Source organism: Pan paniscus, chromosome 5 (assembly GCF_029289425.2).
Source record: "Pan paniscus chromosome 5, NHGRI_mPanPan1-v2.0_pri, whole genome shotgun sequence".
NCBI lineage: Eukaryota > Metazoa > Chordata > Mammalia > Primates > Hominidae > Pan > Pan paniscus.
In genome coordinates, this window is record NC_073254.2 from 21651555 (window position 1) to 21907876 (window position 256322).

A 256322-nucleotide genomic window follows, 5' to 3' on the forward strand; every position below is an offset into this window, starting at 1 on the left:
ATCTCTACAAAAAGGTTTTTATACAATTAAAAAAAAAGGCCAGATACCACAGTAATTAAGACAGTTTACACACATTAGCTGTAGAGTTTATTAAACTAGGAATCAACCATACTCTGGGGAGAACCCAGAAAACAGTATTTCTGGGGCCCTGCCATTGTGATACCTATAGTATGTGATAAGTAAAGTCCACAATAACAAAATATAATAAGTTCACAACAAATTAATCTAAATAATAAAAATAAAATTGTAGCATTACTCCAATTCCCGTGGTAGTAATATTTGGCTTACTTCACTGACAAGGTAATTGTTAATTGAGCCAACATCTGCTTTATCCTCTCCCATGTCCCAGTAGGCCAAGCTCATATGACCTATTCCAATCTTCCCCAGAGGCCTCCCTATCCTGTGTCTCAGCAGCCTAAGGAAGCATACTGGACTGTGTTAAGCTAGCTCCTAACCCACAGAGCCCACACTGCAGTCTTTTTTTATGGATCTTACCACGGAGTGGACAGCCCCCAGAACTGGGTTGGGATTGTCAGAGACACCACTAAAGGCTGTCCTCTCCAGCACTTGTAAGCTTGGTTTCATTTTTCCATTAAAAAAAAAAGGATATACGGCCAGGCACGGTGGCTCACGCCTGTAATCCCAACACTTTGGGAGGTCGAGGTGGATGGATCATCTGACGTCAGGAGTTCGAGACAAGCCTGGCCAACATGACGAAACCCCATCTCTACTAAAAGTACAAAAATTAGCTGGGCATGATGGTGGGCACCTGTAATCCCTGCTACTTGGGAGGCTGAGGCAGGAGAATCGCTTGAATCTGGGAGGTAGAGGTTACAGTGAGCTGAGGTTGGGCCATTGCACTCCAGCCTGGGCAACAAGAGTGAGACTCTTATCTCAAAAAAAAAATAAAAAAGTGTATACACAAAACACATTATATTAGTACGTCCCTGCTATAATGACTATAGAGGGAGGCACGGAATATTCCTTTGATCAGTTTGGTTTATATTTTTCCAGCACTTTTTCCAAGCATTTATATATATGGCTTATAACCTGTTTTGCAACTAGAGTTTTTGTTTAACAAATATGTCTCGGATCCTAGGTCTTCTGCAGGTTTCCTAGAGGCTTTTTAGCAGGGACGTGACAGAGGGTTTGGCCTCTACAGTGCCCCCTCAGAAACTGTCCCTTCAACCTGTTCTCTCTGTCAAGCCTCTCGCACTTGAAGGAAAGTCGCATCAAAGCAAAGGGGCTGCCTGTCTCCACAACATGCTCTGGCAGGAGAGCTGGGCTCCAGCCAAGCCAGAAACCACACTGGAAACCAGAGATCCAAATAAAGGTAGCAAATGAGAGAAGGTAGCACATCTAGGAGGCCATAGAGTAGATCGAGCAGGAGGCCAGGACCAAGGGCTCAGAAGCAAGAGCAGGAGGAAGACAGACACAGGCAGGGGTATCACGGGTATGACGCATGGGCTGGTCTGCCAGATTTAAAGAGTCCAGGAGGCCAGGGCGGTGGCTCACGCCTGAAATCCCAGCACTTGGGAAGGCTGCAGGAGAAGGATCCTTCGAGCCCAGGAGTTCAAGACCAGCCTGGGCAACATAGCAAGACTTCATCTCTACTAAAAATATTTTGTTTTTGTTTTTGTTTTCTACTAAAATTTTTTTTTAATTAGCCATGTATGGTGACACATGCCTATAGTCCAAGCTACTTGGGAAGCTGAAGCAGGAGGATCACTTGAGCCCAGGAGTCCAAAGCTGCAGTGAGCCATGATCACGCCACTGCACTCCAGCCTGGGCAACAGAGCAAGACCCTGTCTCTTAAAAAACAATTTTAAAAATTAAAAAAATAAAAAAAAATATGCGTGTGTGTATATGTGTGTGTATGTGTGTGTGTGTATGTGTGTGTATGTGTGTGTGTATGTATATGTATATATACATACACACACACACATATATATACACACACAATCAGGAAAGAGAGGAAAGAAGAAGGCAGTTGGAGATGGAATCTACTCGGTTTGCCCCAGTGAGTCCTGAGGGAAGGAGGGCAGCAAGGGGTCCCATGTGACCTACCACAGGGAGAAGGTGGTGCGGTTATAGAAATGGGGAAAGCAGGGCCCAGAGGCAGGTTTGGAGAGATGGATGAAATGAATCTGTTGGATGGGGAGGACAATGGTAGATGTTTTCCTCATGGTCCTGTCTGCTCCCGACATTCCTTGCTGCAGTGAGTTTATGGAGGAAAGGGGCATCAACGTGAGAAAATAGGTTCCTTTTTCTCACCAAATAGCCCTCATCCCACCCTCCTTTGGGGCATCATCTTTGTTTACCTTTTCTTATCTCCCACTGGGAAATATACTCCTAAGGGAAGCCCGTCTGTCTTTGTCACCTCTGTAGCACTTTATAGGGGATTTAAAGGGGCTTCAGGTTTGGGAAAACAGCCAGATCCATTTTTCACACCTGAGTTAAGGTTTCAGCTCTAGTGATGGTCACAACAGCCGAGGCTTCAAAGTCCCTCTATGCTTTTCAAGGTCCACCCACTCAGAGAAGGCAAGGTGTGGGCTGCTAGAAAGACCTGGCAATGACCAGAGTGGTGGAATCTGTCCAGGATGTCCTGGGGACAGCCACAACACAGAAAGGAGGAGGGAACCAGAGAGAAAAGATGGGAAAGGCCATGTACGAGAGACTGAAATAGGAAATTCTGGACCATCTTCACGGAAAGCCTTTACAAAATATAGGTGGAGCTCATGCCTTCAGAGAGAGAAGAAATGATGAACAAAACCCCCAGAGCTTAGCAGTGTTAGAAGTTGCATGAAAACATTTGGAAACACCATGACTCGTTTTTGGCATGGGAGCAAGGATGCAGGTCGATAGATTAAGTTAGCATCTTGAGTGGCATTATGCAGATACCTCTCTGGAAGAAGCCTTCACAGGCAGCCCAGAGGCACCTGAGCTCAAGGTCGACCAGGCGACCCATCTGACCAGCAGGGCTAATTTATTGACAAAGAGCAGTGAGAATATACATTTCAGCCAAGATCTGGGAGTAAAAGTTAGGGGCAAGAATGGAATCAAGACACTTATTTAGGGCTGGGCATGTGGCTCACACCTGTAATCTCAACACTTTGGGAGGCTGAGGCAGGAGGATTGCTTGAGCCCAGGTGTTCGAGACCAGCCTGGGCTACATAGTGAGATCCTGTTTCTTAAAAGAAAAAAATAATTAGCTGGGCATGATGGTGCACACCTGTAGTCCCAGACACTGGGGAGGCAGAGGCAGGAGGATCACCTGAGCCCAGAAGTTCTAAGCTGCAGTGAGCTGTGATTGCACCACCGCACTCCAACCTGGGCAGCAGTGCAAAACTATCTCTAAAGAAATTTTTAAATTAAAAAAATTAAAAAGACACTTATTCAGGAAAAAGGAGGCTCTGCCAGGAGGTGGGGCCCAGGGCCCCTAAGAACCTTTGCTCTAGCCCACTCTGTCCAAAACACAACAGTTAAAGATAAAAAAAGATAAAAATAAAGATAAAAAAAGAAAAAACAGTAATACAAGTTTCTCAAAAACAAACAGTTCAACACAAAACAGGGGAAGCTATGATCATTACAAATAGTATCAGTAGAAATAAAGTCAGTTTTTTTCTTTATTTCTTCTTAAAAAAAAAACAAAACAAACAAAAACATAAACGGGATCCATGTGCAGAACGTGAAGATTTGTTACATAGTATACATGTGCCATGGTGGTTTGCTGCACCTATTGACCTGTCCTTTAGGTTCCCTCCCCTCACCCCCCTACCCCCAACAGGCCCTGGTGTGTGTTGTTCCCCTCTCTGTGTCCATGTGTTCTCTGTTCTCATTGTTCAGCTCCCTCTTACGAGTGAGAACATGCAGTGTTTGGTTTTCTGTTCCTGGATTAGTTTGCTGAGGATGATGTTTCCAGCTTCATCCATGTCTCTGCAAAGGACATGAACTCATTCCTTTTTATGGCTGCATAGTTTTCCATGGTGTATATGTGCCACATTCTCTTTATCCAGTCTATCATTGATGGGCATTTGGGTTGGTTCCGTGTCTTTGCTATTGTAAATAGTGCTGAAAGTCATTTCTACTGCCTATGCTTTTGGAAATGCATCTGAGGAGTGGACCAAAAATGCCAACCCTCACCCTCAGCCCAGTGGCTTCATAGTCCATGGGGATTAGCAGGTGGTACCCTCAAGTTCTGGGACACTTTGTTTCTTCCAGCAGTTCTGCAAGTGCTATGGTGGGAGGGCCGTGTCACTTTGGGGGTCAGTATCTCGGGGCAATGGTGTGGCTGCATGCAACACTGTATTGTGTTGTAATACAACCTTTATTTGTATCTAACCATATTTATTAAAATATAATAATCTACCTTACATCATTGCTTTCTCTCTCAAGGCTCATTCTGCCCCAAACTATTTTTCCCCTTGCTTTTGTACAGTGAGATGTGCAATCTGAATGCCAGCTTGCTGAGGCCATGCCTGTGGCTGTAGTTTTGAACAAGGAAGTGTGACTTGGAATCAAACGTGTTTTGAGGAGCTGGGGGAAAGAATTGGTGGAGACTGCGGTGAGGAGAAGGAATCAGGGCAGTCAGAAATGGGTATGGGGCCGGGCGTGGTGGCTCACGCCTGTAATCCCACACTTTGGGAGGCTGAGGCGGGCGGTTCATGAGATCAGGAGACAGAGACCATCCTGGCTAACATGGTGAAAACCCATCTCTACTAAAAATACAAAAAAAAAAAAAAATTAGCCGGGCCTAGTGGCAGGCGCCTGTAGTCCCAGCTACTCAGGAGGCTGAGGCAGGAGAATGGCATGAACCCAGGAGGCGGAGCTTGCAGCGAGCCGAGATCATGCCACTGCACTGCAGCCTGGGTGACAGAGCAAGACTCCATCTCAAAAAAAAAAAGAATCTAGAAATGAGCAGCCAGGGGTGCAGACGCTCGGCCTTTGCTTTGGAACAATGACTAATTCCTGTTTCTGCCAGGAGGAGGGACACAAGGGAACCCGCACGTTTTCTTGGAGTCACAGGAAGAGGGGACTCTCAACTTCGAGAGTCGTTCTCGCTTCCCCTTTCCTCATTCACTCATATCCAATAGACATTGGTTGCAGGTCTGTGCTCTGCCACACTCTGGGAATAAATACCAAGATGAGTTATCTGGGGCCTCCAGGCTCATGGGGTATGGGGCAGTCATGCCAGGACACGGTTACAACCCAGTGTGAAGGTGCTGGACCCTAGAGACGCCCAGGCTCCATGTGAGCACATCAAAGCAGAGCCTAAACCAAGATAGGGGTTGAGCAGTTGGAGTCAGGGAAGAGTGCCTGGAGCAGTGACCCTAACACTTACATCCATTCAGCTAGTACTGAGTGATTATCATGTGTGCGACACTGCTCTGAGTGCTGAAATACAGCATAGGGAAAAGACCCACTAATGGATAGAGGAATATGACAGAGAGTCCTCCAGGGCCCAGGGAGGTGTATATATAGTTTTTAAAAATAAAATATATGACATATATTTCATTTAAAATATTCTTTATATATTGTAATGATATAAATATAAAATATATATTTTATAAAACTTATATATTGAAATGTGTGTGTGTGTATACTTTTTTTTTTTAGGGAAGGGGTCTTGCTTTGTTCCCCAGGGTGGAGTGCAGTAGCGTGATCACAACTCACTGCAGCCTTGAGCTCCTGGGCTGAAGCGATCCTGCTGCCTCAGCCTCCTGAGTAGCTGGGACTACAGGTATGTGCCACCATGCCTGGATAATTGTTTAGTTTTTTGCAGAGATGAGTCTTACTATGTTGCCTAGGCTGGTCTCGAACTCCAAGGCTCAAGATATCCCCCCAACCCTTGGTCTCCCAAAGTGCTGAGATTACAGGCACAAGTTGGTGATTTTTATGCTGAGACCCTAATGATAAGATGGAAGGAAATGCTTTTCTTTTTTTTTTTTTTTTCCTTCTTTTTTGAGACAAAATCTCACTCTATTGCCCAGGCTGGAGTGCAGTGGCATGATCTTGGCTCATTGCAACCTCCATTTCCCCGGTTCAAGCGATTCTCCTGCCTCAGCCTCCTGAGTAGCTGGGATTGCAGGCGTGTGCCACCATGCCCAGCTAATTTTTGTATTTTTAGTAGAGACAGGGTTTCACCATGTTGGCCAGGCTGGTCTGGAACTCCTGGCCTCACGTGATCCACCCAACTCAGCCTCCCAAAGTGCTGGGATTACAGGCGTGAGCCCCACGCCCAGCCTAGATTTGTGTTTTAAAGTGGTCACCCGAGCTGCATGGTCAGCCCAGGGCGTGGGGAGGAGGAAGAGTGCTTGAAGGAGGCAGCATGTGAACAGGCCCTGGGAGAGGTGGCCCCAGCGATGCAAAGCCATTCCGTGTGGCCATTCTGGGAGCATAGCATCAGGTGGAATGGAGAGAGGCAAGGCCGGAGACTCTGGCCAGGACAAGACCAACAAGATTCTCCCATGCCACACCAAGGTTCTCATGTGCCACTCCACACATACCATGCCAAGCATAATGGCATCAGCTGGAGGCCTTGAAGCAGGACTGACATGATCACTATTTACTAAACTCACTGGATGGTTGTTTTGTGTGTGTGGACCCCTCCAATATTGTTCAGGCTGGTCTTAAAATCCTTGGCTCAAGCAATCCTCCCAGTTTGATCTTCCAAAGTGCTGGGATTACAGGCGTAAGCCACCATTCCCGGCCTTGATGGCTTTTCTATTGTGGGTAGTGTTAAGGCAATGAATTGCCCTAATAACAAGGACCAAGTGTGTGGAATAAATTCTATCTTTAAAGATCCAAATTTTACACTGTTTTTCAGAGTTACTGAAATGTATTAACATTCTTCACATTCTTCCACATGAAGCAATGGTTTTCTCATTCTCCAGAGCTCAATGGGTAAAGGAGAGAAGCTGATTATTCCAACTTAGGGTGTATGGATATAAAATATAGACTTATGTCAGAAATAAAGATTTACATCAGAAATACACTAGTGCTTTAAGAAGAAATGCAGTATTTCATAAAGATGTAGGTTCTAGAGTCAACATGGCATCCACCTCGCCAGCTGTGTGACATGCGGGTCAAGTTGCTTACCTCTCTGGTTTCAGTTTTCCCATCTATAAAATGGGAGCCAATACGATACTCACTTTATGGGGTAGTTATAAGGCTTATGCAAGTGATATAAGTAAAGGGCCTAGACCAGAACCAGGCCCAGAGTAAGCACCAGTATGTGATTACTATCGTTATTTTTATTTTTTATTTATTTATTTTTGAGACAGAGTCTCACACTGCTGCCCAGGCTGGAGTGCAGCGGCTCACTGCAACCTCTGCTTCCCGGGTTCAAGTGATTCTCCTGCCTCAGCCTACTGAGCAGCTGGGATTACAGGCATGCACCACCACACCTGGCTAAGTTTTGTATTTTTAGTAGAGACAGGGTTTCACCATGTTGGCCAGGCTGGTCTCGAACTCCTGACCTCAGGTGATCCATGCACCTTGCCCTCCCAAACTGCTGGGGTTACAGACGTGAGCCACCATGCCCAGCCACTATCATTATTTTATTGTCTTTGCAATTTACTTTCTTACTGCATTTCACACTACTGATCACTCACTTCCTTCTTAAACTTCCTTCCTTTGGCTTCTATAACTCTGGACTGCTCTGGTTTTCCTTCTTTGTTCCTTTCTAGATTGTTTTACTGCTTCCTCTTCATCCTCTCACCCTCTAGGAGTTCCTCGAGGCTCCAGCCTCTACTCTTTCTCAGCAGTTCCTCCACCCATGTGGGTGCTCTGTGCAGGTGAATCCCAGGCTAATCTCTGCACTTCCAACCTCCCTGCTGAGCATGACACCCACGCTTCCAAGCTCCCTGCCGAGCATGACACCCACGCTTCCAAGCTTGCTGCCCACCCGATGTCACAGGGTCCTCTCAGGTTCAGTGGGGCCAAACTGCTCACTATCTTCCCCAAACCATTTTCTTCCGAAGTTCTCTTTGTTAGCGCAGTCACCCGTTTACCCAGACTAGAGTCCCCAGCCACTCTCCCTCTCTCTTGCTCGCTCTCCACACCCAACTGATCAACAAAGCCTGGGCCTTGTCATTTCCCCCACGTCTTTAGAATATGTCCCCTCCTTTCCTTTTCCATGGCTACCATCCTAGTTACAGCTGTCATTCACCTTAACTGTTGCAAGCATCTCAAAATGGTCTCCTTGCCTTTGAAATTTATTTATTATCTCAATTTATCTCAAGCCCCAAGCACAATCTTTAATCTGGCTTTGTGCTGCTCACAGTAAAAAGACACCATTTAGGCTTGAGTTTTCTCAACTCTCCACCTCATCAAGCCTACTCCTACTACAATCTCTCTACATCTACATTTACCCTTGGTTCTTCTCCAGTCTGACCTGATCCCCTCATCTGTACCCCACATTCTAATCCTTTCATCTCCACTCCAGACTCTATTTATCTCATCTGCACTTCTCTCCCTGCATACAGCCACCAAGTTCTGATTCCCGTGGTCAGTACACAGGTTCATTGCCAGAAACTAAGGGATTCTCACTAGGGCTGAACAATATGCACCAGCTACCAATGCCAGCTGTTCTCCAGATCTTCATCGAGCACGTAAAAGATAACCAGGGACAGGACGGTGGCTCACGCCTATAATCCCAGCACTTTGGGAGGCTGAGGTGGGTAGATCATATGAGGTCAGGAGTTCGAGACCAACCTGGCCAATATGATGAAACTCCATTTCTACTAAAATAGCTCAATTGAAAAATGAACTAAGGATTTGAACATACGTTTCTCCAAAAAAGATACACAAATAACCAGTAAGTACATGAAAAGATGCTCACCATTATTAGTGAATAGGGAAATGCAAATCAAAACCACAGTGAGATCCACTTCACACCCAGTAGGATTGCTGTAGTGAAAAAAAAATGAAAATAACAAGTGCTGGAGAGAATGTGGAGGAATTGGAACCCCACTACATTGATGGTAGGAATGTAAAATGGTGCAGCTGCTTTGAAAAAGTTGGGTAGCTCCTCAAAATGTTAAATATGGAGTTAACACATGGCCCATCAGTTCAAGTCTTAGGAAAATAAAAACATGTATTCATACAAAAAGTTGTGCATGAATGTTCACAGCAGCATTATTCATAATAGTCAGAAAGTGAAAGCAACCCAAATACCCACCAAATGATGAATGGATAAACAAAATACGGTCTATCCATACAAGAGGATATTATTTAGCTGTAGAAAATAAAGTGCTGGGCCGGGCGTGGTGCCTCATGCCTGTAATCCCAGCACTTTGGGAGGCTGAGGCAGGTGGATCGCTTGAGGTCAGGAGTTCAAGAACAGCCTGGCCAACATGGTGAAACCCAGTGTCTACTAAAAATACAAAAATCAGCCGGGCATTGGGAGGCTGAGACAGGAGAATTGCTTGAACCTGGGAGGTGGAGGTTGCAGTGAGCCAAGATCGTGCCACTGTACTCCAGCCTGGGCAACAGAGTGAGACTCCGTCTCAGGGAAAAAAAAAAAAAAAGAAAGAAAGAAAAGAAAGTGCTGGTATGTTACAACAAGGATGAACCTTGCGAACATTATGCTAAGTGAAAGAAGTTAGTCACAATAGGCCATATATTTACGATGCTTTTTTTTTCTTTTTTTTGAGAGAGGGTTTCACTCTGTCACCCAGGCTGGAGTGCAGTGGTGCAGTCTCAGCTCACTGCAGCCATAACCTCCCTGGGCTCAAGCTATCCATCCGCCCACCACAGCCTCCCAAGTAACTGGAACCACAGATACACGCCACCATGCCCAGCTAATTTTTGTATCTGAGATGGAGTTTCACCATGTTGCCCAGGCTGATCTCAAACTCCTGGGCTCCAATGATCCCCCTGCCTCAGCCTCCCAATGTGCTGGGATGACAGGCATGAGCCACTGTGCCCAGCTACTATGACACTTTTTATTTGAAATGTTCAGAAGTTCAGAATAGACAAATCTAGAAACAGAAATAAGATTAGAAACAGAAATTAGATTAGTGATGGGCTGAAGAGGGTAGGGGAAATGGGGACTGATAACTAATGAAAATAGAGTTTATTTTGGGAATTATGAAAATGTTCTAAAAGTGATTGTGGTGGGTGGTGGAGGTTGCACAAGAAACAAATTACAGTTGTTGCTTCTGGGAAGGGGAACTTGACAACTGGGGGCCAGAAGTGTCTATATATATAGACTTGTGTGTGTGTGTGTGTGTGTGTGTATATATATATATATATACACACACACAAAAAAAGTGGGTAAGTATATATAAGTATATATATACACACACACATAAACATATATATATATATATATATATATATATATATATATATATATGCACCCTGGGTGCTTATTTAATTTTGTATCATGCGTATATATAACCTATTCACTAACAAATAAATAAAATAATATTTTACAAAGAAACTGCATTTGGAGCCAGGAGTGATGGCTAATGCCTGTAATCCCAGCACTTTGGGAGGCTGAGGCTGGCAGATCTCTTGAGCCAGGAGTTCGAGATCATCCTGAGCAACATGGCGAAAACTCATCTCTACAAAAAATACAAAAGTTAGCCAGGCTTGGTGGTGCACATCTGTGGTCGCAGCTACTCGGAGGCTGAGATGGGAGGATCGCTTGAACCTGAGAGGTCTAGGTTGCAGTGAGGCTGTAACATGACAGAGTGAGACCCCATCTCAAAAAAATAAAACATAAAAAAGGAAATTGCATTCGGAATCACAAGAGTCATAACCACAGATTCAAAAGAAATTCAAAAAGTATTAGAGAACAATATATTTTCATGAATACATATGTAGCTCTAGATGAAAAAGGTAATTTTTAGGACAATAAAATGTCAAAAATTGACCTTGAAAAGGATAGAAAACCAGATCAGGCTAATGGTTAGATGAAAAACTGAAAAGATAGCCAAAATTATATCCCCTCTCCCACAAAAAAGAACATCAAGGGCAGAAGCGTTTTACTGGTGACTTCCAATTCTTCAAAGAGCAGGTACTTCTTATAAACTGTTTCCAGAAACAGGAAAATAACCAGGGCTCCTCCACTCATTTAATAGGAATAAATATCAGTGTATACAAATTGGAGGATAACAGAATGGAAGAAAGAAAGGAAGGAAGGAGAGAGAAAGGGAGGGAGGAGACAGCAGAAGCATCGCTCCAGTTTTGTTTGACCCATGCTGTTGTCTCTATGTATCTTTCTTTTCTTTTAATGGAACAGAGTTTTCGCTCTTGTCCCCAGGCTGGAGTGCAGTGGTGCAGTCTTGGCTCACCACAACTTCCACTTCCCGGGTTCAAGCAATTCTCCTGCCTCAGCCTACCAAGTAGGGCGTGGTGGCTCACGCCTGTAATCCCAGCACTTTGAGAGGCCGAGGCAGGCGGATCACCTGAGGTCAGGAGTTTGAGACCAGCCTGGCAAACATGGCGAAATCCTGTCTCCACTAAAAATACAAAAATTAGCCAGGCGTGGTGGCGGGCGCCTGTAATCCCAGCTGCTCGGGAGGCTGAGGTGAGAGAATCGCTTGCACCTGGAAGGTGGAGGTTGCAGTGAGCGGAGATGGCGCCATTGCACTCCAGCCTGTGCAACAAAAGCAAAACTCCGTCTTAAAAATAAAAATAAGAAAAAAATAGAATAAAAAGCCAAAGATATGAGTAGGCAAGTGTAGATAGACAGATAGATAGATAGATGACAGACATTCAAAGAAACTCACATTCAATAATATTGAAGGAAGCAAAAATTTAAACAAAAATGAGAAATCATTTTTACCCATCGGATTGACAAAACTTTTAAAACTTATAATAATCAGCCTGTAAGGGTTTGGGAAAATAGATACTTACTTTTGTCCTCATGGATATTCAAATTGGTACGACATTTTATGGAACAATTTGAAGATACTTATTAAAAATTTAAAAGTGCATATATTTGAACTCCAGCAAATCCACTTCTCTATGTCTATCCAGGAGAAATACTGGGAAATGTATTCAGATGACCATGGTGTTTTCTATTGCTACATAACAAATTACCACAAAATAGCTTCAAACAACACAAAATCGCTGTCTCACAGCGTCTCAGGATTAAGAGTCAGGTGCAGCTTAGTTGAGTCCTCCAGTCAGAATCTCACCAGATTTAAGTCAAGGTGTCAGCCCATTGTGTCTTTTTTTAACTTTTTTACTTTAATTTTTTTCTTTTTAGAGACGAGGTCTTGCTTTGTTGCCCAGGTTTGTCTCAAACCCCTGGGCTCAAGCAATCCTCCTGACTCGGCCTCCCAAAGTGCTGGGATTATAGGTGTGCCCCACTATGCCCCACTAGCCCAGCGCATTTTTTTTCTTTTTTTCTTTTTTTATTTAAATGGAGTTTCACTCTGTCACCCAGGCTGGAGTGCAGTGGCGTGATCTTGGCTCACTGCAACCTCCGCCTCCCGGGTTCAAGCAATTCTTCTGCCTCAGCCTCCTGAGTAGCTGGGATTTACAGGCACCCACCACCACGTCCAGCTAATTTTTGTATTTTTTTAGTAAAGACGGGGTTTCACCCTGTTGGCCAGGCTGGTCTCAAACTCCTGACCTCAAGTGATCCACCCACCTCAGCCTCCCAAAGTGTTGGGATTACAGGCGTAAGCCACTGCACTCGGCCCTTTTTTTCTTTTTTTTAGAGACAGAGTGTCCCTCTGTTGCCCAGGCTGGAGTGCAGCAGGAGTGAAACACTGTGCCAGCCAGCCCAGTGCGTTTTCCTCTGAAGGCTCAGCAAGGGAAAGATTTGGTTCTGAGCTCCCTCAGGTTGTTGGCAGAATTCATTTTTTCAAGGTTATGGGGGGTCCCCATTTTCCTACTAGCTGTCAGAGAGGGCCCACTCTCAGCAACTAGAGGTCCTGGGAAGGATCACATGACCTGGCCTCATAACTCCCTTCCTTATGCCCCTCACACTTCCAAATCTCTCCCTTCAGGGATACCCTTTTAAGAGATCCCCTGATGAGGCCAGATCCACCTAGGATAATCCAAGTTGATCAACCTAATCACAGGGTTGTATCCCATCCGCTTTCAGTGTCCTGCCCTCACTCAAGGAGAAGGGATGGCACAGAGAAGGGGCAACAAGATGGGTGAGACACTCAGGGCAATCACAGAATTCTGGCTGGGCATGGTGGCTCACATTTATAATCCTAGCACTTTGGAAGACCAGGATGGGAGGATTGCTTGAGCCCAGGAGTTTGAGAGAAGCCTGGGCAACATAGCAAAACCACATCTCTACAAAAAATACAAAAATTAGCCAGGAATGGTGGCGTGCGCCTGTAGTCCCAGCTACACAGGAGGCTGAGGCGGGAGGATCGCCTGATCCCAGGAGGTTGAGGCTGCAGTGAGCCAAGATTGCACCACTGCACTCCAGCCTGGGCAACAGAGTGAGACCCTTTTATTTTATTATTTTTTTGTTGTTGTTGTTTTTTGAGACGGAGTATCACTCTGTCTCCAAGGCTGGAGTGTAGTGGCACAATCTCGGCTCACTGCAACCTCCACCTCCCGGTTCAAGTGATTCTCCTGCCTCAGACTCCCAAGTAGCTGGGATTACAGGCGTGTGCCACCATGCCTGTCTAATTTTTGTATTTTTAGTAGAGATGGGGTTTCACCATGTTGGCTAGACTGGTCTTGAACTCCTGATGTCAGGTGATCCACCCGCTTCAGCCTCCCACAGTGCTGGGATTACAGGTATGAGCCACTGTGCCCGGCCAAGACCCTTTTTTTAAATCTCAGAATTCTGCCTGCCACTGCCCATATTAGAGGATACTCCTGCCAGTAGACAGCTGGTAAGGATGAAAAACTGGAAACAATGTAGAAATGGTTAAATACACTGTGAATGCTTATATAGACTATGTACATCTATACTATGGAATATTGGACTGAGTTGTAAAATTGAACGAAATAGATCAAGATGACATAATAACTAGCACAAAAAAGGCAAGTTTCAGAATAATATATACAGTGGGATCCCATGTATGTATTAATAAATAAATGCTAGCTTCCTGTCTCTACCTTTGTCCTCTGAAATCCTCTATTCTGCTGCCAGAGAGGCCTTTTCAAAATTCAGATCTGATCAGGCCACCAGCCCCTGCACCCACCCTGCCCCCCCCCCAGGCTTAAAATCCAACCTTGGATTCCCGTCATTCTTAGGATAAAGCCTAACAGATCTTTATCCTGGCCTGGGATGCGGCCCTAGCTGGTCCCTGCTGCCCCGAGCTCCAGCCACAGCTCTCTGGGTCCACAGTTCTCCCTCTACCACTGAGCCTTACCAGCGACTTCTCTGCTGAAATGCTCTGTAGTCACCCCCCTTTCACCAGGCCAACTTGATTCATGCTTTCAATCTCAATTCTAGCTGGGCACAGTGGCTCACACCTCTAATCCCCAACATTTTGGGAGGCTGAGGCTGGAGGATAACTTAAGGCCAGTATTCAAGACCAGCTTGGGCAACATAGTAGGACCCTGTCTCTTGAAAAAAAAAAAAAGAAGAAGAGGAAGAGGAAGAAGAAGAAGAAGAAGAAAGAAGAAGAAGAAGAAGAAAAGAAAGAAAACAAAATCTCAATTCAAATGACACTCTCCTATCTCAAATCCCATCTGCCCACAGACCAGCCAGATACCCTGTCACAAGCTCTACCCATGCTCCCTCACCACTCCCACAGTTAGTAAGGCTTCATTTATGTGTGTGTGGATCAGATCAGATCATTTATCTGATCCATATCTGTCTTCCCCAAACGACCTTAACCTCCACAAGGACGGGACCTTATCTGGCTTTGCTTACCATTGTGCCTCCAGTGCCTGCTACACTATCTGGCAAGAAGCAGGGGCTCAGTCAGTATTTGTTTCATGACTCTGGCTCTCCTGTCCCTTTCTCCTCAGATTTTGCACACCTTGCCCATGCACATTCACATCTCTGGGCCTGGGCATGTCATTTCGTCCTTCTGGAATGCCTTGCCACTTTTGAATTGCCTGGCAAACTGCTACTCATTTTGTAAAGCCCAGTTGAAATGGCCCCTCTTGAAGCCAAGATAAAATCAAAAAAGAGAGGCCAGGTGTGGTGGCTCACGCCTGTAATCCCAGCACTTTGGGAGGCTGAGGCGGGTGGATCATGAGGTCAGGAGTTCAAGACCAGCCTGGCCAACATGGCGAAACCCCATCTCTACTAAAAATACAAAAATTAGCTGGGCGTGGTGGAACGTGCCCATAATCCCAGCTACTTGGGAGGCGGAGGCAGGAGAATCACTTGAACCCAGGAGGCGGAGGTTGCAGTGAGCTGAGACCGCACCATTGCACTCCAGCCTGGTGACAGAACAAGACTCTATCTCCAAAAAAAAAAATCAAGAAGGAGAATGCCAAAATGTGAATAATGAAGGGTGAGATCACAAGTGATATTTATTTCTGTTTTACACTTCCTAAATGTTTTGCAATGAGTGGCTATTACTTTCATAATTATAAAAGTAAAATAGATTCCATTCCAAGATGGTCGAATAGGAAGACCTCCGATCTGCAGCTCCCAGCATGATCGACACAGAAGATAGTGATTTCTGCATTTCCAACTGAGGTACCTGGTTCATCTCATTGGGACTGGTTGGACAGCGTGTGCAGCCCACGGAGGGCAAGCTGAAGCAGGGCAGGGCATCACCTCACCCGGGAAGCACAAGGGGTCGAGGGATTACCCTTTCCTAGCCAAAGGAAGCCGTGACAGACTGTACCTGGAAAATCGGGACACTCCTGTCCAAATACTGTGCTTTTCCAACGGTCTTAGCAAACGGCACACCAGAAGATTATATTCCGCACCTGGCTTCGCAGGTCCTATGCCCACGGAGCCTTGCTCGCTACTAGCGCAGTGGTCTGAGATCGACCTGCGAGGCAGCAGCCTGGCAGGGGAGTGGCGTCCACCATTGCTGAGGCTTGAGTAGGTAAACAAAGTGGCTGGGGAAGGTCAAACTGGGCAGAGCCCACTGCAGCTCAGCAAGGCCTACTGCCTCTGTAGACCCCGCCTCTGGGGGCAGGTCATGGCTGAACAAAAGGCAGCAGACAACTTCTGCAGACTTAAACGTCCCTGACTGACAGCTCTGAAGAGAGCAGTGGTTCTCCCAGCACGTGTTTGAGCTCCGAGAATGGACAGACTGCCTCAAGTGGATCCCTGACCCCTGTATAGCCTAACTGGGAGACACCTCCCAGTAGGGGCCAACTGACACTTCATACAGGTGGTGCCCCTCTGGGACGAAGCTTCCAGAGGAAGGATCAGGCAGCAATATTTGCTGTTCTGCAATATTTGCTGTTCTGCAGCCTCCACTGTTGATACCCAGGCAAACAGTGTCCGGAGTGGACCTCCAGAAAACTCCAACAGACCTGCAGCTGAGGGACCTGTTAGAAGGAAAACTAACAAACAGAAAGGAATAGCATCAACATCAACAAAAAGGACATCCACGGCAAACCCCATCTGCAGGTAACCAGCATCAAACACCAAAGGTAGATAAAACCACAAAGATGGGGAAACCAGAGCAGAAAAGCTGAAAATTCTAAAAACCAGAGTGCCACTTCTCCTCCAAAGGATCACAGCTCCCCACCAGCAATGGAACAAAGCTGGACAGAGAAGCTGATAGAAGTAGGCTTCAGCAGGTCGGTAATAACAAACTTCTCCGAGCTAAAGGAGGATGTTCTAACCCATCACAAGGAAGCTAAAAACCTTGAAAAAAGATTAGACAAATGGCTAACTAGAATAAACAGTGTAGAGAAGACCTTAAATGACCTGATGGAGCTGAAATCCATGGCACGAGAACTACGTGATGCGTACACAAGCTTCAGTAGCCAATTTGATCAAGTGAGAGAAAGGGTATCAGTGATTGAAGATCAAATTAATGAAATGAAGTCAGAAGAGAAGTTTGGAGAAAAAAGAATAAAAAGAAATGAACAAAGCCTCCAAGAAATATGGGACTATGTGAAGAGACCAAATCTACGTCTGATTGGTGTACCTGAAAGTGATGGGGAGAATGGAACCAAGTTGGAAAACACTCTGCAGGATATTATCCAGGAGAACTTCCCCAACCTAGCAAGGCAGGCCAACATTCGAATTCAGGAAATACAGAGAACATCACAAAGATACTCCTCAAGCAGAGCAACCCCATGGTACATAATTGTCAGATTCACCAAGGTCGAAATGAAGGAAAAAATGTTAAGAGCAGCCAGAAAGAAAGGTCAGGTTACCCACAAAGGGAAGCCCATCAGATTAAGAGTGGATCTCTCAGCAGAAATTCTACAAGTCAGAAGAGAGTGGAGGCCTATATTCAACATTCTTAAAGAAAAGAATTTTCAACCCAGAATTTCATATCCAGCCAAACAAAGCTTCATAAGTGAAGGAGAAACAAAATCCTTTACAGACAAGCAAATGCTGAGAGATTTTGTCACCACCAGGCCTGCCTTACAAGAGCTCCTGAAGGAAGCACTAAACATGAAAAGGAACAACCGGTATCAGCCACTGCAAAAACATGCCAAATTATAAAGACCGTCGATGCTAGGAAGAAACTACATCAACTAACGGGCAAAATAACCAGCTAACATCATAATGACAGGATCAAATTCACACATAACAATATTAACCTTAAATGTAAATGGGCTAAATGCTCCAATTAAAAGACACAGACTGGCAAATTGAATAAAGAGTCAAGACCCATCAGCATGCTGTATTCAGGAGACCCGTCTCACATGCAGAGACACATATAGGCTCAAAATAAAGGGAGGGAGGAAGATCTACCAAGCAAATAGAAAGCAAAAAAAAGCAGGGGTTGCAATCCTGTTCTCTGATAAAACAGACTTTAAACCAACAAAGATCAAAAGAGACAAGGAAGACCATTACATAATGGTAAAGGGATCAATTCAACAAGAAGAGCTAACTATCCTAAATGCATATGCACCCAATACAGGAGCACCCAGATTCATAAAGCAAATCCTTAGAGACCTACAAAGAGACTTAGACTACCACACTATAATAATGGGAGACTTTAACACCCCACCCCACTGTCAATATTAGACAGATCAACGAGAAAGAAGGTTAACAAGGATATCCAGGACCTGAACTCAGCTCTGCACCAAGCAGACCTAATAGACATCTACAGGACTCTCCACCCCAAATCAACAGAAAATACATTCTTCTCAGCACCACATTGCACTTATTCCAAAATTGACCACATAGTTGGAAGTAAAGCTCTCCTCAGCAAATGTAAAAGAACAGAAATCACAACAAACTGTCTCTCAGACCACAGTGCAATCAAATTAGAACTCAGGATTAAGAAACTCACTCAAAACCACACAACTACATGGAAACCGAACAGCCTGCTCCTGAATGACTGCTAGGTAAATAACAAAATGAAAGCAGAAATAAAGATGTTCTTTGAAACCAATGAGAAGAAAGACACAACGTACCAGAATCTCTGGGACACATTTAAAGCAGTGTGTAGAGGAAAATTTATAGCACTAAGTGCCCACAAGAGAAAGCAGGAAAGATCTAAAATCAACACCCTAACATCACAATTAAAAGAACTAGAGAAGCAAGAGCAAACAAATTCAAAAGCCAGCAGAAGGCAAGAAATAACTAAGATCAGAGTAGAACTGAAGGAGACAGAGATGCAAAAAAACCCTTCAAAAAATCAATGAATCCAGGAGCTGGTTTTTTGAAAAGATCAACAAAATTGATAGACCGCTAGCAAGACAAATAAGAAGAAAAAAACAGCATGGTATTGGTACCAAGACAGATATATAGACCAATGGAACGGAACAGAGGCCTCAGAAATAAAATCACACGTCTACAACGATCTGATCTTTGACAGACCTGACAAAAACAAGAAATGGGGAAAGGATTCCCTATTTAATAAATGGTGCTGGGAAAACTGGTTAGCCATATGTAGAAAGCTAAAACTGGATCCCTTCCTTACACGTTATACAAAAATTAATTCAAGATGGATTAAAGACTTAAATGTTAGACCTAAAACCATAAAAACCCTAGAAGAAAACCTAGGCAATACCATTCAGGACATAGGCATGGGCAAGGACTTCATGACTAAAACACCAAAAGCAATGGCAACAAAAGCCAAAACAGACAAATGAGATCTAATTAAACTAAAGAGCTTCTGCACAGCAGAAGAAACTACCATCAGAGTGAACAGGCAACCTACAGAATGGGAGAAAGTTTTTGCAATCTACCCATTTGACAAAGGGCTAATATCCAGAATCTACAAAGAACTTAAACAAATTTACAAGAAAAAATCAAACAACCCCATTAAAAAGTGGCAAAGAATGTGAACAGACACTTTTCAAAAGAAGACATTTATGCGGCCAATAGACACATGAAAAAATGCTCATCATCACTGGTCATCAGGGAAATGCAAATCAAAACCACAATGAGATACCATCTCACACCAGTTAGAATGGCGATCATTAAAAAGTCAGGAAACAACAGATACTGGAGAGGATGTGGAGAAATAGGAACACTTTTACACTGTTGGGAGTGTAAACTAGTTGAACCATTGTGGAAGACAGTGTGGTGATTCCTCAAGGATCTAGAACTAGAAATACCATTTGACCTAGCAATCCCATTACTGGGTGTACACCCAAAGGATTATAAATCATGCTACTATAAAGACACATGCACACGTATGTTTATTGCAGCGCTATTCACAATAGCAAAAACTTGGAACTAACCCAAATGTCCATCAATGATAGACTGGATTAAGAAAATGTGGCACATATATACCATGGAATACTATACAGCCATAAAAAAGGATGAGTTCATGTCCTTTGCAGGGACATAGATGAAGCTAGAAACCATCATTCTGAGCAAACTATCACAAGGACTTAAAACCAAACACTGCATGTTCTCACTCATAGGTGGGAATCGAACAATGAGACACTTGGACAAAGGGCAGGGAACATCACACATGGGGGCCTGTTGTGGGGTGGAGGGGAAGGGGAGGGTTAGCATTCGGAGAAATACCTAATGTAAATGACGAGTTAATGGGTGCAGCAAACCAACATGGCACATGTATACCTATGTAACAAATCTGCAAGTTGTGCACATGTACCCTAGAACTTAAAGTATAATAATTAAAAAAATAAATAAACTGGAAAAAAAAATTTTTAAGGCAAAAAAAGTAAAATAATCTCTCAGCATCTTCAAAAATATACATTTGCTTCATGAAGCAACAAATGAATTCCCTTCTCAGTCCTCCAGATCCCCCTTCTCGTGGGAACTTGGCCTTTCTGTTCTCGTCAGACACCCCCTCATGGATGTGTATCTGTCTCCGGGTTCTCCGGACAGGACACAGGTACTCAGTGTCCTGTACTGGATTGTTTGCTCACAGACCAAAGTGTCCCTCCTAGTCTGAGCCCTTCCCCAACGCCATCAGCCCAGTGCTCACCCTAGAGAAGAGCTCAGTAAACGCATAATGAGAAAATGAATGGACAACCAATCAGCCTCTTTCCATTATCTCCGCTATTTCCAGTGGATGTCCTTTTTGGGGATGGCCCTGGGTCTTTAAGGCTCACTGCAGCAAGCAGACTCTTCCTGCATGGAGGGTGGAACAGGCTCTGGGGGCACAGATCCACTACAGTGGCTGGGAGGGAGGGAGTCCTTCCTGGGAGGAAGAGGATGGCAACGGCGAGTGTGGCAACAGGCGATGGGAAGTATAGTCAGCACTGGGGAGACCCAGTGCAAGGAATATGGTGTCTCACCAGGCATGAAGAGCCACATAATGAGGGGTCCCAATGGAAGCCTCTGTTCTGAGCGAGACATCAGAGAGGGACCCCACAGGGCCCATCCCAAGGCCCTGCACAGTGCCCAGCTGGTCCACAGGCCAGAAATGGAAACTTGACACTGAATTCTGCGCCCTCCAAACTGATGTTTTCTGAGCAGTTTCCCCTCTGCCCCTTGGCTTGCATGCCCGTCCTCCTCGGCTGCAGGGTCTAAACAACGAAGAACCCGGCAGCAACAGGGGCAGGAAGTGAAAGGGAAAATGATTGAGTGCAGGGCAGGAGAATCAAGGGGTGAAAACCCTTTTAAGGGGTGTAAGCTGAAAGTATATTTTGTAAACTGTTGAAATTGGTGCCCCTTTAGTGGGGTGTGATGGTGCGTCCCTGTAGCCCCAGCTACTTGGGAGGCTGATGCGGAGGATAGCTGGAGCCCAGGAGGTTGAGGCCGCAGTGAGCCATGATCTTGCCACTGCACTGCAGCCTGGGCAACAAAACAAGACCTTATCATAAAGAAATAAATAAATAAAATAATTTTAAAATTAAAGAAAAAAAAAGGCCAGGTGCGGTGTCTCACACCTGTAATCCCAGCACTTTGGGAGCCCCAGGCAGGCGGATCACTTGAGGTCAGGAGTTTGAGACCGGCCTGACCAACATGGTGAAACTCCGTCTCTATTAAAAATACAAAAATTAGCCAGATGTGGTGGTGCACACCTGTAATCCCAGCTACTTGGGAGGCTGAGGCAGGTGAATCGCTTGAACCCGGGAGGCGAAGGTTGCAGTGAGCCAAGATCGCACCATTGCACTCCAGCCTGGGCAACAAGAATGAAACTCCGTCACTCTGTCTCAAAAAAAGTAAAGAAAAGAAATTGGTGCCCTCCAGTAAGGCAGGCAAGTCATATTCAAATGGACCTGCAGGAGTTTGGGAACATCTTCATCTCCAGGTCATTTCATACAGTTACTGGGCCCCCGTTTGTGAGGTGGTGAGGACATCCCTCCAGGCACTCCATCACTGTTCCTCTCTTAAAATCCACCATTCTCCATTGTGCCTTCATTTAGATAGATCTCACTTCTGGAATCTAGAATCCAGAATTCACAAAATTAAAGGAAGGCAGAAACTAGGAGCACGCAGCTAAAGTTATTCAACGGAACTTTCAAAATAAGAACTTTTACCTAACAAGCACATTCAGATTTTCAAGAACATCAGCCCTAGCCCTCACTTTGGGGCCTTTACTGGGCAGAAAAAAACATGCAGCAGGCGTCAGGAGGCATTCTGGAAACAAGACTGCGCTGGATTGCAGAAGAGCCTTGCCAAGTGACAAACAGGAAGGAGGGGAAAACGCATCTCAGCACTTTCAAAGCAGAAACACAAATGACTGTCCCCACCCTCCTCTCTCCATCTCTAAATTTCTTTAGTAAAATAAATTTGGAATTAGGGTTAAATAAAGCCATCCAAGTACTCCTTCCTCTCCAGTCTATGCCACAAGGAATCTATCCACTGACTCGGACCTTGTCTGGAGTTTCCTTCTGTGTGAGGATAAGTTATCTGCATGGGGATAAGAGAATCAAAGGATATTTAAGCTACATGTTTAGGTTACTGGGGTTATGCAGAACGCTGGACTTTTCCTGCCAAATAAAAGCAGCTACAAGGGGCTAGGCATGGTGGCTTACACCTATAATCCCAGCACTTTGGGAGGCAGAGGAGGAGGATCACTTGAGTCCAGGAGTTCAAGACCAGCCTGGGCAACATTGTGAAACCGTATTTCCACAAAAATTAGCTGGGTGTGGTGGCACGCGCCTGCGGTCCCAGTTACTTGAGAGGCTAAGATGAGAGAATCATCTGAGCCCAGGAGGTGGAGGCTGCAGTGAGTGAAGATTGTGCCACTGCACTCCAGCCTGGGTGACAGAGCAAGACTCAGTCTCAAACAACAACAGCAACAAAAAGTAGTTACCAGGGAATTTTCTCTGGGAAAGTTTCCCTTTGGAAGAATTGAAAGGGAAAAAAAAATGTCACCATTGCATCAGAAAATAATGAAGCCCAGGAAAGGGTATGAGAAGGGTAACATACCAGGGGAGTGGGCACGGGTGACTCCTTCAGTCACACCAACAATTGAACACCTAGCAGACAATGTTACCATGAGGTTCTTGGGCTTAATTTGAATAAACCACAGGATTTCATCATCTTAGGGAATTGTGATATAGTTGAATTCTCAAATAAAATTATTCCTAATTGGTTTTAATTCTTTAATATTAGCAGAGGTGAGAAGACATTAAATCAAACAGAAGGCAACATAAAAAACAAACTTCAAAAAATATGAGAGTTGTTGCCTTATTTCTGTGGTTCCTTCCTCAAATGCTGCCACCCATCTAAAAATAAAAATTTCTTTCTCTTTTCTCTCCTTATCCAAATAATTGAGAGCATGCTCCCTCCTTTCACACTCCATGATTCAGCCATCAAAGATCCAACCTCAGCCTCAGCGTATTTGCCTGTGTCAAGCAAAATCTACAAGAATACATCTCTCTCCCTCTCTCTCTGTCTCTCTCTTAGGTAGGTACGCAAGAATCTCCGCATCAGTTGATCATAGTGGATTGGCTCTACCCAGTGTCATAAACTGAAAAATGACAACAAGGAATTTTCTGCAAAATGTCAAGTAAATAATACACACACACACACACCACCACCACCTTCATCTTCAACTGTCGGAACTGCTCCTAGCAAGCTTTCTACTTCAGGGGAAGACAATGTATATTGTATAAAAAAAAAAAAAAAAAAGACATTTGGGAGTTGCTGACTTAAGATGCAAAAATGAAGGCTGGGTGCGGTGTCTCATGCCTGCAATTCCAGCACTTTGGGAGGCCAAGGCAGGAGGATTGCTCTAGTTGGGGAGTTCAAGATCAGCTGGGGCCACATAGCAAGACCTTGTCTCTACTAAAAATAAAAAAAATTAGCCAGGCATGATGGTGCACACCTGTAGTCCCAGCTACTCAGGAGGCTGAGGTGGGAGGATCACTTGAGCCTGGGAGGTTGAGGCTGTAGTGAGCTGTGATTGTACCACTGCACTCCAGCCTAGGCAACAGAGCGAGACCCTGTCTCAAAAATAAAAAAATAATTAATTTTTAAAAAGGCAAAAGTAAGAAAATGTACGATTTTTTTTTTTTTGAGAAGGAGTCTCGCTCTGTCACCCAGGCTGCTGTGCAGTGGCATGATCTCGGCTCACTGCAACCTCTGCCTCCCAGGTTCAAGTGATTCTCCTGCCTCAGCCTTCCAAGTAGCTGGGATTACAGGCGCCCACCACTATTCCTGGCCAATTTTTTTGTATTTTTAGTAGAGACAGGGTTTCACCATGTTGGCCAGGCTGGTTTCGAACTCCTGACCTCAAGTAATCCACCTGCCTTGGCCTCCCAAAGTGCTAGGATTACAGGCGTGAGCACCACACCCAGAGAAAATGTACATTCTTAACTGGTATGGGGCAAAGAACATTTTCTGGTGGAGCGCAGTGGCTCACACGTGTAATCCCAGCACTTTGGGAGGCCAAAGTGGGTGGACTACTTGAGCTCAGGAGTACAAGACCAGCCTAGGCAATATAGGGAGACCTCATCCCTACGAAAAATTTAAAAATAAAAAATAAAAAAGAAGTTTTACTATTTGTCTACCCTCCCCCAATAAAATATAGGCAGGAATGGTATAATAAGTATTAATATTTGTTGAGCAGTTATCACATGCTACACTTTGCATGGATTATCTCATTTAGCCCTCACGACAACCCTATAGGTAGATACCATTATTATTCCCATTTTACAGGCAATGAACTGAGGGTTAATGAGTCTGGCAATGAGCCCAGGAGTTTGAGGTTACAGTGAACTATAATTGTGCCACTGCATTCCAGCTTGGGCGACAGAGCGAGATCCTGTCTCAAAAAAAAAACAAAAAAAAACCTAGTAAGTGGCAGAACCAAGCTATGCACCCAGACAGTCTTACTTCAGGGCTCATTTCCTTAACTAGCAAGCTCTGCTGCCTCCCTGCAGAATGTGGTAGACAGGAATCAGAAGACTGGCTTGGCCTCAAGACCTTCCTCTTACTTGCCACTAGCTTGTTCTAACACATTGAGTAAGACAGAGGAAGATCTTAACATGTTTGACCAAACAATGTTCTACAGGTATTTCCTAGCTCTTCCATTTTGGTTTTCCAGAAACCTCACATCTGACTTCGCTGAGTCTTAGGGACTGCTGGCAAAGGACATGAAGCAATCTTTGCAAACAGGTTTTAAAAAGCAGAAAGAGCTGTGTCAGAGGTTACAACCTACTGAAAGGTGAAGCCAAAGTTCTAACCCTTTAGCCTAGCCCTGTGGGGTGAGAGTGGGGTGAGAATGATCACGGGTAGATCCCCAGCTCCCAAGGCAATGACAGCAGCTGCAGACCACATGCTGTACAAACCGAAGCTATTACTGAGTGCACACATTGATATGCTTGATATAGTGCACCTACACAGTCTGTTAACATTTGTGTAGTGACAAATGGATGCAAAGCTCTGTACTAAACATGATACCACCCAGCTTTGTCTTCCAAGAGCTGATGATCTGAGGAGATATGAGACAAATAATCATGCAAATGGCTCCCAAATATATAGCAGAAAACAAGAAGAAAGAGCTGTTATTAAAAGCTTGGGGATTACAGGAGAGAGACAAGCAATGGAGATGGGTGAGGTCAGACCAAGAATTGAGATAGTCTTGGGGCGGCAATGACAGGGTTGCTTAACCTCAGATTTTGGTATAGGCTCCATAAAAAGACAATGTTGCTGGGGCAGAGTGATCCTTTGGTCTTTTTTTTTTTTTTAATTTTTAGAGATGGGGGTCTTGCTTTGTCACCCAGGCTGGAGTGCAGTGGCGTGATCATGGCTGACTGTAGCTTTGACCTCCCAGGCTCAAGCAATCCTCCCACCTCAGTCTCCAAGTAGCTGGGACTATAGGTGCACACCACCACGCTGGGAAAATTTATATATATACATTTAATTTTGTAAAGATGGGGGTCTCCCTCTTTCCTGATCTTGAACTCCTGGGATCAGCAATCCTCCCACCTCATCTTCCCAAAGTGCTGGGATGACAAGTGTGAGCCACAGGTCCTTATCATCATGTTTGAAAGAGGAAGCACTAATGCCACATTTACTTTTCTGTTTCCTACTTTCTTAGGGGAATGTTCAGTCTTCTTCTATACAGGGGAATTTCTACAGTAGTAGGTGTTCAGTAAATATCTGGCTGCATCAATGAATTGGGAGGTGGGGGTGTCTTACGTTGGTGCATTTATTCAACACATTCTCACTTATTCAACAACGCCTGTGGTGGTTTTAAAGTATGTCCACAAATTCTTTGATATGCTGTCCTTCTTCAAAAGGTGGAGGCTAATTCCTCTCTTATTAAGTGTGAGCTGTATATAGTCTCTTCTAACAAATTCAATGTTGCCAAAATGGCCAAAATAATGATCCAAGTGAGTCTAGGACATACTAGGCATAGTGGTCTCCTCTTTGCTCTTTCTCTTAGATCACACTTTCTGGGGGAACTCAGCTGCCATGTCATAAGGACACTCAAGAAGACATTTGGAAAGGCCCACGTAGTGGTGAGTAGCTAAGGGCTCCTGCCAACAGCCATGTGAGTTGGCCATCCTGGAAGATCATTCAGCCCCAGTCAAGCCTTCAGATGACTGCAACCTCATGAGAAAGCTAAGTTGCTCCCAAATTCCTGACCCACAAAAAACTGTGACATAATAAATGCTTGTTTTTTAAGCCACTAGGTTTTAGGGTCTTTTGTTATGCAGCCATAAATAACTCATATAGACCTCTACCCTACTGTGTGCAAGGCTCTATAAATATAATAGTATATAGAATCGCTCTATTCCTGGCCTCACAGAGCTCATCTATTAGACAATACAGACAAAAACCAATTAATATTGAGTGACAAATGCTCTAATAGGAAGAAAGAGGCCCCAGTGGGTGGGAGTTTGAGGATGGGGTAGAGATGAAAACCACCTAGCCCAGTCTGGGAGGTCATAGCTAAGTGATATCTAAGCTTTAGATCTAAAAGACAAGCAAGAATTACCCAAGTGAAAGCTTACAAGGAGAGGGGAGACCAATCCAGGCCAATGGATTAGCATGTACTGAAGACCACATAGGCAAGATGTAGTATGTGAAATTGAAGAATTATGAGTGTGAAGTGGGGGAATAGAGGAAAAGTTGATGCCAGTTCATACAGGACCTTGTGAGCCATATCAAAACATTTAAATTTTATCCTAAGAGCAGTAGCAATCCTTGGAGAGTTTTAAGAAGGTAAGGAGACTCACATTATCCGAGTTGCATGAATTGGCAGGAGCAAGAGTCCACACAGGGAAGAGATGATGGTGGCATGAACTGAGGTGGCAGTGATGAGGTGGAGAGAAATAAAGAGATACGCGTAATTATGGAATGGAAAGTGTTGAAGGATTAGCTGTTGTTGTGGGAGGGAATGGGAAGAATGGAAGATGATATCAAAGCCCCTAGCTTTGGCCAATTGATGGCCAGTGGTGCCCTTCTCAGGGATAACACAAGAGGGCTTGGGGCAAAGAGGACAAGTTAGGTGTTGGACCCTTTGAATTTGAGGTTACTCAAGCCACAGACTTGTTGTGCATACATGTGCACCCAAGAAGAAAGATACAGTCTGAAGACAGAGATTTGGAAGCCATTCACATAGAGCTGACAGTGGAAGCCCTGATAATGAATGAGATCTCTGAAAATGAGAGTGCCTTGAGATGAGAGAATAAATATATCTTTGGAAACCACGAACCCTGAAGAGACAAGCAAAGCAGCATTCAGAGAGAGGAAGGAAACCAAGAGAATAGATTCATTCAAAATATCACAGCAGCAAATGATGTTGAGAAGTCAGATAAGAACTGTGAGGTGCCCCTTAACTGTAGCAACAAAGACATTGCCCAAGACCTTGACAAGCAGGTCAATTTCAGGGATGCTCTTTTGAGGTCAAGGAGTTCTTTTTTTTTTTTTTTTTTTTTTTTTTTTGAGGCAGAGTCTCACTCTGTCTCCCAGGCTGGAGTGCAGTGGCACGATCTTGGCTCACTGCAAGCTCTGCCTCCCGGGTTCACGCCTTTCTCCCGCCTCAGCCTCCCGAGTAGCTGGGACTACAAGCGCCCGCCACCACGCCCAGCTAATTCTTTGCAGTTTTAGTAGAGTTGGGGTTTCATTACGTTAGCCAGTATGGTCTTGATCTCCTGACCTCGTGATCCGCCTGCCTTGGCCTCCTAAAGTGCTGAGATTACAGGCGTGAGCCACCGCGTCAGGCTGTAGTTCTTAATAGTTTTAAAAATATTAGAAAGATTTATTTTTCTTTTCTTTCTTTCTTTTTTTTGAGATGGAGTCTAGCTCTGTCGCCCAGGCTGGAGTGCAGTGGCGCGATCTCAGCTCACTGCAACCTCTGCCTCCCAGGTTCAAGCAATTCTTCTGCCTCAGCCTCCTGAGTAGCTGGGATTACAGGTACGCACCACCATGCCCAGCTAATTTTTGTACTTTTAGTAGACACAGGGTTTCACTATGTTGGTTAGGCTGGTCTCGAGCTCCTGACCTCGTGATCTGCCTGCCTCGGCCTACCAAAATGCTAGGATTACAGGCGTGAGCCACTGTGCCCAGCCGACTTCTCTTTTTTTTACGAACAGATGAAGGGAGAGCTACTCAGCCACTGGCATTGCCCCCCAAAAAATTCCCTTTCTAAGCAGATACTCCTCATTGGATTAGCAAAATGGCCCCCATGTTTTCCCTAAGGCCAACAGAGAGGTCACTAAGACAGGGTCGTGTGAAATATAGCAGGAGCCTCCTGCTAACGGCTCAGGAACCAAAAGAGGCGTCAATGGACATGCTTTAAAACACAACCAACTTCACCCAATGTCCTTCCAGAACACAGGAAATAAATTATTTCTTTTCAGAGAAACACAGGGGAGAGGACTTAATTTCCAGTGCTGTCACAAGTATAGGCAGAACCCTGTCCAGAAGGTCCTTAGCATGTATTTCTTTCTCTAGACAGCATAGCCTCAGTGCCTGAGTTTGATATTAGCTAATCACCCTGCGCTCATTACTTAGCCTCCTCAAATCTCCATTCCTTCATCTGTAAAATAAGGGTGAATATAGAACTCACCACAAAGGGCTGAGTAAGGATTGAGATTACTGAGCACAGTGCTTGGCACACAGTAAGAATTCGGGGGAATGTTTTTGCTATAATAGATAGTAACGTGCAATGAATATTATCACTACTAGATTCAAGTCACCATCAGAAATCTTTCTCTTTGCATTGTTTTTTGGTGTGTGTGTTTGTGTGTGTGTGTGTGTTTATGTCTTATGAGTAAAGTGCCAACATCTTAACAAGGTTTCTCATCTGTGCAAAAACCCAATCATTATGCTTATGAACTATAAAAGGGCTTCTCTTTGCCTTGTAACTTATGACTGCAGGTTTTTCTCAGCCCTCTCCATCACTACTTGCACCTCCACCACCCCTTTTCTGCCTGCAGCCCTGCTCTTAGAAGCAGGAGATAAGTCTCATTATTTTATTTTATTTTTGTTTTGTTTTGAGACAGTCTCGCTCTGTCACCAGGCTGGAGTGCAGCGGTGTGATCTCACCTCACTGCAACTTCCGCCTACTGGGTTCAAGTGATTCTCCTGCCTCAGCCTCCAGAGTAGGTGGGACGGCAGGCGCGCACCACGCCAGCTAATTTTTGTATTTTTAGTAGAGACGGGGTTTCGCCATGTTGGCCAGGATGGTCTCAATCTCTTGACCTCGTGATCCACTGGCCCCGGCCTCCCAAAGTGCTAGGATTACAAGCGTGAGCCACCACACCCAGCCTATTTTATTTTATTTTATTTTAGAGACAGGGTCTCTCTCTGTCACCCAGGCTGGAGTGCAGTGGTGCAAACTCAGCTCATTGCAGCCTCGACCTCCTGGGCTCAAGGATCCTCCCACCTAAGCCTCCTGAGTAACTGGGACTACAGGCACACTGCCATGTCTGGCTGATTTTTTTATTTTTTATTTTTTGTAAAGACAGGGTCTTGCTATGTTGATCAAGGTGGTCTCGAACTCCTGGCCTCAAGCCGTCCTCCCATCTCGGCCTCCCAAATTGCTGAGATTACAGGTGAGAGCCACCGCACCTGGCCTCATTATTCTCATCACACACCTGATGTCTAGTATAGTGCCTGGTACGTAGCAGTACATCAATAATGCTGTGGGATGAGTTAATAATAAATTCCAAGTGTATCCCCCAAAAGGTACTTATTATAGCAGAGAAATGTTGCTTCTAGGAACAGAAAATGTCATCTATGAGGAGCCAAGGAAAGGTTGGGGAGTCTGAAGAGAGAAGGACCTGAGGCTTGCACCATATTCTGGATGAGGAGCATGGAGATCACTCTCAAATGAAGTTTGGCCAGATAATGAGCAAAGCAACAGAGCAGCCAGACCGCTCAGCAGGAAGAAAAGATAACAGCTCTGTGGGGTTTTTTTTGTTTTTGTTTTTCCCCTTGCAGGGTAACTCCCTTCATAGGCAACAGACCAGAGAGAGCAGTTGAAGATGAATGTGTCTCTCTTGGCAAATGCTGAGGAGTGTGCACTTCTATCTCATCATTAATCAGGAGGTAGAAGAGAGAGGGTTCTGGTGACCAGTGATGATTTGGGAACACCAAAAAAGACAAACAAACTCCAAACATAATCCAGTGAAAACCCAACAAATTACATGACATTTCAAACCCAGCAGGAGACAAAACGCAGACCCCAAAGAGGAAGTGATGTATTCACCCTAGCCAAACAAAGAGGTCGACACTTTGAAGAGGAAAAAGAAAATCAAGTACAAAGGGACAACGTAAATTCCTTAAAAGAGCGTGGAGGTTGTGACTGAGATCCCATTCCTGGCCTCTGAATCCTGTCTCCCACAACCAGTCAAGCCTGTGGTGATCCATGGACTACCATGTTCTGGAATGAACCAAGAGAAATTAAAGCCTCCTCTCCTCGGAGACAAAACTTCATGCAAACGACATCACTTGAAGTCACCATGGAAAAGAACAGATGGAGTGGGGAGGGGGCAGCATGGAATGAATAGTGGGAAAGGTGACCAAAAGACCTTGAACGATATTCATTCAAAGATAGGCCTCAAGTTGACAATAAAGATGGAATCTTCCATGTAATGCTGCTTTGCAGTGATCAGATCTCTAATCCCAGTTATGGCAAAGAAATGCAAACATGAATGAGGTATTGCCAATGTCTCTAGGGGAATTCCATTTTCATCCTTCATTTAACTGAGAAACTGAGGTGCAAAGAAATGAAGGAAATCGCCTAAAGGATGACAGTGTGTGAGTCAGCAGCCCGACCAGGAAGCCAGGGCTGCGACTCCTCACTTCCTGGTTTTCTCTACAAATATGAAGAGTACATTCCCTTCCTCTCAGAATCGGTTTGTGGCAGCAGTTCTCTAGCTTAGAAAGGCAGCTTTCCAGGAGAGAAGGCACGGGCATTCGGCTCCTGCTGGGGAGGGGCGAGGTAACCCGACATCAGGCCCACAGGTCCACAGAAACTGAAATTTCTTCCAAGATGAGGCTTTCCCCTTCCTTCGCCTGGAAAACCAATTTGCGCTGATGCCCTGACTCCCTCTCCTTAGAGGAGGGTCCTCCCTGCTCACCATTCTAAGGCAGCGGCTGCACAAATTAGCAGTGCTCTTTGTCCCTAGAGCTCCAGAATCCGATTGTGTTCCAGTGTGTGCCGCAGGCCTCGATGTGTGCTGTGCATTGTAAAACGCTGGCACGTGCTTCTGCAAAGAATTTTGTTCTTCTTAGCAGCCCCCAGAAAGTTTGTTTGGCCATCCATCCCACTGAAGCAAAAAAGGAGAAGAAAGAGAAGAAAAGGCTGTGAACCGCTTATTAGAAGCTTCCAAAGCTGAGTGGAAGTTTAACCAATTTCAAGGAAAGCACACACACACTAAACCCCCCACTGTTTGAGGACTTTCCACTTTTGCATGCACTGGAGCTGGACTCTGGAGCAAAGGGCAGCAGTGATTATTCTAGAGGTTATGTCATAGATGGTGTAACATTATCTTCTGCCCACTGGGATCTTATCAGCCATGTGTGCCTGGTCTATTTTGAGACCCATCTGAGCCTGCTACCTGGGACATGGGTGGTGTTAACAAATCAACATATGGCTGACAAGAGTTTAACCTGCCTCGTCTGGTGAAGAACAGTCAGAGCAAACTGTCTGTCAGCAGCAGCAGCTGAATTTGTGATATGAAATATTGCTTTCTTGCCTAAAAGCAGGACAGAGAAAGAAAAAGAAAAAAGAAGCAAAAGAAATATTGCTTTGTCTTCCAAATAAAATTTACAGGCACAGTGTAAACTGCAACTGTGACCCCAATCAACCAAGTAGGTGAAACACACACACACACACACAGAGACACACACACATCTTTTTACTTAGATAGCTTTGTTATTCAGCAAGAAGACAAATTATTAAAAAGTTGCCGGGCACAGTGGCTCACCATGCTGTAATCCCAGCACTTTGGGAGGCTGAGGCGGGTGGATCTCCTGAGGTCACGAGTTCGAGACGAGCCTGGCCAACATGGCCAAACCCCGTCTCTACTAAAAATATAAAAATTAACTGGGCGTGGTGGCGGGCACCTGAAGTCCCAGCTACTCTGGAGGCTGAGGCAGGAGAATCGCTTGAACCCAGGAGGCAGAGGTTGCAATGAGATCCCGCCACCGCACTCCAGCCTGGCAACAGAGTGAGACTCCGTTTCAAAATAATAATACTAATAAAATAAAAAAATTAAAAGTTGAGCTCTTTCCACGAGTGAGGGCTGAGAGCTGGCATCCTAGGCAGGCAGGCCAGACCCAGGGTGTGCAAAGGCCCTATTTGTTGCCTTGGTCTTACGTACGGAAGACCTTGGCTTCTCTCTTTGCCATTAGCAGGAGTCGAATTCTCAGGGCCTAACCTCACGTTCTATTTTCAGCTATTTCCACAAAGCGTGCAGCCTCTTAGTCTGCCGTCTTCCTGCTGTCCCTCACCCTCCAGGCCAGCAGCAGTGCCGGCCACCTGCCAGTAGCACCTGCTCCCTGCCCTGCTGCCTTGCTGTTTCCTTGGGTCCAGAAAGCCGTCCCTTCCTCCCAACTCTCAAATATAAGTGGCTTCCAGGCAGGCACAGTGGCTCACACCTGTAATCCCAGCACTTTGGGAGGCCAAAGCAGGAGGATCACTTGAGGCCAGGAGTTCAAGACCAGCCTGGGCAACATAACAAGACCCCATCTCTACTTTTTGAATAACTTTTTCTACTTTTTGAAAAACTTTTTAAGTGGCTTCCTCTTATTTGTCTACCCAGCGAGTGGTGACGATTTACATAGTGTAGGGGAGATCTCAGAAGCTGTCAGCCTGAAACACCTGACTTTTGTCTTCCTGAAGAGAGGGGTTTATTTCTGGCAGACAATCCTACTGGATTTAAAGTTGGGGTGGTTAGAGAGGCTGCTTCTTCATCCATCTTGAAGTGGACATGATGAGGAAAAAATACACTGAGGAAAATGGCCAGTTAAAGACTTCATTATTGGCCGGGCGCAGTGGCTCATGCCTGTAATCCCAGCACTTTGGGAGGCCGAGGTGGGCAGATCACCTGAGCTCAGGAGTTCGAGATCACCCTGGCCAACATGGTGAAACCCCGTCTCTACTAAAAATACAAAAATTAGCCAGGCATGGTGGCAGGCACCTGTAATCCCAGCTACTCGGGAGGCTGAGTCCAGAGAATCACTTGTACCGGGAGGCAGAGGTTGCAGTGAGCCGAGATTGTGCTACTGCACTCCAACCTGGGTGACAGAGCGAGACTCTGTCTCAAGAATTAAAAATAAATAAAGACTTTAGCTGATGGTAATATGGCTCAGGGTCCTACAAAGCTCATAGAAAGTGAGAGGTGAGTTCTCGTCAAAGTACCTAAGAAAGGCTGGGTGGGAAGAGAAACCAAGAAGATTCTCCACTTTTTTAGCCACCATACATGCCAAATAGTGGAATCTTCCAGGGTGCATGTGTTATTTGTGACTCAATAGCTATTGTGTGCAACGGCCTCTTCATTGACTTCTCCTCAGACAAGTCATAAAAAAAAAATCTCCCTTTCTTTCAGGAAAGTTAGAAATTCATTTGCCTCCAAAATAATTTTCTCTTCTTTCAGGTAGAGAGACCTAAATAAGTCTTTCAAAGTCTCCCTTTTTTTGATGACTATTTCTAGAAGTAAGAGCCAGAAAGGGCAGAATAATTAGGTTAAGTCACATCTAGCCCTGTGCCATCTGTGCATGGAGTGTGCGGATGATCTCGGTAGCGGTTAAGCCACTTACTAACCTCCTATCCACTGGGAAGTGATGAAGGAAGAAGTGACTAATGATGCTAAGGAGACAGCTGTCCTTATTTGGGCTCAGTTTACAGCAATTCTTGCCTTTGCAAAGATAACCAGGGGTTCAAAGCATTACATCTAAGAGTTGGTGAGGAAGCCCCATCTGTGCTAGTTAGGGCTTTGGAGTCACAGACTTGGGTTCTAATTCTAATTCTGTCACTCACTGGCTGCATGACCTTAAATTACTTAGCCTTGTTAAGCGTAGATTCCTCATCTGTAAAATATGGAAGAAGAAGCTTTGCCTCTTAGGGTTGTTGTGAAGATTAGCATAAAATGCCAGGTGCAGAATAAGGGCTTAGTAAGTGGCAAATTATTATTGGGGAATAAAATAAATGAAGAGGATTTTGTTAATAAACAAGATTCTTCCAACTAATCCCACCTTCAATTATGATTTGGGAGCTCAGTGTATCATCCTTCGCACTGGAACCCTGCTCAGCAATGATGCCATCTGCTTGTTTGCTTGCTGTAATAATCCAAGACTAAAGACCCTTAAAAAAAAAAAAAAAAGATACCCTGCTGAAGGGAAAATTATACAGGGCAAGTAGAGATATTCAGAGTAAAAATATACTTAGTAATAAAACCTTCTGAGTCACTATGAACACCATTTGTGTTTCTGACAAGTACCACTCAATTTTGTTTTCATGACCATAAAAAATTCCAGCAGAGACGTAGATCTTCAGTATTTCAGGTCTGATAGTGTGCATGGATTGTAAAACCTTTTCTTGGCTTTGGGCACCAAAGTAGGTTAGCTAATAAAGAAGTTGCAAAGAAGAGATGTTTGGAGTTTCCAGTTTTGTTAGCCAAATGATAAAACAAATGTGATGAGAGCATAGAGTTATCCCCAACACCGTTATATCCCATAAAATCAATCAAAAAATTATGTGTTACATAAAATAAGGATAGAGAGAGAAAGAGAGAGGGAGAGAAAGAGAATGTCTGCTTTACTAAATTGATTTTCTCTGTCTTCACAGTTGGTTCTCCTTTTTTGACCCCCACCATATATATAAGACAATAGCTTTACTTTAGTATTCATTAATTTAAAAGATACATAAAAATTAGCTGGGCATGGTGGCATGCACCTGTAATCCCAGCTACTTGGGAAGCTGAGGCAGGAGAATCACTCGAACCCGGGAGGCAGGGGTTGCAGTGAGCCAAGATCACAGCACTGCAGTCCAGCCTGGGTGACAGAGGGAGGCTCTGTTTCAAAAAAATAAATACATAAATAAAAGATACATAACATAATAATAATGTAAAAATTTATGAATGTAAAAATGCTTTTAAATGAATTTGTGGTTTATTAATTAATGACAAAGACATACATTTGGACAGAGTGCCTTTATATGTCTGTACTATTATTCCATCTGCAGGAAGTGCTGGGTGCACATAAAGCACTGTTGACCCTTTGCAGTAACTCGGTGTCCCTGAGGGAGTATTTAGCCATCAACTGGGAACCACTGACTTCGAGCAGAAATATGATGTGAAAGCAGGAAGGGATGCTCAACACATCCTTAAAGTGTTTTTCTGTAATTTAAGCAAGGTGAAATAAAACTATTTTTCCCCTAAGCATCTGAGCCTGTGAAGTTAGTCTCATCTTGCAATTAGTTTCATTTCCATGTGCTTAGAAATCCAGCCCATGTTACAGTTTTTCAGCTCCCTACAAAACCAGAAGTTTTGCCAATCAAATATTTATTGAATGATAGTGATCTTGCTTATAACCTCAGTGGTGTCTATCCCTTAAATTAACCACATTCATTGTGTTGTCTTTGTGAGATTTTGATCGTTTCCAGATGCAGATACACCTTATATGAATAGAAAGAGAAAAAAATCCGAAGTCATTCAAAATAGAAGCAGAACCGTAGCTACCACATGTGTTTTAAATATATTACCCATACAATTAAGAATACAGTATTATAAACCAGCTCTATAAATCTTGTAATAAAAACAGAAATGCACCAACTCTTCTTAGCCACAAAGAGGCCCTTAATGATACTATAGATTCCATGATGATGTGGCATTGGGACCAACTTAATATTCCATAGGAAGAATGTTAGCTGGCTGAAATAAATAGAGCGTATCCCTTTCTGTGCTTAACTAAAATGAAGGGAAAATATTTTTCTTTCATATAGACAAAAAAGAAGCTCTTTTTATTTTGGAAATTCTTAAAGATACATAAAAGTAGAGATAATAGTATAATGAATTCTCACATGCCTACCACCCAGTTTCAGCACATGGCATCTTATTTCATTTATATTTTTCATTTTCTAACCCGCCAAAAAAAAAAAGCTGCATTATTTTAATACCAGATATCACATCATTTTGGTGCAAATATTTCATGATGTATGTCTAAGACATGAGAACTCTTTGAAAAAAACAGTATGATCACAAATTCACTAATACTCAAACCAGTAACAATAATTCTTTAATAGTCTTTAATAGCTAGTATTCAAATTTCCCCAAACATCCCATATTTGTTTACTTTTTAAAATCAATTGTATCTTCAACTTTTAAGGATAGTGGCTGTTTTTAAGGAACTCACATAGCTGAAATCCCCTTACAGTTCCTCTGAGAAATATGTCTTTAAATAAGAGCTTAGTCATGGGACATTTTATCACTGATTCAACAATCACTCTAGGCCTTTATTGAGATGGGCCCAAACACTGCACAGCAGTGGAAACAGGCTCTATTAAGACTTCTCACTGTCTCTTACTGTAGGGCAGTGCCTTAAAGTGCACAGAGCTGGGGGTGGGGGAGCCTTGATTCTAATCTTCATGTGGTTGTTACATAACTGTATAACCTTGAGCATATCTCCCTTCTTTGTCTCAGTTTCCAGGCCTGTAAAAAGAGTGGCTTAGCCTATGTAATTTCTAAATTTCTTTCTGGCTTTTAAGATTCAACATGTTTGGTTTTATGTCTATGTCAAAAGCTGTATCTGCATGGTGTTATTTTCAAAAATGAGAGAATGTCTATTGTAAAAGAGAGTGGGTCTTATGAAATCATAAGACTAGTTGAATTCTGACTCTAGGTCCCTTGGGTAAGTCGTTAACCTTTCTAAGCCCTAATGTCACACTGTATTACAATTATTTATTTTACATATCATCTCTCCTATCAAAAGTGAGTTTCTAGAAAGTGGGGTTTTCTCATATTTGTCTTTCTATCATCAAAGTCCAGGGTCCTGTCTGGAGCCTGGTAGGTTCTCAATAAGTGCTTGTTACATAAATGAATGGGAGGGTATGCAATCTGAGGGTAAGAATGGTGGCTCCATCTACCTTACAGGATTACTGTACCGTGAAATGAGCTAATGCACATAAATTCACATTTTATATTTGTATTTTAAACATTTGAAGTAGGATATTTTATTTGCTTATAAAAATCTCTGCTTTACTTCTTACCTTTAGTAAGGGATTAGTGAGGTAGATTTTTCCTTCCTATGCTCAATTTTTCTTTTTTTTTTTTTTTCCAGAGACAAGGTCTCACTCTGTCACTCAGGCTGGAGTGCAGTGGTGCAATCACAGCTCACTGCAGCTTCAAACTTCTGGGCTTAAGCAATCCTCCCACCTCAGCCTCCTGAGTAGCTGGGACCACAGGCACATGACAACATGCTCAGCTAATTTTTTGTTTTAAGTTTTTTGTAGAGATGGATTTTTGCGTTGTTGCCCCAGGCTGGTCTCATCCTGTCCTCAAGAGATCCTCCTGCTTTGGCCTCCCAAAAGACTGGGGTTACATGTGTGAACCATCACATCTGGCCTTCTATCTCCAATTTCATTTGTCTTTGGAAAATTGTACATGCCTCTTGCTCTTTTTTTTTTTTTTTTTGAGATGGAGTTTCACTCTTATTGCCCAGGTTGGAGTGCAATGGTGGGATTTTGGCTCACCGCAACCTCCACCTCCCAGGTTCAAGCGATTCTCCTGCCTCAGCCCCCCGAGTAGCTGGGATTACAGGCACGCGCCATCACAGCCAGCTAATTTTTTGTATTTTTAGTAGAGATGGGGTTTCTCCACGCTGGTCACGCTGGTCTCGAACTCCTGACCTCAGGTGATCCTCCCACTTTGGCCTCCCAAAGTGCTGGGATTACAGGCATGAGCCACCGCGCCCAGCCTAGAGTACACTTTCATGTGCTCACCACCCTTTCTTATTTTTCTATAACAATGTTTTGGGGGACTTTTTGTAAGTAATTGGGGAGTGGCTTAGTGCCAGTCTACTTTAAATAAGACATTTTTATTGACTCCTACAAATTAAAATAATGCAGGAGGTAGTGTAACATGGATTAGATATATCAGATGCATGAATTTTCCGACATACTAAATGTTCACTGGAACCAGTTCTCTAAAGATGGTCCTGATTCAGTTTCCACTACAGCCAAATGTGAACAGGTCTGCCTCTGAATGTTTCCTCAAATGGTCTTTCTCTTTTTGGTAATTATACTAAAATTTAGTTTATCAGTTGATGATCCCTAATGACACCATTTTGAAACGTGAACACTTCTCTCAACCCTGTTCAAATCTGGCACAATTCCTAGAGCAGCAGAGCAGCAGTACCCAGAAGGAACACTAGCCCTGGGCAAAATCCTCACCAAAAAAAACCAAAAAACAAAAAACAAAAACGGTGACTGAACAAACATACTTAGGAAAGTTTTCATATTATAAACTCTTCGTGGTGATTCACAAACACCTTAGCACATCAAAGATTCTGAAAGGCCTTACACTGCTGTATTTATTTCTTGTGTAACAAATATACTTGATTTAACTTGCTTAACTCAGCATTTCTCAAACTTCCTTATTTTATGGACCACTAAGAAAGAAAATCATAGCCAATTAAACTATGACCCAATGCTAAGATGGCACCAAATAGAAGACATCAGAGATGTTAACATTCAAAACTGTGTATATCTGGAAATAAATGTGTTGTGATATATGACCACAGAGCCCTTTTTTCAAATATAACTTAAGGCCATATTGAAGATTTAGTTCTTTGGAATGGTATTCTGGAAAACTACGCTCTAGCCTAGACTTTCATAATTATTTCAGAGGAAAAAGGTAGAAGGTTATTTTTTTTTCATTAAGAAGTAAAAGAAAATAATGTGGGATTAGAGAAAAGAGAAAAAGAAGTAAAAGAACCAAAAATGTTGAATCCAAAAAAGAGAAATACTGTTCACCCGTTCGTGGTGTGAAATAAATTGACCTTATCCAGTTAAAAAGTAATTTCCAGGTACACATCACAATGTAACTGTCCAGCTGGACTCATGAACATGCAAATCTCTTTAAATTAAGATGGCATGTAATTAAATCGTTCAGCTGGTTGCCAGGCTTCTCCGCGCAGGTAGTTTACTTTCGCTTGAAATAACCCCTTTGCGTCTGAAGATCCCCACACCCTGAAGTGACTCAACTTCGTAACACCACCATTGAAATCTCTAGCTTTACAGGCAATAGGCTTGGCCGGAGAGCATCAGTAACTCGGTAGTGAGTCAGATGAAGAGCTCTGGGGAGGAAGGTTGGAGGCTAAGTTTGCTTGCAGGGAATGGGTGCGGTTGAGCGCCCGGGCCTGGCCAGAGCCTCCCAGTTTACATCCTGCTTCCCTGTTGCCAATCCGATTCCCGGGAGCCGCCCTGAAGGGGTGTGGGCAGAACTTCGGGGACATGGGGTACCATCCCAGACCGTCCCAGGTTCCCTGTACTTCTGGATTTAGCCCCACTGAAGCTTCTGAATGTCTGAACTACATGAATTCACCTTCCGGGACGCGCACCTGGGACTAGCGAGACCGGCAGGGCTTTGCGCGGTCCTTAAGACCCGGAACAAACACCTGATGACCCCGGGGTCACCTTCACACTCTCCTCTGCCCCACACCTCGTAGCCCCCGCCGGCGGCCTCCTTCCAGGCTGGGGCCTGCCTCTCCAGGCGGCGTCCCCCGAGGGCGGCTGCGGCGCGGAGCCGGGCGGTAGGGCAGCAGCCCTGCGGCGGCTCGGGAAGAACAACTTGTGCGAACTGGGCCGCGCTTCCCCCGGGCGCTGCATCCGCCTTCCGAGATGCTGGCAGCCCGGGACGGCCTAGCGCGGCCCTCTCCTTATTTATCCACCGAGCACAGTTTCCATGGTTCCGCCGCCATCCTTCCGCCCCCTTCCTCGCGCGGAGCCCAGCGGCAGTCGAGGGCCTGGCTGGTGGGGGGCTGCGGGGTGCGTGCGCGGCGCGGGGCCCGGGCGTATTTTTCAAGCCTCGGGGCGCGTGGGTGCGCCCCCCAACTCCTGTCCCCCGAGAGGCTGTGCCACTTCCGCAGCCCCAGCCCAGTCCCTTCCCCACTGGGCCGCACCTCCAGTCTGCCCCGCAAGGCGCCGCGCAGCCCCCGGCCCGGCCCGGTGGCGCGGGGGAGGGGCGCGCCGGGCAGGCAAAGTTGCTGAGTTGCTCTGCACGCTCAGAAGTTGCAGCTGCGACGGCAGCTTCCCTCCCCCTTCCTGCACTGGGCTACCCGGAACGCACACCCACCCGTCACCACCCGCTACCTGCCCTCGCCCCTGCGGCCCCGGCCGGGACTCCACAGCATCCCCACCCTGCGCCCGCGAGGAGCCCAGGTTTCCAGCGGAGTTGGGCTGGGGGCGGGCGCACCCCATCTCCCCGCTCCGCCTCGGGGGAGGCGGGTGATGCGTGGAGGGGGTGGTTAGGATCCCCTCTACCGAGTCGCCGCTTGCCTGCGGCGCTTTTGCACTTTGCTAAGCTGAGCAGCTGTGCAGGCGTCGCCCGCCGGCCCCTGCGCCCTCCTAGCAAAGCGGGGTTTGCAGAACGGGAACTGGGCGGTCTTCCCATTCCCTCCCGCAAGGAATTTTGCTGTGAGGGTGGAGAGGGGGCGGCGGGGGGCTCGGCTTGGGGCTGAGGTTGCCAACAGGTGCTCGCGGGTCCATGTGACCGAGGAGGGAGCGCGCAGGGAAGCCGGGGGTGGGGGTGGGGGCGGGGGCAGGCTCCCTCGGCGTCCCCCCCTGTAGTGCCCGACGCCGGGTGCACCCAGCCGGCAGCGGTCTGGGGAGTGCTCGCGGATGGCTCCTCGGAGCGCTGGCGCCCTCGCGGCCTGTCTGGGAGGAGGAGGAAGAGGAGGGGGAGGGAGGGGACGCGAAAGTGGGTCAGGAATGTAACTGGATGCTGCACACCCCCCACGCACACCCCCGCTGTGGCCGACCGAGGCGGCCAGCTCCAGCCTTGGAAAGCGAGTCATTTGCTGTTGTGGTTCCCCAGCATTATCGGTGGACGGTTACCAGGGGATCCCGAGGGATGTGTTTCCCTGTGACCCTTTGGGAAGGAAAACTTAGTTGCCTCAGTAACCGAGTTTGGCTTGGATGCAATGATGCAGTGAGTGTTCTAGGTGAGCCTGGCCGAGAAAGAGGCTGCAGTTGCACTAGGGGGTGGATTAACTTTTCTTATTTCCGAACCAAGACGTGAAAGGAAAGCTGGGGAGGAGGTGGAGTTTTGCTCTGTGTTTGTTTTTTCACTATTTCAGAGAATACGAACTAAACGTTTTTGCGTTAGGGTTTGTCTTCCAAATGCACGCCCGGGCTGCCATACATTTACCAAAGTTTTACTACTCACCACTTAGTTCATACAAAGGTTTGAAGCTGATATCCTAGAGTTGGAAGGAGCAGGGGACAGTGACAGTTTTGTATTTGAGGAAGGCCTGAGAAACAAACGTGAAAAGGCCTTTATTAAAAGGAGAAGAAAAAAAAAAACGACCCTCCTCAAAGCAGAAGAAGGAGAGCAGCCCAGTTCCCTCATGAGCACAGTGGCATCTCACACCCCAGGCACGTGATGATTTGGAAAGGGAGGAATGGAGATTTAAAAGGGATGGGCTTTGGGTTTGAATGCTAGCGAGACAAGCAAAATCAAGAAAAAAAAAATAAAAGATGAGACTGCAAAGGGAAATTTAGCTGTGTGAGTGTATAGCCCAAACTCTTCTTGAGCACCCTACCTGGTTTTTGTCCCATTTTTTTGCATCCGGTTTTGTCCAGTGGACCTTAGTCACAAGGTGTAGGCAGGGCTGCTGAACCAAGGCCCAAAGAGCAGTGAAGCTGCAAACCCAGAAGCAATGTGCAACTGCTGGGACTTTTTATCCAGAAGCAAAAAAAGGGGTGTGTTATCCTCTTAAGGGTTATCTGAAAAGCTGACTTAGGAAGTAAATTTCTGTATCCAAGGCACTCTAAAATAAAGAAACATACATTGAGATGTATTTTACTTTAAGGAGTATATAGTATATTCTTAGGAGACAGAAACTAATCAATTGAATTATATTCTAAATATATAAAAGTAGAGGTTATTTTGTTGTGAAAACTTTTGTGGAGATGTAATTATCCCCAGTCTACATTTATTTACTTATTTATTGGTAACTAGGTAAACCTTGCTGAAGTTGTCTCACTAGTAGAATGAGAATAATAATAACAATTGGCCTTATTGGCCTGGCGCACTGGCTCACGCCTGTAATCCCAGCACTTTGGGAGGCCGAGACGGGCGGCTCCCGAGGTCAGGAGATCAAGACCATCCTGGCTAACATGGTGAAACCCTGTCTCTACTAAAAATAAAAAAAATTAGTCGGGTGTGGTGGCATGCGCCTGTGGTCCCAGCTACTTGGGAGGCTGAGGCAGGAGAATCCTTTGAACCTGGGAGGTGGAGGTTGCAGTGAGCCGAGATTGCGCCGCCGCACTCCAGCCGAGGCAACAGAGCGAGACTCCGTCTTAAAAAAAAATCAAAACAAAAACAATTGCCTTCTTTGAGGAGGTAGACTGGACTTTTTTAGTTTTTGTTGCTGTTGTTTTAATTTTGTAGAGATGGGGTCTTACCATGTTGCCCAGCTTGGTCTCGAACTCATGGGCGGGCTCAAGCAATCCTCCTCTCCCAATCTCTCAAAGTGCTGGGATTACAGGAGTGAGCCACCACACCTGGCCTGGATTTTCTACATTATTTTCTGGATAGAGAATCCAGTTCAACTGGCAAAAGTCATTATTTTCATTTATGGTATTTGCTTAAACTGCAGAACAGCTGTAGTTGAAAGATCACAAATTCTATACTTTGAATAGTCTTGCATTCTGAATGAAAATAACAGAGTTATACAAAAGTTTTCTTGGAACTTGAACACATTCATGATCTTAGATTTTGTCACCCTGTTAAGGAGCAGGATTTCCTTCTATGTAAGATAATTAGACTTTAAAATTTTGGTTCAAACCAGAATTGTTGCTATAGAAATACATTGAAAATTTAAGTAAAATGAAGTGGCAAACTTCTTTTTTCCTCTCATCCTTTCTCCCTACCCCCATATTTCATCTCTGAATTCATGAAACATTTATATCTAGGGTGATCTGCATTTTAGCTGTAAATGAGATTAATAAAGCAAATTAAAGTATGAGATCTGTTAAGAAAAGATTACCAATAGGATTCTTCATATTGTGAAGTGTTCCTGTATATTTAGAACGTTTGATATATACATTTTGGGGCACTTTTCAAGAAATCATCTACGTATAGCAGGTTTTCACATAGATTACCGTGGGCAATGCACTTGGAACCATTTACTCACTGACACCCTCAAAATATTTTTTGAATGAATGTTTTAAACATCTGAGCCACCTATTCTTGTGCAGATCTATGTTTAACACTTTGAGAGTTACAGAGAAGTAAGTATATGCATGTTCTTTTAAGAGTCAAAGGGTTCAACAGCTAGATGACAAATATAAGAAGTTTAACTGTTTTAAATATTTTTTTAATTTTTAGAGACAGGGTCTCACAAGGTTGTCCAGGCTGGAGTGCAGTGGCTTTTTTTTTTTTTTTTTTTTTTTTTTTTGAGATAGAGTTTTGCTCTTTTTGCCCAGGCTGGAGTGCAGTGGTGTGATCTCAGCTCACTGCAACCTCCGCCTCCCAGATTCAAGCAATTCTCCTGCCTCAGCCTCCTGAGCAGCTGGGATTATAGGCATGGGCCACCATGCCTGGCTTATTTTGTATTTTTATTAGAGACGGGGTTTCTCCATGTTGGTCAGGCTAGTCTCGAACTCCCAACCTCAAGTGATTCACCTGTCTCAGCCTCCCAAAGTGCTGGGATGACAGGCGTGAGCCACCGCACCCGGCCAAGAAGTTTAACTGTTGAAGAGTTAAATAAAAACACCAGTAAGGCCAGGCACAGTGGCTCACGCCTATAATCCCAGCACTCTGGGAGGTTGAGGTGGGTGGATCACTTGAGCTCAGGAGTTGGAGACCAGCCTGGCCAACATGGTGAAACCTTGTCTCTCTACTGAAAATACAAAAATTAGCCCAGGGTGGTTGCGCAAGCCTGTAATCCCAGATACTCTGGAGGCTGAGACAGGAGGATCACTTGAACCTGGGAGGCGGAGGTTGCAGTGAGCGGAGATTGCACCACTGCACTGCAGCCTGGGCAACAGAGCCAGACCCTGCCTCAAGAAAAAAAAAAGTGAAAAAAAAATGTGCATAAAAAGAGATGATGGATTCACATACGAAAGTTTCCATGAGTTGGCCGGGCGCGGTGGCTCACGCCTGTAATCCCAGCACTTTGGGAGGCCAAGGCGGGCGGATCACGAGGTCAGGAGATCAAGACCATCCTGGCTAACACGGTGAAACCCCGTCTCTACTAAAAATACAAAAAATTAGCCGGGCACGGTGGCGGGCACCTGTAGTCTCAGCTACTGGGGAGGCTGAGGCAGGAGAATGGCATGAACCCAGGAGGCGGAGCTTGCAGTGAGCCAAGCTAGTGCCACTGCACTCCAGCCTGGGCGAAAGAGCGAGACTCTGTCTCAAAAAAAAAAAAGAAAGTTTCCATGAGTTGAGAAGTGGAATAATAAGAGTTTTTTTTAAGTTTTTTCTTCTTGCTTCTATTTATTCTCTAAAATGTTAGTAATAAACCTGTACTGCTTCTGTATAAGAGATTTGCTCTTTTTGAGGAAACATTGCCAGGAAGCCAGTGTATGAATGACTGTCAATGAAGTGTCAGACAAAAAGTGCCCAGGAACTTCCAGAAAGGCCAGAGAGCAAAGCAGGCTGGGCCAAGAGGACTGTGTGGAGTACTAGGAACCAAGTTCAGCTTTGTCAAAAGTAGAACACAGAGGGAACGAGGGAAGGGAGAGGGGAAGGAAGAAAGGTTCAGATGTTGCGGGGTGCTGGGTGTGTTCTGGGAGGGTGGCAGCCATCAGGAAGTGCTTCAAAGGGAGATGGTAGGACTTGAACTTAGGCCTTAAAGGCTGTACATGATTTTATACCTAGTGAGAGAGAGGCATTCCTAGTGGCATAAGCCTAGTGAGATAAGCCAAGAGGCAGCAAGTTGCACGACACCTTTGGGGAATTTGAATAGGTCAGCTTTGCTAGAAGAGATGGATCATGTATGAAATCTGTCATTTAATGATAGATTATAGTGTTAGGCCCTTATATGCAGGTAATAGGGAATTATGAAAGGATTTTGAGCAGGGGAAATACATGGTCAAAGTTGGATTTGGGGAAAGTTAATCTTATAGGTCTGATTGGAGTGGGAGTTTAGGGGCCATGAGTGGCTATTGCAGGGAACCAAGAGGACCTGGACAAGGATAGTATCAATGGGAATTGCTTGGAACACAATGCTTTGTGAGTTGTTATGAAAGAAAAATTGTCATCATTTTATAGTATTTAGATGTGGAAGGCAGGAGACTTGAAGAGTCCAAGATGACAGAGGATTTAAATCCAGAGAGACCTTGAGAGGTGGGACTATCAACAGAAATGAGAACAGGAAGCCAGTGTTCAAGGTAGGTTGAAGGGTTGATTTGCATTCAAGGCTAGGAGGGGTAGCTGGGTTTGGGTGAGTTAGGGGCAATAGATAGGTCAGGGCTGAAACTCGAGCTGTGAGTCATCTCTATAGAGGTGATTATCATTCACAGGTGTGAATGAGCACCTAAATTTGAATTTGGTGGCAAAGGACTAGTTTTAGGGAACATTCACAATTAGAACTTGCCTCAAAATATAATTTTGCAGGCCGGGAGCAGTGGCATATGCTTGTAATCCCAGCACTTTGGGAGACTGAGGCGGATGGATCAGTTGAGGCCACGAGTTCGAGACCAGACCTGGGTGACAGAATGAGACTCTGTCAAAAAAATTTTTTTAATATATATTTATATATAAATTAACATTAATAAATGTAAATGTATTAATAAAATTACATATATATGTAATTTTGCAGATTGTCCTCCTTCCTCATAGAGTGTAAGTTAGTCATTCCGTGGCTTTAGTGAGAGCTGATACGCTGACTCAGCACTGTTCCAACCAAGTGCTTTAACCCGGCAGCTCCCTAACCTGCCTCATCAGATTAAGAGGCTGCACCACGTAGTTGTTGCACCAGAATCTCCTGGGCCAGTAGTCCTTTTTTTTTTTTTTTTTTTTTTTTGAGACGGAGTCTCGCTCTATCACCAGACTGGAGTTCAGTGGCGCGATCTCGGCTCACTGCAACCTCCGCCTCCTGGGTTCAAGTGATTCTCCTGCCTCAGCCTCCCGAGTAGCTGGGACTACAGGCGCGTGCCACCATGCCCAGCTAATTTTTGTATATTTAGTAGAGACAAGGTTTCGCCATGTTGGCCAGGCTGGTCTCCATCTCTTGACCTCAAGTGATCCACCCGCCTGGGCCTCCCAAAGTGCTAGGATTATGGGTGTGAGCCACCGTGCCCGGCCAGTCTGTATTTTTAATAAGCTTTACAGGTCAGTCTGGTATGGATCATTTTGGGGAACCAGTTTCTTAGCTAGTTTGTTGTAGAGCCTGAGACCTTCCCGTGAGACCTCCTATGTCTCTCCCAGGGAGAGAAAGAGCTCAAACTTTTTATGAGTTCGTTTCAACCTGTCCTTTTGCTTTTGTATATGATGGACGGTCATTGATAGTGGTGCTCAAAGTTGTTTTTATCCAGATGACCTGCTGCTTTCCAAATTTAGCACTGGTCTGAAAGAGTGGAGGGATGTGTCAGAAGTCCTCTGCCCTGCTGCTAGGCTGGAAGGAGATTTGGCTTGAAGAGCTATGTGGAGAGTGGAGAGTGACTCAAACTTTGTACATTGAAGCTTGTTGGAATGATGCAATCACCCAGGCATTGGACAGACCACTTCCTGTACCTTTGGATATGCAGACCCAGGGTGTGGTATTTGGCAGTACTCTCAGGAGTAGGCTGGCTGATCCTCTTCAAGGGAGCTGAGTAGTCAGAGGTAAGGCCAGGCAGGCTGCAGGCTCCAAACCCACAAATGTTTCTAGTTTAGAGATAGATGGATCGTCAGAAACTTGGAGGGGGATTTCTAAAAGGTGATGAGTACGAACACCTTTCTCAAGGAATACCTGGCTCTCTAGGTATATGTTTCTCTCTTTATTGTCAGAAGACAAATGTCTGTCCTGTGGAGCAGCAGTTACACACGTTGTCACAGCCAGCTTTGAATTAGTTTGATGCTGATGATCTGCCTACAATTATCATTTGCTCTTCATTTTCCCATTTGGTTTATAAGCTGTAAAGAGACGAATTCACCTGTCTATATTATTACATGCCTGGTGAATGAGCAGGCGGAAATGAATGTTTAAAATTGATGATGGAGGGTTTGAGGGGTAGGATCACACCACACCCCACACCCCATACCTGACTCCAGCATCACATACACAGAATTCAAGCTGTCCATTTTTCTAAGTCTCTAACTGTTGAAGCCAAGGGTGGGTCATTTTGTTATTGCCCCACCCCTACCCAATAAACAGTGGAAGTTGATAGAGTCTAGTGGGGTTTTTTTAATTGTGGGAAAGTATACATGTAAAATTTATTATTATGGCTTGAAGCCGGGAAGCAGAGGTCACAGTGAGACAAGATCATGCCACTGTACTCCAGCCTGGGCGACAGAGCGTGACTCCATCTCAAAAAATAAAATAAAATAAAATAAAATAAAATAAAATAATTTACCATCTGAACCATTTTTAAGCACACAGTTCAGTAGTGTTAAGTGTATTCACATTGTTGTGCAAGAGAGTCTAGGTTTTTAAAAATCCATTTAGAATATAAGAAAGTATTCTAAAAATGTCAGAAAATGAAACCCAGAGTTATTAAAAAAAACTATACATGAAAGAAAATAGTTTTATGTGCAAACACAGCATTTGTATTCTATCCTAAGAGAAGGCACATAGAATGTTTTTCTTGTAGGACAGGCTTGCCTGAGTCTGTCCTTTCACAGTAACTAATTTTAATCAGTACAGAGGAAAAAGACAATCTGGTGCTTGAGATGGCTTTAAGAAGCCAGAAATAGGCCAGGTGCAGTGGCTCATGCCTGTAATCCCAGCACTTTGGGAGGCCAAGGCTGGCAGATGACGAGGTCAGGAGTTCGAGACCTGCCTGCCCAACATGGTGAAAACCCATCTCTACTAAAAACACAAAAATGAGTCGGGAGTGGTGGTGTGTACCTGTAACCCCAGCTACTGGGGAGGCTGAGGCAGGATAATCACTTGAACCCGGTAAGTGGAGGTTGCAGTGAGCTGAGATTGCACCACTGCACTCCAGCCTGGGTGACAGAGAAAGACTCCATCTCAAAAAAAAGACTGGGTGCGGTGGCTCACACCTGTAATGCCAGCACTTTGGGAGGCCAAGGTCTTAAAAAAAAAAAAAAGCCAGAAGTAGTGCTAGCATCTTCTTTTGTTGTTGTTTGTTTTTGAGACAGAGTCTTGCTGTGTCGCCCAGGCTAGAGTGCAGTGGCGTGATCTCGGCTCACTGCAACCTCCACCTCCCAGGTTCAAGCAATTCTCCTGCCTCAGCCACCTGAGTAGCTGGGACTACAGGTGCCCGCCACCATGCCCAGCTAATTTTTGTACTTTTATTAGAGATGGGGTTTCACCATGTTGGCCAAACTGGTCTCAGACACCTGACCTCAAAGGATTCAACTGCCTCAGCCTCCCAAAGTGCTGGGATTACAGGTGCGAGCCACCAGGTCCAGCCTAGTGCTAGCATCTTGATACAGATGTTCAAGTTTTCTTGAACCTGTGAGTATACAATGAGAGGAGACATCCAGTCAACTGTGAATGTACAGATTTTAATTTACACAATTTCCTAGAGTTTCCACTTTGTTTTTCTATACTGTATGAAAATATTCTCTTGACAGACACTGAAAGTAGGTGATATTTGCCATTATTTTCCTAGTGAAAGACAGCTTATTATTATATATGAAAATATGGATATCAATGGCCAAAAAAATCCACATGGGCAGGGATCTTTACATCTGTTATCAGGTAAATGACCACATCGTTAAATGAAAGAATTTTTAAAGTTAAATAAATCTTACTTAAGATTCACAAGAAAGATTGGAAACATTATTGCCGTTTGCTGGAGTTCTTAGTCAACCCAAACTGTATTAACAGTTCATTCTTTTTTTTTTCACATTAGAAAATTTATTTTCACAACCACTTACTGTTTGCACTCAGTTGTTCATAATACCTACAAAACAGGTTTGAAGGCAGTCAGTCCAACAGGATGTGAGCTACAGTTCCAAAGAAGGTATGGTTTGTGTTTTACCAAAGGAGAAATGCCTTCCCTATGTATATGTCTCATGGCTTTGGAAATTTATAGCTTATTTAGCAACGCTCCATTTAAAAAGTGCTGCTAGATTTGAGAAAACTTATAGAATAATTCTGAGTTTATCTTATTCAAAACTGCTTCAGTAAACTTTTGCTTATCAGTCTTGAAAAGATGTGTTAAAACCAGTTTGGCAACTTTTTAAATATAGCATGCTGGAAGGCCTTGAGAGAAGAGTTTTGAAGCAATATCAGTGTTGGAACTAAAAGGGAACACTTTTATTTATTTATTTATTTTTGAGACGGAGCCTTGCTCTGTCACCCAGGCTGGGGTGCAGTGGCACGATCTCGGCTCACTGCAACGTCTGCCTTCTGGGTTCACGCAATTCTCCTGCCTCAGCCTCCTGAGTACCTGGAACTACAGGCATGCACCACCACACCCAGCTAATTTTTGTATTTTTAGTAGAGACGTGGGTTTCCCTATGTTGGCCGGGTTGGTCCTGAACCCCTGACCTCAAATGATCTGCCCACCTTGGCCTCCCAAAGTGCTGCTGGGATTACAGGCGTGAGCCACCGTGCCCGGCCTAAAATGGAACACTTTTAAACAAGAATATTCCTGATGCACATTTCTCTGTATTTGGAGGGCTCATCTTTTAAAAACCAAGGTTTTGCGATAGGACTGAATTAGTGGAAGAGTTCTCAATGGTAGAACCATACCCAGCATAGGCAATCTAGAGCTTTGTTAAGAACTCAGGAGATTGTTTATGCTGTATGATACCTACATATTCACAACCTTGCCTCCCACTCCATTCCATAAAACTTACTGGAATCTGTTTACAAGCAGTCTTTACACAGATATTTGAATACTTTGTACTATAATAGCATAGACATACGGTATTTCAAATGAGAGTTCTCTCTAAAGGCTTGATTTGGAAGTCATAGTTATTTTTAATAAGGCCGGGCATGGAGGCTTACGCCTATAATCCCAGCACTTTTGGAGGCCGAAATGGAAGGATCACTTGAGGCCAGGAGTTCGAGACCAGCCTGGTCAACACAGTGAGACCACATCTCAATTTTTTAAAAAAAGTTGTTTAAAAAATAAGGTACAGTCACTCTAGCAATTTGAAAAGTATGAATCAACTATTTTATATTGCAGTTCTAGAATATGTTTGTCCTTCCCAGTGCAGTATAGTCACGAGTTTCAGTGGAATTGCTGAAGGAAAGGGGCAGCTGATTCATATTTCTGCATCACAAATCTATATAGAAAAGACAAGTTGAAATGGCTCTGAGAGTCCAGCATATCTTAATTTTAACTTTTATTATAAACCTGAGATCTTACATTTTAATTGAAAAATGCTCTCGTTTAAAATCAAAATATTTATCAATCTGTGGAAGCCTATTTTTACAGTGAAATTCTGTGATCATAAACAGGAAATTTAAGTATTGCATGCTGGTACAGAAATACATTGTTCTACAGTGGCGGCCCTTTGCTTTGTCATGGCTGTGTTTAACAGGACTTTCTGCCTCCTGAAATGTCAGCGTAGCCCTCAAACTCATGTCTATTCTACTTTTGATTACCTTGGTCCTCAGCCAGCCTCATATTTGACACTTTCAGCACGGGCAGTGTAGGTCCTTCTTGATGTTGAGCTGTTAATCTTTTTATTATTTCCTGTCACTTTTCACCATGATTGATGCTCTTGAGCCAGAGGAGGGAAAAGTGATGAAAATGACTTTGAAAACAGCTTTGAAAAGGAGTATTTTAAGTTGGACTTGGGTCTTACCTGAGACCATAAAGCGATTGAAAAAGCGCACGGTATGTTTTGTAAGGCACTACATGGGTCCTTGCAGTGAGGGAGCAAGTGTGCTAATAATGAGTGCTTGGGACTAGGAGTGCTGAGGGCTCTCCTGGTGTTTGTGCAGCGATTCAGGTGGCTCAGGTCTCTGGGTCTGTGGTGTGAGGGATGCTGAGACCTTCCAGATGGTCTGTATTTAGCTCTGCGGAAAGGTTACAGAAAAGCGTCCTCCTTCCTTTAGACCTAAAAATAAGATTCTTTTTCAGTTTTAGGCATTACCAAGCCTCAGACATTTTTATCTTCTCCAGTATTCCCTCTACCCCACATCCGATTCATTAATTTTGGGTTTGGCTTTGGAAACTTCTCATCTCCTTGCCCCATAGCATGCAGGGTGACCCACTGGAGTGTGAGAAGAAAATATTATAACCTCTATTTGTATTTTTACTTTGTCCTTTCTAAAAAACTATTTTATTGTGGCGAAATATATATAACAACATTTGCCGTTGTAACCATGGTTTTTTTTGGTGGTGGTTGTTGTTGTTGTTTTTGAGACGGAGTTTTGCTCTCGTTGCCCAGGCTGGAGTGCAGTGGCACAATCTCAGCTCACTGCAACCTCTGCCTCCCGGGTTCAAGCGATTCTTCTGCCTCAGCCTCCCAAGTAGCTTGGATTACAGGCACCCACCACCATGCCTGGCCAATCTTTTGTATTTTTAGTAGAGATGGGGTTTCACCATGTTGGCCAGACTGGTCTCGAACTCCAGACCTCAGGTGATCCACCCACCTCAGCCTCCCAAAGTGCTGAGATTACAGGTGTGAGCCACTGCGCCCAGCCCCATTTTTTGCATATATAATTCAGTGGCACTAATTCACAGTATTGTACAACTATCACCACTATTTCCAAAATTTGTCGTCACTGCAAATAGAAACCCCATACTCATTAAGCAGTAGCTCCCTATTCCCCCTTCCCCCAGTCCCTGGTAACCTCTGATCTTTCTTTTCTTTTTTAATTTTTTACATAAAAAAGAGACAGGGTTTTGTCATGTTGGCCAGGCTGATCTCGAACTCCTGGCCTCCAGTGATCTACCCACCTCAGCCTCTCGAAGTGCTGGGATTACAGATGTGAGCCATCGTACCCAGCCTTCTGTGTTTAATTTCTTAGGATCCTCCATGCTGTTTTCCACAGTGGCTACACCATCTTACATTCTACCAGCAACAATTTAGGGTTCCAGTTTCTCTATACATTGACCAATATTTGTTACTGTTAAATATTTTCCATTTTAAAAAAATTTTAGCCAACCTATTGGATGTGAATCACATTGTGGTTTTGATTTTCATTTCCCTGATGCCTAATGATGTTGAGCATCTTTTCATGCACTTACTGGCCATTTGTATATCTTCTTTGGAGAAATGTCTGTTAAGTCCTTTGCATTGGGCTGGGCACAGTGGCTCACGCCTGTAATCCCAGCACTTTGGGAGGTTGAGGAGGGTGAATCACTTGAGGTCAGAGTTCAAGACCAGGCTGGCCAAGATGGCAAAACCCCCTCTCCACTAAAAATACAAAAATTAGCCAAGTGTGGTGGTGCGCGCCTATAGTCGCAGCTACTTGGGAAGCTGAGGCAGGAGAATCCCTTGAATGCGGGAGGCAGAGGTTGCCATGAGCTGAGAAAATGCCACTGCACTCCAGCCTGGGCGACAGCCAGACTCCATCTCAAAAAAAGTCCTTTGCATTGTCCATTTTTGCAGGTTTTATTATATATATATATATCAACAGTGTATAATTGTATGCATTACATATAAATAATAAATTTGGGATATGCTTCAGTATATGCAAATGTTTTGTTTATTTGTTTTTGTTTGTTTTTCGAGACGGAGTCTGGCTCTGTCGCCCAGGCTGGAGTGCACTGGCGTGACCTCGGCTCACTGCAAGCTCTGCCTCCCGGGTTGACGCCATTCTCCTGCCTCAGGCTCCCGAGTAGCTGGGACTACAGGCGCCCGCCCCGACGCCCGGCTAATTTTTTTGTATTTTCAGTAGAGACGTGGTTTCACCGTGTTAGCCAGGATGGTCTCGATCTCCTGACCTCGTGATCCACCCGCCTCGGCCTCCCAAAGTTCTGGGATTACAGCCATGAGTCACCGCGCCCAGCCGCAAATGTTTTTTAAAGATAGGAGGAATAATTTTAAAAAGTTAGGAGACCGTTATAATGGACCATAACGATGATTTTTTTTTTTTTTTTTTTTTTTTTTTTTTTTTTTTTGAGGTGGAGTCTCGCTTTGTCGCCCAGGCTGGAGTGCAGTGGTGTGATCTCGGCTCACTGCAACCTCCGCCTCCCGGGTTCAAGTGATTCTTCTGCCTCAGCCTCCCAAGTAGCTGGGACTACAGGTGCGTGCCACCACGCCCGGCTAATTTTTGTATTTTTTAAATAGAGACGGGGTTTCACCATATTAGCCAGGCTGGTCTCCAACCTCTGACCTCGTGATCCACCCGCCTCGGCCTCCCAAAGTGCTGGGATGATAGGCATGAGCCACCGCGCCCAGCCGATCCATGTTATTTCTTAGTGCCTAACATTAGCAAGAAACTATTGATAAGAATCCTTAAGCTTCATCAGGAGAATCTTATTTGGTTAAATATAACGTGTTTCTTGGAGCCACCATATGAAATTAACCCTAGGATCCCAAGGCTGTCTTTTATGATGTTTCCTTTTGGTACTTAAGAAAGTGAATCTCGGCTGGGCGCGGTGGCTCACGCCTGTAATCCCAGCACTTTGGGAGGCCAAGGCGGGCAGATCACAAGGTCAGGAGATTGAGACGATCCTGGCTAATACGGTGAAACCCTGTCTCTGCTGAAAAAATACAGAAAAAAAATTAGCTGGGCGTGGTGGCACACGCCTGTAGTCCCAGCTACTCGGGAGGCTGGGGCAGGAGAATGGCGTGAACCTGGGAGGCGGAGCTTGCAGTGGGCTCAGATAGCGCCACTGCACTCCAGCCTGGGCGACAGAGTGAGACTCCGTCTCAAAAAAAATAAAAATAAAAATAAAGTGAATCTCCTTGGATGAGTTTTAACAAAGACTTGCCATATGCTCAATCCCATTTTATGGCTAATGGTGGCGTTCCAGGGTGCTAGTATATCTTATTAAGAGATAGAAACGGTTTTTCGTACCATGTTAAATACGAGAACCAGAAGGCACAGATTAGGGCCAGGGACGGCTGCTCATGCCTGTAATCCCAGCACTTTGGGAGGCCGAGGCGGGTGGATCACCTGAGGTCAGGAGTTTGAGACCAGCCTGGCCAACATGGTGAAACCCCGTCTCTACTAAAAATACAAAAATTAGCCGGGCATGATGGCGGGTGCCTGTAAGCCCAGCTACTGCAGAGGCTGAGGCAGGAGAATCGCTTTAACCTGGGGAGGCAGAGGTTGCAATGAGCCGAAATTCCGCCATTGCACTCCAGCCTGGGCGACAAAAGCAAAACTCCACCTCAAAAAAAAAACAAAAACAAAAACAAAAACAGAAGGCACAAATTAAATCTAAAGGAAGAGATTTGATTCTAAAATTATTATTATTATTATTTTTTGAGACAAAGTCTCACTCTGTTGTCCAAGCTGGAGTTCAGTGGTGCCATCTTGGCTCACTGCAACCTCCACCTCCCAGGTTCAAGAGATTCTCCTGCCTCAGCCTCCCGAGTAGCTGGAACTACAGGCAGGCGCCACCATGCCTGGCTAATTTGTGTATTTTTACTAGAGACGGGGTTTCACTATGTTGGCCAGGCTGGTCTTGAGCTCCTGACCTCGTGATCCGCCCATGTCGGCCTCCCAAAGTGTTGGGATTACGGGCGTGAGCCACCATGCCTGGCCTCTAAAATTATTATTATTAGCATATCATTTATAAAACTAATTTGATTATATAAAGAATTTAGCTGTGAAGGAATGGAACCAGCTTACCTAATGACCCAGTAAGAGCATTTTAGGCCTTTGGGGTTTAATTTTAATTTTTTTTTTTTTTTTTTTTTTTTTTTTTTTTTTTTTTTTTGAGGCAGGGTCTCACTCTGTCACCCAGGCTGGAGTGCAGTGGCTCGAACATGACTCTGCAGCCTCCACCTTCTGGACTTATGCAATCCTCCTACCTCAGCCTCCCAAGTAGCTGGGACTACAGGCACGTGCCACCATGCCCTGGCTATTTTTGTGTTTTTTTTTTAAATTTTTTGTACAGACAGGTCTTGCCATGTTGCCCAGGCTGATCTCGAGCTCCTGAGTTCAAGCAGCCCTCCTGCCTGGGCCTCCCAGAGTGCTGGGATTACAGTGTCTGGCTGGGGGTTGAATTTTTTTTTTTTTTTTTTTTGAGATGGAGTTTTGCTCTTGTTGCCCAGGCTGGGGTGCAGTGGCGCGATCTCAGCTCACTGCAACATCGGCCTCCCGGGTTCAAGCGATTCTCCTGCCTCAGCTTCCCCAGTAGCTGGGATTATAGGCATGTGCCACCATGCCCAGTTTATTTTTTGTATTTTTAGTAGAGACAAAGTTTCAACGTGTTAGCCAGGATGGTTTTTGATCTCCCGACCTCCCAGAGTTGTGGGATTATAGGTGTGAGCCACCATGGCTGGCCCAGGTGGTTGAATTTTTAACAGCTTGATTTTCCCATTGTTGTCCTAGTCTCTGAAAGTAAACTTGGTGAAGTTGCCCTAAAATGCTAGCTTCTATCAAGGGTGTGACATCACTATCCTGGTACATCCTGGTGTGTTTCTTGGAAAGTGTACACACTGGCAGGCATTTTCCAAATAAAACATTTGTTTCGGTAAACAAGTGTTTTATCCAGCAGCCCAAGTGGAGAATTTTAAAACCAGTGTTTGTTTTGCCAGCAAACATTTTGTTTCAATCCTTGCAGCTAAACAAGTGGGTAAGATTTAAGTGGCCTCCTAGTAAAAACAAATGTAAAACCATTTTCAGAAAACTCAGGGCTGAGCAGAAATCTATTTGCTGTAAGAGAGTGAGTGTAGACCTTCAGGGATATAATTTATACTTTCTGTATAGTTCTGTGCTTAGCTGCAGTCAGAGTGAAAAGTCTTAGGTTTGGGGAAGAGAACTTAATTATTTTTTTTGAGGCAAGAAGGGAAGAGATAGAAAAGAATTATTAAATAAAATGTATTGGCTAAGTGTGGTGGCTTACACTCGTAATCCCAGCACTTTGGGAGGCTGAGGCAGGAGGATCACTTGAGCCCAGGAGTTTGAGACCAGCCTGGGCAACATAAGGAGACCTCATCTCTATAAATAAAAAATAAAAATAAAAACAAGGTATCATCATATTGCCGTATTTAAATTTTACAGCCTACCTTTAAAATATAACTAAAACATCATCAGGTATTTGCTCTGCTGTGAATTTCCTACCTCTTTTCTAATTATTTTTGTGATAATTTCTCCAATACATAATACAACTCAATGTCCATGCTAATTTTCAGGCTTCATCTTCTAACAAAATTTGACCAAAAATCAAATTTTGGTCAGCTGTTGTTGCTTTTATTTAGGGTTTCTTGTCATTGAACATTCTTGCTGTCTTGAATAAAATTTCATTGCGACATATTTCTCTTTTCTTTTTCTTTTTTTTGAGACAGGGTCTCGCTCTATCACCCAGGCTAGAGTGCAGTGGTGTGATCATGGCTCACTGCAGCCTCTGCCTCCCAGGCTCAAGTGATCCTCCCACCTCAGCCTCTCAAGTAGCTGGGACCACAGGCATACGCCACCATGCCCAGTTAATTTTTATATTTTTTATAAAGACAAAAGTTTTGCCATGTTGCCTAGGCTGGTCTCGAACTTCTGGGCTCAAGCAATCCACCAGCCTCAGCTTCCAAAAGTGCTGGGATTACAGATGTGAACCACCATGCCCAGCCTCTTTTTCTTTTTCTTGTTATTTATTTTTAATTTTTTTTTTTTTTTTTTTTTTTTTTTTTTTTTTTTTTGAGGCAGAGTCTTGCTCTTGTCACCCAGGCTGGAGTGCAATGGTGCGATCTCGGCTCGCTGCATCTTCCGCCCCCCAGGTTCAAGCCATTCTCCTGCCTCAGCCTCCTGAGTAGCTGGGATTACAAGTGCCTGCCACCATGCCCGGCTAATTTTTTGTATTTTTGGTAGAGATGGGGTTTCACCATATTGGCCAGGCTGGTCTGGAACTCCTGACCTCAGGTGATCCTCCCTGCTTAGCCTCCCAAAACTCTGGGATTATTACAGGTGTGAGCCACTGCGCCTGACCTACACCATCTAGTTTTGCAATTTTGAACATCATATAAATTAGAACAGTATATATTACTTTTTATATGTTTGCTTTTGTCGACATTATGATTGCGAGTCTGGCCCACGTTGATGCCAATAGCTATCATTTGTTCATCTTCATTGTTTAGTATTCCTGTGTACTACAACAATGCATTTATCTGTTTTACTGTCAATGGACATTGAACTGTTTCTAACTTTTGACTCTTATGAAAATGGCTGTGAAGGACATTGTTGTACGCATCTCCTGGTACAGTTACACAAAAGTTTTTCTAGGGTATAGGTGGAAGGTGGATTGTTGGATTGTCAGATATTTGTATTTTTAGCTTTGTGCTGTAACTCGAAACTGTTTTCCAAAGAGGTGGTTCTAGTTTGTACTCCCTCTAACAGTGGATAAGAGGCTGGGTTTTTTTGTTGTTTCTTTTTTTTAGATGGAGTTTCACTCGGTCATCCAGATTGGAGTGCAGTGGCGCAATCTCGGCTCACTGCAACCTCTGCCTCCTGGGTTCAAGCGATTCTCCTGCCTCAGCCTCCCGAGTAGCTGGGACTACAGGTACGCACCACCATGCCCGGCTAATTTTTGTATTTTTAGTAGAGGCAGGGTTTTACCATGTTGGTTAGGCTGGTCTTGAACTCCTGACCTCAGGTGATTCACCCGCCTCGGCCTCCCAAAGTGTTGGGATTAAAGGCATGAGCCACCCTGCCTGGCCAAGTTTGGGTTTTTAAAAAGGGTTTTTTCTTTTCAGCTTTATTGAAGTATAATTGACAAAATGTTAATATATATTCAAAATATACAACAGGGGCTGGGCGCGGTGGCTCATGCTTGTAATCCCAGCACTTTGGGAGGCCAAGGCGGGCGGATCACGTGAGCTCAGGAGTTCGAGACCAGTCTGGGCAACATGATGAAACCCTATCTCTACCAAAAGTACAAAAACTAGCCAGGCGTGGTGGCACATGCCTGTGGTCCCAGCTACTCAGGAGGCTGAGGTGGGAGGATAGCTTGAGCCTGGGAGGCAGAGGTTGCAGTGAGCAGAGATTGTGCCATTGCACTCCAGCCTGGGTGACAGAGTGAGACCCCATCTCAAAAATAAGTAAATAAAATAAAATATACAAAGGATGATTTTATATATGTATACATTGTGAAATGATTACCGAAATCAATTTAACACGTCTGTCACTTTACATAATCATCTTTAAAAAAAAATTTTCTTTTGGCTGTGTGGGGTGACTCATGCCTTTAATCCTAGCACTTTATTTTTTTTTATTTATTTATTTTTTTTTTTATTTTTTATTTTTGAGATGGAGTCTCGCTCTGTCGCCCAGGCTGGAGGGCAGTGGCACCATCTTGGCTCACTGCAAGCTCCGCCTCCCGGGTTCACGCCATTCTCCTTCCTCAGCCTCCCGAGTAGCTGGGACTACAGGCTCCCGCTACCACGCCCGGCTAATTTTTTGTATTTTTAGTAGAGACGGGGTTTCACCGTGTTAGCCAGGATGGTCTCGATCTCCCGACCTCGTGATCTGCCCGCCTCGGCCTCCCAAAGTGCTGGGATTACAGGCGTGAGCCACCGCGCCCGGCCAATCCTAGCACTTTAGAAGGCTGAAGTGGGAGGATTGCTTGAGGCCAGGAGTTTAAAACTAGCCTAGGCAACATAACAAGACCCCATCTCTACAAAAAATTTTTAAAGATATTAGCTGGGCATGGTGGTTCTTGCCTGTAGTACTAGCTAGTTGAGAGGCTAAAGTGGGAAGATCTCTTGAGTCCAAGCGTTCAAGGTTGCAGTGAGCTATGACTGCACCAATGCACTCCAGCCTGGACAATAGAGAAACTCTGTCTCTTAAATGAAAAAAATAGAATGAGCATTTTTATTATTCCTAATTTTCACCAAAACTTGGTAGTGTTAGATTTTTATATTTTTGCCAAAATGGTGACTATGAAATGGTATCTTGTTGTGGTCTTAATTTGCTTTTCCCTGATTACTAATAGGTTTGTTGGCCATTTGTATACTTTTTATTTTGAGTGTTTATTCAAACTTTTTGCCCATTTTTCTGTGGATTGTCTCTTTTTATAAAGCTAATTTGTTACTGATTTGTAGGACTCCTTAATATATTCTGGTATGAATCTTTTTTCTTTTTATTTTTCAGTGCCCAGCATCCGAAGATATAGTATGACTCTTTTTGTCGAGTATATGTGTTGCAAATATCTTCTCTGACTTTGTGATTTGTCTTTTTACTTTTTACTGATAAATTCAACAATATTAAAATTAAGAATGTGTATGCATTCAAAGGCATACACATTCTTTTTTTTTTTTTTTTTTTCTGAGACAGAGTCTGGCTCTGTCACCCAGGCTGGAGTGCAGTGGCACGATCTCAGCTCACTGCAAGCTCCGCCTCCGGGGTTCAAGAGATTCTCCTGCCTCAGCCTCCCAAGTAGCTGGGACTACAGGCGTGCGCCACGACACCGGCCAATTTTTGTATTTTTAGTACAGGCGGGGTTTCACCATGTTGGCCAGGCTGGTCTCGAACTCCTGACTTCAAGTGATCTACCCATCTCGGCCTCCCAAAGTGCTGGGATTACAGGCATGAGCCACTGCGCCCGGCTGGCATACATTCTTAAGTTTAATATTGTTAAATTTATCAGTCTTTTTCTTTATGGTTAATACTTTTATATTTTAAGAAATTCTTCCCTATTTATGAAGTTATTCTCCTGTATTCTTCATAGTTTTTTGAAGATATTCTCCTCTATTCTTTATAGTTTTTTTCCCCTTTCACATTTTCTTGTATGGTATTTCACTCATCTGAAACTGATTTTTATGAATGTTGGAAGGTAGAGGGCCATTCTCAGTTTTCATTTAAATAGATATGTGTTTGTCCAGGCACTGTTTATTGCAGCTTCCATCTTTCCCACACACTCTGGAATGCCACCTGTGCCATGCGTGTGTGCTCCGTCTGTTTCTGTGCTCTCTATGTGCTGTCCATCTCTTTGTCAACCTTAGATCCAGCTCTACATTGTCTTAGTTATGACAGCCTTTAAGGAGTCATGCCATCTGGGAGGGCATGTGCTTCCACCTTGTACTTCTTCAATGATGTCTTGGTGTTCTTGGCCTCTTGTGCTTCTGTATAAATTTTAGAAACAGTTCCAATTCTGTTACAGAATCTTTTGGAGTTATTAGGACTGCACTGAACCTGTAGACCAATGTGGGGAGAACCAGCACGTTTACAATAGAGTGTACCACATTGAAAGGCAGCGTGCAGAATCGCTAAAAGGATGGAGGCAGACCTCCTGGGTGCAGATCCTGGCTCCGCTCCTCACTGGCCATGTGACCCTGGAGAATTTGACCTTAGAGTGTCTCAGTTATCTCACTTGTGTAATACGGATCGTAGTAGTACCTACCTTGTAGGGTCATAATAGTACCTACTGTATAGGGTAATTGAGAGGATTAGGTGATTACATGTCTTGCATATAATATGTGCAAAGTGCTCAGAATAGTCTCAGGCACATAGTAAAATTATATAAGTGCATGAACACCAATTATGTATATCTTCTTCAATGCCCCAAGAACGTTGTGGTTTTCTTTATAAAACTCGACCTGTAGAATATACAATCCGGTCATGTGTCACTTAACGAAGGGGAGGCATCCTGAGGAATGCATCATTAGGTGATTTTGTCATTGTGTGAACATCAGAGTGTACTTACACAAACCTAGATGGTATAGCCCACTACACACCTAGGCTCTATGGTATATAGCTTATGGCTCCAAGGCTACAAACCTGTACAGCATGTTATTGTACAGAATACTGTAGGCAACTGTAACACAACAGAAATTATTTGTGTCTCTAAACATATGTAAACATAGAAAAGGTACAGTGAAAATATGGTGTTATAAGGAATGTGTATATACTATCCCTCATGGGACCCCTGTCATATATGCAATCCATTGTTGACTGAAATGCTGCAACTGTGTGTATTCCTACATCTCCCTACATAGGTAGAATATATTATATTACATATGTATTAGTGTATAGTAAATATTCCTACATATCATATAATATATAGGAATATATATAACTTTTAAAATATATTAAAATACCTTAAAACTTTTGACGCTCTTATAAGTGGTATTTTTAAGTGTTTCTGTGTACAGTGTTGTGTTTAGTTAGTATGTTTTAAGAGCTGATTATGACCATCTTTGATAAATACTTAAATACTTGTGTTGCATGAGGTACTGCTTGGAGGCTGGGCACAGTGGCTCATGCTTGTAATCCCAGGACTTTGGGAGGCCGAGGTGGGCAGAACACTTGAGGTCAGGAGTTCGAGACCAGCCTGGCCAATGTGGTGAAACCCCCATCTCTACTAAAAATACAAAAATGAGCCGGGTGTGGTGGTGGACACCTGTAATCCCAGCTACTAAGGAGGCTGAGGCACGAGAATTGCTTGAAGGCAGGAGGTGGAGGTTAAAGTGAGCCGAGATTGTGCCATTGCAATCCAGCCTGGGCGACAAGAGCCAAACTCCGTCTCAAAAAAACAAAACAAAACAAAACAAAAAGAGATAGAGAGAGATACTGCCTGGGACCAGAAATATGGACACTTTTATCTGGCTGATGGCCCATCACGATTACTGCTCTGTTCTCACAGGGTTGAACATTTTACTCACTTTACATGATTTTAAACCACTGTATCCCATTGACTTCTGTTGTTGAAACTTGCCAGAGGATTTTGGCAGCCTGGTTCATTTTCTCTTGTATATCAGGTTCTTTGGGTTCACTATTTTCTTTTTAATAAGATCATGATATTTCAGTGTTTACTTATAGCTCACCCACCATTTAGGTTTCATTTCCAGTGCTCTCATGCTTCCCTAAATCCTGTAAAGATGCTATGTCGGGAGGCACGGTGACTCAGGCCTGTTGTCCTGGCACATAAGAAGGCGAGGTCAGGTGTTTGAGACTAGACTGAGCAACATAGGAAGCTCTCATCTATTAAAAAAACAAAAACAAAAACAAAAACCACATGCTATGTCCTTGGCTATTCGAGCCACAGCTTTGTGCATTGACACACATCCAGCATCAGCAAGCTTTTTCTAAATGAGAACAAGCGTCATTCCTTTGTCCATTTGTCAGACTTGTCACATATGTCTCTATGGGATTATAGTTTTTTTAAAAAAAGAAAAGAAAGTAAAGGGGGAAATATCTGTAGGTTCCCCTTGCCTGTGTGTTCCTCTGCTTTCAGCTCTTCAGCACAGGCAGTCTCGGTCACGTGGCCCTGCTCACGCAGGGCCCAGACCCACGCTGCGAAGCTCTGTATGATTGTGTTTTGGGTTGCAGGAGGCAGAAACTCAAAGTGAAACCAATGAAAAAAACCAATGTGTTCTTAATGGTTTTTACCTAAACCATAAATCCCTCTCTTCGAGGGAGAGGGGAATCACCCAAGATTTGGCCCAGTTCCCTCATTAAGCTCCAGGGCTATATTTGTCTGTATTTTTTCTTTTCTTTTCTTTTCGTTCATATGTGTGTCAGTTCGGTGACCACCTGTGTCCAACTCACTCAAGGAAGATATTTAAAATGCAGATTCCAGGGCCTGATCTAGACTAAGGGAATAAGACAGTGGGAAGAGGAGGAGGTAGAGAGTTGAGTCTCCTGACTCCCTGGTGGTGCTGACAGTCAAACAGGACTTACTAACAATGATGAAGGTATTATGGGCTCAGATTTTTATCCATCACTACATTATCACTAAATTTTTTTTTTTTTTTTTTTTTGAGACCAAGTCTCACTCTGTTGCCCAGGCTGGAGTGCAGTGGTGTGATCTTGGCTCACTGCAACGTCCGCCTCCTGGGCTCAAGCAATTCTCCTGCTTCAGCCTCCCGAGTAGCTGGGATTACAGGCGCACACCACCATGCCCAGCTAATATTTGTATTTTTAGTAGAGACGAGGTTTCACCATGTTGGCCAGGATGGTCTCGATCTCTTGACCTTGTGATCTGCCCACCTCAGCCTCCCAAAGTGCCAGGATTACAGGTGAGAGCCACCATGCCAGGCTTAATTTTTATATTTTTAGTGGACATGAGGTTTCACCATGTTGGCCAGCCTGGCCTCGAACTCCTGACCTCAGGTGATCCACCTGCCTCAGCCTCCCAAAGTGCTGGGATTACAGGCATAAGCCACTGCGCCTGGCCTAATGGAAAATTTTTTACCAGGTTTAAAATAAGATATCTAATGCCAGATGCTGTGGCGCACACCTTTAGTCCCAGCTGCTTGGGAGGCTGAGGCAGGAGGTTTGCTTGAGCCCAGGAGTTTGAGACCTGCCTGGGCAACATAGTGAAACCGCATGTCTATATGAATAAAATAAATAAATAAATAAATAAATAAATAAAATAAATGAAATGAGATAGCTAACACTTATTAAGTGCCATGTGTCAGGCAGGCACTTCACATTTAAACCTATGTGTAGGCTACTATTGTTAGTCCCACTTTATAGAAAAGGAAACTGAGGCACATAGAGTTTAAATGCTTTGCCCTGAGTCAAACACCTGAGGCAGAATTGTCATGTTCTTTGACGATCTTCAAAGCAAATTCACGATATTTGTTAATTACAAAATAACGGAGTCTCTGGCACAAATGGGCCCAAAGAGTCTGCTTGGATCATAATCATGCCTTGGTGCTGTATTAGGTCCCTTATAAATTATTCATTCTTTTAGCAAGTTCTTACTGAGCATTTAGAGTCCCCGTGGCTTGGGACAGGTATTCCACAAAAGGGAGGGATGTACAGGAAGTTATACAGACAAACTAGAAACTTCTTAGCAGATGCCTGTACATAAATGAGAGGACTTGGATTAGGGCTGGGGGGGAGCGGTGCTGACAGAATTACTGTCCAGAGAGCTGTTATCTTGTTATCTGTTATCTTGGCTGTGTGCTAAATGATTTAGGTGTATTTTTGTTTTCATTAATTTCTCACAAGAACCCCACTGGGTTAAATTCTATGAATAATCTATTGAACAGGAAACTGAGGCTTAGAGATGTGAAGAGACTTGCCTGTGGTCATATGGCTTCGGCCTCATGGTTGTGATATGAAGGCAATGCGTATCTCTCTCTGGACCCTGGCTTTCATCCGCTGGATTTTCTGCTTTCGTCAAATAGGATTTTGTTTTCTAGAAGAGAACTGCCATCCCTCTGATAGTGACCCAGATGGCCCCATCACTAGGATCACTCTGGGCTTTAAAGAGATCATGGCTTATGATGTCAGTCATCGTTGGCTTGGCCTCTCTATTTTGTCCTCTGGTTCTGGTGTCCTCACCTGGCCCCTAGGGAATCCTTCAGAAATATTAGTATCAAGGCCATGTCCATGGCCTATAACCAGATTGGCAGATGTCTGTAGGCTGGAGGAAGCCAAGAACTGTTTTTGAAGGAGCATCATGGCTTTGTCCATCCACACTTACTGCTGTGCAGAGGTGAGGGGCCTTCTGTCCCTACTCAGGCTTCTTCATTTTCACTAGAGGATGTTCAATGTTTTGTATTGTTCCCTATGCAGATGGATACTCAATATAATTTTTTTTTTTGAGATGGAGTCTCACTCTGTTGCCCAGGCTGGAGTGCAGTGGCGCGTTTTCGGCTCACTGCAAGCTCCACCTCCCAGGTTCACGCCATTCTCCTGCCTCAGCCTCCCCAGCAGCTGGGACTACAGGTGCCCGCCGCCACACCCAGCTAATTTTTTGTATTTTCAGTAGAGACGGGGTTTCATCGTTATAGCCAAGATGGTCTCAATCTCCTGACCTCGTGATCCGCCCGCCTCAGCCTCCCAAAGTGCTAGGATTACAGGCGTGAGCCACCGCATCTGGTCTCAATATAATTGTTTTTGAGCCACTTCAGAAGGGTAAAATGGAAGAAACCTTAGAAATTTGATGTCTCCATTTTACTGAAAAAGGAAGGAAAAACCTACATATTAAGTTACTTATTCAAGGTAACAACTAATTAGTGGCAAGACTGGAATCCAGTTCCTGACGCTCAGTTCAATATCTTCCTTTTACCCCTTTAATCTGATTTTACGTGAGGACTGCCCTAATGAATCTGAATCTTGTCATGAATAAGCTGTAAGAAATTCAACTTCAAAATGATTCCTGTGGTGGGGCTTTGTTTTCAGAGGCAGTTTTACCTTCCTAATTATGAATTATTGAGGTTAATGATAAAGTGACTTTACATTTCTAAATAAATAGCGGCAGGTGATGGCAGAGGATCTCCTAAAATAGTATCAGGTCAGCTGGAAACTTTAATATTTAGCAAAGTAGAAAACCTACTTGTTGATATTACATTTGCTTATACGTGTTTTTAATGAGAAAGAAGAAAATCTAACAAAAAGATAAGAAAAGATGAGGTACATGTTGTTGTTACCATAATTATTGCATTTTGATCTATTCTCGGCCTGCTTCCTTACTGTGGAGGCCTCAAACACACAAGCATGGGTTGTCACTTATGTCATCCCTGTGACCCAGTGTCCTTGGAGAATGGGCATATGAGAGGTGCAAACTTAATAAAGAATCCATTCATTAGATGTATTTCATTCATAAAAATAATCCCACCATTACAGAATAGTTAAGACAGTAACATCAGGACCATACCTGTAACTCATTATAGTTGGCCTTAGGATTCAACCAACCGAGGATCCAAAATATTCTAAAACAGAGCTGGGCGTGGTGGCATGTGCCTGTAATCCCAGCTACTTGGGAGGCTGAGGTGACTAGGAGTTCAAGACTAGCCTGGGCAACATAGTGAGACCCTGTCTCTAAATAAATAAATAAATAAATAATGTAAAAAATTTATTGGAAAAATAAAAACAACAAAAATAATACAAATAAAAAGCAATACAGTACAACAACTATTTACACAGAATTTACATTGCACTAGGTGTTAGAAGTAATGTAGAGGTGATTTTAAGTATATGAGAAGGCTGGGCACAGTGGCTCATGCCTGTAATCCCAGCAATTTGGGAGGCTAAGGCAGGCAGGTCACTTGAGCTCAGGAGTTCAAGACCAACCTGGGCAACATAGTGAGACTGCCTCTACCAAAAAAAAAAAAAAAAAAAATACACGTGAACAAACTGAGACTGGAAAAAAAAGTTAAAAGTAAAAAGTATATGAGAGATTGTGCATAGGTTATTTGCACATACTATGCCATTTGACATCAGGGACTTCAACACCCGTGGATTTTGATATCTGCGGGGGTCCTGGAACCAGTCTGCTGGGGCTGCCAAGGAACAACGTGTACCTTGTTATTCTGCTCTACCTACATCCTTTATTTTGTCACATTGGCATTGAATTGAGATACACCAGAAGAACCTTGTGGCCTTTTTCTTTTCCCATTTTATAGCAGTGTAATATTCACCCAGAAAAGTGCAGATCATAAACATACACTTCCTTGAACTTTCACACAATGAACACACTTCCATGAGCTTTCAAGTGCCAAAGACCTGATTTTTAAATTCTGCCTTTACCATCTGTGTAACTTTAGGAAAATTAACCTTTTGGGGCCTCCATTTTCTCACCTATCAAATGGGGAAGAAATAATAGCCTTTCATAGGTGTTTGTAAGGAGTGAAAGATAATACATCTCATTTACCTGGCATTTTTCTTCCTTTCCTCTGATTGCAAGAGAGCTTTTGAAAAGAGACACCCTCTGCCGGGCGCCGTAGCTCACGCCTGTAATCCCAGCACTTTGGGAGGCCGAGACGGGTGGATCACGAGGTCAGGAGATCGAGACCATCCTGGCTAACATGGTGAAACCCCGTCTCCACTAAAAATACAGACAAAATTAGCTGGGCGTGGTGGCGGGCGCCTGTAGTCCCAGCTACTTGGGAGGCTGAGGCGGGAGAATGGCGTCAACCGGGGAGGCAGAGCTTGCAGTGAGTCGAGATCGCACCACTGCACTCCAGCCTGGGCAACAGAGTGAGACTCCGTCTCAAAAAAATAAAAGAAAGAAAAGAAAAGAGACCCCTTCAAAGCGCATTAGATGTGTGGTAGTTGAATGTTTGTAATGTTAAATAACAGCTCATTTGTGTGTGGAAATGTAGTTAATAATATGGACTGTGGAAAATAAATGACTAAAAGTTTTCCTACTTCCTACTTTGCTACAACTGATTTTTGACCATTTATCTCAGGGACTCATCTGAGAACGACGATTAAAGTAGTAAATTAGTCTGGGAGTGGTGGCTCATGCCTGTAATCCCAGCACTTTGGGAAGCTGAGACGGGAGGATCACTTTAGCCCAGGAGTTTGAGATCAGCCTGAGCAACACAGTGAGAGTCACTGTATCAAAAAATGAGTGAATGAATGGGAGAAAGAAGGAAGGAAGGAGAAAGAAGGAAAGGAGGAAGAGAAAGAGGAAGGAAGGAGAGAGAGGGAGGGAGGGAGAGAAAGAGAGTGAAAGAGGGAGGGAGGGAAAGAGAGGGAAGGAAGGGAGGGAGGGAGGGGAGGGAGGGAGATTAAAACTATAAGTAGTAGATTAAAGATTCATTCCAGCCGGGCGTGGTGCCTCACGCCTGTAATCCCATCACTTTGGGAGGCTGAGACAGGCAGATAGCCTGAGGTCAGGAGTTTGAGACCAGCCTGGCCAACATTGTGGAACCCCGTCCCTACTGAAAACACAAAAATTAGCTGGGCGTGGTGGTGGGCGCCTGTAATTCCAGCTACTTGGGAGGCTGAGGCAGGAGAATCGCTTGAACCTGAGAGGCGGAGGTTACAGTGAGCCAAGATCACGCCTTTGCACTCCAGCCTGGGCCACAGAGTGAGACTCCATCTCAAAATAAATAAATAAATAATAAAGATTCATTCCACTTATTCATACATACCCTGCCTCATCCCAAAAAGGGATTGTAGAAATACACATAGTGAGTACAATAGTATTTATTTCTCCATGGGGAAAAATATTATAGAAATAAAAATATGTTAAACTTACAAAGACTCTAATGAGTCTATTTTAACCTCAGCCAGTCTGTTTTAAATAGTGTCATGAATTTCTGGGGCCTGATTCTAGTTTTTTCAGATTTTGTTTATTTGCTAAAAGTTTCTTTCATTATACCCACAGTTTTTTCGTGTTGTTCCTATTACTATTATTATTTTTGAAATAGTCTTGCTCTGCCGCCCAGGCTAGAGTGCAGTGGCGCAAATTGGCTCACTGCAACCTCCACCTCCTGGGTTCAAGTGATTCTTGTGCCTCAGCCTCCTGAGTAGCTAGGATTACAGGCGTCCACCACCATGGTAATTTTTGTATTTTTAGTAGAGACAGGGTTTCTCCATGTTGGCCAGGCTGGTCTCAAACTCCTGACCTCACGTGATCCACTCACCTTGGCCTCCCAAAGTGCTGGGATTACAGGTGTTAGCCACCATGCCCGGCCTCATATTATTTTTAATTGACACAGAATAATTATACATATTTATGATGTTCAGTGTGATATTTCCATTCATGTGTACAATATGCAATGGTCAAATTATGGTAATTAGCATATCCATCACCTCTAACGTTTATCATTTCTTTGTGTTGGAAGCATTCAAAATCTGCTCTTCTAGCTGTTTGAAAATATACAATAAATTGTTGTTATAGTGCTGTCGAACTATATAATTGAACTATATATAATTGTTGTTATAGTGCTGTAGAACACCGGAACTTACTCCTCCTATCCAGCTAGTACAACAGTATTTAAAATAAATAAGTGGGTGAACTGAGGCTAAACCTTGAGATAAGGTTGATGCACAAACTGTATATCCTGAGATCCAGATCATCTACTAGACATGGTCTGCAGAGTTGGCTTTCAGCTTCCTAAGAGCACTCAAAGCAAGAAGGGGAAGTGATTAATGATACAATTTGGAAGGTCCTTATAATGTGAAAACAAACTGGTAGTGCAGGAGAAACTCAGTTTTTTTCTTGGCCCCCAGACCTTCCTTCCATGGGTCTTCACAAAGAGAATTTAATGTGAACTAGCAGGATTCCCTGTAATAAATAAGAGTATCTGATTTATCACACTGTGCCTCTGTGTAGACAGGTGACACAAAGCCAGTGCTTCATTTAATAAAAACAGTTTGATAAATGACCATAAAATAGATTAAATTATATTCTCTAATATTACAATGGTGCTATGAAAATTAACAGAGACTGGGCTGGGCGCGGTGGCTCACACCTGTAATCCCAGCACTTTGGGAGGCCGAGGTGGGCAGATCACCTGAGGTCAGGAGTTGGACCAGCCTGGCTAACCTGGCGAAACCCCGTCTCTACTAAAAATACAAAATTAGCCGGGCATGGTGGCGGCCACCTGTAATCACAGCTACTCGGGAGACTGAGGCAGGAGAATTGCTGGAACCCGGGAGGCAGAGGTTGCAGTGAGCCGAGACGTGCCATTGCACTCCAGCCTGGGTGACAGAGTGGGACTCCATCTCAAAAAAAAAAAAAAGAAAAAGAAAAAGAAAAAAAAAGAAAGAAAATCAACACAGACTGGGTTACATGCAACCTGTGATAAATTCATTTATGAAATTTTAAACCTACCAAGCAGTGTCATGGTAAATGGAAATTCTATGTGTAGGCCAGATGGAGAAAGAAGCACTTTCTATGACTGTTCTAAAGAAGACCCCAGGGAGGAAGTATGGTCTTTAGGAAGCACTTAGGAAACAGAGCTTAGCACTTTGGGAGGCCAAGGCAGGAGAATCGCTTGAGCCCAGGAGTTTGAGGCTGCAGTGAGTCTAATAAAAAAAATTACACATAATAAAACAATTAGCCAAACATGGTGGCACATGCCTGTAGTCCCAGCTGCCCAGGAGGCTGAGGTAGGAGGATCGCTTAAGCCCAGGTGGTTGAGGCTGCAGTGAGCCATGATTGCACCATTGCACTCTAGCCTGGGCGACAGAATATCTCAAAAAGAAACAAATAATCTTATCTTTTTTTTAAATAACAAGTTTAGGGAGTTAGGAGAAATTTAAAGTAAAAAAATGAAAAAATAAAGGCCGGGCGCGTGGCTTATGCCTGTAATCCCAGCACTTTGGGAGGCCTAGGTGGGCGGATCACTTGAGGTCAGGAGTTCAAGACTAGCCTGGCCAACATGGCAAAACCCCGTCTCTAATAAAAATATAAAAATTAGCTGGGTGTGGTTGTTGGCACCTGTAATCCCAGCTACTCGGGAGGCTGAGGCAGGAGAATCGCTTGAACCCGGGTGGCAGAGGTTGCAGTGAGCCGAGATCGCACCAATTCACTCCAGCCTCAGCAACAGAGCAAAACTCCTTCTCACAAAAAAAAAAAAAAAAAAAAAAAAAAAAAGCTGTTTGGGGCCGTCAGTAATTTTAAGTGTGTAAAGGGAGTCCTGAGACCAAAAAGTTTGAGAAGCCCCGTGTTAGACATATGTATACCGTAGACTGTGTTGGTACCATGCACTAATTATGCTACACAAAGCAGCTGTGGTTCCTAAGATCGAAGACATACTACCATCACCCACTGGATACACACCTACAAATAAATATCCACAATTATTCCAAAGAGTATTGACACTTCTGTTTATTAATGTGTTTATACAACAGATATTTATTTAGCACTGAGATTAGGGCTGTTTGATAAAATAGAAAAGGCCTCTGCCCTTGTGGAGCTTGTTTCTAATAAAAGTGCATCACAAAATCAGAAAAGATGAATAGATAGAGTTGGTATTTGTGACTCTGGAATTGGTAGAAAGAGAACCTCTGAGGGAATGAATCCTGTTCTTTACCATGGGCCAGGCACTGTGCTGAGTGCATGTGTGCATTATTTAATTTATATAATAATCCTGTCTAGTACACAAGGTCGTATATCTTTATAGGTGAACAAATATAAACCCACAGAAGTTAGATAATTTGTCTGGGTTGCCAGCTAATAAGAGATAGAACCAGGATTTGTGCATTTTTATAACACCCTTGTTCTAGGTAGCCTTTCTATTTTAAGGAAGCAAATTTCTCGTTTAACTCTCCACCATCCATTTTGAGACAGGGACTGGCCTTGCCATACTTACCTATTGCAAGGTAGCTTTTGGACCATGTTCTTGCAAAGGTGTAGAAACTTTCACATCCAGGTTGGGACTCTTTCATTGCAAAAGCAGCCAGGGGCATCTACAAATGTGTTGTGCATGCTGAATGCACAAAGAGTGTGGTTGGGAACGACGAAGAACCCAGTTAACTGGGAAAGCCCACCTCCAGGGATGCTGAATGATACTGAATGCCAAGAAAGTATCCATGGCAAGGTCTATATTCTTCCACCATCTTTGTGCCACAGCCAGTTAAGATTTCAGATTTTTTTCTTTCATTGCCAGGGCAGACAATTGTAAATTATCTCCTAGAGGAGACCTCTCTGGACCTGTAAAAGGTTTTAATTTGGACCTTTACAGGGATGGTAGGTTCAATCTAGGAGAACCTTTGGATTCAAAGCCAGCCAGTCTCCACTGCTTGGGGTTTTGTGGCACCTGCCATGGCAGGTATTTCTGTTCCCATAGGAGCCTCCTCTGACCTGTCTGGGCACCACCTCCCCTCCTCTCCCCACCCTCCCACATAACTTTCTCCATCAACCGCCAGAAAGACGTTGTGACTTATGGCCGTGCTTAGTGGTGACAGCTTTGTGTATTAACCCCCATCAAAAAACAGTACAATCCTGGAATCTTTCAGAAGTTTGAGGAACTGGAAATAAGTCTTTCTTTTTTTTTAGACAGAGTCTTGCTCTGTCGCCAAGCTAGAGTGCAGTGACATGATCTCTGCTCACTGCAACCTCCGCCTCCCGGGTTCAAGCGATTCTCCTGCCTCAGCCTCCCAAGTAGCTGGGATTACAGGTACCCAACACCACACCTGGCTAATTTTTTGTATTTTTAGTAGAGGTGAGGTTTTGCCATGTTGCCCAGGCTGGTTTCTAACTCCCGAGCTCAGACAATCTGCCCACCTCGGCCTCCCAAAGTGCTGGGATTACAGGCATGAGCCACCGCGCCTGGCCAGAAATAAGTCTTTCTAAGTGGAGAGCACACACGTACACACTCACAAATAATCTTCATTTTAGGATGGAATTTGGTCCTCTGCTTGCCAGATTTTTGACTTACACCCTGCCTTGACCCATATCATTGTGTTGTTTGAAATACCCATTATGCGTGCAGTGGATGAAGCATAAACTACCTGTTTATGCTGGCGATGGCTGAATATGCAGAAAGGAGCACCATTTATTCTACACATAAGTTCACAGCGTTCTGTTTCCCCAGTTTCCTCTGGGTGGTTTCTTCTGTCGAAAAGCCCCTTACTTGGCTGGGCGCGGTGGCTCACACCTGTAATCCCAGCACTTTGGGAGGCTGAGGCGTGTGGATCACAAGGTTAGGAGATGGAGACCATCCTGGCTAACACGGTGAAACCCCATCTCTCCTAAAAATACAAAAAATTAGCCAGGCGTGGTGGCGGACGCCTGTAGTCCCAGCTACTCGGGAGGCTGAGGCAGGAGAATCACTTGAACCCAGGAGGCGGAGGTTGCAGTGAGCCGAGATCGCCCCACTGCACTCCAGCCTGGGCGACAGAGCCAGACTTAGTCTCAAAAAAAAAAAAAAGCCCCTTACTCTACCGGGCATGGTCGCTCACACCTACAATCCCAGCACTTTGGGAGGCCAAGGCAGGTGGATAACCAGAAGTCAGGAGTTTGAGACCAGCCTGGCCAACATGGTGAAACCCAGTCTCTACTAAAAATACAAAAATTAGCCAGGCGTGGTGGTGGGTTCCTGTAATCCCAGGTACTCGGGAGGCTGAGGCAGGAGAATCGCTTGAACCCGGAAGACCAAGGCTGCAGTGAGCCAAGATCGCGCCATTGCACTCCAGCCTGGGCGACAGAGTAAAACTCCGTCTCAAAAAAAAAAGCAAAGCTGCTTACTCTAGTTAGCTTGTCAACTAAGCCCTCTCCCTGGGTATGTGACGTTTCTGCCTGTCTTCTTCCTTCCTGTGGCTTCGCTTTACAGCATTCAGATAGCTATAGCAGTCTCGGCTGCAAATCTCTTTTCCAGTGGATCATCCCCTCTTTAACTTTTGTCCTGTTAGCTTGGTGACATCTTTGTATGTTGGAGGGGCAGGCAGAAAAACAACAGCTCTGTGCTTAGAGCCATTTCTCCATCTTATCCCAAGGTGCTCCTTATCACTCTAGTTTAAATAAGAACCTTTCTCCACCTTTCGCAAATCTAGTGTCTTGGTGTGCATTTAGGAAAAAGAGGAATGGCGCTTCAGCAGCTTCTCACGTCCAGCCTGGTGTTCCAGCAGCCCTCTTCTTCCCATCCTTAAGGTGCGGCCCACAGGGAGGGTGGGGTTCAGAGCTGTCTGAACAAATCAAGTTCGATTTGTTGGTCTGTTTTAACCACAACACCTTTTAAGAAAATTAAAATCACTATTTCAAGTAGGGACTAAGTCGGTAGAGGGACCCCTCACTGTTGTGATTTCTGGGTGTTGGCAAATGGTACTGCATCATTTCACTGTCCACATGGGGACTTAGGATTGGTTCATTCTAGGACCTTGGGTGATTTGACCTCTCTGAATCTCTTTTCTGTCAATGGGGGCAGACTATCTGCCTCAAAGGGCAATTGCAAGGGTTAAATGAGGTCACTTGGGCAAACCACTTGACTCAAAATTGAGTCAGGGCTCTCAGCACATGTCAACTTTTATTTGTTTCCAACTTCATAATCCAGATTTATTGACAATGCAATGTTTTGTTGCTCTGAAATTCACTATAAATGGGTTAAGGAGGGCCGGGCGCGGTGGCCCACGCCTGTAATCCCAGCACTTTGGGAGGCCAAGGAGGGCAGATCATCTGAGGTCAGGAGTTCGAGACCAGCCTGAACAACATGGAGAAACCCCGTCTTTACTAAAAATACAAAATTAGCCAGGCGCGGTGGCACATGCCTGTAATCCCAGCTACTTGGGAGGCTGAGGCAGAGAATCGCTTGAACCTGGGAGGCGGAGGTTTCAGTGAGCTGAGATCACACCATTGCACTCCAGCCTGGGCAACAAGAGCGAAACTCCATCTCAAAAAAAAAAAAAAAAAAATAGAATGGGTTAAGGAAACTGAAGGAGACCAGGTCTACAAGGGCTATCCTTAGCTGCTTGGAAGACAGAAAGGAAAGACAACAGAGAGGTAAATAAAAGCAATGCTTCAAGCAACTTGAGATGCCAGAACACCTAGGAAGACCCAAGGCGGATGAAAAGCCCCAAGGGATATGCAAGTCTGGGGGGCCATCTGGGTGGTTTGCATCCTAGCCCACTGACCTTGGAGGGGCTTTCCTGTCTTTCCCTGATTTCTTTCACTGCTGAAGAGGCTGCCCTCAAAGGCTGGAGCACTTGGCAGGGTTCCAGGGATCTGTACCAATGCCATGCCTCCTGATGACAGAGCAGAGGCTGGTGATGCTAGCTCACAGCCATGTGGCCTTGGCCTTGTCCTGCCTCTCTCTGGCAGATGCTAGCATCAGTGGATGCTTTTGAGTTTCACATAGAAGACTGCTGAACTCTCAATTCTTGGGGTCAGGAGGTCTGAATCTAAGTCTCAGCTCTGCTTAGCTTTGCTGCTCTGAGTAGCTTTGGACTTTCAGCAAGTCACACATCAGCTTTCAGAATCCCAATTTCCCAATTTATTAAATGACTGTTAGACTCATTTAATAGGTGGGCTCTGGGTCCTTCCCCCGCTGGTCGGTATGCATTTTGAAGTCACTTCCCCAGGCCTCCTTCAAGGCAGCACCACCTTTCAGGGTCAGTACCTAAGGCACAGTCCCTAACTACCAGCACCTCTCAGACTCCAATCTGATTTTGAAAAATTGTAGTTTTGGAAGCCTGATGTCCACAACCATGACCGAGGTTGCTCAAATGACTCTGATGAGTTTCCAGCACACCCTACACCCTGGCTGCACCCACAGCGATCCCGTCAGCCCAGCCTTCCTCAGCTTCCATCTGTGCGCCTGCTCCTCTTCCCCTGCACCATCTGAGAATTAAAGACGCATTCTTAATGAATCTTTCACTTTCAGTGTGTTCTTCCTGAATGAGTCGTAACTTCCATTTTTTTCTAGATTCGCTCTCTGATCTCAAGGGCCACATCTAACAGAATTCACGTGTTCAATACAAAAAAAAAAAAAAAAGAATAGGAGGTTTCCACATCTTTTTATTAATCAGAATGACTTCAGTTTAAATTAAATGTCCCACACAGAATTCCTTTAGAAGACTAGAACTGTTCATTAGAAAGTGAAAGTAGCTGATAATCCTTTTTTAAATATGAGGGGGGGAAAAAACTGGCAAGTCATTTAAACATTTTTCCTCTGGTAACTTAGAAAAAATAAGCAAAGTACTTTAATTTTGTCACCTTTTCTTTTTCCCTCCTTTTGCCCACAATAAAGATGTCATAGAAGCTTTTCCATTCGTGCCGGACTCCTTAGGTTGGAGAAATAATTGGCTTTTCCTTGAGAGAAGGGTAGTGACAGACTGTGTCTGAGCTATTCTCTTGCAAATCCCTGAGGGTACTGAATAACAAAGTCTGTCTAGCTTCCAGTCTGCAACTCTTCTCGCTTTCCTTTGAACAAGGGCAGTAAGTTGCTCTTTTTCTGCCCAGCTCTGGCACTGAAAAAATCCAGTAGGTGGCCAAAGAGCCTTTAGAAGACTAAAGGCAGCTTCAGAGAGCCATTGGACCAGATTTTAAAAAGAAAAGTGTGCTTGTATCTTTGTATTGCAAACAATGCTGGAGGAGCTGAATAGTGCTTCAGACCTTGGGCTTAAGGACAGGTGACTTATTTAGGCCCCTTACAAACGGGCATGTTTGACTACAGCTAAATTAAGTTCTCAAAATAATCCCTGAAACTGGAGCTTAGACTGTTGAAGCAAGTACTCAGGGCAGACCTCTCAGGCGTACTCATTTTCACCTTTCATTTATGACATGGTGTCATCCTTCACAGCTCCACAGAAAAGCTCCTCCAGTGTTCTCTGTGAAACAGGAAAGAACTCTGTATGCACCAGATAAGCCAAACCCCTGGAGTTCCATGGGCTGAGAACTTTGCCCTTCATAAATTACTTCTGTGAAAAGTTCTAAGCTGAGGAGATGGCAATAAAGAAATTGCTCTGCGTTGTTTTATGGTTCCAGCATTCGGTTTCCTGTGGCGTCCCGTGGTCTTTGGTGTGAGTCATGAGAAGAAGCCTGAGAAGCAGGTATCACCCTGCTCTCAGCTAGGTATGTAGAACTGGCTGCGGTGCTGTGGACATCCCATTTGCCCAGCCACAGCTGTGTGCTGTATCACTGGGATGCTCTGAGTGCAAGGTGCATCTTTGAACGAAATACTAGATGTGACTGGTGCCTTCAGCAGTCATGTGGCAATTTTTAAAAAAGTGTGGTAAAATATAAATTACATACAAATTGAGCATCTTAACAATTTTTAAGTATACAGTTCAGTGGCATTAAGTATATATATGCACAGTGTGATACAACCATCATCCCCACCCATTTCCAGAACTTTCTCATCTTCCCAAACTGAAACTCTGTACCCATTAAACACAAACTCCCCATTCCCCACCCCCAGCCCCTGGCAGCTGCCATTCTACTTCCTGTCTTGTTAAATTGGAGTACTCTGGGTACATCACATAAGTGGAATCACACAATGTTTTTCCTCTTGTGACTGGCTTATTTCACTGAGCTAATGTCTTCAAGGTTCATCCACTGGTAGCATGTGTCAGAATTTCCTTTCTTTTTAGGGCTGAATAATATTGTATTGTATGGATAGGCCACATTTTTTGTTCATCCATTCATCTGTTGATGGACACTTGAGTTGCTTCTCTGCCTTTTGGCTATTGTGAATAGTGCTGCTACGAACATGGGTGTACAGATGTCTCTTCAAGTCCCTGCTTTCAGTTCTTTGGGGTATATATCTAGAAGTGGAATTGCTGAATCATATGGCAATTCTATTTTTAATTTTTGAAGACCTGCCATACTTTCCATAAAGTCTACAGCATGTTACAATCCCACCAGCAGTGTTTAAAGGTTTATATTTCTCCAGAGCCTTGCCAACACTTGCTATTTTCTTTTTTTTTTTTTTTATAATAGGCACCTGATAGGTGTGAGGTGGGGTCTCATTTGGCCTTTCTTGCATGCTCCCATACTCTTTTATTATAGATTTATAAGAGTATTAATATCTAGTACTCCTTTCTATGGTTCTTCAGGAAAATTTTATTTGCTATTCTCATCTGCTTGTTTTCCTCAGATGTACTTGGGAATTATTTTTGTTATATTTCTCCCTGTACAATATTTTATCCAGTTAGGGTTTTGATTGGAGTTGCATTTAAGATATAAATTAATGTAGAATGAACTTCTTAAAAATAAAATTTTGGTCTTTCTGTCTAAATCTTCCTTCATCTCTCTTCTTATATGTATGTCTAGGTTTGTTGTTTTTCATTTATTCGTTGTAGACAAACCTTCCTGAATTTGTTGCTTTGTGAATGAGGTATTAAAATTGTATTTTTGTAATGGTTATTGCCTTCCTATAGGAGTGTGTGTGTGTTTGTGTCTGTGAGTATGTGTTGTAACTGTCCACTTTACAGAGCAAAGCAATAAGATATTCAGAAGAACACAGTCTTTGTAGTCAGTCAGACTTGGGTTTGAATCCCAGCTCTGCCACTTACCAGATGCATGACACTGAGAAAACTTTAGTATGGTGTTTTACATACAGGAATTCAATAAATAATGGCTACTACAGTTAGATTTCTCTTTAAATAATTTCCATTAATTTCCTTGAATTTTCTGGTTACACAATGATATAATCTGTAATTAATGATAATATTAACTTTTTCTTTCCAATATTTAAATCTCTCACATCCATTTCATGTCATATTGTATTCACCAGAAAAACTTGTGGGACAATACTCTACAATTATGTGAACATATTCATTCCAGGGGAGTTTTATTCTGATTTTAAAAGGAATGCCTCTAGCTTTTTACCATTAAGTATAATATTGACATAGCTTGAAATTGATACTTTTTATAGGTTAGAGAGTATATTTCAGTTCTTTCTTTTTAAGTGTTTTTAAATTAGAAATCAGTTATCTTGGAAGATTTATACAATTATAACAACTGTATTTGTAAATTATAGTATTAATGTTACCTAAGAAGGAAGAGATGTAGGATCAATCCTATCCTGTCTGTGTGAAGTCTTTATTTTATTTTATTTTTGTCACTGACTTCAGGCTCATGAGTGAAGCACTTTTTTTTTCTTTTTAGATTGTTCATTATGAAGTGGATTTGTGTGTGTGTGCTTCGCTTTCAGACCCTCATGAATTTTTTTTTCATGTGTGAAGTCTTTATAAGTATTTTTTAGGGATTTGAATATGGAAAGGAAATTAATTTAATTTGCCTGGGGATGGGTTTTAGGTGATATCTTCCTTTTACTGGCCAAACCACCAGTTTCTTTCTGTTATAGAAATTAGTACCTTACTTTTATATCTGGTTTGTGTCCTACAGGCACATTTTTATCTTTGATTCCCATGAATAATGCAACTATGGAATATTTAAGTTTTAAGTCAGGGGGCCCCAATCCTTTGGTGTCCCTGAGCCACATCGAAAGATGAAGAATTGTCTTGGGCCATACATAAAATACACTAACACTAACGATAGCTGACGAGCTTAAAAAAATTGCAAAAAAAAAAAAAATTCTGATAATGTTTTAAGAAAGTTTATGAATTTGGGGTTTTTTGTTGTTGTTGTTGTTGTTGATGTTTTGAGACGAGTCTTGCTCTGTTGCCCAGGTTGGAGTGCAGTGGCACGATCTCAGCTCACTGCAACCTCCGCCTCCCGGGTTCAAGTGATTCTTCTGCCTCAGCCTCCTAAGTAGCTGGGATTACAGGCATTCACCACACACCTGGCTAATTTTTGTATTTTTAGTAGAGATGGGGTTTCATCATGTTGGCCAGGCTGGTCTCGAACTCCTGACCTGAAGTGATCCACCCGCCTCGACCTCCCAAAGTTCTGGGATTACAGGCGTGAGCCACGCGCACCCGGCTGAGTTTACGAATTCATGTTGTGCTTCATTCAAAGCCATCCTGTGGCATATGGGGCCTGCAGGTCACGGATTGGATAGGTTTGTTTTAAGTAACTCTATAATCTTAAACTAGTTACTCTTCTGGTTAAAGTTTATTAATATTTTAATAATAACTGTTTTCTTGATATAAAAGTAACATATTAGCTGAGTGCAGTGGTGCACACCTGCAATCCTAGCACTTTGGGAGGGCCAAGGCAGGTGAATTGCTTGAGCCCAGGAGTTTGAGACCAGCCTGGGCAACATGGCGAAACCCTATCTATTAAAAAAATACAAAAATTAGCCAGGGCTGGAGCAGTGACTCACGCCTGTAATCCCAGCACTTTGGGAGACCGAGGCGGGCAGATCACCTGAGGTCAGGAGATTGAGACCACCCTGACTAACATAGCGAAACCCTGTTTCTACTAAAAATACAAAAATTAGCTGGGTGTGGTAGCACACACCTGTAATCCCAGCTACTCAGGAGGCTGAGGCAGGAGAATTGCTTGAACCCAGGAGGTGGAGGTTGCAGTGAGTCGAAATCATGCCACTGCACTCCAGCCTGGGCGACAGAGCGAGATTCAGCCTCAAAAAAAATTAAACATTAAAATTAAAAAATAAAAACAGCACATACAGTTATGTAAGATGCTTTTTTTCTCTTACTGTATTTTGAAAATTCCCAGTTTCAAATAACCTTACACCTTATGATTGTTAATGGTTAGCATGTCATTTCATCATGTGAATACATTTAAATTTATGTTCCAAAACTCTGTTAGTAGACATTTAGCTTGTTTCCAGTTTTTCATGCTGGCAAATAATCTAATGACAATCATTCTTATATAAATAGTATGTATCTCTTTAAGATAGCTTCTAGAATTTTTTCTTCTTAGAAGTTGAGTGGCTGACTGAGTTATACATTTTCATTCTTCATTTATTTATTTATGTATTTATTTGAGACGGAGTGCTGGAGTGCAATGGCACAATCTCGGCTCACCGCAACCTCTGCTTCCCGGGAAAGCAATTCTCCTGCCTCAGCCTCCCGAGTAGCTGGGATTACAGGCATGCGCCACCACGCCCAACTAATTTTGTATTTTTAGTAGACACGGGGTTTCTCCTTGTTGGTCAGTCTCGTCTCGAACTCCTGATCTCAGGTGATCCACCCACTTCAGCCTCCCGAAGTGCTGGGATTACAGGCGTGAGCCTGGCCGAGTTATGCATTTTTTTTTTTTTTTTTTTTTTTGAGACAGAGTCTCGCTCTGTCACCCAGGCTGGAGTGCAGTGGCGCGATCTCAGCTCACTGCAAGCTCTGCCTCCCAGGTCCATGCCATTCTCCTGCCTCAGCCTCCCGAGTAGCTGGGACTACAGGCACCTGCCACCACGCCAGGCTAACTTTTTGTATTTTTAGTAGAGACAGGGTTTCACCGTGTTAGCCAGGATGGTCTCGATCTCCTGACCTTTTGATCTGCCCACCTCAGCCTCCCAAAGTGCTGGGATTACAGGCGTGAGCCACCGCGCCTGGCCGAGTTATACATTTTTAAGAATGTATAATCCTGGTTGGGCATGGTGGCTCACGCCTGTAATCCCAGCACGTTTGGGAGGCCAAATTTGATAGAAGAAAAAAAATCTTACTACCTGTTTTAATTTGCATTTCTTTTAGATTGAACATTAAAAAGGTGTTTCTTTAGTATTTATATGTCTTCTTTCATAAATTGTTCCTTCTCATCCTTTGCTCATTTTGCAATTGAGGTGTTATTTTCCATGTTGATTTGTAAGAGTGAGTAGAGCATAATAATTAAGATCAAAAGCATGGAACTCAGAAAGTTTTATGTTCAAATCTCTGTTCTGCTGCTTATTAGTGATGAGACCCTGGGCACATTACTTCATAGCCATTTGGTGTTTGTTTCTTTATTTTCAAAAGTTGAGCTAGGCTGGGTGTGGTGGCTCATGCCTGTAATCCCAGCACTTTGGGAGGCCAAGGCGGGTGAATCACCTGAGGTCAGGAGTTCAAGATCAGCCTGGCCAACATGGTGATACCCCATCTCTACTAAAAATTCAGTAACTAGTGGGGTGTGGTGGTGCGTGCCTGTAATCCCAGCTACCCAGGAGGCTGAGGCAGGAGAATCACTTGAACTCGGGAGGTGGAGGTTGCAGTGAGCTGAGATTGTGCCACTGCACTCCAGCCTGGGCAACAGAGTGAGACTCTATCTCAAAAAAAAAAAAAAAAATTGGGCTGGGCTCGGTGGCTCACGCCTGTAATCCCAGCACTTTGGGAGGCTGAGATGGGCGGATCACGCAGTCTGGAGATGGAGACCATCCTGGATAACAGGGTGAAACCCTGTCTCTACTAAAAATACAAAAATTAGCCAGGCATGGTGGTGCACACCTTGTAATCCCAGCTACTCAGTAGGCTGAGGCAGGAGAATCACTTGAACCAGGGAGGCGGAGGTTGCAGTGAGCTGAGATTGCGCCATTGCACTCCAGCCTGGGCAACAGAGTGAGACTTCGTCTCAAGAAGAAAAAAAAGTGGTGCTAATTGTACCTCCTTTATAGGATTATGATGAGATATTTTATGCAAAGTGCTTAGCATGTCTTATACCCAATAAGGGATCAATAAAGTGAAGCTTTTCTTATACTGAGGCTCTTAATTAATTCTGTCTGTAAATATGTTTTTTCCTAGTTTGTAATTTCCATTTTAATTTAACCTATAGTAGTATATCTAGAATTACGTAAATGAAAATACATATCTTTTATTTTGTGGTTTATTTCTTTTTCCTCAAAAACCCTTCCACACCCTCAAAGATCAGATAGATATTTACCTACTTTTGTTCTGATTCTTTTTTTTTTTTTTTTTTTTTTTTTTTAGAAGGAGTCTTACTCTGCCTGCCACCCAGGCTGGAGTGCAGTGGTGTGATCTCGGCTCACTGCAACCTTTGCCTCCTGGATTCAAGTGATTCTCCTGCCTCAGCCTCCCGAGTAGCTGGGATTACAGGCACCCGCCACCACGCCCAGCTAATTTTTGTATTTTTAGTAGAGACGGGGTTTCATCATGTTGGCCAGGCTGGTATGGAACTCCTGACCTCAGGTGATTCGCCTGCCTCAGCCTCCCAAAGTGCTGGGATTACATGCGTGAGCCACGGTGCCCGGCCTGTTCTGGCTCTTTAATCATTTCATATTTTACATTTAGCTCTTTAATCCACTTGGAGTAACTGTTTTGTTTTTGTGAGAGGGTCTGGCTCTGTCACCCGGACTGGAATGCAGTGGCACAATCTCAGCTCACTGCAGCCTCCATCTCCTGGCTTGAGACATTCTCCCACCTCAGCCTCCTGAGTAGCTGGGACTACAGGTGTGTAACACCATACCTGGCTAATTCTGTGTTGTTGTTGTTGTTGTTGTTGTTGTTGTTGTTGTTGTTGTTGAGATGGAGTCTCACTGTGACATCCAGGCTGGACTGGAGTGCAATGGCCTGATTTTGACTCGCTGAAACCTCTGCCTCCCAGGTTCAAGTGATTCTCCTGCCTCAGCCTCCCAAGTAGCAGGACTACAGGCATGCACCACCACGCCTGGCTAATTTTTGTATTTTTAGTAGAGACATGGTTTCACCATATTGGCCAGGCTGGTCTCGAACTCTTGATCTCAAATGATCCACCCACCTCAGCCTCCCAAAGTGCTAGGATTGTATTTCTGATAGAGATGGGGTTTTGCCATGTTGCCCAGGCTGGTCTTGAACCCATGAGCTCAAGCAGTCCTCCCGCCTCAGCTTCCCAAAGTGCTGGGATTACAGGAGTGAGCCACCATGCCTGGCCTGGAGTAAGTTTTTTTGTTTTTTCTTTTATTCTTTTTGAGATGAAGTTTTGCTCTTGTTGCCCAGGCTGGAGTGTAGTGGCATGATCTCAGCTCACTGCAACCTCTGCCTCTCAGGTTCAAGCGATTCTCCTGTCTCAGCCTCCCAAGTAGCTGGGATTACAGGTGCCTGCCACCACGCCCAGCTAATTTTTGGTATTTTTAGTAGAGACAGGGTTTCACTATGTTGGCCAGGCTTGTCTGGAACTCCTGACCTCATGATCTGCCTGTCTCGGCCTCCCAAAGTACTGGGATTACAGGCATGAGCCACTGCACCCAGCCATAAGTTTTAATCTTTAGTGCAAAGTGGGTATTTGGTGTGAATTTTTTTCCTCTAAAATTGTTCCACATATATTGACTAATTTTATTCTTTCCCCCACTGATTTGAAGTGCATTTTACCATACACCAAATGCTTCTAGGTTTTCTGTTTGATCCCATTGCTCCATCTGTTGTTGCACCAGCACTGTACCATAGTATATAGTATGTGTACAACATGTACATTCTAGACTTATCACAGGATTAATATCTGCAAGCATTCATCCCCTCTCCCCTCAACACCATCTATTGTTCTCAGAATTTACAGACTTGGATTACAGCCTGATCAGGATTTCAATTTTTCTGTCATTCCATACAGTGCACAGAAAGAACCTGGGCTGTAGACTCAGAGGACTTGGATTCCAATCCTGGCTCCACCACTTAGCAGCTGTTTAAATTGTGCATGTTATTCTCTGTAAACCTCAGGTTCTTTATTGAAATAATCCTGTGAAAATCAGCACTTAACCCAAGTTCCTCTGAAATAATGAGACCAAATCGACAAACCATGGAGTCACATCACTCAGGTTTACATATTTCTGCAAAATAAGCCATTGTTGGCCGGGCACAGTGGCTCATGCCTGTAATCCCAGCACTTTAGGAGGCCAAGGTGGGTGGCTCCTTGAGCTCACCTTGAGCTCAGGAGTTTAAGACCAGCCTGGGCAACATAGTGAAACCCTGTCTCTACCAAAAATACAAAAAATTAACCTGGTGTGGTGGCACGCACCTGTAATCCCAACTACTTGGGAGGCTGAGGCAGGAGAATTGCTTGAACCCAGGAGGCGGATGTTGCAGTGAGCTGAGATCATGCCACTGCACTCCAGCCTGGGCAATAGAGTAAGACTTGGTCTCAAAAAAAAAAAAAAAAAAGGCAATTTGATGTAACCTTAACACTTTTATTGGTTTAAAGTACATGTATTTGATTGCAAAATATGACTATTAGGCACCTCATTTTCTTTTTCTTCCTTTTTTTTTCTTTTGTATAAATGTAGGGGGTACATACAAGTGCAGTTTTGATATATGGAAATATTGCATAGTGGTGAACTCTGGGCTTTTAGTGTAACCATTGCCCAAATAGTGTACATTGTATCCATTAAGGAATTTCTCATTCCTCACTCCCCTCCCACCCTTCTGGGTCTCCAGTATCTATTATTCCACACTTTACGTTTGTGTATGCACATTATTTAGCTTCCGCTTATAAGTGAGAACAAAACATCTAATTTAAAAATATATAATATGAAGGGCTGGTGCAGTGGTTCATGCCTGTAATCCAAGCACTTTGGGAGGCCAAGGTGGGAGGATCACTTGAGGCTAGGAGTTTGAGATCAGCCTGGGCAATATAGCGAGACCCCTTCTCTATAAAAAATTTAAAAATTAGCCAGGTGTAGTGGTGCATGCCTGTATTCCTAGCTACTTGGGAGACTGAGGCAGGAGGATTGCTTGAGTCCAGGCATTTGAGGCTGTAGTTGGCTATGATCAGGCTACTGCACTATAGCCTGTGTGACAGAGTGGAACCCCATCTCTGAAAAAAATATATATGCACAAACATATTTTGCATATATATGTACATATATTAGATATATACATATGTATACACATTATATGTGTGCATGTTGCATACATGTATCTTTCACATGCATACATATTTTATATATGTATTATAATACACTGTAATACATCTACATGTATATACAAGGTGTATGTATTTGTATGCTTATGTACATAGTATATATACAATTATGTACATAGTATATATACATATTATATATATAAACTAAAAAAGTATATATACATATTATATATATACACTAAAAAAGTATATATACGATACTTTTTTTTTGTTTTTTGTTTTTGAGATGGGGTCTCGCTCTGTCACCAGGCTGGAGTGCAGTGGTGTGATCTCTGCTCGCTGCAACTTCCGCCTTCTGGCTCAAGTGATTCTCCTGCCTCAGCCTCCCAAGTAGCTGGGACTACAGGCATGTGCCACCGCAGCCAGCTAATTTTTGTATTTTTAGTAGAGACAGGGTTTCACCATGTTGGCCAGGATGGTCTCAATCTCTTGACCTCCTGATCCGCCCACCTCGGCCTCCCCAAAGTACTAGGATTACAGGCATGAGCTGCCATGCCCAGCCTTACAATACTTTGTATACTATATATACTATAAAAAAAGTATATATACAATACTATGTATACTATATCTGCATCCTGCCTGGCCAAACAGCTGAGATTTTATTTCTTCACAGTTCTGGGGGCTGGAAGTCCAAAATCAAGGTATGGACAGGGTTGTCCATCTCCTGAGGCCTCTCTTTTTGGCTTGCAGATGGTTGTCTTCTGTGCCCTTATGTGGTCTTCCCTTTTTTATTTATTGATTTATTTATTTTTTTGAGATGGAGTCTCGCACTGTCACCTGGGCTAGAGTGCAGTGGCACGATCTCGGCTCGCTGCAACCTCCGCTTCCCGGGTTCAAGCGATTCTCCTGCCTCAGCCTCCCGATTAGCTGGGATTACAGGCACACACTGCCACACCCAGCTAATTTTTTGTATTTTTAGTAGAGACAGGGTTTCACCATGTTAGCCAGGATGGTCTCAATCTCCTGACCTCGTGATCTGCTCCTCGTGGCCTCCCAAATCACGCCTGGGATTGCAGGCGTGAGCCACCGCGCCTGGCCGTCCCTTATTTTTGTATCTGCGTCCTCATCTCCTCTGATAAGGAGACCACATTGAATCAGGGCCCACCCTAAAGACTTCATTTTACCTTAATCCCCTCTTTAAAAGCCCTTTCTTGGCCAGGCTCAGTGGCTCACACCTGTAATCCTAGCACTTTGGGAGGCCGAGGTGGGTGGATCACCTGAAGTCAGGAGTTCAAGACCAGCCTGTCCAACATGGTGAAACCCTAGCTGGGCATGGTGGTGGGCACCTGTAATCCCAGCTACTCAGGAGGCTGAAGCAGGAGAATCACTTGAACCTGGGAGGTGAAGGTTGCAGTGAGCTGAGATCATACCACTGCACTCCAGCCTGGGCGACGAAGCAAGACTCCGTCTCAATCAATCAATCAATCAATAAAGGCCCTCTCTCTAACTACAGTCACTTTCTGAGGTCCTGGGGTTTAGAACTTCAACATATGGGTTTTGGGGGACACGTCAGCCCATCACATCTACGGTAAAGCCGGGGTCGTCTGTTGATTACCTGCCTCTTCCCCTCTTCTAATCTCTAAGACACACCTCCTTCACAAAAGTCTAAGTAGCTGCTCCATACTTTTCCTCTCACTCCCTCCGCTTCCTCATTTTTGGAGACAAGACCATCTCTGTCAGGGACCAAGTCCTATTCAGGCTGCATATCTGCTCCACCTCCTCAGCCCAGTGATTGGGATTTCTGCTCCATCTTAGAGTCATTGGCGTCTGCCCCTCAAGGGCTCTGACCCTGTGTCTCCCACCCTCACCCCTCCTGCTTTCCCTGCACCTGCTTCACCCCCCTGCCACCCCTCCAGCCACTAAGCCTGCCTCCTTCCACATCTTCAGGCCCCCTCGACCACTCCCAGTTCTCAAGGTCTCAGCCCCTTCCCGCCTTATCCTCCTGGCTCCATTTGGACCTGGGCATGCCCACGTTGGCACCCAATCACATCCAGAAACCTCTGGACATCTTCTGTGGCTCTTCTGGACACTTTTGTGTCTGCCTTGCTGATTTGAATTTCCAGCTGCCAGTCATCATTCCCACTGTACGTTTCCTCCCCTCTGGGGTGCCCATAGCATTGAAAGGAAGCTGAAACAGCTGGTCTTCCACCACCAGTTCCTGCCTTCTTCTCTCCTTGCCCTCAGCCCCGGGCCCCACCCCTACTCTCCTCAATGCTGCCTTACACAGTCAAGGCCAGCAGATACCTTTTCCCACTAATATATTTCTCAGTGTGTTCCTACTATTCTTTCCCCCTTCTCTCTCATCTTAGAAGATGAAGTATTCCTCTTTTCCTTCCTAGGCTGATCTCTGCCTTTCCTCCTGTGCCATAGACTCTCTCTCACCTCCCTTCCAACGTTGTTTCATACATCTCTATACGCTCCCTCTCTGGGTCTGCATTCCTTTCCTGTTAACATAAATTGTTTGGGTGGTTTAACCCTTCTAAAACCCCTTCTCCACATTCTAATACTCATAGAGATAATTTTTTTTAAGAGATGGGGTCTTGCTATGTTGTTGCCCAGGCTGGTCTTAAACTCCTGGGCTCAGAGATCCTTCTGCCTCACCTTCCTAAGTAGCTGGGATTATAGGTGTGCACCACCACACCCAGCTCCTAGAGATAATTTCCAAGGCACTGTGGAGCAGGGCTTCTCAACCCCGACACTATTAACCTTTGCGACCAGATAATTCTTTGCTGTGGAGGGCTTTCCCTATGCAGTGTAGGATGTTAAGCAGCATCCCTGGCCTCTACTCACTAAATGCCATTTGCACATTTCCCCCAGCTTGTGACAGCCAAAAAATGTCTCCAGACATTGCCAAACATACCCTAGGGTTCAGAATCACCTGGTTGAGAACCACTGGTGTAGACACTGAAAATGTGGACTCTACTGTGCTAGTTCATCTTTAGCCTTTTGCTATGCTAGGCATGTTGGAATCTACAAAATACCCAGCTACAGCTTCGGAATTTATTCTGCACATATGGAACGTAATACTTGGAGAACAGAAAGAGATTTGTACCTTATGTTCATGTGAGGGAGGGGTGATTATAAACCAAATTAGCAATACTTAAAAATGTGCTCTTACTTATCCTTCTAATTAAATCCTTGTAAAACAACTGCACAGACAACAATGGCCCTACTGCAAAACTCCAATCAAGAGGGTTTTATTGAGATTAGTCAAGACAATTAAGTAGGTTTTTTTTTTTTTTTCTTTTGAGATGGAGTCTCACTCTGTCGCCCAGGCTGGAGTGCGATGGCGCAATCTTGGCCCACTGCAACCTCTGCCTCCCGGGTTCAAGCAATTCTCCTGCCTCAGCCTCCCGAGTCACTGGGATTACAGGCGCATGCCACCATGCCCAGCTAATTTTTGTGGTAGATATTTTTTAAATTAGTAAACTATTTAATTCTTAATAGGCTAACAACAGCAACCATGACAGTGACAATAAAAAAGTGTGGGCTCCAGGGTCAGGCTGCCTGGTTTGCCTCTCAGTGCTACCCCTTCCCAGCTGGGAGATGTTGGGCAGTTGAGGAAGCTCTCTGCTTCAGTTTCATCAGCTGCAAAATGGGGATGGTAATGGCACCCACCTGAGTGAGGGTGGAGGGCACAGAGCCAGACTATACAGAGGAGGCCCTGGAGCAGGGCCTGGGCAGAGTCAGCCCTTCAATAAATGCTAACTGTTAGTGGTCATTGCTATTGTTATTTTTCTTTCTTTCCCTTCCTTTCTCACCTAAGTTTACGCCAGAGCACAGGGCCTTCACTTCCTCTTCTTCTACTCACTGTTTAACCCCTTGCTTTCTGGCCCCTGCCTACCATACTCACATGAACTCACTTTCTCAGCTCTCAGCCTTTGTTTCTGCCACTTGCCTTGGTTTCTCTTTGTTTGTTTGCTTTTTGCATAAGTTTAAGGGGTATAGGTGCAGTTTTGGTACATGGATATATTGCACAGTGGTGAAGTGTGGCCTTTTAGTGTAACCATCACCCGCATGATGTACATTGTACCATTAAGTACTCTTACCCCTGCCACCCTCTCACCCCTCCAAGTCTCCAACATCTATTATCCCACATTCTATGTGGTTTCTCTGTGTTTTAACACTGTGGGCCACCTTTTCCCTTAGCTGTTCTGCTTCCTTAGAGGCAAAAGAGAAGGAGCTCTTACCACTCCCTCTTCTTTTTCCACTGAATTGCAGCCATTTCCTTGGGTCCTGCCCTAGCCTGTCATTGTCCGTGGTCTCTTTACCTAGACGTGTCTTTAGGCCTCCCTCCTGAGTTCCCCTCCTCTCCAATTCCACAAGTCGCACCCCCCTCCACGACTCATGCCACTGGTGAATGGACACACCCTCTATCCAGTTATCTAAGGCCAAGCCCAGAGAATCGGCCTTCTTAACCCCACGACTTCTCACTCCACAACCAACGGGGACCAAGCCTTGCGGATCTGTCCCCTTGACATCTCCTGTCTCTGGTCCTTCCTGCACTGCCACGGGTCACGCTAACTGCTGCGGCAGCTTCACCTCTTTTGTTGCCACACACCCTGGTCAGTGCTCCAGACGGATTGTTTCCTTTCCTCTCGCAGTCAGTTGGTCAAGTTCTGTTGATTCTATGGCCTAATTATGTCCCAGATGAATCCATTCCTCTCCACCTCTACAGCCAGTGCCTCTTCCACCCCTACAGCCAGTGCCTCCCTAGGTCTTTATTCTTGCTTAACTAAATTCTTCTATTACTATTAATTCCTAACTCCCCCTCCTGCCTCGTCCTGCCATCCTTCAGACCATCCTCCACGGTACCCTCCTCCGTGAGCCCTTTCACGGCCTGACTGCTGGATAACGTCCAAGTCCGCTGTGCATAGCGCTCTTGGCGATCTGGCCCACTGGCTACTCCTACAGCCCCATCTCTGGCTGCCTCCCCTCCTCCCTCTGCTGCTCCAGCTCCAGAGGGTGGTATTTGCAGTTCAGGAAACTGACCTTGTTTTACGCCTCTGTGCCCTTGTGCTTGCAGCTCCCTGCCCACTCTGGCTGGAGTGCCCTGCCCCCTCCTCTCTGCCTGGGGACACCTACACAGCTGTGAGACCTCATCCAAGTGGCCTTCTCCAGCATCCACACCTTTTTTCTTCATGATCCTCTTCCACAGCTTAGCTCTGTTGTCCATTTATTTCTACCTCCAGGCTCAATATCACCTACTCTGTCACCTTCCACCTCAAATGGGTTCCCCTTCTCCCTGACTTTCTCATTTTTGTCCTTCTGTCAGCTACCTAGCTAAGACCCAGGCATCATCTTGGCCCTGATTTCTGCACCTCACCCCCCATCCCTCGTTCCCCCTCCATTATGGGTCCACCGCTTGCTTCTCTGTGAGTTCTTCCTCTGAAGTGCTTCTTGACCTCCTCTACCCTCACCCTAGTTCAGGCCCTTGATACCTAAGCTTTTCCACAGCCAATATTCAGAAGTTTTCGTGGGACAGGCTCAGCTTATTTACCTTTTAGTCTCATCACCCATCTATTCCTGTAAATGTTATATTCAGCCAAGCTGTAATCCTTACTGGTCTCCGAGTGGGACCCATAATTTGTTACAATCGTGCTCTTGCATCTGCTGCTGTTTTTAATTCCCAATCTCCATCTACTGAATTTCTAGTCATTCTCCATGGCCCAAATCCATTACTTTCTCTTCCATGAAGCTTTCCCTGATCACTCTTCTTAGAATTGATCTTGGCTAGGGGCAGTGGCTCACACCTGTAATCCCAGCACTTTGGGAAGCAGAGGTGGGCAGGAGTTCAAGACCAGCCTGACCAACCTGGAGAAACCCTGTCTCTACTAAAAATACAAAATTAGCTGGGCATGGTGGTGCATGCCTGTAATCCCAGCTACTCAGGAGGCTGAGGCAGGAGGATCGCTTGAACCCGAAAGGCAGAGGTTGCAGTGAGCCGAGATCGCACCATTGCACTCCAGCCTGGGCAACAAGAGCGAAACTCAAAAAAAAAAAAAAAAAAAAGAAAAAAGATCAGCCTGGCCAACATGGTGAAACCCCATCTCTACAAAAATACAAAAATTAGCCAGGCATGATGATGGGCGCCTGTAATCCAAGCCACTCAGGAGGCTGAGGCGGTAGAATAGCTTGAACCCAGAAGGCAGACGTTGCAGTGAGCCGAGATTGCGCCATTGCACTCTAGCCTGGGCAACAGAGTGAGACTCTGTCTCAAAAAAAAAAAAAAGAAAGAAAGAAGGAAAGAAGGAAAAGAAAAGAAAAAAAGAAGTGATTTCTGCTGGGCACAGTGGCTCACACCTGTAATCCGCACTTTGGGAGGCCAAGGTGGGAGGATCACTTGAGGTCAGGAGTTCGAGACCTGACATGGTAAACCCCATCTGTACTAAAAATACAAAAATTAGCTGGGCATGGTCGTGGGTACCTGTAATCCCAGCTACTTAGGAGGCTGAGGCAGGAGAATTGCTTGAACCCGGGAGGCAAAGGTTGCAGTGAGCTGATATTGCACCACTGCACTCTAGCCTGGGCAACAGAGTGAGACTATGTCTCAAAAAAATAAAAAGAAAAAAAAAGAAGTGATCTCTTTGCTCTGAACTCCTGGATTTTGTATGTATTTAATTTTTTTATTATATGTTAGATTATGTCTCAAAAAAAGTGATCTCTTTGCTCTGAACTGAATTTGGTATGTATTTAATGTTTTTTATTATATGTTTTATGTTATATTATATATTAATTAATATATATTATATGTTAATTAATATATAATATATTATATATTATATTATATATAATATAATATATAATATATTATATATAATATATTATATATTAATTAACATATAATATATATTAATTAATATATTATATATTAATATATAATATAACATAAAATATATAATATATTATATATAATATATTATATTATATATTATTTTATTTCATGATTACATCATGAGGATGCAGAGATCAGATTGCAAGCTCTTTTAAGGCACAGATTATAAATTACCCATTTTTGTATCAGTTCTCCACTACAGAACCCAGCACAATTCCATATATGTCTATACAGCTCAGCTTTATTGGGATATAACTCACATACCATACAATTCACCCATTTAAAATGTACAATTCAATGGATTTTTAGTATATTTAGAGTTCTGTACCCTAACCACAATCAATTTTAAAACACTTTAATTTTAATTAATTTTAATTTTTTTGAGACAGGGTCTCACTCTGTCGCTGAGTCTGGAATGCAGTGGCACAAGCATAGCTCACTGCACCCTTGATCTACCAAGCTCAAGTGATTTTCCAGCCTCAGACTCCCAAGTAGCTGGGACTATAAGCATATGCCACCATGTCTGGCTAAGTTTTTAATTTTTTTTTATTTTTCCTTGAGATGGTGTTGTGTTCTGTCGCCAGGCTGGAGTGCAGTGGTGTGATCCTGGCTCACTGCTATCTCCGCCTCTGCCTCTTGGGTTCAAGGGATTCCCCTGCCTCATCCTCCCCAGTAGCTGGGACTACAGGCACACACCACTACGCCCAACTAATTTTTTTTTTGTATTTTAGTAGAGACGAGGTTTCACCATGTTGGCCAGGATGTTTTTTTTTTTTTCTTTTTTAGACAGAGTCTCGCGGGAGTGCAATGGCGCGATCTCAGCTCGCTGCAACCTCCACCTCCTGGGTTCAAGCGATTCTTCTGCCTCAGGCTCCCAAGTAGCTGGGATTACAGGCACCCGCCACCATGCCCAGCTAATTTTTTGTATTTTTAGTAGAGACAGGGTTTCACCATGTTGGCCAGGCTGGTCTCAAATCCCTGGCCTCAAGCGATCCTCTGCGCTGACTTCCCAAAGTGCTGGGATTACAGGCAGGAGCCACCTTGCCTGGTCTACACTGTTGTTGCTGTTGTTTTGTGAATGGGAAGCAAGATACTTCTTATACGGCAGAGTGAGAGGGAGTGAGAGAGTGGGAGACAGGGAGGGGGAAGGGGAGAGGTGGAAAGAGGAGGGAGGAGGTGGGGAGAGGGGTAGTCTGGCCTACTACATTTTTAGCATCCCAAAAAGAAACCCCACACATTAGCAGTCAATCCCTACTTCTCCCTAGTCCTCAGTTCTAGGCAACCATTAATCTACTTTCCATCTCTATCAATTTGCCTATTCTGGACATTTCATATAAACGGAATCATCCATTATTTGTCCTGTTGGGTCTGACTTCTTTCATTTAGCATAATGTTTTCAAGATTCATCCATGTTGTATCGTGCATCAGTACTTCATTCCTTTTGATGGCTGAATAACAGTCTATGTATGGCTATATCACATTTTGTTTATCCATCCACCAACTGATGAATATTTGAGTTGTTTCCACTTTTTGGCTATTGTGAATAGTGCTGCTATGAATATTTGAGTACAAGTTTTTATGTGGACATATGTTTTCATTTCTTGTTTATGTACCTAAGAGCGGAATTGCTGGGTCATATGGCAACTCTGTGTTTAACATTTCGAGGAACTGCCAAGCTATTTTTCAAAGTGGCTGCATCATTGTACATTCTCAACAGCAATGTATGAAGGTTTCAATTTCTCCATACTCTCTTCAACACTTATTGTCTGTTTTTTTATTATAAACATCCTAGTGGGTGTGAAGTGGCATCTCATCATGGTTTAGATAGCATGACTCCTGAACAGGTGGTTTGACTGCCAAGTTTATTAATTAGCTAGAAATGAGAAACACAGGGCCCAGCATCATGATACTCCAATTTTGAAAATATAACATGTAATAGGCTGGGCACAATGGCTTACACCTGTAATCCCAGCAATTTGGGAGGCCAAGGTGGGAGAATCACTTGAGCCCTAGAGCCTGAGACCAGCCTGGGCAACATAGCAAGACCTCCTCTCTACTAAAACTTTTAAAATTAACTAGATGTGGTGACATGCACTGTAGTCCCACCTACTTGGGAGGCTAAAGGTGGAGGATCACTTGAGACCAGGAATTCAAAGCTGCAGTGAGTTGTGATCCCACCACTGAACTCCAGCCCGGGCAACAGAGTGATGCTCTGTCTCAAAAAAAAAAAAAAAAAAAAAAAAAAATTAAAAAAAGTTGTAGTAAAACTGTTTTCAATCTTTTTTGTTGCCAGTATTTTCTAGATGGCATTATACAGGTGGCAATTTGTCATGAAAATTCATATAGCATTGGAGACTTGCTAAATTATGCATAAAATTCCAATTTTGATATTTTTCCTATTCAAAACTTATCCCCGAATGGGGAGACCAGGAAAGGCTAGCTCCTGAATCAGAGACAAAGTGAGTAAATAAAGTAGCATTCCCCACAGGGCCCTTCCTCTGCCCTCATTGGAACACATTACAACTTAGAAACACAAGACACCTATTCTATGATGGCAATGTGAACTATTATTCCTGTCTAGAGACCTGCCCATCTCCTCCACGACTGGCCTGTCTTCAAAAAAGCATTTGATAATACATTTGGGGGCGGCGGGGTTGGGGGAGGCTCAGAAAAATGCAACCGCTAAAATTTCTCTGGATGGAGTTTTCTTCAGTAAACAGTAGAGCCTGGGAAACATAACAGGTTCCGAAAACTTAATTTTGATGACTGAAAGTCAGAGAAACAGCCAGCTGAATCAGCTCCTTCTTGGGCAGTGGTTTAGCCTACTTATCTCATATCAGACCTAATGGTCCAGCTGCTTTTCCTTGGTTCTAAAGAGTTCTATTCTGGCCAGGACCCATCCCGAGACAGACACTTCTGTCTGCAGCCCTGAAAACTAGAGGTCAATGGAAGGGCTCAAATTAAAGGACCACAGTTGGGCTGACAACTCTCCATGGTGTTCAAGCCTTCTCAGAGGAGCTGGTGTGGTGGAGCCAGGGTCAAAGGTCATAGTAAATAGAAAGTAGCCAGCTTTCTGCCTGCATAACATCATCTTGCCTAACCAGACTCAAACGCTTAATTCTACTGTAGTATTCTTTGGACACTCTTCTTTAGAACTACGGGGGCGGGGGGGGCGTGTTTATTTTCAACAACCACAATCATCCTTATCTTTCTGAAGATGTTTCCAAAGGCTGAGAACAGACCCCTTTCAGAACCTCGGTAGGAGAAGTATTAACAGTTGGAAACATGTCAGCTGCTTTATGGAGGAAGCACAGCCCAGGCCTGGTTTCTCTGGGCTCCGTGATAACTTGGGGCAAGGCAGCCAGTGCGAAGCGTGGTGGCAGGAGCTGGAGAGATGGAGAGCGGCTCGGAGGAGGGCCCCTGCTTTTCAGAGTTGAAACAGGAGCCCTCTGAGAGAAAGAGATACTGCGTGTGGCTTCTCTGAAGCCTTGGAGGGCGACGTGGATGACACAGCATCAGCCATTCCATCGCGGGGTGGGGACACAGTGGCGGCAGGAACCGTCCTCAGCCCCTGGCGGCCACGACAGTTCCCCGCTGAAGCATCCTTTGTGGGGTGGGGGTAAGGGAGGGGGACCAAAGTCGGGGCGGAGTTGAGTTTGTTAGACGGCGAGCACACTCAGGGCGGCAGCCCGAGTAAGAAGGATGGCCCCGGGAGAGAAACCGCTCGAAGCTAGGGGCGGGGTGAAGCGCCTGCTCCTTAATCTCCTGCCCCATCATCCACTCGCCCCACCTGGATGCAGAGCGAGGACCGCGTGGAAAGGAAACGGCGCGGGCGGGGCTCCCCCTCGCAGATGCCTCGGAGACCCAGAGGGGCGGCGTCAGGCCAGGGCTCCGAGCCCTACGCCCCCCATCCCCCCAACTCCAGCGCCTCCGAGGTGCCCCTCTCGCAATTCCGAGGCATCACCGTGTCTCCCCCGCCTCCGTTAAAATAGTGAAACTGCGGAGTGAAGTGATGGAAAGCCGGGGGCGGGGAGTCGCCGGGGGCGGGGAGTCGCCCGCGGCGAGGGGCTGCAGGGGAGGGGGCGCGGTGGCCGAATAAGGTGGCCGGCGAGCAACGGGACGATTGGGATCGCACTCAGTCGCGGCCTCCCGGACCCTTCCCCTCGGGCAGCCCGGCCCTCCCATGGCCCGGGGCGCCTTGGGAGGGCGTAGGGCAAACCTGGGGCTGCGGTGGGGGGTGGGGAGGGGACTCCACCTCCATCCATCCCGGGATGGCAACTGCGGTCACCCTGCTAAAGTCGGGGCGGGGGCGGCGGTGGGGACAGGCGGGTACCGCGGTCCTCCCCCTCACCCCCCCCAGTCCGAGCGCCGCCGCCGCCGCCGCGGCCGCTCAGTAACACGTCCCCAGGAGACTCGCAGGAGCAACACGTGATGTGTCTACTTATCAGGGTGAGAGGGGGAGAGCGAGACTCCGAGCGTGCGGGCGAGGAAGCTGGGCGGGGGGCCGAGACGGGGGCCGGGACGACGGCTGGGGCGCCGGGGTCGCCAGCTCCTCGCCCACCTCCCTCCCTGTGGGAGAAGAGGAGGAGGGGAAGTGACTGCGGAGTTGATGAACTTTGCACATCCAGAAACGCCATTTTGATTCCTTTTCCGGAACAAGTTTGCATCTCTCCTCGGTCTCTCCCTGAAGCCCACCGGTCCCCAACGCATCATGCCTGGGAGCCAAGCGTCCTGCCCGGCCGTAAGTACGTGCCCCGGATTCCGACTCGCGGTACTCCGGCGGCAGCGAGAAGTCTGGGGCACAGCCGGAGCGACCTTTTAAAGAACTTTGGGGATGGGGAGGGTGAAGTCTGCAGAGCGCGTTGTACTTTTGAAACTCGGTGTGTCCCGGAGCCGGGGACCCGCACGCCCCACTCCGCGCAGCGTGCGCTCGGGCCGGCGGGGCGGCCAGGGATGAGCGGGGCAGCCCTCTCCCCTCGGGCTGCGCGCCGGGCCGTTCCTCCTCCTCCTCCTCCTCCTCCCCTTCCTCCGCTCTTTTCCCTTTCCCGAGCTGCCGGCTCTGCCAACCAGCTCCCAGCGCGAGCCGCCGCAGCGCCCCGCCAGCAGGACCTGATGCGCATCCATATTAGCCGTCCGAGCGCAGGAATCCGGCCCGACCCGCGCCGCCGAGTTTATTTTTAACCAGCACCGCCGGGACTCGGATGGTGCGCGCACCGCCGGCCAGAAACATCTTCCCAGCGCTGCTCTCCATCTTCCGCCCTCTCTCCCTCGACATCCTCCCCCCCATGTGGGAGGGGAAACTTTTCTCCTACATACTTTCGAGTCCCTCTCGGGCCGGGAAGCGCGGAGATGACGGCGCCCGCCCTCCCGCCGCCGCCGTAAGGTATCCGGGGGTGCCTGCCCGGGGTGCTCGCGCGGGGGTGCCTGCTCGGGGCTGCTCGGTGGGAGCATCCGCCGCGCCCTGCTCTGCGGACTTTGATCCTCCCGGGCGGACGGCGCCGGCCGGGAGGGGGCCGCGGGCAGCCCCGCGCCCTCGCGGGTTCCCGGCTGGCGGTCGTGGTCACGCCGACCACCGCCCCGGGGGGCCAGGGGAGGAGGGGACCGGGCCCTAGCCGTGCGGGCACGTATTGTTCCCTCGCCCTTCCGTTGGCGGGGTGAGTGTTTTCGTGGGAGCCCTCGGTGTGGAGCTAGCCTGCCTCGCGGGCGGGGGGGGGGTGGGGGGCTCGGCGCCGTCACGAGCACAGGAAGGAGGCCGGGAGCATCCGAGGCGGGGCCGGCCGCCGGGGCCCGCTCCGCCGCCCAGCTGTGGAGCGCGCTCGGAAACTTTTGTCCGCCGCCCGCTGGACCAGTTTTTCACGAGTTCTAGGGCTTCCCTTCCTCCTCCCATCCCGGCCCCCGGCGTCTAGCTGGGTGGGGGGAGGGGGCCTGTTGCTGCCCCCCCGCCCCCAACTTCCCGCACAAGCCTTGGGCCGGGCCCCCCGCGCCCCCTCCCCGCTCGCGGTCTCTTAGGAAACTGCGACCTTAATGGTTGCTAAGGAGCAGGGGAGGTCCTTCCCGTCGCCGACCCCCTCCCTGGGAAGCGGCGTGTTTTCTGGACCGGGCCAAGGGCGCGTCGAGGATGTGACCTGCTCCGCGGCCGCGCGTGAGTGCGGGGCGCGTCGGCCGAGCCCACCGATGGGTGAGGCCACCTTTCTCTCCGGGCGGGGCGGGGAGCTGGGGGACGCGGGGACCCCACGGGGTGCGGGCCCGGGCCGCTTGACAGGCGCCGCGTGCAGCTCGCGCCCCTCGGCCGCAGTGCATCCGTGATGGGTTATAAAAGAGGAGGAAAGTATTTCTCCTTGCTCAGCAGATTTGCCCTCCCTCGCTCCTTACTGGTTAGGAGATAGAACGTGAGCCCAGATCCGGACGAGCAGTTCACATTCCATTACGAAATTCTACACGGCTTCAGAGCCAGCAGCAGCACACATTCGGGGCACTTTGGAGGGGTTTTCTTCGTTTGAGGATGCTCCTGCTGCTGCTGCTTGTGATGGTGGTGGATGTGGAGAGAGACAAAAGGGTGAATAAAAAAATATAACGTTTTGGTATGTTGAAAAACCTGTCCGGGGGTTTTCATTAGTAGAAAATTGAACCCTCTTAGAGTTTAGATTTAAGCTTAGCTCTTTAAAAGCCAGTGGAAATAAAGTTTGCCTGTTGAATGGTGTTGCTGGAAATAGCGAGGAATTTCTGTCTTAAGAAGACTTGAAATGATTTCTGCAAAGGCAGAGTTGCTAGTGCATCTCCATTATTTTTGATATTTTTTTCCCCTTTATATATGTAGTGGACCCTGCATGTGTGCGAGTTGATTCTGAAATAAGTTTAATTGAAGTGGAAGGTGGGGAAAAGAGAACTGCCAAGAAAAGAATGTGGTTTAGTTTTGTTTTTTCACACCCATGAAAATCATCCTCTAGATTTGGTGCTTTTTCAAGTAGGCAGGTATAGTTTCTAAGACATATTTCAACCCGGAAGTCTGAGTTAGATAGAGGCCAAAGTGTTGGCTAAAACCTCTTTGAAAAACAAACGTTGAGTTTTGTGCTATCTTCAAGAGTCCACAGAACTTCTGAAGGAATGGGTTCGAGCTACTCTACAAGTAATTTATACAAAGACGGATCACTAATTTTAGGGGTGGTGTGTGTGTGTGTATGTGTTTACCTCTGCCCTTTGGAGGGAGCCTTCTGGGTACCCGCTGATGGGTCCTGCTTTGATGTGCTTTGAGCTTTGGTTACACTGATGAATTAAACATTTGAATGGCTTTAATCAAGTTTTAAATGTGTTAAAAAAAATACCTTTCCTCCATTTTTACAAAAGAAAAGGAGAGAAGAACTCTTTGATTTAGTTATTTGCTTAGCTTGTGCTCCATTTTAGGTTAATGAACTTGCATTGTCTTTGTCTTAAAAATACTGCTAAACTGGTTGCATTTTAGAATGTCTTGTTTTTAAAGAGGATTTGCTGGATGTGTAATACTCTTAAGAAATGCTGCCGATGCTTACCGTTTTGTGGAATATCATTCTCTGGGTTTTTCTAGATACTGCTTTATTTCTCATCAGAAAATCAGACTCTAAGCCCTTATGGCAGACAAGTATTTGTTATGTGATGGGGAACATGCGTCTTATTGAGCTGGTACAGGTGGTGCATCCATTCCTAACTAGTTACATCATCCAACAAGCGACCTTTTGACTGAAGGGTCTTTTAAATTTCTTCAGGCAGACTCCCAAGGCCTTATTTGTATCCAACACAGGTACAGCGTGTTGAAGGAAGAAAATAAACCTACACATATTAGTCCAGCATCTGATCAACAGCAGTTTGTTGGTTACCTGCTGTGTGCCAGGCACTGTACAGTGTAGCTGCCATAGGTCGTTTTTGCTCTTCAATTTTGAACTGTTGCGTTATTCCACTTCTGAGGTCAGTTAGGAAGTCTTTGCTTGCTATCTTATGCTTGCTTGCTAACATCATTTATCACCTTCAGCTAAGGAAATGTCCTAGTTAATGAAGTTTTAAAATGCTACCCTTTTAGGATTTTGCTCGGCATAATTAATATAAATTTAACTCCTATAAGAATTGGTTAAATATATTCTTTGGAAACAGAAGTGAATTCTTTTGATGTTTCTATTCATTATCCTTCTGAAAAGTAGGTGGTGCTTAGAAGGTCATAGGATAAGGGTTGCTAAGCAGCTAAACAGAAGGATGCTAAAATTAACCGAAGCATTTTTGAAAGGGAGTCATTCCCTGTTTTACATTATTTACTAGGTTTAGTTAATTTCTGAATCTTCTATGTCCTTTGACCTGGGAAGGTAGGATGTTAAAGTTTGTTTTGGTTTTGTTATTATATTTAAATAATCTCTTTCTTTTGTAAGTGTCTTTAGTTGAAGTTCAGTACTCTATGACCAGCCTTGTGGTGTCAGATGGCAGCTTGTCTGGTGGACTTCTTGACTATTACCAGTGTGTTCAGGTTGAACCTTCCTGAGGATTTGTGTGTATAGTACCCTCTTATTTCTAGTATTAATAACTGATTCCTTGGTTTGTTTTGGAAATTCTGCATCATCCATAAAGTTATGTCTTTTATTCCACATCAAACAGGTTTGTATTCAAAGATAGAAATGCAATTTAGTATCAATAGAAAGTATGCGATGTAGTCTGTCCTGATAAGGGGACAATAGCTTTCTTTCCCCCTTTACTGAGATTACCATTCCCTTAGATTAGGTTTTGATAGGGCTTCTCCTCCATTTCATTCCACCTCCCTAGTGCAGTTTATTCCGCCCAGTTCATAGCTATCTTTTTAAAAATAATTATATTAGGTTCAGAGTATCTTTGGAAGGACTGGCCAAATGTCAGAAAACAAAAACAGGTGTGATGTACATTACATTTCTGCCAAAAGTATGTTCAAGTATCTTGAAGTTTTTCATTGAGATAAAATGGTTGAAATCTAATTGAAGCCATGATGAGTAACTGTCATCTCTTGGTTGAATGGTAAGCCTGTTGTAAGCCAAAAGTTTCCCTGCTTCAAGGTTAATTTCTGTACATCTGACCTATTGAACAGGCAGTGTTGAGTCATATTTTTTGTGTCCAAATATAATTAAGAAATTGATAAATGTATTTTCTTTCTGTTTCTTTTCTCTCTTTCTTTCCTGATTTAGACAGTGATTTTTGAGTAGAAGTAGCCATGGCACTTTTCAAAGAGCAAGGGTCAGACAGTGATTTCCACACGGGGGTGAGGGTTGCAGGGACCTCCCCTTATATCAAAGGTAAAAGGTACACCGTATGAAACCCAGAGGGAGGCATACGGTGTGCTCTCTGAAATGCATCACTTATTTTTCATTTCCCCCACTCCCATAGAAGGCAGAATACAGAAAAGAAAACTACTGTTGTTTTCATTACTACAGATGTAAAAGAATGAGGAAGGTGGAGAGGGGTTTTTCCTTTTTTGTTAGCAGTCCTGTCGGCAGTGTCATCGACTGTGCTCCGCTCAATTTCTCTTGTCACGTTCTCTGGTGTTCGGCGTGGTCTGAACTGCAGCCGAGTGTAGCTGGGGATTGCACTCTGCCGTTGGCAGTGGCGGGTTGGGGTGAAGCGGATGGGGAGGAGGAGACTGGGAGCGATCGGTGCATCTTATTTCTGGTGGGACTTCAAGGGTACTGAAGTTAGACAGTCTGCCCATCAGTAAAGGTGGCTGACTGTGAATAGGTGCTTCAGACAAAAGCAGTGGGAGAGGGTGGAGACTGTTTGTTCAGTGTGATTCAAGCAAGTAATGCTAAGAGAATTCGAAAACCTCTGTAAAGTCCCGGGACTGGGTACTGACTGCTCCTGCAGGGATTCACCTGAGGGCTTGCAGACATCATGAGGGTGGGTGGAGAAAGAGAATGAAAACCCCCACAGGCATTGTCAGACAGCCAGACTGAAGAGAAAACGTCTCAGTGGGGGTAATTAGATAAAGCTTTTAAATGCTCTATTTGTTTTTCTCTAGTTTGCTTGGTATTTCATCTCTTTCCCCCTTTTCAGAGACTATGGGATAGGATTGTTATGAAAGTGTCTGATACTTCTGGTGGTTTAATCACTTTAAAATTTTTCTTTTTCATTCAGATATACCTTCTAGGACTTAGTTAATTTCACCCTGCTTTTGTGGAGGCCTTTAGCAAAGATTCCAAGTTTATGCTTAGAGGAACACTATGGGAGTTGGGTGGGTATGTTGACCCATTTTACAGCTGCGCCGTGGTCCACCCAGGGGCTGATAATAAATCAAACTTGGAACCCAGAACTCCTAACTCCAGCCTAGCCCTGTAGAACAGCTGCTTTTTAGAGTCAGTTTGACCTCAAGAGGACTTAGCAGCATTAAATATATACTGCCTATTTATCTCCATGTGTATGGTGTGTGGTTTTTAAAGAAGACCAGATCCTTTTCAAAATAAACCGAATTGAGTTTGAAGGTATAAGGAAATTTTAAAAAGCACTTTTGCTCTTGGTAGCATTTCTGTTGATGAACTGTGATGATATGTATCTTTTTAGTAGCCTTTCTACCTCATGAGATTGTTGTAAGGATAAAGTAGATGTTCCAGAAAGTCAAAAGCTATAAACGGAAGAAAGTGGTGTATTTTGAGCTCAGGAAGCTTTGCGGGTATCCATTCTGGATTTCCTTTCCAGAATTTTGCACACCTCCATTACCTTAGTCAAATTTTGCCTAGGAGTTTATGTTCAGATTGGGGAAATGCAGCACTTTGTTTTTGTTTTTAGTGCTGGGAGACTAACAGGACTAGCAAATTCTTCTTAATGTGGTTCACTTAGGTGAGGCAGAGTCTTGCTGTCCGCCCAGGATGGAGTGCAGTGGCACAATCTTGCCTGTCTGCAACCTCCACCTCCAGGGTTCAAGCGATTCTCCTGCCTCAGTCTCCTGAGCAGGTGGGACTACAGGCACACACCACCACGCCCAGCTAATTTTTGTATTTTTAGCAGTAACAGGGTTTCACCATGTTGATCAGGCTGAGGGATGAGTTTTAAGGAAAAAGCTGATGACAAGCTTGGGGCTTACTCTTTGAAGAAGTGGTTCTCAGCCTGGTGGGTTTGCCCCCAGGGGACTTTTGGCACTGTCTGGAGACATTTTTAAGTGTTTCTGGTGGGGGGTGGGCGGCAGCGGGGAGCTGCTACGGGCCTTTAGTGCGTAGACCCCAAAGATGCTGCTCCACATCTTAGAGTGCACAGAACGACCCCCATACGTCAGCAGAGCTGAGGTTGAGAAAGCCTGCTTGAAAGGTACGGTAGTCGTGGCCTGGGTCTCATCTACAAGTCCACTGGGTGCGCTGCCTGTATTGCATGCGATATATTTAGAAATCTGAAATTCCATAAAGCAAGTAAGCTCTTATTTGCCTCTGAGGTACCATGGTTGGCAAGTTCGAAGTTTCACAGAAAATTTGGGGTTGAGGAAAATGTTAAGTGGCATTAAATATATTTGAAAACCCCGTAGTAAATGAAAATTCTAGAAGTCATCTACTTCTAAAACAAACTAGATTCATTGGCTTTGTGAAGCTGTTCTGGTCGATGGCTCAGCTTTCCCAGTCACCTCTTCAGTTATTTGGGAAACTTGCTCTGGTGCTGTCATCTGCAGCCTCCTTCATGTTCTAAGTTATGTGGAGTATACCTTTTTTTTTTTAAGTGTTTGAACTAGCCCTTACTTGCTTAACAGTTAATGTTTTTGCATTCGTAGTCTCCCTTATTTTATTTTCTCAAGTTTTTGCAAAATTCTTACATAACCGTCTGCCGTTTTTATAGGGCAGTGTTTCTGAGCCGGGTCCTCTGTCCATACATCTCCTCTTGAGAGGGTGGATGGCCGCCAGCTGCTGTGGTTGGGAGGGATAGGGAGGGAGTAAGGGGATGCAGGGTAGGAGGCGGTGATTATTTTTATGTTAAGGGACCCCAGGCCTCAGACCAGAAATGTCTAATATAGTGACAGGAGTGATCTTTTAGCCAGCAAGTGTTAACTGATCTGACCCTTGGCCTTCCCCCCCACCCCCCAGCCTATCACACAGACAGGAGGTAAGGAAACCATAGAGGGGAGAAGAAAACAGGGAGACAGAGATCGAATTCCAGAAAAGGAAGGGCTGCCAGTGGTAGGCAGAGTCACCCCTAGAGTGGCCTGGGCTCCCACTTTATAGACATGTGCAATACTTGAAGATAGCTCTTTTTACATCTAAACCAGCGGTTATTCAGTGTCCCATTGGTGTCAGTCGCACTGATGGTGCTCAGGGCCATTGCTCTGCAGCCATCTTTGCAGTCCCATACCTGGTAACGAGTCCTGTTCCTGCAGAACGCACTCTGCGTTCTGGTGCTTTTCTGTCTTCTCCTCTAACCTATAAACTGCCAACTCCCAACTCTATATCTCCATTTACAACTTCTCCCAAGCTTGAACCTTTTGTCACCCTGATCACCCTGCAAGTACCTTACCCTGCAGGTACTTGTAAAAATGAAAGTCCTCTCCCTTCCTTCTGGAAGGTGATCACCATCCACCCAGCCTTCTAGGCCAGGAGTCTTACTGCCGTCCTGACGTATGGTCTGTCCTGCCCCAGTGTTCAATCAGTCACTAGGCCCTCTGCAAAACCACACTCCAGTCTGGCCCTGGCATTGGCTGTTCTATCGTTTCTGACCTAAGGCCCTCATCAAGTCACAAACGCCTCCCAAGTTAATTTCCTGCCACCAGTTTCTCCTTACTGCAGTTCATCCTCCACTCTGCTGCCAGAATCGTCAGAACTAAAGCTGTGCGTGGTGTTTGCCTGCTTAAAAACATCTCTTGGCTCTCTGTTGTCTACAGGAAGAAATCCAAACTCCCTAACTTGGCATACAAGGAACTTCGTCTGCTTCCAAGCTGAATTTCTAGTCTCAGCTCTTGTCACTCTCTTCTACCCCACTGCCACACTGAATTGATTCTTACTGCCTCCTGTTGCCTGGATTGTTCTTTCTGTTGCATCCCCATCCCCTTCCTTCAGCAATAAAAATTTTGTACTCTTTTTTTCAAGACCCAGCTTAAATACTGCCTCTTCTATGGAGAATTAGCTCTTCTGTTGTGAATAACTTTTACCCCCATCTGTCAAGTCTTGTCTGTTGTAATTTATCTCTTAACATGTTTCTCTCACTTCAAGAATATTTTCCCATCTCCTGCACCTAGAACGATTGCATAGTTGGTGCTCACTCACCACTGTGTGTTGATTTCTGATACAAAAATGAGAGTTTCTGAAGATTTTGGAGAATAGCCACATGTAATTTGGAAGCTAAGGCCTAAATAGTGCTACAAATTCAATGAAGGAAATAGACATGAACTAACGATTTCAGCATACCCATCATGCAGAAGGTGGTGCTAGGTGGGAAAGAATTAAGTTCTTTGGTGGGAAAGAATTTTGAATTACAGAAATTCTAAAATAAAAGTTGGCTCAGCTTAATGTAAAAGTGAAAAAAACTCCTTGTTAATGCCTGGTTGCGCTAAAAGCTGTCACACTGGGGCCTTTACTAATTATAACCATTTTTCATGGCTCTTGATTTGAAGTTTACATTAAATAGGAGAGATGGGCACACAGATCAAAGACCAAAATCATTTCAGAGCTCCAATGTGTGGGCCCATTTTCTCTGCTTAGTTAGAGTTTTGTTTCATTAGTGGTATGAGTTAATAGGAGTGTTGGTCTGTGTATAATTTAGCTTCTCTTTTTTCCATTACTCGTAGGATTCAAAACAGAATACCAAGCCAGAAATCTACAGGGTATAAATCTTGCTTTATGTGTTTGTATGTGTCTGTGTATGTGCAGTATACACGTGGTAATAGTTGATTTTAGATCATATTTATAAAAAGAATCATTTTCACTGTTTTAAGGGAGCTCCCTTTATTCTGACACTTCAATATAAAAAACAAAACATTTCTCTGAATATACAAAATCAAAATCTTAATTTTCTCATAAAAGAGGTAGATATGTCTTCAGAAATAGGGGAGATAACCAGGAAGATGGGGTGGGTGTTCTGAAACACAAAGGTGAACCATGTGAATAGGTTTCCTGTTTTTTTTTTTTTTGAGACGAAGTGTTTTACTCTTGTCATCGAGGCTGGAGTGCAATGGCGCAGTCTTGGCTCACTGCAGCCTCCGCCTCCCAGGTTCAAGCAATTCTCTTAGCCTCCCGAGTAATTGGGATTACAGGCGCCTACCACCACACCCAGCTAATTTTTGTATTTTTTTTAGTAGAGATGGGGTTTCACCATGTTGGCCAGGCTGGTCTTGAACTCCTGACCTCAGGTGATCCACCCACCTCGGACTCCCAGAGTGCTGGGATTACAGGCATGAGCCACCGCGCCCCACCAGGTTTCCTTTTTAAACAATGAATTTTTATTTTTATTTTTTTGGAGACAGGGTCTCTCTATGTTGCTCATGCTGGTCTCAAATTCCTAAACTCCTGGGATGGAGCAGTCCTCCTACCTCAGCCTCCCAAAGTGTTGCGATTACAGGTATGAGGTATGAGCCACTGAGCCTGACATGAATTTTAAAAAGCAAAAAGAAGAAAACGACATAGTGTGTGGAAGTTCTTGGTATTTTTTATACAGGATGAAATCCTGGTTGATTAAAAATATATTACTATAAATATTTTTTAACAAGTGCTTATCTACTAACTAGAGTTTAGGCTCAGATTTGGCAGATACATTCAGATATAATATTCTAACATAGTTTTATTTATCAGGAGGCTCATATATTTTCCTCTTCAATACAGAAAATAGTTTTTTGTTTTCTTTTTGAGACAGAGTCTTGCACTATCTCCCAGGCTGGAGTGCAGGGGTGGAATCTCAGCTCACTGCAACCTCCACATCTTGGATTCAAGCGATTCTCCCACCTCAGCCTCCTGAGTAGCTGGGATTACAGGCGCATTCCACCACACCCAGCTAATTTTTGTATTTTTAGTAGAAACAGGGTTTCACTATGTTGGCCAGGCTGGTCTCAAACTCCCAACCTCATGTGATCTGCCCGCCTTGGCCTCCCAAAGTGCTGGGATTACAGGTGTGAGCCACCGCTCCCGCCCAGGAAATAGATTATTTTAAAGTCAGTTTTTCCTTTGCTTTAGGAATTTTAAATGTTTTGGAGGATAATTTTATAAAACTAGTGAACATCTCAAACAGGTTTTCTGTGACTTGGTTGGTTAAATCTGTATGTATTTGGCTAAGGTGTTCTACTTAAAAGTTTAAAACCAAGTATAGTTTAAAGGAGGCTTAACTTGCATGTCTCTGAATTTGATTTGTATTTAAATCATGAAAAGAAGGTTTCTGAGAACCATTTGTTCAAAAGCTTAATAAGGCTTCACAACCTCCTGTCCTGGAGTGTGATTCAGTATGAGATTCAGCGTCCTTTTGAAAATAGTCAGTTTTTCACCACCAAATTTGCCAATCCCATGGTGTTTTTTTTAATTATTTTTTATTTTTTTTGATTATTAGAGACAGGGTTTCACCATGTTAGCCAGGCTGGTCTCAAACTGCTGACCTCAGGTGGTGCACTCACCTCGGCCTCCCAAAGTGATGGGATTACAAGCGTGAACCACTGCACCTGGCCTCCCATGGTGTTATTTTTTTTTAACATTTACAGATTTTTATTGATTCAGTACATATTTGAATATCCGCTATGCAAGGCTACTGTGTTAAGCACCAAGTTTACTGGTATGGGAAAGATAGTTGAAAGCCTCATAGAGGATATATTGCATCGAAAGAAATGGCAGGCATGGTGGTTCACGCCTGTAATCCCAGCACTTTGGGAGACCAGCCTGGCTAGTATGGTGAAACCCCATCTTTACTAAAAACACAAAAATTAGCCGGGCGTAGTGGCGGGCATCTGTAATCCCAACTACTCAGGAGGCTGAGGCAGGAGAATCGCTTGAACCCTGGAGGCAGAGGTTGAATGAGCTGAGATCGTGCTACTGCGTTCCAGCTTGGGTGACAGAGCGAGACTCCATCTCAAAAAAAAAGAAAATAAGGACGCATGTTCAGCAACTAAGAAGTCATTTTTATATACACGTGCTAAGTGCTACCAGTGTGTGGCCTTTGTGTGTGTGGGAGGAGTGAAAGATGCTGGGAGGCCGGTCAAGGAAGGCACCTTGTGGAAGTGACATTTGAGCTAATAGCTGAAGGATGGGTGAGAGGAAAGAAAAAGTGTCAGAAAACGGCTTGTACAAAGACCCTGAGGTTGGAGAGAGGTGTGCGTCCAGGAAAATGAGAAAAGCACAGTGTTTGGAGGAAGACAAGACACAGAACCAGTGAATTGCAGGGATGGTGCGGTAGATAAGGGCTAGAGCAGGCTGCTAGGAACTCTGGGAAGCTACGAAAAGTGTTAGGCCAGATTAGCACGATGAGATTTGCATTTTTAAAGATTATTCCTACCCAGAGTTGAGAATAGACCTGGCTAGAAGGAAGCAACTGTTTGCCTTCTGTTTGGAAGAATGTCAGTTAGAACGCTAGTTTTTGAAACTTTGAAAACCGGTGGTGGCAGTAGAAAAAGGGAGCTTAGAAGGATTTGATAAAGGTTTAAGAGGTGGGAGGGGCTTGGCGATGAGGAAGGGTCGTGGAAGGGAGACATGACTTCCTGGTCTCTGGCTTTTGCAGCTGAGTGGATGATGATGCCTCTGACAGTGAAACGCTGGATTAGTCAGGGTTTACGAACAAGGTGTGTTCTCTACCTTTTAAAGAGCTATATTTATGTCCCCAACCCCACCCCCCGCCCGCCTTTTTTAGCTATTTCTTTACTTGCACTGTGTTTTAGTTGATTAAAAATTATGTACCTAGGCCGGGCGTGGTGGCTCATGCCTCTAATCCCAGCAGTTTGGGAGTTTGAGACTGGCCTGGACAACAAGGTAAAAAACCCTGTATCTACAAAAAAATACAAACCTTAGCCGGGCATGGTGGTACACACCTGTAGTCCCAGATACTCAGGAGACTGAGGTGGGAGGATCACTTGAACCCAGGAGGTTGAGGCTGCAGCGAGCTGTGATTGCGCCACTGCATTCCAGCCTGAGCAACAGGCTGAGACCCCTTCTCAAAAAGAAAAAAAAGTACATGGCATGGATGAAGCATGAACAGTACTTATGTAACAGTGAGAAACAGACGTTATGTTCTTACCATTGGGGAAAAAACCAATGGCTGCCTCCTATTCTATCCTCCTTCTTTTTCCTTTTTTTAATTTCCCGATGCTAAAAGGAACAGGAAAAATTTCTTGTAGATGGTCTGAGCTTTTGAATGATTTTTAGATGAGATGTACACCTATTTTTGTTTTTTTGAGACAAGGCCTCGCTCTGTCAACAGGGTGCAGTGCAGTGGTGTGATCACGGTTCACTAGAGCCTCGACCTTGTGGGCTCAAGTGATCCTCCCACCTCAGCCTCTTGAGTAGCTGGGACTACAGGTGTGCGCCACCACGCTTGGCTAATTTTTTTTTTTTTTTTTGAGACAGAGTCTTGTTCTGTCACCCAGGCTGGAGTGCCGTGGCACGATATTGGCTCACCGCAGCCTCTGCCTCCTGGGTTCAAGTGATTCTCCCTCCTGCCTCAGCCTCTCGAGTAGCTGGGATTACAGGTGCCTGCCACTACGCCTGGCTAATTTTTGTATTTTTAATAGACATGAGGTTTCACCATGTTGGCCAGGCTGGTCTCGAAGTCCCAACCTCAGGTGATCCACCCGCCTCAGCCTCCCAAAGTGTTGGGATTACAGGCATGAGCCACTGCACCTGGCCAATTTTTGTATTTTTTTGTAAAGATGAGATTTTACTATGTTGCCCAGGCTGATCTCGAACTCCTGGGCTCAAGTGATCTACCCACCTTGGCCCTCCAAAATGCTGGGATTACAGGTGTGAGCTACCACACCTGGCCTAGACCTAAATCTTAAAAGCACTGAGGTGTGTTTTAGCGATGCTTTATCTGTTTGACTTGAGCATAGGGTTCATGGGAAGAGCCTTTGGGTAGGGACCAAGCTAGGACTCTCACAGTGGCTCAAACCTTTTACTTAGGAGCATCAGAACTCATTTCGCGACCTGATTTTCCAACTTATTTCTTAGTTGGAACCACATAAAGTACCTCAGTGGTCACCCGATGCCCTTAATATATTAGAGTTACATTAGTATTTTGCTTGACCTGTAATCTGTGTGAAAACATAGTTCATTCAGTCAGCAACACTTGTTGTGTATCTAATGTGTTGGGCCCTCCACTAGATCTGTGGGTGCCAAAGGAGAAGATTTATTTGACCCCTTTCACAAGGAGTGGAACCTGTCCCCATGGAGTGATTGTCTAGCTGGTATTTAAATACCTCTGGTGATGGCTGACTTGCTCCCTACCCCCAGGCAGTCCTTTGGTTTCTACTACGTTAATTAACTTTTTTTTTTTTTAATGGCAAACAGAATCTTTTTGGAACAAAACCGACAGTGACGTGTTTTCCACTGAGTTGGTACACACTAGAAGCTGGAGTGCAGGTGTGCTGCCCTGCTTGATGCAATGCAGGGAGGCAGGGTGCAATCTGACCCTGAGACTTCCATCAGGGTGTGCTCCGGCCACTCAGCAAGTGGTTGTCACCTACTTAGGATTTCTGCTTCCCGAGGGAAGGTGCCTGCCTCACTTGGATGCATGGCCCATCCCCTTCTGTGTGAGTTGGGTCACCAGCCTTTAAGATGGTCTCACATGAAAGTCTTATTGGGCTCCCATTTTGGGTAATGCTTTTCTCTAATATCATCCGAATAACTCATCCAAACCTCAGGTGAGCATGCTCCAAAGAAGCTTCTCTTTTATAAGGTATCAACCCTGATGGATATAACCTGAACATTCCTTTGGGCCCCAGGTAGTATACTGAGGAGAACGTGAATTTCCATCTCTCTCTCATTTTTTTTTTTTTTTTTCTTTTTTAAGGGATGGAGTTTGTTGTGTCACCCATACTGGAGTCCAGTGTTGTGATCACGGATCACTGCAGTCTCGACCTCCCAGGTTCCAGTGATCTTCCTACCTCAGCCTCCTGAGTAGCTGGGACTACAGGCGGGCACCACCATGCCTGGCTAATTTTTAAAATTTTTGTAGAGGTGGGGTTTTACTATGTTGCCCAGGCTGGTCTCGAACTCTTGGATTCAAGTGATCCTCCTGCTTTGGCCTCCCAAAGTGCTGGGATTACAGGCATGAGCCACCGCACCTGGCCCAACCCTGTATTTGGCCAGATGAATTGAATAGATGGGAACAAAACTCAACAAAGACCTTCTACTCCTCACTTTTTCTGATTGGAATAGCTTGGTGAGGAGATGGCTGGGAAGAAATCTTTGAAAACTGGACTTAAGCGTATTTTTGAAAATTTAAATTTTAAGGTACTCTACAAACAACTTGGAGTCTTTCACTTCAATGTGACCTAGGCAGATGTGTAGATTTAGAGGTCAAATGAGAAGTGTGTTATAAATACAGCATACTAGATAATTGCCTTGTTATGAATATCCAAAATTGGTGATAATACATTTAGAAACCAGTTTCTGCTGACAAGCGTGTATCAGCTCACTTTTGGATAACCCATCCACAGCTACTTATTTTGAAGAGTGCTGGATAGTGGTGACCACACATACCCTCTGTTGGGTAATGTGTTTTACCTTAAACATTTGTGTTTTTGCCTCACCATGGTGTTGCCCCTCGGGGCCCTGGTTTGTTGGTTTCTCTAGGCTGTGGGGTCTTGGCATGTCTTACATACGGCTGTTTTCTGGATATGTTAGACAATCTGTTGCATCATCTGTGAATGAAGTTGAATGCGTTTTTTTTTTTTTTTTTGGAGACAGAGTCTCACTCTGTTGCCCAGGCTGGAGTACAATGGCGCAATCTCGTCTCACTGCAACTTCCACCTCCCGGGTTCAAGCGATTCTCCTGTCTCAGCCTCCTGAGGAGCTGGGACTCTGTACAGGCGCGCACCGCCACGGCTGGCTAATTTTTTGTATTTTAGTGGAGACAGGGTTTCACTGTGTTGCCCAGGCTGGTCTCGAACTCCCGAGTTCGGGCAGTCCGCCCTTCTCAGCCTCCCGAAGTGCTAGGATTACAGGCGTGAGCCACCACGCCTGGCCGAAAGTTGAACGTATTTTACATAAAGCTCCTGAGGACCTGAGGAGATTACTGAAATAAGTTAATAAATAAATACATGTTTTGGAATTTTAGTGAGGTTTTCTCAGAGAAGTTCAGAGTGGCATCAGTTAGGCCAGGCCATGTGATGTGTCTTTTTTTTTTTTTTTTTTTGGAGATGGAGTCTTGCTCTGTCGCCCAGGCTGGGGTGCAGTGGCGTGACCTCAGCTCACTGCAAGCTCCGCCTCCTGGGTTCACACCATTCTCCTGCCTCAGCCTCCCGAGTAGCTGGGACTACAGGCGCCCGCCACCATGCCCGGCTAAGTTTTTTGTATTTTTAATAGAGATGGGGTTTCACTGTGTTAGCCAGGATGGTCTCAATCTCCTGACATCGTGATCCACCTGCCTCAGCCTCCCAAAGTGCTGGGATTACAGGTGTGAGCCACCGCGCCCTGCCTCATGTGATGTGTCTTAAGGGTATCTGTGATATGTCCCTTCTTTGTGTACCCAAAGGCCTGTCATCTTGCTAAGAATGCGGCGTTGGGATACATGGTATAAAAATTACTTTTTCCTCAGGAAAGTGGACACTCTGCTTTAGAAAGAGAGTGTATCCATGTTTGGTCCTGTTGCGGTAGTAAGCTCTGGGACTGGGGTGGTCACCCGTCTGAGAGTTTTGTCGTTGATTTTATTTTTTATTTAAGCAGTTCTTGATATAGATGTGGCAAACACGGTGGCCTGTGTGTTCTGAGGCTTGCTTTATGCCTTTGTCCTTCCATTCTGCCCTGGAGAGTAGATGCTGTGTGGTCATGTGTTCCTTTTGTGGTGTGCTCAAGAAAAGCGGGGGAGTATATGTGTATTGGGGAGGTGGTGTGGTTAGCATTGGCCAAATTATTATATTTAGAGATCATGATTTATGTCATTGTTATCTTTGCAGGAAGTGGAATTTTGGAAGGGCTCATTTGGCCAGCTTGTCTCTAGAAGTCTCATGGTAGCTAGCATTGCCTCTTGTGTCTCTTCAGGAAACTGAGTACACAGAAATCCAGTCCTAAACACCAGAAACTGCAAGTGGTTATATTACAAATTAATCTGTCTAGAGTACTTTTAAATAAGTTCAACTCCCAGCATTCAAGTAACAGACCACCTTTGGTGAAAAACATCCCTGGGCCAGGCCTGCCTGTATTTGCTTTAAATCAGATATACCAGAAGTTAGGCATTTCAGTTTCTCTTCTGCCCATGCTGGATTACTCCATAGGACTCCATTGTTATAATTTAGTTTTCACCCTTTGTTGGTTGTTAGGCTTTTCATGTAGAAATACTCCCAGCATGGTGGCAGTAGAAGCAGCAGTCATAAGATCTAACATTTATTGAGCCTGTACTAGTTACCAGCCGCCTAAATTCCTTTCATGCATCATCTCATTCATTCATCACAACAATTCTCTGACCCCATGATGTAGATGCAGTTGTTATCCCCATGATTCAGATGAGGAAATTGAGACCCAGAGAAGCAGCTAGCTAGTAGGGCTCAAACTGTGAAGTGTGACTCTGAGCTGTGCTTCTGACCTCTGGCAGACTACCTGTCATAGAGACATGATCCATTCACCAAACAAGAACTCACTGAAAACCTGCTGTGTGCAGATCCTTCCTTGTGAGGCACATCGAGGGGAAAACTGTTCTGGCTTGTGGAAACAGCAGATTACAGCTTACCAGTGGAACAGCTTATTCTAGCTGGTATTTGACAACATAAGCTAGAGCTTCACTTCTGTGATGGTCAGAAGGGAGATTCAGTGTTTTGTGGAAGTGAGGGGTTTGCAAAGGTGGTGTTAGTACACAAACCAGGTGACTGGAATTTGGGAGCCCTTATAGAAGGGAGGTCAACAAGACACTAAAGCATAAGACTGTCAGGGAAAGACCTGGTGGAGAGGTAGGGTGAAACACTGGACAAATTCTGCCAAGTATGGAATTGTCACCCTGTTCCCCTTGGAAAGGTTAGAGTGTAGAACAGAGATGATCTTTTGCTTGGTGGGAAATGTCCCAGAAGTGGAAGAGTGGGGCCTTGGACTCCAGGCTTCTGCTAGTCCTCCATGTGGTTAATGGGGGGGCCTCTCCTGTCTCTTGAAACCTTTCATGTGGGCACCACTTTTAACCTCCCTGAAAGTACTCAGCCCTGTTTCAGACTCACAGGTTGCCTACTTTTGAAGAGACTCTAAGCTCTATAAGCATTTGGGAATTTAGTTTTGCATTGGGTAGGGCCAGTGCCTTGAGAACAGGTCCATTGTTGTTTTATAATAGTTTATTATTTTACGTGATATGGAAACTCAAGGTTTTGCCTCAGAACTGGTATTGGGGTGATTGTAAGAGGCCCAGTGACATGTGGCAGTGTTCAAGTGTGATAGCCTCTGGGAGGTGTTGTTTCTTTGTTGTTTTACTTTTCAAGCAGGAAGAGCCGTGTGGACTGGAGGGCAATGAGAGGAGGCTGTCCTGTCTCTTAGAGTGTGTTTGGGATGGGGGTCCCCAGTGTGCCTTGCTCCTTTGTGAGGGCATCAGAGCAAGTTATGGAACTGGCAGATATTGAATTACGGTAAGTACTTCAAGGTCTGTTTCCTGCTTCTTCCTGTCTGCGGAGAAGGACTGTTTTTTGTTTGTTTGTTTGTTTGTTTTGAGACGGAGTCTTGCTGTGTCGCCCAAGCTGGAGTGCAGTGGCATGATCTCGGCTCACTGCAACCTCCACCTCCCGGGTTCAAGTGATTCTCCTGCCTCAGCCTCCTGAGTAGCTGGGATTACAGGTGCGCACCACCACACCCAGCTAATTTTTGTATTTTTAGTAGAGGCTGGGTTTCACTATGTTGGTCAGGCTGGCCTTGAACTGCTGACCTCGTGATCTGCCCGCCTTGGCCTCCCAAAGTGCTGGGATTACAGGCGTGAGCCACTGCGCCCGGCCTTGATTCCCCCCCACCCATTCTTGTTGCCCAGGCTGGAGTGCACTACAACCTCCGCCTCCCAGGTTCAAGTGATTTTCCTGTCTTAGCCTCCCTAGTAGCTGTGATTACAAGCACACGCCACCACATCTAGCTGATTTTTTTATTTTTAGTAGAGATGGGGTTTCATCGTATTGGTCAGGCTGGTCTTAAACTCCTGACCTCAGGTGATCTGCCTGCCTCCGCCTCCCAAAGTGCTGCGATTACAGGCATGAGCCACTGCTGGCAGGACTGTTTTGAAACTAGTAACAGAGAATTACGTCTTGTGTGCTACCAGCTCAGTTATAACTGACCTATCTTCTCTATTTGCTACTGTTATTATCATTGTTATTTTGCTCACAGCAGCTGGGTAGTTTCAGCAAAATAATACTGAGAAGCAATCTGGATTAGGAGGCCAGCATTCTGGGCTCCTTTTTTCCCATCTGTGGAATATCACCGTCAGCAAGCCTGCATCAAGAACCGTTTCTTGACACCTGCCCTGGGTACCAGGCTCTGGAAATGCAAGGATGGGTAAAACATGGTCCCTGCCCTAAAACTCGTCAGTGCCTCATAACCAGCAAGGACAAGTGGAGGGGCCTGCAAGTGGGAAGTGGTTGGGAAAAGAAGAGGAAGTGATGCTCTCAAATGTGCAGGGCTTGTCACGTGGAGCAGGACGATGTGGGGAAGGAAAACGTCCTTCTAGGCAAAAAGAGCAGCTTAAGTACAGGCCCTGGAGTATGAAAATATGAGGCTTAGTTGAGGACAGGGTAGGGCAAAAAGTGGAATGTGACTAGAGGATAGGGCTTAGGCATGTTGTATTGAGTTGGAATGATGAGAAGTGTTGGCCCTGGAAAAATGGACGGGGGCTCGGTGGTGGAGTCTGTTGTGAGCCATCAAATGCTTTGGAGCAGGACTGTGATGTGAGCAGCTCTGTGGTTCAGAGAACTGCTAACCCTTTAGAAAATTTAAGTCGGAGAGAAGACAAGGTGTTTAGCAAACTGCAGTGTGAACTTGGAATTTGGTATTCTCTTTAACAGAATAACTTCTTCCCTTTTTTTTTTACAAGAGATTTTTCAACCCAGGATATGTGGGCTGCCTTCTGAAGCCTTGTTAAATGATAGTGGAAAGGTGGGAACATTTATTTTCAGCAAATATAATTCAACAATGTTTAGACTTCCCTAATTGTGTTGTACTAATTGGTACTTATTTAAGGTCATTAGAGATTGGAATTCTTTAGAGGAGAGGGACTCTTTTCTCAAAACTATTGAGGATGGACACTGGGAGCTGAACTGGGACAATGTATTCCTCGTAACCACGAGTTTGGTGTGTCAGTTGGGAGTGACTGCAGGGTGGGACAGGGTGTGAGCAGAGGGCCAGCTAATTTGCTGTCTTGATGACTCTGTGGATGATGGCTTTAGGGGCTGGCAGCGTCTGGTGGAAATAGAATCTGTTCAAAAGGTGGAGCTGCCTTACAGCAGTTGCCAGCTCGCTGCTCACCTGCAGAGCATGTGCCCTCATCTGGGTCACGGCTCTGCCCCTCAGATGTTCCTGGTCCTCTGCTTGGATCTACCCCCTTCACTGCAGCTGAAACAGCCAACAAAGGAGCATCATGTGCCCGAGGCCTGAAAAGTTAGAGTGGATGTGAAGGAAGTCAGACTGCAGGCCCCAAAGACAATTAATGGTGTAGTAATTATTGTAGAGGCACAACATTGCCTTGTACTCTCAGGTTTTCAGAGTCCTCTGGGGAAGAAATACGAATTTTTTATAGCCTGACTTTATACATTTCAAAGCTTGTACTCATGGACTAAGGGACTTGGACGGGAGGGTTGCGCAAAATGGGGGTAGGCCTCCTGTAAACTTGGTGGGTTGGACAGAACACATACCTCAATCATTTCCATCACTGAAAACAGATTGTTTCATTTTATGATTTTCCGAATTGTTGGCGAACATTTTTTGTTTAGTTTTGTTTTTTCATGTGTTCTCGCATTTGAGATTGTGCAGGAGGAAGTAGGATTCTGGTAAGCTGAAGTGGAGCTTTTGGGGGACCTGGAGGGGAGCTGGGTTGGAGGCAGTGTCTGAAAGTGCTGCTTTTAGTGGGTTCGACCAGGGCACACTACTTTGGGGAAGCAGAGCACCATGTATGTCTCTGTGTGTAATCATCTCAACAACTTCATGAGGTGTAGCTGTTATTTTCTCCTTTTTAAAGACAGGAAACTGAGGCTTAGAGATGCTCCTGTTTCTGAGATCATGCAGCCAGTGACACATGACCAGGAAGCTTTATGGCAGGCTTTAAGAGGAGTTCTTTTAGATAATCTCAATATACGGTGATACCTGGAGAGTTTCTACCACTCGACTCAATTTGTTTGTCTTGGGGCCGGGCGTGGTGGCTCACACCTGTTGTAATCCCAGCACTTTAGGAGGCCAAGGCGGGCAGATCACCTGACTTCAGGAGTTCGAGACCAGCCTGGCCAATATGGTGAAACCCCATCTCTATTAAAAATAGAAAAATTAGCCAGGTGTGGTGGTGGGCACCTGTAATTCCAGCAACTCGGGAAGCTGAGACAGGAGAATTGCGTGAATCCGGGAGGCGGAGGTTGCAGTGAGCTGAGATCGGGCCACTGCACTCCAGCTTGGGCAACAGTGAGACTCCGTCTCAAAAAAAAAGTTATGCTTTTGAGCTTAACACGTTATTTGAATACCTCCAGCTTCATCTGAAATACTCTTAATTGAGCAATTGCTGTGCTTAGGATGCTAGGTTTAGGCATGGTGGAGTTTGGTGGTTCTTGCCTTTGGGGAGTTGACATTATGAAAGGAATTCTTATGCCATGTGGACCCTGAGCCAAGTTCCCATGGGAAGGCCAAGGCTCACAGAAGCTCGCAGGAGTGGGTCTGCACTTCTAGGAAAAGCACAAGTAGGGGCTGAGAGCCCAGCGGGAAAGCAGGTTGGTTTTGAGTTTACAGTGTAATGTGGTGTTGAGGAAGGTGTCTGAGAAGATGGGTTGGAGGGATAGTGGGGCAAGGTGGAAGGTGGGGCAGGATTTGACCTTTTCTTCTTAATTTAAGTGGTAGGGAGTCCAAAGTTTTTGAGTAGAGAAGTGACAGTTGGCCTGCTTAGGCCTTGGAGACACCCTCAACAGTGGGCATGTGGTTTGTGTGTCTGTGCTTTGAGTGACTGCCGTGGCTCACTTCACTGTTTGCTTTTTGGCCTGAGGCAGAGAGTGCCTCCCATGGCAGCTCGTACAGGATGAACCAAGAGGCAGCACCCAGGATATCTGAATTGCCTAAAGCCACTGCAGTGATGTACACACATAGCGAAGCTTTATTTCTTTACAGCCATAGACTTGTTGAAAAGCTGAATCACATACTTTGCTTGATATTTGACTTTGTGGTTACCAATTCCAGGTGAGCCACCTTCGAGAGGGGTAACATCCTGTTGTCGGAAAGGTGCAGCCGGGCAGCAGGGAACCTGGGTTCCACTTTAGCCCTGACATAGAAAGTTTTGGTTCATGTCCCTTTGGTCTGGTAGGCCCCTTTTGGGTGCTTGTTTACGGAACTGATTTATCTTGTTTATAATGTTGGTAGACGGGTGTATATACCAAGACCTCTGGTTTACTGAAGGTAGGGCCAAGAGCTTTCCAGCAGTCTGTTGAGTGGAGCTACGGGTCAGTCAGGACACCTGGCCCAGAGCACCGTGAGCTAGTGAACCTACTTGTGGTCCCAGGTGTTGTAGTGTGGCACTTGAGCCCACTCTACTGACTCTCCCCTCCCTCACTCAATTTTGGAGTCTTGCTGTCTTTGCCTGTTGCTGTTCTCTGCCTCAGCCCAAAAGGAGACAAGGAGTGCCTTCACCTGCCCTCATTGGGGGCAAGAGCAAGTCTGGATAAATGACTTTTACTGAAAATTCCTCCAAATCATTTTTATCCTCCATAGCCAACACTCCTTCCTCTAAAAACCTGCAAAGTAGTAGTAGTAAATCCCTTTCCATTCCTCTCCTTTGCTCTTTCAGGCCTCTGGTAAAGCTGGAAGCGCCTGAAAGAGAGGCAACCGAAGCCAAGGCTGCCGTAATCCACGCGCTCTGGACGTCACCCTGGGTGACTCAGATTTGGTTGCATTTGTCATTTCACAACCACCTGCATCTGATCCCACTGTGTGGGCAAACTCTCTGCTGGGAGTCTCTGCCTGGTGCCTGGTCTTGGGGGCATAGTGTTCTTCCCCAGAATTGCTTTTCCCAGCTCTTTCTCTATAGCTTTAGTCATGGGGTTCACTAGTGAAAGCTGCCATGCCTACCCTCCCCATTTACTTTTGTTAGTAGTCATTTCTTTTTTTTTTTTTTCGAGATGGAGTCTTGCTCTGTCACGCAGGCTGGAGTGCCATGGCGTGATCTTGGCTCACTGCAACCTCTGCCTCCTGGGTTCAAGCAATTCTCCTGCCTTAGTCTCCCGAGTAGCTGGGCTTATAAGCACCTGCCACCACACCCAGCTAACTTTTGTATGTTTAGTAGAGATGGGGTTTTACCATGTCAGCCAGGCTGGTCTCAAACTTCTGACCTCATGATCCACCCACCTCGGCCTCCCAAAGTGTTGGGATTACAGGCGTGAGCCACTGCTCCTGACTGTTAATAGTCATGCCTTTTTTTTTTTTTTTTTTGAGACGGAGTCTCGCTCTGTCGCCCAGGCTGGAGGGCAGTGGCGCGATCTCGGCTCACTGCAAGCTCCGCCTCCCGGGTTCACACCATTCTCCTGCCTCAGCCTCCGGAGTAGGTGGGACTACAGGCGCCCGCCACTGCGCCCGGCTAATTTTTTGTATTTTTAGTAGAGACGGGGTTTCACCGTGGTCTCGATCTCCTGACCTTGCGATCCATCCACGTCGGCCTCCCAAAGTGCTGGGATTGCAGGCGTGAGCCACCGCGCCCGGCCAATACTCATTTCTAAGAAGCAAATATGTACCATCGTATGCCAGTCATGGTAAATGCTTTCTGTGCATTATCTTCATAGTCCTCACAACAGTCCTATTAAATTGGTATAATTATCCTCATTTTGCAGATTTGGAAGGTGGCATTTGGGGAGGTCACCCTAATCTTTTCAGTTACCTAACTTAATGTACAGGAGGCATTATACCTCTTGCAGTCTGTATTTCATCTGATTTAATCTTTGCATCAACTTAAAAGTTCACTGTTATTTCTGTTTACAGATGAGGAAGCTGGGGCTTAGTTTAAATAACTTGCCCAAGGTTACTCTAGCTAGTTAGTGAGGGAGTCTGAATTCAAACCCAGGGCAGTGTACTCCAATACAAGTGCTCTTCATCTTTTCACTTCTGCATTTGTTTTTTAAGTAAAAATATCCACTTTTGGGCTGACAAAGCTGATAGCTTCTCGAACTCCTGGCCTCAAGGGATCCTCCCATCTCTGCCTCCCAAAGTGGTAGGATTACAAGTGTAAGCCACACGCCCGGCCAAAGCTGATGGCTTCTATTGGATTTGTTTTCTAATGCTTTGTCCATTTTTAAATGGGGGAAGAAAGGGAGATAATGTACTATAGGTTAAGCTCCTTGAGGACTTTTTTTTTTTTTTTTTTTTTTTGGAGACAGAGTCTCCTCTGTCATCCAGGCTGGAGTGCAGTGGTGTGATCTTGGCTCACTGCAACCTTCACCTCCTGGGTTCCTGTGATTGTCGTGCCTCAGCCTCCCAAGTAGCTGGGACTACAGGCACATGCCACCACTCCCAGCTAGTTTTTGTATTCTTAGTAAAGATCGGGGTTTTTTGGTTTGTTTGTTTGAGACAGAGTTTTGCTCTTGTTGCCCAGGCTGGAGTACAATGGTGCAATCTCGGCTCACTGCAACCTCTGCCTCCCGGGTTCAAGCGATTCTCCTGCCTCAGCCTCCGAAGTAGCTGGGATTACAGGCATGCGCCACCATGCCTGGCCAATTTTTGTATTTTTAGTAGAGACAGGGTTTCATCATGTTGGTCAGGCTGGACTCGAACTCCTGACCTCAGGTGATCCACCTGCCTCGGCCTTCCAAAGTGCTGGGATTGCAGATGTGAGCCACCGTGCCCAGCCGAGATTGGGTTTTACTGTGTTGCCCAGTCTGGTCTCCTGGGCCTCAAGCGATCCATCCACCTCGGCCTTCTAAAGTGGTGGGATTAGAGACGTGAGCCACCACGCCCAGCCACTTTTTGTTCTTTTTAAGCATTTTATTCACTGATGCCTCCCAAGCACTTGCCATAGTGCCTGGCACATACTAGGTGCTCAGTCAGTATTTGTTGAAGGAATGAATGAGGTAGGGGTTATTTGACCTGTTTCACAGGTGGCGATATTGACACAGAGCAGTTGGGTGTCTTGCCCATAGGCATGCACCATTGTTGAAAACAGCTTTTGCTCTTCACACACAGATCTTTTTTTTTTTTTAACAGATTTTTTTTTTTACAGGTATAAAATGGAAGTCATTAGACCTAAGTGATGGGATTGTAGAGTGTAATATAACACACTATAAATACCCAGTGTCTGGTATACAATGTCAACATTCAGTAAGTGACTGTGTTTGTTGTGGTTGGAGCTTCTTTTCTGCATGTGCCCTCATTTTGGGTAGGGTTGCCACACAGATAAGGAAACTTGAAAATTTGTGAGCCATGGAAACCTTTTAAAAACATGTTTAATTAATCCAGTGTTTCTGTCTTTGCTATACTATCCATCAAGCAATACAAGTAGTCAAATTGGTGATATGAGTTCACATCTATCCTGAGCAAGTCGACAAATGGGTTATGACTGGCAAGATTTGATTAAATGATATTTGCATTTTCCCTGTTTACAATCGTAGAGCATTGCACTGGAAGGGGCCTCAGGGAAGCATGGTTCGTTTCTTTTCCTTATACCTCCTTAGCTTACAGGTGAGGAAAGTGAGGCCTGGAGAGATGCAGGGGGCAGGCTTGATGTGGAACTCTGGACTTGCATGTCACATTCTCTTAGACATCAGCTCACCCTGCCAAATCCAGGTGCCTGGACGGGCTTGTATGAACTTTTGTGGTGGAGCCACAATTATTCCTACTATGATGTTAGTAGCAGATTGTATCAATAATCCACCAAGAGCCAATACATCAAAATCAGGACTGTTTAAACATTGTTTTTTACCCATCATAAAATGTTCTTAGCCAGGCACCATGGCACACCCGGGAAGTCCCAGCCACTTGGGAGGCTGAGGCAGGAGGATCGCTTGAACCTAGGAGTTTGAAATCAGCCTGGGCAACATTGTGAGACTCCATCTCTAAATAAGTAAATGAATGAATGAATGAATGTTCTTATTCATTGTACATAATAAGAAGGAATATGAAGAAAAAACAAGTTATCCTAAATTAAGATTATAAAGTAAATAGTCCTAAGGATTAAAAATTATTTTTTCATCAGAATTTTAATTATTTCACTGCACCTATGCCCATAATAGAAGAATTATAAATGAACCCAAAGGAAAAAACATCTAATGATGCAAAAAGGAAAAAGGAAAGTAAAATTGTTTATGCCCACAAGTCAGAGATAACCATTGTTGATACTTTACTATTTCCTTTTAGGTGGTTTTCTATGGATATATACACATATTACAAAAATGGGATTTATTGTGGACAATAAAAAAACCCATTTTTGTACATGTCTTTATACCATATGTTTTAAAATTTTAATATGATATGACAAGTCTTTTTTGGTGTATTCAAATATTCTTGAACATGAAAATCACATTTTGATGTGGCATAATTTTGGGGGGCAGGGTCATAGGCTAATGTTATAATTATTTTGCATTCCCTGGGCACTCATTGTGTGAGTGAAGGAACCTATCTTCTAGGTTACATGAAACCAACATAGTATTAAACTTTTTATGGTAAATTGTGAATACGTAGTTCATCAGAAATTTATTTTAAAGAGGAAAATACTGAACTGACAAAATGTGTGTGTTTATTTTTGGATAGCATGTGATCTGTCTTATTACCCCAAACCCGTGAGGGTTACTGATGAAAAACAAATTGAGCAGTTCAAAAAGTCCTTTCGCTAGAGGGTTGGCCTCTCTTGAGAGGAAGGTGTTTGTTCTCTTACATAGGGCACTGTGTTGTGAATGTTAGGAATGATGTGATGTGTCCTTTATCTGTGGTTGTATTTTTACTGGATGTTTCTCTTTAATCAATGTCATGTTATTTGGACATTCTAGAGCAATTATTCCCAATCTTTTTAAATGTAAGGTACTCTTTTAATGTAAAAAATTTCCAGACCAAGTATGATTTTAATTATTTTTTTAGATTCTGTTGAGAAGCTCTAATGATAGAAAAACTCTATCAAACATTTTAGTGGCACTTATCTTTATTAAATACAGCAGCATTTTCATATACTTGCAAAATAATTGTACATATATGTGTAAATTTAATTGATTTCTAGATGCTTGATGAGCAAATGAATAAGTGGATCCCTTGAAATAGCTCCCTGGAGGGCCCCTGCCCTAGAGGAAGACAGATCCTGCATATGTAACCCTAAAGTCTAATGTCAGGAAAATAATGATTAGACTAGTTCTGAACCGCAAGTGGAGTTCTGTTAACTCTAGAGCTAAACGCCACTGTATGACAAGTTAGGAAGATATATTTTCTTCCACCTGTTCATACACTGAACGGTTTCCAGAGCAGCCCTTGATATCACCTCATTTTCCTCATCATTTCAAAGAATTCAATTGGGGAAGAGAATGCAATCAGCCAGATTGTAAGAAACATTTGGACATACTTAATGACTCTCCCTTGGCCCTTTTAATTAATCTACTGTGATCTATTAGAGAGAGGACTGGGTTTGTTAGCTAGGAGACTAACAAACGTAAGGTCCTGAATGCAAGCCCAACCTTGATTATGATTAAAATAGAAAAAGATATACTTCACACCTTGGTTTTTCCATCTCTAAAATGGGTAGAATTATCTTCCTTGTGCCTTCTTAGGAGGTGACACAATGATACCCATGGGCAGCATTTTCTTTCTTTTTAATCAGTAAATGTAAACAAAAACCTTTGTAAAGATGGAAGCTATTGGAAAGTACCATATAAAGGATTAGGACCGTAAATCCAGGGAAATTCTAAGCATTCTGAAAGCTGCTTTTAGGCAGGGCAGCAGCCAAAAGACCAGCTGGTAGATTGAGACCTTTCTGAAAAACCTGACTTCATTCTCTTGTGGTTCCATTTTCCTTTTTTTCAAATGGGGTCTAGTGGCTTAGTTGTGGTCATTCCGCAGTTGATGCCTCTTTCATTGCTGTTTTTCTGGTTCTGACAACAGCAGCATTCTTGCACCACTTAACTCTCCAAGATGCAGGCAGGGGAGGTGACTGCCTCATTTCTGATGTGCTTGTTAGCTACAGGAAAAGCATCCTAGTATTCTACCTTTGTCTAGGAGTTGAGATTGGGAGCAGGTATTCCGTTTAAGTTTTATGTGCCATCTGTATATTTTCAAAAACATTTAACATGATCTTTATTTCAAGCTTTTATAGCCCTTTCAAGTTGCTCTAGGGGACTTAGCAAAACAGGTAGACAGTAAGTACAGATCAACTGAGCCCAGGAAAGAATGGGATTTGGGAAGATCACATTGTTTGGATTTTCTGCTGATACTAAAGCTGGATTTTTACTACACAGGCAGGGAGAAATTACTGTCCTGTGGTGGACCTGGTGAGAGAGGTGGCATATGACTAAGCAAGTCAGCTGACCTCAATTAAAGGGCTGTGACCATCTGTACAATGGGACCAGTACCGCCTCCAACTGTTGGTCTCAGCTGAGTGAGATTCCCATGTCTGAGGAGGTGATCAGGGGTGATGATGACTTTTGATGGAACTGACCTCACACAGGTTTCTGGGGGGGAAAAACCCACCAAACTTTAAGAATTCTAAAATAATTTTACAATTCTGATTTGAGTAGAAGTTTGATTTGAAAAGGGACTTCATCTGCACCTTCTCTTTTGCCTTTGTTTATAGATGTCAGTAATGCCCGTATTTTAAAAAGTAGAAATGAGTTATAAATTATATCTTAAGGATTTTAGTTTGTTTTGAAGAATTGTTTAATTGGCTAGGATTTCTCCCCCCTTCAGTAGCTTCAGATCCCAATGGCTAGGCAATATGGAGATAATAGTAAACAGGATTTTGTAAGAGATGTTATTTATTTATTTATTTTTAAATAGAGATAAGGTCTTGCTGTGTTGCCCAGGCCAGTCTCGAACTCCTGGGCTCCAGCAATCCTCTATCCTCAGCTTCCCAAAGTGTTGGGATTACAGGCATGAGCCACTACCCTCAGCCTGAGACATTATTTGAGGAGGAGGTCATGAATATATAATAAACTTAGGAGTACAAATGAAAAGTTTTCTCTTGAACCTACCTTTTTGAACAGAAGAGGTGATTTTTAGGTATAATGGTGTGCAAAGTAACAACAGCCTCTAAAGACATTTAAAACAATAAATAAAGCATAAATATCTTTATTCAGGATGAACTGAGTTCTGAAGCCTGATGTTTTCAAGAGTTCTTTATTATCAGGTGGCTTGTGAAAGCCCGTCGTTAACCAAACGTGTTGTGTTTGCCTCAGAATTTTATTAAAAAGGTATGCATAGGTTCCTATCCCCCTTATGTGAGGTGGCAGTGAAACAGAAACTTGATAGAAATATTGAGGAGGGGAAAAGATGAAGCCACCGCGGCACCTGGCCTCCCTCTTTCACTTCCCTTTCCAACTCTGCTCCTTTGAGATGTTCTTCGAGAAGATGGAGGAAGCTTGCTGGGTTTAGGGTCATCACCCAGGATCTGGCGACGGGAGTGCCTCAGCATTGGGAGTTCCCTCCCCAAAGCCCAGAGCTAACTCGTCACATCCAGCTGCTGTCAGGAGTTGAGCAGTCCTGTGCCCTGGCTTTCCTGGGAAGGCCTGGGTGGAGGCGGCAGGAGCAGGCAAGGGACCAAGAGAGTGCCTGCTAGACCTGATGCCTCTCCCTTCCCCCCTGAGCCCCCAGGGAAGGAGCTGCCTTATAGACTCGGGTACAGGGAGGCAGGGAATAGAGGGTTGGAATCCAGAAAAGAGGGTGGAGGGCATGACTGCAGTTACTGCCATTGTCTCAGGACAGACAGACCAAGCCCTGGTACAGAAATTGTTTGGCTGTTGGCCTTTTCTCTTCAGATGTTTACATGCAGGAAGTGCCTTTGATAAAGTATGGTTTGCTAACATGAGTATGATATGCATGTGCATTTTTGGATGCCAAACACATAGGCAGATGAAACTAAGAAGCCAGATGCTAAGATAGTTGTTGATGAATTGAAACTAGCCTAACTGGCTCCACTGTTGGAGTCATTTGCTCAAACTACTCCAAACTTTTGTTTGGTCTACTGAAAACATTAGTTGGAAAGGTACAGCGTTAATTTAAGGCAGGGAAGCCTCCAGCACGTGAGAGTCGTGTCTCTCTCGGTGATGCTGGGAGGGAAGGATGGGAGATGAGAGTCATTTCACGGCCGCCTAGCTCCTCCTCTTCCTCTCCCTGCCCTGGAGCTGCAGCCTCAGCTTTCAGAGTCTCTTGCCTGGTGGTAGGCCCGGCGAGCGGTTGGATTTTAAGTATTTCACAGTTATTTTCAGTATCATCAGTCATCACTTTCAGAGTTCCTTTTCTTTTTCAAGGGTACCCAGTCTAACTGTTTAGCTCCTTTTCAATAGCCCTCCTCACTCACTTATGCCCAGTCAGGAAGATTAATAATGTTAACTGATTTACTATCACTGCAAAAAGCATTAGTTAATTAGACTTTTACACCTCAGTCAGATGGCATTAGACACCCTTTGTGCACTTTAACTCAAGGATGTTAAAGACCTAAATCTTTCAGAAAAAAAGAAAAGAAAGAAAAAGGACAGGCACTTTTCCAGTTTAAGCTGCATGTTGGTCCATGTTAATTAGGCATTTGTCCTTTAGTCTGGAGGTGATAGAAAATGCCAGTTACTGTGGTATTTAACTGACATCAAACTCCTGTCCAAATAATTCAGTTGGGCCCAGCCTTCTCTCTTAATTGGTGGGAAGGAAAACTTCGGCACACACCCAGAATAGGGAGGAAACTGTTACTTACGTTGAACATTTTGAAGTTTCATTCTGAAGGATCTGAAAGACACTTGAATATTTTTTAAATTAACTATCCAGTTGAGCTTTTTAAAAACAGTAACAAAAGAATCTCCCCTCAAACTTGAGCTACCCCAAATGATTAGCTTTTGTAAGTCTTCAGAAAATGAAAGTTTAGTAATTGTAATCCAAGGTCAAAGTGGTGGTGGTTATCCAAAGCTCTTATAGATTTATGTATCTGTTTGGCCCTGTTTTAAACAGTGCTCTGAAAATTGACAGTTTTCTAGCTCACACTCATATTTCTTTATTAATACCAGAAATTCACAAGTGGGTTAAGGCACCCACCAGTATACACATTTAAAAATCAATATATGCTAGCATATTGGGACAAAAGTGACATGAATATGATTGTTTCATGGGAGCAATTAGATGACACTTTTTTTTGTTTTGTTTTTAAAAGTAACTTGTTCCTAGTTGCTGGAGAAGGTAATCCTCCGTAACAAGAGTATAGTTTACCTTATTCATGAGTTACGTAAAACAATTACAAAAATAATGAAAAGTTTTTTTTCTAACTAGTAGGTAGCCTTATTTGACTCTAAACCTTACTCACTTTTGTGTATGGTTTCTAGCCAAAGGTTCACACATGTGAGAACATTTCACTTTTAGTACTGAACTACTTTTTCGTGCACTGAATGAATACAATATGTTAACACTCCTGTAAGGCCCAGAATTGCTTGGCTGCCCCTTGCCCTGCCTGCCTGGTACTGGCTGAAAAGGTACCATTGTTTGTTCTGCAAACACTGAGTGATGTTTGTTTCCAAGGTGACTGGTTCTATTGCTGCCCTTTAAGCAAAGGCGGGAGGGGGGATGGGGGAGAGAGAAAGTTGGCTTCAAACACCTGAGAGCATCCTGTTCTGGGTACAGTGTGTGTATGTATATGTTTGTAAGTTGAAATTTTATTTTAACTGAGGTAATTGGAGAAAAAGGGATAGTGTAGAAATGGGAGGAAAAGACAGTATCAGTAAGTTAAAAATATCAGTAGGTTCTGATGTTTAACTCAATATACTTTGAATGTAATGGTAAATGTTAAAATTAAAGATCTGGTTTGACTGAAGTTAACTTTACATTTGGAGTTAAGGGGAGAAAAATATTTTAGATAACTGTTGAAATGTTAAATTTATTTTTGCATAAAATAGTTCTGCTATAACCTATGTGTAGCTATTCAAATGAATAAATATTCGACAATATAACTGAATTGGTTATTGATCAGGTAGTTGGGCCTTCAAAAAAAAGCATGAGAATATGAAATATAAACAGATTTAAGTTCTGTAAAAACAATATCTGTAAAATCATTCAGGTATATTTGTGTTCAAAATTTTCCAAAAAGATAAAATAGATTACAAGTATCTTTTAATTGGTGATATATATTGACTCAATTCATTAGACTTTGGAAATTTATATTTTATCAGTCAGAACTTTTAGATTCCGACTAGAAAAAAAATTCCTTCTTGGTCCTTTCCCCCACCCACCCTTTTTATTGTACATAGATGCTGTTAACAGAACTTTGCCTTTTTCATTCCTATCAGGTTTAGTACAGTTCATGCGCAGGTTTCAGTAAACATTAACTACTTTTATCAGAGCTTGCAGTGTGCTGAATGGTTAGCAAAGAGAGTGTACTGCAAGAGACAGATGAAAATGAGAGAGTCCAAGGTCACATGGATTTTGAATTTTTTTTAATTATTGAGAATTTAGGGGAAAGACCATCAGGCTTCACACTTTAAATCTCTTTATGTGGGCCTGCCACACGGCTTCTTTGCCAGCTTTCGTATGTACTGAAGCTAAAACATTTGTTCAGATGCTGATTGGCAAGGCAAGTGACTTTAAAACATGGTTTTTTTTTTTCTTTCAATTAAAAAAAGTTTTATTCAGGGCTGCCTTCTAGGATGAAAGATTCTCAAGGCCCTATCAAAGACGTAATGCAACACTTATCGTGGTGATTCTTAAGACTCCTTTGAATTTTATAGGGATATCCTTTTTCTCTTTCTCAAAGATTTTTCAGGATTGCCTTCTGATAATCTATTTCGTTTCTGGAGTTAGCACAGTAACTCGTAAGCCAAGTGCTAAGATGAAATCTGAAACACAGATATAGAATAAACGTGTTTTGGATATCATGTAATGTTCCCCAACTTTTGCCTATCATTTTCGAAAACAGGAATGTGATCTGTACTTATTTTTAGAGAAAAGGACACGAACATTTAAGAAATTACTGACAAAAATTATTCTCCTCCTGCCCCTCCGATCCAATAGGTTTGAAGCCGCTGGTCCTCGCCTTTTACTCCTTAGCTGGACAGCGGGTTCGGGATCTGCCCCATGACTAAGGCTGAAGTGGAAAGTTGCGAAGATAGAACAAGAGTTGTTCCTTAGGGTGGTGTCCCTAAACTTGAAAGTGGACTTGGTCCTGCTCGCAGGTGGGCTTGCACGCGCCAGGCTTCGTGTGGTGGCTCGCGCGCGCTGGCCCCCGAGCGCCAGCGTGGGTGACCCGTGCCCCGCCCCGGACGGCCTTTTCACCCTGTTCTGTTTCTGGGGAGGGGCGAGGGGAAAACTGCGGGTGCCTTCCCTCAGAGGCGGGCAGCCATTGTGCCTCGGGAACACGGTCTGAGTAGAGTTGTGTTCCCACAGCTGAAGGCGGCCGGCGGCCCTCCCAGGGCCTCGAGGGTCTGTCTGTGCCCTCCTCAGGCTGGGACCGGGCAGCCGACTGCCCGCGTCAGGGCTCCACGGCCGCAGGGGCCCCCTCGGGCCGCCCCCAGGGCTCCCGCGGTGGGTGTCCGGTGAGCGGGTAGCGAGGCCATCAGTCAGGGCGGCGGGCGCCGATTGGCTGGCGGGCTGGCGGGGGCGGGGCGGGGCGGGGCTCGGTGTTCGTTCGCGCTGTCGTTCCCCTGTGAGTAGAGCCGCGTCCTCCAGCGGATCTTGCCGCACTTTCCTCAGTTGCGAAGGGCACGGCCGCTGGGGACACAACCTAATGAACAACCAGAGCTCTTCAGAGATGCCTTTAGCAACTCAGCTCCTTAAAAATAATAAATTCCTCTTAGGGAAAGATTAGAAGATGAGTGTGCTTGGAGCGAACCCGTGCCCGCCCCCCCGCCTTTTTTGGCTAGAGGGCATTTAGCCTGTGACCACTTTTAAATTTTCACAAGATTTGCATAGACATGAGCATGCCCTCTCGCATTATGTAATTATTTCCCCAAATAAGTCCCCATTGAAACATTTGGCTTCCCCGATGGCTATTTCAGAATAAAAAACATGTAGCAGGGTATTTCATGATGGGTAGCTCCAAACACTTTTGTTTAAAAGAAAAACCACGTATCTAGAAAATGCTCCTTAAAGCCTTTTTTGACGAGGAGGAGGGGTGCAGACACTTGCCTGCGGCAAAGTGAACCTGGAAGGAGCCGGGCGTGTGTAGGACACAGCCCAGGAGAACGGGCAGCCGGGTGGCCGGGCCAGGAAGCAGGGCCTTTCTGGCCCTTTCCGCAGAGGGCTGGATAATTGCCTCTCCTTTCTAAAAGGAGCCGTTTTCTGGGCCGGGAGCGGTGGCCCTCGCCCATAGGCTCACGCTCGTAATTCCAGCAATTTGGGAGGCCCAGGCAGGCGGATCATCTGAGGTCAGGAGTTCGAGACCAGCCTGGCCAACATGGTGAAACCCCGTCTGTACTAAAAAAATACAAAAATTAGCTGGGCGTGGTGGCGTGCGCCTGTGATCCCAGCTACTCAGGAGGTTGAGGCAGGAGAATCGCTTGAACTTGGGAGGTGGAGGTTGCAGTGAGCCGAGATCGCGCCACTGCACTCCAGCCTGGGCAACAAGAGTGAAACTCCGTCTTAATTAAAAAAAAAAAAAAAAAGGCTATTTTTCTGAGAATGGAGGTGGAGGACCACACAAAACCCAGCCAGTTCTCGTGGCTTCCGCTTTTACACCCTCCTCCGAGAGCCGGCTCCCATGCCCTGCCCAGCTGCGCTGCCCTCGGCACCACCGGGTGCCTGTCCCCCCGCAAAGCTGGACGCCCTTGTGTCCTCCCGCCTGCCCTCGGTGTCAAGTCTCCCTCCAGGACGCAGTTTCTCGATGTTCTGTACTGGAAGTACATCACCAGTGAGGGCAGCAGGTCACTGTTTGGTAACCATCAGGCTGTTCCGGTGGCTAAAGGTTGCCTGCTGCCAGGCGCCTTGCTGAGTGTGCCCTGCCTTAGTCTGAGACAGTTCGTGGGGTCAGGCTTGACCCCCAGCAGGCCCGCTTCATGAGCTGGCGCCTCTGCAGCCATGTGATGGGCGGAACCACGTGGGGCCAGCTTACCAAGCCAGGGCACTGACTTCTGCCCTAAGGCCGGGCAGGGAGGACCCCAGCACCGGCCACTCTAGGACCCTAGAATGAGTTCAGTGACTTTACGTGGCACCCCCTCTCTCCACTTCGAGACTTACCTCACTTTTGCTGCACCACCTTTGGTGGTCGCTTTTCTCCCAATAGTGATTCTTCATTCTTCATGGGGGGATAACTTTTCTCTTCTACACATGCTGGGACCCCACTCCAGGAGGTTCTGGTGAAGCATGAACCATTGGCTGGGGCATTGGAAGCTTCCCAGGCGATGCAAATACAAAGCCCTAATAAAGCTTTCAAAACTGCGTTAGAAACAGGTCACTTTTACATTTGTGTTGGAAACTTGTCTTGAGACAAATGAATACATTTGAGCCACTGGGATTTTTGGGGAAAATACAGCTAAAAGGGTTAGGAAATGATACATAAGGAAATTCTCCCATCTGATGCTGGCTGGCTTGCTTGCTTGCTGCAAACCCGAGTGTTTTCTATTAAGTGAGGCATTGTGGTTCCTATGCTAGCCCTGATGGGCCTTCAGCACTGGCAGGTGTAAATGCGGCTCATTAATTTTTTAAGAAGTTGGAACTCTGACAGTTTTCAGGGATGCTGAGTAGCTGGTACCAGATGTTTCTTTTGTTAAGGGCGTGGAGAGGCAGTGTCACAGGTAATCAGGCTATGGTCGTTCACTCCCTTGGTCTGAGACTATGCGTTTTGTGGTGCTGAATGTTTTCTTAAACCAAGAAGGGTGTGGGGAGGTGCATGTTCTGGTTTCTAGTTGGGCTTTCCCCCGACACTGGCTCTTGCAGTATTATCTTAGGTAGAGGTGTTGACTCAATTATCATTAGACCCAGCTCCTGTTGGAAGAGAGTAAATGGTGCTTGGGGCCTCTTTATCTAGACCGTTTTGCCACCGCTGAAGTGACAGCCTGTGCTTCTAACTGAATTCAGTCCTTTTTTTTCACTCCCTTTCTGTGGAACAACAGCAAAGTCGGCCGCTCATCATTCGGGTGCAGACTTTACAGCCTCTGAACAGCCTCTGCTTTTGCAGTTTATGAATGCACCATTTGTTGTTTTGAGCACAACTGTTAGATACAACTGGCCTCTGCAGCCCACTCTGCCGGCGACGAGTGTACATCACTGCAGCCTTTTTTTCTTTTTTTTTTTCTTTTTTTTTTTTTTTGCATAGGCCAAATTTTTGCTTTAAATACCACCATTTTGTCCACACTAGAATTTCTTTGACCCAACTTACATTTTTTCAAATGTAAGTTTCAGAAATAAGGTTTTAATTTGCTCAAACTGTTGGTCTAGGGATCCTGAATAAGTGCAAGTATTTTACTTTATTAAAGGGGGAATTGTTTTTGTGGCTTGGTTTTGCACACTTTTTTTTATATTCTCAAACATGTGACTTCCAAATTTTCCTTTAAATTGGGTTGAAGTTAGAAAGTTTTATTATTTCCTAAGTCATTATATTTTTTCTTTTTGAGCTTTATGCACAAATAATGTCTTCAGTTTAGAACTTAAGATAGATCTTAAATGTTCTCATAACAAAAAATAAATATATGAGGTTATAGATATGTTAGCTTGATTTAACCATTTCACAATGTATACATGTATCAAAACCTCACCTGTACACTGTACATATACAATTTTAATTTGTCAACTATATTATAATGTAAAACTTAATTTTTAAAACTGAATTTAAGGGAAACTGTCAAAACCAAACTTTACAATGTGGTATTGAAGAGTATTTATAAGTAACTGTTTAATTTCTCATTCTTCTGCTCTTGAAACATGGTCTTATCCAAAGGTGATAGCATTAATGTTAGGATTTTCACTTCTGTTTTGTTTTTCTCACATAGACATTCTTTGGCCCTGTGTAATTATATAGGTGCTGTGTTCTCTGGTTGTATACATTGACATTATTCCTTTTTTTTTTCACAAATTATTTCTATTTCTTTGTATTTTAGTTAATAAAGTATATTTTAATCTTTTTCTACTGTGCTTTACATATTCAACAACTGGTTCAAATTGTCAGTTCTAACTGCTTTTAGGCCTTGCTTCGGCCAAGGAGATACATTTCGTTAAGGCAGCAGTAAACATCTTACAGCAACCAACTCTATGTGCCTTGGTATCCTGGAGCTTCCAAAAATGAAACAGTCACTTGTTGAAAATGAAGAAGCTTTCTGTAGTTGAATTTTGAAGTAGATATATTTATTTGTTGTCCTTCAGAGAGGTTATGAAGGCCCTGGGTTACATCTGCATTTTTGATAAAATTGCGACATACAAACATAGTTAAGGGGGGGAAGTGTAATCTTTTGTGAGAGTCATGCTTTCTTCTTTGTCTCACTGTGTAGAGGGGAAGATCTGTCTTTTTATGATTAAAAAAGACAACCACTCTTTCCACTACCTGAAGAATCCTGAAGGTCCATGTGAAGACAAAGCAGCCATAAACAACAAGTTAGAGGGAAAACGAGCTTGTGTGTCAGTGCTTCCAGGAGCAGTTTTCTCAGCTCTGATCTGTTGTAATTTTCAGAGCAGGTTTACATGTGTGGTCGCATGTTTTGGTGGTTGGTTTTGATCTGGACCTTTCAACTGAGCAAAGTCTCCTTGGACTTTTCTCCTTTTCCCGTAGTTTCTTGCTGGCTTCTACCTGTGATTAATATGTGTGTTGCTTAAAATGGCAACTGAAACATCACCAGGAATTTTCACCAGGTAGAAACTGCTTTTCCTGTATCAAAACAACCAGTACAGCTTAGCTGATGCTTCTGTTGCTAAGCAGGTAAATTTCTGGTCTTCAGGCTGCCCTTATTAACCCTGTAAATGCCTAATGTCAACCGAAGAAGAAGAAGAAAAGAACTTGATGCTTCCTTCTACCTTAGTGCTTTGTTCAAGTGCGTGAAAACTGGACCTAGCTCAGCGTAATTTCCATGTATCTATTTTAGAGGACCTAACCTCGATTAACCTATTTTGCAGGGTCAGGAGGAGAGATGGGAGATGGAGAGGGCCTGTGAGGTTGGTAGTTTCCAGTGAAATGTCAGCCCCAGTAGCTGATAGTGGAAGTCTCATACTAGATGACCAAAATTATGGGTTTATTTCAGCCAGTAATGGGCCCCGTCTTTTTCTTTGGGACTTTTCTCTGCCTGTAGCTGCCCCTATGCCTGTGGGGATAAGAAGAGGGAAGAAAGGGGTTGCTGTTTGCATCTATTTGCCAGAAAGGAGTTAACAGAACATACCGCAGAACAGGTTGGGCAAGACTGTTAAAGCCAGTGATGAAGCCTTCCTCTCTCTTTCTCTCTCTCTCTTTCCCTACCTCCCTACGCCACCTTTCTGTATCCCTCTCCTTCCTGCTCTGCGCACCGTCTCCCCACCGCCCCCCAGGACTTTAATACATCTTCAGACTATACTCCCCCCACCAACACACACACACAGATAGACACACACACAGTTCAGTATCTGGCTTTCCTTCTAGGCAGAACATGGATGTGAATAAAACACTTTGTGGTGCCTGTTGTGTGAGAAGCCGGCAGCGGCTGTGGGCCTCAGCCTTGCCATCTGTTTCCAGAGCAGTCTGTGGCCCGCTTACCGTGCCCTCTGTCATGTAACATAGGCCCCATTCAGCAGCAGCATTCTTGAATGTGCATTTATGTCTCTGTGGGACCGGGGGTAGATGGCCTGAGAGGGGGAAAGCAGGAGATGGGAGGGGAGGAGGCGAGGTGGGGACGAAGAAGGAAGTGTGTGCACACGCAGACAGCCAGGGAGGGCAGTGAGGTGGAGTCACTGCAACTCGGTGCCAGCAAGTCAGGAGACATTACTGCTGGAAGTATCCACAGTTAGCTCTGACTTAGGGGACGTCTTGTGGCCATAAATGTGGAGGAACCGAGCTCTTTAAAAGCCAGTTTGGGTCTGATATAAGTTCTGCTTCGTGTTTGTGTCCATTCACTCCGTAAACATACCATATATAGTCATGTTTGAGCTCACTATAACACACATTGCAAGGGAGCCGCTCATAGTGCACACATCCTTTGGCTGTTAGAAGCAGACTCACATAGGCTATTTCTGGTGTGTCGTGGCTTTCTTCTTTCTTTTTTTTTTTTTTTTGGTGGGGAGGAGGTGGTGGGGGAGGGAGAGGAAAAGGAGCTCTTTTTCCTTCCATCTTCACACTGGTTGGAAGATGTTTCTGATTCTAGTTTGTCTGGCACTCTGAAAGCTAAGGAACTGTATTGTCATGGCAGAGGAAACAATTCTCTGTGTGCATCTGTTTTAGAATGAAACCGTACTTTTCTTAGTATCTTAACATCACATGCATTTTGTAGTTTATGGTCTCCAGTCTCCAGCTGTTTTTGGAGCACCTTCTAACTTTGAGAGGGTGAGCTCTAGCCTGTAAAATGGACTGTGGGTGGCTCGTGGAGAAGGTGCCCTGGTGTGCTTTTCTGTGTCCTCTCTGGATTCTCCCTGAGCTGTCCACCTCTGAAGCCTGCTTCACCTTCAGACTGCCAGGGCAGGACATGCAGCTTCTGCAGAACTCATGGCAGCCGTTTTCCACTTGGCCGAGCTGGGTCTGTGAAGCAGAGAGGAATCAGTAGTAGGAAAGAAATGTAGTTGTTTTTTTCCCCCTAGAATACCTACCATACTGCATTTCAGCTTGGAGTGCGCAGCATGAGGCATTTGTGGTTCAGATAAGAGGTCTTCCTTTTTCCTCCTCCTGTTTTCTTTTCCTTCCTTCTCCCCCACTCCCCAAAGGCTTACTGCCTTTCTTCTCAGGCCACGTGTGTAGATAACCTTTGAGGAAAAATGGTTTCCGTGCTGGGATATTTGGATATTACGTAAAGGGACAAGATGAGCCCTTTCTTTGCCTTGTTTTCTTTCTCTGGCCTCATCAGAGTGAATTATATCTGACTGTGTGACAGTTAATTGTACCATCCTTCCCGTGTCCTAAGCTGATAAGCCCCTCTCTGTCTGCCTCCATCAAGCTTCTTTGTTTGAGAAGTTCCTAATGCAGTAGGAGAACAAAGTGACAGTTTTCTTATTTACTGAAGTCTCTAAAGCACATTCATAATGCTCTTCATTGTATCTTTCTTATAACTTCATTCCTTCAACTTAGGTAATTAAATTGTGCCATAGTACCAGTGATTGATAAGTTAAAACTTCCTCAGAAACATCAGTGAGTTCAGGAAAAAAAAAAAAAAGTTAGTGTTTTAAGCTGCGTGTATTCATTCCAAACTATTATTGGCTTGGTAGACAGTATTCACAGTAAGACACTGGACACTGCTGGATTGCCAATTACCATTGTGGATATAGCAGTTGATTAGCTAGCTGACTCAAAAGTAGTATATTGCTTATGTAGAGGTCGCTTATTTGGCATTCTTCGGTCCAGAATATTCAGCCGATGTGCTTGCGAGTGAGTGAGAGCCAGCAGGGTATACGTGGGGGGAGAGGTATGTAAAATAAAGTTTTCAAAGCCACAAAGGTGTTAGGAAGTCCTGGTACTAACACTCCTACCTTCATTCCCATTGATCCTTTAGGCCTGCACTTCAGCACTATTTATTCTTACTGTAGATACAGCCCTGGCCACCTTGTCTCACATTTTCCAGTCTACGTTTCTGAGGCCAATGTTGGGGATGGAAAAAAGCCATCAGAAGGAGACACATTGACAACAAGCAGAAAAGATGTTAGGGGATGAGACAAGAATTCAAACGGCATGGCGGATTCCCATTGGGGGAATTTCACAGACTGGACAGAGGAGCCCTCTGTGTTATTTCTTACAACTGCCTGTGTATCCACAATTATCTCAGGAAAATTTTCAGTTGAGAAAAACAAGCATGGCCAACAGAGCCATGTGGTATAGTGGCAAAAGTAAAGTGCGGGGGGTGGGGGGGGGCGGGTATGTCACTAGTTTCCAGAGGCAGCCTAGTGTAAGTTGTTCATCGTGATGATCCTGAGTCACCCCCACAAAAGGTTGAATTAATCATACATTGATTCACCATGCTATGCTTAAGGAAACAGGGAAGTTTGAAAGATACTTTAGAATGATTGACACCCAGGAGTTTTATATGGAAAATTAATTTCTGAATACTTTCCTTCCCCCTCAGTGATGTGCAGCTGCTTCATGAGTTAACATGACATGTTAGAATAAACCTTTCAGTATAGTCAGACATATACTAAAATATTATATATTTTGCCCAGATTTGTAGAAAAAAAGTTATTCATTAACAGATTCAGATGATGTCCAAATACCATACCAGGTTGTCTGTATTCTCTTTATTTTTTGAGACAGAGTCTTGCTCTGTTGCCCAGGATGGAGTGCAATGGCATGATTTCGGCTCACTGCAACCTCTGCCTCCCAGGTTCAAGCAATTCTCCTGTCTCAGCCTCCCGAGTAGCTGGGACTAGAGGCGCATGCTACCACACCCTGCTAATTTTTGTATTTTTAGTAGAGTCGGGGTTTCCCCATATTGGTCAGGCTGGTCTCAAACTCCTGACCTCAGGTGATCTGCCCGCCTCGGCCTCCCAAAGTGCTGGAATTACAGTTGTGAGCCACCGCGCCTGGCCATTTGTCTGTATTCCTAATGTGAATTGTGCATATTTATCACCAAAAGAATATATAAAATGTCATGGATTTTTAAAAGCAAATGATACCAAAGATCCCTAGGTACCAGAGAAGTCATAGACATCCTGGAAAACATAGTCTCTGTAGAAAAGGAATCCTGAACTTAAAGGAAGTCTCAAGTTAAATTTAAACCATCAAATGGTGAATTGGAAGGAAGGAGTGCCCTCAACTAAGACTTACTGTAAAAAACCATAGAATTTTAGAGCTGGAATGGACTTGAGAGGTGACTTGTTCTGTTTTTATGAGTTTGTCTTCATTTTACCCAGTGTTCTTCCACAATTCATGTCTGTGCCCAGAATTGAACAACTCACCTGGAATAGTGTCCACGTGGCTTTTTGGCCATGAGGAATAATCCTAACTTGGAAAATAAAAGGTATTTACTCAGCAGAAATTATTAGGTTTTGGGTTTTGTTTGTTTTTTGTTTTTTGTTGAGACAGAGTTTCGCTCTGGTCACCTAGGCTGGAGTCCAGTGGCGCAATCTCGGCTCACTGCAACCTGGCACCTCCCAGGTTCAAGCGATTCTCCTGCCTCAGCCTCCTGAGTAGCTGGGATTACAGGTGTGCACCACCACGCCTGGCTAATTTTTGTATTTTTAGTAGAGACGGGGTTTCACCATGTTGGCCAGGCTGGTCTCAAACTCCTAACCTCAGGTGATCCACACACCTCGGCCTCCCAAAGTGCTGGGATTATAGGCGTGGGCCACTGCGCCTGGCCTGGTTGGTTTTTTTTTTTTTTTAATTCTTTTTTCAAGGTTATTTGCTAATTTTATTCTTCTCAGTAGTTCCATTTTATAGGTAGAGAACACTTCAGCACTCCATGGTGCTATACCAGACTCTTTCTTGGCCTTGTTATATATTAATGGACATTTTCATGGAAATCCCAGGGTTGAAAACTCCCCAGAGTTGCTAATACCTGCTACTGGTTCTCAAGTGGTTTGATATTATATACATAAGTGTGGAGCATTGCTGGACCCAGGTTTTAATAATCAGATTAATAGATAGATACATTTGAAACATTGTCATATTAGCTTTTAATACTACTGAATTTAAGTCTTCTGTGCACTTAGGTTTGCTGTAACGCATGGTTAACATATATAGGTTGGTATAAATTTTTCTGTTCCTGATTCAGATAGGGTTTTTGTGTGTTTTGGGTTTTTTCTCCATAAGAGAAATTGTTCCCTTTGAAATTTTAATTAGTTTTGAAATTAAACTATAGTTGTGCATATGCATGGCAGCTATACCTCCTGATTGCTATGCTGAAGGTAGAAAGTATTCTCTTGTTGTATAGACATTGGTCATACTGTCAGGCAAGGGAAATGCCACTAATTTCTGTTTCTTGAATTGCATACCAGAAATAGGAATTCGTTGTCTGACTGTTAGATGCTCAGGGCAGATGGAAAAGTAAGAAAAACCAGGACTTCCCAGGAAGCAAGTGGCAGGTCTGTGTGCTGACTGTTTCAGGGTGGGGACGGCACAGAGGGGGCTTGCAGGAGAGATGTGGCCGAGGGTGGAAGAGCTTGTCTTCGGTGCCTTGTGATAAGCGACCTGCAGCCTGTTGCAATGGCGACTGCATTTGAGATGGTGTGCTTGTAACATCCGCCGGGTAGGCGGAGCCTCAAGGACACATGTTGAGAGGTTGGGGTGGTGGAGCCAGGAGGTGCAGTGAGCGAAGCATCCAGGCGTGGATTTGAACAGCTGCTGGCCGCCCGGAGATCAGCCTCCATGCATCAGTCATAGGCACAGAGAACTCATCCGTGCGGCTGGAGGCTGAACATGGAGAAGGAGGGAAGGGAGCTGCTTTCATTTAATACTCTTGATGCTTCCAGAGCAGTTTAAAGATACTGCGGAAATTTGTTGGGTGGTTCATTGTTTGTTTTAAAAGCTTTGCCCCCTTCACGTAATCCTATCTTTTATTTAATATAAATGCAATCAGTCTGCTTTAAACACTGACTAAAATTGCTTTTACTAGACATTGTATTATGTATAAGGGGGGAGCTGAGGCCCAAAGAGAAGAATTTGATCAATTGATTTAAGGTTGTTGGAGGATTGAAATGTTACTTGATTGCTGGTCTTATCCAGGATTTCAAGATTTCAAGGAAAAGTGGACAATGCCTGCTTTTATCTAAGGGATTTCAGCAGTCATATGATCTACAAACCAGCCCCCAGGAGCAGCAGGCCCTGGCAACCTCTGTGCTATGGAGTCCATGCAGAACAGGGACTTCAAAGTGCTTGGGGTGTGCTGGCTTGGGAGTCATTTCGCTGAGAACTGGTTTTGGTCATGGCCTTAACATCTGCATAGATGTTGCACATTGCAGGCACATGACACTTGAATGGGCTGAGATTTAGGTGCAAGTTGGTAGAACTTAAAGGGGAGGTAACATTAGTGAGGCCAATGGGCAGCAGCCCCACTGCTGAGCACACACTGCAGTTCCCTGCAGGGTCAGGGAGAAGGTGGCCTTGCCAGGTTGAGGCTAGGAGCAGAGATCATCTTGTTAAGTTCTCACAAATCAATTACTGACACGGGAACAGTGTGTAAAAGTCTGAAACCACAAATCTTTTTGGACATTTTGACTGTATAAAGCATATCATTTATAAGCTCCCAGGAATTTACTTATAGTTTGAGTGTCTCTTGTGATGAACAGGACTATGGGGGAGAAATAAACCAAGCAAGTGAAATCACAGAAACTATGTGAAATCACTTTTAGATGGCTTTCGTTTTCAAAACGTTGGATATTCTCATTATATTTCCCTTGTAGGTACACACACAAGGACATTGATTTGAGGATGCATTATGAGTTTTAGAAAATCACCTTGCTAAATAATAGGGAGTTCTGGGGCTTTATGGGAGAGTGATAGTAAGATGTGATGCTGAGTTTTTTAGCTGTGTGTATAAGTCCACTTGGTATCTAATTGCACATTATTCCTGTTGTTTCCAATATCCTAAGGGAACCTCTCTCAGTGTTAGCTCCTTATGAAAAGTACAGAAATAATCCTGTTTTAGGGTGTACATGATGACTTTCTTGGTCTCTCTAATTTCTTATAAGTGGTGTATTACATGATTTTAAAAATAGACCTTCACTAATGTTAGATCTTCAGGTTTTCATTATTGTTAATTGACTTTTTTTATGTCTCCTGAAAGACAAAAATGAAGAAAATAATCCACTCACCAAAAAACCCAACAGTTGCTGAATAGCTATGAAACATATGAAAGAAATTCAGCCTTTAGCACTGGGGCCTTTTTATTCTCAAGTTTGATTTTACAGCTGAGCTATAAATGTGACCAAATGCATCACATGAGTGTTTACCTTTTTTTTTCCTTTCCTTTTTGGCCACATGGAAGTACCTAAAGAGATGGAATGTGACACACCCAGAGAAGGAGGCACTGGAGGGGCCTATGAACTTGAGAAGGCCAGGAGCAGCAGGGTCCCTTCATCCCAGTGCTTAGCTTTGCCAGTGCTAAGTGGGAAGCAGAAGTCACTGAGCTCCTTAGCAAGTGAGTTTTTAAAATGTGTGTGTGTACACAAAGGAGTTGTTCCAGTGCTCTCTGTAGAAAGTGCTAGAGAGAATTCTAGCAGGAAATTCCACCACCTTTGAGATTAGTTGTCAATCCCACTAAAAGATAGCCCTCCAAAGAAGTGCTGCTTTGCTCTGCAGACCTGAAAGGTCCTATGCGATTCTCTTACATACTTCTTAGTTCCCTCTCCCCAATTCTTTTAATTTTGTGTATTTCATGAATTTTGTAGTCTTAAGTTGTTAATTGAGGTGTTCTGGATTGTAATGTGTTTTGGTGTGTGTGTGACAGTGAAGGAGGTATTAATCTTTGTGAGAGGTTTTTTTTTTTTTTTTTTTTTTTTTTTTTTTTTTTTGAGGAAAATATTTTTAATGTTTCATTCCACAGTCTGGTAAGTTGTATACTGTTGACAGCTCATTACCTACATGTTAAACTGCAAAATGTTCCTAGATTAGTAGAACTATTTTTTTTTTTTTAAAGTAGCTTTGTGGTTAAATTCTGATGCCCTTAAAGAGATCACGTTCTCCTATTTTGGCAAAACAAGTTATCAGTCCACACGTGATTACATAAATAAAATTGAAACCCTTTACTCTTGCTCCTCCCTACTGAATTAAAGTCAAGGGATTCCAGTAGTGGTATACACACACACACACACACACACACACACAAATCCTCCAGTGTATTTACTTTTCACATTTTTAATACATTTTAGCGGACTGAGCTTTCTAAGTTATTAGCAACTAGTACATAATCATGTTGCAGTAAATAATTTTTTTAGTTAGTGAGAAACAGACCCAAAATAAGTTAAAAACAGTTCATCTATTTTGGTGAAGAGAAGTGAATGAGAGTAGGGTAGAAATTCTGGCTGATTTTATAAAATATCTCAGATCTGTTTGATAGCTTGGGCTTAAGACTGATGATGTGGGCATCCTCTTTATAATGAAGTCAGGCTAAGCGAAGCTGTGTTGAAGTATCAAACAAACCCTGAAATCCCAGTGGCTCAACCCATAAAATGCCGTTGCTTGTTGGTATAGAATCCTCTGCAGGTCTGGCAGCTCTCTAGTATAGCTCCCTTACAAGTGGTAACCCAGGGATCCAGGCTGCTCTTGTCTTATAGCTACTCTGTCATTACACATGCTTCCAGGTTGCCACCACAAGGAAAGAGCTAGTGGGTTACATACCGACTTTGAAAGGCTGCAGTCTGGAAGTGATGGCTGGTACTTGTGCTCACAGCTCATTGGCCAGGACTAGTCATGTGACCTGCCTGACCACAAAGGTATACGGTTGCCAGGAAATATGGAAGAATATGTGGATATTCTTTGAGCAGTGAGCATCTTTGCTTTATTCTCCTTTTCCATTTCATCTCCATAAGGTTCTCTATGCACATAAACTAGATGAAGCTTAGGCCTGAAGCCTAGAACATAATGACACTTTGGTTCTCAAAGTGTGGTCCCCAGACAAGCAGCATTAGCATCACCTGGGAACTTGTTAGAAACACAGATTCCTAGGCCCCACTCCAGCCCTGCTGAATCAGAAATGTGGAGGTGGGGCCCAGAAATCTGTTATCATAAGCTCTCCAGGTGCATACTAAAGTTTGAAAATGACTGCCCAGTGGGAGTACAATGTTTGTAGCACCTGTTGAACTCATCACTGGGGACGTGAAGGACTAATAGACACTTGCTAATGTGAACGTACAGTATGTGTGCTCAGGTGTGAGCATGTATATGATAATAAAAAGCACTGAGGGATGGTATCATGTGTGCCAGACAGGTTTTAGCACTTTATAGATTTGACTAATCTATTTCTCACAACAGTCATATGATTTCAGTATTATTATTGTCTCCATCTCACAGATGAGGAAATTGCAGAACTGAGAGGTTCCCTAACTGTCTAAGGGTCAGGCCACTTACCACTGCTGGCAAGTGGTAGAGGCAGGATTTGCGATGTGGTTCCAGAGCCTACTCCTTAACTACCATGCAATTCCGCTTGTTCATCTTTGGGTGGTTACCCACCAGGCCTTAAGGTAGTCTTTTCATTTTTTCTTGAATGGAGACAGTCTGTCAGAGTTCGCAGGAAGTGTGGTGTGCTGGTGACAGTTCACATTCCAAGTTAAGCCCCCTTACCACGAGCTTCATTCGTTGGTGGTTTACATGTGGGGGGGGCTGGTGACAGTGTTGGTCAATACTAGAGGGGCATGGCTAGGCAGCAGCTGCCCAGTCATTTAAAACTGAACAATAAATAGAACGGGGTTGTTAGGGGCGGAACGAAGGGGCCTAGTGGGAAGTGGTTTCTCAGAGGGAGATAGTTCAGTCGCACTAGAAGAATATTTTCTTCAGTTAACCTGTGTGTAATTTTCAGGCTTATGAGAAGAAAGGCCCTGTTCTCATCACCCTCCCTTTTGATTCTTCTTTGGTCTTTTTCCATCATCCATCTGCCTGCCCTGAGATGCTCATCTGAGGCCTGATTCCATCAGGTGGTCTGAAGAAGGTTTCTATGAAGTCTTTATGAGCTGGACTTCAGTTTTGTTTTGTTTTGTTTGTTTGTTTGTCTGAGACAGAGCTTTGCTCTGTTGCCCAGGCTGGAGTGCAGTGGCGCGATCTTGGCTCACTGCAACTTCCGTCTCCCGGGTTTAAGCGATTCTCCTGCCTCACTCAGCCTCCCGAGTGGCTGGGATTATAGGCATGTGCCACCACACCCAGCTAATTTTCATATTTTTGGTAGAGACAGGGTTTCACCCTGTTGGCCTGGCTAGTCTCGAACTCCTGACCTCAGGTGATTGGCCTGCCTCAGCCTCCCAAGGTGCTGGGATTACAGGCGGGAGCCACAGCATCCGGCCAGGACTTAAGTTTTAATAGAGAAAATGTGTTTTCCCTTCCAAGAAACCTGATAAAATAGTTTCCTCCCCTTGCACTTGGGAAATCCAGATAGAGTTAGATGTGATTTAATCTTTTGAATTTTGAACTGATTGAAAAGGATTTTCCAAGTGACATTAAGAACTTGCATCCTTTTAAATTTTTTAATTATTAACTGCATTTTCTTTCTTCCAGGTGGGCCTATTATTTGTTGTTGTTTAGGTGTCCTTTGCTGGCCCATGTATTCCCTTGGCTTTTTTGTCTTTTGTGTTCAGCAGACTAGAACTGAGACAGCTCCTTGGCAGCTCTGTCCTGGACAGTACCGGCTTTAACTCTAGGTAGAAGATAAAGATAGCATCACCCCTTTCGGGTTTCATGTTGGCTGGGAACAGCTGCTAAGCTTTGTATAACTCAGAAAGTAACATTTCATTCCAGATTTGCTGAAATTTTTAGTTTTCTGCAAGCCAGGGCTTAACCACGGGGTTTTTTCTCATTCACACTTAAGAGTCTAGACTTTTCGTTTGAGAAGCAGTTGCTTGTCTTGGAGTTTAGTAATTGAAGGGAACAGAGGTGGGAGAGGGAGGAAATTATTTGCATAAGTTGTTTTAAAGCTCCGTCCACTTCCTTTCCCTTCATCACTTTAAATGGTTTAATTTGCTTAGGTACTTCAGCAGAGGTGTAGATAATTGAAGTAAATCTCGAGTCAAATCTAAACAAAAGAAAGAACTGACCTAAAAAAGAGCAACTGAACTCACACTAATTGAATCACAGATTTGCTCAGACCAATCTAACCTGTGAGGAAGGACAGGGAACACTGTGCCCTTGGTGTGCTTTTTGCCTCTTAAGAGGGAACACCAGCCAGTCCCTTGTGGCTCTCCCAGCCACCTTCCGCACTGAGCCACATCTGCGTTAGAGCTGCAAAATTCACCCTGAAAAAAATGTGAAAGCCATTTTGGGTTGGACATTTGTAAAACAAATTTTTTCTCCTTTTGGAGACCTGGTGCCCTTGGTATTTGTATATAGAATCCACTTGTTTATTCTTGAGGAGAGCAGCTATGTGTGTGAATTGGGCATCCGTTGGAAGAAACATAACAGGCTTGCCTGTAACAGCTGGAATATAGTTGCAGCCCTTTGAAATAAGACAATCTTAGTTTTCCTTCCTTCTCCTTAGCCAGCCATCCAGTGTAGGAAACAGGATGCTGTACCTACCCTGAGAAGGAGGAGAGGGTTCCAGAGTGCCACTTGGCTGCTCCTGTGTACCCATTCTTGTTCAAGAGCACCTTGAGATCACATGGTCTTAAATGCCAAAGCTGACCAAGAGCTGCCCCTCTGTTCAGCTTCGTCGTCCCTGGCTGTTGGGGAGGACTTTGTCTGTCTGACTGCCGCTGGGCTGCCTTGCCCCAGCTCCCTGGGGTCCTTTGCTCCTTAATCCATCAGCTCTTCTTTTCTCTTCTTCTTACTCATAGTATAAGACCCGACTGCCCATTTTTTGGAGATGACTAATTAATTAGTAAAATATTTGGCTGGGCGCGGTGGCTCACGTCTGAAATCCCAGCACTTTGGGATGCAGAGGCAGGCAGATGGCTTGAGTTCAGGAAGTTGGAGACCAGCCTAGGCAACATGGTGAAACCCTGTCTCTACCAAAAATACAAAAACTTAGCCAGGTGTGGTGGGGCGTGCCTGTAGTCCCAGCCACTTAGGACGCTGAGGCACAAGAATTGCTTGAACCCGGGAGGTGGAGGTTGTAGTGAGCCGAGATCGTGCAGCTGCACTCCAGCCTGGGCAACAGAGTAAGACTCCATCTCAAAAAAAAAAAAAAATCGAGTGCCTACTGTGTGCACATGTACCCTGTGTGACCATGGGCCAGGCACAGTGGTTCATGCCTCTAATCCCAACACTTTGAGAGGCTGAAGCAGGTGGATCACTCGAGCCCAGGAGTTCGAGACCGGCCTGGGCAACATAGTGAGACTCCGTCTCTCCAAAAAAAAAAAATAAAGTTAGCATGGTGTGGTGGTGCGCACCTGTGGTCCCAGCATTTGAGAAGCTGAGGTCGGAGGGTTGCTTGATCCTGGAAAGTCAGGGCTGCAGTGAGCCATACTCCAACCTGGGTGACAGAGCAAGACTCTGTCTGTCTCTTTGGGAAAAAAAAAAAAAAAAAAATCCAACTTACGAGTTCTCTTGTGCTCCCTCTCCACTGTTCCTCTTTGCTCTTTCATCCCTCCTGACTCCAGAAGAGGGCTCTACCACTCGCTGCTAATGCCTTCACATTTGTCTGGATTCCTGCCTCCTGGGGACCTCATCCTTGCCAGCCCCTGTTGCTGTGCCTGTGCCCTACCAGGGGTGTTTTCATGTTCTCATCAGTGACCCTGCTTATCCCTGAACATCATCAGCCGGCTCATGCCTGACTTCTCTGTGGAGGGATTCATCCCACGTGCATTCTTCAGGGTATGAATCCCACCAGGACCAAGACCTTCTGGATCCCTTTCCATTTCTTCACATTCAAGAATCTCTGCAAAAGAATGTAGCCTAACCCCCCTAACAATCTAAAACTTCTTCCCAAGCACCATTTAGTGCCCCAGGACACTTGCCTGTGGCCAGAGCGACTCTCTTCCTTTCTGTCCTTTCCATTGTCTACCCCACCTGCCTCCCCTTTGAAAGTTGTTCAGGTTTAACTTTCCCTCCCTATTCCCTTTGTTCCCGTTTGTAGGCAGATCTCCCTCCCCTGCAATCCCATACCATGTTCAAACAGGTTTTCTTAAAACTCTTACATCACTTTTCTCAGCCTACACCCCCTACTGCCCCAGACCCAACCCCAACTCTCCCAGCTCCTGTAATTTGCCCACTCCACACACACCCTCTGTAATGAGGCCCCTGCCCTTCAGCAGGACCTGGCTCCTGGGCTTCTTGTGGTACTTCCTGGGTATCAGCTCCCTCCAGCCTCCACCTCCATACCCTTCCTCTTACACTACCCCAGTCCACTAATCTCTGCTTTTTCTAGACCTAAAATTAGAATTGTATAGACAGCACTTAATTCTCTTACCTTCCCAAGCTTTCTTTTACCTCTTACCAAGTGGTAAGCTTATGGAGTTCCCCACCCCAACCTAGTAGTGGATCAGGAGTTACTAATTGAAGTAGCTGACATACATTTTTATCATCAAGAAATATTTGAGGGCCTAAAGTAGAGTATTTCACCCCCAAATCATTTGAAGGTAGATTGTGGGTCCCATTTGTTTATTTTTTTCAGACTTTTTTTTTTTAAAACCTTGATAGCTTAAAGGCCAGGAAAAAACTGATTAGTTTTCATCTTCAAAGGACACAGGATAAAAGAAGGACTGAGCCAGCCCACCCCTACCCTCCAAACACCTTTTAATCACAGTCACTTTTCCCACTCCCCTGGTTGTGACTTTTGAATTTTATAGTTGATATAATCCCTCCTTTTATAGCCGATTTATGCACTGCAATTTAAGTAAGCAGAAATGTTCAGTGCATAGGGGGACTCGGATTTAATGATTGTTGACTTAAATTTAAAAGGATCACTAAGGCCCCTGTACCTCTTACTAATTGCAGAACAAACATTCTCCGTAAGACCACCCTCTATTCTGTGACCCCTTTGAGGTTCCTAGGAATTGATAGTTTGTGGGTCATATTTACACCCACAGGACGACTTCTTTACAGAAAACCTCCCCAGCATCTTTGATGGCCTAGATGTGTTCACAGTCACACTGAGAAAGTTTTAACCTAATAGTCATCATTCAGAAACTAACTCGAATCCCAACGTCATTCCTGGAATAACGGGACAGCCGCATAGATGGGGCTCACAAGGATGTCTCCCCTCTCGTTCCTTTCCAGAGGATGAGTTCTGTTTTAAAATTATAACTGTTTATTACAGGCACTGGGCGGATTGCTTTAGGAATTGATTTAACGAATGTTCACTGGGTTATTGCCTTGTGTCAATAATGTTTTGAGTGAAATATCAAAACGCTGATGAGATGGTTTATCTCATCTCATCTTTACAAGAAAAGGGAAGGTTAGAGGATTTGGTGTTGCCAGTGTTTTTACTTATTGTTGGTGGCCTGCCTGAAACTGATGGCAGTAGTAAGGAAAAAGCCTGCCAGTCTCCTTAACTCTGCAAAAGTAGGATTAAATCTGCTGAGGGTCAGACCACTGCCGTAGTTCTGTCCTTTCCTGGAAATCATAGATTCTTTTGAAAGGCTGATCAAATTAATGGACTATTTTCCTAAAGCTGAATACTGTCTACATTTTACATGTGGTTTCAAGGGTATGACTCTTGCACTTGTCTACAGAACAAGGCTTATCAACCTAAGCATGTCATCTGTTCAGCTCAGCTGGCCCATAGTTGGCTTGCAGTACCTGTTATACATTGAGAGAAACAATGCCTACTGTGTGCCAGGCACTGAGCTACAGACTAAAGATACATAAATTGGGGGAGGGAGGGCAGGGAGCAATTAAGGACTGAAATTTGATCACTTTCTTTTTTGCATTTTTTTTTTTTTTTTTTTAATGAGACAGGTTTTCCCTCTGCCACCCAGGCTACTTGAGTTCAGTGGTACAATTATAGCTCACTACCAAGCCCAGCAAATTAAAAAAAATTTTTAGACACAGGGGTCTTGCTATATTGCCCAAGCTGGTCTCAAACTCCTGGCGTCACGAATAGTTGGGTCTTTCTGGTATATTTTCAAAAATTATGTTAAGTTTGTTTTAAAAAAAAAAACAGTGACATCAAATTATACTTAAAAAAGCACTGTATTCTCATGATACATACATCGTTTCAGATTGCCTTTTCTAGACTTTATCCATAAGTATAGCATAGAATCTTAAATGTGCCAGCTAGCTTTTTAAACTTGACCTAACTTTATAAACATTTTCCCTTGTTTTCACACATTGACTTTTTTTTGAGACAGGGTCTCAGTTTGTCACCCAGGCTGGAATGCAGTGGTGCGATCACCGCTCACTGCAGCCTTGACCTCCTGAGCTCAAACAATCCTCCCGGTTCAGCTTCCTGAGTAGCTGGGATTACAGGCGCACAACACCACACCTGGATAACTTTTTTTTTCTTTTTTTTTCTTTTTGAGACGGAGTCTCATTCTGTCACCAGGCTGAAGTACTGTGGCGCAATCTCAGCTCACTGCAACCTCTGACTCCCTGGTTCAAGCAATTCTCCTGCCTCAGCCTCCTGAGTAGCTGGGATTACAGGCACGCGCCACCATGCCCAGCTAATTTTTGTATTTTAGTAGAGATGGAGTTTCACTTTGTTGGCCAGGATGGTCTCGATCTCCTGACCTCGTGATCCACCCGCCTCAGCCTTCCAAAGTGCTGGGATTACAGGCGTGAGCCACTGCACCCGGCCCACATCTGGGTAACTTTTTGTGTTTTTTGTCTAGATAGAGTTTCGCCATGTTGCCCAGGCTGATCTCGAACTCTAGGGCCAAACGATCCTCTCGCCTCGGCCTTGCAAAGTGCTGGGATTACAGGTGTGAGGCACAGTGTCCAGCCCACATTGACCTTTATGTTTGAGGTGGGACCAGGTTCAAGCAGGTTTAGGGTAGATGGGGCAGGGTGGGGATGACTCACCTGGGAGAGATCAGCCTGCTTATGACACGTCCCTCTATTGTTGGTTTCATGGATTATTTCCCTCTATGAACTGAAACTCTAGTCAACACTAGGCAAAGTAAGTTACTTTGAGATCCACTAACTCCCCTCCCAAGCCTGCAGGTAAAACCATCCCAGATCACCTTTATTCCTGCTTTAGGGTTTAAAAACCCCAGGAGGCAAACAAATTAAAGACTGCAGATGTTCTTAGGATGGTTAGACTTGACACAGAAGAGAAAGAGGTACAATTGTTCATAGAGTTCAGTTTGACAATTAACATGTATATTAGTATGGTTGCCTGTGTTTGTGTTATGTTTCACTGTGTTTCATCTTCTTGTGCCTGGGATCCCCCATGCCCTCCTTTCCTATCTCTCTCAAAACCAGCTGTTTTTCCCCATCTGCTGCATTTTGGTTATAGACATTTATTTGTAGGTTTTCTTTAAAACAGAACTCCTCTAAATCCTGCTTGATAACCATCCATGCTCTTTACTCTCTCCTGTCCTGGGAGCTCTCTTCCTAACTCCTGCCCTTCATTCTCGACGCCTGCCTGGCCTCCTTTTGGTTCCTTCTCTACAGCATTGCTTCCACCCACCAGCTGCAGTGCCCCTGTCCCTTAAGAGTATTGCAGTGCCTCCTAACTGGGTTATATGCCTCTGATTGTCCATTTTTAAATCTGCTACCAAGAGCTCTTTAAGCTGTGGATACGATTATTTCATCGTGGGCTTTAAAAATTGTGAGGAGGGGCCCTTCAGTGGGTTTCCAGAGCAACAGGATAAAGTTCATGGCTCTTAGATGGAACCTTGAGCCCAGCATCATTCTGCCAGCCGCATCTTTGCCATTTCCCCCACTCCACTCTCCCTCCTTTCTCAAAACACACTGGTGCACTCTGATAGCTCCCAGGGGTTTTGTTTTCATGGGCAAGACACACAAAACTTTTGCAGTTAGACACAAGGTTGCCGTTTTTTTATTTTGCTAAGTAAGGGCATTAAAAAATGATCTCTACCATCTACTGTCTTTATCTCATTTTAAAAGATGGCAGTTTACCCTAAAAAAAAAAAAAAAGAATGAATTCAGCATTGTGAGAAACTCAGCAAATCATCTGCTTTTTCTGCACACTGTGTTAACAGCTTTCTGCATGTGGCTGGGAGGCGAATCTCTTCTTCAAGCTCAGGTTTGCTTTTGCTGTGCTGCCCTCGCCTCGCACTCAGTGGTGCTTACCTCTGGTGAGCCCCTGCAGCTCTGGAAGTGTTTGGCTCATACTCCAGGTTCCCTGGAGTTGAAATTTCCCTCTCTGTGTCTCCTCTGACATAGGAAGCCAGGGCTCTCTGTCTTACAGCTCTTGGTGGTTCTGGCACCTGGAATGTTAGTAGCCTTAGATGTCTGAGGATGATCGTCATAATATCCCAGGTTTTCGCACAGATCCCAAACCTTACCCTATGTGTAGGGTATACAAACAGTATAGAATATTTTAAGCCACTAATTTTAACAACATGCTGAGAATACCCATTTTTCTCTGCCTATGGATTGGATACACTCTGAAAGCAGCAAGGATGGGCCTACAACTCCAGCTGCAGGAAACTGAGTAGACTGCTCCCCTTTATTTTATTTTATTTTATTTTTATTTTTTGAGAGAGGGTCTCACTCTGTTGCCTAGGCTAGAGTGCAGTGTCACGGTCAACGCTCACTGTAGCCTCAACCTCCCTGGGCTCAGGTGATCCTCCCACCTCAGCTTCCCGAGTAGCTGGGACTACAGGTACCCACCACCACACTTGCATATCTGTCTTCCAAACTCTCATCCATTAAAAGTGAATCTTGACTAGTAGGGTAAGAGAAAGCCATCACCATAATTAGCAGTGTCTTTTGGGGGAAGCCTTGAAAGGACTATTCTTCCCTTGATGAGAGCAGAGTATTAAAGTTTAACTACAAGGAATAAAGAGACAGTGAGTTTTTTCTCACATATTTACCGTGGCCAGGTAGCCATTTGTATAATCTGTTGAGCCTTTTTTTTTACCCCTTAGGAAAATTCTGTTTGCAGATTGGGAGCACTCCAGGAAGTCACTGGCCTCTGAAATACTTTGTGGAAATGTGTTAGTTCCCATTCTAAATTGGTTTGGTGACTGAGGCTGTTCTTTGACTTCAGCGTTTTATTTTATTTTATTTATTTATTTATTGAGAAAGAGTCTTGCTCTGTTGCCCAGGCTGGAGTGCAATGGTGCTATCTCGGCTCACTGCAAGCTCCACCTCCTGGGTTCACACCATTCTCCTGCCTCAGCCTCCTGAGTAGCTGGAACTACAGGCGCCCGCCACCACGCCCGGCTAATTTTTTTTTGTATTTTTAGTAGAGATGGGGTTTCACCGTGTTAGCCAGGATGGTCTCGATCTCCTGACCTCATGATCTGCCCGCCTCGGCCTCCCAAAGTGCTGGGATTACAGGCGTGAGCCACCGCGCCTGGCACTTCAGCGTTTTAGTTGTGGGGCTGGCAGAGCATGAAATTGAGTTTGTGTGAGCACGTGTGTGCCTGGGTATAGTGGACTGCATTTTCTTTGCAGAAGTATAATGAAGCATCTTCAAGGACTTTGAAAAATTTTCCTCAGACATATCCAGTGAGCATGATAGATGCCATTGTTTCGCAAGTTTTCTATTTTCTTTGTCTGTACAGGTTGTTCCTGACTTCGTGGCTGGGAGGAAATTGAGGATGCTGAAGAGTACTTGCCGTTTGGCCGGTGGGGTTGAGCCAGTCAGCTGGCTCCTGTTCTCCCATGGGCCCCTATCGGGGCTGGGTCCTGTGGCTATAGGAGAGGGGCCACATAGAGGCACCGTTCTAAGTTCTGTGGGGGGACAGCACAGTTCCTCTGGTCGCCGCACATGCCCTGTCTGACTCATCTATTATCTAGACTCATAAAAAAAAGATCCTAAAAAATACTGGCTCCATTCTGGAGAGTTGGCACAGAAATTCGGATTGTGGACTCATTCTGTAAGCTGGCTTCTGTTCCTCACCTCCCACCCTTTTCGCCATGGCCTTCCCTACCTACTATCATCAATCCCCACTGCCCATCTCCTTTCCCCCACCCGGTTCTCTTACCTGTGTGACTGTTAGGGGTTCAGTGGTAGGTATTTGGGCAAGGAAATTTCTCCTTTCCTTAATTGATTTTAGGAAGATCTTTTGTATCCCAGAAAGGAACTCCAGGGGGACTGTGGTAAATGTCTGATTTAATCATTTTCTGAATGCATTAACCTCACATATGCTGATGGGATGCCAAGAAAATGGAACTCCTACCCTTGTATGGCAGGGAGTCAGGAACTCTGTCCACTGGTGTGTGAGTTCCCTCAGGTCATCCCATCCCATAAGTGACACGCACAGTCTCACAACCCTCTTGATTGATGCACAAAAGAGTGGATTTTGCTGCTATACTGAGTCCTGGATATTCACAGCAAAGCTCTAAGTGCCAGGCAGATGGAAGTGCTTTTGAGTCTGAACCTAAAAACACCTAGACATCCCCACAGAGTCAAATCTCAGGCACAGAGTTAGGATTGGGAGGAACATCAAAGACCATGACCTGGCCTCGCTCCAAAGGCGAGGGGTCCAGTGTATTCCAGGCCATTTGCTTGTGCAAGGACATGGTGTTCTGCTTTCAGTTCCAGTGGTTAAAGGACGCTATTAAATGCTACTGAATTATTTTAAGAATAGTAGTGTAAACTACATTTAACTTGAGCTACTGTAACTAACTTCTCGGGTTTCTGGACTTTGATGAAGATAGCTCTTGTGTTTGCAGCAGACAGAAAGCAAATGTCTAAGTGAGCCCTGAAAGTAAGTTCTCTTCTCGGAAGCATTGGCCTCTCACACACAGAGGCACAAGGAGTGCTATCCGTTGGACTTGAAGGCTGTTAGAGTTGGAGCTGCAATGGATGCCGGGTAGGTGTTGCTTGGGCATTGTTCCAAGAGGCTCTGGAGGCAAATATTTTCAACAAGTCAAACAGCCCCTCTAGGCGAGCTGCAGGAAGTCCAGCCCTTGCCTTCGTGTGGTCAGCAGGAGATAAAAGTGTGGACTGTTGGAGGCTAGGCCCCTCCTAACACTGGATAAGAAACTGTTAAGGGAAGATAAAAGGAAAGAGTAGGGATGTCCTTTTTAAACAACATGAAGGTGCCTTTGTCACATGCATTCAAGTAAATTAAGGGTGGTGAGCAAGACATGCCTCATTTTTATGATCACAAGCGTGTTGAAGAATTCTGAGAAGCAGGACTCGGTTTCACAAGTATGCCAAAACAATTTCATGTCATGAAAATACTGGTAGAGGTAGGCTTCTGATTGGGAATGTTCCCATTACATACTGAGTTACATTAAATGGGCATCAGCTTGGATTTCCAAATCTGTGTGCTACAGAGATTTTCCCTGTTAAGGTGTGTCTGACCCATGGGGACTGGGTGGACGTGTCCAGCTGCCCTTGGACTGAGCAGATGAGCAGGCCGGGCAGCTGTGCTTCTCTGAAGTGTGCGCATCTCCTCTTAGTTGTGCTTCTGGTGTTGACCCAATTATTGCCCGGGTATGAAAGAGTTTGAAGGAAGAGACTGTCCTGCTGGTGTCTATCTCCCCTTTTCAGTTTTCCTTCCTGTTCTTTGTAACATTTGGGGGGAGTTTGGGGGCTTGCAAAGGGGTTATCTGTTTCTCAGGGTGGGGCTTGTAAACGTGAACCCACACTTAAGAGCCTGGGCATGTTCAGTGCCCTGTGTGAGCTCAATCCAAAGCAAGTGAACAAGTGTGCTTCAGGGACATGATGCTTGTTTCAGGCCCCGCTGGGCTGTGGAGGGGGGGTGGCCCTTTGTGCAGTTAGACCCCCCAGGGAGTGCAGTTGTTGTGAACTAATCACCGCCTGGAGAGCCTGTGTGCCTCACACTTCCTCCAGGACTGCACTAATCCCCACTCCCACCCCAACTGCCAGCCCCTGGCCCTGGCCCCCTCCTTCCAAGGTGCCTCTGCTGGTCCAGGAACATGCCACCTCCTCTCCCAGCTGCACATGGGCTTTCCAAAAAGGCCCATCCTGCCTGCTAGTCATTTTTGGTTTGCTCAGTTTACTTTAAGAAAACCCATTTGCTTGCCAGTGTTTTTGGTTGGCTAGCTTGTGATAAACACTTATCAACCACTTATATCTCAGAGCATTTGTTTTCCTTCATATGCACAGTAGTAAATACTTTTCTTAGAGGCGAATTTGGGGGTGAGGGGATGGGAGGTTTTCTGTTGTATGGCGGAGGGCAGCCCATGCAGCTCCTGGGAGCTGGGCGTGGTCACTTCACCGCACACAGTCATTCCCAGCTGACAGTTTGTAACGTCTGATTACGCACTGTGAAATTTTGACCACAGCTGACCACTTTTCCAATGGGCGAGGAAAGATGTGATCTCCTCCTTCCACTGCCTTCTCTAAGCTAAGCTGTTAGGGGAGAAGCATTTCAAACGCTTGTATCTTCCACAAGTCATTTTGGTTTTCTAAGGAGTGTCATCCTGGGAATTCGAAGCCCAGATTTAAGGTAAATCACCTGCCCTGGGATTGCTTAGCTTGCAGCTCGTCCCTGGGGCAAAGTGGAGAATCCTGTTGCTGCTGCACCCTTTCCCTGAGCATGTCAGAAAGACCAGCCCGGCGACCTCAGGGCCTGTGAAAGAGTTGCAGGATATTGCCTAAAACTCTATGCAAACTGCTACTGAACTTTACCCTAGCTTCTTACCAGAAGCTGGAAATGTGACCGAAGATACTTAGATTCACTTCAGAGATGTGTCCAGAACACTCCCATTTCTACCATACAATGTCACGGTGTCGGCCATGCTGTATTCAGGTGCTGCACTTAGTTGGGAGAGAAGCAGCTTGGTGAATATAGGGAAGAAAGAGCTGCATCCTTGTGGCAGCCAGTAGTGTGTAATTCCGTAATTAACCAAACGTGAAGCTGACCAGGATTGGTTTCAGCAGCAACTGAAGTCAGAGGGGTTTTTATTTCCTGGTCGCCAGATAGCATGGCAACTGTGTCAGCAGCTGTTCTCATTGGCCAGGGGATTGCATTTGGGAAAAACCAAATTATATTTATTTTAAATTGTCCAACTTGTGGGCTGGGACAGGATTTTTTTTTTTTTTTTTTTTTTTTTTTTTTTGAGATGGAGTTTTGCTCTTGTTGCCCGGGCTGGAGTGCAATGGCACTATCTTGGTTCACTGCAACCTCCGCCTCCTGGGTTCAAGCAATTCTCCTGCCTCAGCCTCCCGAGTAGCTGGGATTACAGGTACCCGCCACCACGCCCAGCTAATTTTTTGTATTTTTAGTAGAGATGAGGTTTCACTATGTTGGCCAGGCTGGTCTCGAACTCCTGACCTCAGGCAGTCTACCCGCCTCAGGCGTGAGCCACCGCTCCCGGCCGGGGACAGGAATTTTTTTAGAAGACCATCAAGGTGAGCTCCTGCCTTCAAGGTTTTGGCAATCCAATAGGGGAAGCAGACGGGTGAATTGAGGAGTTAGGAGAATCACCCCAGGGACTACCTGGAATGTTGGAGGATAAATAGTGTAGCATCAGTAGCTTGCATGCTGGAGGATGCCATAATGTTTGTAAAGTATTTTAACAAGCACTCCTTTGAACCTATATTGTAAGGTAAGGAGGGCAGTGTTATCAGCTTCATTTTTCAGCTAGGAGAACTGAGGCTCAGAGTTCGGTGGCTCCATTGATGGCAAGCTGGATTTCCAGGCCAAAATTTAAGATTCCCCATGTCAGGCTGGGCACGGTGGTTCACGCCTGTAATCCCAACACTTTGTGAGGCCGAGGTGGGAGGATCACTTGAGGTCAGGAGTTTGAGACCAGCCTGGCCAACAAAACTCCATCTTTACTAAAAATACAAATTTAGCCGGGTGTGGTGATGCACGCCTGTAATCCCAGCTACTCGGGAGGCTGAGGCAGGAGAATCACTTGAACCCAGGAGGCAGAGGTTGCAGTGAGCCGAGATCATGCCACTGCACTCCAGCCTGGGTGACAGAGTGAGACTCCGTCTGAAAAAAAAAAAAAAAAAAAAAGATTCCCTATGTCATGTGCTTTTAAAGTTATGCTGTAATGGTTTATTCTTGCACATGCTTTTGGAATCTTAAGGTATTATGCAGAGAGGACAAGTGTTATGCAAGATAGATTGTCCCCTTAGAAGTGCAGAATCTGGAAGTCAGAAGAGTCTTCTAACCTGGTCTCCCACCCATTGCCGGACTGGGGTTTTTTGTTTGCTTTTTAATTAACTAGTGGTTACCCACCCTCTGCTTGAAGACTCCTGGGGACAGCGAGCTCATTACCTTATCTGGCCTGTATCCATCTGAGGGCTTAGTTCAAAGCTCTGGTTTAAAGAATCATGGAGCTCCAGATTTGTGGAGCTCTTGTTTGTGCCTCATTCTTTCCATGGTGGACCTGTGCAATGAGTGTGCCCCTCTTCCACACACCAGTCCTGCAGCTTTTGTAGCTGGCTCTTGTCTCCATTCTGTTAGCCATTTCCAGTTTTCCCCTTGACTTGGTTTCCCAATCCTCTAGCTTGCTAATGACCCTTCTCCGAATGGTTTTTCAAAGACCCTTCTTGTGGTACAGTGGAAAGTACAAGATTTTTGGAGTCAGACAACCCCAGGCTAGACTCCTGGCTCCGCCCTTTAAGAGCTGTGCTATATCTAGCAAATAACCTAATCATTACCTTACAAGATGTAGGGGAGGATCAAATATACGTAAAGTGCCTAGCATATTTCTAGCATAGAGTTTATGTCACAAGTGTTAGTGCCCTAGGTTATCAGGGAAGTGGGTGCTCTGGAAAAAATATAATTGGATGCACATTAGATTTCCAGTATACTCTGACTTGAATCCTGTTTTCTGTTACTTACAGCAACATTCTTTTCTGTTTTCAAATTCCTCAACCAAGGTGTGTTGTGGAGGCCTCTTCCTACCCTTTCTTGCACCTGGGTCTACCTGATAAGCCAGGAGAGCAGATCTTAGGGTGGGACAGGGCAGGGGAGCTGCTCAACTTAATTCCCTGCGGGACATCTTTAGCCTTGGCCCAGGAGACCCTGCCTTGCCCTGGGGGTAGGTGAGGGTGCCCTGTGGGCCCTCTGCCCCTGTGGTCCAGCATGGGTGCTTCCTTATTACAGCATAGTCCACCTTGGGCACCCAGAGTAGAGGACGATACATGTTTCTGCTAAGTTAGGCAAGAAAGTGATGAAATACCAGGGTCCTGGCAGGCAGGCTGAAAAACAATGTTTAGGAAAAGTCTGGCTTTTTTGGGGAAAGGGCCAGGGACTCAACTCTTCCCACAGCTGAGCGCCGAGGGTTGCTGTGTCCCCTCCCAGGGGAGCCGGGTGCTGTGTGACAAATGGCTGCCATTTAGCAGCTGTGTCTTGGCCTTGCAAATCTGGCAGTAGTTAGATCCTGGCAGGAAGACATGCTCCCTGGAGAAGAGCTACAAGAAGTGGAGTCAGCTTCTTCATAGTCCTCATGTACTAGCAGGAAAGCTTATCACTGGGACTGTGCCCCATTTCCTTCCTTTAAAGAAGCACAGAGCCTTGCAGAGAGGTGCAGGAAGAAGAATGGGGTACCACAGGATGGTTTTATCTGGCATTGTCCAGAAAATCTCCCCAGCTCTCCCGTGGATCATGTTTTAAATACTCAATCTGACTGACGTAGATAAATTTGGTAGGCAGGGACCCTGTCTCCCCAGTCAATGTGTGCCTCCCTGCTGAAGTTATATTTAATGTAATAATTTAAATGTCCAAGTGATTTTTAAGAGAAGCTGCTTCCTGCATGGAACCTATTACTCTGCATTAAGCTGCTCCTTCCCCCACACTTTACAAAATATTGAAGTTTTCCTTTACCTAAGAACAACCGACATTGCTTTTGAAAAGGAGCATCAGTAGCTTGTGTTATTTCTAATAAAATGCTCCAGGTCAAGACCAGCGGGGTATTTGAAACCTAGTCAGAGTAAGGAGCAGACACCCTGGCCTGTGAGAATGACCTCTGATTTTCCTTCCTCCACCCTCTGGTCCCGTTAAGAGATAAACTGTAGTAGACAGTGAGCAGTTTCCAAGGCTGTAAGAGGGAACCTCAGGGCTGCGTGTCTCCCCTTGAAGTCATCTCCCTAACTGTTCTCCCCGTCACCTGCCCCTTGTTGCTCACTCCTCACTGCCCAGGAGCAGCAGAGAGGTGAGGGAGGGTATCCGGGGCCACCAGGAATCCTGGCTGAAGGGCTCAGGTTTGGAGGTGATTCCACAACCACCTCCAAGGAGCTTTTCGGGAAGTACCACAGGCTTGGCAACTGCTGTTTGCTGGAGAGAAGGCTTTTAGGATCCAGGGCTGCGTGAAGGCCCAGGCCATGTGGTTTTGCCAGCCATGCACTGCAGGCTGGGCTCGCCTGTCTGAAGCCTACCTCTGATGTGTGTTTGTTCCTGAGGAAGCCCTGCATAGATCCATTCTTCCCTGTCCTTTATTTATTATTATTTTTATTGTGGTAGATAAAGCCAGAGTTAGAAATGGGGATCTTTGTCTCTGACCCAGGGCCTTGGTTTTTGCTCTGGAGGTGTATGATAAGCCAAGCAGCTTCTCCCAAATCCTCACTAAAGGAAGGTTTTCAGTGAGATCCTGAGCTTCTTCATGAGCTGGTTCTCAGGGCTGGATGGAAGCCTCCAGAGAGCTGTTAACTCAGAAACTCACACTGCTGCACCAGCCCCCAGAGGGTTTCTGACTCAGTAGGTCTGGGGTGGGACTGAGAATTTGCATTTCTAATAAAGGGCTGGATGCTCTCATGCCCTTGGGGTTTGGTGGAGGGCCTGCCTCGTGTTGGTGGATCTTCTCTGCAAGGTCAGCTCATCAGATAGGACTAGACTGTTCAGGATTCAGGCAGAGCCTCCTTTGCTTGGCTGCTTCTAGAACACAAGGGTATAGAACGTGAAGTGCCCCATCACTTTGCAGAGCAAGCGTAGTGTTTCCAAACTCTTGCCCGCTGCAACGAACCTTTTAGACTGAGGTGGAAGTCCAGTTCTGCCTCCTGCCAGGGAGAGGAAGGCAGAGGTGAAGGGGGAGGAGAGCACTCCTCCTTCCTGCCTTGACGGGGACGGAAATGGAAAGCCAGGGGCAGAGCATCTGGAAGGGCAGCAGTGATGCAGAGCCAGATTATTAGAAGTCAGAGAACGTGACTAAGGGAGCACACCTGTGCTCTCCAGCCATGGGCCAGGAGTCACACACTTTTCCAAAAGAAATTTAACAGAGTTCAGCAACTGGATTTATTACATTGCTCTACCACGCAGCAGCTCTAGGATCTTGGAGACAAGTGACTCAGTCCCTCTCAACCTTTGTCTTTGTGGCTGTACAGTGGGAACAATCCTCATGGTTGTCATTTTGAGGATTAAATGAGACAATGCATGTGGCACATGGTGCTCAAAAATGGTTAGCCATGATGAAGTGTGATGGGTGTGATGGCAAAATTAGAGGTGAGTGTGTCCTGGAATTTGGAACCACGAGCCATGGGTCAGTGGGAGTCATGTGGAACGTGGCCATGAGGGATGAGGTCAGGAGAGGGGTGCAGGCAGATATTCTGGGGCAAGGAACTGAGCAGAAAGGGTAACCAAGGGGACTGGTGTGCCACGGGGCCAGAAGGTGGACTGAGGCCAGAGCATGGAGACCCTTGAATGGCAGGTTAAAGAGCCTGACCATTAGTCTTTTTTTTTTTTTGGAGATAAAGTCTTGCCCTGTTGACCAGGCTTGAGTACAGTGACGTCATGCTAGCTCAGTGCAGCTTTGAACTCCTGGGCTCATGCAATCCTCCTGCCTCAGCCTCCCAAGTAGCTGGGACTGCAGGAGGGTGCTACCATACCTGCCTAATATTTAAATTTCTTGTAGAGATGTGGTCTCACTTCGTTGCCCAGGCTGGTCTCAAACTCCTGGTCTTAAGTGATCTTCCCACTTGGCCTCCCAAAGTGGTGGGATTAGAGGCATGAGCCACTGTGCCTGGCTTGCTGTAGTCTTGAGAGGATGAGAGTATAGGAGTGTTCTGGAGCTCAGAAGATACCCAAAGAGGAGGCCGACATATATATCTTGGGTCCCAAGTTTGCTGCCCCCCTTCACCTCTGCACTTTTGTCTTGAATGTGGCCTGTACCAAGGGATGCACCCCCCCCCCTTCCTTTTTTTCTGTATCAGAGATGGGTTTTGCCTGTGTTGCCCAGGCTGGTCTTGAACTCCTAACCTCATGTGATCCTCCTGCCTCTCCGTCCCAAAGTGGTGGGATTATGAGCCACCATGCCCAGCTCTCCCCAATCTCTTAGGAGTCCCTTCTCACCCAGGAAGAGAAGATCAGAGTTGGACGAAGCAGCTCACGGTGCCCCATGGTGTAGGGGCCTGCTCTAAGGCTCCTGTCTTACCAAAGCCTGTGCCAGCCACGGGTTGTCGGTGGGGGGCGGGGGGGGGGTGACTTTCGTGGGTTGCCGCCCTATCCAAGGCATAGCCTGGACCCTAAGCCAAGAAACACATCAACTTCCTGGAACTCAAAGCCGTCATCACAGCTGTCTCAGCCCTCAGAGCACATGTGAGGTGGTTAGAAGAGATGGTTTTGCCCCGAGCTTTGCAGGCAGAACAGGCATGGCCCTCGTGGAACATTTAGCCTGGTTTGATTCTGTCCCCAGCCTAGCCAAGACTCAGCCCATCCTTCAAGAGATGCCTTTGCTATTTGTCAAGCTCCCTCCTGGCTCAGACCATTTTAGTGTATGATCTCTTAACTAAAACTTTTAGCCTGTCCTGGGTTGGCCTGAACTGGTCAACTAGGCTCTTACATAGCATGGGATCAGCCATCCCAAGTATTTGAGGGTGTTCTGGAGACTCTGCACTGTGCGCATCCTGGTCAAGTGTTGTAAAACCCACTGTTCTATCGTCTGTGGGAACATTTTTTTCAGGGCCTCAACCATCATCCTAGGCATCTAAACTTATTCCACATTTCCTGGGGGCCTTAGGACAGAGTTTAGATTTCACTTCAAGAACCCTCAGGAGGCTGGGGCGGTTTGGATCACCTTAGGTCAGGAGTTCGAGACCACCCTGGCAAACATGGCGAAACCCCGTCTCTACTAAAAATACAGAAACTAGCTGGGCGTGGTGGTGCACGGCTGAGGTAGGAGAATCACTTGAACCCAGGAGGCGGAGATTGCAGTGAGCCAAGATCGCGTCACTGCACTCCAGCCTGGGCGACAGAATGAGACTCTGTCTCAAAAACATGAAGAAAAAAGAACTCTCAGGTTTTTGCCTATAATCCCAGCACTTTGGGAGGCTGAGGCGGGTGGATCACTTGAGGCCAGGAGTTCAAGACCAGCCTGGGCAACATGGCAAAACCCTAAAAACCCAATTTTAGTCTCAACTAAAAATGCAAAAATTAAAGTTAGCCGGGTGTGGTGGCACACACGCCTGTAATCCCAGCTACCCGGGAGGCTTGAGGCACAAGAATCGCCTGAACCAGGGAGGCAGAGGTTACAGACTTTCAGCCTTGGCGACAGAAAAAAAAAAAAGGGGGGAAAGAAAGAAAAAAAAGGAAAGAAACCCTCGGGTTTTTCAGAAGCTGGGATGCAGCCCTTATCTTTCATCTCTTCATTGCTGTCTCCTTAGACCTGGAGACCTGCCCCTTAATCTTCTGTTTCTGGCTTTACATAGCATTGTCCCTTATCTCCCCCGGGGCTTGGGGGCTGGCCTTTCCCTCCCCCCACAGAGGGACTTCCGCCCTCTCTTAGTCCTCCTGCCTCCATTGGCTTTGCGTAAATCTTGTGGGAGTGCAAATCCAGAAATTCAGCAGCCTCCACCAACAACCAGACCCAGGCTTTCTGTCACATTTCACCTACAGGAGTCATCTTTAGGGTGCTACTAGTCTTTCTTTTTTTTTTTTCTGAGGCATTGTTGATGGAGGTAAGGGGTGTCTTAAAGTTTCTTCTAATAACTCTTTTGTACTTTTCCGCTCTTCAAGCTCTGTGACTCCCTCAGGCCTAATAGAACCCAAAACAAACAGCCTCGTGAACTCTGGCTTTATATTGCAAGACATTCTCAATATTCAAATCATTTACACCCAAGGGCAAGAGGATGGAAGTTTCAAGGTCAAGTCTCTCAGCCTAGCCGTCTTTCTCTCAAACCATCCTCTCCTTGCTGTCCCGTGTGCTTCCAGGACGCTCTCCGGTGGACCTTTTTTTAAGGTGTCTTTTTAAAATGAAGGGAAATAAAATAAAATGAAATGAAGGGGAGGCAGCAGGTCTAAATTTTAATGGAAGTCTTAGCTACATGCTAGAAAATCTTAATTCTAGACACTTGTTTAGACTCTGAAGTGTGTTTATTGTATTTATTTATTTTTTTGAGACAGACTCTCTGTCGTCCAGGCTGGAGTGCAGAGGCGCAATCTCAGCTCACTGCAACCTCCGCCTTCCGGGTTCAAGTGATTCTCCTGCCTCAGTCTCCCAAGTAGCTGGGATTACAGGTGTGCACAAGATGTTCAGCTAATTTTTGTATTTTTAGTAGAGATGGGGTTTTGCCATGTTGGCCAGGCTGGTCACAAACTCCTGACCTCAGGTGATCCACCTGCCTCAGTGTCCCTAAGTGCTGGGATTATAGATGTGAGCCACCGCGCCTGGCCTATTTATTTATTTATTTATTTTAATTTTTGTTATATATTTTTATTTTGAAGTGTGTTTTTATTAATTATGAGTAAAACTATGGTTCCTGCTATTTATTTGGAGATCTTGGCAGTTTCTAGAAAAAAACCAAAGGGCTATTCCTTTTCAGGCTTTGTTCCTAATAAAATTTGTTATTAATTAAAATATGAAAAAAGAATAATAACTGCTTTTTTTTAAAGCAATATTTAATTTCACCTTAGATGGGTGAAGATAGTCTGAAAGGATGTTTGTGCATTTCTGAAAACTCCACGGGTATTTTTCATAAAATGGGCTTGATTCATAGTTTACAAGAGGGCAGGTCATGTGTCATGCAAAACAGGGATTCTTACCCTGCTGTCCCTGGGTGGGTTTCTAGGGTCCCTGACCCTCCTGGTACTGAATGAAAATGTTGAGTATAGAGTATGTGCATTGTTTCAGCGGGGTGGGATGGGGGGGTATAATGTCTAGTTTGAGGGTCTCTGCATTCCCTTCTGTGGGACAGGGTCCGTGCCTGTGGGTTAGTCCTGAGGTTCATGGTGACAGCTGTGTGGCATGGATGGGCAGCTTGTCTGTAGATGCTCCAGAAGGGGAATAAAAGTGAGAAAATATGCCAAGCAGTTGTTTCTCGCCCGGTGTTGTCCGTGTGGGGTTTATTTTACCTCTGAGTTTTCTCCCAGTTTTGTGCTCTTCACGTTAGCTGAGGGAGGCTGTGTTGAGAGCCAGAGAATGTGGCCACATGCTGTAGCTCTGGGAGATGCTGCATTCCAGTTTTCTCCCAGCACAGGGCTTTGAAGCCCTTGACACCCCAGAGCAGACTTGCTCAAACTTTTGAAGGGCATGTGTAATTTGAGATGTTTTCTGCATCTTCCCTACAGAAAGGAAAAGGTCTGCATTTGGTCCTATTTGACGTGTGTTACCAACACTTTCTCCTCACACCTGCGAGAGGATGTAATCATCTCTCCTCTACTTTAAGGCACTGTTTAGTTGTATATTTCTTATTATTTATTTTTTGAGACAAGGTCTGGCTCTGTTGCCCAGGCTGGAGTGCAGTGGTGCAATCTCAGCTTACTGAAACCTCTGCCTCCTGGGCTTAAGCCATCCTCCCACCTCAGCTCGAGTAGCTGGGACTACAGGCGCATGCCACCACACCCAGCTAATTTTTGTGTTTTTTATAGAGACAGGGTTTCACCATGTTGTCCAGGCTGGTCTCGAACTCCTGAGCTAAACCATCTGCTCAGTCTTGGCCTCCCAAAGTGCGGGGATTACAGGCATGAGCCACTGCTAGTTGTATATTTCTTAATTTCTTCAACTGTCTTATTTTTTCCGCCTCTGTTTCTGATAGCACTAATTGCTGCCTTGCTTTTCTCATGTTAAACTGGCAGTCTGTAGGTATCTGCTGTGAACATGCCATTAGGATGCACGAAGCTCCCCCCGGAGCCAGTGGTCCGAGCCATTCTCACATGGTGCTGCCCTTGACGTTATTGGAATGTGCCTGGGGGATAGGGGTGTTCCTGTCTGTTCAAGGCACACTCAGTTCCAAGCTCTTACTTGGATGTTAATGGGACAACTCTGGGTGGAATCAGCCTGGCTCCTGGCAGCTTGCTTGTAATTGCAGGCAAGGGATGGGAAGTGTTTTCTAGTCCTAATTGGTGACTCCCGGTGATGTTGAGCAGAGGCCCATTTCTGGTCTTAATCCTCTTTTAACATCACCTTTTCTTATTTTTGTAGGTTGCTCCAACTGTGTGTTCCAGGAGTGGTGGCTCTGAGGTGTGACCCTGCCCACGTTTGGGCCCAGCCAGGTTCAGCCCCCCAATAAGGAGGGCAGCTTGATAACACAAAGAAAACAGGTTAGTGAAACAGTTTTCACTCGCAGTGAGTCACAATAATGTTGAACGTCGAGTCTTCCCATGCCCTCCTCTCCTACCCTCCCTACCTCCCGTTTAATTGTCATGCCCTTTCCAGGTCCTCCTGAGGCTTTGGTGCAAAATCGTGTTGAAATTGTAACTAGGCCAGGCATGGTGGCTCACACCTATAATTCCAGCACTTTAGGAGGCTGAGGCGGACAGATCACTTGAGGCCAGGCATTCAAGACCAGCCTGGCCAACGTGGTGAAACCCCATCTCTACTAAAAATAAAAAAAATTAGCCAGGCGTGGTGGTGCGTGCCTGTAATCCCAGCTACTCAGGAGGCTGAGGCACGAGAATTGCTTGAACCTGGGAGGCAGAGGTTGCAGTGAACTGAGATAGTGCCACTGCACTACAGTGTGGGCAATAGAGTGAGACTGTCTCACAAAAAAAAAAAAAAAAGGAGGAAAGAAATTGTAACTATAACTTGTTAGTTCTTGATCTGATGGGCCTGAAATGTGGGATGAGAAAGGGTGCCAAGGGTTTGTCTCAGGAAGCAACACTTTGGACATCTCTTTTTTTTTTTTTCCTTTTCTCTCCCTCCCTCCCCTCCAAATCCAGACCATGTGTGTTAAAAACTGGAACACCAGGTTCATCTGCTTGGTAATGTTGATCATATCCATGACTTGGGAACTTCATCTGGGTTCCCAGTGCTGATTCCAGTTGGAAGAGATTATATTAGAATATGACCAGTGATATTTATTTTTAAGAGACAGGGTCTCACTCTATCGCCCAGGCTGGAATGCAATGGTGTGATCATAGCTCACTGCAGCTTTGAACTCCTGGGCTCCTGTGATCCTCCCACTCGGCCTCCCAAGTATCTGGGACTACAGACACATGCTACCATACCTGGCTTCTTTTTTCTTTTCTTTTCTTTTTCTGTCTTTCTTGTCTTTCTTGATGGAGTCTTGCTCTGTCACCCAGGCTGGAGTGTAATTGGGCTATCTCAGCTCACTGCAACCTCTGCCTCCTGGGTTTAAGCGATTCTCCTATTTCAGCCTCCTGAGTAGCTGGGATTACAGGCATGTGCCACCACGCCCAGCTAATTTTTGTAGTTTTAGTGGAGACGGGGTTTTGCCATGTTAGCCAGGCTGGTTTCAAACTCCTGACCTTAGGTGATCTGCCTGCCCTGGCCTCCCAGAGTGCTGGGATTACAGGTGTAAGCCACTGTGCCCGGCCCCGGCTGATTTTTATTTTGTATAGGTGGGGTCTTGCTGTGTTTCCTAGGCTTGTCTCAAATTCCTGGCCTCAAGCCATCCTCCCACCTCAGGCTTCCAAAGTGCTGGGATTACAGGTGTGAGCCACCACACCTGGCCTTATTTTATAATAATAACATATATTATTACTAATATTGGAGTGATGTCAGGGAGAAGAAATGTTGCAGAAGAAAGAATGAAAAGTCTAGGATTGTAAATATCCAGAAAGAAAAAAATGCTTCGTGAATAGACCATAAAAATGTTAGAAATGGTCTTTTATTCCCTGAGATTGAGTATCAGAGGGTTTAGGTTGGTTAGTTTGGGCTGTTGTTCCAAAATTGTCCAGGATGTGGTTATAGGGTAGATAGGACCAACTAATACTGGCCAGCTTGCTCTGGTTCGATGATCATGTAGAAGAGCCCGCATGTTATGGTGGGTTTTTTCTAACGTAGAACAATGAGCTCCATTGTGCCTTGCACCAGCTTCTTCCCCTTCTTCCCTGCTCTGTGGTCCTGAAGGAAGAACTCAAATAGAAGACATAAGAACAAGCTGAAGTACAATCTTGTCACAGCCCAAGGGGCTGGTTGTTAGTTGCTTCTGGAACAGATTCTCAGGGATGAGGCCAGTGACTCTATTCTTTTTTTCAAACAGTGTAGCTAGGAGTTTCATTTTATTAATTACGCTTTCAGATTAGAGATGAGTCTCTATTTTTTTTTATTGTTATTTACTTAAAATAGGAAAAGGAAGTAAATGTAAGTGATCTTGGTGTCATCAGTGGGTAGTGTCACACTTTATACTTTATCCCCAAGGAAGAAACATGTTTAGCAAATATCTTCCTGTCCAGACAAAATGGCAAACAACAAGGCTTTTCTCCTTTTCAAGTGGGATAAGCTTTTGCAATTTTCAGCCCTTACATTGGTTAACTATACTGACTGTTGCTAGGCTTTCTGTGTTTAAGACACTTAGGTAGTTTGCAAGAATGTATCTTTGATAACATGACTGAAAAGAGTTCTTACTGGCAATTTGGCTCTGTTTAGTGAATGTATTTTTTTCACTTTGCTTATTATTTCCCTCCTCTCCACTTTCTTCCCTTATTCAATGATAGAATTAGAATTTTTTTTATAACTTACAATTTTACATTTAGTCTTAAAGGTGTTTAACCTGTTCCCAGACTTGAGCAAACTCTAACTCTACCACATTTTTCTTTCCTTTTTCTACACACATACACACACATTTTGTTGTTTGTTTGTTTTTGCTTTTAAAATTTGAGATGGGGTCTTGCTGTTTTGCCTAGGTTGGACTTGAACTCCTGGGCTCAAGCAATCCTACCGCCTCGGCCTCTGAAGTAGCTAGGAGTAGCCCTCTTTTCTAAATGTAGTAATAGGACAAAAGCAAGATCATCTTCAAAACTCATAGTATAAATTGGTGGAAAGTTTGTAACAATTACAGGAAAGAGAGATTTCTAGTCAGTTATGTTATAATTCTCTGTACATTAAAATTGTGACGGAGATATACGTATTTAAAAGGAGGTGAGTTCAGTATTGAAGGTATCCATTTATGAATCAAGTATGTAATTATGTGATTGATTACAAAAATTCTAGGGACTGATGACTCTCTTTTTAGTAGTCCATTAAGAAAAAAGTGTGTACACACTCATGTATGCACTTTGTGTCTACATGTTTTTTCCCTATAGAGAAATCGCCCAAAATAAACCTTCAAAGACAGTTAAAAACAGGAAGTTTGAAACACAGTTTTTTTTTTTTTCCTTTTAATTTTTAAAAATCTTTTGTAGAGATAGGGTCTTGCTGTGTTGCCTAGGCTGGTCTCGAACTCCTGGGCTCGAGTTGACCCTCCCACCTTGGCCTCCCAAAGTGCTGACATTACGGTTGTGAGCAACTGTGCCCGGCGTGAAGCACAATTCTTCGTAAATTTAAAGGGTCTGCTAGCATGGGGAAATGTCATGGAAAGATGAAAGTGTAGATGTTTTTTTTGGTGGGGGCTGTAGCTTTCTTCTCTTTATGGAGAAAGATGTGGGCAAAGAGGCTGGATCCAGTCTCAAATTGTATGTTTCTGCGGTTAGTCCTTTTACCTACCAGTTGGAAAACCATTCGATTCACATCTTCAAAATGTCTATTAACAAGGAAGGTACATTTTGTCTCTTTACAAGACAAGTGCTTTCCCTAAGATTCCCTTTTGCCCTTTTGGTAAGAATTTAGGCTGGTACTGCATGTTTGTAGCTGCTCTGGGTGGTACCATTTCTCATATGCTAGGTCATATCCCCTAAAGTTGGAGGAGGAAGCCATGAGAAATCATATTCTTCCTTGTGTTGTTCCTACACGTTCTCTTTACAGCTGAGATGATGAGCTTGATCTTCAGCTGCTGTTGTGGACTCGTAGAATTTATTAGCACACTTTGTGGGATAATAGGATATTAATATCCAATTACCTTATGGTAGGGCTTCAGCTGTAGAATATCCTCCTAGTTAAAATGAGGGAAGCAGTAGACTTCATACCTACTGACTGGACCTGTAGCCATAATAGTCTAGTTGCAAGGAACACACATGGCCTGAAGAAGTAAATTGTGACATGGCCATGGGCCATAGTTTTCCCTTTGGTCATTCTTTTCATGTCGCCAGGTTTCTTTTAGGTCTGTCCTGAGAGTGTGTAAACTCAGCCTTTAGTGAATGCCTGAACTGTTTTGTCTTTGGTCACTTTTAGGTAAAGGCGTGAGACGGGTCAAGTGGAGCCTGAGCATCCTTGCAAGGGACTGAGGCACAGTGTGAAAGAAAATCTGATGCATGGGCATAAATATGAGCTTTAGAAAGTAAAATTTTACTGCAGAGTCCTTTTGGCTGTTGGGAGTGTGCGTAACAGGCAGTACTGTAGGGGTTAAGATAAGGTTGAGAAACAGCTGCAGAATGTGGTTTTGGAAGAAAGAAAGGCAGACATTGCCTCTCCTTTGTGCTCCTTGCATTGTTGTGAATATAGTGGTCTAAGATTATAGCAAATAAATGATTTCAGTTTTTTCTTCACTAAGTGAAAAGATGTTCACTTTGGGCCTTTGCTTCCCTTCCAGTGTCAACGAGTACTACCAAGAGAAGAAGACAAGAGGTCAACACAGACTCATTTTCTACTCCGTGTGAATGATAGCTACAGCAGGGGAAAGTTTCATAGTCTATCAGTGGGTCAGAAAATGGAGGTAATCAGCAGTGTGGCGGGAGGGTTCTTCTTTCCATTTTCTAGGGTATGTTACCTGCTTTATACATATTTTTTAAGAAACAGGCTTTGATATGTCAGTTTGAAATTTGTTTGTAACTCTGATAGCGTTGGCTTCTCAAATCTCTTATAAAATTCAGGCTCCCCATCAGAATCACTGTATTGCAGCAGTGGAGTTAAATGAAACCTGATGTTTCTCATCACTAGTTTTAGGTCTGGAACATTTGTGTAGTAGTGAATGAGCCTAGGTTCTTAGGAGGGTGCTGCAGGGCGGCAGCTTTCTGGGCTTTGTCATTGTTGGCTTGGCCTTTCCCACTCTGCCAAACCCAGATTAGGAAAGGTAGAGAAACCTGCCTCTCATGAGTTTGAGTCCTATTGGTAGTGCACACTCAGAAAGGAGGCAAGGTAACTTCGTCCTTGGTATGCCAAGACTTGGTTTAAATGAAAGCTTCCGTCACTCTGGGCGTGAATGTGGCCTTTAACTGGAGAAAGACAGCATTGGATGTTTTTGACCTGAATTACAATTAGAGTAGCCATGGCCAGCGCCCCCTGGCAATGACAGAAGCCTAAACTTCCCCATGATCACATCAGCAATTTCCAATTTTCAGTTTTATAGCAGAGGCTTCTTAGAAGCTTAAACCCCTGTCCCAATGACGTCAAGTTCGCCCGTTGGCTTGGAAGGTTCAGACCTATCTTCCATCAACACCATGATGTCGGCGGTCATGAGTGTAGGGAAGGTCACAGAGAATGGCGGGAGCCCCCAGGGGATCAAGTCCCCCTCGAAGCCTCCAGGACCAAATCGGATTGGCAGAAGGAACCAGGTAAGTGTTCACACCTAGTGGTGACCTCTGGTGGGTTCAATCCATGAGAACATTGGGAGATGTTTCCGAGTTTCCTATGATAAAACCTTGGAAGAATTGGGAATAAAACGGACATACCCAGAGGCCTTGATCATTTTTCAAGGGCAAAATTTTTATGGCTTATGTTAGTTTCCTTTCATGGAGAAGGTTTTCTTTGCTTTGGTGTCGATGTTGGTGGAAGTGCCCTTATTTTTGGCCCCACCATTGGATTTTAACTCAAGCTTTCTTCACGTGATGGCCATGGCAGGGAACATGACTGATTTCTCTTCTGTGATGTGGTTTGTTTCCTCATTCACACAGCTGGCTATTTTTAAGTATCTTCAGATTAGGTAGCAAATAAGTATTGCCTGTGCTAGGGCTGCCGTTTAGCTTTCTATCCTTGAAAAAGCACAGAATTTGGCTTCAGATAATTCCAGTTAAGACGCTGTTTAGTCGTCTTGGATTTTCATTGGGCATCAGATCAGAACAGGGTGAAGTAAATAGGTGAAATTGAGAAGGGTTAATGCTGTTACAAAAGTTTATGTCTTCTCTTTTGGGAAATAAATGAATCTTCAATGTAAGATGGGACATTTCCTTGAAAAGTTGTTGCTGTCTTGGCAACATACTGTTGAACAGAAGGTAGGTGGAGGAAGGAGGCAGAGCGTGGATACTTCTCATTTCAACTCTGGATCCATGTAATACGAGTTGACTTCCTCGTGTTTAAAGTTTGGTTTAACTGATTTAATGAGACTATACTAAATCCCTGGAGAGAAGGTGGTCTTGCGTTTGTCTAGGAACCAGCAATGGATGAGAAAGCAAACCTGCTGGGCTTTTGTAAACTAATTTTCTTTTTTTATAAATAATCCTACTGTGGCTGTCCTTATACAGAATTCTCTGAGTATTAATATGATGGTTTTCTATAAATTCTTAGAAGTAGAGCCTTAATTAAGGCATTTGATACAACTTGCCCTACAAGAAAAGTTGTACCAGCCCCAAACCCTGCCAGCAGTGTGGGGGAGGATGCATTTCTCCACACCTTGCTGAAGAATGGGGACTTGGCAGAGTTCAGTGATGTTTTAGGGTTGGAACATTGATTCCTTTCTCTCTCTTTTTTTCCCTTTTCTCCTTGTGCCTCTCTTCCTGTGGGTGCCTGAGAAAATACTCAGCCTGTATGACTGTGGCCTGAGTCGAGAAGGAGTGCTAGCTCTGAGAAGAAAAGGTTTATTTCCACTCTCATGTGACTATCCATCTATCCATCTCTCCATCCATCAGCCCATTGGACAATATGTACCCAGTTCCTATATCCAGCTAGCTACTGTACCAGGTGCCAGGCATTTGGGGAAGAATAAGACAGACAAAGTTGTCGTCCTCATCCTTCTGCTCTACCAGGAACAAGTGAAGTGATAGGAAGAGCTTTTCCTCAAATAGCTCTGAGTTGTCCCAAGTCCAGCCTCCAGATCAGAGACCGTGGTTAGGGCCCTGGAGGATGCCCACAGCACCTCCCATGTTTGCATGCTAACTGGAGGCTGCCTCTTCAGATGTGAGGAGGCAACTGTGCAGGTGGGGCAGGGCTGCCTTTCATCCCCCTCCTTTCTTCTCCAGGGATCTGGTATGCTGAGTTTGCTTTTGAAATGGAGGTCCTGGCCAGAGGTAGCCTGGTAAATACAGTTCTTAATCTAAAAAAACAAAACTCAGTGGGGAGAGAGTATGGGGAAGAAGGAAGCATTCTCCTTACCTGTGGACTAGACAGGGAGTGCTGAGAGAGGGAGCCTGGGGAAAGTCCCACTGGTGTGAGCTTAGAGTTCCAGGAGAGATTAGCCACAGCCGGATGCTGACAAGGGTGCCAGATTGTTTCATTATGGAATGGTTAGTTATCACATTAGCTGCTAATTTTATCTTTCAGCTCAGGAGATGTGCTCCTTCCACCAGCATGGCTGCAATAACTGGATTCAGAATTCTCCATTAGGGTGCTGGGCGTGGTGGCATGTCTCTAATCCCTGCTACTTGGGAGGCAGAGGTGGGAGGATTGCTTGAGCCCAGGGGTTCAAGGCCAGCCCAGGCAATATTATGAGACCTCCATGTCCTATAAAAAACAAAAACAGAATTCTCCAGGAGGGCCTCTCTTCCAGTATCACAGTGCTGTCTTTTCTAGTAGGTTCATTTTATTATTATTTATTTTTATTATTATTATTTTTTTAAATAGAGACAGGGTCTCTATTTCTCACCAGAGCATGGTTGATTCCTAGTTTCATAAACTATACAGCTAATGTGTGTAAACTGTCTTGATTGCTGTGATAGCTGGCTTTTTTTTTTTTTAATTATAAAAAAAACTTTTTGCAGAGACGAGGTTTCACTGTGTTGCCCAGGCTGGTCTCAAATTCCTGGGCTCAAGCCATCCTCCCACCTCAGCCTCCCAAAGTGCTGGGATTACAGGTATGAGCCACCATGCTTGACATGGTTCATTTTAAAAGATTGCATCTGGGTCTGTAGACCTCCTCCCATATAACTTGGATTTTGTGGACCTGTATGATGGCCTGCAGCACAGCACTGCCAGCCTCAGAGAAGGCTGGGGTGTCAGTTCATGAGTCACCCCAGAGTCAACACAAGTCAGCCCCACCAGCCGCACAGTGTGCCTGCTGTCTATTGCAAGGTGAATGCAAGATGATTTTTTAAACAAATTTGTCTCCCTGTGGCTGGTCACTTGGAGGCCTTTTTTTTTTTTAAAAAAAACATGTATTTACATCCTATTGATGTATCACCATCCTGTTGGTGACTTTAAAAATTTTATGTATGTAAAATTGCCTATCTACTAATTTGACAACAATACCCCGGAGATGGAACTCATCCCCAACTTTTGGCCTGGCTGTGAGACATCCCTCCTTGTTATATCTTATTTTGTTGCTGTTGCTTTTGTTTCTCCCCACACCCGTGCCCCCATGGGGGTCCTTGGCCAGCTCTACTCCGACTGCAGTTGTAGAACTGGGCAGAGAAGGTGTGACACCCCCTCCCCCATTATACCTCAGAAAGAACTAGAAGTATGATAAATGAGTAAGACTGGGAATTTGTTTTTTCCACTGTCTCTAGGATGTTCATGTTTTGTAGAATCCATATCCTTAATTCTTTTTGTGAGAAAATGTAGAGCATACCTAGTTCTCAGACCCAATTCCATAGATTAGAAAAAAGTTTTGGCCGGGCACGGTGGCTTATGCCTGTAATCCCAGCACTTCGGGAAGCTGAGGCGGGTGGATCACCTGAGGTCGGGAGTTTAAGACCAGCCTGGCCAACATGGCAAAACCCCGTCTCTACTAAAAATACAAAAATTAGCCAGGTGTGGTGGCGCACACCTGTAGTCCCACCTACTTGGGAGGTTGAGGCAGGAGAATCATTTGAACCCGGGAGGCGGAGGTTGCAGTGAGCCAAGATCGTGCCACTGTACTCCAGCCTGGGCAACAGAGTGAGACTCCATTTAAAAAAAAAAGAAAAAGTTCCTATTGCTCAGAATGAGACTTGTTTGTCTTTGAAGAGGAGTGAGAGGGAAGGTGGCTGTGAGCTAGACATCATCATGCCTTCATTCCACCCGTCTGGTTTATGGCGCCATTTGCTTTTATAGTCTTCAGGGTGACTTTTATTTTCATCATCTCCCATAAGCAACCACAAGAGTGTTTCCTTTCCGTGCCTTGGGGTTAATCCTTTTGGTCAGACTTTATATAGAGCATAGTGGCTTAGGGCATGGGCTGTGGAGCAGCTGGCCTGGGTTTTAATGCTGTGCCTACCACTTAATAGTTCTCTGACTTGGGGCAGGTTACTTGCCTCTGTGTACCCCAGTTTCCTCGTCCAGAAAATGGGATCCATAATAATGCTTGTCTATTAGTGGTTGTGAAAAAATCCTGACGGTTCTGTATAGAGTTTAGCACATGGTAAGTGTGCAGTAATTGGTGTTATTTGCAAGGAGCAGAAACTCATTCAAATGAATGCAAGTAAAAAGAGGTCTATTGAAAGATGCCCGAGGATAGGAAATGACCCAGAGCCTAGACAGAGCATCCAGCCCTAGGGACGGTGCCCTCCATCCCGTTGGGTTAACACTGACATCTTCCACACTGCTTTCTCCTGGCTTGGGCTTGCCCAGGTGCAAGCCTCCTTGGGTTCAGCCCTACCTCTCCCTGAACTTTCAATTCAAGTGCTCATAATCACCCAACTTAGTAACTTAGCCATCCTCAAACCTGGGCACATATCACCATCATCTGGGGAGCTTGTGAGACAAACAGATTTCTGGGGTTCTACTCCCCCAACCCCAGTCCCCCAGTGACTCCGATGTGGCACGTCCAGAATCTGGTTAAATGCATAGAAACCAACCCCCCAGGTGATTCTGCTGATCTTCAGAAATCTCTGAGCATCCCAACTCCAAATTACTGGGAGAGGTATCCAAGCCTAGGTCCAGTTAGTTTTGGGTATTGAGACAGGAACCCGTGGTCTTAGGGACTGTGGGGGTGAGGAGTCAATGATGCACACAGCCTAGAACTCTGCATGAATTATTTGGAAAGAGGATCTGTAGCATAGGGTTAGTGAACGACATTGGCTTTTTCTGAAAAAGACAAAACATACTGCTTGACCTGTGCATTCTGAGGGAACATAAAAGGAGCCCCCTCACCAAGTAGTGAGCTGGTTCTTTTGTCACCTTCTGTGGAAGTCTTCAGTTTGGGTTGGCATTCCTATCAAAGTTGTCGTGATAAGGACAGCAATTTTCTCAGTGTGACGTTTTTGTTGAGTATTTATGAGCAGTGTTAAGCAGATGCTAGCAGTGGGCAGGGGCATGCCCACTGGGTGCACAGCTAGGCACTGAGGGCTTCCCTCTTTGTAGGGTGGGCTCTTCTGATGAGAACCTTGTTATCTCTCATGTGTTCTTGGAGACCCTGAAACCTGTTGCAAAATAGCCCAGGCTGGACTTGGGGAGAAATGTATTCCTTTCTAGCTCTTCCATGAGTCAATGCTTAATTTTTCACCATCACAGATTATTAAGTGGTGTCTGTGTACTTAGAATGCTAGTATTGATTGAGTACTGACTATGATCCCAGCACTGTTCTAGTGCTTGGCATGTGTTAATTTAACCTGCATCACAGCATGGTGTGGTAGGTGGTACTGTTTTTCCCATCTTTCAAATGAGGAAACTGAGGCAGACAGGGCAGTGACTTGCACAAGCTTATACCTGGGCAGGTTCTGGAGCCCATGCTCTCAGCTACATAGACACAAGTGCTTATTACACTTATTACAGAAAGAAAAGGCACTTGTTGACTGTGATTTGAAATTTATCTTCCCTTTTAATCTTTCTTTTTAGGAAACGAAAGAGGAGAAGTCTTCCTATAACTGCCCCCTGTGTGAGAAGATTTGCACTACCCAGCACCAGCTGACCATGCACATTCGCCAGGTAGATTCCCACTGTTCTTTTATTTTATTTTATTTTATTTTTTTTTAGTCAAGTGCAGTAATGAGAAGAGGGGGAAGAGTAGAACAAGGAGTTAAACACTCACTGTGAGCAATCAGTTGAGATAACTCACTACCTTTGGACCAGCCTATTTTTGATCTAAATTATTCTTCCTTAAGCACAGGGCAGGGTAATTGGATTTTAATGGATGAGCTGTAGCTGTGCCTAATTTAAATTTAGTTTTCTAAATAATTTTGGGAGGTGGTTATGAAATGACTTTTGTATATGCATATTCCTGTGACAAAGTCTTAGGTCAACACAGAATTCCTTTTTGGCTGGGTGCAGTGGCTCATGCCTGTAACCACAACACTTTGGGAGGCCAAGATAGGCGGATCACTTGAGATCAGGATTTGGAGACCAGCCTGGCCAACATGGTCCAGACCAGCCTGGCCAACCCATCTCTACCAAAAATGCAAAAATTAGCCAGGCATGGTGGCATGCACCTGTAATCCCAGTTACTTGGGAGGCTGAGACAGGAGAATCACTTGAACCCGGGAGCAGAGGTTGCAGTGACCCAAGATTGCGCCGCTGCACTCCAGCCTGGGTGACAGACCGGGACTCTGTCTCAAAATAAATAAATCTCAAAATAAATAAATAAAATAAAATAAAATAGAATCGCTCCCCCCCACATGTGTGTGTGTGTGTGTGTGCGCGTGTGTGACGGAGTCTCGTTCTGTCGCCCAGGCTGGAGTACAGTGGTGCAATCTCAGCTCACTGCAACCTCTGCCTCCTGAGTTCACATGATTCTCCTGCCTTAGCTTCCCAAGTAGCTGGGATTACAGGCGCCCGCCACCACGCCCAGCCAATTTTTTTATATTTTTAGTAGAGACGGGGTTTCAGCACGTTTATATTAGTATAAACGTACATAACACAGAAGGAAATCTACTCAGCTTGGGGTCTTTTTTTGCTTTTCTCCTTTATTATGAGATTTACCCTTCTTCTCCTGCTGTGGCCAATTCATGACAAAATATTGATGAGTGTAGAACAGTGAAGGATTGATGACCTAGTAAAATCATGACATAGTACTGAATTAACATCAGGTTACTAAAGTAACTCGGGTTTGAATAGAAATGTTCCTTTTTACCGTCTTTCAGAGGCCAAAACTCTACCCTGTGCAGGTTTCAGTTCTCTTTCTCTGACAGCAGGCCTGAGTCATCAAATCTGAAGAAGGGACGTTGACTCCTTTAATGGAAGGACATATTTCCTTCACTGTTGAGTGTCCTTCGGCTTGTAGGAGTTAATATATGTGGTCACTGAATCTGTATGTGGTTCAAAGAAAGACCTGGGAAGGCTCTACTTCTTTCTGAGCCTTTCAGTAGAAGTAGTTTTCAAAACAATGTGGGAATGGAGGAATATCATACAAAATATTTATTTGCCTGTTTTCCTGATACATTTTACCCCTTCAGAAAGATATTTAAAATGAAAGAGAAACACATAGCCAAGAAAGTTCATTGGTTTTTTTAATAAAGCTCTGGATCTGCATTTCCTAAGAGCTGAGCTTCTGATGCACTTTCTTAAGTGACCGCTGTGACCATTGCTTTCTGCAGCACAACACAGACACTGGAGGAGCCGACCACTCATGCAGCATCTGCGGCAAGTCACTGAGCTCGGCCAGCTCCCTCGATCGCCACATGCTGGTGCACTCTGGCGAGAGGCCTTACAAGTGCACTGTGTGTGGCCAGTCATTTACCACCAATGGGAACATGCACAGGTGGGTGAGGGTGCCCTTTGCTTGGGGGGTTGGCTGGTACTTGGAGGTTGGCAGGCAGGACAGTGGCCTCTGAGCCTTCAGAAGACTTGCCTAAAGGTACAGAAAGTTCTGGAGCTCTGTCCATTGTATGGAAAAACCAGAGATGCACACTATCTCTGGGGTATTAGAGGTGAAGTACCTTGGCAAGGTCTGTGGCCCTTCAGAGTTCCTCAGGATGAAACACAGAGTCATTTCCCCTCTGCCGATTGGAGTTGGTTGGTTGTTTGGGTGCTAGAAGTGGGCAGATTATCACATGTAAGAGAAGAACTTTCCATGAGTAGCATCCACGTAACCCTGCCATTTAAAAAATATTTGCATATGCCTACCAGATTCCTGACAGACCTTTTCATTGCAAATAAAAACAAAAAGTCTGGGACCTTTTAATAAATAGTTAAGTGGCCTGGTCCTGGAGCTTCAGGATAAGATAGGATAAAATTAAGAAAAAATCTGATAAACATCAGGACATTAATTCCTGAGAGAGAAAGATGCTCACTCAAGTGGGAGACAGCAGAGTGGTAGACATATTAAAATTGTTTGGGGTGAACCTATGGAAAATAGAGTTTACAGGCTGATCATACATGTTTTGAGGGGTTTACTTTTCCATATTCCTGTCCAGTCCTTATTCTGCTTTCTTTTAAAAAAGTTGAGTCACATTTGTTACATGTTTATTTCAAAAGAAAACTTTATATAACTACTATAAAATTGATATGCTAGTTATATTTGGTTATATAAACACTAAAATGAGTTGGGCCAGTTTATTACACGTACACATGGGACATACTGATACAGCGGTTAAGTTTCTTGATTTGGGAACTAGGACCTGAATTCGAGTCTCAACTGCTACTTGTAAATTTTCTATCCTCAAGCAAGTTACTTAACCTCTTTGTACTCCAGTTTCTCATCTTTAAAATGAGGTTTTTTTGTTTTATTATTTTCTTTCATGCTATTTTGACCCCCCAAAACGAGATTTTTAATCGTACCTACATCACTGGATAAGGCTGAGGATTAGGTGCTAATTAGTTTAGCATACAGTTCCTGGCACAAACTAAGCACTCAATGTTTATTATTATTTGGGTTTCTAAGTAATGCTGCAGTAATTTAAAGCCTGTGTATATCTCAGTCTAAACTCTTAGAAGTGAGGTATAGTATGACTTCATGAAAAGTGTGAATATTTTAAGAATTTACAAAGTGTTTTGCTTTTTATTTTCTCATAAATTTCAGTCCTGATGGGTTATTCTCTTTGCCCCTCATCTCTTCCTGGGACTGTTTTTGGGTACAAAGGAATTGAATAGTGTTACTATTTTACAATACAATATTTTGCATTTTAGCTTTTTATTTTTTTACCACCATGTTGGCCTGTTGGTATCCTTTATTTTTGCCTTCTGTTTAGGTCTGCTCGTTCTACACCCCACACCCCCAAAAAGTCCTTTGTCCTTTACACATTTGCCCTTCTCAGAATCTGGTCCTAGAGGTATTGCCTGTTCCCCTCTTGGGGGTTCCATCACTTTTTCCTGCTGAGCCTCTGCTCAGTGGAACTCCCCATGGGCCAGCTCCAAGTTGGCAGGGGCAAGTGGGCACATTGGTAAAGAGGCCCCTCCTAGTGGCGTTTTGGCCCTAACCACTGACCACTGTGATCCTCCATGAGACATCTCTTGATGGTAGGCCCAATCACTCCTGATTCAGACATTTTCTATTTTGAGACATGATTGAAATAAACACAGCTATAAAAGGCGTAGTTATTGTCTTCTACAGTAACCTGTGTGGCAGTGTGTTTTTACAAATAATCATTGCTGAAACTGTGGTGCTCTGGGTGTCATATCTGTATTACGTGAACACATGTCTGTATTCACTTTTCATTTTTTTTTTTACATCTTACGGTATAATTCATACATCATACATTATACCATGTAAAGTGTGCACTTCAGTGGGCTTCAGGTTCTTTTTTATTGTTAAATAATAGTTCATTGTAGAAATATGATACATTTTACTTATCCCTTGATCAGCTGATGGACATGTGGGTTGTTTCAACTTTTTGGTTATTATGAACAAAGCTGCTGTTGACATTGTTGTACGACATTTTGTGTGGGCCTGTGTTTTTATTTTTCTTGGTAGACACTTAGGAATGGAATTGCTGGGTCATATGGTAAATCCATGTTTAAGTCGAGGAATTGCCAAACTGTTGTTAAAACTTTCCATTTGGGGGTATTGCCATCATAACAATACTAACTCGATCCATGAACATGGGATGTTTTCCCATTTGTTAAGTCGTCCTGAATTTCTTTCAACGTCTCATAGTTTTCAGAGTACAAGTTTTATATCGGTTAAATTTATTTCTAAGTATTTTATTATTTTTGGCACTATTATAAGTAGAGTTTTCTAATTTAATTTTTCAGTTGTTCATGGCTAGTTAAAATTTATATATTGATTTTGTTCCTTCCAACCTTACCTCATTTATTCATTCTAGTAGTTACTTAGTGGATTCCTTATCCTATACCATGTCTGTTATTCATTTTCTCGCCTACTTGCCCTGGCTAGAACCTGCAAAACAATGTCAAATCGAAGTGAAGAGAATGAACATTCTTTTTTTGTTTGTGATCTTAAGGAGAAGGCATTCAGTCTTTCCCCATTAAATATGATGTTAGTTGTGGGTTTTTAAAATAAATGTTCCTTACCAGTTTGAGAAAGTTTCCTTCTTTTCCTAGTTTTTTGAGTGTTTTTATTATGAAAAGGTATTGGATTTTGTCAGATGATTTTTTTTTTTTTTTTGCATCTATGGTTGGGTTGTTTTTGTCCTTTATTCTTTTGTTGTTGTTGTTGTTCGTTTGTTTTTTTGAGATAGAGTCTCATTCTTTCACCCAGGTCACAGTGCAGTGGCGTGATCTCGGCTCACTGCAACCTGCGCCTCCCGGGTTCAAGTGATTCTCCTGCCTCAGCCTCCCGGGTAGCTGGGACTACAGGCGTGCACCACCACTCCTGGCTAATTTTTGTATTGTTAGTAGAGATGGGGTTTTGCTATGTTGGCCAGGCTGGTCTCGAACTGCCGACCTCAGGTAATCCTTCCGCCTCAGCCTCCCAAAGTGCTGGGATTACAGGTGAGAGCCACCACGCCTCACCCCAGATTTTGTTTCTTCTTGAGTCAGTTTCAACAATTTGTGTCTTTCTAGGAATTTTGGACATTTCATCAAGTGATACAATTGGTTGGCATACAATAACTCATAATATCCTTTTGTAATCCTTTTTATTCTGTAAAGTCAGTAATAATTTCCTTTCTTTCACTCCTAACTATAATAATTTGAATCTTCTTTTCTTCCCTTAGTCAATCTAGCTAAACATTTGTAAATTTTATTGATCTTTTCAAAGATCCAACTTTTGGTTTCATTGATTTCCCTCTATTCTGTTCTCTGTTTCATTAAATTACTGTTCTAAACATTATTATTATCCGTTTTCTGCTTTCTTTAGGTTTAGTTTGACCTTTTCCCAGTGTTATAGCAAAGTATAAGGCTGGATTATTGACTTGAGAACTTTTTAAATACAGGCTTTTATAGCTATCCATTTTCCTATAAGCATTGCTTTAGTTGTTTCCCATAAGTTTTTGTATGTTGTGTTTTCTTTTTCATTCATCTCAGCATATTTTCTAATTTCCCTTGTGAGTTCTTCTTTGACCCGTTGGTTATTTAGAAATGTGGTCTTCAGTTTTCACAAATTTGTGACTTCTCAAATTTCTTATTAATTTCTAGTTTCATTCCATTATGGTCGGGGAAATTCATTCCATTAATTTGTTACTGATTTCTAGTTTCGTTCCATTATAGTTGGAGAACGTACTTTGCATGATTTCAAACTTTGTGGACGTACTGAGACTTGTTTTAGTACCTAGCATATGGTTTATCCTGGAGAATGCTCCATCTGTTTGAGAAGAATGTGTATTCTGCTGTTGTTGGGTGGAGTGTTCTGTAGATTTGCTGTTGGGTCTAGTAGGTTTATAGCATTGTTCAAGTCTTCCATTTCCTTATTGATCTCCATTTATTTTTATGTACTCTGCCTTGTAAGGATTGTATAATTATTATCCCATTTTGCAAATGAGGAAAGGACTAAAGTAATAGACAGTGCTAAGATTTGAATAAAGGATATCTGGCTTCAGAGGCCATGCTTTTAACTACCACAGATTGAGTACCCCATATCCAAAATGCTTGGGACCAGAAGTGTTTGGGATTTTGATTTGTTGTTTTTTTGTTTTGTTTTGTTTTTTGGAATATTTGCACATACATAATGAGGTATCTTGAGGATGGGACACAGATGCAGGTCTACACACAAAATTTATATATGTTTCATATATACCTTATACACATAGCCTGAACGTAATTGTATGCAATATTTTTGATAACTTTGTGCATGAAACAAAATTTTGACTGGGACCCATCACATGAAGTAAGGTGTGGAATTTTCACTTGTGGCATCATGTCAGCACTCAAAAAGTTTTGAATATTGAAACATTTCAGATTTCAGATTTTCTGATTGGGACGCACAGACTGTATGTGAGAAATAATTGATGTAGCTTTTGTGTCACTTTGCATATTAGAAAAAAAGCACTCTTTCACTCTTTTCCTCATTCTCAACACAATTCTGTGCTGTTATAGAATGTTATTTTCAATGTTAAACTATTTCTGTCATCCCAGTAGCATATTCTATGTATAGTGAGCATGGGATAGTTTTGGGGGCAGCCATTTTGACTGAATTTTATTACTCTGTGTTGTTTGGGTTTACTTGGATAGTCTTAGAAATTATTTTGAATTTTTTATAGCATAGCCCTTGGTACTATTCTAAGATACATTTCTCATTTATGGTCATTGTATTTTGGAGTTGTTTATAAATATTTTTTTAAAAGCAGGCATTGGCCGGGTACGGTGGATCACACCTGTAATCTCAGCACTTTGGGAGGTTGAGGCAAGTCCATCACTTGAGGCCAGGAGTTTGAGACCAGCCTGGCCAACATAACAATATCATGTCTCTACTAAAAATACAAAAAATTAGCCGGGTGTGGTGATGTGTGCCTGTAGTCCCAGCTCCTCAGGAGGCTGAGGCACAAGAATCGCTTGAACCCAGGAGGTGGAAGTTGCAGTGAGCCGAGATCTTGCCACTGCACTCGAGCCTGGGGAACAGAAGAAAAGCAGGCCTTGGTGCTACTTGTTTGTGCTAATTGTTGGTTTTCTGGTACTGATTTTCCTTATTTTGAGGCACCTTGAATCAGAGGAGAGGACTAAATTGGGGCTAAGTTCTAATCTTAGTTCTGCAGAACTTTGTGGAAATCTCTTAAATTTTCGACACTTTAACAGAATGGCTTAGTATTACCTCATATTGAACTTGGGCTCAGATTTAAGAATGTTTGTAAAAGGGTTCTGAAGGTTTACAGTGTACTATGGACATGCCCTAGGTAGAGGGAGTTTCTGAGTCTGTATTGTTAGAGCTGAAACCACCATAATGACAATCTAAGGAAGTGTTCCACTACTAGCTGTGTGATCCCAGACAAGTTACCTGACACCTCTGTGTCCTAATTACTTCATCTGTAAAAGGTAGTATTATCCGTACCTACCGTATGGGAATGTTGTGATGATCAGTAAATACTACATGCAAGGCACTTGGGGTAGTGCTTGTTAAATGGTACATATCAATAATGGTTACTACTCTTTTATTGTTGTATGTGCCAGAGAGGGAAAATATATTGAGTAAACATTCATATAATGCCAAAAAATAAATTGAGTAAATTGAGAGTGATTTCTTTTAAGTGTGCTTGTTTTACTTTTTGCTACACTTAATCTGTAATTTAAGTAATAATATATTTGAAATACTAGGGATTATCATACCACATTTATTATGTCTTTGCAGAAAGTTGCAAATAATGAGTTAAAAGAACATTTGGGTTTTGGTAAATCACATAAAAGTCATTACCATTTCATTTGTTAGCGAAACTGTACTTTTGAAAAAAATTATAAAAATGTGAGAACACTTACAAAAATGTGCCAGAGAGAATGGAGTTAGATTTATTTGCCCCGGTGGATCTGTTCCAGAATCTGAGACTCTAGTAGTGAGCTGTGATCTCTCCCAAGCAAATACCTGTGGACCTGTGTTACATTAATCAGGGGCCAGAACTGCCCTGGGATGTGTGTGCAGGAATTAAAAAGAGTAATGCAACCCAGGTCCTGAGAAGTATGAAAGGAAATCAGTCGATCTGTGAGAGTTTAGTGCTTAAGATCAAAGTTCTTTTTCTTGTTTCCCTTCCGCTACCACTGCTTCCCAAGGTCTGTTGGCACCTGCTGGGATTGGGTAGTGCACAGGAATTCCCTCATGGGGTCTCCAGAGCCGATGCTAAGCTGAGGGATCCGAGAACCTCTGCCTCAGCTTCCCAGGACACCCACACCCAGGTGCCTCCGTTCCATCTTGTTTGTAACCCGTTTGAGGCCCTCCCTCAACTGTGCCAGTTTCGTCTGACATGGCCCTGTGCTCTGATTTTTGACTCTTCCCCTGAGGGGCACAGATTGGGTGGGCCCTCTGCTGCGGCATGATTCTCTGTAGCGTAGATTTCTGGAGTTCCGTTTCTCTGGAGGCTTGATTCCACAAGGCTGGTCTGTGCTCTGCTCCTCAACAGCACAGTTGACAACTACACAGCTTACCCTTCCCCCTCCTCCTGCTCACCCCCTGCTCTGAAGGCTGTCCACACGCACACGTGGGATGCACACCTCCGTGTGTGTGCACACTCTTCCAAATGAGCCCAGCCCTCCGGTGTTGCCTGCTTGAGGCAGATCTGGGCTCCACCCCAAAGTTTTTTTTTTTTTTTTTGCTGAAACACTCGGCCTCACAACACAGACTCTGAGGACTACATCCTTTCAAGTTTCAAGTTACTCTTAGCTGATATTGAGGTGCCTTTATAGAGCAACTCACTCTATTTCCTTTGGCCTGTAGTCATTTTATGAGTATTTGTTAGTTATCTGTATTTGTAATGCTACTCAGTCTTTTTGTAGAGTTTCCTTTATCTTAGTTTTATAAGAGGACACTCAGAATTGTTATATTGGTCAAATAAAGTAAACTTCACAGAATGAAGGTAGCATATTAAATTATGTGTAGTCATTGACAGTTGCTTTGTAGCACTGATAAAGCCTATAACTTACTATACTTTTTTCTAGTAAATAAATTTACTTGATCTTTTAAAAGTAATTATATTTTGGCAAGTAGGGAGATGAGAGTGATGCTAATTCCAACTTATTTTGAGAAAGGTTAGGATAAAGACCTTTTTAATTTATTACTTATATTATTTTAATTTATTCTGAGAAAGGTTAGGGTAAAGACCTTTTTAATTTATTACTATATCTGGTACAGCTTTGTGAGCTGCCACTTCCCTGTATGCAGATTCTCCTGTGTTTGAGGTTTGAAAATCCTTTGTCCCAAGCCTTTCTAACCACAGCTCAGTTGCTGAGCAGAAGAGTAGGTTACCATCAAGTACAAAACATGTAGCACGGAAACATCACTGTGGATCCAGCTTTTAACTTCCCAGAACTCTTTATCAGTTGCTCCCACGTTGAAAATTTGGATTGAGTGGTGCTCGTCTTCCAAAACAAACTTGGGAAACTGAGCCAGAGCACGCCTCTGGGAGAGCTCAATGTAGGAAAAAGGGCATTGAGCTTTGCAGTTTGCAAAGCTTGTTCCAGAAAGTGCTGAGCTGCAAAGCTGTGAAGAAATGATACTTGAAACAGAGGATAGAAATGTGCCTCATTTGGAATAAAGCCTGTCTCTAAAACTGGTATTTTCCTTTTAAAATTGCCTTGGGAAAATAGGAAATTAATTTTCACTTTGCTCCTTATTTTACAGACTGTAGACTTTTAATTTTAAAGAGTTGTGGAGCATGTCTTACATTTAAGGGCATGCTTAAGACCCTGGCAGGGGCAAGCTTTCATGACTAACTTCACTGATTCTTTGAAGAGTAGGGATGTGTTCTGATTTCAGCTGTCATTAGAATGGTGAAGATGGGCCAGTACTTTGGGAGGCCAAGGTGAGTGGATCACTTGAGGACAGGAGTTTGAGAACAGCCTGGCCAACATGGCAAAACCCCATCTCTACTAAAAAAAAACAAAAATTAGCCAGATTACCCATAATCCCAGCTACTCAGGAAGTTGAGTTCACTTGAACTCATGAGGTGGAGGCTGCAGTGAGCTGAGATCACACCGCTGCACTCCAACCTGGGCAACAAAGCGAGACTTTGCCTCAAAAAGAAGGGTGAAGATGAAGAAGGGAAATCCTTGGAACATCATCTAGTTGTTTCGTTGCAGGCTTTTTTCCTGCAGCCATAGGCATGATTTTTTCTGTTGCCAAGTATGGGAGACATAGGCCCTGAGGATGCCCCTGGACATCAGGATAGGCTTCAGGAAGAGGCTTATATGTTCCTATTATGCTTGAAGAAAATATTAGCTGTGCAGAAATGTGACCTGCTCCATGACAAATGAGACCACGAAGGCTCTGAATTTAGCATGCTACTCTAAGATGCTTAGGCTAAGCCAGCCCTTGGCGCACAACTGCAGTTGGGTATCTGGAACAGGTGGCCAGTATTAAATGAGACAAGGAGCAGAGGTAGCACAGTGTCTCTGAAAGCAGGGGACAGTCACTTCTTTACCCTCAGTTCCCCGCAAGAGGAAGGGTCCTGTGAACTTCCATCATGGTCGTATCAAGTTTCTGAGGACACCCTGTAGCTCGTTCTGGCGCTTGCTGCTTCTGAAGGGTGGAGGTGACCACTCAAAGGTTCAGTCAGTCCCATCTTAAAATTAATGTCATAATCACCAGGTCCCTGTCCCTCTTGACATATTCTTCTGCAGGAAGGAAAGTATCAGGACAGTTCACATGGGAATAAATTATATATTTATTTGTAGGATAAAAATCTGTGGGTCACCCTGCCCCGGACTGTGTGAATGTTTTGTTTCCCTTGAAATACTTCTATGGAAAAGAAAATCTTAAAAGCATTTCAGTTGTCTACATCCAAGGGGGAAGGACAAATCAAAAGCAAATGTCCTTCAGGGATGCTCAGAGATCTTAACACATTTAACTCCACTTAGAAGGACATAAATGTTCTGTGCAAAGACTGTTGAGGGGTTCGTGTAAATGTGATTTTAATGGGATATACGTAGTCAGCATAGCTGTATGAACTGTATATATCTCCTTATATATGTTGGGCATTTAGTGAATATTTGGTACTGTAGTTTCATTATTGATAATACTTGGGTATCAAAGCAGTTTTCAGCATATGTTAGTACTCTGAACACTAAAATAGACATACTTCTGGTATAATTTAGAAAGCTTTTCTTTAAGAAGGGCTGAAACTTCTCTTTTCAACCAGATTAAAAAAAATATGTAAGTGTAATATCCCATTCCATGATCATTCCACTTAATATGCTTTTCACTCTTGAGAGTGCACCTTGGTAAGAGGCCCATAATCTTCCCTCCAGAGTGGAGATTTTCCACTAGATAAGACATGGAGAAAAAGAGCGGATATTTACAAATCTGTTTATTGCAGCAGAATGTCTGGGCTACCAGTTCCCCCCAGTAGCATTATTAAGCTTTCACCACATAAGCTTATTGATTGATTAAACAAATTTAGCCTTTCTTTACATCTTGTTGGCTGGATTTGAAACCTGGGTGCTTTTGTTTTTACTTCAGTAGTGGTTTAAAGAAGGGCGACATTTTCTTTGGTGCTTCTGAGTCCTCTGATAGCTCCGCCTAACTTTTCTGGCCAGGGCTGATAAAGGATACTCCCTGGAATGGTCAAGAGCCTCAATTTCTTCATCTTTAGTGGGGGTAACGTTTACTCACAAAATCTGTTAGAAGGATTAAATGCTGTAACATATACTCAAGCCTCTGGCTCACGTTAGGTGCTCAACAAATTGTAGTTCAAGGCCTTCCTTTCTCTTCTCCCTTAAGATATTTAACCCAGCAGTTCCTTATACATACTAGTTCAGCAGATGGATTTACTAAAGTGAGAAAATAGACTCCCAGCTTCTTAACAACTGGGGCAACATAGACTGCATTCTAAGAACCCAAGAACCTGGTAACAGTGCTGTGTATCATGTGCTGAATTTCCATGGCCAAGTTGTGCAAATCCTTATTATTTGAACACTTGCCTTTTTTTCTTCTTTTTTGATTGCTTGTTCTATGATGTTTACATATATATATGTGTGTGTGCTTGGGTTTTGTGTGTGTGTGTGTGTGTGATTTTTTGTTTTGTTTTGTTTTGAGACGGGGTCTCACTCTGTCTCCCAGGGTGGAGTGCAGTGGCGCCATCATAGCTCACTGCAACCTCAACCTCCCAGGCTCAAGCGATCCTCCCACCTTACCCTCCCGAGTAGCTGGGACTACAGGCACACTCCCCCATGCCTGGCCTGTTTTTATACTTTCTTAGTGTGGATTTGCATTAATACTATTAGATGAGATTCTGTGGTTCTTTCCAGAATTTTTACTTTGCATTTTAGAAATCTGTGAATAATCGAAAGCTGCCACTATCCTCTGAGAAAAAGGGTAGGCAAATGTGATCTGTCACTGAATTTTATTCTTCAAATTAGATAAAAAGTGTAAGAAAATTATCAAAGCTAAAAGTTGGCCAATTTTAATTGACAGTCTCTTGTGTAGCCTGTTTTTTGTTTGCTAGACTTGACCTTCCTCAAAACATTTTTCCCTTTTACTTTGTGTTTTTTTCTTTTCTAATACCCTTTAACAATCAGCACAGCTTATTATATATATATGTGTGTGTATATATGTATGTATGTGTGTGTATATATGTGTGTGTGTGTGTGTGTGTATTTTTTTTTTTTTTTCTTTTTTGAGATGAGGTTTCACTCTTGTCGCCCAGGCTGGAGCGCAATGGCACAATCTCTGCCTCCTGGGTTCAAGCAATTCTCCTGCTTCAGCCTCCCTAGTAGCTGGGATTACAGGCATGCGCCACCATACCCAGCTAATTTTGTATTTTTAGTAGAGATGGGGTTTCACCATGTTGGCCAGGCTGGTCTCAAACTCCTGACCTCAGGTGATCCGACCACCTCAGCCTCCCAAAGTGCTGGGATTACAGGCATGAGCCACCATGCCTGGCCTATTTTATATTTTTGAAGAAATATTTGAAAAACCTCTTGTGGCCGATGCTTACTTTTGATTTAGAATTTCTCTCTGAATTGAATTGACCAAGTTCAAGTTCAGTTATGCCAAAGAGCATAACAATCATAAAACTGTCCAAGTGGACACTGTCCCCTCAGTGGACATGTTAAGCAACAATCAAGCCTTTTTCGTCCTATCACTGGTTCTCAAATTTATGATCTGGTTCATAATTAGTTTTTTATCATTTGGCCAACTGGATGCTAATATTTATAACTTAAGTTTTCTTCTGTTTTAGCAGAGTTGTTGTCAGTTTGTGTTTTGGAAAGGAAATGCAAAATAAATTTTATCTTTAATGCAAGCAGTACAGTATTTTTGACATATCTTGTTGAGGTATTTCAGCAGCTCAGTCTTACCGGGTAAAACTGGTGGATGGCAGCAGAATCTGGAACATCGTGCTTGCCCACACTTGAACAGCAGGCAGTGGTGAGAGTGAGAAATTAGGTTAGGGAAGGTTAGGGATGGGCTTGCTGGGGGTAGGATGACTAGCAGGGAGCTGGCCTCTGCTCCGGAATGCAACATGCCCCGGTGTCCTCTCCCACCATGCCCCTCGTCTGATGCACTGAGAACTTTGAACAGGTCCTGAGTGTGTGTCCAGTTTAGTTTCATAACACGAAAGTAGCAAAGTCAAGAGGGAGCCTGACTTCCAGCATTAGATCACAAAATGAAACCTGTAGGGAGCTGGCAGCATTTCCACCGTAGCACTTCACAGGGCTTTATACCTTACATTTTTCCGCCTTTGTTTAAATATCCAACCTGTCCGACCTGTTCGGGCTGAACAAGCTGGTGCTAGCAAACACCGAAGCGTGCCCACTCACTGTCAACCTTTTTCTGATGTGTTAAGGAAGGTGATTAGTGGCAACATTGTCCCCCCCCCAACCCCCATCCCACACTCCCCACTGAAACATGAACAGGAAGCACTGAAGTCTTAGCCTGTGTATTCATGACACGGATCCTCATCTCACCTTTGGCATGTCTGTGTGCCTGTGGGCCATCCTCAGCTTCTCTTGGGGCTCTGGGATGCTTAATGGAAAGGTTGTTGGCCTTCAGTGGAGACAGATTTTGTATTTCCTTAAACCGGAGATTCAGTTGCATAATGGGTTCATTGGTCCTGTGGTGTCAGCACTTAATTCTTCCTCTTCATGCTTATATAACCCAGCTTGCTCAAGAGGACTGCTGTTCCAAGTTTATGGGTGGGAAAACTGAGGTCTGCAATGCTGCAGGTTCTTCTGGGGCCCTCCTCTCCAATTTCTGTTGGTAGATGGTGTACTGTTCCTCCCTCGACATCTCTGGAGAACAGAGGCCATGTGTGCACCATGTCCATCCGTTTTAGATAAAAGTGGCTATAGACGGCCTTGGTCATACAGAAGGGCTCTGTCGCCTGGTTGGTCTTGGGAGGTGTCATTTCTCTTTGGATTCATTTATATTCATTCTCTCTCCAATCTTGGTTCCCCTTTCCTTGCCAGCAGTTTCTCAGTGGCCCGTAAGTAATATAACACAACATCCCCAGAGTGGGTGGCTTTCCTTTTTCACTACGCTGCTTCTTGCACTCGCCCACGGCACCTTCCACTTTCCTTGTGGGCGCGTGGCCGACCATCTGGGATGGCCCCACCCGTGCATTTCTTGTTCCTCTTTTGGAACTGGCTGAGGAGTAGCAGTGACTTAGCACTGCCCTATCATGAAGATAGTCATCTCTTCCTCCTGCACAGAAAGTGAGTAAGTAACTAGGTCCTGCCTTCTTGAAGACACCTCAAGTGATCGCCTTTCAAGCTGAAGTGGGAAATGGCCCGTGACTTCAGCACTTCCCTCCTCCTACAGAGCTTAGGTGTGGGGATTGGGGTGTATGATTTTAGTCGTTGCCCTGGGAAGCTGGTCTCTGGTGGCCGGCGATGGCTTCCCTCAGAGGGGACAGCTCTGGGCTCTTGAGGTCACTTTGGGAATGATGACTTCCGTTGGGGCACCATCACCTCAGACTGTAATATGGGGATATTCAGCATCCCTGCTGGGAGAGGCCAGCCATGAGTGTGGGGATTTGGACCCCAGGCTGCATGTAAATGTTGAGGAAACTGAGGGAGGTTAGCCTGGGGAAGAAGAAGAGGCCATGGCAACACAGCAGCTGCCCTGAGGTGTCTAAGGCCTGTCCGTGGGAAATGAGAGCCTTCCACTGATGTCTCTGGACTCACCCAGGAAGGTCCTAGCTGGCCGATTGTAGTTCTGTGTTAATGAGAGTTCTCTTTGGGTGAGAGGAACATCAATTCATCCAACTTCTGAGGTCTTTTGTTTGTTTTTAAGAATGTCTGACTTTGTATGGACATATTACTATGTATTTTTGTGGATTTTGTAAATAGATGTGGGGACCAAATAACATGAAAATTTATTTTAGCAAAACACAAGCAGGCAAGGGAAAAAGACAAGCACAGGAGGATGTAGGGTGTTACTGATTCAAGGGTAGGGCAGTTAGGAATCATGTCTAGAGTAAAAGATTTTTAAAAGGTTAGTGCTGGTTCATGTGGACTGCCAACACCTCTCTACCCCCTACTGGATCTGAAAGTCAGGAGAGGAGGAAGGAGCTGTAGAGGCAGCAGAGAAGGGCCCTCAGTTTTCTAAGTAGACAGTCATTAGCAAGAGAATGTCATCCCTCAACCCTTGGCCCAGGAGTTTGAGGCTGCACTGAGCTAGGATTGCACCACTGCACTCTAGCCTGGGTGGTGCAGCAAGATTCTATTTCCAAAAAGAAAAGAATACATATCCTTCAGGCATTATAATTCTAGCTCAATGCATCATTAAGGAAGTATCTGTACCAAGAATGCAGAAGGGTCTTTACCCAGGACCAAGATAGAAAAGGAAGTGCTGTCTCCAAATACTGCCAAGGAACCTGAGGTAGGAGAGCAGAGATGGTGGTCCAGCCTGGAGAACCGTGACCCCATGCCTGGGTTTGGAGAGAAGCTCTGTGCTGATGAGCCGTGGAGATTGAGAGTCCACCAAAGCGTTTGCTTATAAGGAACATGAAAATGAACCCCTGGTACTCCTGGACTTCAAATTAAGATTCCTTAACTTCTGATAAAATTTAACTTTATCCTTATACTGGCTCCCTTGGAATACTATGCTACAGTCAACAGATGAGAGACGTTCTCTATTCTGGGGACGTATTGCCCTAGTATTGCAGGGAAAGTGGGGGCTTGTAGAAGACATCCATGCTGTGGAGCATGTGGTCTTTATAGACACCTCCCAGAATGGAGGCAGTAGGAATAAACCTCAGTATCAGCCGCAAAGCTTGACTTTGTCATGGCCTCCATGGGCCACATTGCCCACATCAGAGACTGTGGGATCTAACTGGCCAGTGGTGGTGGCTGCAGTGTCCGGTGCATTTCACCAGGAGCATCCTGCGAGCCCTGGGAGCTGCCTGGCTGACGGCATTCCCACAGCGAGCCTACAGACTGTGGGTTTACACTTCATGCCAGGCTGACTTTAGATTTTTCTAAGGGCTGGCTTTGGAGGTCAGCACAGGTGCTTACACATTGTCTAACCTTCCTCCACACCCTGGGACAGCTGGTGTGACCTGCCTTCCGGACAAGCATGACTGAACCCATACAACACCTGAATTACTAGAAGGTGCCTCTGTACTTTACAGGTGGGGCCACACCAGGAATTGCTCAGTTGCCGCCTTGCTGTCCTCCCCCCGCCTCCTCCCTCTCTGTGTCTGCTCTCCATCCCCCATTTGTTTGCATAGAACTTGATTGGCATTACAAGCATCATCCACAGCCCTCCACACTGAACTCCTAGGCATTTGTTAGGAAAACATACACACATCTTTCTAGAATCATACTTTGGCCAGAAATGTAGGTTGTGCAGCTGTGGGGGTTCTTAATCTTATTCATTCCCGTTTTGTTTATCACAAAGCTTTGTTGGACAAAAAAAAGCGAGCACCAGATACGGATGGGGATGTCTCTATAACCAGGCTGCTAGACCCTGTTTGAACCTGTTGCCTCCAGCTTGGCAGGTCCTGGGCCGTGCTGTGTGTGCTTTGTATACAGTGTCCTGTGTCCTGACGGAGTGACTTTCCTTACGGTACCATTCACTCAGAGTATCAAAGAAGTCGGCTCCTCTGTTAACAGTCCTAGGAGGAAATTGAGACTGAAAAGTTAGCAAATACTGGAAGTGTCTAGATTTCTCCTGAGGTTTAACCTTCACATGCAAATTACATATGGGGAGCTTGAAGAATGTCTGAGACCTGCTCTGAGGGCAGCTATGACTAAGTAATCTTTGGTTTGGATCACATTTAAACTTGTTGAGAGTTTCCCAAAGGATTTTGCCCCCAAAAGAATTTTAAGAATGTTAAATTTCCCAACTTTTTGGTTAAGCATTTATGCCTGGTAAACTGATGGAGAGACTGCTGGTATATTGGAAGATGAGTCTGGGAGATGTTTAATGCTGGTATCCAAAAAATGTCAGTGTCCTGGTCAAATGGTTGACCGAACCTGCAAACGGTGCAGAGAGCTGGAGAAGTTCACTGTGATCCCATGGTTCTCACACTTAAGCAGGCTTCAGTATCACCTGCAGGGCTTGTGCAAGCCAGACTGCTGGGCCCCGACCCAGCGCCTACCAGTCTGCAGGCCTGGGATGGGACTGGGGGGTTTTATTTGCATGAAGCTCCCAGGTGGTGCCCATGCTGCTGGTCAGAAGCCTACAGAGTGAACACTGGTGTTCTAGGAGACTGACAGGATTGTCCCTATTTTACCAGTGTGGAAACTGAAGCTGAGGTAGCCCAAGATTCTCTGGAGTCTCCATAATTACTAGGTGGCAGAACAGAGATCACACGTCTCAAATGTGTCACTGCTCAGAGACCACCCAAAAGCTTCTTTGCATCACATGGTCTCTGTCTACACCATCTTTCCACGCAGATTCCTGATTGCTGCTCAGAGCAAGCCAGTGCTTGAATAGCTAAGAGCTTTACCCCATTCCCAAATCTAATGACTTCCATGCCTAAGGAAGGTCAGCAGAAAGTTCCTGTATTTGGAACTGGAAAGGAGAACATTCAGGGAGGCAGGGAGGGTCAGCTTTTTAGGGATTGGTCTGTCTCCCTGGAGTTATTGACCAGCCTTCAGCCCTTGCACAGGGTGTACTCTTTGGTTTAACTCTGATGTTTTCAATATTCTTACAGACAACCTACCCTGCTAAAATGGACCATCTCAAATTTTAGAAAGCAAATGATTACACTTGTGGGAGAAAAGCCATTTAAGTTGAAAATCAGCATCTACTCCTAGATTCAAAGTAGGCTCCAATTGTGCCAAAAAGTGCTCAGATTTGGGGGTTTTTTCCACGTTTAAAAAACATCTGCTATATTTGTGTTCGTTCATCACTGTAAAAGCCTCTTTGGGTGTTATGAATAGGATAAAACTTCTCTTGACTCCAAAAGTTCTGATAAAATTCCTTCCTAAGACCACAGTGCGGTAGGATTCCTACTGTTAAAGTGTCATGCTTCCAAAAGAAAAGTACAGAATTTTATGGAAAGGCAGAACTATACTTGGATTTTATATTAACCTCTCTCTACAATGAGTGTAGGTATTGTTTTGAATGAACAAACATATGAATTCCAATAAGAAAAGATTAACACATGTCCTCAGTGTTCATTGTTGGAGTGTTTTCGATTGAAGTCCCTTCAGTGTGGCACTGTTCATAATCTCGTGTCATGTTTGCTCACACCAAATTCTAGCAAGGCAAGTTATAAGATGTCCTGGAACCTGAGAGTGTATGTCATAGTAATACTCTGAGTGAAGCAAACATTTTCTACCTATACTTCATTCCTTCCTTCCTTCATTTGTCCATTCAGGGATTCAACAAATATTTATTTGTTTGTTCTTCCATCCAGCAATTTAGCAGATACTTACTGACCAACACCTATGTGCCACCAGGGCTCGTGCAGAGAACAACATAGACCAGGTTCTTGCTGTAATGGAACTTACTTTCAACTGAGGGTGAGGGGACAGTCAGACGAGTAAAATACATGATACCTTCCGCTACTGCTGCGTGCTGTGGAGGAAGGAACGCTGAATTGTGGGTGTAAGAGCATCTGCACAAGTAGGGTGTGGGGCCTCAGGGAAGGCTTTGCAAGTGAGGCGCGTGGCACGAAACCTGGATGGCAGGAGCCAGGCTTGGGAAGGTCTGGGGTGCAGTTTTCCAGGCAGGAGCAGCAAGCATCTGAGTCCCAGCGGCGGGAACTAGTTGGATGCATTTGAGGGACCCACAGGGGCTAGTCTGTCTGAAAGAGCTTTGGGATGGAAGAGGGCAGGGTGCTCCACTATTGAAGTCTAGCAGATAGGTGGAAGCCAGATTTATTTTAATTCTAAGAATGGGACTGTCAGAGGAATTTAAGCAGGGGAGTGGTATGATTGGTCCTGTGTTTTAGATGCTCAGTCTGGCTGCTGGATAGAAAATGGAAAATAAGAGAGCAAGAGGAAGAGCAGAGGGGCCAGCTTAAGATACTAAGACCAGCTGGTAGGAATTCCTGCCATTGCTAGTGTTTGTGCAATGTATCCATTGAAACATGAATCCTTATATATGGATCTTTGCACATTTGTTCAGTTATTAGACCTTAAGACAGATTTCTAGGAGTAGAATTACTGAGGCAAAGAGCATACATATTTAAAATTCATATCTCTAGTGCTCAGCCACTTTGCAGAAAGGCAGTCACTCATTTCTACTCTCACCAACGATGGGAGAGTACCAGTCTTCTGAACCACACCAACACCGCATATTGTTAATGTAAGACTTTCACACCCTCGCCAGTCTGGAAGGTGAAAAGATGCACTGCTCAGGTGCAGAATGGAGGAGATGTGGTTTGATAGCAGTAAATGAAGGAATCGTGGGGATCGTGATTGACGACAAACTTGGTAGGAACTGAGGGTATAAACACACCCAATGGAACCCACCCAGGCTCCCTTTATGTACCTTCTGGAGGTCATAGTGCCAGCCATGTGCCCTGAGCTGTCGGATCACATCCAGACTGGAGTTTGCATCTGGATCCAGCATTTCATGAAGGATACCTGTACACTGGAGAGCATTCCAAGTTTACTTAGGACCAGTATAATTCCACAGACTTGCAAGCAGAGCTTGAGGGGGGCTGTTCGCTTTTGAAAAGAGAACACATTGCAGAAACGCAGTAGTCCTCTTACACTATTTGAAGAGCTGCCACGCAGATGAGAACATGGACTGATGTTATAACACAGCATCTCCCTTGAGGACAGATAGACAGAATTTCTGAGTCAATGTGAGGGAGATGGTTTTAACAATTAGAAGAGCCGGAAAAGTCCTTGTTGGTGGAAGTGTCCAAGCAGAACTAAATGGTGATGCCTCCAGTCTGCTGTGGAGAGGGACTTTCTATGCAGAGTAGAGGGCTGAATCCCATCCCAGCTCCCTTCCAGTTCATGGGCTCCTTGTCATTTATTGACTCTCAGGATGCGTGGAAATTAGACAAATTAGCCCTTGAAATCAACCCTGAGAGAATGACAGACCCAAGCCTTCTAAGGATTGGAATACTCTCTTTCCCACCACCCCTAATTTGTTTTGGCCACAGCTTGAGGGAAGGGGTCATTAGTGTCTCATCATGATGATCCTGGCTGCACTTCCTGTGAGCTTTTGGGAGGAAATGAACAGCTCCAGTTGCCACTCCTGTTGTTGGAGGCTAGGGAAGCAGAGCAGGGGTCAGAGCAGTGGGGAGAATCTCTCACTACATCAAATCCATCGTCAGACCTGGCCGGACCCCTCCAACCCTGCAGTTCACCCGTGGGCTGAATTGAGGTTGTCAGTGCAGCTTTTGCTCATCAAGCGGCTGGAAGGACAAAGCAGGAACTTCCCATGTTGTACCCAGTAGCTGGGGATTTCACCCTGAAATGGAGCGGTGCTTGTGCTTTTGCACCTGGGGCTCCGGGGCTCAGTGGGAGAACTGGAGTGAGCCGCTGTCTGTCAGACTGCCTTGGCCTGCTTTGGTCACTCTGCCACTTCTAGGAGTGATGCAGTTCAAGGGCAGCCCCGGTTTTCCAGACTAGGACAGAGGCTCTGCAGTCCTTGAGCAAAACTGGAGGTGGGAATGTTCTATGCCTGAGCTGTGGGTTCCTCACCCTCTTCACTTTGGTAGTAACTGTGCCACCTTGGGCCACAGTCCACCAGAGAGGAAGTGTCCAGGTTCAGGTTATATCCCTAAGATTCCAGCTGGTGATCCAGAACGGAGTTAACTGACTGGCATGGTCTTGGGAGATAGGTTGGGTTTGGGGGAAGAGCATGAGCTCAGAGTTGGTGCACATAGGTCGGCTCAAGCTCTGAGGCTATGGGCAGGTTGGCCTCCCTGCACCTCAGCTGCCACATCTGCAAAATGGAAATAATGATCTGTCTAAGGTTCCTACTAGGCCCTCAACTAAGTGTTGGCCCCAGTCCCTCCTTTATGAAAACAGCTTCTTTCATAAATCCCAAGAACAAAATAATTACCATTTTGTATTTCTGTAAATATTGTGTCATATGATTCAAAAGATATAGCTTGAAATGGGCTCATGAACTGTTTACAGTTGTCAACCTCTAATTTTTAATATTCTCATATCAACTGTAGAAAAGGGCGTGGATTTTGTTAATTAAAATTAATTTTGAGTAATTTATTGAAAGGGCAGGTTTGATGCTAGTTTACATCTCTTATACTTTCTCAACTCTTAGATGCTTTCTTTAAAATGAGCATTTCTAAAATTGGAGTGTGAAAAACTTGCCAGCCTTTCTTTTTTGCTCCTAATGCTGATATTGAGGGATGGTGTCCTCAAATCATAATCACTTTGGAATAGAGGTGCTTAGAACAAAGCTACTTGTTCCCATTAACTTTCACAAGGCTTTAGGAGGCCAAGAACTAAATAATGGTTGTCTGTGATTCTTTATTATTATTCTATTTCTTTCCTTTTTTTTTTTTTTTTGAGACCGGTTCTCACTCTGTCTCCCAGGCTAGAGTGAAATGACATGGTCATAGCTGACTGCAGCCATGACCTCTTGAGAGCCAATACCGTGCCACTGCACTCCAGCCTGGGCGACAGAGCAAGACTCCATCTCAACAACAAAAAAGGAGAGTACAGCTAAAAAGAGAGCAGAACTTCTTTTCAGAAGGTTGACAGGATAGCTCATGAAAATTTTGCTGTCTTTCCCTACTCCTGAGAATTTCTCAAGCAAGATAATCCTATAGAATAGTTATTCATAAAAAGCTGTGGCTATGGACCTAAATCTGGCACAGTTCAACCACGGCTACGTGATGAGGGTGATGATGATTGTCATTGGCAAAACTAAATCATTTTTATGTTGCAAAATTAGGAAATTAAAACTCACTATTCATTTGTAATGTCATTCGTTTCCTGTATATCTTGGGACCTTGTTCTTAGAATGTTTGTTTTAGAACTCAATAAAGTAAGGTCACTTAAGTTGAATAACCCATAAGACTCTCTTTTTGGAATAGACATGCACATATTTTATATAATACTTAACTATATGGGTAGCCTAGTCCTATAGATATTAGAGTTACCACATGTAACTTTTTCATTCCACTGTCCGAGTTAACTCTTGTGATCTATAAATCCACACAATACTACGAACAACAGGGAACTGCTTTCAGGTCTTAAGCACTCTGGACATTTGCTCTGTTAGCATGTCTCAAATTTGACCACCAAAATGCTTCCAAAGCAGAAAAGAGAGATGTGTACAACAGATAGATGGGCAGTGGGTTCTTGGGGCAAGGTAGCATTATCACTTAGTTTATGAACTAGTGGAACAGTTTAGGTATCTGGGAATTCTTTATTCTATAGAATTCCATGTCCTAAAATAGTACTTTTTGTCTGCATGAGTGGAACAGGTCACCAGATAGTTTGTTTCATCTTGTTAATGTCAGTTAAGTTCATGAATGTCTTCCAGTGAACAGCAAGACATTAAGCAACGCTTTTGGACAGCACTTGTAAGAGCTTTAAGAGAGGTTCAAGGAGATTATAGAGTTTTAAAAAGATAGAAGTCACTGTATAAATTATACCTCATATCTCTTAACTAAAGAAAGTTTAAGTACCAGTGCCTAAATATAAAATATTAAAAACATAAATGAACTGACTTCTTTGTTAGATCACATTGTGTGTGTGTGTGTTCTTTTCAGACATATGAAGATCCATGAGAAGGACCCTAACAGTGCCACAGCCACAGCCCCTCCATCTCCTCTGAAACGTAGGCGATTGTCCTCCAAGAGGAAACTGAGTCACGATGCTGAGTCAGAGAGAGAAGACCCAGCACCAGCTAAAAAGGTCCTCTTGGCTCCCAGTGCAGATTCACCTGCTCATGGGACTTCTGTCAGAAATACCACTAATCTTTATTTTCTCAGTGTGGAGACTTGGCAGACGTACATCCTAAGCTCTTAACCTGTGTTTTCCCATACTGTTTCTGTAAAGTGTCTAAGAAAAGAGTACCAGTGTGCACTTCCTCTTGAGCCCCTCTGCTGAGCCCAGAGATGAAATGAAGAGCTTTTACAATTGTTTCCATGCTTTCTACCTGTTTTTTCTAGCTAAAGCGCAAGCTGCATAAGCATTCGGGACTCTTTTGTCCTCACTTTTTTATTACCAGTGCCTGGCAGATACCCGGTGCTGCAAAAGTACTTGTCAGGTGGGTGGGAGGGTGGGTGGATGGATGGATGGATAGATCGATGGATGGATGGATGGATGGATGGATGGATGGATGGATGGATGGTAGCGTTCCGGGAGTATTTGTTGTGTGAATGAATGAATGGTCAGGTCCTTAATAATCAGGATTGGATAATGCAACCCTTGCCTTTTATTATTGTAAATCTCTGAATTTAGCATTGGCCTCTCTTCTGAAGCCATCCCATGTGGGAGACCTTCGTGACTTCACTTTTTTCCTTTTCCCTCAGATGGTAGAAGACGGGCAGTCAGGTGACTTGGAGAAGAAAGCTGATGAAGTCTTTCACTGCCCAGTATGTTTCAAGGAGTTTGTTTGCAAGTATGGACTGGAGACCCACATGGAGACCCATTCAGATAACCCACTAAGGTAGGAGAAAGAGTGAACTAGACCTTGTTCATTCCTGTTTCTCCTGGCATGTGACAATGTTCTTAAGTCCCGTTACTCCACACCGGGCTCCAGTGATTGAACTTGGGCACAACAACATTAGGGAGGCAGTTAAGAAAGTATTGGTGTGGGGAAAAAGTTGGCTGAGAGTTGTCAGAGGGTGGCTGTATCCACAGGGTGTTCACATGGTTCACTGTGCCTTCTTTCTCTCAGCAAAGCCCCTTGAGTAGTCACCAGTGAGCCCCTGAACACTGGGGAGTCTGCTATCATGGGTGTTCTTGGACAACAGATAGATTTTCTTCGCAAAAGATGTTGCAACTCAAATGACTATTAGCAATGCATGAATATGTGGCCCAAACAGGGACAGCCCACGTGTTGGATACCCCTGGCACAGCACTGGTCCATCATAGGCACTCAGAAGTGTTTGAACTGAGCTGGACCTGATAGCACAGAAACCTGAGAAGCCATTTTGGGGTCAGAGAAAGTTCTACTTAGTGCAGGACACTTGGCCAAAAATAGAACCTGATATGTTTCAATAAAAAAGTGACAGGTGATTGCTCTGCCATCCAGCTTCAATTGTAGGGGCTTCCCAGCTCCAGTGTTTCTGATCCTCAGCCTTGCCAGGCAGAAAACACGAGTAGTGACAGGACTTCCCACAAGAATTGAGGGGACTCATCTTTCTTTCTCTACCTTCTCTGATAACTTATCAGGCAACCGTTAGTCCTGTATTCTTGATGAGTTGATAGATTTGGAAGTTATTCCTAGAAAATTGCCACTTTAAAAATGTTAACTGCCAGAGATTTTAAGCATTAGAAAGAACAAAGAACTACTTAGGAACCCCTGTTGTCGTTGAGAGACTTGAAAGTAGCCCATCCTGGAAGTCACACACAGCTGCAGGGTCACGAGCACACAGCAGGGCCATACACGCCTGCAGCTTTGGGTTTTAGAAGACAGCTTGGGAATGCAGGAATTTGGGCATCTGTTTGCCTGAATCCCTGATATATGGACCAGATTTCCTTCTTGAAGACACATGTTTAGCTGTGACTTAGGAATGGGAAAGTCTGAGCAAGCTGAAGACTTACGTTATAGGGAAAATCCAAATCGTACAGTAACTTGATGCCAGGTCAAATATGATTATCCTTAATCACATTAGCCTGACATTTTTCCATTGGTGAGGGAAAAAGGAACTTACGAAGAATTTAAACTGCTGAACAATTGAAGTGCTATAAAATGTCTTTACGGAACTCCCCAGTCTCAAGAAATTGCCTGATCATTGGGTTGGGCACAGACTGGTTGTCAGGCCTAGACCTCACTCCTCTCTCTGCTCATACAGGACCTCAGCCAGCTACATCTGAACCTGTTTTCTCATCCTTCAAATTGAAGGAGGGCAGGACCAGATAATCCTTGTGTTACTAAAACCTTATTTTTATTTATTTATTTATTTTTGGTTTTTTTGAGAAAAGTTTTGCTTTGTCACCCAGGCTGGAGTACACTGGCGCAATCTTGGCTCACTGCAACCTCTGCCTCCTGGGTTCAAGTGATTCTCCTGCCTCAGCCTCCCGAGTAGCTGGGATTACAGGTGTGTACCACCACACCTGGCTAATTTTTGGTAGAGATGGGGTTTCACCATTTTGGCCAGGCTTGTCTCAAACTCCTGACCTCTGGTGATCTGCCCCATCTTGGCCCCCTAAAGTGCTGGGATTATAGGCATGAACCACCATGCTCAGCCCCAAAGCCTGCCTCTTAACAGTTGTTTTATTCTGTCTACCAGGAAAAGGCATATGGCCCCTCCCTGTGTAGGCCCTCTAGTTCTGAGAGATTTGGGAAACTTCACAGGTTCAGGAATGTTCACAGCATCCCCAGGATGTGGGCTTGTGGTAGGTGGCAAATACTGAAATAGTTCTCTAGATCAAGGACCCGAGTGAGCAGAGATGACATTACCAGCTGAACCTCCCAAAGAGAATCATGAGCAGAGGCAGAAACAGCACAGGGGACCCCAGCTCCTGCTCACGTTCCTACCCAGCAGCCTTCAGAGCCAGTGCTGCAGTGAATACAGGCTGTCTCTGAGCCCGTCTGTATACTTCATCTCACTTCATATTTTATTCTGTGATCAGATACCACCTTAGAAACTATCATTTACCCCCTTCTAGATAATTCTATTCTGCAGGAAAAATAATGTGGCTCCCACAAGAGATTTCTCAGCAGTCCAAGCCTGCATAGCATGGTGTGTGGCAGCGATAGACGCAGATCAGGTGTCTCCTTCTGAAATGCTGACCTGGGTGAGGGACAAGGTTCTCCTGGAGCAATCCTCTGAACAAGGACCTGCTCCAGGGAGAGGCCAGGCTTCCTCTGCACAGAGGTTGGAGATGGGCATTGCACTGGACGCTCGTCATTTTTTTCATAGTTGGGATGGGTAGGATTTGGTGGGTGATTAATCCACAATGATGGTAGGGCTGGTGCTGTAGACAGGCTGTGAAGTTGAACCCTCAGTCCTGCACGTCCAGCTAGCCGACCTAGAGGATTTTCCTCACCTGTTTACTAATAATGCCCTGTGTTTGGTGAGGGGTTGGCTTCACAGTTTTGTAGCCTGACAGGGACTTGGCCCCTCTGGGCAGGCTCTCACTTCGCTGGCCCCACAGCTGTGGCTGAGGGGTGGCCCGTAAGAAGAGAGTTGCCAGGCATCCTTTGTGGGGGCACACAGGCCACCCCTGCCCTGTGCCTCTATCTATAATTGTTGCTAGATGGGGTGGGGCTGGCATCTGGAAACCAAAAAGAGTTGATTACAGAACACGGTTAATGTCCCTTTGCTCCTCTCTGCTCTGCCGATCCCCATAATAGCCTGCTATCATAGGAGGCCTGGGGCAGCCTGCGCCAGCGGGGCCTAGCCAGGCGGTGGACTGGGACAGTAGCTAGTGGGAGAGACAGCTTGTTAACCCAGAACTAAAATAGACACCAGCTCCATTTCAAATCCCAGGGCAGAACCACAGTGGGATGCTACCCGCTTAGACTGAAGGTTTGTAACTCAAAACAGCTGTTGCCTTCTCACTCTCCTGCACTTGTCCCCCTTCTCCACCCCCCCACCAACTGGCAAGGTGCCCATTGTTCCTTAATAAAAAGTGTTGGAAATCCAAACTCATATAAATCTCAACTCCATTTCCCTCCACTCCACTGTGTTTCAAATGAATGAAGTGTCGTAGAACAAAAGGAAGACACAAAGCTGCCTGTAGGGATGCCAGCTCTTAGGATCAGGTGTTAGCTTCACCCTGACATGACCAATGGTCAGTCATCCCCCTTCCCCCAGGGCTCCCCAGATGAGGGAGAGAAGGCAGAGGAGGAAGCGGAGTCAGGCTATGGCGAGCTGGCGTTTGGAATCGGAGGTGAGGGACGGAGTGTTCAAGAGAGCAGGCGGCTACACAGAGGACATCCTTTGTGTGAGGATGTTGCTGGGCATTGAATGTCCATCAGAATAGAACTGAGCAACTGGCCATACCCTGCTGTGAATGAAGTCAGCTGGGAGAAGCATCCAGGTCAGCCCGGCCAGCAAGAGAATCTGAGCCACGCATGTCCTTGGAATTTTCTAGTAGCCATTTTTTATTTCATTTCATTTCATTTCATTTTGAGGATCTCGTTCTGTCACCCAGGCTGGCGTCCAGTGACATGATTATGACTCACTGCACCTTGACCTCCCAGGCTTTTAAATGACCCTTCCACCTCAGCCTCCCAAGTAGCTGGAACCACAGGCATGTGCCGTCACATGCGGCTAATTTTTTTGTATATTTTGCAGAGACAGAGTCTCCCTATGTTGCCCAGGCTGGTCTTGAACTCCTGGGCTCAGGTGATCTGCCCACCTTAGCCTCCCAAAGTGCTGGGATTGTAGGCGTGAGCCACCCTGCCTGGCCCTAGTAGTCATGTTTTAAAAAGTAAAAAGAAAGAGACAAAATGAATAATGCTTCATCGAGTATACCAGTATCATCAAAATATAATGTCAACACATAATCAATAGAAAAATTGTGAGTGATGTGATTCACATTCTTGCTTCCATGTACTGACTCTTTGAAATCTGGTGTGTGTGACGCGACCCCAGCCCGTCTTGGCTGCGCCACACCAGCCACATTTCAGGTGCTTAACAGCCCACAGAGAGGTTTCAGATGAGCCACCTACGGCAGGGAGGGCTGCAGCTTTGACGCAGAGCCGTGTCTTATGTGTGAAGGCCCAAGGGCAGCAGCTGGATGGTCACCCTGTTGGCACAGCCACTGCTGAGGGTGAAACTTGGCCAAAGTTATTGTGTAATCTTAGATGGCCCCCTGACGAAAGGAGTTCGGGTAATAAGTAATGTTAACATCATTTCAGTTAAAATGTACCCAGCAAATGATTGAGTTTGTACTGTGTGCCAGGCACTTGCCCAGGCTTGAAGGAAAGAGTGATGTTTGAGACAGGGTACGGGCTAGGCACAAAACAAGCTGGTTGGTTATAAAACAAAGTTCAGGGGTGAGTTCAGGACCCAGGAAGGCACATTTCCCTCAGATTCCAGGCAGGCAGAGGGATCTGGTGGATGCAAAACTTCTCCTTGGGATTTTACATCAGAGGCTGTGGTGCTTCACTTAATTTCCTCTGGGTCAGGGCCCAACCGGGTCTGGTACTTCATTGACCCTAGTCATCTCTGAGTTCAAGGTGATGACATTAAATCTCTGTTGGGAATTAGTACATAGGGAGCCCAAGGGGGCTCTGGCAGGAACCTCGGCTCCATGAGTAGTGAGGGCAGCTGAGACCACCCCCTTCCTGTATCTTAGTAGTGGGGCCACCAAAGGGAAATGCCTTCTTTTTCCTGCATTCTCCAGTGTTCCAAGGAATGTTTATCTCCCTTCACTGCACGCCTACCACCTACAGAGACCCCAAGACTCCTCATATACCCATTATTGATCCCACCCTTGTCAAATGTCATCCTAAAAACAGGGAAAAGATAAAATATTTGTCAGCAGCATTTCTATTGAAGAGTCTGAGTCTGAGGCTTGGGCAGGCAGAAACAGATTTTAAACACTTCTGGGGGCTATGAACAGAGGTCCCTCAAGGAGGGGAAGACTGCCCCCACCCCTCACCTGACAGGTACAGAAGCCTTGGTCAGGACTACCCTGTCCCCCACCCAAGGCCCAGAGCAAGGAGTGGCCCACCCAGCTTCGGTAGCCACTACACACCCTTTGTGAAGTCCCTCAGACTCTGCCCAGTGCTTCACGCCACACTGGTTTGGTTGAACAGTCGGAGCGGGGCATTGGGTTGCTGTGTGCAGCCTGGGCGGGTTCCTGGGGCATGGGGAGGGACGGCTGCCTGGCCAGGGCCCTGTCACAGGGCCATCACTGTTGCTCGCAGCAACTGGGAGAGATTAGTGCAGCTGTCGGATGTCAGTTCTCTGCCCCGAGATGGGCAGGGGAGGGTGGGCTGAGGAGAGAAGAATGTGTGAGTTGGTTGGGACTCTAGAGGAGAGGTTGTTTGCACTTACTCCTTCTGGCCTCTGGAGACAGAACAGGAAAAATGAAGCATGAAATCCCTTTTGAGAAGGAATGCCAGTCTCTCCATTAAAACACAATAATGAGGAAGGAATTCAGTATCTGAAGGAAATGGCCAAGCTGAGTGGCAGCTTCTCGGCAGGTATTTCGCAGGTTCTTCTGATGAGGGTTGCAGGGAGCAGGGAGTGTCAGCATTAGGAAATGCTCCCAGCTGAGCCAGCGTCCAGGCATTAAGGATATGTGGGTCACATAAGGAGCCAGGGCATCTGCAAATAGCTGTCCTCTGAACGCACAGCCTGGCAGAGTGGAACGAAGCCAGCCGGCTCCGTCCCAGCCTGCCGCCTGGCAGCTCTGTGACCTCGGGCAAGTGCTGACTTGGTTTCCCTATCTGGAAAATAGATTTGAAGGCTGTTGTGAGGACGAAGGGAGATAATCCACAATCCTCAGAGTGTAACAAATACTAAATGAAATTTTTCTTCTGATACTATTATTTAGAATGTATTTTTTATATAAAATTTTATATAAAATTAAAATTTTTAGATATTTTAAACCTTCCAGCATTTACAGTTATAGGCGTTGTGCCACTCTATGGCTATCCCATTCCAATGGAATTGAAAAGGAGTCAAATTTCCAGGTGCGATTTACTTGGCAGAGAACATGAAAGCAATTTGTCCTTTACTCTTATAAACAGCTGTTTTTATCTAGTTTCGCATTTGTAAAGATTGGGAAATGGAGTGGCTCTTTAAATTTGGTTTGACTCTTGCTTCCCACGTTTCTTAATCCCACTGTGTGAAAAGCAGATATTTAGAAACGTGAAGGAACTCGACACCTTTATGTAACAGAACAACACATCACTTTCTTTAGATTGTTGGGGGAACCCTAGGGTTCTAAGGAAGTGAGTTGCCTGATGTTTGAAATTTGCCAATGCAGCCTTTCAAAAATATGCTTAGCATAGTTTAAAAAAAAGAAAATTCACCCTTCTTGCTGATTGTGAGGAGGTCAGATATCTGTCCCTCAGCTATCACAATGGTAGACTTGATGGAGTTACGTGACAGAGAAGAGAGCCCAAGGAAGCACCTGAGTGGTTTCTCATCTCTGGGCCACTCTGTTAAGGCTTGTGTGTTGACTTTGGGATTTTCATCTTATTCTGGAGAGTTAAGGTCGCCAGATGAATAAAATACTACTGTTAGTGAGCACTGGGGGAGCTAATCCCAAAACTGTTTAGCCACAAGGTTAAGAAGTTAAAAAAAAAAAAAAAGACTTTTGGTGTCCTTGTTTTCCATTTCTGTAAATCACATTGCTGATAAATTTGCCTTTGGGCATGCACCCTGCCCATTTTAGGTACTAGGCTCAGTTACTGGCTACAGATTGCAGATTCCCTTTTCAGGGCTGATGCTTTTAACAGTGATAGTTATTCCTGATAAGTACCTTAACTCTGCTGTGAGGTATCAAAACTGCTGGATCTATTTTTGGCTGCCTCTTTACCATTACTCCCTCTAGAGAATGTCCATACCATAACAACATATTTACATATTTATCACACTGCATTTCTATCCCAGCTCAGAATTGTGCAACTTTCTTTAAAAAAAAAAAAAAAGGATATCCTGTCTTCTTCCAAAGACATTTGCTGTCAGAAGAACAGATATCTGTGCCCTGCCTAAATAGGTAGGCTGTGTAGCACAGACAGCCATTAATTCAATGCTTTTTAAAATTTTAGGGCCTCACGGTGGCTCATGTCTGTAATCCCAGTACTTTGGGAGGCTGAAGCAAGGGGATCGCTTGAGGTGAGGAGTTGGAGACCTGTCTGGCCAACACGGCGAAACTCCATCTCTACTAAAATACAAAAAAAAAAAAAAGCCAGGCACTGTGTCTCAGACCTGTAATCCCAGCTACTGGGGAGGCTGAGGCATGAGAATCGCATGAATCAGGGAAGTAGAGGTTGCAGTGAGCTGAGATTGCACCACTGCACTCCCTCCTGGCTGACCGAGTGAGACGCTGTTTCTAAAATAATAAAAATAAAATAAAATTTTAATTTACTTTTGTTTTCTTAAGACTTAGTGAATCTGAGTGTGAATAAGAACAGTATTTGTTGTATTAAAGTCCCTTGAGGATTGAAAGGACAAAACCCCAGCTAGCAACTGAGTGTATTTTCTTGACCTGTTGGAGCTGGTTGGTCCCACCCCTCACCCTATGTACCTCCTGCCTTTGGTGACTCAGGCACGTGGTCAGGCAGTGGCTGGCAGGTTGGGTCTCTATGACTTCAGGACAGCGTGGAGTTCACCAGCTCGTGTGGGAGTCAGACTTCTCTGACCATGTTAGCGCTGTGCCCTTTCCAGCCCAGCAAGGGTCAGAGCCAGTATGCTGTGGGATTTTGCTTGTCTGTTTGATTTTTGGAAAAGGGACAGTAAGGGCTGTGACAGTGCCTGTGTAGTCACTGACAACCACAGGCACTTCTCTAAGCACATATCAGAGACTCTGTGATCGTGGTTCCCGGCCCCTGGTGTTGGCAGCCACCTTCCTGCCATCTGTGCCTTTACATACCAGGGGCCATGTAGAAAGAGCTTACCTCATGACCTGGGAGTCGTCTTCCTCCACTGGGACCCCCAGCCCTTCTCTCTACTTCACCCTACCCAGTGCCGCCAGGGACATTACAGTTGATACTAAGGGAGGAAGGAAGGGATGGAGGAGAAGTGCAGGCAGCTGCTTCACCTCTGCTGTTCCAGGGAGCCCCAGTTCCACACACCCCAACACCACAGCCCCCTCCTACCATCTACCCTGAGAACTGCTAGAGCCCCTCCACCCCATAATAGGAACCTCCACAGTGGAGCAGCCCCATTGGAGGCAGGACCAACAGTTCAGCGACTGGCATGTCATACAGGGGGTGGGGAATGGTCCAATCTACTCCAGCACTCTAAACTAAAGTTTCTTATCCTCTTACAGAAACACTGGCCAACGTGTGCTAGAATGCAGGTGTTTTCTGGGTGAAACAGGCTCTTGTGCACTGTCTTGGTACAGACACACTTATTTCTGTGAGCACAGTGATTTGGAGTTCACATATGCTAAGCAGCTCCTGTAAGTTGAGGTCAGGCTGAATGTCCATCTTGGATTCCGTGTGTAATCTAACCTTAATCTGTCGTTTGGAGATTTTTCCACTGATGATTTTTTTTTTCTTCCTGAAAGTAATGTAGTGTGATTTTAAAAGAAAAAGAAAGTTTTGTTTTTGAAAGGGTCAGTGGGGTTTTGTTAATTTTCTTTAAATTCTACAAAGAGATACACTTCCCCCAAATACATTTACTTTACTGACAGCAAAGTTAGTTTCCATTTGGAAAAGTTATCCTGTTTCCAACATCGAGTTATCTCTGTTGCCAGAAAATCAAAAGGCAGCCAATCAGATTTGTAAACCTTTCCTCTGGCACATTGTCAAGATCTCTTGCAAAACGAAATTGTCCTACAGCCCTCCCCTCTCCTGTGGCTCTAAGTGCAGTTCTGCCCCATCTAAATATTAATATTTTGCAATCGTGCTCTTTATGAGCCCCTGGCAGAGTGGAGATGCGCCACAGACGGGGTGAGGAGAGAGTCGTGGGGACCACCTGGCCAGTGGCTGTGGTCTTAATGGAGATTGACAAGCCCAAAGGAGGTTTGCAAATACCCTGATGCCTGCAGCCGCCTTTGCATCCGGCAGCTCCCTCCACAGACTTACAGTGGCCTCTATTGTCCTTGAAGAGCTGCTTAGAAACAAGGTTGCAAAGCTTTCTCCTTGGGGCCTTGGGAAGGCTGGATGAACCCTCGCGTCTCCACCTGATAGGGCTGATCCAAGTGTTTCTGGGTGGTGGTTTTCCACACTGGTTTTATTTAAGGTCTATCAACAGGTGCTGAGTGTGAGGCAGGGAGGCAAGTGTTTTTCTGTGGGTGTTTCTTCCTTTAACCAACTGCACCACATGCTTCTGGTTTCAAAGCAGAAATTTCTTCTCTGCCACTTTCATGTTTTATGTCTTTTGACTTATAGGAGTGCCTTAGTTGAAATTCCATGAAAAGGGTGTGAAGTGTGGATCACCTTGCTTAGACTCTGTTAGGAGGTTGAGTGCTTGTGCAGGCTGGGAGAGCATGCACTTCTTTTCAGGAGGCAGGTGAAGGGAGCAGGTGGGATGAGGCAGAAGACTGGCCAGAAAGAACACTTTTCTCCCTATGAGTCTTGCAGTTAGACAGAAGTAGTAAGGACAATTGTGAAGTTCTTGAAAGTGAGAAGAGAGAACACGTTCCTTTGAAATTAAAACTCAGTTTTTCCTGATTTTTCACGTTAGCTAAAACGTGCCAGGAAACGGGCTTTTCCTGATTTCTTTTTTCCCCTAGTACAATAACATAATGACTAAATTTGGAAAAGTACTTTGCAGTTTTCAAAGCACTTTGTTATTCACAGTAACTGCAAAGATCCCCCTGTTTTAGATGAGAAGGGAAACTGAGGTGTGAAGAAGGAAAGGAACAGGAGAGAAGTAACAAAGATGAGTAAAGTATTGGTAATTTCTTTTCTCTGGGAGTTCTAACATTCTAACAGGCTTGTAGTTTAAGACGTTTCTAGATAGCAGATTCTCACACCTAACTCACTATATTTTCCAAACTTATCTAACTATAAGAATCCGCTGGTGTGCTTGTTCATATACAGATTCTTAGGCCCATCTTCTAGTTATTCTGATTTCAGTTGGTCTGGGGTGATCTAGGAGTCTGCTTTTTTTAACAAGGTCATGTGGGGATTCTTATCTCTTGGCATGTTTGGGAAATTTTACATAGCCGGCAGCTGAAGTGCACATGGAAATAAGTTGTCCAAGGTCATGCAATCTGAACTCCCTGATCCCCACCTGGTGTCTCTGGTCCCTGAGCCCACATCCCCCTACCACCCACTGCTCCACAGCTGCCTTCCCAGGGACACAGAGTTTGTGATCAATACTGAATAATTCTGCCACGTCTTTATTGTCATGCCTTCATCACCTACTACGTATGAAGCTGTCCAGAAACAGGAGGGATTTAAGGGTGAGGGAGAGAATGAAGAAGACAGACACAGGCATAAGAGACAAAAATAAACCTCAATGTTATTAAAAATTCAAGCCAGGTGTAGGGGTGCACACCTGTAGCCCTAGTTACTAGGGAGGCTGAGATGGGAGGATTGCTTGAGCCCAAGAGTTCAAGGCCAGTCTGGGCAACATAGCAAGCCTGCCTCAAAAAAGAGAAAAAAATCACTACAACCATAGAGGTACAGTAAATTCTAAATCTAATTGCCATATTAAGAGGCATTCATTTTCCATTCCCTTCATAAAACCTACTTATTAATGCCAGTCACACTAAATATTCATAACCAATAGGCTGTGCACTAGTACAGAAGTCTCAAAAGTGGAGAGTAGCCAAGCACAGTGGCTCACACCTGTAATCCCAACACTTTGGGAGGCCAATTCAGGAGCATTGCTTGAGCCCAGGAGTTCGAGACCAGCCTAGGCAACATGGTGACACCATGTCTCTACAAAAAATTTTAAAAATTAGCCAGGCATAGTGGCACATGCCTATAGTCCCAGCTATGAAGGGAGGCTGAGGTGGGAGGATCACTTGTGCCCAGGAGTTCAAGGCTGCAGTGAGCTATGATCATGCCACTGCACTGCAGCCTGGGCGACAGAGCAAGACTCTCTTTAAAAAAAAAAAAAAAGGCCGGGCACGGTGGCTCACGCCTGTAATCCCAGCAGTTTGGGAGGCTGAGGCGGGCAGATCAGCTGAGGTCAGGAGTTCAAGGCCAGCCTGGCCAATATGGAGAAACCCCGTCTCTACTAAAACACAAAAATTAGCTGGGCGTGGTGGCGCATGCCTGTAATCCTAGCTACTCAGGAGGCTGAGGCGGGAGAATCACTTGAACCGGGGAAGCGGAGGTTGCGGTGAACCAAGATTGCGCCATTGCACTCCAGCCTGGGCAACAAAACAAAACTCTTGTCTCAAAAAAAAAAAAAAAGGTGAAGAGTATTCAGGAAGATCTCTAGGATACAAGGAAAAAAATATATTTTTTATCTCACCCTTTTAAAATGTCTATTTGGTAATGTGCCTGGCACATTACATATATGCAAATACATGTGTACATAAATACATATACTACCTACGTACACACATACACATTCTCAGCTAAACAACAAACACATATGGACCAGGTACGAAAACCTTTTTTATAGAAGGGGTACACATTTCAGAAAGTTTGCAGCCACCTCTCAGTCCTACCTGCCTGCCCTTTGCAGTTGACTTGTATGCTACGAAAAGTCTCTTCCCAACCTGTTTATGTCTGTAATACTTGTAATAATTTATTATAATTTAATTAAATTTTATATAAGCTGATGGAATGTTGTTTTAATAAAAGAATAGTCTCTGTGGAAACTTATGTTGGAAAGGCTTATTTACAGTGCAGATTGGACAGAGTATTTTTTTTTTTTTAGTTGCTGTCAAATTTAGGCTAGGTAAGATACCTGTGCACAGTTGAATGCCATAATCGTAAAAATCTAGGATTCTGCTTTAGTTTGGCTTGCAAAATTCTGGTATAATAAACTCCCATGTACCCTTATCCAGTTTCAGGGATTATCAACTCACAGCCAATTTTGTTTTCTCTCTTCCCCAACCCAGGTAATTTCAAAACAAATCCCAGATATCCTATGTTTTATTTATAAATATTGCATTATATATCTTTTTTTAAAAGGAACCTTTTTAAAAAGCATAGCCAAAATATTATCATAACTAAAAAATTCAGTCACTTGTGAATATATCAAATATCTCTGATCAGAGTTCGATTTTCCCAATTCAGACATTTCTCTTATCCTTTCAGTCCAATATAGATCTTTCAGCCAAGTGGTGGCGAGGTGATGGATTGGTGACCATGGGGAGGGTGCAGTTGAACTTGAGCATGGGGGAAATGAAGTGGGGGTGGGAGAAGGAAGGAGCTCTATCTCCAGGACAGAGGCTGTGGTTGCCTCCAAGGGTCACTGTCCTCTCTGTGTGCACAGCTCAGAGCTTGAACGTATTTCAGCCAGAAAGAACCTCACCCAGAGGGGCTGTGTCCATTCTGCTTCCCCGCAGGATCTGTCTCATGGCCTGTGATTTAGATCGCTGGGTACTTTGACATCTGGGCCCGCAGTGTGAGGACTTCCAGCCCCTAAAGGTGTTCTTCATTATCCAGATCTGTCCCTTCCCTGGGCCTTGACCACAGCGGTGAGCTCAGCAGAATTCCCTCAAAAGGAACTCTGTGTTTTGAGTGGCTCATGGAAACCCGGGTTTGGGGTTCCAAAGGTAGCTGAGCAGTGACAGGAGAGTGCTCAGGAGAGGCCCTTCCTGAACAGGGGAGCCAGGGGAGGAGCATGCACAGCAGGACCGGGTTCTGCTGTGCCCGCTACAGCGTGATAAGGCAAGCAGGGCGGCACATACTGGCACTTCTTCCTTTCAGTGCTTCCTGAAAGTGAGCACAGCTGCTTCGTGGCTGACTTCGTTATCTCTTTATTTCCAGGGAAGACTCTCAACTCAAAAAAGTTTTCACTGATGTACATGCAGTGTGGACGTAAGCAAGTGGCTTTGCCTGGCTAAAACAGTGATAAAAGGAGCTACCTTAGCGGTGGTGAGGGTCAGATACGCTTGCACACGTAAATACATGGAATGATGCTTGGTATACAGCATTGTCCAACAGAATATCCTGTGATCTTGGAAACATACTGTGTCTGTGCTTCCCGATGCAGTTGAGCCCTTAAAAGAAGGCTGAAGTGACTGAGGAACTTTAATTTAAATTTGAATAGCCACATGTGGCTTTGGTGGCTACTACATTCCATGCAAGTCTAGGGGATGTTGATAATACCATAACGATGGTATTTTGTTTTTATCCACCCATCTGCACACTGATGTAAAATTTTTAATATGGTTCTCAGTGAAGACCTAGAGGACAATACTGGTATGAAAAGCAGAGACAATATTATAAAGTGGTGTTTGCTATGCATCTGTGTGGCCCAGAACATTTAGGATGTCAAAGATCATCTCTGAAATGAAGGGTCAGATTTTGAAGTGGACTGCCTCTGTGGGAGTCTTTCAAGGAAGGGGAGACAGCCTTGTGATAAGCATGGGTGGGAGCAGGAACTCAGGCTGACATTTTATGTGTGCTGCTTACTGGCTGTGTGGCCTGAGTCACATCGCTTCGTATTTTTGATCACCGGTGTTCATCTGGAAGATGAGGGTCATGATACGCACCTGCCTGCTGGGGTTGTCATATGGGCTGAGCTGTCAGGGCGCCTGGGCTCAGTCCATGAGGACCATGGTTATCATTCAGATAATGATGATGCTAATACCACAACTTAATGCACAATCACCATCACTTCTAATTAGATTGGAAAATTTAATAATTTTTATCCCTATCAGATGCCAGGGATGCTGATTAATTGCCCTAGATACTACTTAAATGTATGCTCTTTTGACTTTTAAACATTTACAATAATTAGAATCCAGTGAACTCAGGGAGAGAGAAACCTCTGACATGATCCCACTAATGCCTGATCGAGGCGAGAGCGAGCAGGTCGGCCACGGTGGCTTCAGGATCCCAGCTGTCTTCTTGTGCTCAGACTGTGGGTGTTTAGGTCGTACGTACATCTTGTGCTGCCTTCAAAGATTTGGTATCCAGAAGTTGATAGAATACAATTTTTTTAAAAGGAAGAGGTTTTTGGTGCTAACCATGCAGCCTGGCTTCTTGACATCATATCATTTTTATTTTACTCAATTGAAATGAATCAACAAAAACTTAAGTCTGGAAGAGTAGAAACTCTGACTTAACTGCTTCCTCATATGCTCTCCCTTTCTGCCTCATATGTTCTCCCTTTCCTCTCCTAGATGTGACATTTGTTGTGTCACCTTTCGAACACATCGAGGACTGCTGCGTCACAACGCGCTTGTCCACAAACAACTTCCCAGGGATGCAATGGGCAGACCTTTCATACAGAACAACCCTTCGATTCCTGCTGGCTTCCACGACTTAGGATTCACGGACTTCTCCTGTAGGAAGTTTCCTCGCATTTCTCAGGTATTCTGATCAGCCCATGGAAGCAACCAGCAACTGCCTTCCATGGTCCACACTGTTAGACCATGGAAACTTCCTCTCCCTGAGGTTTCTTTCCTTAAAATGTCGGTTGGGCTTTGTCTTTTTTTGTAACACCTTTTTTCTTAAAATTATCGTTGGCCCTTTCGGTCTCCCTTGGGTTGTTGGGTTGAGAAAGGTGCATAGTCTTGTTTGGGGTTGAATATCCTATGAACTGTGCAACAGTCTAGCTCTTCTGTGCCTTTTGCCCGTTCTTGGGTCTTTGAGGTTTAAGTTGTCAGTTGTAGACCAGGCCCCAGTGGCTCACACCTGTAACGCCAGCACTTTGTGAGGCCAAAGCAGGAAGATCATTTGAGGTCAGGAGGTTGAGACCTGCCTGGACAGCACAGCAAGACTTTATCTCTACAAAAAATTTAAAAATTAGCCAGGCGTGGTGGTGTGCACCTAGTAGTCCCAGCTACTTGGGAGGCTGAGGTGGGAAGATCACTTGAGCCCAGGAGGTTGAGGCTGCATTGAGCCATGATCGTGCCACTGCACTCCAGCGTGGGTGGCAGAGAGAGATTGTCTCAAAAATAAAATAAAATTTTAGGGCCGGGCGTGGTGGCTCATGCCTCTAATCCCAGAACTTTGGGAGGCCAAGGCAGTCGGATCATGAGGTCAGGAGTTCAAGACCAGCCTGACCAACATGGTGAAACCCTGTCTGCACTAAAAGTACAAAAATTAGCCAGGCGTGGTAGCACGCACCTGTAATCCCAGCTACTTGGGAGGCTGAGGCAGAAGAATCACTTGAACCCGGGAGGCTGAGGTTGCAGTGAGTCGAGATCGCGCCACTGCACTCCAGCCTGGGCAACAGAGCGAGACTCCGTCTAAAAAAAAAAAAAAAAGAAGTTTTTTTAAATAAAATAAAAGTTGTGAATTGTAAAACACCCCAGTCCTATGATAATCGGAATTCGTGGGATTTTAAAAAAATCTTTCTTTACTATCTGCATTGCAGCTAAATATTCCAGCGTTGTGGTTTCTATTAAAAACAATTTGGGTCATTATTGACCTGAATAAGAAAAGAGCCATATATATTCACTGCTAATAAAGCACCTGCTAAAACTACTTTGAAACTGGCTGGGCACAATGGCTCATACCTATAACCCCAGCACTTTGGGAGGCCAAGGCAGGTGGAACACTTGAGGCCAGGAGTTCAAGACCAGCCTGGCCAACACAGTGAAACCCCGTCTCTACTAAAAATATAAAAAATTAGCTGGGCATGGTGGCACATGCCTATAATCCCAGCTGCTGGGGAGGCTGAGGCATGACAATCTCTTGAACCCAGGAGGTGGAGGTCGCAGTGAACCGAGATCATGCCTGGGTGACAGAGCGAGACTCAGTCTCAAAAATAAATAAATAAAACTAAAACTGCTTTGAAATTATTTTTTTCCCCCATTTTAAAAAGTTGAGATAGAAGGTATCAACAGTGTTGTTCTTCAAGTGTACAAGGTACAAACTCAATGGATTGTTCCATATGCACACACCCATGTGTGTACACCCCCCAGGTGACATTCCTCATAGCCCCTCCTAGGCAGCATCCCCCTTCCACAATCATAGAGGGGTAGGGTAGCTGATTCTCCAACATCTCTGGCCCTCAGTTTTGCAAGGCCCCCACTTTTACAAAGAGAATTAATTCTACCCTTGTGGTATTGTTACTTAACTATACTTCAGAATCTCTAGTGAGATACCCTGTGGGTTGATATCAGTTATCACGCAAACATGATTCTTAAGATGCTTTGTGGATTTCCTTATTCAGTCCAGTGTGTTAGCAAGCAGGAGAAGGTCAACTTTTTTTTTTTTTTTTTTTTTTTAAGGCAGAGTCTTGTTCTGTTGCCCAGGCTAAAGTGCAGTGTGGCATAATCATGTCTCACTGCAGACTCAACCTCCTTAAGCTCAGGTGCTTTTCCTGCCTCAGCCTCCCAATAGCTAGGACACAGGCATGTACCACCACATCTGGCTAATCTTCTTCTTTTTTTTTTATAGAGACAAGGTCTTGCTATGTTGCCCAGGCTAGTCACAAACTCCTGGCCTCAAGTGATCCTCCCGCCTCGGTCTCTGGAGTAGCTGGGACTAGAGTCATGAGCCAACACACCTGGCTAATTTTTTTTTATTTTTTGTAGAGATACGGGATCTTGCTATATTGCCCAGGCTGGGAACTCTTTATGTTATGGGGAAAGGCTGTGTACTGGGATAAATGTACGACAAATACTTTGTGCATCTCCGTTCAGTGATTATTTTTTCAATCTTCACGTGTTCCCTTGCTTTTACCGGTGGGTTCTATATAGGCCTGGTGCGAAACAAACCTGCGGAGGTGCATCAGCGAGCAACACCGTTTTGTCTGCGACACCTGTGACAAGGCGTTCCCCATGCTCTGCTCACTGGCTCTGCACAAGCAGACCCACGTGGCGGCAGACCAGGGTCAAGAAAAGCCGCAGGCCACGCCCCTGCCTGGTGACGCCCTGGACCAGAAGGGCTTCCTGGCCTTGCTTGGCCTGCAGCACACCAAAGACGTCAGGCCTGCCCCCGCCGAGGAGCCCCTGCCGGATGACAACCAGGCAATTCAGCTCCAGACACTCAAGTGTCAGCTACCTCAGGACCCCGGCTGCACCAACCTGCTGAGCCTGTCACCTTTCGAAGCTGCTTCCCTAGGCGGTTCTCTCACAGTTCTCCCCGCGACCAAGGACAGCATAAAGCACCTGTCCCTGCAGCCCTTCCAGAAGGGCTTCATCATCCAGCCTGACAGCAGCATTGTGGTCAAGCCCATCTCTGGCGAGTCGGCCATCGAGCTGGCAGACATCCAGCAGATTCTGAAGATGGCGGCCTCGGCTCCCCCTCAGATCAGTCTTCCGCCCTTCTCCAAGGCCCCCGCCGCCCCACTGCAGGCGATCTTCAAGCACATGCCCCCTCTGAAGCCAAAGCCCCTGGTCACACCACGGACGGTGGTGGCCACCTCCACGCCCCCGCCTCTCATCAACGCCCAGCAGGCTTCCCCGGGCTGTATCAGCCCCAGCCTGCCGCCACCGCCCCTGAAGCTCCTCAAAGGCTCAGTGGAGGCGGCCTCCAACGCCCACCTGCTACAGTCCAAGTCCGGGACCCAGCCCCACGCGGCCACGCGGCTCTCCCTGCAGCAGCCGCGGGCGGAGCTGCCGGGCCAGCCTGAGATGAAGACGCAGCTGGAGCAGGACAGCATCATCGAGGCCCTGCTGCCGCTGAGCATGGAGGCCAAGATCAAGCAGGAGATCACAGAGGGGGAACTCAAGGCCTTCATGACAGCGCCCAGCGGCAAGAAGACGCCCGCCATGCGCAAGGTGCTCTACCCCTGCCGCTTCTGCAACCAGGTGTTTGCCTTCTCGGGGGTCTTGCGTGCCCACGTGCGCTCCCACCTGGGCATCTCGCCATACCAGTGCAACATCTGCGACTACATCGCCGCCGACAAGGCCGCGCTCATCCGCCACCTGCGCACGCACAGTGGGGAGCGGCCCTACATTTGCAAGATCTGCCACTACCCCTTCACTGTCAAAGCCAACTGCGAGCGGCACCTGCGCAAGAAGCACCTCAAGGCCACCCGCAAGGATATCGAGAAGAACATCGAGTATGTGAGTAGCAGCGCGGCCGAGCTGGTGGACGCCTTCTGCGCGCCGGACACCGTGTGCCGCCTGTGCGGCGAGGACCTCAAGCACTATCGTGCCCTGCGCATCCACATGCGCACGCACTGCGGCCGCGGCCTGGGCGGGGGCCACAAGGGCCGCAAGCCCTTCGAGTGCAAGGAGTGCAGCGCCGCGTTCGCGGCCAAGCGCAACTGCATCCACCACATCCTCAAGCAGCACCTGCACGTGCCCGAGCAGGACATCGAGAGCTACGTGCTGGCCGCCGACGGCCTGGGCCCCGCAGAGGCGCCGGCCGCTGAGGCTTCGGGGCGCGGGGAGGACAGTGGCTGCGCTGCCCTTGGTGACTGCAAGCCCCTCACTGCCTTCCTGGAACCCCAGAACGGCTTTCTTCACAGGGGCCCCACCCAGCCTCCACCTCCCCATGTCTCGATCAAGTTGGAGCCCGCCAGTAGCTTTGCGGTGGACTTCAATGAGCCCCTGGACTTCTCGCAGAAGGGCCTGGCACTGGTCCAAGTGAAGCAGGAAAACATCTCCTTTCTGAGCCCTTCTTCCCTGGTCCCCTATGACTGCTCCATGGAGCCCATCGACCTGTCCATCCCCAAGAACTTCAGGAAAGGGGACAAGGATTTGGTCACTCCCAGCGAAGCCAAGAAGCCTGAGGAGGAGGCGGGGAGCAGCGAGCAGCCCTCTCCCTGCCCAGCACCCGGCCCTTCTCTTCCTGTAACTTTGGGGCCCAGCGGAATCCTGGAAAGCCCCATGGCCCCTGCTCCGGCGGCCACCCCGGAACCCCCAGCACAGCCCCTGCAGGGGCCTGTTCAGCTGGCGGTCCCAATCTACTCCTCAGCCCTGGTCAGCAGCCCTCCACTCGTGGGCAGCTCAGCCCTCCTGAGTGGCACAGCCTTGCTGCGTCCACTGCGGCCCAAGCCCCCACTGCTTTTGCCAAAGCCCCCCGTGACAGAAGAGCTGCCCCCGCTGGCCTCCATTGCCCAGATCATCTCATCTGTATCCTCAGCCCCCACCCTGCTGAAAACCAAGGTGGCAGACCCAGGGCCCGTAAGCACTGGCAGTAACACCACGGCTTCAGACAGCTTAGGAGGTTCTGTCCCCAAAGCCGCCACCACCGCCACCCCCGCTGCCACCACCAGCCCAAAAGAGTCTAGTGAGCCTCCCGCTCCAGCCAGCAGCCCAGAGGCTGCTTCTCCCACCGAGCAGGGCCCAGCGGGCACGTCGAAGAAGAGGGGCCGGAAAAGGGGGATGAGGAGCCGACCCCGCGCCAACAGCGGCGGGGTGGACCTGGACTCTAGCGGGGAGTTTGCCAGCATCGAGAAGATGCTGGCCACCACAGACACCAACAAGTTCAGTCCGTTTCTGCAGACAGCGGAGGACAACACTCAGGATGAGGTGGCCGGAGCCCCTGCCGACCACCATGGGCCCAGTGATGAAGAGCAGGGCAGTCCCCCAGAAGACAAGCTGCTGAGGGCCAAGCGGAACTCGTACACCAACTGCCTGCAGAAGATCACCTGTCCCCACTGTCCCCGGGTTTTCCCTTGGGCCAGCTCCCTACAGAGGCACATGCTCACACACACTGGTAAGAGGGCCACCGGGCTCCCAGGCAGTGAGTCCTACTTCCTGGCAGGGGGAGCCACGAGTGGGGGTCAAAAGCGAGACCCATCTCCCACAGCTCCAGTTATTCCTAGCTTGGCTTCTTCCCCAGTCTCCGAAGCCCCGAGCTTGTCTGGTGGTGCTGTATTTCCTGTGTGCTTTCAGTACCCACATGGCCTTTGTGCAGGGGCCGAGCCCTCCAAGGGCAGCATTCTGCTGAGTGTTCATCCAGGGCGTTTTGAGGTGAAAGTGGTCACAGGCCCTCAGATCACTCATAGCATCGCCTCATCCCTTCCGGAGGTGGTAGCCAGATTATCTACTGGGTTAAACAGGGAGGTGGCTCCAGAGACATGAGACTTTGTATTAAGGTATTGGGGCATAATGAGCTCGGTGCTTTGACATTCCATTCCAGTGTCCTCAATGCAGCTTTTTAAATTTTGACAATTTTGTGAAGTTTTTTTGGATGCCATGTCTTCTTAAAGAGAAATATTACAAATTGTGAGGTTGGTTGTTTTCTTTCAGTTCACTAAGGCAGTCACATCTTCCCCTGTTGATTGTGAAAATCAGCAATGAGTGGTGGTAGAATGTTTTAAGATTTCTGTTTATACTACAATTGTAAGCCTTTCTGAGAAACTTCTGTCAGAAGGGCCTGGCGCTGGTCCAGGTGAAGCAGGAAAACAACTCCTTCTTGAGCCCTTCTTCCTTAGCCCCCTACGACTGCTCCATGGAGCCCATCGACCTGTCCATCCCCAAGAACTCACACCCAAGTGTGAAAAAATCCTAAGTAACAAACTTAAATTGTCAAAGTGATACCCCAAAAGTACCTTCCTTTTTTCTTTTTTCTTTTTTTTTTTAAATAAAAGACAGAGTCTCACTATATTGCTCTCAAACTCCTGGGCTCAAGCAGTTTTCTTGCCTCTTCCTCCCAAAGTGCTGGGATCACAGGCATGAGCCCCCACACCTGGCCCCAAAAGTATTTTTCTTTTTTTGAGACGGAGTCTCGCTCTGTTACCCAGGCTGGAGTGGAGTAGTATGATCTCAGCTCACTGCCACCTCTGCCTCCCTGGTTCAAGCAATTCTCCCTGCCTCAGCCTCCCAAGTAGCTGAGATTACAGGCATGCGCCACCATGCCCAGCTAATTTTTGTATTTTTAGTAGAGATGGGGTTTCACCATGTTGGCCAGACTGGTCTCAAACTCCTGACCTCAGGTGATCTGCCCACCTTGGCCTCTCAAAGTGCTGGGATTACAGGCGTGAGTCACTGCACCCGGCCTGCCCAAAAATATTTTTCAAATGTTAGTTTCTAGAAGCTGATTTTTAAAGAGAAGTTTAGGATAGGAATATACTTTAAATAATTTTGTATCAGGTGCTTCTAGTATATAAATGGCCATACAACTCTCATCTGAATTATAATTTTCTGAATTTTCTCAGTGAACAGTCTCAGTATTCAGTGATTTGTGTTATTGAACTAAGGGCAAATTAGTGAGATCCTATCTTTTTGGAGTTTACAACCAAAATATTAATATATAGATAGGGCCTAAAACCAAATGGTACCGGATTGGTGAATAAAATACAGAACACCAGTTAAATTTAAATTTCAGATAGACAACAAATAATTTTTAGTATAAGTATTTTTATGTAGTTCTTGGGATTTACTAAAAAATTATTTGTTTATCCAAAATTCAAATTTAGCTCTGGGCATCCTGGGTTTTTTTTGTGGGTTTTTCTTTTTGCGCTAAATATGGTAACCCAAGGTAGTCAGGAGGTTTATGACAGGATGTTGAGGGTGGGTTGTGGGAATTGGTGTGAGCTGTGCTCTGTGTCCAGGTGGAAATGCATTCACAAAGCTTTGGAGAAGCTCGTGGAAGGATGTTTCTCCTAGATGAGGTGGAACAGCAGGAGGGAGGTCATGGAGCCACCGCTGGATACCTGAACAGTGTGCAGAATGGAGCCTGGGGAGGGAGAGGAATCTGGGAGCCAGAGGGAGTTGTGGCTGGGAGCGATAGGACTCTCAGTGGCTGCACTGGTCACCAGAGCTTGCCACACAGACACGGCATTTCTTTCTGCTGTGGTGGGTCCTTGAATCCAGGGATTGAGGAGTAGCAAGTCAGGAGTGCCTATCCAGAGAGGACTCAAGGAGAACCAGGATTTCTAGATTTGTAAAGTATGTACTGCCCTTTCATACCACTGTCTCCCTGTTAAAATAGTTTAAGCCTGACAAGTAAAGCAACCATTCTAATGATGACAGCAGTTCAGGGAAGAAAATGCATCTTCAAGAGAAGGTGCCCCTTATAGCAATGTCTTTTGCTACCCTTTTTTGGGTGCCACCTGTTTATCGCCTACTGAGAGTTTATGGAGAAGTGAGTCTTTCTGTTACCACTTTTCAGAAAGCAGATGGTCTGGATCTGATGATTGGCTTGGCTCTCCCCCTTCCTCAGTGCTCCCACCTCCCCCTGCTATCACCCAACCTCCCCATCTTCCTCCTCTAGTATTTTCTTTTTTAAGAGTTGTGCCCATGTCTTTGCAGGTGCCTGATATGTGTTCCCATGTGTGAATCCAGTCATGATTGCCTGGCTTTTGAATGCCAAAATGTCAGTGTTGGTTTAAAATTTAGTAGCATCTGAAACTGAGCAAGAAAGCAGGAGGTTTGTTTAAGTTAGGATGGGGTAGATATAAATATAAACATTCTGCCTCTTGTCCCTTAAAAGTTATTGATAACCTTGATAGATGTGTCTGCTTTGGCGCAGTCCCTGTATCCTATCATAATATGTTCTTGGTAGAGCTAGTCTTCATGACAGTCCTGTGAGGGTGATGTCATCCATGTGTTGCCACAAGGAAATTGAGGTTTACTTTTAAGGAGCTAAGTAAGTTGCCTACAGCCATATGGGGAATAAGAGATGGAGCTACTGTTCCAAGCCAGGGTCCGGTTCTGTGCAGCTGCCCACTGGTCAGGGTGTGTGTGCCCAGTGTGTCCTCTGTGTGAAGGCAGAAGGCGGGCAGAGTGCACCTTCCATGTCTCCCTGTGTTCCCACATGTCCACATTGCAGAAGGTTTGGAAGTAGTTTGAGATAAGGGGGGACACCACTGTGGATCAGAATGTTATTAGCTAATTTCAGACTTAATGACTACAGAATCGTGTTAGCCACATGCATAGACACTATATGAAGGTTGGTGCCCATTGAGCTCCATTAATTTCCTTTGCTGGGCTTCACTCTCAGCTTCCAGGGATGTTCAGCATCACCACTGCTAAATCATGTTATATGGAGCACTTGGCTACATCCAGTGTCGTGTTAGAGCATTTTCCATTCACGGAGCATTAGAGCTGGAAGGAGCCTGGGAAGTCACCTGATGGCCCCTCAGCCCACAGACCTGATCTTTCTCCTGGTAGGCAGCTCTGCTGTCACTCAGAGCCACATGGATCCTTGGCTCCCTAGGCTTCTGTGAGGCACTGTCTCCAAAACTTTGAAAAAAGTCTTGAGTGTACACATGTTAAACATTGACTCTGCAGCCACCCTGCAAACAAAGGTGTTATTCGGAGAAGATGTTCTGTGGGGTATTTTTGTTTTTTCTAGTTTTTTGCTTTTGTACAGACAAGGTCTCACCATGTGACCCAGGCTGTTCTCGAACTCCTCAGCTTTGCAAAGTATTGGGATTATAGGCGTGAGCCACGGTGCCTGGCCGTTGTGTGTTTTTGAGTACAATGTTAAAATCTAGCTGAGTTCCAGCCAGAAGCATTGAGCAGCATCTGGTTTTGGACTGCATTTAAACAAACTGTCTACACCTTGAATGCTGGCCTCCTCCTACCCCCTCAGCAAATTACTGTACTGTCTCTACTTTGTCTCAAAACACGTGTTCTCCAGTCCTCCCAGTCCTCAAAGGGACAGCAAGAAGCAGATCCGGTGTTCAGTGTCCAACGAGGGGTATACCTGCTGGCTGCTGGCAAGGAGCATGTGGCCTCAGCCTTTTCTTGCTCCCGGCTCAGGTTCCAGGAACTGTGTTTGATGAGGAAGCTGGCAGGGCTGTCATTTTTCATACCCCCTGGCACAGTCTCCACACACACCTGCCTTTCCTCCTTCCTTCCACTCCTCTCCAGCTCTCTCCCAGACCATACTTTCCTCCTGATGAGGACAGTTCCTGGTTCCTTACCTTTCTCTACCTAAACGCGCCACTCCATAGGAGACAAGAGTGCACTGTTCCTGCCTTTACCCCTCGGGAGCATCTCGTGTGTTTTTAGGCCACAGGTGGAGGAGAGGGTGCCAGGAAACACAGCCAGTCTGTTCTAGCCTCTGTCCTCATTTTCTTCCCCCTTCCCTTTGCTCCAGTTCCTTGTCCCACAGTGATGGGCTTGGGACTATGGGGTGTCCATTCTGGGCTTCCCTGGCTTGCTTACTTTCTCATGGGTGCTTTGAGCGCCTTTTTTGAGCCGGCTCAGGCTTTCCCCCCACACCCTTTCCTCCCTGCTCCTACCTGGCAGTGAGGGTCAGAGCTTCGGTCAGTGAGTCATCCAAACCTGGGTGTGGAAAGCACCTAGGACACCACTTGTATTTGGCTCCTTTTAGCTTTCTTAAAAGACAGCTTTGGCCATTTGTACCCAGTCCTGTGTACACTTCTGCCAAATACAGAGAGAAAATACCAAAAGAAAGATACCTGCCTGCAGGGGTGGAGGAGCAATGGAGAGAAGGCTGGGCTGCTCAGGCTGTCATCTTGTTACAAAAAGAAAAGCAACTGCAAGGTTTTCTATGCTAGTTAGACCCCACCTTTCTAACCCTGATTGTCTTTGAAAAATGAACAGAAATGTTTTCAGTTCTGTTTTTTTTTTTTTTTTTTTTTTATCTTGGAGGCCAAGGCCCCAGTCTCCTCGTCAAACTATTCTCACTGTTCACTCTTCTCTTGCCCCAATGTCCTTCTTCGTTTCTTGACTGTTCTGGGAGAGTAAACACTGGCTAATTTTTTTTGTTTGTTTTTGGAGGTTTTTTGTTTTTTTTTTTTTTTTTGAGACAAGCTCTCACCCTGTCACCCAAGCACCCTGGCTAGAGTACAGTGGCATGATCACAGCTCACTGCAGCCTTGAACTCCTGGCTGAGTTCAAGTGATCCTCCTGCCTCAGCTTCCCAAGTAGCTGGGACTACAAGTGCACACCACCATGCCTGGCTAATTTTTTTATTTTTTGAGACAAAGTCTTGCTCTGTAGCTCAGGCTGGAGTGCAGTGGCGTGATCTTGGCTCACCACAACCTCTGCCTCCCGGGTTCAAGCGATTCTCCTGCCTCAGCCTCCAGAGTAGCTGGGATTACAGGCGTGCGCCACTGCACCCAACTAATTTTTTGTATTTTTAGTAGAGACAGGGTTTCACCACATTGGCCAGGCTGGTCTTGAACTCCCGATCTCAGGTAATCCACCAGCCTCGACCTCCCAAAGTGCTAGGATTACAGGTGTGAGCCTCTGTGCTGGCCTTTTTTTTTTTTTTATTTGTTATAGAGACAAGGTCTCACTGTGTTGCCCAAGTTGGTCTTAAACTCCTGGGCTCAAGCGATCCACCTCCGTTGGCCTCCCAAAGTGCTGGGATTATAGGCATGAGCCACTCTGCCCAGCTGGCTGATGGTTTAAGCGCTCGCGTTGGGGCTTGCAGAATGCTGTAGGTCCTGAGTGCACAGGTAACTCACTGTGGTTACAGGTGTTTTACAAATCCCCTTCTAAAGCAGTTATTCGTGGCAGCTACCAAATAAATAGAATCATTTGCTACTTTCTATATAGATGGCTGGCCAACAAGTGTTTTTGAAACCTGCGTTATTATAAAATACTAAATGGGCCCGTTTTCCTGCATCCCTGCAATCCAGAGAGCCCACCACTATGTAAAAATATCAGACTTACGCAGTGAAACGTGAGCTTCTAATGACTCACGTGAGTTGTTATGTCACTTTGGGAGCCTTTGTAGTTTGATGCAATACTTTCACATCATGGATTGTTTTCTGAATTTAGCATTAATAGGGACCTTCTCATGGGGACGTCAGCCTGGCAGTCCTAACCAACTGTAAAGGTGACGCACTTACCAGTGTGAAAATTACAGAGTAAACCATGTGACAGGGGGAGCGAGAAGCCGATTGTTTTCTTTGAAATCAAGAATCCTATCATAGTAGCTTCTTACTTGTTTTCCTCTTGGCCCAGTTCTTTTCTCAATCTGGCCAGACTCAGAGAAGCAGCAGTGTTACCTTTTGACAATAAAATGTTAAAAGTACTTTATTTTTACTTGAAATTATTAAATACTGTGTTCAATTTTAAATGAAAAACAATAAGTAATTTTTTTCATTTTATTTTATTTTTGAGACAGAGTCTGTCTGTCGCCCAGGCTAGAGTGCAGTGGCACAATCTCTGCTCACTGCCACCTCCGCCTCCCAGGCTCAAGCAATCCTCCCACCTCAGCCTCCCCAGTAGCTGGGATTAAGGTGTGCACCACCATGCCTAGCTAATTTTTGTATTTTTAGTAGAGACAGGGTTTCACCATATTGGCCAGGCTGGTCTTGAACTCCTGGCCTCAAGTGATCTGCCCACCTCGGCCTCCCACAGTGTTGGGATTACAGGCGTGAGCCACCGCACATGACCACAAGAAGTAATTTGGAAGACGCACCATGAACACTGACATACTGTACAACTAGTCACACTTTTTTTTTTTTAATGTGGATGTTTTAAAAATAAATTTTGCAGAAAACACCTGCAGAATGATATGAGGAGACCCTGAAAACAGTCAGTGGGGTTCTCCACTTCTGTTCAGGTTGCCTTGTGGAGCTACTCAGAAGCACACAGGCCGGGTTTCTGGGTTTCTGATTCTGCCCTTTCCAGGTTTCTAATTCTGTTGTCTTTGATTGTTGCATCTTTATTCTTAAAAGCGCCTGAGGAGATTTGTAAGCATCATCTTAAAGGGTCTTTTAGCTCAGGAGGGAATCAGTGTCCCCTGTCTCTGATTATTACTCCTGATGTGAAATTGTGGCCATGCTGTCATGGGGGCGGTGCCAGGTCCACACCTTCAGGCTCTGTATGAATGGCGCCCCCTGGAGTCGTGTGACACAGCCAGTGGCGGTCAAGGCTAGTCCCTCCTTCCCCTGGGAAAACACGTGGCCCCTCTGGCTGGTCCCCAGGTGCCAGGCCCTTGCTGTGCATTCACAGGGGAGTGCGTGGCCTTGGGCACCTGCACTAGTTCAGGCTTCTATCGACATTAATCTAACGCCAGAGGCCCCTGTGATCTGTGTTTCCAGGGAGCTGTGTTTAATTGTGGCAATCCCAGGGTTATGAGACAAAAGTACTGGGCCCCAGCTCTGAAGTCATGTTGGTTAACACACAAAACCTTTTACCCTGTAACATTAGCAACTGGGACCTTGGACTCCAGCAACTTGGGGGAAAGGGAGGAATTCAGTGATACACAAGTGATGCACCACCAACTTCCGCCTCCTGAAGGCCCCTGATCCCCTCCCTCCTCCTCTCTTTTCCTCTCCACCTCCTTTTTCCCTTGTGCTTTCTTTCTCCCTCACATGCATCCGCACAAACCCAGGACAAGTTGTAGAGGAGCTTCGATTGCATTTTGAAACATGATGTTTACAGCACAAAAGGAATCCAAGTGAAAGGAGAGGGTAGGCAGACCAAAGCAGGAGGGGACTGTGCCTCTCTCAGTGGCTCACCCATCTGTGCGTTTGGGATGGGTCTAGGGGCGAGGCAGGGCTGCCAAAATGTCCTCTTCACATGCACATCTGTTGAGTGGAGCACATGATCAAATGCAGACATAGTTACGTATTGGTCACTCATTTGCAACCAAGCTTGGAGCAGGGGGAACAAAGAACCTTTAATGAGAAGATCTCCTGACTCTTGCCACCTAGGACCACAGTGAACTTGAGCAGAGGTCACTGCAGGATGTCTCGGCAAGTCAGACAGGAGTTGTCCTGGGAAGTCAGAACTCACTGCTCCCATTCCCCTGTGGGAGGGACACAGCCACCAAGGCCAGGAAGGGGGACTGGCCACCCTGGCCGGGGGCTGTCCCTGACTTCTTCTCTTCATGGGCCCCCAAAGATACCCAGGGGTTCCCCATTGGATTTCCTAGTGTCCATATTACGGTGTCCTTGCCACACTAGAACTCGTTAGAGGGCGTCTTTCTCTTTGTGATAGAATATAGGTGTTTTCTTGCTGTGCTCTAAAATCTCTTCATTCGCTTTTTTTTGTTGTCGTTAATATTTTAATTGTAATACCATTGTTTTACTTTAAATGTATATCTTTCAGTTTCATTTATTTTAGTATTTTGAGGACAAAAATTCATATTCCATTCAACTTAGGAAAAGGGAGAATGATCATTTTAGTCATTGATTTTTTTTTTTAATGTGTTTTGTTAATTTTCTTGAAGGGATGGAGGAGGGGGGAACAACTGCCGATGATCCCAGGAGAATAAACAAAAGCGACTTTTCTATTTCATTGCAGTAGAAAGCCAGATAAATATATATTTTTTTTCCTGCTTCAGGTCAGAAACCCTTCCCTTGTCAAAAATGCGATGCCTTCTTTTCTACCAAATCTAACTGTGAACGCCACCAGTTGCGCAAACACGGAGTTACCACCTGTTCCCTGAGAAGAAACGGGCTTATCCCCCAGTCAAAAGAGAGTGATGTTGGATCCCATGATAGCACAGGTAGTGCCGCCAGGTGAACAAGAACCCAGGAAGAGGGAGAGAGAGGAGTTCGGTTAAGAATTGTAGCAAACTCCAGTCCGAGCTGTGGAGGGGCTGCTTGTTCACTTCTCTGTAGGATTCAGAGCCCACAGCCTGTTAATAGAAAGGCAGGCCCTGCTGATGATTGGGAGGGAGTATAACTCCTGGGTCAGATCGCCTAGACAGACAGCAGAAAACAGTGACAGTGCCCCTCGGTGACTCTCGGGGCTGCTAGGGAAGATCTGTCACCCTATTGGCAGAAGAGGCCTTTGTTCCCGATGTTGGGAGGTGGGATGTATGGGAAGGCTTACAACTTTAGCCCTGGGTATGAACTCATCTAAAGGGGATGTGAAACCTAAAGGTTTGGGGAGCCTTAGCCTCTGCAGCCTCCTCGGGAGCAGGCCTGGGCTCCCTGGGATATCAGGGTATTGTAGGAACGAGGGGTGCGGTGTTCTTCTTTTCAATAACTCTCTTCCCGGTGTAAGACTGTCCTTGTTTGAAAAAGCACTGTGCATGTCCTTTCTTTAATCACATCTCTGCTTGACCTGAATCCGGGTATTATTCTCCTGTGCTGATGTGTGCTTCCTCCCTCCAGCACCCACAGAGCAATTAACGGCTGCCCGATACGTCTTGTGCCACCTTGTTTCCCTTATAGTTTCTGAATTTCTTCATGTCCTCTATCAGTACACTCCATCCGCTCGGACTGCTGGGGTTCTCCATCCTCACCCCCAAGAGCAAACAAAACGAAAGCCAGCCTGCTGCAGGCCACTTAGATATCCCGCCAGTTGGCACTGATTAGTAACAGGGACAGCATCATGCTGCTGGGTCCAGTTTTGCAAGTCTTGAAAACCTGACACTATCTCGTGGCTGCAAAGAGATCCCCCCAGCTGTGTTTTTTTAGGGTTGTATTTGCGTCCTGTGGCTTCTATTCCTCAGACTAGGGTGGAGATGGGGTGCCCTGTAGTTACGAGGCACCCCTGCCTCAGGAGTCGGTGTGGACAGAGGGTTGGGCATTAATCTTAGCCCCTTGTCCTTACCTTGGTTACAGGGGTACAGGGTGTATCTGAAGTGGAGAGGCCACCCTTTGCCCATCTCTACGCCTCCCACTGAGCCCTAGTGAAACCAACTGTGAGTGCTCTTGACTGCCCAACCGCCAGTCTAGATCAGATCCTCTGAGGGTATGAAAGGGTAAGCTGGTTTGCTCACTGCTTCCCCAGCTTCCACTTCCACATAACTCACCAGTATCTTTGAGTGAAGAAAGATGTGGGTGCCCACGGAATCTTAGCCTAACTTGGACCCCTGTGAGCCAAAGATGACCTGGAGTTCAGCCCACTGGAAGCGCACACCAGTGCTGGCAGGCACGTGTTTGCTGCAGACCATCCTGTTAATGTTTAACCATCAGCCGCCACATTACCTGTTAGTCTGGAACATTTTCTTTCATCCTGGTTTAGAAAGCTGCCCTGTGATCTTCCCATAGTGGTTCCACAGTAGCGAAAGCAGCCGGTAACTGAGGGAGCTGAGGGGGAGCCCTTGGGTTTCCATGTTTACAAATAAGTCTTAGTAACTCCGTGCTGGATGTGCATTTTGCATTCAGCTTCTTTATCATAAGGGAGGAACAAAGACTGGGGCTCCTGCTGACATCTGCAGACACAAAGCTGAGTCGGAATTTATGGTCTTAGCTTCGGTTCAGCACCAAGTGTATTTATAAGTTTGCAGTCATAAGTTTTGTTGTCCAAATCCCAACAAAGCCCTTTCCCACCTCCACCCCACCCCGGAAGTTATATAGGGTTCCTTGAAGGGACAAAGCCTCTAGAAATAAAGAAAAGTCACTGAAAGTTGTAATGTGAAACCAGCAAAGAGAAAATACATGTTTGGTTTAGTTGTGGTCACAGTCCATGGTGAGAAAAGGGACTGAGATTTAAGTGGGAGAGAAAAGGTTAGGGAGGCAGAGTTTAGTGATTTCAAGGAGGATTTTAAAATGCAGATGAGCATGATGGACATGGGGTGAAGCCTTCATTCTGGGTTCCCCCCCTAGTGAAGTTTAAAAAGTGAGGCTTTGAAGGAAGACCACTTAAAAAGGGGGGGGGGGGAGGAAATGACCACGGAGGTCCTTGAGGGGTTTTCTAGGCTTGTATGCCTAGGTGGCATTTTCTTAAAATTCCTACACGTTTTATAATGTAGGTCTGACATTTTTCAGTCTCATAAAGTCCCCCAAAAGAATGCTAAAAATGCCACAGTGGGGGCAGTTCTCCCTTAAAGGTCCATTTTGAATATTCAAATTTCAACTGAAATTCTTCATTCACTGTCCTGGACAGAGAGGCAGCCTGGCCCCCTCTGCCCTTGAGGGATATGCCCTTGGTCCTTCCTCCGATGATGCCCCGTCTTTGTGTTTGTAGGCACCTACATAGGGCTGTTTTTAATTCGTATAAACATGAAAGTGTTTAAACTCTCCCTTAATGGTGGCCGCCTTTACCAGCCCAGAAGTCCCACATGTCAGCATGGACTGCACCTCAGGAAACCCTCTCCATCCTCAAATGCTTTGGGTGGAGTGCAGACACAGCGGCTTCCCCTGCAAAGGCACCCCTGCCAGGTCAGATAATTACTTAGGTTGGTAGTCTGTCACATTGGTTGAGGCTCATTTAATTTTTAGGAAGCAATAGATCTTTAATTGTTGAGCTGACTAGGGCTGTCTCCACAGTCCTGTAGGAGGAGCTGCGGGTTTATTATCTACCAGGATTCCTTCTGCTTCCTCTAACAGTTTTCTTAGTTGTTGAACAACACAAACCGAGGGACTGATGGGGAGAGAGAAGAACTGCATATTTTTAAGGTAGCATTGCTTATAAAAAGTCATCAGCTCAGCTACCTGCATTTGGGAGTCTGGGTGTTGAGGGCGGGGATTTATACAGCACCTGGCCTTATAAGTTGACTATTCATGATAGGTGAAGAGGTGAAGTTTTTTGTTCATGAGAATCACTAATGAAAATCAGTTGTTTAGAATGTGAAGGGCACAGCCTACACTGCTAAAACACTCCCCCTAGTGGGAGTTTGGTAGAATACAACCAAGCCCCCTGTGTCCAAAGAGGGAGTTGGCCTTTCATTGTACTCCGGGTGATCTCTCTCCATTATCCGTGCAAAGGAAGGGCCCGAGAGCAGGAACAATTTGATCTTATATTTCTTTGGGTTTTGTTTCAAAATTTATTTTACTTTCTTTAAAGCTCTATCATGTTAAATATGTTCTGTGCAGTTAAAATAATGCATGTTCTTTGCTGAAAAAAAAATAATAGAAGTGTAGTCTAGGATATACTGGGGACAAAGGGGAAGTAACCAGAGATTAAACCTTCTTTTAAAAATTACCAGTCAGGCGTGGTGGCGCATGCCTGTAATCCTAGCCCTTTTAGAGGCCGAGGAGGGTGGATCACCTGAGGTCAGGAGTTCTGAGACCAGCCTGGCCAACATGGTGAAACCCTGTCTCCACTAAAAATACAAAAATTAGCTGGGCATGGTGGCTCACATCTGTAATCCCAGCTACTTGGGAGGCTGAGACAGGAGAATCGCCTGAACCCAGGAGGCAGAGGTTACGGTGAGCTGAGACTGCACCACTGCACTCCAGCCCGGGTGACAGAGCAAGACTCCATCTCAAAAAAAAAAAAAAAAATTACTTACAAAGGCCAGCCACAGTTACTTATGCCTATAACCTCAGCACTTTGGGAGGCCAAGGCAGGAGGACCCCTTGAGCCCAGGAGTTCAAGACCAGCCTGGGCAACATAGGGAGACCCTGACTCTAGGGAGGGAAATGACCCACAAAGCCAGCAAACAAATTGAGCGTTTTGTATTTTTATTGTAGAGTTTATACCAATATCCATTCTATAGATGCTCTCTGTTGAAATGATTCAAGAAAAACGAACATCTAGTTTTTCCTTGGAATGTGGCCCAGACATTGGTGTGCATATCCCAGGACTCATATTCTTTAAGCTTTTGGATAATTTTGCAAAATCATTTCTTCTTTAAAATTTTATATTCACACCATAATATTTCCTTCTGAAACCTCTTGAGGTACCCAAACAGTGGCTGCCAAAAAGTGCAGTCAGTGTAAAACTAATGAAATGAAATGATGTAAGTAGCCGTGTTATGCAGATGGCTGTGGGTAAAGCCTAAAGCCCCAAGCAGGTGTGAACAGTAGGTACTGTCTCCTCAGACCTCGGGACGGGGCAGAACCAGCTCCTTACCCCAGCCCTCCTGACCGCCTTGATGGCAAATAATCAAGCATGTGACATTGAGGAGGTGTGATGGATGCAGGCTGACATTGTAGTTACACCTGATCACGTCAAGTGAGAATCCAGGTTAGGTGCGTGAATCTGCTGGCTCAAGGACTGCAATCACATCTGGCCTATTGAGGGAGGGGCATCTCGTACTTGTGCCATAAAACAATGACTTTCATCCACCCAATTATCAGAGGAACTTCTGAATCCCTGCAGTAATAAATCAGACAGTGGCCGGGCATGGTGGCTCACGCCTGTAATCCCAGCACTTTGGGAGGCTGAGGTGGGTAGATCGCCTGAGGTCAGGAGTTCGAGACCAGCCTGGCGAACATGATGAAACCCCGTCTCTACTAAAAATACAAAAATTAGCTGGGCGTGGTGGTGGGCGCCTGTAATCCCAGCTCTTGGGAGGCTGAGGCAGGAGAATTGCTTGAACCCGGGAGGTGGAGGTTGCAGTGAGTGGAGATCACACCATTGCACTCCAGCCTGGGTGACAAGGCGAAACTCCGTCTTGAAAAAATAATAATAAATAAATCAGACATAGGATCTGCAGCTAAATAATAGGTCCCACCAGCTTCCAATGTACTGTCATAGTGCATAATTTTAAGAAGTTATTAAGTCTTCTTTCAACCTTAGTAAAGAGAAGGCCTTTTGACACTGTTTGATGTGAATATTGCAGCCGTGCCATCCCTTAAAAGGACTGTTGAAAACTGATAGGCTTTCCACATACAGTTTTACTGGGTGGAATGGACAGATAGGAACAAATCAAGAGGCAGGAAGTCCAGGTGAGATGCCTGGAACCCAGAACCCCTTGTCTTCACAGGCACCCACAGCCCTTCACAGTCCGCTCCCCTCACTGTGTGCTGTTGCCAAGCCTGGCATCAAGGGTGCCCTTCCTTTGAAAGATTTCCACCACCCCTGGGAGGCTGACAGCTAGGAAGCCTACAAGCTTGCCTGCGCCCCCTTGGGTCTCTGCAGCCTCCACCTGGAGATGAGCGTCAGGCAAGAGTGTGCATACCATACACACAGAATGCAGGCTTGGGGTCGTTTCCTGTGAAACTCATCAAGACCATGCTTTGGAGGATTAGGGGTAGGGGTGGTCCTGTGTATGTTGCATGTTTGTATGATCTCTTTGCACTGGAAAAATAACTTATAACTCAAGCTTCCTCAACTTCCCTAGCGCTGCGAGTCTCTGGAATGCACCCCTCTCCTATCTCGCAGCCCCTGTCTGCCCTGCCTGAGTCACTCACACCTTCCTGGGGGCGGGGGCAGTGGAAGCCAGGGGTTCAGGGGCACAGCCAGCCCTGGGAACACACCTGAGGTGATGTGGAGGCTGCTTTTGCCTTTCTTAACGTCCCCAGGGTCATCTTGGTCCTCCTGGGGGATGTAACAGGTGGTGACGATTTGGGCCGAAAGAAGTCCTCACTGGTTTGGGGTTCAGGCTGCTGGCGTGGGTCTAGCCCATTCCCGGCGACATCCCTGGCATGGGCGTACCTGGTGGTGCCCCTCTGAGCCCTCCCCGCTGTGCTTGCCCCACAGACAGTCAGTCGGATGCGGAGACTGCAGCCGCCGCGGGCGAAGTGCTAGACCTCACCTCACGGGACCGAGAGCAGCCGTCGGAGGGCGCCACTGAGCTCCGCCAGGTCGCAGGGGATGCGCCTGTGGAGCAGGCCAAGGCGGAAACGGCCTCGCCGGTGCACCGGGAAGAGCACGGGCGTGGGGAGAGCCATGAGCCGGAGGAGGAGCATGGCACTGAGGAGAGCACTGGGGACGCCGACGGCGCGGAAGAGGACGCGTCGAGCAACCAGAGCCTAGACCTGGACTTCGCCACCAAGCTCATGGACTTCAAGCTGGCGGAGGGCGACGGCGAGGCAGGCGCCGGGGGCGCGGCCTCGCAGGAGCAGAAGCTCGCCTGCGACACCTGTGGGAAGAGCTTCAAGTTCCTGGGCACCCTGAGCCGCCACCGGAAGGCGCACGGCCGCCAGGAGCCCAAGGACGAGAAGGGAGATGGCGCCAGCACTGCAGAGGAGGGGCCCCAGCCCGCCCCTGAACAGGAGGAGAAGCCCCCCAAGACCCCGGCAGAGGTGGTGGAGTCGGCCCCGGGTGCCGGGGAGGCCCCGGCGGAAAAGCCCGCGGAGGAGACGGAGGGCCCCTCCGACGGGGAGAGCGCGGCCGAGAAAAGGTCCTCAGAGAAGAGCGACGATGACAAGAAACCAAAGACAGACTCCCCCAAAAGCGTGGCCAGCAAAGCAGACAAGAGGAAGAAGGTCTGCAGCGTGTGCAACAAGCGGTTCTGGTCGCTGCAGGACCTGACCCGGCACATGCGCTCCCACACAGGTAACCAGGGCAGGCCAGGTCCCCGGCCCAACAAGAGGAGGCGAGCCGGGCACCTCTCCTAGGAGCTCCCCTGAAGCGGCGCTGGAGGCCACCGGGAGAACGTTTGCTTACGTTGCCGGTGCGCCCTTTAAGCCCGTGAACTAGGAGTTTTAAGGAGTTGTACTCTCAGCCCTTGAAGACGGTGCAGGCCTCCTGCAGCCAGGCAGGAGAGGGTCCTTGGCCGTTGTGTTTTTGAGAACGCTGTGATCCGCCTTTAGCTCTGCTGCCTCCGCCTCCCCATCTGTAGAGTGGGGGTAACAGCTGCCCTGTTTCATAGAGGTATCTAGGAGAGGGTGCTTGTGCTGGGCATTTGGGCCACTTAGTCCTGTCTAGTCCTGTGGCCTGGACGACAGGCACTGCCCCAGGCCGCTGTGGGGCAGGCACCCTGGGTGATCCATCAGCGTCAGGAGGGCCTTTTCCTTTCTTAGCCGTGCAGTTCGGCTGAGATGACTGGGACAGGACCCTTAGCCACTGCCCTTCACACTGTTCTAGAGTTCACCCACCACCTACAGGGTGGAGGCTGCAGACCCCAGAGCAGGGGCGCTTACTTCGACACAAAGACCTGAATATGGCTCATGGAGTCCAGAGATATATCCTCCTCCTTTCCAAAATAACCTGTCCCTCCTCTCAGCCGCAGCTTCCCTCCCTGTCACAGCTGCAGCCCGCAGTGAACACATGTGCCCCGACCCAGCGCAGTCGGCTCTGCCCTGCGCTTGCCCGTGTGAAGGGCCAGGGTCCTTGGCTCTCAGAAGAGGGATATTCTTGGGCTCCCAACAAGCGTAGTGGGCCCTGCCCCGGGCCTGGCGTGTGAGCCATCAGGAAAGCCCCCGCTGCACCACATCGCAATGCAGAGGGTAACTGGTGCCCCCGACCTAGGTGCTGCTGTCCATGCAGATCCCTGAGAGGGTCCACTCCTGTCCCCCTCTAGATTCCTTCCCAGTCTCTGGTCGAGGCCAGTCTGCACATCTCCTGAGGCTTCTGCTTCTGGGACCTGGGTTTTCTGGATCAGTATGTAGAGTTCCTGGGCTGAGAGAGGAAGGAGAGGAAAGGTCTCAAACTGACAGCTTGAACCAGCAAACAGAGCTTGTCCGTCCTCAGTTTGCTGGTTCAAGGAAGAGGCCTCTGGCTGAGTAGGACAGAGTTCTGGCCCCCCGCACATAGCCTGGGAGCCTCATTCTTCCTGTGCAGAGCAGGGTGCAGTGGGTACTGGTGCCTTTTGGTTAATGGAAATTCTTTCTTCCATTGTTCCAGGGGAAAGGCCATACAAATGTCAGACCTGCGAGCGAACCTTCACCTTGAAGCACAGCCTGGTTCGCCACCAGCGGATCCACCAGAAAGCCAGGCATGCCAAACAGCACGGGAAGGACAGCGACAAGGAAGAGCGGGGTGAGGAGGACAGCGAGAACGAGTCCACCCACAGCGGCAACAACGCCGTCTCAGAGAACGAGGCTGAGCTGGCTCCCAATGCCAGCAACCACATGGCCGTCACCCGGAGCCGGAAGGAGGGCTTGGCCAGTGCCACCAAGGACTGCAGCCACAGGGAGGAGAAGGTCACGGCAGGGTGGCCGTCTGAGCCTGGCCAGGGTGACCTTAACCCAGAGAGCCCGGCGGCCCTGGGGCAGGACCTGCTGGAGCCACGCAGCAAGAGGCCTGCCCACCCAACCCTGGCCACAGCTGATGGCGCCTCCCAGCTCGTGGGGATGGAGTGACAGCCTCAGCCCCCTTCAGCACAGACAAAAGCCAGCAGAGCAAAGCGTCTATACTTCATGGGGTTTCCTCAGTGCCCTTTGGCTGTTGAGTAAGAGAGAGAGAGAGAGTGAGAGAGACAAGCAGGAGCGTGGCTGCTCGCTCAGTGCCATAGCCTTACCGCAGCCTGCGCGGGAGGCCACAGCCCGTGCCGATTCCAGTGCCTTAACTACTTACCGGATCCCTCCATATTATCATGGGTGTTGTATTTTTCCAAAATGACTTCTTAAACAAAACAAATATTATAATGAATTGTCTGGAGAGGACCTCTTCATTTGAGCATTAGCGTTATTTTGTATTGGTGTGTGTGAGCTTGTTCTTGTGAATCTGTGATAGCACCCTTTGTTCTGTGAGCTGGAAACAGAAGGAAAAAACATACCCTTGGGTACCCATAGCCAATAACTGGAAGAAAATGATGTGAATTTCATGTAAATGACCAGAGGAAAGATGGATAAGATGATAATTTCTTAAATAGACATTTTCCTTTTTTCTTTGTGCTTCATGGTGGAGCTGTCATCTGGTCCTTGGTATTACAGGATGTGGTTGATGAAGGTTTCCAATATGGTTTCAGGCCAAAACCAGGAAAGATTCTAGCTTCAGCCTCATGTCCATTTCCAGTCTGTCAGCATTAGACATGGTCACTGTTCAAGTTTCAAGACATCCATTCTTAACTATAGAGAAGAGTTACTCCCCTGGCGTCTTAACCTATGGAAAACATGCACGGATAGGATATATTTGATTGCCTCCTCTTCCCTTTCAGTATATGTATTATTAATATTATTATTATTATTATTATTAGTTCATCAGTTTGCTGTTCTCTGCAGTGAGCAGAATCAAATGGGCAATATTTGTCCTGGGAGACCTGTGCCGCACCCAGGTCCCTGTGTTAACGTGTGCCTGCGGTTGTGGTTGGCACCCTCGGGTGGTAGCTCTTCTACTGTAATGAGACAAGCCTTTCTTCTGTCACTGCAGAATTTAGAAGGGGCCGTGAGCAGTCTTCCCAAGCATGGTCCAGGAGCAGCTCAGAGAGGGTGGAGTGAGGATGCATGCATCCAGGGAACAGGCATCAAGAAGCCAGGGCCGTGCCTGGAGCACTGCGGAGATGACTTTGGAGAAAGCAAAGCAGTGACCCAGTGACCAGGCACGTTACTCGTGAGCGAGGTATTCCCAGTCTTCCTGCTAAGCCTAATCCAAGCCTTACCCAGCTGTGCTACTGTCATTTGCAAAGCGAGGAAATACTACTACTGGTAAGAAAACTACACATGCAAGATGTCAGGTGAGAAATAGGTTTATATTTACCTTCCTGCGATGTGGGGTTGGTGCTTGAAGACAAATGTGCTGTTTCTAGTTTCTTAAATAGCCCAAAGCCCTGGATGCAGAAAGGCAGGGTTATTTTTACCCGTGAGCATCCTATGCAGGCAATAGACTTCCCTCACTGTCCCCGCCTGCAGGGAGGAGAATGTACCTCACTGCACCTGAGCTCCTGGTCCCTCAGCCAAGACCTCAGGGGTCCCCAGCCAGCCTGCTGCTGGGGACCCCTGTGCTTGCTGCAGTGTGTGGAGCCTCTTGCCTTCCCCTGGGGAGGCACCCCTGTACCCCAGCTTCCTTCCCCTGGCCTTTTCTGGCCCCAGTGCTCCTCCTTTACATAGACTTGTTCGCACAGAAACGTGCACGCCCCCTTTTCTCCGCCACTTCACCAATTTCTGAAATCCAACCTCCCAGACTTCACAGGAAGATAGATATTCTTGAGATAATGAAAAGTGATATCTTCGCATACGAAAGGAAAAAAGGTTGAGGTATATACGATTTTTAACTGTATTAGGGATGTATGAACCAGTTTAAAAACGAGGTTTTATTTACTGTAGAGATGAATGCAAATCAGAACCAATGATCCCTTCGTCTACTTAGTTAAAACCAGTTCATACATCCCTTAGGGTTTTTTTTATTATTATTATTATTACAGTTGTTATTGTTGTTTTTGTTGTTATTATTATTTGGGGTTTCTTGTGTTTTTTCTTTGCGACTCTCCACACTAAACTTGCAATATTGTGGGGAGAAGCTGTGACTAAACTCTACGCTGCGGTGAGATGTAGCAGTAATCAGCTCCCAGCGACGTGTGTAGCCGGGGCTGCCGCTCGCAATAATCACTATTGATTTAAAGCTTTACTTAGCCTTGATCTGTACCCTCGTAGTCAATAAGGTCTTGCCACATTTTATTAGTGAGGTGGAGAAACGTATTATTTGTTTGTTGTTTTTGCCCTTCCCCCACCCCCCAATATTAAACTGTGAAATTTGTGATTTGTTTAAACTCTGGGTGAATCATAGCTTAGTTTGCATGTCCAGCTAATTTGTTTCTATACATTTTGTTTGATTCTCTTTCTCCTTCTCTCAGGGCTTTTACAAAAAAATATATATATATGGATCTTCTGAAAAGTTTTTTGAGGTGCAAGTTTTTTCTCTTGTTTTTTTTTTTTTTTTCTCATTGATTAATGGACATGATGCTGAGATTCAATCACTACATGAAACACCTGGCTGTGAAAACAAAACAACCCAGAGGGCTGTGTTCCAAGCAGCGCTGGGGAAGCTACGTAACAGTCGGATGCCAGTTTTGGGAAGATTCACCATACGTTCTGACCCTCTGTTCGTCTCTTTCCTCTCCTCTTTCTTCAAGAAGGAAATTGATCCTAGTGATTTCAGCCCATGCATTAAACAGGAAACAATAATAAATTTGTAGAATTCATATTTTTCTAAAGGGAACTTAAAAACTGCTGCTACATGTTATGTACAAAACTGGTTTATGCCACATGAACAGAGAATCACAAGTTTGGTTTTGGTACTTTTTGTTCCTCTTTGTATTCAGTTGTATAGAACTTCCAAATTCAGAATGAGAAGAAAGCTGTTCTGTATCAAACCATCTAAGCAATAAATGTTATATTTTAAAAGCGGCAGATTGCCGGTCACGTGGCCGTCCTGTGATTTGTTGTGATCCCATCCCCAAACCCACAGCCCACTTGGGGCAGGTCCCAGGTGTGCAGTACCACTGGGGGGAGTCACAGGTGCCCAGGGAAGCTCTTGTCACCCAGGCAGCATTTTTATTTGTGCTGGAGGCTGTGGCAGTGACTCTTGCCTATGCTCCCAGCACTTTGGGAAGCCAAAGCAGGAGATTCACTTGAAACCAGAAGTTCAAGACCAGCCTGGGCAAAATAGTGAGACCCCTATCTCTAGAAAAAAATGTTTAAGAACTAGCTCGGCATGGTGGTACATGCCTGTTGTCCCAGCTATTTGGGAGGTTGAGGCAGGAGGATCGCTTGAGCCCAGGAGTTTGAGGTTGCAATGAGCTACGATCGTTCCTCTGCCCTCCAGCCTGGGGGACACAGCAAGACCCTGCTGTATATAAAAGCACTCGGCTGCAGTTGTGAGAGCTGCTTTGAGAGCATGTGGAAAGTTAAGTGCATGGCCACTGTCAGAGCTTCAGAGTGGAGACCTTGGTGTTGGGTGCACAGGGCCAGGAGGCTGGACCTAATGAGGCACCACAGTGCAGGCCACTCTGTCATTGGCTAAAGCCAGCATTTTTGTTTCCTGTGCAATAATGCCTAAGAAGTCCACCTCGCCTCTTCTTCCTCCAACCCAGTGGTAAGTGATTGAGTCAGCACCTAGTGGAGGGAGAACAAAATCTGTTAGTGTGACCAGATTTTGGTGAGACGGGAGGGGACAGCAACCCTAGGGCTGGGGATGGTGCAGGTTAAAACTCACATTTGGGTAAAATAGCAATCAGCAGAGCCCCAACTCCTAGCAGAGCCTCAACTCCTATAACTAGGGAGTGGCTCTCAAAAAGCAACACTGGGGGCTGGGTGCGGTGGCTCACGCCTATAATCCCAGCACTTTGGGAGGCTGAGGCGGGAGGATCACTTGAGGTCAGGAGTTCGAGACCAGCCTGGCCAACATGGTGAAACCCCATCTCTACTAAAACTACAAAAAAATTTGGGTGTGGTGGTGTGTGCCTGTAATCCCAGCTACTCCGGAGGCTGAGGCATGAGACTCCCTTGGACCCAGGAGGCAGAGGTTGCAGTGAGCCGAGATGCCGCCACTGCACTCCAGCCTGGGCAACACAGTGAAACTGTCTCAAAAAAAAAAAAAAAAACCAACACTGAAAGAAGTTGGTTTTGGAGGCGGCTGATTGTGGATAATGCTAAAATGCATTGAGTGCACTGTACCATACACTGCTAAGTGCCACCTCCCTGCAGGACCAGAGCTGTGGCTGTGGTCCTTAAGCTTTTTCAGGCCCCTCTGTTGAAAGACGTAGAATTTAACACACATTTATATGTGGGAGCTTGGGGGATCCGCATGCCTGAGTGGGCGGTGGCAGGTGGAGATGTACTAGCCCTGGGTAAGCGGATCTCAAACCTCAGGTCCTCCGCCCAAAGACATAGCCAACCACCTGCACTGTGTTAGAGATGCAGGACAAAGAAGTGGCCACGAGCTGTGTTGCTGGGGACAAGCTGGCTGGCATGACAATCCCAGCTCTGCCTCTTGGGGCTGGTGAATGGCTTTGTGCCTCAATTTCACCATTCCTAAGAAAGGGATAGCGATAGTACCTACCTCATGGGCACTGTTGTGTGGATGCTATGAGTTAATTACATAAGGTGCATGTTAGGGGCTCTCATTATTGTTTCTACAGTCTTCTCATGGGAATGCTTCGTTGGTTGCCTGGTGAGGAAGTAGGTAGAACTTCACCACACACATTCATGGCACAGTGCGGGGAACAGCCAGAGGAGGGCCTTGTGGGAGATCACCAAGATGCAGGCACTGTCCTTGAACCCCAGGGAGTCTTGTCACCTTCTCCTACCTGGCCTCCTCTGGCCCTGTAATCCCACTACCTTCCCGCTCAGCCTGTGACCTCCCCATGGCCCCAGGACTCTGCCTGGGCCTTGGTGCTTATCCAGCATCCCCACCCCGGACCAAAGCCTCCTCCACTGGAGGAGGGCATGGGGCATGGGGATGGGGGAGCTGGCGGCATAGACCTAGCACCCAGGATGAGGCCTAGTCCCTTGTTACCTTACTGCTCAGAGTGTCATCTGAAGACCCAAAGCATCAGCATCCCTGGGAGCTTGTTAGAAATGGCAACCTCAGGTCGACCTGGTGTGGTGGTGCATGCCTGTTGTCCCAGCACTTTGGGAGGCTGAGGCAAGAGAATCGCTTGAGGCCAGGAGCTCAAGGCTGCAGTAAGCTATGTTCACACTCCAGCCTGATTGACAGAGCGAGATCGCGTCTTCACAAAAATAAAAACGTAAACCAATAAATAAAAGAAATGAGAACCTCTGACCCACCCAGACCTGCTGAGTCAGAATTTGCATGTGAACAAGGGCCACAGTGGATATGTGCACACATTGAAGTTTGAGAAGCTCCGGTCTAGACCCCAAAGCTTGGTTCAGAATAAGGTGGATGGCGGACTCGGCAGCTGGCTGCAGAGACGGCTGTGGATTCTCCCCCTCAAAGACAGAATCCATCTCAGAATGAGTGGGCAGAGGCCACATATGGCTTTAGAGAGTGCCGATCTTGGCCCTCCAGAGGTTCCTTCCACAGTCCCTACTCCAGCCCCAGCACAGACTCAGCCACTGCCTAAACCCAAGTGCCCCAAGAGTCTTGTTTGGGGTTTCTGCCTGTTTGCCATCCTTGTGGATTCCAAGGCTACTTTGAAAGGGCTGAGGAGCGAGGGGGGGCCTCCAACCACTGGCCAACAGCGCCAGCTGCCTGCTTGCCTGTCCTGGTGTTAAGCCTTGGGCCTGGAGCGCTCAGGCCTCTCCCCTTCATAACCACCTCCCTGAGGAGGCCAGGAGTGAGGGAGGATGACTAGGCTTATTTTAAGCTTGTAATTGAAGGTTGCTCTTTAGCAACAAAAGAGTCCCCTCCAATTCTAGGCTGCCAGAGTCAGTGTCCTAAATAAGAAACAAGCGGTCACTCCTTTCCCGTTTTACTGTTAGGGGAAGGAAGCCACAGCCCAGTGGGGAAGTGACATCCCTGGCCCTTGCCGTTCACCACTTCAAGTCTTGCCCAGCTGTCAGGGCAGGAATTCATGTCCCCACGGTGGCATCTGCTTCCCAGGCTGTGGGGCCAGCAAGGGGCTCAGCTGCTCCCCAGCCCTGCCTTCCTCCATGGATCTGACATGACTCTTTTATGGGAATTTACGTAAAAGTAACGCCTTGCTCAGTGTGGAAAATTTAGGAGCTTCAGGAAAATATAAAGAAAATTAAGGAAGTCATCTCACTTCTCAAATACCGTGTTAATTTGGTGAGTGTTGCTCTTTTCATTGGGCCTCACTTTTCCCTTCCTCATTCTCAGATGTGTTTGTACAGGACTTTGCACACTGCAGTGTTTTCCTGTGGTTTTTGTTTCTTTTCTTCACCCAAGTCCAGTGAGCTGTGAAGGAAAAAAGTCCTTATTCCTTCAGAGCAGGGACGAGCATTGAAATGATTTGCCCAGGTCAGCTGGCTATTGAGTGCTTTTGTTGGGATGAAATTCTCCACCAGAAAAATCCTAAAACAGAAGTCCCCAAGAATGGGTGGTGTGTGTCGTCCACTGAAAAGGGAGTTACTGAAAACTAGGAATGCGTGGCCTCTGGGAAACATGGCACTGTTGTGATTTGGCACATAGATATTTGGCATACATATTCCCAGGGTCACTGAGTAAATTCCCAACTGTTCCAGTTCTCTTTTGCTGCATGACGAAGAACACCAAAACTTTGGGTCAGGATTTGGTGGGTTGGGCAGGGCTCTGCAGGGATGGCTCATCTGTCCTCCATGAGGCATCAGCTAGGGCAGAGCCTCCAAGACCATTTTTTCTCGCTCATATCAGGTGCCTCTGTGTGTACAACCCACCCACTCACCTACCCACTAAAAGAACATTCTTTGGGTTGCTTGTTAAAAATTGCATTTCAGGCCGGGTGCAGTGGCTCACACCTGTAATCCCAGCACTTTGGGAGGCCAAGGTGGGCAGATCACCTGAGGTCAGGAGTTCAAGACCAGCCTGGCCAACATGGTGAAACTCCATCTCTACTAAAAATACAAAAATTAGGCTGGCATGGTGGCAGGTGTCTGTAATCCTAGCTACTCGGGAGGCTGAGGCAGGAGAATCACTTGAACTTGGGAGGCAGATGTTACCATGAGCCACGATCACGCCACTGCATTCCAGCCTGGGTGACAAGAGTGAGACTCTGTCTCAAAAAAAAAAAAAAAAAAATTGCATTTCAGATCTACTAATTCAGGATCTCAGGAGGGAGGACCCAGCCATATACATTTTTAGCAAATTCCTAGAGAATTTGCTAAAGCCCAGAAAAGTTTGCAAACCAGGGCTCTGTTAAAGACTGTTCCAGATTCCTGCCCCTCAGTTGTACCTCTAGTTGCCCCTCAAGCTAACACCAAGGCAAATTGTTTGCAATGGAGCCATTGTTTGGTCTGGGGTAACTCTCTGATATCTAGGATATGTACTGGAACCTTCCTTCAAGCCTCCTGCCTGGCCTCTTTCCCTGCTTTTGCAGCCACTCCTCTACATACATTGGCACAGGTGCTCCCACCCAACTTTACCACCTACCCCCCAAAAGGGAACTTCTAAGAACCTGTGGCTGGGCTCGACCTTGGCACTGAGTCTAGGAGCAGTTGCCTCCACCTGGCTCACTTCCCTGAAGCTTTGGGTCCCTGGTCTCCTGATACGCACTTGTCAGGGCTGGCTCATAATGGTGGGATCCATATGGATAAATGAAAATGTGGGGCCCCACTCTGTTGCCTGGGCTGGAGTGCAATGGCACAATCTCAGCTCACTGCAAACTCCACCTCCTGGGTTCAAGCAGTTCTCATGCTTCAGCCTCCTGAGTAGCTGGGACTGTAGGCATATGCCACCACAATTGGCTAATTTTTTTTGTATTTTTAGTAGAGACAAGGTTTTACCATGTTGCCCAGGCTGGTCTCGAACTTCTGGCTGCCTCAAGTGATCTGCCCTCTTGGTCTCCCAAAGTGCTGAGATTACAGACATGAGCCACTGTGCCCATCTTGTGTTTGTTTTTGTTTTGTTTTGTTTTTTGTTTTTTAAGAGACACGGTCTCACTCTGTCGCCCAGGGTGGAGTGTAGCGACGCAATCTCAGCTCACTGCAGCCTCAATCTCTCAGGCTCAAGTGATCCTCCTGCCTCAGCTTCTCGAGTAGCTAGGACCAAGGTGCACACCACCACACCCAGCTAATTTTTTTGTATGTTTTGTAGGATGGGGTTTCGCTATGTTGCCCAGGCTGGTCTCAAATTCCTGGGCTCAAGCAATCCTCCCACCTCGGCCTTCCAAGTGTTGGGATTACAGCGTGAGCCACTGTGCCCGGCCAATTGGCTCTCCAAGGCTACATTACCTTAGACATTGGGATACTTACATGCAGGTGTCCACAGGTGCCTGAGATCTCACATCCACCCGACCCTCTCTGCCTCCACACCCAGGCCTCCACCAGGGGCCAAGGGGGCCGCAATCACTAGGCAAGGGCAGGGAGGCAGGAGAGAGAGGGAGGCAGGACCACACAGGAGCCAGGGCTCCCGGCACCCAGTGCACACTCCATTGTCCCATCAGAGTTCACTGACGAATCTCAGTTCAAAGATAGTATCATAAAGAGTTTCAAGATGGGGCCCTGGGAGCACTGAACTCCAAGCACAGGCCCTCGCAGGGGTCCCACTGCAGGAAGCCGGCCCTGCTGTTGACCCTGCCCACCTCCCTCAGCTCCTTGGTCCTGTCGGGTCTCCCTGCTGACCCCATGGCACTGCTCCACGCTCCTGTCTGTGGGGCCCCCGTCTGTCCCCACCTAGAATTCTGTTTCCATACCAAGGCCTAACCAATGGCCCCTGACCCCGTTCAGTGTTTTGAACCAGCCACTCCTGTTTTTGGCGGCCCTGCCCTCCCACGAATCTCACACCCATGGCTGCCCTTGGATCTGGACACAGTTGCACTTGTTATCTGGTATCAGCACTAGGGAGGCTCAGTCAAGCCAGCACTAATGGTGGGTTTGGTGTCCTTGGGACTTCTCCACCCAGGGCCTGTGCCAAGGCTGGTCCTCAGTGCTTGGTCAAGAGTGGCTCTGGCGGCTCTGGGGTGGTGGCCTCTGCAGCTCAGTGCCCCTGCCACCCATGCTCACTGGATGGGGGCAACACCCTTCCTCCCAGTTCAGGGTGGATGGGCCCCAGAGCACCACCCAGCCAGCCAAGCCTCCTTGCCCCTGCCCTGCCCTCTGAATGGCCCAGATCATACCTGCTGCCTTTCTTTCCTAGCTCACTGCCTCCACCCAAGTCACCTTCTGTCCTGACTCCCAAGGACTTGGGTCCCACTGGGGAAGTCGGGAGGAAATGGGAAGCCTTCCTGACTGTGAGTGAGGGCAGGAGGGGAGGTGGGGTCAGAGAGGGCACCTGGAGGGTGGCAGGAGAGAGCAGAAGAGCGTAAGAGAGGTGGCAGAGGAGGGGGGTGCGAATAAGAAGAGAACACCATCATTGTTTACCAAAACTGAATTACACCACACCAAGTTTTCCTGTTATTTATTTATTTACTCATTTATGTATTTTAGTGTGTTTAATTGAGGTTAAAAAAAGAAGCAAGAAAAGTGTTTGCAGATTGGCTTTATGGCAGTGAGCTTTGCAATGATCTCTGAAAAAGTCGGGGGAGTCCGGCAGGCAGATGAGAATCTAGGCTTGCTGGCGTATCCAGATGACTCAGAAGGAGGACCCCAGACGGGGAGGGGCAGTGCTGGGAGCAGGAGGCGTCCTGGTCAGGCTGTCCATCCATGTCTACCCAGCAAATATTTGCAGGCCCTGAGCTCAGCAGGGGAGGAAATCTCAGGCAAATGAGACACAGACTCTGCCCTCCAGCCGCTTCGGAGAAAACAGCCGAGAAGGACATTGTTAAATGGAGTGGCAAGCCCAGAGCATCAAGGGCATTTGGAGGTGGGGGGCACTGCTAGTTGGGGACATGTAGACAGAATTTATAGAACGAGGCCCCTGGAAGGATTTCTGCAGGTTGCAGCAGGGTGGAGGAGCGTCGCCGGCCCGGGGCCAGGAAGAAGCTCAGGGCACAGGGAGGCTGGCCACGGGGTGTCCCATCACATCAGAGTGGTGTGGGCTACGGCTGGAAGGGGAGGCAGGCCACTGGCTGACATGCCGCACAGCAGACCGTGAATAGACGCATGAGCGAGTCAGGGAGTCAGGAGAGCTCTGAACACTTGAGTTCATTTCCTGCTGGAGGTGGGAGCCGTTGAAGGTTCTTGAGGGCATCCGTGAATGCACCGGAACTGTGGTCTAGAAACATCCTAGCAACAGTGTGAGACGGGGAGCCAGCAGTCTAGGCAGAAGGTAACGAGGGCCAGATGTGGTGGTGTGCACCTGTAATCCCAGCTACTTGGGAGGCTGAGGCAGGAGGATCACTTGACCTCAGGAGTTCGAGACCAACCTGGACAATGTAGCAAGGCCCTTTCAAAGAAAAAAAAAATGAGTTGGGGAGAGAGAGGAAAGGTAATGAGGGTTTGAAGTGGGCTGGGGAGGAGAGGAGCACTGGAGAGATCGCATTTGGCAGTACTTGATTAACGAAGATTGCAATGGGGGCGCAGTCAAGCTTTCAACATTGTCACTGGAAATTGGGGGAGATGGTGCCATGAAGGATGCCGGGGAAGCCAGGTGGAGAAGTCAGTTTGATGGAACACAGAGATCATGGGTTCCTTCTTGTTGGAGGTGTCTATCAGAGGTCTTCAAGTGACAAAAATTCAACTCAGAGGCTGGGTGCATTGACTTATGCCTGTAATCCCAACACTTGGGGAGGCAGAGACAGGAGGATCACTTGAGTCCAGGAGTTCGAGACTACCCTGGGCAACAAAGTAAGACCTCCATCTCTACTATAAATAAATAAATAAATAAATAAATAAATAAATAAATAAATAAATAACTCAGACCAGCCTCTACAAAAATGAGAATGGGTTAGCCCACATTGACAAAAAGTCCAGAAAGTGACTTTAGTTAGATGCACGTCCACCAAAGCTAGTGTTGGAGCCCACCATGTCCCATCTCCTGGTTCTGCTTTCTTCCTCAGGGAGGGCACCTGCCAGGCAGCAGTGTCGCTCAGCTTATGTGCAGCCAGCTTGGTGACTACAGCAGCTCATCCTAACAAGAGACCAGAACTTCAGGCTGGTCTGAGGCACGTGCCCACCTCTGGGTCACACGTCATTCTTGAAGCAGTGGGCAAGTCAAATATCCCCACCCCTCCTGCACAGAAAAGGGGAGGATCCCAAGAAGAGAATGTGGGGGCTGCCTCCAGGAGGAGAAGAAAGACTTGTGGGTCCACCGCAGACATCCAGGTGGAGATGTCTGGAGCCCAGGGGTCGGGGAAGAGCTACAGCCAGGTTGGGGTTATTGTGGGAGGAGCCGTAGGAGTGAATGAGATCAGGAAAAGTGGCCGGTGTAGACCTAGGACCTAGGGACCTAGGAAAGAGACAGACACGCTGGGGAAGAAGAGTCAGAGGACAGAGGGTGAGACGCTTGAAGAGGAAGTGGGCGAGAACAGTGTTGCCTAAAAAGAGGGAGCCCAGTTCCCTGAAGGTGAGGGTGAAGACAGGCCATTGGGCTGAGACGATGGGCAAAGGGCAGGGTGTGGGCAGAGCTGGTTTGGGACCCAGAGCAGTGGAAGGGCAGAGCAGCCCTTGCCGAGACCAAGGGACAGCAGGGCTGAATGACCGCAATGCAGCACCCGCTTCGCTTTGCAAATAAAATGCGGACTGCGCGAGAAAGCCTGGCTTTTAGTGTCCATGCGTGTCCAGGAACAGCGACCAGGGCAAGGGCTTGAGTGCGCCAGGCTGGGCGAGGCAGGGAGGGACTGAGGGCTGGGTCCGGGGGAGAGGAGTGGCCAGGGAGGAGGGGCGACCCAAAGGCCTCCGGTGATGCGCTGACAGAAGGTAAAAACAAGGAACAAAGCAAAACCACACACAGGACAGCAGCGCGGAGTCCAGGCCCTGCCCTCTGCAGCCCCGCAGCCCAGGGACTCTGGGGCTCTCCCTGCTGCCTGTGGAATTTCCAGGCCAGCGCGTCTGATTGGCCTGGCCTGGGGCAGTGGGTGGGGATTTGGATGTTTCCAGAGAAGGGAAGATGGCGGTGAGAAAGCCGCTCGGCAGCTCCAGAGGGGTCGATCCCGCGACAGGGGAAGGGGGCGTGGGCGTCACATGGCAGCGCTGAGACTCGAGTGCTGGAACAGCCCAGCGAGGAAGGTCCCAAAGACAGCTCTTTTCACCAAAGACAGGCCTTGCGTTTGCGGTGCGGGCTCCACTCGCAGTTCTGCTTCAGGTAGAAAAGGGATGAGGGTGCCGGACCAGCTTGACCCGGTTTCCGCAGGGGCAGAAGCACTCCTTACCTTCGGCCTGCAGAGCCCCTCAAGCAACAGGGAACCACATTCTCCTGCCCTTGGAAAAAGTTGACCCGCTTCACAGTGAAGCCTGAGAGGCGAGGTGGGGGCGGCGGGGGGATTTGGATGGGACTTCCAGACGCCTTTCTTCTTCCCAGTGCCTACCTAGGGATGGGGACGCTAGGACAGCTGAAGCTGGCACATATCTGATCAGTGTTCCTCAAGCACCTCTTTGTCCATGCACCCTCCCTGCCCAACACCTCCAGTGGCCTCTGAGGCTTGGAGAATGACATCCAAGCTCTGCTTCCCAAACAGGCCCAAGCCCACCCTCTGCCTCCCAACTCATCCGACCATGACCACCATCTGTCACCCTTTGCAGCCACGCCCTGTGGTGACCACGCCCACAGACGGCCCTGGTGACCTCGCCCACAGATGGGCACGACCTTGAATGGCTCTGCTTTTGATAGTCACGCCCCTTGTAGCCATGTCCTGTGATGTCCACACCCACCAAGGAGCATGCCCTCAGGTGACCACTCTCAGACACCCTGGGATCCAGCTGCCCTCACACCCCCAGGGCATGCCTGGGCACACCTGTCCTCTCTTTGGCCCTCCCCTAAAAAGCCCTCCAAATCCTAAATCCTTCTTCCAAATCCTGTTCTGCTGCTTCAGTCTCACCACCTCCTTGAGGCCCCCTGTGACTACCCCAGCTCTCTGGTGTTCACTCGCTTGGTTCCTACGATACATTGGAGCACATTTGCCTTTTTAAAAATAAGCTGAGCTGTCTCCACAGCTAGATTTTCAGATCCCGAAGGATAGGATGGAGGCAATTATTCTTTTTTGTGTACCATCCAAAACTTATCCCAGCACCAAATACCTTTTAGCTATTCAGTCTATGTCTCTTTTTTTTTGAAATGGAGTTTTTGTTCTGTTGCCCGGGCTGGAGTGCAATGGCATGATCTCAGCTCACTGCAACCTCCGCCTCCTGGGTTCAAGCGATTCTCCTGCCTCAGCCTTCCGAGTAGCTGAGATTACAAGCACCCGCCGCCACACCCAGCTAATTTTTTGTATTTTTAGTAGAGATGGGGTTTCACCATGTTGGCCAGGCTGGTCTTGAACTCTTGAGCTCAAGTGATCCACCCGCCTCAGCCTCCCAAAGTGCTGGGATTACAGGCGTGAGCCAACGCGCCCCGCGTGGCTCCCGAGAGCTTTCTAAAGTGCAAGGAGGGCTGGGACTGGCTGATCTAAGGGTACCCTGGGAGTGCGATAGTGTGGTCAGCTTATGGGATTTGGAGCCAAACGGCCCCAGTCCAAGCCCTCACCTCACTCTCTGTGTGCGATCCAGCAGCCCTGGGCCTCAGTCATCTTCATCTCCCATATGGGTTTAAAATGCCCACTGCCCAGAACACACAGTGCCTACAGAGCTGCAGATGAGTTGAGCCCCTAAAGCGATAGCCCCCAAGCCTCCCTCAGAACCTAAGGGCTACACTGAGATAGACCCTCAGTCTTCTATACCCAGGGACATGTGGGGACAATGCAACACTCTCAAAAGAGGTGGCTCAAACAATGTCAACTGTAGTCATTTTATAGTGCTGGGAAAAGAATAGCCTTAATTTTACATCTGATTATAGAGGGAAGGATTCATAGTGTCCCTAAATTGACCTGTCTAAATATTTCCACATAATATGCACAATTGTCATCTGCAGGCACAAACGTTTCCTTTTCTTTTCTTTCCTTTTTTTTTTTTTTTTTGAGACTGAGTTTCACTCTTGTTGCCCAGGCTGGAGTGCAGTGGCGCCATCTCGGCTCACCACAACCTCCGCCTCCTGGGTTCAAGGGATCTCCTGCCTCAGTCTCCTGAGTAGCTGGGATTACAGGCATGCACCACCACGCCCAGCTTTTTAGTAGAGATGGGGTTTCTCCATGGTGGTCAGGCTGGTCTCAACTCCTGACCTCAGGTGATCCACCTGCCTCAGCCTCCCAAAGTCCTGGGAATACAGGCGTGAGCCACCGCGCTCAGCCAAACATTTCCTTTTCTTTTTTTCTTCCTTTCTTTTTTCTTTTCCTTTTTTTTTTTTTTTTTTTTTTTTTTTGAGATGGAGTGTCGTTCTTGTTGCGCAGGCTGGAGTGCAATGGTACAATCTCAGCTTACTGCAACCTCCCAAGTTGCTGGGATTACAGGCGCCTGCCACTACGCCTGGCTAATTTTGGTTATTTTTAGTAGAGACGGAGTTTCGTCATGTTAGCCAGGCTGGTCTCGAACTCCTGACCTCAGGTGATCCACCAGCCTCGGCCTTCCAAAGTGCTGGGATTACAGGCGTGAGCCACCTTGCCTGGCCCAAACGTTTCCTTTTCTAAGAGGCCGTGGGGTGTCCTGGATCTGGGCAAAAAGGGCACTTCAGGGCGCGGGGCCCCACGAGGCGATGCCCTTGTTGGCCTGTCTTGGTATTGCTGCCCACCTGAGCCGGGGGAGTGGGCCGTAAACTCGCAATATTCCTCCACCCTGCTGCCCACCACAGGAATGCTTGCCTGTGAAAGTCATGGGTCCCCTTTGTGTCCCAGAGTTGTTGAACAAGATCCTAGTATACACCATCATCACACCACATGCCGGGAAGGCTGGAGGATTCTGGGACCGGAGCTCAGGTTTTTTTTTTATTGATACTAGAGAGAGGCTTAGAAGCTTTTCTAATTCTAAGAACCTGCTTAGAATTATACAAACTGAAGGGGATGGGGCTTCGAGTATTTTCAAGAGCTTGGGGGTTGCAGGTGTTACATGTTTATCTGAAGATGAAGTTAACTAGATCACGAGGTAAGGAAGGGCAGCTTCAACTTCAGATGGTAGCTCTTAAGTAGTATGCAAAGCCCTTATCCACATAGATAGCCAAGTCTGTAGGAAATACTGCTTGCTCTACGCTGAACTAAGTCTCCCCAAAATCCATACAGTGAAGCCCCCACTACCTCAGAATGGGACTGTATCTGAGATAGGGCCCTTACAAAGGTAATTCAGTTTCAGTGAGGCCATCAGGGTAGGTCCTAATTCAATCTGACGGGTGTCCTTATAAGAGGAGCTTGTAACACAGACTCAGAGGACACGGCAGGAGGAGACGGCTGCAAACCAAGGCGAGGCCTGGGGGAAACCAACCCTGTCGAAGCCTTCCTCTCGGGCTTCCAGCTCCTCGGACAGTGAGGAAATCTGTCTCTACTGTGTAAGCCCCCCGGACAGAGGGCTTTGCTGTGGCATCCAGCCCTGACTAGTGCACTGCCCTGGTGGATTTTCTGCATGTTCCTGATACAGCTGACAGACAAGTGGATGATGACAGGGCTTTTTCATTATGGAGTCTCATGAGATGCTGCGGGCACAGCACACAGGACACTCTCCATCAGCATTAGGGACCGGCACAACCATCGCAATGACAACCCTTCTCTTACTGCTCACGGGAGAACGCATGACCCAAGGTCCAAGGTCCAAGGCCTGTGCTGGGCAAGTTATAAATCAAATCCACAGATCTTCACTGGGCTCCTACAATACCATACCAGGTATGGAAAGCACTGCTTTAATCACGCTGGCTGGTCCTCACATTTCTTTCTTTCTTTTTTTTTTTTGAGACTGAGTCTCGCTCTGTCATCCAGGCTGAAGTGCAGTGGTGCAATCTCGACTCTCTGCAACCTCCACTTCCCAGGTTCACATGATTCTAGTGCCTCAGCCTCCCGAGTAGCTGGGATTACGGGCGCCCGCCACCATGCCTGGCTAATTTTTGTATTTTTAGTAGAGACGGGGTTTCACAATGTTGGCCATGCTGGTCTTGAACTCCTGATCCCAAGCGATTTGCCCACCTCAGCCTCCCAAAGTGCTGGGATAACAGGCTTGAGCCACTGTGCCCAGTGTGGTCCCCACATTTCATTAAAATATCTTTATGGAATTCAGAGAAACAAGAAAAGTTATGGAGTTTTTTTTGGGAAAGTCAGGAAATTCCTCTGTCCTAGAACTAGATAGGGTGTCTTGAGTTCTCTTTGATTGGGAATATTTATTCGTCTAAAGGGGGTTTCTCAGCTCTGGGTGCCTATCTGTAAAATGGATGCTACCAGTTTATCTGTTCAATCTAATGGCAAGAAGCCTATGAAGGACAGAGTGTGAGGGCAAGGAGAACAAGGTGGTACCGTCCCTCTCTCCCACCCCACCGAGCTGTGTGGCCTTGGTAAGAGGATTGGTATTGTATTGGGAGTGGTGAGAGGCTGGACAGAGGAGCTCTTGAGGCCCCTTCCAATTCTCCTGCTCCTCCGATCAAATAATAGGTTTGCCAAGTTCCCACACCCTCGACTCTACTGTCAAGGACCAGACAATCTTTGGGAACTGTGCCCCTTATCAATTTAGTGCCACGCAGCTCCAAGTTCATCCTTCATTGCCTGCTTTGAGAAAATGGATCTGGCCCCTTTAGACATGTTTCCTTTGTGTGCTGACTCGGTGTTAGGTTTTGTCAGAGAGAGAAGTGATAGGACACGGCCAGAAGGTTTTTCTTCCTGTGCTATGTGTCCACTTGGCTGACTCCTGCCATGCTCATGGACCCTCCAGCACCAGGCTCCTGCAGTGCGTGGTGGTCAGCAGCACCCAGCAGCCAGCAGCTTCCTCCAACCTCTTCAAGCAGTTTGTGGCTGACTTCCTCCAGGAAGGCACTTCTCTTACAGGAACAGTTTAACTCTGCCCCCCCCGCCCGACCCAGAGCTGGATATCCAGCAACTCCCACTGCTTTGGCACCAACAGCAACTTCTCAGCCCTTCGGTGAGTCGGGGCAGTGCTCTCTCAAATGAGGGCTCGAGGTGGGGTGGAGAAGCGGTTGGATGAGAGGCTGTTTCTTTTTTTTTTTTTTTTTTGAGACAGAGTCTTGCTCTGTCGCCCAGAGACTGGAGTGCAGTGGCAGGATCTCGGCTGAGAGGCTGTTTCTTATAGCTGCTCTTCCTAGATGATTGGAGTTGACTTCTTACTAGCCAACCCCTCACTACTCTAAACCTGTTACAGTTATGTCAAACTTCCCCCATTCAAATTAATATGTGGTTTCCTCTCTTGCTTGGTACAGCATTGGTACCATGAGTAGTCCCAGCCATAGACCTGCAAAGATGGGATTTGGAAGCTGGTTGTGCCTTTGGGCTTGAGCACAGTGCTGAGCTCCTTGCTGGTGGTACATTGGGTTCCTACTGGGAACAGACTTATCATTCCCAGGGGCCCTTCTTCCAATCCTGTGTAGCCTGCTGATAAATGATCACCCCTAGATCCAGGACGTGACCAAGCCCCACGGGTGATGGCAGCACAGCCTTCCAAGGGACATCTGGGGTTTCCACTGTGACCTTGGTAACACTGGAAGCATTTCTGGGTGCTGGAATCAAGGCACTGCATGGATGCCCAGAAATGCTCCTAAGTGGCCTCAGAGCCACAGGTCTCTGCTGCACCGCTTAGGAGATGGCATCACCCTGAGCAAGGGACCCTGGCGGGGACCACTGGGCGGCGTGACCCAGGCTCACCCATCTTCAGATCGGGGCACTGGGTGTCTGTCATATGTCCAGAATACCATACTACTGTCGCAGGCCGGGCTTGAAACCAAGGATGGGCACACAGAAGAGAAAGGCACATCTGGTCAAATCAAAGTGCTGCCAATATTGCGACTGTCCCGGCACCTCAGTCTCAGGAGAGCCAGTGAGGGCTTCCTTCAGTCTGGCTGATGCCTCATCTCTCTCCAATCCACCTTTTTCTCAGAGGCCCCTGTACCAGCATCACCCATCAGGGAACTGATCAGCAAGCAATTCTGGGCCCAATTCCAGGCCGACTGACTCAGAATTTCGGGGGTGGAGCCCAGCAGTCTGTGTGTGGACAAGTCCTGCAGGCAACTGTGCTGTGTGGTGAAGTGCAACAATTACTCACGTGCCAGGGGCAAATCCTGGCAGGCCCAGCCTGCAAATCACTGAATGCCCCCGCACCCCCGCTGGCTGACAGAGGCTTACCACCCGCCCCCAACACACACACTGTCAATCTTTGAATTCCCATGTAGAGCTTGTTTTAAAATGCAGCTTCCTGGGTCGGCTCCCTGAGATTCTGCTGGAGTAGGCATGTGTGTGTGTTCCGGGTGGCTCTGATGCGTGTGGCTCACAGGCTGAGTGTGCGATGCCTCTCTCTGCCTGTGACTCTGTGTGCACGTGTGTGCCTCCATCAGGTGGCAAGTGAGCACTGCGCCTCCGCCCTCTCCTGTGTTCGCCTCAGATGCAGTGCACCTCTGCTCCTGTTGCCTCCCAGGTCCCCTGTGTCCTTCTTACCTTCACCTTTTTCCAAAAT

General features: G+C 45.6%; 1 protein-coding gene and 1 pseudogene across 7 annotated transcripts; one reads left to right on the forward strand and one right to left on the reverse strand.

Annotated features, from left to right (window-relative positions):
- Window positions 1-29134: 29134 nt before the first annotated feature.
- LOC112440298 (small nucleolar RNA U13) lies at window positions 29135-29221 on the reverse strand (annotated as a pseudogene).
- Window positions 29222-96019: 66798 nt separating this feature from the next.
- On the forward strand, window positions 96020-240572 carry RREB1 (ras responsive element binding protein 1). Of its 7 annotated transcripts, XR_010112377.1 has the most exons (14): window positions 97003-97120; window positions 165814-165932; window positions 170261-170383; window positions 171009-171221; window positions 176572-176661; window positions 178266-178429; window positions 199803-199947; window positions 200568-200704; window positions 215101-215290; window positions 217630-220540; window positions 229049-229213; window positions 235030-235827; window positions 237118-238888; window positions 240005-240572. XR_010112377.1 is itself a non-coding variant. In XM_063605137.1 (13 exons), the coding sequence occupies exons 4-13, from the start codon at window positions 171051-171053 to the stop codon at window positions 237573-237575; spliced, it is 5229 nt and encodes a 1742-aa protein (XP_063461207.1). In that variant the 5' UTR covers window positions 96020-96828; window positions 165814-165932; window positions 170261-170383; window positions 171009-171050; the 3' UTR covers window positions 237576-240572. The 7 variants fall into 7 exon arrangements, 6 of the variants coding, with proteins under 6 accessions (XP_063461207.1, XP_034817294.3, XP_034817297.3 ...); XM_063605137.1 differs by lacking the exon at window positions 97003-97120 and adding an exon at window positions 96020-96828 and having other exon boundaries at window positions 237118-240572; XM_034961403.3 differs by having other exon boundaries at window positions 237118-240572.
- The last annotated feature ends 15750 nt before the right edge of the window (window positions 240573-256322 follow it).

Excerpts from the sequence above, each read along its gene's own strand:
- RREB1 (XM_063605137.1), top strand. The coding sequence starts at position 171,051 with ATGACGTCAAGTTCGCCCGTTGGCTTGGAAGGTTCAGACCTATCTTCC. Across the intron at positions 176,662-178,265 it reads TGACCATGCACATTCGCCAG|CACAACACAGACACTGGAGG; the intron begins GTAGATTCCCAC and ends TGCTTTCTGCAG. Across the intron at positions 229,214-235,029 it reads TGGATCCCATGATAGCACAG|ACAGTCAGTCGGATGCGGAG; the intron begins GTAGTGCCGCCA and ends CTTGCCCCACAG.